Source organism: Mustela putorius, unplaced genomic scaffold (assembly GCF_011764305.1).
Source record: "Mustela putorius furo isolate JIRA1106 unplaced genomic scaffold, ASM1176430v1.1 tig00537227_pilon_pilon_pilon, whole genome shotgun sequence".
Lineage (NCBI taxonomy): Eukaryota > Metazoa > Chordata > Mammalia > Carnivora > Mustelidae > Mustela > Mustela putorius.
Window position 1 is genome coordinate 33657503 of NW_025422368.1, and position 288358 is coordinate 33945860.

The 288358-nt window shown below is 38.1% G+C and overlaps 2 protein-coding genes and 1 pseudogene across 7 annotated transcripts; 2 read left to right on the plus strand and 1 right to left on the minus strand.

The window, feature by feature from the left end:
* Positions 1-33594: 33594 nt before the first annotated feature.
* Positions 33595-85456, plus strand: PLBD1 (phospholipase B domain containing 1). 2 transcript variants are annotated; one of them, XM_045072897.1, is made up of 11 exons: positions 33595-34259; positions 44503-44722; positions 53439-53522; positions 54868-55006; positions 60672-60812; positions 61254-61398; positions 78024-78224; positions 78331-78471; positions 82363-82548; positions 83173-83279; positions 85157-85456. In XM_045072897.1, exons 1-11 carry the CDS (start codon positions 34151-34153, stop codon positions 85337-85339), a joined length of 1656 nt encoding a protein of 551 aa, XP_044928832.1. In that variant the 5' UTR covers positions 33595-34150; the 3' UTR covers positions 85340-85456. The 2 variants fall into 2 exon arrangements, with proteins under 2 accessions (XP_044928832.1, XP_044928833.1); XM_045072898.1 differs by lacking the exon at positions 33595-34259 and adding an exon at positions 34504-34649.
* A 720-nt stretch (positions 85457-86176) lies between these two features.
* LOC101681817 (activating transcription factor 7 interacting protein) lies at positions 86177-204465 on the minus strand. Of its 5 annotated transcripts, none has more exons than XM_004755794.3 (15): positions 204294-204465; positions 147165-148705; positions 138299-138382; positions 136584-136729; positions 134858-134995; positions 125016-125081; positions 114780-114856; positions 114112-114200; positions 110762-111397; positions 102355-102419; positions 100595-100673; positions 99725-99880; positions 97302-97484; positions 95045-95157; positions 86177-90772 (listed from the first exon to the last, which is right to left on the minus strand). In XM_004755794.3, exons 2-15 carry the CDS (start codon positions 148696-148698, stop codon positions 90353-90355), a joined length of 3786 nt encoding a protein of 1261 aa, XP_004755851.1. In that variant the 5' UTR covers positions 148699-148705; positions 204294-204465; the 3' UTR covers positions 86177-90352. The 5 variants fall into 5 exon arrangements, with proteins under 5 accessions (XP_004755851.1, XP_012913329.1, XP_004755850.1 ...); XM_013057875.2 differs by lacking the exon at positions 204294-204465 and adding an exon at positions 186602-187091 and having other exon boundaries at positions 138299-138379; XM_004755793.3 differs by lacking the exon at positions 204294-204465 and adding an exon at positions 186602-187091.
* On the plus strand, positions 170489-170602 carry LOC123390084 (annotated as a pseudogene).
* Positions 204466-288358: the final 83893 nt, after the last annotated feature.

Below are 288358 nucleotides of genomic sequence, written 5' to 3' on the forward strand. Positions count from 1 at the left end.
ACTTAAAGAATAAGGTAAATATCCATGTTTCCATACTGCTATAAATAGGTGTTTTTTTTTTTTAAAGATTTATTTATTTATTTATTTGACAGAGAGAGATCACGAGTAGGCAGAGAGGCAGGCAGAGAGAGAGGAGGAAGCAGGCTCCCTGCTGAGCAGAGAGCCCGATGTGGGGCTCGATCCCAGGACTCTGAGATCATGACCTGAGCCGAAGGCAGCGGCTTAACCCACTGAGCCACCCAGGCGCCCCGTGGTGTTTAAATAAACTATGCAGAAGAGACAATCTTTCCTTAGAGGAGAATCCAATTAATAAATGTAGAAGAAACAAAGAAAAAGGAGAATGACTAGAACACCAGAGTAATAATTGTTTCAGGCAACAGCTACCAATTACTGCTAAAATTGATGGGTGCAAATTTAAAGAAAAACAATATTTGCATAGTTGCAAGGTATCTCCCCTCAAATATTTAGTACAAAGGAAAAACTAGGATCTAAAGCAGAAAAGCCTCAGACACCACCTCAACCAGATGATTACGACTAACTTCACCAGCACTAAGACACATTAACATCATATGTCCCTGCTATGATACATTGAGAGGGTCCCATCACGCTTGTGATATCCTTCCCTAAAATATAAACTCAAGCTAATAATGAGAAAACATTAGAGAAAATCAAATGGGGGGACATTCTACAAAATATTTCATCAATTCTAGGAAAAAAGTCAGAGGGAAGAGGGAAACCCTAAGAAAATTAGCTTATAAGAAATTTTCTTAGGTTGGAGGACTCAGAAATGATATATATTGGAAGTTACAGTGGTGACCAAGGCCCCGATCCCATTGATAACAGAAGGAGGCAAGAGAACAAGACAGTTTTGTAGGCGAACTAGCTTTCCATCTCTTAGTAGGAAGTCAGATAATGTCTGAGTTGAAAACAAGAAACAAGAGTATAGGGATCCTCAGCTTTCTGAAAGTTCAAGCTAATGCCATTTGCTTTCACTAAAGACTTCCTATATCTGCACCTGTTTTTGCCAACCAAAGGACATTCAAAAAGGATTTTCACTTTTATGAAAAAAGCTGTTATTGTACTAATACATTCCTGTCTGAGAGCATTTCTTAATGACCATAGAGCTTTTGTTTGGGTTAACTGAAAAGAAAAACAATTACAAAACTAATGTGGGAAATTGAGCCTTTTTGTTGAATCCTATGCATTTTTATTCAGCCAGCAAATAAGTCGGTTATTGGATGATGTGGTCTAAAAATGACCTTGTTCCATTACGTGGTGATAAGTTAACCATTCCAGAAAGATAAGAATTTCCAGTCTAGAATTCATGGAGAATGACTTTGTATCTACATGGCATGTTGTTTTCACGTTTGCTAAGGATGCCATGACCTTTTTTCTGTATTTCTATAGAATATAAGACTTTATACACGTGCTTACACATATACCATACAATCCTATCCCAGTGAAAATACATTTTATCCTGTTCCTATAAATATTTGCAAATTAACCTTGTGGAGATTATTCCAATATCATATTGTTTGGTGGATTAACCCAACGCCAAGATAGCTAGAGCTCACGGCCTCTTGTTGGGCCAATGCATGACTTCACAATTTACATTTATTACCAAAAATATGAGTTATCACTGTGAGTTCTATATTTCTTTGAAAACGAATAAATCAGATCTTGTGGTTTGTGGAAAAAGGGATGTTTTGTAAGAGTAGGATTGCATGAAAACCTTTTGCAGCTTCTAGAGAGATCCTAGACTCCCGTCACCCACTCAGCTTGGGAACAAAAGGGATAGAGAGCAGGGTTCCTCACGTGATGGACTTCTCCCATCTCTGGAAGAACACAGGAAGTGGGCTTCCAGGCCACAAACTAGGAGACTGCAGAATGATACCCGGACTGTCACAACAGAGTCCTGTTTCAGCAAAACACCACAGTGCCAGGTTGCCGGGCCTATGCCATTAAGGAGTGTTTGCCAGAAGCCCTATTCCAGTCACCCTGACAGACCAGAGGCCTCTGTCGTGGGCACCTCAGAAGGATGATCTCCCTAAACATGGCTGCCTCTCACACTGCTCCAAGTTCTCCAAGATTATCCGTTTCATTTTCCTGTGTGTGTGCCCTACATTACCACTCACTGGGCTGTGAGCGTCCCAGTGAGGAGGAAGCTATGGTGTTCCAAGAAATACAAAAAACTAAACCCAGAGAGAAAACCCATCCATGAATGATTCATAGGAGGCAATCAGTAACACAGGTTGGTGATTTCATTGCTGATAATGATTTTGCTTATGCTGATTCCACCGCCCAGGGATCTGCCAACAAAACTCCCTGAAATGCAGATTTGGTCAGAAGCGAGGGCAAGTTTTATTGCCATGGAGTTGGCAAATGTGGAAAGACACAGCCCTCAGCTGCAAACCGAAAGGTATGCAAGGGGCGCCTGCGTGGCTCAGTCCTAAGAGTCTGCTTTCAGCTGGGGTTATGATCCTACAGTCCTGGGATTGAGCCCTGCATCCAGCTCCTACCTGTGAGGGAAACCTGCTTCTCCCTCTCCCATTTCCCCTGCTTGTGTTCCCTCTCTCCTTGTCTCTCTCTCTCTCTCTCTCTCTGTCAAATAAATAAATAAAATTAAAAAAAAAAAAAAAAGGCACTCTCCAAAGGGGAAGGTTTGGGCTCAGAATTAAACAGCAAAACCAACAAAGTCTGTGCCATTTAATGACGTTGGTCAGACTCACATGCCAGACTTGAGGAGCACAGTGACAAGCAGGACGCAGCCTGCTATTTCTGGGGGCGATCTCAGATGCGGTAGCCACCGGGAACATGATAAGATGTGTTGTAGGGGGTCCTTCCAAGAATTTTGCGACATTTGTCATCTCAAGCTGTGCAGACTGGCTTTGGTCCCTACAATCATTCAACCCGATTAAAATTTTGCTTTTTCTTTCTTGACAGGAGGGGACCCCTCTGGTCTGTTAGCCATTGTTGTCTAATTAGCGGGGTCTTCTGTTTTCACATCTCTCTCACATTCTTCACTTATCCTTTGAGATTCACCTCACGTACGACCTCCTCTTACAGGGCTCTATGACACCTCCCGTTCCCTTCCGTGTTTTGGGGTTCAGGGCGGGCCACCCCCGAATATGCCACTTGGGCAAATTGGTTCTTTCGAATGAAAGTTATAGAGAAACAGCCAGCGTAAGGACACTCTGACTCCCCCGCTCTGTCCCCCTTAAAGCAGGAAATAAGTGTCTCCTGAGAAAGGTAGCCTCGCTACCCTGGGAGGTAGAGAGAAACATTTTTATCACCAGAGATAGGGAATTTGGAGCGGAAAAGGGTGTGTAAACAGTATCTGCTTAGTTTCTTCATTATTGCCCAAGCCGAGGTTTTTGTCTTATAGTTCTCCACAAATCTACTGGTAATTTTTTCTTTTTCTTTTTTCCTCTTTAACTTAAATTCAAGTTAGCTAACATACAGCGTATTATTAGTTTCAGGTGTAGAATTTAGTGATTCATCAGTTGCATATAACCCCCAGGGCTCATTACATCACGTGCCCTCCTTAATGCCCATCCCCCAGTGACCCTATCCCCAACCCTCTCCCCTCCAGCAGCCCCCAGTTTGTTTCCTATGCTTAAGAGTCTCTTATGGTTTGTCTCCCTCTCTGATCTCATCTTTTTTTATTTTTCCCTCCCTTCCCCATGTTCATCTGTTTTGTTTCTTAAATTCTACATATGAGTGAAATCATATGATGTTGATCTTTGTCTGACCAACTTAACAAATTTAGTGTTTCTCTGTCTAAAAGGCATATAAACACCTTGAATATTATATCTTTGAGGCCCCATACATACAAAATTAAATGAAACTTGTTTTTTTCTCCTATTCACCTGATTTGTGTCCTTTTAATTACTAGGGATAGGTGGAAATTGTCCCCGCTGCCGACATCGGCCTGCCATGCTCTGTTTCCCTAAAGCACTTAGCACACTGTTGAGATGAACTGTTTATCTTCTAGGCCCCTTTGGACCATGAAATCCTCCTCAAAGGCAGGGACTATGGTCCTGTCATCGCTGCATCACAGAGCCTAGCACAGTGCCTGGAAAACAGTAGGCACTTCACATATGTTTGATGAAAGGAAACCGTGGTTTAATAGATTTTATTTTTTTTTAAGATTTTATTTATTTGACAGAGAGAGATCACAAGTAGGCAGAGAGGCAGGCAGAGAGAGAGAGAGGGAAGCAGGCTCCCCGCTGAGCAGAGAGCCCGATGCGGGACTCGATCCCAGGACCCTGAGATCATGACCTGAGCTGAAGGCAGAGACTTAACCCACTGAGCCACCCAGGTGCCCCAGTAGATTTAATTTTTAACTATCATTTGGCTTACAGTGACTTGAGGTTTCTCCGGAATTGGGCTGGGCTGAAAAAGACAGCTGAGTTGCCTGTTTCCAGGGTGACGGATTAGAGCAACAAGCCAAAAGTGAAGGAATTAAAGCTCTGACCACTTCCAGTGATGGTATGAGCATGAGTCCTAAACCAGAGAAAACTCTGCCTCCCCACCTGTCCATTTTCACCCATGGAACAGCCTACCAGTTGAGGGTCAGTGGATCCCCACAGATGTGGGATTTCTTACTGCTGAGGAGCCCCAGGAAAAAAAGGCTCTGGCCATTTCTACAGACTTAAGGTCAAGCAGAGGTGAGGGAGAAGGGCCAGGAGCGGAAAAGTACTGGGGACTGAATTAGAGTGGAGGAAAGTACCTTAAGGACTTCTTTCTCCTCCTCCTGCAGGTAAGGAGGCCTCCCCAGAGGCATTAGAGAAGGACTTCTGGCCAAGGCCTCAGATCAAGACACCTGGAAATGAAGTCAAGGCTAGGAATGATAGTAGGCAAAGAACAGGACAACCCGGTCCTTGCCTCCACCTCCCTCCAGAGATGCAGTGCACAGGTCGGGCACCCAGGTTGGCGTAGAGAGGGCAGCATTCCCCTGAGCCTTTGTAATGGTCTCTGGGCAGACCTGAAGAAAAGCACACACAGAGGATTCACCAGGAGCCGACCTCCACAATATTAAAAGCCAAACGCAGAAACAATGAACTAGAAGGGGCATCGATGCTGGGTTTTCCAAGGGAGGCACAGAGAGCTGACATGCCTCCCGTGACAAGTTCCTAAGAGAAGGATCCTAACCTGGGGATCAGCTCAAGTGAAGCAGGAATGCCCAGTTTTCTAGTAAATCAAAGAAGACCAATAAAACTATGACCTATTAGTTATCCATACCCTGGAAAAATTGTCATAGCACTTTTGTTAAAAGCAAAAAAGAAAAATAAAACAAAAGTCAACGTGGGAGTTTTGTCTTCCCCACACCAGATATATGATGTTTTCTCTAACCCCAACAACCAATCCTCTGACACCAACTAGGTGACCAACAACTCAATTCCCTTCTGACTCTACCTACCCAAGGTCAGCACGGACCTGATAGGGTAAAAGCTCAGTCCACATAGGATTGTCCCCACTCTGGGCACCAGTCACATGTCCCAGAGGACCACTCATCCTTCTGACAGACACACCATAAATCAGGGCTCCCAACAACCCCTTCCTCAGTTTCCATAATTTGCTAGAATAACTCGCAGAACTCAGGAAGATGTTTTACTGAATGATTACCAGATTACTATACAGGCAACAACTCAAGAACGGTCCATAAAGAGAGGCATAAAGCAAGGTGGGGGGTGGGTGCAGAGCTTCCCCACCTCTCCAGATGGGCCACCTCACAGCACTTTGATGGGTTCAGTTTCACTCAGAAACTCTCAAACTGCCCCCCACCTTGTTTAGGGATTTTTGTGGAGGTTCCATTATGTAGACATGGTTGACCAAATCCTTAGCCATTGGACTAATCTCTCAGCAGTAAGATCTGGCTCTCATCTGAACACTAGTCAGAGGCCAACTCATGTGCATACAAAAAAACACCACTCTTACCACTCAGGAAATTCTCAGTGTTTCCTCAGGAAAGTCTCAGCCAGGAACAGGGCCAAAGACAAAATAGATTTTTTTTTTAAAGATTTTATTTTTTTATTTGACAGACAGATATCACAAGTAGGCAGAGAGGCAGGCAGAGAGAGAGGAGAAAGCAGGCTCCCCGAAGAACAGAGAGCCCAATGTGGGGCTCGATCCCAGGACCCTGGGATCATGACCTGAGCTGAAGGCAGAGGCTTTAACCCACTGAGCCACCCAGGTGCCCCACAAAATAGATTTTTAAATCATACCACAGTCAGGCTTGCTGAAGGTGGACAGGCTAGGAATAGCATGAGAAGCCAGCTTCTCACTTGAAGCTTCCAGAAACTTCCATTCATGCTCAATACAGAGCAGCTATTGTTAGCAGTATGTGTACTCATTATGATTGGTGTTGATTGGATACTGTATTGATTCCTAGAGCTGCTTGTAACAAATCTCCACAAACTCAATGGCTTAACACAATAGAAATCTGTTCTCTTGGAGTTCTGGAATCCAGAAGTATGAAATCAAGGTGGTGTCTGGTCATGCCTCCTTCAAATCCTTCCTATCTCTTCTAGCCGTGGATGGACTCCATGCCTTCAATCCCTGCCTCCATATGTCCATGGCCTTCTCCTCTCTGTATGTCTGTCCCTTCTGTGTCTCTTATAAAGACACTTGCTATTGGATTTAGGGATCACCCAAAGTATCTAGAATGATCTCACCTAGAGATCTTTCATTTAATTATATCTGCAAAGGTTCATTTGCCAAATAAGGTCACAATGGCAGGCCATGGGGATATCTTGCAGGGAGGACAGTGGGGGAGGGCAGTGTTCAACCTAGTGCAGACATCTTCCGCTCAGTTCTTACAGTCTCTGAAGGGAGGCACAAAGCTTCCTCTTTTGCTCTCTTCATTCCCAGGGCAGAGAAGTTTCAACACAAGTCTGAGTGAAAGCCAGTGAGGAACTAGAGTTTTCCTACAGAAGTGAATGCAGATTCTTGTTCTTTTCTTCCTCTCTCCACTCTCCCGCTGAGACTTCTGTGACCAGGAAGGCCCAGCGAACAAGGGTGAAGCCCACAGAAAAGACCACAGAGCTGGCTCCTGGAGATGGGGACTGCTTCAGCTCTAGAGGAAAAAGGCAAAAGAAATTGATTCCTAAGTCCAGTTCAACTAAAAAAGAGTGGCAGACCAGATAGAAATTTGAGCATTTATTTGGCACGCTATCAACATCATCTCATAAATCTTTATAGTGATACTTCATTTTGTAACAGAAACCTCTCGCTCAGAGGACTTAACACAACTTGGCACTGCTCATTGGTGGAGACAGGATTTGAAATCACATCTGCCTGCCTGCAAAGTCTCTATCCTTTCGGTCAAGCCCAGCAGGGAAATCAAACTGCATTCTCTGAAAAATGGCTATACTCGGCAAAAGTGGCCATCTATGATGTCTTTACAGGAAACCTCCTAACCACCAGAGTTCTCAAACTTTTCCCTTTTTGCAGAAATCCACAGAACTAGAAAGACCTTTTCCCAACTCATCCATTTCTGTCTGTGACCCCAGCTTTCTTCTATTCTCTGACATTTACTGAACACCTACTGGATGCTGGGGATCTCCTTTAATTTAGTCCATAATAAATTCTGAAGTAATAGTCAGCTCTGACTTACAGACCCTGGAGCAATAAAAATGAGAGACTTTTCTTATGATTATATAATTACTAAAAGTCAAGGCCAGTATTGGGACAGAGGTTGTCCAGACCCCAAAGCCAATGATGCAATTGAAACCTTGGGGTTATTACGTACTTTCCTTATTTGGTATTTACATTTATTTGGTATTTGTATTTATTTGGTATTTGTATTTATTCCTTAGTCATACTGGAAATGTGCCTATATGTAATCATCCTTGACTAATCCCAAAGTGTCTTTTACCTTCTTCAGCCTCTGTCACTCAGACATAGAAGGTTATAGAGGTACATATTTTCTATACTTATCTGGGCTAGATATCTTTTTCCTGCTTCCCAGATCCAAATTTCACCCTTCTTTACTCAGCTCTGTGTCCCCAGGAATCAGGCATTCAGCAAATACGCTTCTTTGCATTCTGGATTTGGAGTTGGATTTGGCCAATGGGAAATTGGAAGGAGGGAGAGGAGTAGAGGCAACTTCATGGCCATGTAACCTGTGTTATCACACAGGGTCCCCTGTTACCAGAGCCTCATGCTTGGCTTAATGTTCTACTATCACTGGCTTAAAATCTTTAATAGTTTTTGAAAAAGGAGCCCTGAATTTTCTTTTCTTTTCTTTTTTTTTTAAGTTTTTATTTGAATTCCAGCTAGTTAACATACAGCGTAATATTAGTTTCAGGTGTGGAATTTAGTGATTTGACACTTACAGACAACACCCCATGCTCATCGAAACAAGTGCCCTCCTTAATCACCATCACCTGTTTAACCATCCCTCCCACCCACCTTCCCTCTGGAAACCATCAGTTTGATCTCTAAACTTTAAAAGCTTATGACCTCATTTAACCTTAATTTCCTCTTTAAAAGCTCTGTTTCTAAATACAATCCCATTGTGGGTTTAGTAGCCCTGAATTTTCACTTTGTATCAAGTCCCGAAAATATGTAGGCAAGCCTAGAGGAGTTTGGAGTGCCAAGACTGCGGCTCCTGTCTCCTCTCCACACAGCTTTCTCCTCTCACTCCTTCAGGTCTGGGGTGATCATGGCGCCTCTGCTGTGATTAATCCTGGGTTCCCTGACCTTGCACTTGCCCTACATCATGCCCACACCTTCAGTAATCTCTTTGACTGATTTACATGTACTACCCATTTCCTGCCAGAACCCCTGACAATCAGGAGAGAAAATACATTCTTTTGTATATGCAGTAAGCGTTTGCTGAGCACTTACTATAAGTCAAGCACTATTACAGGCACTGGAGATACAGCAGAGGAAATAAAGCACAAAACAAATAAATGAACAAGACAGTTTTTCTGCTCTGTGGGAGTTTATATGCTGGAGGGAAAGGCGAAGGAGACAAAAAATACATCAATGCCTGTATAAATGATTTATCAGATAGTGCTAAGTAGTGGTGAGAAAATCAAGTAGGGACGAGAGCCTGAGTGGCACAGTTGGTTAAGTGTCTGGCTCTTGGTTTCAACTCAGGTCATGATCTCAATGTTCTGGGTTCGAGCCCCATGTGCTTAGCATGGAGTCAGCTTGAGATTTTCTCCCTCTGCCCTGCCTCTGTGCTCCAGTGCTCTCTCTCTCTCAAATAAATCCTTAAAAAGAAAGGAAGGGAGGGAGGAAGAAAGAAAGGGCTGACATGCCCTAGAAGAGTGCTATTTTGGAGAAGATGGCCAGGCAGGACCTCCTTGATGAGATCTGAGTAAACTGAGGTTGCCTGCCTATAGGAGAAATAAAGCCATAGAAAGATTAATGAAAATTAGTGAAAGAACACAAGAGGTGGCATCATAAATACAAAAAAAAAAAAAAAAAAAAAAGAGGATTTTGAAAATGGGGAACTGCCCTATTGAGCCAAATACTATAGAGGACAAAAAGAATCCATATTTAAATAAAAAATTCAACGGCATGGCAATTAGGAGTAGACTTAGGAACTTTGAGAAATTTCTAGAGAATGGGAGATGGAAAGAATCAGATCAGAGATTTCTGCCCGCCCTGAGATCTTTGTGAATCCTTAAAAATCACTAAGTTCCATTTTAGTAGATAATTCCTCCTGCAAAATGCATACCCACACAGAGAGTTGCAGAGTCATGCTGAGATGCTAGGGCTATTGGTCATCAGCTGATCCCCCCTCACTTGATCTATACTCAGCGCCTCAGACAAGCCTCTAAGGGCTACATATCATGGGTATTTAGAACCCCCCCAGCGGTGAGAAGTAGTATTTTCAGTATCACTGAGTTCAAAGTATTTCCAAAGTTCGCTTCTTATTTCTTCTGTCATCCATGAGTTATTTAAATGTGTGTTTTAAAATTTTTTAATGTTTGGGGGAGGTTGTTGTTACCTTTTGTCACTGATACTCATTTAATTCCATTGTATCAATATACTACTAATTCTCCGTAAAATGTTGTTGACGGAGGTCACCAAGAGAACGGGACCCGAGTTTGACCCATGAGCTGGATCTGGCAGTCGGAAGCTCCTCACCTCCAACCCTGTCCTTGAAATACACATTCCGCTTGCCTGCCGCCCCCTTCCAGAGGCTGCGCCAAGGACACAGCCTTGAGACAGTGTCTGTGGGGATGAGAACACCTGCTTGGTGTACTAGACTGAACCCAGGAGAAGCCTCCATATAAACCCAAGATTTGGTGGACCAGGGCAGGGATCACTTGTCCCTCACGACAAGCTTCATTTTTAAGTTCCCTCCATTTATTAAGTCTGCGCCTACCAGCCTGCAGCGGCCTGCCTCTTTCTTCCAGCTCTCCTTGCTTTGTGCTGGCCAGGCCACTTTCAGATTTCACCTGGGATGCTCCCGAGGGGCTTATAAACCAACAATGGTTGGGCCAGGCAGGAGACTGAAGAAATGGGTCTTGGAAAAGAGGCATCTGCACGGGGGAGGGGGAATCCCTTCCTTGCAGGGAGGGGGGTCCCATAGGCTAGAGGCCTCTGTGAGTATGGGGACAACCCGAAAACGCTGGCTGCTTTACCACACCTGTTGGAGAACCTGCACCCAGCCTGCTAGGTAAGCGTGAAGGTAAGCAGAGTGACGACCGAGTGTGCCACCGGTGGGACACCCCTGCCCTCCCAACTGAAACACAGAGGGAAGCCCAAGCCCAGCAACAGTGGGGAGGCCCCAATTCAGGGAACGGAGCTTATCAATACAGCTGCCAAGTTCCCACCAAAGGCCCAGAAAACTGTCCAGGTGTGGTTGGCATAGCTGGGAGAGGCAGGGGCCACGGTGTCTCTCTGAGCAAGCAGGAGGCAGGGAAAATGAACAAATCAGCCATACATACTGCCCCCAGGCAGCGCCTGCCTGGAACCCGGAGGTTTGAGGGCCTCACTCCCTTACCGATCGGACTATTCTAGCCTGCAGAATTCTCGCCTTAGCCCAATAAGAAGGACCTCTTTGGACACCGGGAGCCTGGACATCTTGAGAGGAGGCACAAGAAGTTCTCAGAGCTTTGTCTTTCTTTTCCGGCCCCAGGCACTCTGGGAGCCCAGGGCTTCAGTGCTGACACTGCCCAATCCAAGAACCACAGCACCCACAACCAGTCCCGAAGATGGCACAGAAATGACATCAAGAAACCACTTCACAAAAATATGAATCGCAGGTTCCCGAGGAACCTGCATTTTGCCAAAAAGCACACCAAGAAGGGCCTAAAGTAGATGGAGGCCAACAACGCCAAGGCCACAAGTGAATGTGCCAAGGCTGCTGAGGTCCTGATAAAGCCGTGATCCCAAAGGGCACCGGCCGTGAGCTCAGCCAACTTGCTTACATCGCTTACTCTCTGCTCTGGAAATGGGCTTGTGCCCATAACGCCAAGGGTCAGAGGCTCTGGCGGCAAAATCCCAAGGCCAAGGCTCAAACCAAGGCCCAGGCTACTGTTGTGGCTCTGGATCCCAAAGGTGCCCTGGCCCCAGAGAAGGCTCACTGTAGAGGCTTCTATCTGCTGCTGTGAGGACAGAAGGACTGGACGCCTGGGCTTCTATCTGCAGGGGGCCGCTGTCCTCCTGGGTTATTTGTACCGATAAACCTGAAGCAGGATCTATCAAAAAACGAAAAGAAAAGGACAAGGAAACTCTTAGGGAGTTGGAAGTGACATAGACCATCCATGCCCCAATCTCTGAAGGCCCAGATCGGGCCACATTCACTGTAGGAATGAAAATTGAGATTCCCCACCCCAGAATCTGGTGGTGGACGCTAATATCCCTGTGAAGCCCAGTCTGGAGATAGATATTGATGCTGTTGGTGGATCCCCTGCTGATCTGGGGGAGACTGACTGATCCCAAGAATGAATATGGGCTTTATAAAAGACCCAAGACAAAGAGGGATCTGGAAAAGCCAAAAGGCCCCAAAAGATCCAATGAAAGTAACCTTGAAATAAGATGGTTTGACATCATTGGTGGGCAGATCCCATCTGAACATTCAGACCAACAACCCAACGCTGTGTTGGCTGTCCTGTAGAAAAGCTTAAAGCCCAGACAGCAGTTCAGACCAGCCCCATTTTCTTCTACCATCATGATGCCCCACGTACTCCAGCACAGACCTCAAGGATACAGTCTCATTTAGGGTGAGTGCCTCCCATGCCCCAGGGATAGGATGCAAGCCACAATTAGCTCCCAGTGAGGGCCACTGAAGGTGACCAAAGCCTCATGCAGAGTTACTCTTCATTCGTTCTCCAGAAATAAGCAAAGGATGACGGCTCTGGTAGATGCTGGAGCCCAAGGTACTCTGCTACATGGTAGCTCTCAGAAGCTTCCTGGCCCTCCTCAGCATCATCAATGATTATGGAGGGCAAATAAATAGTTATGGTCAGAAACTCTGCAAATTCGGCGTTCCCCAGTCCTGCCCAAGAACATGAGACTCTCATCTCTCCAATACCAGAGAACATATTAGGCATTGATATCCTCCAAAGTCAAACTCTGCAAACCTGTATTGGTGAATTGTACCTCTAGGTTAGAGTAATCAAACCAGTGCTGAGAGGAAACACTAGCCAGTAAGCCTGCCGCTCCCACGAGAGGTGTAACTGTCAAACAATGATAAATTCCAGGGGACAGAAGGAGGTAGGACAAACTATGCAAGAACTCTCCTGAAAACACTCTGCTCAGAGTGTTTTCCATATCCCACTATGGCCTGGAATTAAGCCTTGTGGCAGATGACAGTGCACAGCTGAGAACTGAACAAGGTAGCATCCTCCACCCATGCAGCTATGCCCAACATTGCTGCCATCTTGGATCCCTTGGCCAGAGTCCTAGGAGTGTGGACTTAGCAAAGGCCTTTATCAGAAAAGCCTTGACACCCGAGTCATAAGATCAATTTGCTTTCACATGGAAACAATGGACAACAATGGACATTTCAAGGGCTTCCCCAGGGCAATCTGCACAGCCCCACCATACGTCATGGGATGGCAGCCCAAGATCTGTTCCTGTTGTCCTTCCCCGCATCAGTACAATGGACCCATTACATTGACGATATGCTGCTGACATGTGAAGATTTGCCTCTGTGGCAGGACACCTTGCAGGCTTTGCTGGGACACTTGTGAGGGAGAACATGGGCAGTGAGCCCACAGAAAATCCAAGGCCCAGCACCACCATAAGGTATTGGAAATCATCCTGCCAGGTAAGAAACAAGTTGTCCCAGAACCTGAGATTGATACATTGCAAACCTTTTCAACCCCTAGGAATGTGAAAGAGGGGCAAGCCTTTGTAGGAATTTGGGGATTTGGAGGACTTTTATTTCCCACCTGGCATAGTCTCTCCATCCCTTATCCTGCTGAGTAAAGAAAGGACGCATCAGGGGTGAGGGAAAGTACTAATGAAGTAGGTAAAAGCTCTGGTCATTTCCCAAGTAGGGCTAGCATTTGAGTTAGGTGTGTTTGTGACTCCAGAAGGGATGGGTCAGACACTGTGACAGGGACAACGGGAAAACGTGCTCCTTGAGATTTGGTCCTAGCTCTGGAAGGTCACAGAAACCCGATTTATGCCCAGAGAGCCCTAGCTGCAGAGCCTTCAGTAGATACAGCCTACCAGGTGCGCACAAGGAGTGGCCCCCACCGCACCTGGGTGGGATGCCATATTGCCACGGCAGCTGGAGTGCCCTTGACATTCAGCGAGTTGGTTAAGGCGGTCCCTGTGTTCTAAACAATACCCACAGCAACTGCCGAAGGAGTCTAGGACCATCCACTGGAGCTCCCGACCTGTGAGAGTTTGGCAAATGGATGATACCGGCACTTACTGCTCTGATCGTGCATGCCCTCATTATTATTACACTGTGCAAGAGAAGCATCTTTGGTGCTGGCTGTGCCAATGGGGAAGCATTTCAAATTCCTCTATTACAAATAGTCTCTTCCAGTTTTTTACCCAGCTGAAAAGAAATCCCTTTTTCTGTCGCCCCTTACCCCTCCTATAGTTCTCTTCTCCTCCACAGTGTTTCTCGTGGTCTTCACTTGTTGGTGTCTCCATGCTACGTTAATAATAGTTGTTCCAGAGAGTGTGGAAGACACTCGGTCTTTTTTCTCTTATGATAATTTTTTCTAACTTATGATTCTTTTTTGCATAAATAGCCCATCTTTAGAAAATTTTGAAATCACAGATAAAGCAAAAAGAAAATAAAGAATACTCATGTTTCCATATTTTTTTATATAGGAAAACCCCTCATTATGTTTTTTATGTACTTCCCTACCTTTTTCCTATGCATCGACAAATAATTATTTTACATAAATGGATAATACAAATAAGAACTGAGTTTACGGGAATATAATTTACCTCACTCTCATAGATTCAGAGATACTCCACTCTCACAGCCATTACGGCCCTAATCATTTGGCAGGTATATGCTCCCATGCAAATTTCTTTCCCCTGAAGTCTTACAGGGACTTCAGCTCAGGATGCTGGCTCAGCAGGAGCCATTGATACTTATCAGTCCAAGGCCTGCCCCGTCTCCAGATCTTATCTTCCAAATAACCTCAGCAATAAGAATGTGTGAATCTGTGAAATCAAACATTACGAAGTTTTTGAAGAATCAGAACAGGAAACTGACACCATGTTGTTCAGCCCCTTGTGTGAACCAGAGGGAGCTGCCCTCTCTGGCGAACTTCTTTTGTTCTGATTTCAGCATCTCAAGAGACAAGTATTTAGTATTTAGCATGCCCGGTTTGGAGCAAATGTACCAATCATGCCAGGGTAAGTGCCTGAATTTGTACAAATTTCACAGTTCTGATTATTAGTGAATGCCTGGTAGCTTGTAAATGTATCTCTAATTTTTCCACTGAACCAGTCCTCAAGGGATTGGTCACTGATGGTCGATGTCCCGCACCATTAATGCTGAGAACCATGGTGACATCACCCAGGTGGTTTCATCAGTTGTAGTAGCTTCTCTGGGCTCCCAGCCAGAGGGTTCCTTCAAATACATTGTGTCACTCTGCCTACAGCCTTTCCTGGTATGCTCCACTCCCAATGCAACAAAGTCTTGACTCACCCTTCTATTATCATGCAATGCTCTGTTCTTTGGGTATCATTCAAATAGGCCAATGAGTTTCAAATAACTTTTTTACTAGTACCATTTTAAAAAATTAAACAAAGCATGAGATTCCAGAGTCTTTGAGTTGAACTGCATGGATAAAGGAACTTTAAAATCTTTTCCCTGCCTGTCTCCTCTCTTTCTTCTGCTAATATCTGTCGACTCACTTTAAGAATCAGCTCTAGGATGTACTTGAGCCCAAGCTGTGCACTTCCTTCTTTGAACTCCTAAAATACATTGGGTTGATCAAACACTGCACTCAGCATGCTAGATTATAATTACGTGCTTATGCCTTGACTGCCCTAAACTGAGAGGTCATTGACAGCAGATTTTGTCTTACTCTTCTTTGTAATCCCTAATCCCTAGCAAAGTTTCTGATACACATTTCATGACAAATGAATGATGAATGAATGAATTTCTAAAGCACCAGCCAACACGTAGTTCAAAGACTGTTGTATTACTTTATATTTGTTTCTGTGTTGAATATGTATGCTTTCGTATTTGATTGAGCAGATCTGCCCATCTGACAACATAATTACAATTGCAAAAATAATAATGGGTAAAATTTATTGGTCATGTACCGTGACAAGCAGCTTTACACCCATTAGGTCATTTAATCCCCAGAACAATGTTGCAAAGTAAGCGTTGTCATTTAAAATTCTCAAATAGGGGTGTCTGGGTGGCTCAGTGGGTTAAAGCCTCTGCCTTCAACTGGAGTCGTGATCTCAGGGTCCTGGAATCGAGCCCTGCATCAGGCTTTCTGCTCGGCAGGGAGCCTGCTTCCTCTTCTCTCTCTGCCTGTCTCTCTGTCTACTTGTGATCTCACTTTCAGTCAAATAAATAAATAAAATCTTTAAAAATAATAATAAAAAAAATTCTCAAATAAAGAAACTGATTCCAGACCCACACTTATGCCGTATTGCTCATATTTCCCTGTTCACCACAGGCCAGCCAATCTCAGGTGTCACCTATGGCCCCTGCCCCTTGGATTAAAAGCTAATCCACAAAACCACAAACCCACAAAACCCACACACGCTATGGTGATCTAGTCATCTCCATATTTTCTCCAAGCTCTTCCACTTCTCAGTGACTGGACACATCTGTGTCCATGAGGAGTGTCTCTAGTTAGCCTTACAAAATCAAATGACTTAAGAAATTAGGTTATGAAGGAGTGGGGAGACATATGGCCATTGCTAGAAGGGAAAAAAAGGATAACGGGTTTTGTTGGGTTTGTTTTTAATGATAGATTTCAGCAGGTTTACATGTTTTGCAAAAATGAAAGACTAAAGAGAGAGAAGAGAGAATAAAGAGTTGATAGCAGAATAGGAGTGAAAGGGGGAAAGACGACAGGAGGATCAGACATGTTGGAGAGATTGACCTTAGATAATGAGAGGAAGTGCTCTTCCCTTACCAGAACAGGCTGGAAAGGAGATGGGAAATCCAGAGGGAAGACGAGAGAGTTCCCACTTTATGACTTTTACTCTCTCTCTCAGTAGGAGGGGGGTCACCTGCTCAGAACAAGGAAAATTATACAAGAAATGTGAAGAGAGTGAAGACAGTTTGAAGTAGTCTTTGTGGAAGGGAGAGAGCAAAATGACCAAAGAGACAATAACATGCCTAGGCAGGTTGAGGGGCCATTCCAGGTTGAGATTTATGAATGCCTAATGGCACCAAACTTTTCTCCTGATGGGTTTTCTCCTTCAGAGCCCAGCTGGTGGAGTGGAGGCACAGACCAAATAGACAGATGAATTTGTGCTGGCATTTAGTCAACTGGGTTGAACTGGTAACTGCCATGCTGTTAAGAATGCCCAAGTAGGGGGCGCCTGGGTGGCTCAGTGGTTGAGCGTCTGCCTTCAGCTCAGGTCATGATCCTAGGCTCCTAGGATCGAGCCCCGCATCTGGCTCCCTGCTCATGCTCTCTCTCCCTATGTCTGTCACTATCACTCTCTCTTAAATCATAAATGGGGCAGGGGGGCGGGGAGGATGCCCAAGAAGGTCCACTGTGAGGCAAGGTGGTCCTGTTGAAACTTCAGTTACCCAATGATGTCACTTTGGTCCTTTTCAAAGCACACCCTTACACAGCAAAGAGGTTAGTTTACAAAAGTGGGAAATAAAATAGAACCATAGCAAATCCTCACCAGATTTAACATCATAGATCTAAAGACTTAGCTACTTTGACACATATAGTGTAACTCTAATGGAGACACATGTGCACTTTCATTTATGCATTTATGTGAAATCTAAAACTATTTTGCTGTCCACATCTCCAATGCCCAGAACAGTACCTTACATGTGTTAAATGTACAGAAAGTGTTGAGCAAATGATAGTTTCAATATGGCTTGCTACTGAGATGGTAAAAAGTATTCTTGGAAACCATGGTCTTGGATAAGAGACTCAACATCACAAGGATAGTAGTTCTCCCCAAACTAACATGAAATTAACACAATTTCAACAAAAGAGCAACAAAAGCTGTATGGAGTTAGGCAAGTTTTTACTAAAGTTCCTATAAAAAAATAAACATGCAAGAAATAGGAAAACACAAAAAGAAAGAAAAACAAAGGGGACTAGCTCAACCAAATACTAAAATATATTGCAAAGCCTCTCTCATTAAAACAGTGTGGTAACTGGAGACCAGCGAGAGAGGCACCTCGTGTCCCCTGTCCTGAAACTACCCTCAGCATCTCAGCCTCCAGCCACCAGGGCTTCCAACCGTGTGTGCTTCATCTTGGTTTATTTTGTCCATACATTAGCAAGACGCCTACTAAGGTACCAGAAAAGCCTAAGAGAGGTGGTATTTTTGGATCTGGGAATGCTCAAAATTTTTTCCATATAATAAATGGCAATTGCTTCTAAGCTTTCTGCCATTTCAGCTTACCAAAGGCTTCATAGGGATGTTCTACTTTTGGATAGTGGGGGAAACCTGTATATCTTACATGGGGTAGAGTTGACATGGTGTGATAAGAATAATACTTTACGGGGCACCTGGGTGGCTCAGTGTTTAAGTGTCTGCCTTCAGCTTGGATCGTAGTCCCCGGTTTGAGGCCCGCATGGGACTCCCTGCTCGGCGGGAAGCCCGCTTCTTCCTCTCCCCGTCGCCCTGCTTGTGATCCCTTTCTCGTTGTGTAGCTCTCTGTAAAATAAATAAATAATCTAAAAACAAAAACAGTGTGGTGACTAGAACATAAATAGATAGATGGGCAAATGGAATAGAACAAACCCAAGCAGACATGGAAATTAGTATATGATGAAGATGGCATCTCCAATAATTTGGAAGGAAGATGGACTTTTGTAATCAATGATGCTGGGACAACTGCTTGGCCATTTGAGAAAAATATAAAATTATACCATGACTAATGTTGTACATCAGAGTAAACTTCAAATGCATCAGGAAAGTAAAAGTAAAAAAAGAAACTATACAAAGACTAGAATAAAACACAAGTGAACTCTTCTTTAACATTAGCATAGGGATAAGATTTGAAATTATAAAAATTATTAAATTATCAAAATCCAGAGACAATAAAGGAACTATTTATAAATGTGACTATGCGAAGATAAAAAATCGTGTACAGCCAAAAAAAAATGCTATCCAATTGACACCTGTTTTGTTGGTAAGATTTTGTGGAAGCAGGCATTCTCTTATTTGGTGGTGGAAACACAAACTGGTACACGCTTTTGGAGGAGGATTTAGCAAACAAGTTAGTGTAACAAAAGTGTGAATGTAAAGACTTTTTGACCCAGAAATCCCACTACTAGGAATTTACCTTGAAGATACACCGCCAAAAATATGAAAATATCTATGCACATTGCAGGGTTGTTTGTAAGTGCAAAATATTGGGAACAATCAAAATGCGCATACATTGGTAACTGTAGTGGGGACGGGGACCGCCTGGCTGGCTCAGTCGGTCACGCATCTGCCTTCGGCTCAGGTCGTGATCCCAGGGTCCTGGGATCAAGTTCTTCATGGAGCTCCCTGCTCAGGGAGGAGCTTGCTTGTCCCTCTGCCTCTGCTCCACCCCCACACCCTCCCCTCTTGTGCACGCACGTGTGCACTCTGTGTAAATGAATAAAATCTTAAAAAAACAAAAAACTAATGTTCAAAAACTTTCATTTAGGGAAGGAAATGGACATCCAGTTCCAAGAAGCCCAAAGTCTCCCAAAAAAGAATGAATCTAAAGAAGTCCACACTGACACACATTATAATCAAACTGTCAAAAGCTAAAGACAAAGAGAAAATTTCTATAGCAGACTTAAAAGAAATGCTAAAAGGAGTTCTTCAACTTGAAACCAAGGGATTCTAAACAGCAACACAAAAGCATATGAACCATAAAACTTGCTGGTAAAGGTAAATATGGAGAGAAATGCAGAATGCTACGAGACTGTAATGGTGGCATATAAATCACTTTTAGTTCAAGTGTAGAAGTTAAAATACAAAAGTATAAAAAGATATAATTATAAAAAATATAAAAACACATGAAATGAATACACCCTAAAAAAGATGTAAAATCTGACATCAATAACATAAAAGTGTTTGGGGGAGAGACATAAAAGTAAAGGGTCTTGTGACTGAAGTTAAGTTTTTAACTTAAAACAGCATTAAAGTGGTGCCTGGGTGGCTCAGTCATTAAGCCTCTGCCTTCAGCTCAGGTCATGATCCCAGGGTCCTGGGATCAAGTCCAGCATCGGGCTCCCCGCTCAGCAGGAAGCTTGCCTCTCCCTCTCCCCCTGCTTGTGTTCCCTCTCTCGCTGTGTCTCTCTCTGTCAAGTTAATAAATAAAATCTTTAAAAAGAAAAAAAATTGTTAAAGGTGTAAGATGTTTTATGTAAGCCCCATGGTAATTACAAAGAAACCTACAGAAAATACACCAAAGAGGGGTGCCTGGATGGCTCAGTCGATGGAGCATCTGATTCTTTCAGCTCAGGTAGTAGGATCAAGCCTTGGGTCAGGCTCCAAATTGGATGTGGATCCTGCTTAGGGTTCTCTCTCTCCTTCAGCCTCTGCCTCTCCCTCTCCTTGCACACACTTTCTCTCTCTAAAAAGAAAGAAAACGCACAATAGAAAGTGAGAAAATGAGAAAGCAATGAAACCATGCTACTAAAAAAAAAATAATAATAATAAAAATCAATGAAGCACAAAGGAAGACAGCAAGAGAGAAAGGAAGAGACAGAGAGCTACCAGACAGATATCAAACAATAAAATGACAATGGGAAGACCTTCTCTATCAATAATTACCTTAAATGTAACTACATTAAACTCCCCCATCAAAATACATAGAGCAGTTGAAAGGACAAAAAAAAAATGTTTTTAAGACCCAACTATAATTTCTATAAGAAATTCACTTTAGATTTAAGGACACATAGAGGCTGAAAGGAAGGGATGGAAAAGATTCGGAACAAAATATGAGCAAACTAAATTCAACAGTGTATTAAAAGGATCATATCCATGACCAAGTGGGAATTTTCCCTAGGATGCAAGTTCAGTTGAATGTAAGAATCAGTGTGATAACATCACATTAACAGGGTAAAGGGAAAAAAATACCTGGTCGTCGCAACAGGTGCAGAAAAGTCATTTGACCAAATTCAACACGCTCTCACAATTTAAAACTTGCAGCAAAGCAGAAATAGAAGGAAATTACATAGCAAAGGCTGTATATAAAAACTCATAGCTAATATCATACTCAACAATGAAAAACTGAAACTCTTCCTCTAAGGTCAGGAACAACACAAGGATGCCCTCTCTTGCCATTTTTTTTTTTTTTAAGATTTTATTTATTTAAGAGAGGGAGAGCATGAGCAGGGGTTGGAACAGAGGGAGAGTAGAGAGAGAATCCCAAGCAGACTCCAGGCTGAGCGTGAAGCCCCACACAGTGCTTAATCTCAGGACCCAGAGATCCTGACTTGAGCTAAAACCAAGAGCCATTCGCTAACCTGACCGAACCACCCAGGCGCCCCCCAAGCTTCATTTTAGATGTAGAAATTGTATTTTCCATGATGATATTGTAGAGGAGGAAAAACTTTTCCTTGACCTTCTGAGGTCCCTGCCTGGGTCTGAAAATTTAACTGAGAAAGACCGATGAACAGGAGAAAAGCACACCAATTGTGTTGGATATGTCCAGGTAAGCCTTCACAAGAGAATGAAAACCCAAAGAAGGGATCAGAATAGGAAGCTTTTATACCTATTGGTAAAGAACAATGAAGCTGTAAAGCGTTGACAAGAGGAAGGAGTTCGAGGCTGGGAGTGGGTGTCCTTATCTTCCCTACGCAAGAGTTAGTTTAACAAGGCTTTTTTGCAGATTCTTCTGGTGTTCTCTGGGCCAATAAAAGTCTGTCGCCAGTAAAAAAGATTTCTTTCCTGCCTTCACGCAGAAAAAAAGGCCCTTTTTTTCTGTGTTTATGGCTTCCTAATTGCCTTCAGCTCAAAACAATTTTTATCTCAAAGAAGCCTATTTTGGGGTAACATTCTGGCTTCCTTCAATATATTTCGGTCTGTAAATTGGAATACAATAAAGGAAGAGAACTAAATCAAAACCAAAAATGTATTTTACTACTGAGATTAGCTCCCATCTAAAGGTTAAATAGTTTGAATTCTTTAAAAAAATGTCTTGCAACATTTGTGTACACAGAATTTTACAGGAATTGGGAATAGAAAAGCCCTTCCTATATTTAAAAAAAAAAAAAAAAAGGTAACACTTACTCAGTGTTTCACCTGTACCAGTTTATTCCCTAATCATGTGACACGAGGAGTGATGATCATTCTTCTGATGGCGGACAGAGCATGGTGACATTCGGACAATAGGCAGAACTCCCGACTAGAGAAGGCGGCCACACAAGGCCACACAGCTGGTTGTGCCAAGGACAAGGTCAGCAAGCGGAGCTGGGAGGGTGATTTTATGGTAGGTAGGCTGGTATCAGCTGGGTTTTGTGACTTCCTAGGGGTTGGGTATTTTGACTAATTCCAAGGACCCAAAGAAGAACAGACTGTTCCTGGGCATTAGGTATCTGGGGGCCTCTAGGATTTGGGTCCTGGATACTGGAAACCAGGGGTGCTAGAGCCTGACAGGGAAAGTAATCGGGGTGGGGGCTTAGCAATCTACTTGGCAAAAGGAATGGAGAGTTTTTAGCTCTGATTTCAAAACTGGATGAATAGAATCGTGAAATATTACACGGATATCGTCAGATTACTTTAGCCCTTTGAACTCATAGAACACCTAGGAGGTAGGTAGTAGCATTTTTATTCCCATAATACAAATGAGGAAACACAGGCCCAGAGATGAACGTACTTGCAAAGTGAAGGTAGGTAGTTAGTGGCAAAGTGAAGATTTGAAGCCATATGATTTGCTTCTAGAAGCCACATACCTTGATCACTATGTTTCACTGACCAGAACAAGGGAGGTAAGATGGGAAGTAAACACAAGTGAAGTCCAAGGCCATCCATTCCTGGGTTAATAAGCAATGTTGTGTGGAAGGCATGACAGAGAGAAAGGCTAACTGGTTCTCTTAAGAGCATCAGATATTCTCCATGTGAAACTAAAGAAGCAATCTGGTTGAAAGGAAGACCCGGGGACCAGTTTTGGAGATTAAAGAGCCATCTTTCTGCTTTTACTTAGCTGTTTACTTGGCAAGGTTTCCTGAAGTCTCTTTTTTAGCACTCTCCTGCTGGAGCCATCAAACCTCCATCATGCGCATGCTGGGTCCATGGTCAAAGGAGCAAGACTGATAGGAAGTGAAGGTCAAGCAAAGATTTATTTTGCGCCAAGCATCGAGAATCAAACTGACCCAGCCAGGGCCGTCTCTTGCAAAGAAGCGACCCCTCCCAGCCTCACAGACTAACTTTTATAGAGTAAAGTCTATATGGTTGAGCCTGGCCACACACAGGTGGCCAATTGAATTACAATTCACCCTATAGTAGTTATTTGAACTAGCCTATCACTCTGGTCAGAATTGGCACCTAATAGGCAGGACCCACATTCTTGGGTGGTTAGGGAGGTGATTTCCTGATTGGATGTCTCCACCTGGCTTGACTCATCCTTGTATGCTGGGCTCTGTTACCTCCCCCTGACCTGACACATCCTGGTATATGGGCTCTGTTATCAGGGGCTGGTCAGTCATATTTTTCTGGTTTCCCAGACTTGTTTCTAAGTAAGTTCCTTGGGTGGGAGATGGGCTGGCAGGGTCAATCTAAGTTTACTGCAAAAACAACAAAATGGCTTCCTCTGGCTAAGCAGGCCCTTACACGCACTGTCAGGGAATCCGCCCACCCTGGAATTCAATTTCATGCAACCCACTATTTGGGGCTACTCTGAGGGAAAACAAAATTCGTTCAAGACTTGCTTTGGGGGCACCTGGGTGGCTCAATGGGTTAAGCCTTTGCCTTCAACTCAGGTCATGATCTCAGGGTCATGGGATCGAGCCCCAGATCAGGCTCTCTGCTCAGCAGGGAGCCTGCTTCCCCTTCTCTCTCTGCCTGCCTCTCCACCTACTTGTGATCTCTCTCTCTCTGTCAAATAAGTAAATAAAATCTTAAAAAAAAAAAAAAGCATACTTGCTTTTGATTTCAAGGTTATTTAAGGAGACTACACACACATAAAATACTCATAAAATAGAAAATAAGGGACAAAATTAGTGCTACAAAGAACAATTTCAGGAAGGAAAGGTCAACATGGCTCAAAGCAGCTCTGGGATAGAGCTCATTCTTCCCTCTTTGAACCTCATACAACTTTTGCCTGTGTGGCTCTTAGTAGTAATCTGGCTTGCCCATTGCAGTGATTTGTGTACTTACCCAAATCCCACTACCTGATAGTGAGCTCTCTTCTGGGGGCCATAGCTACAAGCCTTTTAATTGAGGTTTTGACAGTATCTAGCACGGTGACTTATTTTTTTGCTAAGCTCTCCAAAGTGTTTGTTAAACATAGCCGATTTGGGTATAGGGTTGAGCCTTAAATGACAGATTTGTTTGGACAGGAAGGGGAGAAAGGAATAAGTTAGGAGAACAAGCTTATCGAAAACAGAGAGAAAGGGTGAGATATTTCAGACCCATTGTAGACCAGAAGAGGGTTCACCCAGGAGGGATGAAATGAGACAGAAGGGCATGGAGTCATACTGTGAAGATCAATCTATGAAACTGTAACTTTCTAACATAGACTGCTGGCTTTCAACAGCACAGGCTAGGGGAACTTGAATCTTCTGGGAAATTTTCAAAATCCCAGTCCAGAGACAGTCAGATTGATGCGGGGGGAGGGGGCCGTGAAACAACAATGGGCATTTTGAAAATGCTTCCTGGATGATTTATACACCCAACTGTTGCTTTTGGCACTGAAGAGTCTTTGGAAAAAAGAGCAACAGTGGGTCCAAAAATAACATGAATGGAACTGTTAATATGTTCATTTAAAGGGAGAAAGCCTGATCTAAAATATACTTTATGCTTCCAAGTATACAATAGCTGATTTAAAACTCTGGATTCTAGTTATAGTCTCTTTAAAGGCTTTGCTCAGGAATGCCTGGGTAGCTCAGTTCATGATCCCAGGGTCCTGGCATTGAATCCTGCTTCTCTCTCCACCTCTCCCTGCCCCTCTGCCTGCTTGTGCGCTCTCTCTCTCTCTCTCTGGCAAATAAATAAATAAGTCAATAAATAAATAAAATTTTTTAAAAAATAAAGGATTTGTTCAATGAGGACACCTTCAAATATTTTCGTTTTTTTATATAAAATGGATTTCATATGTATATTTTAAAATAAAAATAAAATTTTTAGCCAAGAAAACGACTGTATTTTGGTGATAAAAATTTTTGAAAATACCAACATGGGGAAAAAAATCAACCTAAATCCTACAATACAGAAACGTCCATTCTAATACACTCAACATACTTGTTTCCTTCATTCAGCAGGCTTCCCCTTCCCCACCACCTTTACAAGTTGTATCCATAAGGACTTATAACAACTTACATACAAATACACATGCAGTGAAACAAATTCAGTTTCGACACAACTGGCAACTGAGGCTCATCCTTCTCCCAACCACACGTCCGTTTCATTAAACTCGCAAAAGCATGTCCTTGTATTAAACTATTTCATTTTTGGACTCTGTTCATAGCACCCTGGTCGTGGGGTTTTACCACCCAAGAATTTTTACCATTTTTACCATAGGAGATTTTATCTTCACAGCGTCAATGCGGTTTGGCCCTCTATGTCATTTTTGCTTAGTAATGAGTGGAGGCCATGCTGACAAGGACTTCGTTCTCTTCCTGTCTCCGTGGCTCCTGCTGTTATCGGGGCATCAAAACAATGATCTAAGGACCCCAAGTCTCACAAACTCCTTGAAATCCTGCCCCTGTCTAAAGCCCCTTCTCTTCCAAGAGCTCAGTTCAAGTTAACAAAGCAGGCAAGTTGTGACAGAGTTACCATGCTTCTCTCCCTCTCCCTTCTTCCTTCTCCCCACCCACACTGCTTTCCCCCCAGTGCCCACACTCAAACCTACTTCTCCAGCTTCCTTCCTCAGTACAAACCAACTCAGGTAGATGGCAACATGCAGGCTCATGCATGCATCAGACACATCCAAACACAAATTCTGGTTTAGCTCAGCCAAACATCTCACACTACCTAAGCATAGTTAGGAAGATCATTCCCTAGGAGAGAAACAATAAGAGGATGGGTTCTGGGACTGTTAATAGATTGCCCCTGAGTCACTTGTTTTTCATAGCCAATTTTTAAAAGCATGACTCATTATCCAAGAGGAGTTATCAGGATGTAGAAAATCATTGCTCAATTTATTTGGCAATGCAGATGGCCATTATGGTTTTTATGCAACTTTGCTTCTGCTATGTAATTCTTGTTGACATAGTGTTCCAACCAAGTTGCTGGGTAGTGAGTACTGAGCAGAAAAACAGCTACAAGTGCTTTAAATGGTTATCAGCCACAGCAAGGAGTCAATCTGCCCCGTGCTATGAAGCATGTAGCTTGAGAAATGCAGCCATGTCATGGGGCAAGAAGAGGAAGCAGAAAGAAAATAGTGTGAAATGTTGGGGCTCGGGAGCAAATGGTCAAGCAAGAATTCTTGAGACATATTCAGTGCAAAAAAAGGTGGTTTTATTAAAGCACGGGGGGAGGACCAGTGGGCAGAAAGAACCACTCTGGATTTGTGAAGAGTGACTGATGCTAGACTTTCAAGTTAGGAGGAGGTGATGGATAGCGTTAGTCTCTCGAGAATTTAGAAGCAAGGTTTCCAGTACCTTGAGGGGTTAGCTGTTGTTTGGACAAGATCACTAACTACCATCTAGTAAGCCATGAGTCATGAGACCCTTTAGATATGTATCAGTGGGCCATATGCTTGGAGGATGAAGGCTAACACGTATCTTCTATGTTTAAAAAAAAAAAAAGAAAGAAAGAAAGAAAGGAAAAGGAATTTTAAGGGGCGCCTGGGTGGCTCAGTCATTAAGGATCTGTCTTTGGCTCAGGTCATGATTCCAGGGTCCTGGGATGGAGCCCCGCATCAGGCTCCCTGCTCAGCAGAAGGTCTGCTTCTCCCTCTCCCACTCCCCCTGCTTATATTCCCTCTCTTGCTGTGTCTCTCTCTGTCAAATAAATAAATAAAATCTCTTTTTTTTAAGGTGGATTTTTATATGTTAAAGAAGATGTACAGGATCCTGGAGTTTGGACTAATGTCAAGCTAAGGTTGCCTTTTGCCCTTAGAGAAGTATTAATAATCGAGGCAGTTGCGTTCCTGGAGGAAGATTACCCTGCCTGTCTTAAGCACTTGTCCATGGGCTGCAAAGGAGCTTTAATAGTTTTTCTACATCTCTTTTGCCTTAGTTCCCCACCTGAGAAGATACAGGCCTGCCCGTGGGAAGTACTGAGGCCAAACTGTCCCTTTGTTGCTGAATCCAACTGAGAACACAGGCAGTTTGAATCCTGAATTTGGGGTCTTGAATTACGAAACTGGGTGAAAGACGTCCCTCTCCATGTTTATGTCTTCCCCCATTCTTCAGGTCTTCATCTTAACTTGTCAGTCAGTTGAAGTCTATCAAAGTCATTTTTTTCAAAAATGATTGATGATAGTTCTATTTTCTGGGACACCTGGGTGGCTCAGTTGGTTAAGGGTCTGCTTTTGGCTCAAGCCATGATCCCAGGATCCTGGGATCGAGTCCCACATCAGGCTCCTTGCTCAGCAGGGGGCCTGCTTCTCCCTCTGCCTGCTGCTCCCCCTGCCTGTGTGCACTCTCTCTTTCTGACAAGTAAATAAATAAATAAATAAACAAATGGGTTATTTTCCTAAAGTTCTATTTTCTGAGTCCTTGAAAATGCATTACCTTAATACGTGAACTAACATTAACACAGTGTAAAATTTTATGGTCACAACCTTTTTTCTCTTTTCAAAAGCATGTAGGTGATTCTCCAGTGGCAAAGTTAACCTGATTTTTAATGCTCTGTAGGTAACATCCCCCCCCCCCACGCCAGAATGTCCACTGTTCAGTTTTTGGTTTTGGTTTTGTTTCTGTACCAATTCAGAACCTACTATTTTCTTAGTAGGTGGTATCCAGTTACCCCCAGGGGAGAATCACTCTTTTTAAGAGAGAACTCTGATTAGCCTGAAATGTGGTCTAGCCTCAAGGGCAGTAGACTGATGGATTGAGGCTTGAGAGAATCTGTTTTAAGAGAAGGAATCTGCTGGCTGCTAAGAGAGGGCAGGGAAGGGGGGACGCAGAGTTTAGGTATTGGAGGCAGCATGGAAAAGAAGACTCCAAAGATGTAAACCAGCTAAGAAGTGTTTCAAAAAGAGAGAGAGACAGACAACAGTCTCACAACGGAGTCACTTGTGCTAAGCCCCACATCAGTAAACCACAGCTTAATATCTAACGTAACTGTGGTTTCTCCAGTGATTTTTAACCAGTCAACCTGGAATTACCAGGTCATTACTGGTTAGGCAATCCCCACTTCTCCTCCCCTCCAGAGGACAACCTTTTCTGAAGCAATGCATTCTATACAGGAATAACTTCTTTTCCCCATCCCCTTTCTGCCTTTAAAAACCTTTCCTTTTCTACAGCTCAGTGGATCTCTTTTCTGTTTGCTAGAGGGAATGCTGCTCGATTCATGAATTGTTGAATAAAGCCAGTTTTATCTTTAAATTTACTTAGTTGAATTATTTAAAAGAAGCCGACAAACAACAGACAGTATGTGTTTCTCTACAGAGAGAGTGTTCACATCTCTCTCGGCACCACTCCTTCAGAATTCCCTTCTCAGCCTACGATTGTCGGGAAAATTAATATGTACAACTTATAATTCAATTTCCTATGTCCAGGAGATGCTCATCTAGTTTACTCAACTAAACTGAAATAGGATCTTTCCCTGGTAACATTTTTCTGGAGTTTTGACCCGGGTTAATAATATTAATTCCTAGCTGCTTTAACTACCTAAAATTTTCTTCTTATTGTCTTTGTTTAAAAATATCAGTAGTAGCCAGATTTATCAAACAGTTATCAAGCATTTTTCATCTACTCATTGTTACCTACCCATCAGGTTTCAATTCTTTCTTATAACCTGACAGAAAAGCAGGGACAATTATCATAGGAATAGTTCCCATCTACAGTCAAGGTTAGGTGCCACCAAGTAATGGTTCTGTCTGCAATTGCTTTTATTTGGCATTTGTACTTCTATCTTCAGAATGAAGATGATGGTAAAATATTAAGAGTAGAGAAAAAAAAATAAATAGAAGAAGCCAGTGGTAGCTACCCTGGGATATAGCCACTGAATTTAGGAAAGAGACAGAAAAAAAGGTTTAGAAACACTTTGAAAAAAGAGCTGTCAGGCACCAAATTACATCCTTAAACAATGCAGGAAATGCTCTGCCCCCTGAAAGTATTGGGGATTGACTTTTTCGGCCTCTTTGGAGGGAAAAATAGGGATAAAATGTCTATCAGCTGGACAAAAGGTTCATGTTTGTCATCTGTAGAAAAAAAAAATAACAAACCACTGAATCAGTATTCAACTTGTCCAGAAACTTCTCTCTTATCTCTCATCTCCAGATGTCCATCTCACCCTCATGCCGTGACTCTGGAGCTAAGACATGTGCATGAGCTTACAGTCACTGTCCGGGGATAGCCCTTCTTTTGTGTACCCAATTTACAAGACATTTGCAGTCTGGAAATGACAATGGGTGGCAGCTTATATAAAGGGCAGGCAAATAAGCAGAAGGAAGGATGGGTGAACGGTACAGAACTGTGTTCTAAGCAATGAAAATGAACGCTACATACATCAAGCCCAAGCCCAGGATTTCTGAGAGAATATCCACCTTTTCTTTGGTTCTATAGCGATTTAAACTCTCTATTCCAACACCTATAGATCAAATGGTAAGTTTAACTACCAACACAAACTACACACAATGATGGAGGGAAAGAATACCAAAGCAAAGAAAATTCAGCTACAGGCATAAGTGTATGGAATAGTTGGATAGCAATCTAAAACATTACCTTACACATATTTCTTCTGAGAACTGTTTAATATAGTAAATCTTCCATCACTCTATTCATTCCAAGAATCTACAGTGTATAGCTCAAGGGAGGGAAAATGAAAATATTGAAATATCAAAGAGTAAAATGTGTGACTTTTGAGGTCTGGAGCAGACATAGGCCATAATCTTCAAAGCCATAAGATTATAAGCTCTATGCGTCTGGGAGAGGAAAATACTTTAAAATATTCAAAAACTTGGCTTGGAAAATTGAAAGACACAGACTGAAATAAAATGGCTTATTCAAGAACAACAAATTGGAATAAGAATTGTAATAATGTTGAATTAGCTCCTACGGAAGAAAAGTCTGAAGAGCTGATAAGAGAAATGCCTAGTCGCTGAATGCAAGGGCCAACACCGCCGCTCCCCCAGGGTGTGAGTCGCCTAGTTGATGGGTAGGGTGGGGTGTGGAAATACTTGGTAATAGAAACTTAAGTCAGGTCTAGAATTACCAGAGCAGAGGAGATGATGTTTAAGTTTTCCAGAATGTAGCTCCTGATCTTGCAAACTTTGTAATGGAGTTATGTGTCTCCCACACAGACCTGAGTGGTACTGGCAGCGAATGAGGGAGGTCAACCACCGATAGGCTCACGGATTGACACACTAGACTAGCGTATCTGTGAGTCCCTACTGCCACACCCCAAGGATCGGAGAGACCTGAGAATGAACCAGAAGACCCAATGGAATCCAAGTCTGGATGGGGAGGTTGCCAATGGTATCAGAAACAGCTAGCTACCTACTAAAATTCTTGCTTCACTATGGAGCGGTGATGGCCTCATTTCCCAGCGTCTCTGGCATTTAGGTATGGCAATATGTCTAGATATTGCCGATGGATAATGAGCAAAAGTGATTAAAAGGCCGGAGTACGTTCCTCATACAATTTCCCCCTTCTTTTGGCTAGAAGACAAGTCTCCAAGGTCCTAAGGTCCTGGTTTCTGCATCCAGTTTGCCAACCATAATGAAATCACAAGGCATACCTAGACTATATTAAATGTTCACAGGAAATAGTAATATCAGTAGAACACATCATAATGAACTTTGAAGGGTGTATTTGGGATATCATAGATTTTTGAAGAAAACATAGTGTTGTCCCAGTACATTGGGCAAACTACTATTATTACATTGTTTGGCCCTAACTATTAAATAAAAGGAACCATTAGATATTTCTTTTGGTCTGCAGCTCCAAGAATGTATTACTGAGACTCCAAGGACACTGTGAACCAAGAAAGTTTGGGAACCTCTACCTGAGGGAATCATGGAACCACAAGATAAAAGGAAGCAGGGTTTCTAAATCTCTAAATGAAGGAAAGCCACAAACATATTAAGAACTCCCACACTGAACAGGGATGTGAGCCAGACATAAACTTCTGTTGCATTAACCCATTGAACTTTTGGGGTTTATTTGTAATAGTAGCTAGTATTACCCTAACTAATTCATGAAGTATTTAAGAATCTAGACCCAAGGCCAAAAAACACAGATAAAGGACCAGAAGAGATAAATCTCAAGGGCAGCCACCAGGCCAAGAGGATGACTCACATAGTAGATGCCTCTCATCCAGTACCAGGTCAATACATAAACCCCCTGAAACCAAAATCCATGTCAAGAAAATGGAGGAAGGATACTAAGGACTTAGCCCAAATGAGGCTGAGGAACCTAAAATTTGACATCCTAAAATCTCTACCATTAGTGGATAAGTGAATGCTAAGTATACCTTTTGAAAAAGAAATAAATTTATAGTAAATACATTTCTTTTTTTTTTAAAGATTTTATTTATTTATTTGACAGAGAGAGAGATCACAAATAGGTAGAGAGACAGACAGAGAGAGAGATGAGGAGAAGCAGGCTCCCTCCTGAGCAGAGAGCCCAATGCGGGACTCAATCCCAGGCCCCTGGGATCATGACCTGAGCTGAAGGCAGAGGCCCAACCCACTGAGCCACCCAGGCAACCCAGTAAATACATTTCATTCTGAAACTGTAACATTTTGAATCCGTCATAGATATGTTACAGCAAGGAAAGAAATACAGACGCTACTGTCTCTGTTTCTATAACTGGTCGCTCAGCTATCGCCTGGGGTCAACATCTTAGCTGGTAGGGGTTATGTTTCTTTTGGGGTGAAGAGCCTTAGTCCCTGGCAGTGCTGCCTAGGTGAGGGGACAGCAAATTCATTAATCATTTCAGTAGGACTTGGTGAGAGACCAGGAAATCCCCTGGGCTCCTTCTTCCCCTCCCCCCTATTACTGGGTAGCTGCATTTCCATTTCATTGTCAGGCTCAATCCCTCTAACCAGCACTATAATCCCATTCATTCTGCTCCCCGCCCTTTTATTTCCCCAAAGAAGTCCAGTGCAGACCAGGCAGCAACTTCAAATGCCAGTTCAGTGAAACTATCATTAGGTCTCTTGATGGAAACATGCCTCTTCCCTTGCTCACGGAAACTTCTAAACCACTGGAGTCCAGATCCATGAAAAAGTAGTACCAGGATTAAGGTAATGAATGGATGGTAAGTAGCCCCAAAGCACACGTCTGCTGGAAAAGTGATAAAACCATTCCACAGTCCACATCTTCTGGGGTCCTCCTCCCCTAAGCTTTGATGTGGGTTTTGCTGTTCATTTCCCTCCCAGATATGTAAACCCCACCAATTTAAAGAAGGTGAGATTTATCATCATCCAATATGGTGATTCTCAACTGAGGACAATTTTGTCCCTTAAGGAAACATTTGGTAGTGTCTGAAGTCATTTGAAATAGTCACAACTTGGAGGGAGGAGTGATAACTGACATTTAGTGGCTACTGGGCAGGGGATACCCAGAAACCGCCCCCCCCAACCAACAACAAAAAATTGTATGATCCAAAATGTTACAATGCTGAGAGTGAGAAACTCTGATCGAATTAGTTTATTTGTATAATTTGCTTCCCCCTCTAGAATGCAAGCTTTGTGAGAGCAGGGGCTCTGTCTGTCTTGTTTATTACTCTATGTCTGGAACGTGGAAGTGAACAAACATTTGATGACCACATAAGAGATGAGTAGGTGCCTCATAGCTCACATCAGGTATTTTTAGATACATGCTCATATCCAAAAACTTGGCTCCTTGAGTTGGAAGGGTTAGTAGTGGTAGAAGGTAGCATGACTTAAACATCTGGGGTGGTACAACTTCTTTGAATATCCTAAGGTAGCTCTCTTCCCAGCATGGCACAACGAGAATGCTCATAATTTTCCTTCGCTTTAATTTTCTAACTTGAGGGAAAATGTGCAGTCTTTACAGTGTCCTCAATTCCTTCATTCATTAAGTGATATTATCATCTGGACACTGTACTAGGTGCTGTCACCAAACAAGATGATGACTTGGGACTTGTGTTCAATAATTTGCACAGAGATTTGATATAATTGTTCTAGATTTATTTCTAACAGTTATAAGTCTATTTCACCTCTAGGAAAAGTGTTTCTCTGCCTCCCTTCCCATCTTCCCTCGACACCTCAGTTAAGCTTGGAAGAAAGACCAGGAAAGAAGAGTGGGGTGCCTTGCCCCCCACCTCTGGAGTAGAGGCTTGTCCCATCCTGGGTTCCCACACGGTACCTTCGCCATAGCTCTATGACAGCACTAATGGCCACTTCTCAGCACCTGTTTATTTATATGGCTTTGTCCTTCTTGCCAGCAGTAGGTCAAGCTCTTGGTGTGTCTTTATATCCCAGGCAGCAGGCACGCAATATGGGCTCAATAAATGGTTATTGAAAAAATAAAATGCTTTTTGCCTACTTCATAATGTCACCTAGGGCACCCTTTGCCAACTTCACAATGTCACTCAAGGCATACTTTTGCCTACTTCACAATGTCACCCTACCTGGCACAGAAATGGGGACTTCCCAGGGGCTCAGAAATAGATCTAGTTTCAGCCCCGTCTGAATCACAATCTAGTGGCGGCTCCAGCCAATGAAGAGAAAAGGAAAGGTTGGGAAGTCTTGGGCCCCAGCAAACGGGTGTAGGTTAAACAGCCTGAGCTGGAAGAGCAGTGATCCCTGAGGAGTACGGGCCCCTCGAAGACACTGCAGAACGGCCCAGAACCGGAGCTGCGTGTAGGCACAGGGCATGCATGTCACCGCTGCTCAGGGTGCCTCATCCCCGCCGCTGCAGACGAGTGGCCGAGAGGCCGACCCCGGCGACAGAGGCTGGCGGTGTTGACCTGAACGGGTCTGTTCAAGCCTTGGGCCTCAAAACTGCCCTACGAGCGCAGAGAAAGTGGCCGGGCGCCTCGTCAGGTCCCAGAAGCGCAGCCGGGGAACTTTCTCAGCCCAGCCCACAGGGCGCTAGAGGGTCAGAAAGGACCCGCCTTTGCCAGCGGGGCAAAGGTTGCTCCCGAGGCCACGTGAGGCTTCTTCGCCCCTAAAAGCCCCAACCCGGCAGGACTAATGGAAGAGTAAGGACGCCCCGACCTCGGAGACGCGGCGCCCCGCTGCCGGCTCCAGAGCCGCTCCAGCACCAGCTGCCTCATCCCACCCGGGGCAGGTCGCGGCCGCCGAGCCATGCCCCGCCGCAGCCGGGACCTCGCGGTGCCCACGCCGCCCGCCGCGCCGCCGCTGCTGCCGCTGCTGCTGCTGCTGGTGGCCGCCGCGGTGCCGCCGAGCCTGGCAGGTGAGCCGTGCGCGCCCAGAGGGCCCCCGGGAGGGGGAGTCCGCAGACACGCGGCCCGGGGCGTCCGCCTGGCCCGCGCTGCGCCCGCCCGCCGCCCCGTGCGCTCCCGCCCGCGCCCGGCTCGGCCAAGTTGACCGCCAGGCGGTGGCGGGGTTCTGGGTGGACGCGGAGGGCTGCGGGCACGGCCCCAGCGCGCTCCAGGTCCGCGGGAGCTCAGGGGCGGACCCCGGGAGAGGCAGGGGCTGCGCGGCGGCGAACTTCAGAAGTGGGGCCGGGAGTTCTTGGCGAACAAATCAGTGCGCTCCGGCGGGGCTCTTGGCTTGCTGAGCCTCGACTGGTCCCCAAAGCGCAGCCAAAGGACATCTAAATATATTTATTCACATCATAGAGGTATGATTCCGGGCTGTCAGGTGGTCTTGTTTGTTTTTTGGTTTTGCTTTGCTTTGTTTTGTTTTGTTTTCCTGAACTACCCATGACTTTGGTTTAAAATAAGTGCAGCCTGGTATTGTCACCTTGATAGGGGCCAGGCAGCGTGCTAAAGGGCTTTTCATACAGTGCTTACTAGAACCCTAAATAGGAGTGTTACCCCCATTTTACAGACCATTCGAAATTGAGAGACTTGAGGAGTTTGGGTTAAGATACACCGCAAGCGAAGGCAGAGCTGAATTGCCACACGGTATTTACTTAACTACTCCCCTCTTCCTACAACAGGTTTTATCCCTACAAAAAAAACAACAACAACAACAACAAAACAAACAAACAAACAAAAAAAAACAAAAAAAGAACTGGATTTGTCAGTTTTCTTCCCGATGGATAAGACTAAAATTAACCAAAAAAACTTGAAAGACTTGAAAAGTAATCTTAAGAGACGATTAAGTTTGCTTCACTTCCAAGCCCTTTTCTGTGCTGACCTTGTGCAAGAACAGGGTGGGATAGGGTGGGGTTCCGGAGAGGGAACCCCTTCCCAAATGAGTGTACAGATTCTTACTACACCACCTTCCATCCACAAGTAACCGCAATTAGCAGATTTCACGGCCTTTGCTTTTGCAACTTGCCCTCTTAACCACTCTTAAATCTTTCTAGACTTAAACTGCCTGGGCCTCTGGGATCAGAAGGCATGCGCCCCTAGGCTCCTGACTGTTGATTTATCTGCCCCATTTTGTTCCTTACCTGCACCATGGAGGGGGGATTCCAGCCACCCTATGAGCCCAGACATCCTGCTCCTTCAGGCATACCTGGAACAGGCTAAAAGTGCTCCAGTAATGGAAATGGCTTTTTGTGTTTGGAATGATGAGTGAAACCCTTCTAACTTCTCTGTTCTTTTGAATTGTGTGGATTGTTTAAAGTGTTCCTTAGATGGAGGGCAGTCTGAGGAGTGAGGTGGAGATACTGTTTTTCTGAAGATGAGGCACTGTTTATTCAAGAAGAGAACCCCTGGCAAGAAACAGCTGCTTAAACTGACTTCCCCAGATAGATACTCAGCTGAGGTCTGGCCAGGATGGTCAGGAGTCAAGGCAAAGACTGAGGGCATTTCTGGGGCCAGTGATCCTGACAGCACGGCGGGGCCTGGCAATCCAAAGAAGACTGGCCTGAGGAACAGCTGGTGAAACCCACGCCCACTCTTTCAAACAGATGCGAACCTTGTTTCCTTTGTTGCATCCAAACCAACCTGTTTTCCCATCTAACTTTTTGGCTCTTTGTTTCACCCTTCTGTAGACTGCCAGGCACATGCGGGCAGAGAACAGAGACTTTGCTACCTCTTGTCACATTTTCTCTGAAGTGCCTAGCTCAGTACTCTGACTTTAATGGGTACCCAACACACACCAAAGGGATTGCATTTTCATCTCCCTGGAATGATCTTTATATCTACCAATGTGCACCTGTTAATCCAAAACTAACTTTGCAAATTATTCCAGAAATATTGGCCAACAATTGCACATTCCTCTTAGCCTGTCTTCCAAACTAGTGTGGACTTTAGTCATCTAATAGCATTGCCTTTATCCTTCCAGACTGGAGAGACCCATATTTGTTTCTGTAATTTTTCTTGGTGGTGTGTATAGTGAAGTCGCACTAGAAAAGAGACGGGTTGGTTACTCAGAGATTTATAAGGTGCCCTGTGCCTTGGTAAAACTTGTTCCAAATCTGGGCCCTGGACTTGCAGGACTAGATTTGAGAAATGCGTTCCTTCCCGTGCTCCAGAACCAATCAGATACAAAGAAGCTGATTCACCCTGACAGACACCAAAGTCTATTCACCAAAACACCCATAATGGATTTTTAGCAGATGGGACCTTTGCATAGCCTCCCTGGCCACTCTCTTGTAATCAGATTACACTAGAAAGATCCTATCAGGGATTCTCAGGCTGGTTGCCTGCTGGATTTGCTTCTCGGGAGGGCTGATGCTTCAGTTAGCCTCTGGGTGCTCATACTGGAGCTCACCTAGCACAGCTGGCCCTTGCCTCTGGGACATTGCTTTTTCCACGCTTCCATGGCTCACCAGTGCCCACTGGAGACTAACACATTGCCTCTCTGGATAGGCCAGTACTATTTTATTTTATTTTATTTTTAAGATTTTATTTATTTTTTTGAGAGAGAGAGAGATCACAAGTAGGCAGAGAGGCAGGCAGAGAGAGAAGAGGAAGCAGGCCCCCTGCTGAGCAGAGAGCCCGATGTGGGGCTCGATCCCAGGACCCTGGGATCATGACCTGAGCTGAAGGGAGAGGCTTTAACCCACTGAGCCCCCCAGGTGCTCCTGGCCAGTACTTTTATGTGGTTGTGGAGAAGTTTGCCTACCTGGGAGTTGTTCAGGCTCCTTAAGGTGACTTGATAGAACTTTGGTGGAGGCTGTTCTCAGTTGATCCTTTGATTCAGAGGGCTTTCTGATCTCCAGGTTCACTTGAGGTAGTGGCTCATTCTTTCTGTGGCAGTTTATTTTTGCAAGTTTAATACTAGAGAGGTAGTATGGAATTCCAGAAACAAGAAGCATGGAGCCTAACTGCCTGTGTTGGAATCCTGGTTCCAGTACTTACTGTGTGACCTTCAGCCAGTTATCTATCTCTGCACCTTAGTTCCCTCATCTGTTACATGGGGACTGGAGTATCTGCCTCCTAAGGTGTGGAACAGGGCCTTGTATACAGTAGGGGCTGCATAATTGAGTGACCATTATTATCGGCCGTTGGAGTTGCTTTTTCTCCAGAAAGGCAGCACAGATCTTTGGATAAGGCAACCAGAACCGCAGCCGATAATCTATGTGCTGTGAGGTAATAGCTTGTTATAAAAGCAGGGTTTTTCCTTAATCTTGGCCCAGTGTTGCAGGGACTTGGAACATACAGGGGCACATTGGATGGGTGCTTCAGGAAACAGTGAGCAGAGCCTGAGGTAGCTTTCCTGGGTTACCACTGATTGGTTGCCATCACCTTGATTTTTCTAAGTGCCATTTTATCAACCATGCCTGCTGTAGCATTTCCCAGCTCTTCTCCATCTTTCTGAGCCCCACTAAATCTTCCTACAGCGCATCCACACTGTCTGAACGTTTCAGACCCAAAAGAAGTCGGTGCTGTCTGTAAACCCGAACATTTTTTTTGTGCTCTCTTTCTATCAGTTTATTTATAAAAATGTATATAAGCTAAGTCCCAGAAGAATTTCTGCGGGAAGTGCCCATTCCTCTTTATTGTTAAAATTTGTTTCCTAGTCCTTTTGGAAATATTAATCTGATGACAAAGATCAAAATCTTTCTCCAGAAAAAAATGTTTAAAAGATCCTCCCCTTCAGTCTTTAAATTGAGATGGTACATTTTATTTATTTATTTTTATTTATTTATTTATTTTGTAGCTGTAAAGTGACCTAAGGAGATAGAACATTTTAGACACATTTTTCTTAATAGGTAAACTGCAAATCACGTGAACTTCAGCTTGGAACTTCTAACATGCAGAACAGAAATTATTGTTTTCACACTTTTTTAGGCATTATTTTAATTTTTGTCACCTGTTATCTTTTGGGTTTTTTAAAAAATTCTAAATTATTAAGCATTAACTCTCGAGTTAACAAGATAGGTAGCAGCACCAAAAATGGAATGACTTCAAAGGATTTATTTTGTTCAGCATTTTAATTTTGTTTAAAATGCATTTATGTTTTGTCTTTTTTTTTTTTTTTTAAATAAAGTTCCAGTTGCTCCTACAAGTTCTATTTCACAATCACTTGAAAATTGCACTCTAAGATGTGGCTAGAAAATGTATTAATGTTTTTATGTTGTTTCTTTGCACTATGGCAAAACAGGAACTTACTCAGTGGGGTAAAGGAAACTAAGAGAGGTAGTGAAAATATGAGGGAACTTTGTTCTAAAACTTGAACCTCTGTCTGCACAAACAATACCATATTACAATCTTCCAATGGGAAATTGTGAAATCTCTTGATTCAGAGCTTGCTCTGAAGTGTGTCCCCTAGCTTTGCAAATGAGTTTCCATCCAGCAGGTGAGGTAGTGGTAAGTTAATTCAAACCATCATTTACACACCTAAGATTCCAAAATACGAACCCACAACCCAAAATCAAGAATGAATAGACAGAGACTCAATACCAATCTGTCTCCTCCCCAGGCGGTGTGGAAGTTTGGGATGTAGGCAAGAAAACACTGTTTATCCCAAAAGAGTCAATACAATGAAAAAACAGATGCCACCCCCTGACTCTCAAACTTATAACTAAATTTTTGAACCACATACATACAAATATATATATAACTAAAGAGTGATATAGATGAAGAATGAGCTAACAGCACCAAATGAGGGGCAAAGTTGACTTTCTGTTGACAGGACTTTTAGCAAAAACTCTGGTTGAAGCTAGCAGTGTAGACAGAATAGGTTCGTTCTGAGGGGATGAAGGAAAGGGATCTTTCCAGATCCAAGTAAATCTCCAGGAGTTTTCTGTATTAGCACTTTGTTTCTTTGACACTGTTTTTTTAAAGTGGTATCCCTTTCTGCCTACCTAATATATTGGCCAGAATATGCCTCCCATCTCACATCCTCTCACAGCTGTCTATGCGAGCTTCAGCTGCTGTAAATGGGAGGGGCCTCACCCTCACCCTACCCCCTCTGCAAGGATACCTTGCTCTATACCTCAGGCTTCTCCAGCATCATAACCATTTCACACCGGATCACTTGCAAACCTAGACAGAGGGATTTAACCCCTCACTGGGCAACTTTTGACCAATGCAAGATGGGCAGCTGTAGTTAAATGTTCCTCCTTCCATCCCTGGGATGGGGTCCTCAGGAGCTTATCTCCACCCTTGTTTGGACCATCTCAGATTGCACCTTTGAATTAGCTTTCTCTCCTTCCCTGTTTCATATTCCCCATCCCCCTTTCCCGTTCCCAGAATAATACCCCCTTCAGCAAGAGTCCTAGGCTCTGATTTCTTCTGGGAGTGAGTGCAGAAACACTTAGAATGTTGTTGCCTGGAGGCTGTTTATCATGAATCAGTTATTTTCTGCTGAAGAGTCAAAGCAAATCTAAAAACCAGATATCAATTTACTGAACCCTTTCAAAGGAAGGAAGGAGAATGCCAAGGTAGACCATAAAATACAGAGACCTTTCGTCCAATAGCCATAAAAGACAGAAGCAATTTAAGGATCAAGATCAGAGAGGTGTCAGCTAAACTCAGTCTGAATAGATTAAGTTTCAATCTTAATTTTTAAAAACATTTTCTCTCATATTTTCTGTGTCAGCCTTTTCATGTTTCTTCCTCTTTTTCTCTATGTAACTTACTGAATATATTAGGTAAAATTGTATCGCTCCAGGTTAAAAACCATTTACTTTATCATGAATAAAGTGCCTGCCTGGAAAAATAGGTTCCAAATACAGGAGAGAGTGATTTGGGCCACTTACAACTGTTTTACAAATTCTAAGACAGGTTAGGATTTTTTCCCCCCATTGAAAACAACTCATAGAAAATATTAGAATACACAAGTAAATAAATTTAATTTGGGCATTTAGGTTTTTATGTTGAGAGAAATATAAAAAGGAGGAGGCTTCTTTCATCTTTATCTACACAAGAAAAAGACTCTTTTTCTTCCCATTCATTCAGCAGAAATTTATCAAGGGCGTTGACTTTGAAGATGTTGCTATTAAAGATTTTAAACTCACTTCCCTTCTCATCAGTCTAGGGGGACATGGCGTTTGCCCCTTGGGCATCTCAACCATCCTTTAAGCCTCTTCCCTGAGCTTGAAGGTATAATGACTTGAGTTATTTTAGATTAACTTCTGTGAATATTCTGATAAACTTCACTTTCATTAGAACACACACAATTAAACTAGACTCATCCCAGAAACAGTACTATGCTGGGTCCAGTGCTTCCAGGAAATAGAGTCGTAAGCAGGACCTGTGTCTGCCTTCACAGGGCGTGTATAAAACTAGAGTGGAATTCCAAGAACGTGACTTTGGTCTACCTTTTTGCAGTTGTCTTTTTCACAACATCTGCTTCCCCACATGGAGATGTTTGGGGGGGAAAAAAAAAGTAGAAAAGTAAAATGGCTTAAACTATCAAAGGATTTAAGAAAATCAGAAAGTAGAGTGGTATTAGGAAATCCAGAAAGAGTCGGTGCATGGAGAAAACATTGAAGGAGAGAGAACATCATTTAGGGGTGAAGCACGAAACGCAGATGTTGGCCTAATTTGCAAAGTACTTGCTCACTTGGTCAGTTTGTTAGCAGTACATTTTTATCACTGAATTCTCTTAAGGGAATTTTTTTTTTTAATGCCTGGCGGCACATTAATGTCAAAAAAGCACCGATTTGAGGAAGTATATTATTTGTAGTCAGGAAATTATCTAGTTCCAGCAACAGTGAAAACATAGCCCTTGATTGCTTGGATGGCGAGCAAGCCAAGGTTTATGGCAAAAGGGGCTCCTGGAAGAGAAGGTGAAGCTAGGCAAAGTCACAGTGTTCAAGGAGAAGTGCCAAGATTTGGGAGAAGGGAACAAAGCTAACATTGTTCCATGTGGATAGAACTGAAAGGGAAGAACCCCAGAAGGCTGGTTCACCTTCCTTCCTCCCTTCACAGTTTCTGTTTATGACCCTGAATACACCCCACGCCCCCTCGCTGCAGCAGTTTGCAGCTGCTATGTTTCTAGTCAGCCATGCTTCCTTCACTTCCCTACAAGACTCACTAGAGGCGAGGGTAGAAGAGAATGTGTGCGGAAATCTAGGGAAAGGCTGAGGCTGTGCCACGGTGCTCCAAACTCCATTTGGAGAACACATTTACTGTATTTGGAAGAAGGGACGGTTCTGCGGATGCTACCCAGAGTTGTCAAACTGTGGCCGGTTGGCTTTACTAGCAAGTAGACTATTATTCGTCACCAGAAGTCTGTGAAAGTATTGTGAACTACCTCTGTTTATGAACATCGTTATTTCCACTTAGCCATTTTTAAAGAAAGCCCGCCATTATGGTCATGACTTTATTCAGAAGTAAATGGACTTTCCTGCTCAGGATTATTCTTTCTTTAAGGGCCATAATCAGCTTTAGCCTCTAAGCCTGACCAAATCCCAGCCAATCACCCAGCCCCCTTGGGACAAGGTGCTATGATACTCTCGTATTAAGATTATACCTTTAGCACTTATTTGATAGACAATCTTTGCATCAAAATAAAATAAAATGTTGAGTCAATTTTTAATGTTGACAACAGATAACTATATATAAGCATTTAATCTGAAACTTCTGGCACCTTTTTTTTTTATAATTTTTTTTAAAAGATTGTATTTATTTATTTAACTGAGAGGGAGCAGGAGAGCACAGGCAGGGGAAGTGGCAGAGGGAGAGGGAGAAGCAGGCCCCCCTCGCTGAGCAGGGAGCCCGATGTGGGGCTCGATCTCAGGACCCTGGGATCATGACCTGAGCCAAAAGCAGTTGCTTAACTGACTGAGCCACCCGGGGGTCCTGAACCTTCTGGTATCTTAACCACTGAAAACACAGTATGTCCAAAATTAAACTCCTATTTCCTCCCAGACCCTTCTGCTCCCTCTCTCAGTGAATAATACAACAACACCCATCCACTGAGGCTCAGTCTAGAACCCGAGTCATTCTGGCCTCTTCCCAGCTCTTTGAAGACATGAATATAAATTGGTCTTCAACCTGAGCAGCTGTCCAATAGTTTCTTAGGCCAAGAAACAAATGCATCACATACCATTTCCTTTCTCCATTCCTTTTTCCCTCTTTCTTCCGAAGTCTCCCTTCCTTTCACAAATACTTGCTGAGTATCTGTGACAAGCTAAGCACTAGGGTAGTTCTGAGTCTTTGGCCTCCAGGAGCTCACAGGCTAAGAGTGGCAGAAGGCATGTGAGTTAAAGTGTGAAAGGCCCAAAGAAGATGTACCTACAACCAAGTGATATTGAACTTGTAGACCGAGTCAGCTGCCACAAAAGGGTGCTGCTTCCTGAGTCTTAAGTAGCACTTTTGAGATAGCTACATGGTTAACAAGAGAGAAACTCTTAGGCAGATGAAACAGCATATGCAAAGTCAGAGGTGTTGAACCAGCTCATGGCAGGTTGGACAGTGGTATATGATGGCTTCCAGATGACAAAGTACATGGGGGTGGTGAGTGAAGCTGCATAGCGTAGGCAGAAAGCAGATGATGAAGTCCAAGAGTGTAACCAAAGAATTTTATTTCTAGGAAATGGAAGTCAATGAAGACCTTGGTAGGCAAGTAAACAAATTATTTGCATTTTAGAAAGGTCACTCTGGTAGAGTATGAAGGATGAATTACAGGTCAGAGGCACCTTGAAAGGTTTCTTATAGTTCAGGCTAGTTGTGATATCTGAGGCAGCATGGAAAGGTGGGACTACAGAGGTAGAGACTGGAGGGAGAGATGGTTGGGAGGCCTTGATTCAAGTTGAGTTTGCAGGAGAGAGAGGGGGCCTGGAGGGGCTTGGGTCTCCGAGAGAAGGATAGCAGAGACAGAAAGCAGAGGTGGAGGTTGGGTGAGAGAGCAGCATGGTAGTTCTCGTTTGGGTATTTTGAATTTCTTTCGCTTATAGAATCTTCCAGGTGGTGTTACCAAGTGTGCTGTTGGGTCCACAAGATAAAGAGAAAGCCTGGGGACAGTGAGGAAGAAAGCAGGCAGAGGAGGAGAAGATGCAGATTCATGTCATCCCAGATGCATGGAAGGAAAGAGTTTTTTAAGAACAAGTGGTTGCCATGGTCACATGCTCTCGGCAGTCTTGTGACATTAGGATTCAAGGATGTTATTAGTGACCCGAGCCAGAACAGTGCCAGTAGCAGGATGGGCATGGATGCCAGCTGCAGTGGGCTGATGGGAGGAAGATGAGGCAGTGGGGTGTGTGTTCCTTTTTCTACAGGATGAGGTTTGGAAATGGGCCAGTCATATTCACAGCTCTCTCACCAGTACCTAGCATAGCCCATGACACAATGTGCCCTGTAATATTTGTAATAATTTTATGAAAGGAGTGAGAGATTCTGGCAATGGCCACATCTGGTCCCAGGGTCCAGAGAGAGCATCTGTGATTGGTTTGCCCTTGGACATGAGACAATGGAGCATGTCAGTACGCTAAATCAGAGGAGCCATTGCACGAAGAGAGCATCAGGGTGCAGGAACAAGAAGACACAGGATGGAACAAAGTTCCCAAAGAAGTAAGAGGAGTTGATCCATAGCATGGGTAGAGGGATTGAGGTGAAAGAGAAGAGAGAGATGGCCATAGGATTTGTAAGGATATATTCACAACATTATCAAGAACTTGAGAGGCTCACAGGTGATAGTTTTTTGGTTTCTTTCTGCAAAATAGGAATCTAATGTCATGTGTGAAAAATTAGGCAAGAGAGATAGTATAAGACGCCTGAGAATATGGATTCTTTGGTCCAACTGCCTTGGGGATCAAATATGTTATGGACCACATACATGAACCCTATGCTTGGTTGAAGTAAGAGCTGAGCAAGGGCTCTAACTCTGACCTTGCCCAGAATCTCATCTCCGAGGATGAAGCATTTAGACCCACCTCTATGATGCTCTAATTACTTCCCCCCACCTTTGACCTGGTTCACTGTGCTCTGAGCTCATCCCCTTTGATCAGGCTCTGGTTTTTCCCCACTTATAACAAGGATAAACCATGGGGGCAGATTTCCCAGTTCTAACAGAATGGATTCTCTAAAAGCAAACATGGTGAAATTATTGGTTACATGGGAAAAAGTGCATCAGCAAATCAATTAAATAGCATCCCATTATTATTGCTTCTTCTTTTCTTTCAGAAGTCTACTATGCAACCGCATACTGGATGCCTGCTGAAAAGACAGTAGAAGTCAAAAACGTACTGGACAGGAATGGGGACGCCTATGGCTTTTACAATGACTCTATAAAAACCACAGGCTGGGGCATCCTGGAGATCAGAGCGGGGTATGGTTCTCAGACCCTGAGCAATGAGATCACCATGTTTGTGGCTGGCTTTTTGGAGGGTTACCTCACTGCCCCGTAAGTACTTCAGTCTTTAGTTGTGGTGGAGAACTACCAGGCAACTCTGTCCCTTTCTTTGTCTACCAGCGGCTCCTGTCTTCCTGACATTGGACATTAGAACTGCAAAGTACCTGAGGAGCCCCTCATGTGATCGAAACATGATCAGAATCACATTTTCACCTCTAATCAGTACCTGACTTGGACGGAAAAAAGCCCCCAACTGTGGCATTCTTCCATCCTCGTGGCATTTAAAAATCTTTCCTTTTGGCGAATCTGTTTTAAAATACAGCTCAACCATTTCATCTACAAGCCTTTTATTGTCTGGTACAAAGAAAATTATAGGTAAAGTGACCAAGAAGCACTGAACACAGAAGATTTGTTAAATTTAAAATGTAAGAGCATTTTTTTTCAACAGTCTTAAAACAATACTTTCAAGTGGGCAAGGATTTTCAATTGAAATCCTGATGTCTAATATAAATATTCCTTCCAGTTCTATTGTTACTTGATTCTTACGTCTTTCCTGTGTCTTGTGAAAATAACAAAGATGTAGTTAATAATAATGCAATCAGGACACATCCTTTTCCCAGATAAGCTCTTTAAGGAAAAGAAAGTTGCAACTCATTTAATCGAGCCTCATCCTTTCTTTGATATAAAAAGTGTCTTGATGATTTGGCTTTTTTCTTTTATTCTCTGTGACCTAGACTGTTAGGGGGAGTTTAACCAAACGCTATTGTGTTCACCTTAGTAAGGCACCTTAATAAATTTAGTGCCAATCTTAATTTGTTTCTAAGTTCTGGAGATTATATCAAATGTTGAATAACTAGTTCTTGTGCTCCAATAGCTCTTTTTTTAATGAACTAGAAATTCCTGTTTTGCTTTTTATACCAAATTTTTGTTACTCTACCATACAGGTCCCCTTAATGATATACTACTCAGGGATGCATAAAACTTTATAAATGGACTAAGATTTTAAAAACATGTTTAGGGGCGCCTGGGTGGCTCAGTTGGTTAAGCGTCCAATTCTTGATTTTAGCTCAAGTCATGGTCTCAGGGTCATGAGACTGAGCCCGCTGTGAGGCTCCGTGCTGGGCATGGAGCTTGCTCAAGATTCTCCCTCCCTCTCTCTCCACCCCTCTGCCCACCAAAAAAATTCCACAAAAACCAAAAGTTTAAAAAAAGTTTAAAACTGTATTTTATATAAATATATTTAATATAGAATCTGAACTTTTCATCCGTCTCTGCAAATCTATATTTCCTGTGTACCTGCTAGTTCTGATTGCATTATTTAAATTGGGTTGCAGGTTTAGAGAAGTAATTTGAGCGAAGTTGTGTGCCTATAAATACACTAGGTTGTCATGGGTGCTATGCATAATGGGCCTTTAAGGGAAATTGAGATTTGTGGGAGCAGCTCTAATCCGAGATTGTGGTGAGGATGAGCATGTCTTCTGTGCAGATAGGTATCACACAGCAGGAATTTTAGGGAGCTTGCCAGGAGGCTTCTGATGAAGGTGGAATGTCTAATATTCTTATGTCTCAGAAAAACAAATTTTTGTATCTCATTTCTAGGAGTGACTTTATCATTTTACCCTTATTCTTAAGATAAAGCATTGACCTACCCTTGAGTACCTTTATCTATTGATGAAGAAGATCCAAGGAATGTGGGTTAATATCAATTCTCTTAGTAGCTTCTTAAATGCTTCTATATTAGAGTAAAAATTTTATTTCTTAGAAGAAAAACACTTAGCTATTATTCAATAACTGGGGTTTTGTTTGTTTGTTTGTTTGTTTGCTTACTCTGCATCTTTGCCCTGTCCATTCAAAGAAAATTTGACATGTGTGAGTCTTTTAAGATGGAACAAACAACTTCCTGGGGCACCTGGGCCTCTCAGCTGGTTGAGCGCCCGATTCTTGCTTTTGGCTCAGGTCATGATCTCAGGGTCATGAGATCGAGGCCTCTGCTCTGAGTATGGAGCCTGCTTAAGATTCTCTCCCCTCTCCCTCAGCCCCTCCCCCCAATGCACACCCACACATTCTCTCTCTCTAAAAAAATAATAAATAAATAGAAACAACTTCCTATATATTGTAGCCTATTTTAAGGACCTGGCAACTGAGTCTTCCCTCCCTTCAGACCACCTTCCCTCCATTCATCCTGACCAATGATCAGGAGTGAGGAAGAGGTGAGTCTAGTAATCTTAGTGAATGCTGGATCATTAAGGAAAAGTCGAGAGACTCTTCTTGGGAACATTTCTGCCGCAGAGAACACCTGGAAAGAATGCTTTAATCATAAATAACTATAACAGTCCAAAAGGAAGGCACCTCATGGGCCAGAACAGTCAAAGAAGCCTTTGCAGAAGGAGTGAGCTGTGGGTCTGGTGTTTGATGGGCGACGACATTCAGTTTGGCTGGGAAGAGGAAGAAAATAATTCTGGGCAGAAAGAAGCGGAACCAAGTACTGAAAAAAGGCAATGAGTCTGAAATGAGGAATTCGCCTTTACAAATGAGCGAGGAGTAGAAGCTCCTTTGATTAGTCGGAGGGCAACAGGTTTAAAATGGCGGATAGAGGCTGTACCGTGGAAGGCTGTGGATGGCAGCCTGCCCGTTTGGCAGTTGTCATTCTTCATTTCCATCGGAGAGTGCTCAGAGGTTTCTCAAATTTGAAAGACAACATCTCTGTTGGTCTCTGTTTTGTATTCCTTACTGACAATTCAAGAATGTCACCTGCTCAAGGATGGGCTTCCCATATATGCAGTAGCAAGAGTCTTGAGAGGACTTCTTCCCCACGGAACAGAAGATGTTGGTGATCAGGAAGAAGCATGACAAAGAACCAAAGGGGCTGGGTGGAAGCGAGAAGTCATGTATTTGTATATTTGAAGAAGAAAGAGAGAAAAAGAGAAAGAGGAGGAGGAGAAGAGGACAAAAAGGCAACAAAGGAAGGGAGTAGCGGCGGGAGGAAGGAGAACAGAACCAAGAAGAGGAAAACGAAGAATTACAATCAAAACTGTCGTTAGAAAGGCATTTCCCATTTCCCTCTTAAGAGGGTGACACTCTCATCGCATGTCTGTAAAATCAATTAAGTAGGGAGATTTCCCAGCTTGCATGGAAAAGACTTACTCTGGGCCTAGCTCGAAGCTCACAGTAGTGGGACATGACCTAGTATTCTTAGAACACCCCTGGCAATGGGCTGGAGAAGAGAGAGGAAGGGAGGAGGCTATCGATTTCTTCCCTCATCTGATATGGTCCAAGAGGGGAAGGCTTATCATACATTCTGATGCCCAGGAGCTCATTTTGAAGAGCTGCAAAATGGAACAGAGAAACTGGGCTCCCAGGGACAAGAGCTCCAGGAGGGAGACAGAACAGAGAGCATACTGGAAGGATTCAAAGGCTTATGACTCCAGGCAGCACAGCCGTGCAGCCCACCGACACTGTCCTCACTGACCAAGCTGTGAGAGGCAGGGGGCTGCCTTGGTATTCAGCACAGAGGAGCCTAACCTTCAACCACCCGGAAGCTGTGGCTAGAGTCACAAACCAACAGAGGAGGAGGAATACAAGTCACAGGCAAGGGTGGTGTTCTTGTGTTTGTTTTCAGCTACTCATGGGCAACTGTCTGAGAAGCAACAGCATCTTCCTATACACACATCATTTTTTCGATCTAAAACCTATACTCCCAGGGACGTTACTTGGGGGCGTTTGTAAGGCACGATTCGACTTACTGAGACACAGCCTTGGAGCAAAAGCATCTGAGGGGGCGCTTCGGCTCAGGTCATGATTCCCGGATCCTGGGTTGGAACCCCATCCTGCTTCTCCCTTGCCTGCTACTCCCTCTGCCTGTGCTCTCCTGCTCTCTGTCAAATAAATAAATAAGTAAAATCTTTAAAAAAAAAGGAAAGAAAGAAAGAATAAAGGAGGGTCTGAGCCTGGTCTGAGAGGGTGAATTTATGCCAATGGCCAAAAGAAAGAGCCATCTTTTTGTTTTCCTTTTTTTAATCCCCCTAAGATTTATTTATTTATCTGAGAGAGAGAGAATGGACGTGCACACCCACAAGCAGGAGAAGGGGCAGATGGAGAGACTCTCAAGCAGACTTGATGCTGAGCACAGAGCCTCACACAGGACTCAACCTCACAGCCTTGAGATCAGGACCTGAGCTGAAACCAAGAGTCCCAAGATTAACCAACTGAGCCACCCAGGCACACCCACCGTGTTCTCCATTCAGCAGCAGAGCTGCTCAGGTGGCTACCATGGGCCATGGGAAGTTTAGGGCCACCATGTTCTTCCCACATCACCACATTTAAAATGGAGTGACATTCCTTATATTCCCCAGAATCTTGAAGGGAATGAATGTGTATGAGCTTGGGTATTGTGGCAGGAACAGCTGAGATACTGTGATAAAGAGCTTGGTTTAACTACCATGGAGGAAATAATTTGCTCTCTCCAACCTATGACATACTTGCGAGGCCAAACAAAAACATATAAAGAAATATTTTGAAATCTTCCATCATTTCATTTGAAGTGTTCAGTCATAAGTTGTTTCCTTGAACCTTACAACACTCTCCAGAGAACAGCTGGGACCCAGGCCCAGCCCTCGTGCTTTATCACGAAGCTCCAGGCCATCCACAGCCCTGCCGTGGCATGGTTTTCCCACAGGGTACAGTGGAAGCAGTAGGTCCAGCCGGGCCTCAGCCTGAAGGCAGCCCTAGACCCTTCCAGGGCTTCTCTCACCGTCTTGCCCTTCCTCATGCTCTCTCACCCGGACCCATCTCCTGAGGAGCCGCTCCCTGCGGGACACTGCCATTACCATGCAAACATGTCTTCTGGGTGGGCTCCTGAGCCCTGCCATGCTGCCCTGTCAGCCTGTCACACATCCCTTTCCAGCAACTCTTACACTGCATTCCCTGAGAGCCAGATGCTGCCTCTCCCATCTCCACCACCTGAAATATTGCTCGGCCCCCTAGGGCCCATCTCACATGCTATCTCCTCAAGGCACTTCCCGATTCCATTCCAACTGGATTGAGCTCCCTCTCTCCCCTCCACCATCTGTTAATGCTTACTTAATTACATGCTGATTAGGTTTAATTGAATCCTGTGCTGTTCCAGTTCTTTAGGGATGAACCAAAAGCATGAAGTACTTTTTTCCATGTAATGCAGTGTCTGGCAGCCATGGCAAAATGGAGCTTCTTCCTTGATTTTTTGACTTGGGCTGGCTCCCTAATCAGAGTAGCTCATGTCTCACTAATGATGGTAAAGCTGATAAATAGTCCTACATTGGTTTTAATAAAATGAGTCATGAAAGCTTTCTGGAAAGAATGATGATGAGGGTGTGGGTATCAGGTCTGCTCCAGTTTTCAATAAAGTGGCTGAGCCTGTGTGTGGCTGAGGCAGCCACTTAAACATCTCTGGAATTATCTAGTAGGAGCGAGCCACTTCACTGCAACAAACACATTACCTGCCTTGTGTTGGACTCTGGGGAGGGGGAGAAAGAAATGGGGTGGGTTAGAGCTCCTGAGCACACTCTTCAAAGAGAACTCCATTTAAGTTAATATGTTGACACAACAGTTGGTGAAACTATGATGAAAGGAAGTTCTAGCAAGATTATGGCACAAGTAAAGGAAGTAGTCAAAGGTGGTTTCTTTTTTGTTTCTGGTCTACCAGGAAATACCTCAAGAATCTCTACCATAACCTGAACTTGCTTCTTTGATGTTAGAAACTCAATGTGCTTCTCATTCAAGATGGTAGGCAAAGCAAAGATAAGTGAGACACATTCTCATCCTCAAAAATATCAAATGGCCCAAGAACTAGGAATTATTTGGATTTTCCCATGAATCACAAGGTGCTGCTGCTTCTGCTGATCACAGCGATGGCAATGACTAAACCTTAGATGACATTTAAAATGGGCCAGACACTGTTCAAAGCATTTTACAAGTTAAATTACTCCCATTACTATTGATGTGAATGCTCGAGCATAGTGAAGTTAAGTAACAAGCCGAAAGTCACAAAGCTAGTAAACAAGGACCAGGTTGTCCAGCGACAGAGTTTGAGCAGGCATGCACATGTATCCACGTAAATGGATTGCTATAGGAAATTCTGAAGGAGCTTGTTTTGGTCTCAGACCCAGAAAGCTAAAGCAAGTAGAAAAGAGTACAAGACAGGACCTGACAAGTGCTAACTGATAGGGTATTAACATGACACAAAGAGACCCAGGGTAGGGTGGGAGTAAGTGTGTCTTTCCTAAAGGGAAGGAAAGTCTCCCCCAACTTAGGATGAAATTTACTGACTTTACACGCCACAGAGCTGAAATTAACAACACATCCGTGAAGCGGACTTAGCGTTAGGTCTGCATGATGAGAATTTGGAAGCATGGAGAAGTTGGTCATATTGTCTAGAAGTAATGAAGTCAAACTTTGAACTCAGAATTCAGAGTCTCTACCCTTAACTGCTGTCCTATATGGCTCTACCACACCAAAGTGTAGGATCCCAGACCCAGGGATCAGAGAAGGGCCTCAACCTGAGGAAAGTGGCCTGTGTTCCTCAGGGCGCCTGAATGGGGCAGGATCCATGGCCTCAAGGTGGATGTTTCTCTTTCTCTGCTCTGTATGGCAGAACAGGAAAATCCCTAGCCCAGTTACCCATCTATACCTCCATCCATCCTGTCGTTCCGTGGGCATCTTCAGCAACCACCCCTGAGTCAAGACTCTTGTCTTGGCACTGTGGACATTATGGGTGGAGTAATTCTTTGTTGGGGTGGGGGGCTGTCCTATAGATTGCAGGGTGTTTGGTAGCCCCCCAGCCTCCACCCACTAGATACCAGCGGCACCTTCCCCACACACATACACACACATACACCCCCTAGTGTGACAACCAAAAATGCCTACAGACGTTATTGTGGGGCAAGGGCACAGGGAGAGAGAGAATCTCAAGCAGGCTCCGTACTGAGCACAGAACCCATTGCAGAACGTGATCTCACGACCCTGAGATCATGACCTGAGCCAAAATCAAGAGCTGGACGCTCAGCTGATTGAGCCACCCAGGTGCCCCTACAATTTTTTTTTTTAAGATTTTATTTATTCATTTGAGAGAGAGAGAGAGGATGAGTGCAGAGAGGGACAGAGGAAGAAGGCAAAGGGAAACAGATTTCCCCCTGAGTAGAGAGCTGGACACAGGGCTCAATCCCAGGACCCTGAGATCATGATCTGAGCCGAAGTCAGACACTTCATCCACTGAGCCACCCAGGCACCCCCACATTTAATTTTTTTAAGTAAGTTTTATTTATTATTATTATTTATTTATTTTCTAAAGTAAGTTTTAAAATAAAGAATCCCAAATAGCCAATAATCTGAGGGGAGGAAGGGATGGAAATTAAAATAATGAGAACCATGTTAATTGTCAAAAATTAAAAAGTCTGATTATACCAAGTGTTGGTGAGGTTGTGGAGCCAGAAGAAGTCTAATATGTAGCCGGTGGGTATATAAATGGGTACAATCCCTATGAACAACCACTTGTCAGTATCTAGTAACTGTAGATAATATATAGGATATTCATCCCTGCAATTCCACTTATATATATAGTAAATATATTCCAGAAGAACATGCAAATATGTAAGAAGAGACATTTACAATAATATTTGAAGTTGCCTTCATGAATTCTTATATACTAATACCATGGAATACTATCAACAGATGAAAACAATAAATTTAAATTGCAGATGATAATACTGTGTCATGGTGAGAGAATTACATGTTAGAGTGACAGTATGATCTTGTTTATGATTTCTTCAGAAACCTAAGTAATACTGTACCTTATTTATTATTAACTCTATATCTGGGAGGGGGGACAGCTGGATGGCTCAGTGGGTTAAGCATCTGCCTTCAGCTCAGGTCATGATCACAGGGTCCTGGGATCGAGTCCCGTGTAGGTCTCCCTGCTCTGTGGGAGCCTGCTTCTCCCCTGCTTGCCACTCCCCCTGCTTGTGCGCCCTCTTTCTCTCTCTGACAAATAAATAAATAAATAAAATCTAGTAAAATAATAAATCTATATCTAGTAATGGTATAGAAACATGCATGAGAGTAATAAATCACCCATTCAAGATTGGAGTTACATCTGTGGAGAAAGGTGTGGAATTAGCATCGGAGAACTGTACAGAAGGGCTTCAGCTGTAATGTTGTTAGGGTTTTTTTATGATTTTATTTTTAAGTAATCTCTACTCCCAACATGGGACTCGAACTCACAACCCTGAGATCAAGAGCTACAGGCTCTACTGACTGAGCCAGCCAGGCACCTCTCTAATGTTTTATTTCTATTTAAAACCGTAGGCACAAACATGGCAAAATGTAATGACTTTAATAAAGTTGCATAGAGGTACTTGGGTGTTGGTTTTATTATATGTTTTTCTCTATGTTGGAGATATTTCTCAATTTTAAATTGTACTTTTTTTTTTTTTTTAAGATAAGGCAGAGGCTCCTAGGTGGCTCAGTCAGTTAAGCGTCTGCCTTCAGCTCAGGTCGTGACCTCAGGGGCCTGGGATCAAGTCCTGCATGGAGCCTGCTTCTCCCTCTCCCTCCCACTCTGCTTGCACTCTCATTCTCTCATTCTCTCTCTCTCTCAAATAAATAAATAAAATCTTTAAAAAAAGATAGACCAGGTTTGCAATAAGGGGACTTGATAGTCCAAAAATTGTATAATTTGCTATGATGGACTGCCCTAGGAAGAAAAATAGAAAGTAACCATTTTCTTTTGTTTCAGACACATGTATGACCACTTCATTAACCTCTACCCACAGCTGATTAAGAAACCTTCCATCGTGGATAAAGTACAAGATTTTATGGAGTATGTATAATAGCTCTCCTCTTGCCACTGAGACTGAAGGTCCTGAATCTGTTATTGCAAACAACAATTTTTCCTTCTGCCAATTTGTTTTTCTATCTCTTAGGAAGGACTAGTCCTGCCTGTGGCTGGTCCTATAGTAAGGTTTAGCACATTTCGGTAATGACATGAAAACTGGTTGCAGACAACATGTCTTCTAACTTGGGCTCTTTCAAAGGTCAGGTTGAATGTCATCATTGATTACACATCTGGAGGAAGACACATCAGTGTAAGGAAGGCAAAGTTAAATGCCTGGACTGCTTCCGCCTGAGGATCCTTCAGGGATCCCTCCTGCTCCCTCTCTGAGGTGCTTCTGTGCCATGGGCCTGGGTTCCCATCTTAGCGGGAGCCCTGGCTGTTATCTAGTTCTTATTCTTAATATCCTTGTAGAACATGGCCATTGTAATCAAGTTTTCTGAAGACTTAGTAATTCTCAGTATTAAGAAAAGTTGTTTCCTATTTGTTTTATATGTGGCATTGTTTTATACTTGTGACTGTGATTAATTTGGGGACCATAGGGCTCCTGGGTTGGCCCTCCAAATCATACACTGAATGCTAAAGTCCTACAGCACATCATTAAAAATTATTGGGCTAGATCTCATGAAGCAATGACCTTGTATTCTAAGACTGATTTGGAGAAAGCCAGAACAAATCAGAAATAACTTTCAGTATACCAAGTCATGTCAAATCATTCTCTTTCTAGAAAGTGCAGAGAACTAAAAGAGAGACAGAATGGAAAGACTATAAAGAAGAGAGACAGAATGGAAGGAGAATAAAAACAAGCCTGTCTTGCTAAGTATACTAGGACAGAGGTGTTGAGGCAGTTACTGGCCACAACTGAAATAGAATGAACCATAAACTATAAAAACAATTGGAGAGAAATATAGACATATATCAACTACCCTGTCCTTAGGAGTTTTTTGTTGTTCTTTAACTTTACGACTTCCATATAAAAAAAGTTAATGACTTATCCGTACTGATTTAGTGAGGCATTGTGGTTTTGTATGAAATACATATGGATGGCCTATCCTTGAATTTTGTAGATTTCAGTATCACGAGAAGCTAAATGTTATACCTAGATAGAGCATGCAGACAGCTATCAAGAAAGAGTCATAGTCCAAGGAAGAAATCGAAAATATTTTAGGATTTGCCCAATAGCCTTTCAAAGTGATTTGGATGTTACAAGATCCAGAATGTAAATTACACTACCATAAGTATCTGAATATATAATCTCTAAATGCCTCGGCTTGATTTAGCTTTAGATGAGCAACCATGGAGATCTCGAGGGCAAATCTAATTTCTCTTGCAGGAAGCAAGATCAATGGACCCGGAAAAATGTGAAAACTTACAAGGATGACCCATTTTGGAGGCATACAGGCTATATTATAGCACAGATGGATGGGCTGTATGTAGGAGCAATGAAGAGGGCTAAGTTAGAAAGGACAAAGGTAAGATTTCCAAAAAGCTGCTCAGAATTTATATTATAATTTGGCAATATTATTGCCAAGGATATCAAACATTGAAAATTATCTTGAAACTATGACAAGAATATTGAAAGAATGGCAAGAATACTGAAAATTATCTTTAAAATAACATTGCAACCTAGAAACAGATCAAATTGGGACTAGTGTATCTTGCACACAAAAACGCTGCCTTGTTATATGGCTAGCACCTGAGTCAGTGACACAAAATTCAAGCTTAATACACAATCTCTATCTCTTTCATAATACTATGCTCTGGAATAGCTTAAAGAATGTACTGAATCAATGTACTCGCTGTTAAACTAATCTAATAAAGTTAGTATTTTAGGTGATAGAATTGTTAAGGCAAAATGTTAAAGTGTACAAGTTCTATGGTTCCCATCCTCTATTAACGTCATAGTTACAGTACGTCATAATATTTCATAAAGCTTTACTGAATCATTGAAGATTCAAAGATACCATTTAATATACTTCCAAAAATTATGGAGATTTTTTATTTCCTGGGAGTAATACACACATACATACACACACAAATACACACACACACTGGAGATATATATATATGTGTGTATATATATATATATAATATATATATATATATATACACACATATACACACACACATTGAACAAAATATACAAAAAGACAGTTCATAGAAAAGTGATGCAAAAAATTCTTAATCATATGAATCAAGCCTTACTCATAAGTTTAGAAATACACATTAAAACCATCCTGAAACATACTTTCTCTACTTTCTCACTTGTCTATTTGGCAGAAATTCCAAAATGTGAATGCCTACTCTGCTAGCAAGACTAAGGGAGAAAAAAGCACTTTCCCAAAATACTGGTAGTAATACAAACTGGTATATTTGCTGTGGAGAGAAAACGTGGCATTCAGTATCCGAATCGTCTACTCATTTACCCTTTAACCCAGGAATCCCACTTCTACAATTATCACCAAGGTTCACAGGCAAAAACTCCATATGGCTTATGTGTCGACCTCTTCGTTACAGATAATTTGTAATAGCAAAAGACTGAAAACAGCCAAATACATAGAAGACTGGCTGCGTAAATGATGTGGCTGTAACAGGAATGAAGTAGATTTCCAAATACTGTTACGATGTGAGGTTTGGGATCTGTTATAAAGTATAAAAAAGTAAGGTGAAGACCAGTGTGAATTGTTTGCTGAATTTTATGTAAGAAATGGAAAGATAGATAGATATAGATTTGCTTAACTTTGCAAGAATAAGCAACAATGAAAGAATAAACCCAAAACTTATAAAAAAAGAAAAAGAAAAAGATTACCTCCCAAAAAAGGAAGAGAGGAAAGGGGAGGGAATGGGAATGAAAGCTACATTTCTCTAAATGTATCTGTATATATATTTTACTTCGGAACCATGTAAATGCTGTTCATAATTATAAAACAAAATTTAATCACCTGGAAGAAAAACAGTCCCTAAAATCTTAAAATGAATTGATATTAATATATCTAATGATATATCAAAAGTTCATGGCATAACCACACAGAGAGTGGTTATTTCCAGTGACCTTGACGCAATCATTACAGTACATCCTTAACGGATAGATCCTAAGGACAAGAACTACCATAAAACAAAAACAAAACAGCCTTAAACAGTAATTCAGTAAGCTCACTTTATCAATATAGTGTAGTTATTTTAAAATTTTATAAATACAGTAAGATAAAGCAAATAAAGAAATACGGTGAATATCAAGATTTTCAGCATATTGGCACCTGGGTGCCTCAGTGGGTTAAGCCTCTGCCTTCGGCTCAGGTCATGATCTCAGGGTCCTGGGACTGAGCCCCACATTGGGCTCTCTGCTCAGCAGGGAGCCTGCTTTCCCCTCTCTCTGCCTGCCTCTCTGCCTATTTGTGATCTCTCTGTGTCAAATAAATAAATAAAATCTTAAAAAAAAAAGATTTTCAGCATACAAAAAGCCAATGAAGTAGAGGTTTCATAGTTTTTAAAGTTGTTAGATAGGCAGGAAATCATTACTTTTAGCTTCCTTTTAAAAAATACATATTTTCTTGCTTTTCTCCCTTGAGAAGGCTTAGAAATAATGAGGAAAAATAGCTTTGATCCAGTAGCACTGAGCATCCTCTAGGAGACCATGTTTTAAGGTGAGCAACCGTATCTCAAACAAGACCAAAAAAGTACTAGCCACGAAGAAAAATATAAATTCAGCTAATTAAATTTCATTTCATCAGAAGACACTATATTGAAAGTGAAAAAATAACCTACAAACCAAGAGAAAATACTTGCAATACATTTAATTAAGAAAGGGTTTGTTTCAGAAATGCATAAGGAATAGCAAATAAATTTTAAAAAAGAAAATACCCAATAGGAAAAAAGGCAATGGGCAAAAATATCAACAGGAATTTCCCAGAAAAGGAAACAAAAATGGCCCATAAAAATGTGAAGAAATGCTTAATTTCAGTAAGAAATACTGATGAAAACCTCAGTGAGGGGGCGCCTGGATGGCTCAGTCGGTTAAGCGGTTAAGTGTCCGCCTTGAGCTCAGGTCTTGATTCCATCACCTCAGAGTGGGGCCCCAGGGGAGTCTGGGAAGTCTGGTTCTCCCTCTCCCTCTGCCTATCCCCTGCCTGTGCACTCTCTCTCTCTCTCTTGCTCTCTCCCTCTCTCAAATAAATAAATAAATAAGATCTTTAAAATATAAATAAGTAACCTCAATGAGATTCTATTATACGCTGGAAGTGGGAAATTTTAACCACTGCTGGATTGAGTAAATTGTTCCAACTGCTTTGGAAAAGCAGTGAATTTTACTTGAAACATTTAAAGATAACATATGTTCTACAGTGTAGCAAATCCACTCAGATTAAAGATATTCTTATACGTGGGGGGAGGTGGCCTATGTATGTAAAAGTTCACATTGCCATTGTTTTGCCACAAACTGGAAACACTCCATGGTACTATATATTCATGTAATTGAATACCTCATAGCAATGAAAATAAACGGGCTGTTTCTACACTATCAACATTGACAAATGTCAAAAAATAATGTTGACCAGAAGAATGCATACAATATGATTCTATTTATACAAATTCAAAAGGAGACAAATTTAAAAATACATTGTCTAGAATGTGTACACAGATGACAAAGTAACAGAAAAGCAGGTAATGAGCCACACAGAACTAGCCCAGTGGTTACTGCTGGTAAGGAGGGAAATGCCATTGGAGGCTTTCAAGGCATTGCTAATGTTCTTTTTCCTAATCTGTCAGGTGGGCTGATAAGTGCTTTTTCTTCCTTTTAGATTGTGCATATACATCTTTATTCTTTCATATGTATGGTATCATTCTTAATTTTAAAAAAAGGCATGGGGGGGGGCGCCTGGGTGGCTCAGCAGGTTAGGGCCTCTGTCTTCGGCTCAGGTCTTGATCCCGGGGTTTGGGGATCGAGCCCCACATCGGGCTCTCTGTTCCGCAGGGAGCCTGCTTCCTCCTCTGTCTCTGCCTGCTTCTCTGCCTACTTGTGATCTCTGTCTGTCAAATAAATAGGTGAAATCTTTGAAAAAAAAAAGGCATGGGGAGCCTGCTTCTCCCTCTACTGCTCCCCGTGCTTGTGCTCTCTTTTTTTCTCTCCCTCCCTCTCTCTTTCTGATAAATAATAAATAAATAAGTAAAATATTTAAAAATAAATAAATTAAAAGGCAAAATATTAAAGGCAAATTGAAAACTGAATAATATTTGCAATTTCTATCAGACAATGAACTAATCTTAATATATAACAAACTCCTAAAGGTTAATAAGAAAAAGAATAAGAAAAATAACTGAGGCAGATGACCAGTTCGCCAAAAAAACAAATCCAAAGGCTTTTAAACACGCTCCGCCTTACTCCTAATAAAAGAGTTGCCAGTGTAAACTGCAATGAGACACTGTTTTTCACCTATCCATTTGGAAATAAACTCAGTGTTTAATGTTGAGGCTGGAAGAGAGTCTTAAAATAAGCCACATGAGGACAATTTGGCAACATCTGTTAAAATCAAAATCACTTCTAGGTATCTCTCCTACAGGTAGTTCGCACACATACAAAATGATAGGTCCAAGATTGATTATTGTAACATTGTTTATAACAGCAAAAGACTAGAAAGCCCCTAGAAGTCCATCAATGTAATGTAATATAATTGTATTTTCAATATAATCCTGGTCTGAATTAATGTATTCCATTTACTGGAATACTGTTTGAGAGAATGAGGAGGATTTTACATCTAATATGGGAGGTCAACAAAACAAGTGAAAAATATTAGGAGAAAAAAATCAAGGTGAAGAGTAGCGCAGATAATACACTACCATTTGTGTAAAAATGTATTTGTAACACACATTAAAAAGTCCAGAGAAGGACATAGAAACGAATAAAAAGTGGTAAACTGGAGACAGGGTGGTACCTGTGAGAGGATTTCCACTACAGATTTTATCATAATTTTTTCTTTCCTTTTTTTTTAATAGCTATGAATTTTTTTTTTTTTTTTTTTTTTTTTTTTTTTTACGTGACAGATCACAAGTAGGCAGAGCGGCAGGCGGGGCGGGGGTGGGGGGTGGGAAGCAGGCCCCCTGCTGAGCAGAGAGCCCAATGTGGGGCTCGATCCCAGCACCCTGAGACCATGACCTGAGCTGAAGGCAGAGGCTTAACCCATCCAAGCGCCCCTTACCATAATTTTTTCTTAACTATCTATTTATTTGAGAGAGCGCGAGAAAGGGGAGTAGGGCCAGAGGGAAAACCCCAAGCAGACAGCCCACAGGTTGCAGAGCCTGATATGAGGCTCCATCCCATGACCCCAAGATCATGACCTGAGCTGAAATCAGAAGTCTGATGATCAACTGACCGAAACACCCAGGTACCCCATCATAATTTTTTATATCTGTAATAATGAAAGTGTGACTTATTCAAAGGACAACACAAAGAGAATATGTATATAAATAAATAATCAGGTTCTGGCTTTCTTTCTTTCTTTCTTTCTTTCTTTTATGAACATGTCACTTTTTTGTCTTTCCACCAACTCTGCCTAAAAGCCAATTTGTAGATGCCCGACCCCAGGCTACTCTGGTGGACTGACTCTTGCAGGAGCAGTGCTCTCTAGTTGGCACAAAGTTCATGTTCAAGTCTGATCATTGCTTTGAGGTAACTGCTGTCGAGCCAGTCAGACCACACGAAAACCAAACACGAAATTAAAACGCATCTTAGTTGAATATTTTGCTGTAAAGCAGTGATTCTCAACTATGAGCATTCTCCCTTCAGAACACAGTCAGCAATGCCTGGAGATGTTTTTGGTAATCAAAACTGGAAGGGTTTTACTGATACTAATAGGGAGAGGCCAGTGATGCTGCTAAATATTTTAGAGTGCACAGCCCCCAAAGAGAAAGAATTATTTGGCCCCAAATACCTCAAGTATTTTGGGTATCAAAACATGCCAAAACATCTCTTACAGACCATAAGGTAATAATTATTTTGTAAGCTACAATAAAATCTAGTACATTTATTCCATTAGGGACCCTTCCCAAAGGAATGACTGAATGGATCCCTAACAACAGGAAAACAAGAAAATGACATCCAACTATCACAAATCACTGTTAAGAGCGGTCTTTGTCTTTCCCCAGCCCATGACCATGTTCCAGATTCAGTTCCTGAATGCCGTTGGAGATCTGTTGGATCTGATTCCCTCAGTTTCTCCCACAAAAAATTCCAGCCTAAAGGTTTTCAAGAGATGGGACATGGGACATTGCTCTGCTCTTATTAAGGTAAGACATAGCAGCCTCCATGTTTTTCCTTGCTCTGGGCCACACAGACTTTTCCTATATGTCAACCCAAGTGTGGTCACATCTCAATCCTGGCTTAAACCAACTATCAGCTCATGTGACCTCTATCTAGAAGTTAAGAACTGGAAGGAGCTGATGGAGGGAATTACAAGTACAAGATGGTACCTCTGTTTCTTCTACCACTCCTCCCGTGCCATATGCACCTACCACTCCTATGTCTGACAGTCTTCCATTTTGGATATTGGGAGGACAGAGTCTGTCTGTTTTATGCACATTAAAGGTTAATGTTGTGCTCCTTGGCCATATTTTCTCATAATAAATATGGCGATGAACACCCAAATTGACACAATCGCTGTACACTTCCTATGCCTATAGGCAGTTACCTATACACCTCTTCGTCATTCACTATGATTCTGGCTGTAGGTTCTTCCTGGATTTGAGAACGTCTATTTTGCTCACTCAAGCTGGTACACATACGCAGCCATGCTCAGGATATATAAACACTGGGACTTCAACATCAAAGATAAAGACACCAGCAGTAGTCGACTCTCTTTCAGCAGTTACCCAGGTAAATAAATTTAGAGGGACATTGGAGTACTCTTCCGTATTCTTTCAGAATGAAACCTTGGCCATTCAGAGTAACTGGAATGGGAGAAGAAACCTTTAGAGGTTAGTATGCATGAATGAAAGTTGATGTTCAGAATGCCTTTTGAAGAAATACAGCTCTAATGCTTTTATGTAATGGAATGGTGTGAAAAAAGTTAATAGCTGCCGAAAACTCACTTCATCAAATGCCAAGTGAGGTATGAGATACTTTCCTAGGCTCTGCGGCAGAAGCCAGGTTGGGCAACAGAGATCCTGCTCTCAGTGTTTCTTCAGGGGCCTGTTTCTTTTATTCATCACAGTATCCACAGAACTTAACTTAGTGTGGCACCTTGTACTTAATTTTTGCTGAATGAGTGGCTGAATGAATGCATAAGCTTATAAATCTTACACTAGAGCAAGATAAGTACTATACAGGTAATAATGGTATTATTACTGGGTACTGTATGAGCTACAGTGGAAATGTAAGGAATGTTAAGAGTATTCAAAGGGGAGGGTCAGCTCATACTGGATTGTCAGGGAAAGGAAAGAGGCCAATACTTGAGATAAACCATGAATGATGCCTAGAATTTGAACAGTGGGATTTGTGGGAAGGATGGTCTCTGTGGAGTAGGAGTTGCAAGCTCCCGTTCTTAAAGGGGCCAGGCAGATGATGTAAAATGGATAAAGGGGGGGGGCTGGTATAAGAAAATGAAAGTGAAAACAATTGCAACAAACACATGACCCATTGAAAGGGCGCCAAGTGCTCAGCTCTCACTGAATGTTGTCACTCAGCAATATGGCGGTCAGTGTTGCCAGATCCTCCAACTTCTGAAGATAAAAATAGGGATGTAACAAAATGCACTGTGTGAACCTAACTAAACAGTTCTGCTACCTGGAATGACCCCCTCAGGTGTAGGTTTGGAACCTCCTCACGGAACATCATGGGTATAGGCAAGGGGAAAATTCTTAAACATCTAAGAGTCCAACAGCAGATACCAGGTGGACAGTTTTGACTTTTAATTACATATTTGTAAAATACAACCACCTGTTGTATCTATCTACCTTTGTCAGAGTTATCATTACCCCTTCTGCTGTTATTATTATTCCTGGTAGTATTAATACCATCCTATTACAAATTCTGATCAGTGACATAACTTTGTATTGTGCTGTCCTTGTGACCCCATCCTTCCTTTGAAAACACTTTGATTCCATCTTTGTCATTGCTCGCTTAATTGTTTTAGTATTGAGTGGGGCTGGGCACTCCTTTCTCAGAGTTAGACTGTGTTTTGATTTCTTTGTATTCCTTTAGACTGCAATTTAAGGACAGCACAAGACCGAGGCCAGTCAAATACTCATATTCTTCCTCTTATTTGCAATAAAAGGCAATGTTCAGATGTTACCTGCACTACTTTGAAATCTCTGCAGAATGGCGTTCTTCTGTAGTCTGAATAATCCTGGATCCCTAAGGTAGTGATGGGGAAAGACATGGAGGAATTTCCTATGAAACCTAACAGTCTGTTAACATTTGTATATATGTATATATCTTTCCAGAACAGATAGATACATAGATAATAGAGGTTTTTTTTTTTTTTAGAGCATTTAAACTGAGAGAAAGCAATACTTTTTTTTTTTAATCCAACATGTTTTTACAGGAGCTAATGTAGGAATATGATTCATATTTTCTTTCATTGGAAAGTTTTGTTCTCAGCAACAAACATGAAAAATGTGGAGGGTCTCATCTCTATTACAAAGAATTGTTTGATTAAAGGATCCACCCACCACTTTAGGTTCATCCAATATGTATGGAGTTAAGCTTTGCCGTGAGCTTCATCTCTTGTGCACTGCTGATCCCAGAGCAGAGCTGGGTGGCTTGTTTGTTGCTGGTGTTGGTGGAGGAGTGACAGGGGTGGGAGTGTGGTATCAAGATCGGGAGGTTGTTCATGATATGAGCAAGGGTATTAAGAATTACTGAGTCAGAACAGAAATATCAAGTCATGAAATATTTATGATTTCGCTGAAACACGTATTAAAGATGACATAACTGGGATGGTATAGACACCATTATTCTAAAGATACAAATAACTCTGGAGATTTCCAATGCCCCTATCCATACTTTTATAATACATCATGACCCCCCACTCCTGCCCAGTTCTGTAGAAGTGACCACCAAGATGATTGTCCTGAAAAACACTAAAGCTTCAAGACAAAAAGACATTTTTTTTTGTTTTGATGTCATCAAAAAGGAAAACGGTAGAACTTGGACAGCTATAAACTGTTCCTCCATGTATGAAATCCAATGTAAAACTTTACTTTGGCGGGCCTGGGCTTTTCCTCATCTGTAGAATGAGACTAATATAAAGGCTGACTTCATAAAGTTGTAAACATTATGTAATTTATTTGTTTGCGATTTTCTATGAAATTTCATGTCAGGCAAAATATTTATGACGGGAAACAGGACAGATGCTGTCCCTATTATATCAAAATTTGTATTCTGATAGAAGGGACAAATAAAAAAGCAGTGATTAAAGTGTGATTTGTGTAATGATAGAAAAGACTAGTTTGGGGATGTTGGGATAGCTTCCAAGAGAAAGTAAAATTTAAGTTGAGGTGCAAAAACAGGTATAAATTAGCCAGCAAATGAGGACAGTGGGGTGATAAAATGTTCCCTGTGGGCGAAGCAGCATGTGTGAAGGCTTGTAGGCAAGAAAAATATATGTGGAGAAGGCCACAAAGACAGAATGGAGGACAGTGAAGACCATTCAAGTGACAAGTGGTAGACGTGACATTAATATATTTGCATTTTAGAATTATCTGGCCCACAGAGGAGGAGAACGAGAGAGGTTGCCAGGAGAATATTTAGAAGCCTGAGGCAATAAATAATCCAGGTACCTCAAGACAGATAATGTTTTGTAGATCGTCAGTCAGGATGTGGATGGAAGACTGAGCTCCATCTTCAAGAAAAGAACAGTATCAACAATGACTGCTGAATTACTTCATCAATTCAGGAATGTCTATGAGCTCCCCTTATCCTAGCCAGAATCCTTGAGAGATGATGACCTAATGGCAGTTGTCAGAAGAGCACTCCCAAAATCGTAGTCCAGCACAGGAGACTAGAAGAAACGGTAGTAATCCAGCACACTCGGACTTACTTAAGTCAGTCTCACGCTCTGTGTTCACTGAGCCCCAGGTGTTGACTCCCTAAAAGTGAGGTGGTTATGTCAAGGAAACAAATTAATATAATAATTCTCATCTTAATCTAGAAAAGGTATGGTCACTTGGTAGCTTCATAGTTTCTATTTTTTCCAGACTGTTTTTTTTTTTTTTTTTTAATAAAATGAGTAGGACTTTCCTTTACCCTTGGGGAAATGATTTCACCTGAAGATCCTAATATGAAATGTCCTGAGAAAGTCAGAAGGAGACCACAAGTCAGCCGGATGCTCATAAACCTCAGGACTGTCCTCGGGCTCAGGGGAGTGATGTTCCAGTTTTGAAGTGCCTTCCTCAAAATTTCCAAAGTGCCCCCTCCAGCGCCTGGAGACCGGCCAGGTTGGCAGTCCTGGGGCACCCTGGAGTCGGCCTGCATCCCATGTGTCTTATTGAGTGGGCACCTGGGTAGCTTAGTCAGTTAAGTGTCCAAGTCTTGATCTCAACTCAGGTCTTGATCTCAGGGTCTTGAGTTCAAGTCCTGCATTGGAGCCTACTAAAAAAAAAATTGTCCCCACCCCCATGTATGTCTAATTTAGGAAGCACTTTTACAGAAATTTCCAAAATATCCTTCTAGTGCCCAGGACTAGCCAGAATAGCAGAGCCATCCAAGTGGGGCTGGGCTTAGACAGAAGCCCACATGGCTCCTGGTCTCCGGACATCGCTCTTCTGATAGCTCTTCCCCTCCACCCTTATCTGTACATTCAACAAGATGTTGCTCATCAGTGTGGGGGACGCTGGGATTCAAGCCAATCTGAGGTCCTACTGAGCTGATAGATCTTTTCTGCTGGCATCACAGTGTGTTTGCCCCATGACTGAGTGGACAGAATGTTGGTGACAGGATGATTTGAGGTAGCCCTCGTGTCAGATACAACGTGTGATCAGGGTTCCAGGCTACCGAAGGTCGCTCTTACCTTCGGGCTACAGCATGTGTATGGACCTGCCTCCCTTCAACAGCCCTGGAAGTTGGCAGAGGAGGCAACAAGGGAATTTATTGTGGTGTCCCGCGCTGGCCCTCAGGTGGTCACCTCACCCCTGCAGCCTCTGTACCATGTGCTCTGCAGTCCTCTGCGGAGCCTGGCTAGGCCTGGCTCTCACAAAGGCTTTGGAGAACCTCACTCCACGACACAGAGACCTTTGCCACAGATCTCATGCCCCCATGAGGTAACTTCCTACTCTCTGAGGCCGGTCTTTAGCCAAACAGATACACCTTGTGAGACAGGGGCTGCCCTTCTGGCTCTGCCCACAGGCTTCTCACCTGTCTCGCCTGTAGGTGGGGGGTGTGTGGACAGTAGGGTAGCATCAGTGCGGGAGGAAATCACATTCTAGGAATGCAATGGTTACAGTCTACAGGAGTCTAAGACGGACACAGAAGGAAAATGTGTTGACATACGTTTGTGCTATAAAATTCTGAATGGCAGAAACAAATTGTCATTCCCATTTTTCTTAATCTTCTGGGTAAGGTTTGCATCTGGAGTCATCGTTAACAAGAGCAGTAATGATTTTTTGAGGGAGTTCTTAGTGTTCGACAGCAACATGACAGACTGCAGAGCGGCAGGGTCAGTAAGTAAACAGTGTTCGGGAGCGGCGCAGACAAAAAATCTACGTTGTTTGAGTACAGACAGGTTACAAAGAGGCCTGGCTTTATGAATAATAACAATATTGCCACCTTTTCCTCGTGACAGGTGACACATAATTATTCAGGAACAATGCACTTAATAAGGAATGTACAGAGATGGTACCCAGACTCTCTAAAGAATCTTCATACGCCCCAATTGGAGGATAGATACCTATTATTCTAAATCTTCATTTATAAGTCCCTATACCTCGTAAGGGCCTGTGAATTTTGCAGTTTGCCTCTTCATCGAATTGTTTATATAGGCAGGAGCCCTGCAAAAAATAAGTAGTGTGGGGCTCTGAAAATTCTAAAGAAGGTAGCCCTGGATAACCTTGTTTTGGAAGCATCCCTTCGGTTTTGAATTGCCATGGTCTGTTGTACTGAACAACTGAGGAAGGTAAAAGACCGACGTGAGCCCTCTGGCAGGGCGCAGCCATCTGCTGATTCTGACCCCCACAGTCACGAACCAAGACAGTAAGACAGAGAGAGAAATCCCACAGGGAATGGCATCACTACAAAGGTAGCTAATACCACTGTATGAAGACCTCATTGCAAAGGGTTACTGATTTTGATTACATTGAAACTTTAAATCAGTTCAAAGTAAATCGACATGTCGGTAATACTGAGTCTTTCCATCCACAAATATCGTATCTATGTTTACGTAGGTCTTCATTAACTTGTGCAGTGCTTTGCAGTTTTTCATTGTAAGGGTCTTATATACCTTTAGCATTTTGATATCAAAATAATGTTTGATGCTACTCTAATCAGAATTGATATTTTCTTCCTTTTCAAGTGGTTCTTTGCTTTTATAGTTCAGCTGTTGCTACATAACAAGCCACTCCAAAAACTAGAGGCTTGAGATCAAAACAATCATTTAGTATCTTGTGGCTTTTGTGGAGACCAGGAATTTAGATTAGGGCACAGTGAGGATGGTTTGTCTCTACTTCTCTGTGTCTGGGTCTTTAGCTGAAGACTCAAGGGCTGAGGGGCTGAAAGCTATGATAGCTTAACTGAAGCCAGAGGATTCACTTCCAAGGTCACTCACTTACGTGTTTGGCAAGATGGTGCCCGCAAGTTGGTTCCTCTCTCCTTGAACCTCTCCACAGGACTGCTCAGGTAACCTCATGACAAGGTGTGTGGCTCCCCGCAGACCAAGTGATCCAAAAGAACAAAGCAAAAGTAGCAATGCCTATTATGACCTAATCTCAGAAGTCACACATTGTCACTTCCACCACATTCTATTCATTGGAAGCACATTATTGTGATCAGAGCACAAACAAGGAAAGGAAATTCAAATCTATCTTTTAAAGAGAAGAACAGCAAAGAATACATGAAAAATTTTAAAACCATCACAGTACAGAAATACAGTTTTTTAAAAAATATTTACTGTGTATCCTGGGACTTTTCCAAATACACTGGTCAGTTCTAACAGCTTTTTTGTAGATTTGTTGGGATGTTTCTCTATACGTAATCATGCCATCTCTGTGTAAAGACAGTTTTACTGCTTCCTTCCCTTGTATGTCTTTGTTTTCTTGCATGATTGCACTGATAAGACCTCCAACACAGTGCTGACTGGAAGTGGCATGAAAATCCTTTGCTATTTCTGATCTTAAGGGAGAAGTATTCAATGTTTCACTATAAAGTATGATGTTTGTTGTAGGTGTTTGGAGTTACCTTTTATAAGTTTAAAGAAGATTCCCTCCCTTCCTATTTTGTTTAATGTTTTTGTTTAACATATTTTTGTGAAATTCTCAGCCTCTATTAAAAGAATCATGTGATTTTTCTCCTTTATTAATATGGTGAGTTCCATGGGTTGACTTTCAGATGTGAAACCAACTTGATATTCCTGGGATTATCCCCATTTATTTATTTTATTTTTTATTTTTTTTTAAAGATTTTATTTATTTGTCAGAGAGAGAGAGGGAGAGAGAGCAAGCGCAGGCAGACAGAATGGCAGGCAGAGGCAGAGGGAGAAGCAGGCTCCCTGCCGAGCAAGGAGCCCGATGCGGGACTCGATCCCAGAACGCTGGGATCATGACCTGAACCGAAGGCAGTCGCTTAACCAACTGAGCCACCCAGGCGTCCTGGATTATCCCCATTTAGTCATATTATTCTTCTTATTTATTTTTTACTCAACTTACTAATATTTGGTTAAGAATGTTTTCATTTATATTCATGAGAGATATTGGTCGGTGGTTTCTTGTAATAGTTTTGGTGTCTTGGTATACCCGTCCTCATAATCTGAGTTTAGAATTTTTTTTTTCTTCTATGTTTTCTGAAAGTGTTTGTGTAGGACTAGCAATATATTTTTCCCTTAAATGTTTAATAGAATTCATTAGCTGAGCCTTTTAGGCATGGGCTTTTTGTTGGAAAGTTTTTAACTATGAACTCAATTTCTTTCATTGATAACAGGACTATTCAGGTTTTCTAATTGGTCTTGAGCCAGTTTAAAAAATTTGTCTTTCAAAGAGTTTTCATTTCTTTGATGTTACCATGTTTATTGACATAAAGCTACTTATAGTATTTTCTGTGAGCCTTTTAATGTCTGTCTGTAGGATCTGTAGTTAAGTCCCTTTAATCATTCATGATACTATATCTTCTTTTTTGTTATTCACTCTAGCCTGAGATGTGTCAATTTAACTGATATTTTCCAATAGCCAGATTTTATTTTCATTGATTTGTTTCCTATTATTTGTTCATTTTTCCTCCTCATCGATTTCCATTCTTATCTTTATCATTTTCTCCCTTTGTGCAATCAACTTTTTTTTCCCCTAACTTCTTGAGGTAGAACCCCAGGTAATTTATCTTTCTTGTTTTCTACTATACGAAAATAAAACTATAAAACTTCCTTCGAAGCACTCCTTTTCAGTGCATCTGACACATTTTGGTCTGTTTTGTTTTCATTTTCATTCAGTTTAGAATATTTTATGATGTCTTACAGGATAATTTCTTTAATTCATGACTCACTTGGAAATGTATTGTTTAATCTCCCAAAATTTGAAGACTTTCCAGATATCTCTCTCTCTTTTTTTTTTTTTTTAAAATTCAATTCTGTTATGAGTAAGCTGTATTTCCTTTGAGCTTTCCCGGTACCCAACGCATAATTTCTTCAGAGCCTATATTCATGTTCTGTATTCATTTACTCCACATTCACCCTGTGCGCCCAGAGCCAGCACATAAGCCTTGCAATGATTGTTACCATTAAATAAATATTTATGGAAGCAAAGAAGGAAGAAAGAGGGAAAGAAAGGAAAGAAAAAAAGAGAATGGGAATTAAAAAGGGACACAGATAATGGGTGGCGCACCCCCATGTGGCCATGGCTGGAATTGCAAGGGGGGGGAGAGAGGGGTAAACAAAATAATTGTTTGCTCTATACTCCATACCGCTCTCTCTCTTACAACTTTGATTTGAGAACAGGAATCCATGTTCAGGAATCCAGATGTTCAGGAATTATTATTGAGACATTTCAGATGCAGTCCTGTGTGTTCAGCGCAGACGTTGGAGCTTGAATCTCCTCCTCTGTAGCCTCCTTGATTACAAATGACTTGAATTGAACCCAACTAGTTTTAGTGGATTTAGGCAGCACTCAAGTTTTAAATAAATTGCTATAAACTTGTTTGTGCTCAACTTGTTACTGAAATTAAAAAAAAAAACAAAACCAGCATTTGTTTATTTCCTACTTATGTGCCTTCCCCTGTAACTGACACGAGGCTAAGCATTTCGTGTGTGGGATGTCATTTAATTTTCATGAAAACCTCACAAGGAGGGTATTGTATTTGTATTTAAAAAAAAAAAAAGGGTTCAGAAAAGTTAAATAACATGCTCAAAATCACTAGACTCGGGTTGGGGATTGAGTTCAAACACTATCTGACTATAACTATCCCAAGGGTTAAATCTGAAAAAAGAGCCCTGAGCTCAAAGACCCTCCCAGGCATGCCAGGGGGTGGAGCTCTTGCAGGGGGAACAAAGCTATTCAAAGTGTTTCAACCCAGGATTCCAGTAACAATGATTCCCTAGAGGCTGAGACTTCACACTTAATTTTCTGTAAGTGAGGTTCTCTGGAATGCACTTAGGGTGTCTCATCAAGCCTGTGGGGGGCCCCCTTCTTTGCATAATATCCAGGCATTCCCTCACCTCCCTAAACACATGTTTACACACCCCTTCGACCTAAAGGCTCCCAGGGGAGCTTGCTAAAAATGCAAATTCCAAAGTGTGTCCATATACATTCTTATTCAGTTGGTCTGGGCTGGAGCATTTGTAGCAAACATACCAGCAGGTGATTCTAACACAGGGGATCCAAACCCATCCACTAAGACCCTGGCAGTTCTATAATGGTCTGTAGCAACCACTTGGCTCAACTTTTTCTCTTAAGAAGTTCAAATCCTTGAAAGTAGATACACAGGAAGAAAGAAGAAAGAGGGGTGCCTGGGTGGCTCAGTGGGTTAAAGCCTCTGCCTTTGGCTCAGGTCATGATCCCAGGGTCCTGGGATCAAGCCCCTATCAGGCTCTCTGCTCTGCAGGGAGCCTGCTTCTTTAGCTCTCTCTGCCTGCCTCTCTGCCTACTTGTGATCTCTGTCTGTCAAATAAATAAATAAAATATTTTTTAAAAAAAAGAAAAGAAAGAAGAAAGAGTCTCAGAGCTCCAAGAAAATGTAGTTGCCTCCCTCATAATCCATAATGCTATTACCTTCATAAGTCACAAAATTGCCTACCTCGTGTACTATAATTACTTGGACTAATTCCGTGTTAGCTCTTTTATCTCACATACTTCCATCGTCAGGCTGAAATAGTCTGCGAGTTAATACATGCCAAGATTTATGTCTTCTGCCTCTTAAAAAGTAGAACCAAGGGAAGAAAAGAAATGAAAGTAGAACAAGGACACCTGTTTCAAAGGATTGTAGATAGATCTTACAACACTTCATTTCTGTTTTCTTTTTTTTTTTTTTAAAGATTTTATTTATTTATTTGTCAGAGAGAGAGGAGCGAGAGTGAGCACAGGCGGACAGAGTGGCAGGCAGAGGCAGAGGGAGAAGCAGGCTCCCTGCCAAGCAAGGAGCCTGACGTGGGACTCGATTCCAGGACGCTGGGATCATGACCTGAGCTGAAGGCAGCTGCTTAACCAACTGAGCCACCCAGGCATCCCTCACTTCTGTTTTCTAAAGCACCTTTTTTTTTGTTCTCTGCCCCATCCTGGAACACCGATGCCTTCCTTTTCCCAGGCCACACCTCTCTCTGCCCCCACCCCTGGCTCAGGAAATTTCCTTCTTCTATCTTAGACATCTAACCTTACTTTCCATACTTGTCGTAAGGTGATTCCCCCCGCCCGCTCCACCCTGTTTAAACCTGCACTTCCCCATGACTCACCCTCTTTTTCATTGTTTCTACTGTGTTTGCCCCATTGCGCGTGTCAAGTGTTGTCACCATCTGCAAGACGACACACCTGTTCCCATCACATTCGTCAGGCGTGGGGTATCGTGGAAAAGGCCTGTGCTCAGGGTCAGTCTTAGATTTATTCCTGAAAGTGCTGTTTATTCGCTTTAAATAGCTGAGTAATTTTTTTAAAAAAATAGCTCATCGAAGTGCGATGTTTGCGAAGACCCGATGATGGCGTCCATCCTTCCAAAGCAAGGCATTTGATGTATGTGTGGGTGGTGAGTCACCACTATCCTCTCTTTCTTCCTTAGATTTCACACTTACTTACTGAGCACCTAGTAGGTGTCAAATCCTCCTCTTGGTGCTGGAGTGAACAAGACAGAAAAAGGTCCTGCCCTCATGGATCTTACATGACTTGGGATAGATGGAAAAGAAAACAGGAAACAATATAAAATAAATAAGATGATAATTTGTTATTGAAGAAGGACAGATTTCGTTCTGATGTGGATGATAACAGAATGTTGATGAAAGACAATGCCGACTTCTCGGCGGTCACCCTAAATAGTCTTTGCGAGACCTGCGCATTCACTTATGGAGACGATGGCAAGACACTCTGTCTCCACAGTATGAGCTCCTGTGCCTAAACACACCATAGTAAGAATCCTCCACGAATCACAGTCCTACTGCAGGATTAGGCAGAAATGGGCTCAATAAATTCTTCCTTGACGGAAGAATAATCACTGGAAGGAGAAGTGGAGATGGATTGCGAACAGTTAGAGTCCTGGCGGGAAGACAAGAAAATAAGTGCCGCTCTGGAACGTGGGAAGACGGGAGTCCCTTGTTGAGCAGGCAGAATGAATGGGTGTAGGATTTTGTATCCTGGAATAACGGGGAGCCCCACAGGCCACCCTTAGTAAGAGTGAGGAAGGAGAAGAGCCATCCTCTGCAGGCAGCGGCCGTAGAGTGGGGGTTCTGGTGGAGGCTCTAAGGGGTTCGGGGGGGCCGGGGGATCCTGAGGGGCCCGTCGGGGCATGAGCCTCTTGGAAAAGCTCCTGAGGGAATTCTGATATAGTCTCTGAACTGGGAATTACTGCACAGAGCTTGGGATATCCTCTCTGTGTGATACACACTTACTGACTGGTTGCCACACTGGCTTAGAGAAGGCAGACAGCCTGGTCCAGGCTGGTGCTCTCCATGGGGCAGAGAAGTGACACGTCTCTCTTCAGTAGTGGGAAGAAGCTAAGCAGAAAGGCTGAGAGTATGGTACAAAGTTACTGTGCATTCCTTTGCTACGAAAGGAAGGCAAGAGAGTTCCCCAAGTGTCATACCGACCGGTGTTAAATGGCATTCAGACCTTTCAAAACAAAGTATGTAGTATAATTGGATTATTATGATGATGATGATGTCAGTTTGCTTCTTCTATATAAAAAATAACCTCCAAAACTTTGTGGCTAGAAACAATATGTAATTCCTACCGCTTTTGAGTCCACAGGCCAACTAAGTGGCTCTCTCTGGACACCTCAGCTGCGCAGGTTCACGCATCCGTGGTTGTCTGTGGAGTGGGTGTGCCGCTCTGCTGACGTTCGAGGAACTTCCTCACACACTTAGGGGTTGGTAGCCTAGAGCTTGACCTTGGCTGGGATGGTTGGTCCTCCTCCATGTGGCTTCTCACCGAGACACCAGGCTCAGCTAGGCTTCTTTACAGGACAATACCAAGTTTCCAGGAGAGGAAGCGGAAGGGTGCAAGTTTTCTTGAGGCCTAGCCTCAAAATTGGCCCATTCTGTTAGCTGAAGCGAGTTCCAAATCCAGCCCTGACCGAGGAGACAGGAAATGGGCGTCTTTTGATGGGAGATGCTGCAAGGTCACACAGCAGAGAATATGGAGGGCCGGCATGTGCGTGAAGACATAGCACAGCTATTTTTCTAAACATGATCCATACTCCTGGCACTGAGTTGTGTGTTATCTATGCTCTTGGTCAACACTTGGTTCTACTCTTTAGGGAAAAGAATGAAGGTGTTTGGTTTTCCGAGCTTTACAGCCGCTAATTAATGCAATACAGAAATGGGCGTGGTTTAAATGCACCTGGCAGGATAACAAGGCTACATTTTTTTCTGGGTTGTACTAAGCGATAAGTCTAAATGACATCAGAGGGTAGTGGTCTCTGTTTATTTTTGTGATTCAAGTGATTTGAGTCTTGAGATTTAACTGTCAGGGTTCCTTTTTATTTCTTAATTAAATTCAGCAGTGAACAAACTATGAAATGTGATTTGCAGGTTGGCTTTCATATTTGAGTTTTTCACTTCCTCTTGATCTAGAATTGCCTGCCTTTCAAAGCTGCTAATGACAGATAAAAGCAAGAATATAATTCAACCCTGGCAAAGAACATTTCTCTTGTAATGTTTCATGACTTTGTCCCCACTCGGCCTTTTCCTTTTTATTTCATCTTAAACTCTAAATTATAGAATTAACCATCTTGACTGGAGTTGTTTTGCAAGCCAATTCATTCTCTTTGTTCCAGAACTCTGGGTGGCCTACATTTTTCCATCTGTAATAAACAGTCTTGCTCTTGGGCGAACCACAGCTTCTTACCTGTTGGCCATAGTCACTCACACATATTAAAGAACGCTGCCCTCTTGTGTTCATAGAGAGTGAATTAGCAAGTTTATTATGCCAGAAATGTGACATTCCAGTCCACGGAGATCGTCTACCCAGGGCTGCCAAGTATGGTTGTACAGATTGAACACTGCAAAATGAGCCCAGCCCAAGAGGTGAATGAATGGTCATTGAAATCCATCCCACACTGCTTGTGAAGTCATGCATCCAATGTCCAGGCTATGTCTTCCAAAGCAGATGCTCTTGAAAATTTCATTCAAGGGCGCCATCCACTCATCAATCCTTATCCCACCTGGAATGTGCAAGCTTCTGTCATTTATACAGACTTCTAATAGGCCAGTGACAGCCTTGGGGAAGTTCATTATGAGTTGGTTGGACACTGCCCTCATCATGTTAATTTCCGACTCAGAAATTTCCAGAAATTAAAATTATACCATTAGTGCTGAATGACATCACTTAGTCCCAGGTTATCAGAGGAAGGGAATAAGGAACAGAGAGATAAAATAAGAAGGGCCAGATTTGCTCTTTGTAATGCAGAGAATTCAAATGCAGGATTTCTGACTCCCATTGCAGCTCTAGGTCTTATCTTTAGCTTGGGGTGAGCCCATTATCTGATTGCGCCCTACCTCTCCCTACTAGGCCTAAAGGAGATGCACAGTAGTTTGTTCACTGAATGAATAAATGAATGACTGTCCAACTATGTATTTTTTTTATTTTAATTCTAGTGTGTTAACATTGTTATATTAGTTTCAGGTGTACAGCATAGTGATTCAACAATTCAATGCATTACTCAGTGCTCATCACAAGGAAAGAATTCTCATCACCTCTTTTACCCATGCCCCCCGCCACACCTCCCCTCTGGTAACCATCTGTTTGTTCTCTATAACTAAGAGTCTGGTTTTTTGTTTATCTCTTTATTTTCTCTTTGTTCATTTGTTCTGTTTCTTAAATTTCACATATAAGGGAAATCATATGGTGTTTGTCTTTCTCTAACTTAATTTGTCTTAGCATAATACTCTTTAGCTCTATCCATGTCATTGCAAATGTCAATTTCATTCTTTTTGATGGCTGAGTAATATTCCACTGTGTGCGTGCACGCGTGTGTGTGTACACATATATTATATAGCACCTCTTCTTTGCCACTCTTCTCTCAATGAACACTTGGGATGCTTACATACTGGCTATTGTAGATAATGCTGCAATAAACATAGGGGACGTGTATCCCTTCAAATTAGTATTTTCATATTCTTTGGGTAAATATTCTGTAGTGCAATTCTTAGATCATAGGGTAGTTCTATTTTTAACTTTTTGAGGAACCTCCATACTGTCTTCCACAGGGACTACACCAATTTGCATTCTCACCAAGAGTGCACATGGAAGGGTTCCTTTTTGGGGTGACTGGGTAGCTCAGTTGTTAATGGTCTGCCTTTGGCTTAGGTCATGATCCAGGGTCCTGGGATCAAGCCCTGTATCCGGATCCCTGCTCAGCAGGAAGCCTGCTTCCCCCTTCCCCTCCCACTGCTTGTGTTCCCTCTCTTGCTGTCTCTCTCTCTCTCTCTGTCAAATAAAAATCTTAAAAAAGAAAAAAAAAAAGGAAGTGTTCCTTTTTCTCCACATCTTCACTAACACTTGTTTCTTGATTTTTTTATTTTACCCATCCTGATTGGTGTGAGGTGGTATCTCCTTGTAGTTTTGATTTGCATTTTCCTGATGATGAGTGATGTTGAACATGTTTTCATGCATCTGTTGGCCATCTTGATTTTTTTATTTTACCCATCCTGATTGGTGTGAGGTGGTATCTCCTTGTAGTTTTGATTTGCATTTTCCTGATGATGAGTGATGTTGAACATGTTTTCATGCATCTTCTTTGGCCAACTGTATTTTCTGATGTTTCTTTGCCTCCACCTCCCCAAACTTCCAGCCTCCTATGCCACATCTATTCCAGCTGTACATCTTTATTCATACCTGTTTTCCTCACTGCTCTCTTCTTAGTCACTTTTTTTTTTTTTTTTTTTTTTTTTTTTTAAATTTTAGAGAGAGCGTACAAGCATGAGTTTGGGGAGGAGCAGAGGGAGAGGGAGAGGGAAGGAAAAGAATCTCCTGCAGAGTCCGCACTGAGTACAGAGCCCCGCACCAGCTAGATCTCCAACCATGAGATCATGGCCTGAGCCAAAACCAAGTGTCAGTCGCTTAACCAAAGGAGCCCCCAGGTGCCCCCTAGTCAATTCTTTTTTTTTTTTTTTTAAAGATTTTATTTATTTATTTGACAGAGAGAGATCACAAGTAGACGGAGAGAGAGGCAGGCAGAGAGAGAGAGAGGGAAGCAGGCTCCCTGCTGAGCAGAGAGCCCGATGTGGGACTCGATCCCAGGACCCTGCGATCATGACCTGAGCCGAAGGCAGTGGCTTAACCCACTGAACCACCCAGGCGCCCACCCTAATCAATTCTTATACAAGCTTCCAGACTCAGTTCCAGGTCTACTTCCTCCATGAAGCTTTACTCCTCCTGCCTTCATGAAGCCTGAAGAAGGACAGCCATGAAGGCTGAGCACGGGAGTTCACACTTAGTGGAAAGAGCGCTGGACTGGGTCAAGGACTTGCACTCTAGGCCCAGGTCTGCCAGCAGCTGGCTGTATGGTCCTGGAAAGATGCCCTCACCTCTCTGCACCTCATCTTGTCCTTCCCGATTACAAAAGCTTCAGATACATTGGTGTTTCTCTGTGTGCGGCTTGCATAGTGCTGGTGAGGTGGTATTAGGTGGTTTGTGGGCAAGTAATTTTCGCATGTTAGTAGAAATGTATTTGTTTTCATGTGTTTTCTGAGGGAAAAAAAAAAGATCAAAACATTAACCTCATGGTTCCTCAGATATTGTTGTATGTGACAAGTTAAGTATTTAAAGTTTGGAAAGAGTATATTTAAGGGAAAAAGAGTAAATAAATTACAAGTGATCAGATATGGCAGAAATGATAAGGTGGTATAAAATGTGTAAGTTTGGGAAGTACCAAAGGAGCTTTTCACCTTGGCCTCTTCTAACCCTCTCACTGGGTCCTTCTCTGAGGTTTCTTCACCACTTGACAATTCGTCCTTCATGACTCGTTACTGATGACAGTATATCCTCTCTCACTGCTAGAGCTGTATGTGATAATACTTTGATTTCTATCACAATCACAAAGCATAAAGCACAAAATAGGCCTTTTAAAAAAGACTTGTGGCTTCACTGATTTTTCCCGTATTGCTGCCAACACTTAGAAAAAGTGTTGCCTGACCCAGAGTGGCAAGATCCTAATTTCAAAACCATGTCTACTTATGTAAATGTGGATGTTTTTCCTCTTTCTAAAAATCATGTAGACTCATTATGTAAAATTTGGAAAATATAGAAAAGTGGAAAGAGAAGAAAGAACACATCCATAATCTTATTATCCAACAATGAACCCTTTAATCCCCCTCCCTAATTCTAAATTCTCCTGCAAAATCCTAGTTAGTGGGGATCTATTTCTGTTTATCATTTTGGAAAATCGGAAAGAGTCCTGATTTAATATACTTTTATCACCCAAATTATAAAATCAAAAAATATCAATAGGGAATCTAGGGTCAGAGGTCCATTGGCACATTTTTATAAGGAGCTGTTAAACAAGCCCTACAGAGGTGAGCCCAAACCAAGAGAGGCTACCGCAGATCAAGGATCATAATAACTGATACTCTTTGTAAAATGCATTGTGTATGCAAAGCTCTATGCTAATAATGTTGGTTGAATATACTAGCTAGATGTATGCTCATTGTCTATTTGTCTCTTCTGCAGGGTTTTTGGAGTCTCTGGATGACTTTTACATTCTTAGCAGTGGTTTGATATTGCTACAGACCACAAACAGTGTGTATAATAAAACTCTACTAAAGCTTGTGGCACCACAGTCTCTCCTCGCATGGCAAAGGGTCCGTGTGGCCAATATGATGGCAAATGATGGCAGGCAGTGGGCAGAGATCTTTTCAAACTACAACTCTGGTAAGTGGCCTGGCAGAAGAGCTCTTAGGCATGTACGTATGTTCAGATTTTGAGTTAACCAGTAGAGCCGCACCCAAACCCTACTTCGTGTCTCCCAACATTTCAGGCACCTATAACAATCAATACATGGTCCTGGACTTGAAGAAGGTAAAGCCAAAGTACAGCCTTGACACAGGCACTCTGTACATTGTGGAGCAAATTCCTACATATGTAGAATATTCCGACCAAACTGAGATTCTACGGAAAGGTACTGTCTTTATGCTTGAAGTCTGGAAGTCCGATCCGTCTGTGAGTGTGTATGCCTTTGTGGTGGGGAATGTGTGGTATGGGGCTCTGTGATGGGGAGGGGTGTACATCGGGGAAGAAGAGATGGGAAAGCCATTGCTAGTTACACTGGGAAAGAACTCCCAGCTTCAGCACAACATGTGAAATCTGCACCCCAGACTCTTACATGACATTGTATAGTTGGGGACAAAGCCAGGCATTTATGGACTTAGGACTTCTCATCACTCTAACGTTACCTTATCTCCTGAGCTCCTGGGTAAAGCTTTTAGTCTAACTCAGCAAATATTTACAGAAGTGCTTCCTTGGCCCACGGATTGGAAAAGCATGGCTGCAGGTTACAAATGCCCCAACCTTTAGAAACTCAGTCTAGTGAGGAAGCGAGGCACGGAACCAGCCCTTAGAACCCAGAACAGAAAGAGCGGTCATAAAGTCTGGGGTGCCTAGCCCAGGGGTGGGCACGGTCAGTGGGAGGATCAGAGAAGGCGGGTCTGAAGGGCAAGACCAGAGCCCTGACATTTGAATCATGGGTTTTAGAGTGACACCACCTTGATTTGAATCTCTGCTCCTCAAAATCTCAGGCAAATGATTTACTACTCTCTCCAAGCCTCACTTTCTCCGTCTGTGAAACACTACATTAGCGGTACAGGTCCACAATCACTTATCTGTAATTTTGAAATCTAAAAAAAAAAAAATTTTTTTTTCCTAAACTTAGTACCAAAATATGACCTGACCTGACCTTTTGGTAGCAAAACTACCCGTTTGACAGTTCGGTAGACTTGAACTGTTTAGTCTTTTTTTCCTCTCCTGCAGGGACACTGTACATTAGTCTCCAGAGATTCCAATGCCTCTGATTATGAAGTGTTGCCCACAGACACTGCAATGTCATGTGTGATATGCATACCTCACTGCTGTTCTAAGATCTGCAAAACCCTGAGTTCTGAATTATCTGGCCTCCCGTTTTTGGATGCGGGAATATGGACCTTTTCTTTTCCAATTTCAAAGTTGTCTTGAGAGTGAATTGGGATAATTCTTTCTAATTCTTGAGCACACTGCTGACACAAAGCAAGCGGTCTTACTTACCTTGCATCGAACACAGTGTTTGGCACACACAACATATGTGCATATTTGTTGAATAAAGGAAGAGTGAAGATGATGTCTGAGTGATGGTTAAATGTCAAAAAAGAGCTCAGCAGTTTGACAAGGGGACAAGGTCAAACAAATGGAGGCATGAAAACTGTGCTGTGATTGAGAGAATGTTAGCTTTCGAGACAGCTAGAGGAAGGGCTCTGCAGTGGAAAGTAGTGGTGAGTGAAAAATGGCAGTTTTAGAAAAGGGAGCACAGACTGGGAGTCAGAGAGAAGGCAGGGGACTAATTAGGACAGTGCTACAATAGATCAGCTGATAGATGAGCAGAAGCAGAATCAAAGGAAGATATGGACCCCCAGAATCAGGGCCTGGTCTGCTCCCAGGTCCGCAGAGATTTTATAATGACGCCAACCAAATGCTCATAATACGCAGAAAACAATTCATAAAGATGGAGATTTCAGTTGGCAAGCAGATCAGATACGGCTCAACAGAGAAGTCCAGTCATTGGCTGTCACGTAGTTAGGACTGCCATTCAAAACTGAGAAGTCAGCTATCCGATCTTGACATGGCCTGGCCCATCCAGATCATGAGAGCCTGATAAAATCAGCAGCCTCAAGAGGGAGATGTGTGTTAAAGGGGACAGATTATTCATGGCCTTTTCTTCTTTGGACTGCGACTGATTATGGAATGGCAGACTCAGGTTCTTTGCGATCTTATTCCTAGATTCCATGAAGAAATCTACCCTTAGACAAAAAAAAATCTGATGCTGATCTGTCTGTAGTTGTTTTGCTGAAGGTGGGAAGAACACAGAGTTAAATTCATTGTCCACTGTATACTACGCACTCTTTTCAGCCTTTCTTACATTCTCTTGTTTGATCTTCATTAATATACTTCCAGATAAGTTGCACTGTTACCATTTTACTATAAGGAAAGAAAGGCTCAGAAAGAAACAGGTGATTTGCCCAAATACTTATGTGCTATCACACAGCCATTAAAATAAAAATCCAGGGGCGCCTGGGTAGCTCAATGGGTTAGAGCCTCTGCCTTTGGTTCGGGTCATGATGCATGATGCGCAAGCCCCGAATCGGGCTCTCTGCTCAGCAGGGAGCCTGCTTCCCTTCCTCTCTCTCTGCCTGCCTCTCTGCCTACTTGTGATCTCTGTCTGTCAAATAAATAAAATAAAATAGAATAGAATAAAATAAAATAAAATAAAAAGATAGAAATAAAATAAAATAAATAAAAATAAAATAAATAAAATAAAAAGTCAGTTCTACAGAACTCCTGGAATTTGGAAGCAACTGTGGTATATTGCTGGATGCCTTTTGGTCAGAAAGGAAGCTTTGGACATCTCTGAACCTCTGTTTCATTTTTTATAAGGAGGGACGATAAGGCTTATATACATCATTAGGTTGTTGTGACATAAGATAATCTATTTCAAATGCTTTTATAAATCATGAAGCTTTAGGAAAATGTGAAGAGTAAAGCAGCCATTTTGATTATTCATTTGAGTTGCATTCACATTAAGAGAAGTATAGTAGTTATAACAGTTAATATTCATCTAATGCTTACCAAGTATTAGATGCTATTATAAGCACTCCATCTGCCTGGGCTCGTTTCATGCTCATCATCATCCTTGTAAGATAGGTATTTTCATTGTTCACATTTTATAGCTGAAGAAACTGAAGCACAGAGAAATTGAATAATTTGTCTAAAGTCACAAACCTAATGAAGGCAGAACCAGGCTTCAGATCCAGGCAGTCTAACCCCTAAGTCTATATATAACCTAGATATACTATAGTAATGAACATGATTTTAGCCTGTCAGTTCAATATTGTCTTTAATCTCAGTTCTTCCTGATGCTGGCCTGTGTCTTGTCATTTTTTAAAATCTCTGTAATCTCACCCCTGAGTAGGGGATCCTATAAAACAGTAAAAAGGGAGAAAGGCAGACAAAGGCCAAGACAATATGGGGGATGGAAAATGAACCCTGAATGGTGGAGGAGTCCCGCCTGTGTTGACTAACTGTCCTGTAGACCCCGGAATCTGGGCTGTTCCTGAAGTATTGATTGTACTAGAGCTGTGTCACATGTCTGATGCTTAGTGACGAACGTGCTCTATGGCCTTGGCACATCATGAAGCCTTAAGGAATGCTTTCAAAGAAGTTAAAGCCTGCTGGAACCTTAAAGATTATCTCCAATCTCTCCAAATTATGGATTTTTCCTTTCCCGCTCCATTAAAAAGAGCAAATAAAGTGAAGTTAAAGTTAACTGTCCGAGACCTTGTGATTCAGCCCTGAGCCTAAAATTCAGGCTTTCTTAACTTTAGGTACTATGTTCTTCCACTGTTCCATGATTAGCACCTGGCCTGCTCCCTGTTAGGGCCACACTGTGAAACTATCTTTTGGCGTTTCAGGAACCAGGTTCACTTACACCAGCTCCCCAGACAGCTCCATGTTTTACTTCACTTTATTAATTAGATTACAAATTATTTTTCTGGTTAATAGATTGCTTTAAGAATTTGGGGTGAAAACCAAAGCATTCTGATGCTCTTCTTTCCCTAATGGAACCATCTAGAGGTATATTGATTCTGTAAATTTAAAAAAGGATCAGTTTGAAGGCCAGTGTTCACATTCAGAGCTTTATTTTCGTTGTAATGTCATTTTATAATCACACATCTATGCTGATTTTCAAAAGAAACTATCATTAATGACATCTCTCTTTTCTGTCTCCCTGTCAATCTCACCCTCCTTCCTTTCCATCTGGAATCAGGATATTGGCCCTCCTACAACATTCCTTTCCATGAAAAAATCTACACCTGGAGTGGCTATCCAATGCTAGTTAAGAAGCTGGGTTTGGAGTTCTCCTATGACATGGCTTCACGAGCCAAAATCTTCCGGCGTGACCAAGGGGACGTGACGGATATGGCATCCATGAAATATATCATGCGATACAATAGTACGTAGCACATTTCTCAAGAACCATTCCTCAAAACTCCTTTTCTTCTGCATGGATAAAGAATCCATGTAAGTTTTCCCACGTAAAGAATCAATCTTTGTACTAGAAGGAATTAAAAGAAGTTATTTGGTATTTGGTATTCAATCAATACTATACATATTTTATACTCAACAGATAGGATTTTGTCTTCTTTTATAAGATGACAGGGAAGAAGATTCTATAGATTTTTTTCACTGAAAAAAATAGCATGTAAAACACAGATAAAATAACCCATACAGAGTACTTTCTTTTTACCACTCCCCCTCAACCCTAACACAGGTTTTCTTCCAAGGACAGAAGCAGCTAATAAAACAAAAATTATTGATAACCACTTTATTTTTGATGAACAGTATCAAATTTGTATTTATTTTGTTGAAGAACAGTGATGCACATTTAGCCTTTATTCTCTCTCTTCCATCCACTCTTCACTGTTCAAGGTTCTTGAGAGCGGCTGGGTCAATGAGACCACTCCAATGAGATAGACTCTGATTATCTAGACTTGCAGAGACTCAAAAAGTTTCCTGTGGGCAGGTATATCTCCGAACAGCCAGAACTCACCCTCATCCCTATCACTCTTTCCCCTAGATTATAAGAAAGATCCTTACAGTAAGGGCGATCCCTGCAATACCATCTGCTGCCGTGAAGACCTGAACTCACTTAACCCAAGTCCTGGAGGTTGCTATGACACAAAGGTAACATGCAAACTGGCTTTTGAATTTAATTTTTACCTGCACCTAGGTCTGCCCAAAGGCAAAGCTGCAGATATTTTTGTGGCCTAAAGCACAAAATTACCAGACTAGCCCAAAGTCCAAAGAACATATTATTGGGAGCAGTGTGCTTTCACATTAAACAGGAACTGAATTTAGCTGGAGGAACAAGTTTACTGGATAAGCACTAAAGGGTTTTCACCATGTTAGAATTATTAAGTGCTGTAATGCATCACCTAATATAGATAATAAATAGGTATTACTTGTTTGCAGTGGTGGACTGAAGCCAGCTCGTAAGGGCCGTGAGAACCAGTTGTTAAAATCAGATGTGGACAGCTTGCAATCAGCCGTGGAGGAGTATTTATACTATGCAAATCAGCAAACATTACAAATCAGGGTCTTTTTTTCCCTCTCAGAGATCTGGTCATTAAGAATTTTCCTGCAGACTACTGGATTTAGGGTGTCTGAGGGTATGAGTTAGCCATGTGGTTGGTGGAAAAGAATCATTCTGATACGTCCTTTTGCATTCCTGGTTTGGGCATGTCTCTTTGTTTGCACTTTCAGTCCTAAATTCTGGAAGAAATCAGTTAGAAGTGGAGTTAACTATTAAGAATGCTGATCCCCCTACACATAATTTTTTCTATCAGCCTAATGCCTGAAAAGAAGATGCTTCAGAATAGTCTAGTTCCTACTCAAGCTACTTTTTATCTATATACCAGAGCTCTAGCTTTAATGACCCCCAATATGTTGTGTAAAGTAAAATTCAGTGGATATAGAGAGCCTGACACACATGAAACCCTAATGCTTATTTCTTATTAATGGTGTTTGCAAACATTCAGTAAAGTGTGTAAGAAGTGTTCTAGCCATTCCTGAATACACAGAGAATTACCTCTGCTGCCTTGCCTGAGAGAACCCAAGCCAACCTTCCGTCTGCCAACTTTACTTTCTTCTGGAGAGGGGAATCTGCCAATTTTTCATCAAAAGAATTTGTTTAAGTGTATACTTATCATTTCCCCTAAGTCATTTGGGATATACAGAAAATCAGAAGTTATGAGGTATCTTTTTCTTTTTCCTCTAAGGTTAAGATCTGCTATCCAGTGTTTAGGTGCTTTTGAGAACCACAGACCTTGTTTTTTTGATATTGAGTTTCTTCTACTTTAAAACTCTTGTCACGGGGTACCTGGGTGGCTCAGTCAGTTAAGTATCTGCCTTCTGCCTAGGTTATGATCCCAGGAGTCCCACATCGGGCTCCATGCTCAGTGGAGAGCCTGCTTCTCCCCCTCCCTCTGCCTGCTGCTCTGCCTGCTTGTGCACTCGCTCCCTCTCTCTCTCTCACTCTCTCGTCAAATAAATAAATAAATAAATAAAACTTGATTTCCTAAAAATAAATCTCATTACTGCCCTGATTAATAACAACTTTTGTTGAAGAAGGTATCTAGTCACTACTCCAAGCATTTTCTCTCATTAATCCTCATAACAACTCTTCTATAAAGTATGGTTATTAAAATCCTTTCACAAATGAGAAAATGGAATCCCATAGGGGTTTTTTTAAACAAGCTTTGGAGCTAAAATTCTGAACATGAGCCTTCTGTCTCCCGATCTCACACTTCTGGCTACGTTAATGCACTTCTGCCCAATTCACATCTGAATACCAAATGGTTATGGAAGAGCATGTTGTGGAAGCTTGCAAGATTTTATTTTAAAAGGGAGCTAATACTGTGACTTTGGAAAAAGAGCAGGACCAAAACAAACAAACAAACAAACAAACAAAATGAAAAACAAAAACAACCCCACAAGGAAAAACAGGAATCTAGTTTTTTCCAAATGGTTTTCTAAGATGTCCCTCTCCTCTCTCTTTCCAGGTGGCAGATATCTACCTTGCATCCGAGTACACGGCCTATGCCATTAGTGGTCCCACAGTACAAGGTGGCCTCCCTGTTTTTCACTGGAACCGTTTCAACAAAACTCTCCACCAGGGCATGCCAGAGACCTATGACTTTGATTTTATTACCATGAAACCGATTTTGAAACATGACATAAAATGAAGGAGGGAGTTGAGGGAATAGAAGGGAATAGAAGGTTGCAAATAAGATTCCAAAGGCACTATTTTAGCTATGTTTTTCCGTTCAGAATTAGTCCTAATAAACTATGTTAAATTGAAAGCCTGCCGCTTTCATTTTCTGTTGATTTTGCAGGTTTTTTTTTTTTTTTCTTTTTTTACAACATTCACTACAGGGTGACACACTGTAGAAGAAATACTCTGGAAAACAGGTAATACCTGGCTTTAGCATACAAGTTTATATATATATACAAGATGGTAGCCGAAACTGCTCACCCAGATCCATATTCTCCTTTCATGCCTGGCCACATGTACTACATCTCCCAGGTTCCCCTAGACAGCTGTGCCATGTGATAGGGTTCTTGCCCAAGGAACCTGATAGTAGTATCACTTCCAGACTGGCTCCTAAGAACCTGTCCTCTTCCATGCTTTTTATCCTTCCCCGGGCTGAATATACTTAATGACAAAGCCCTAGGGGATGGTGGAGCTTCAAAGGAACCTCTAATAGAAATGCAGTTAGTGGTTCTTCTGGTCATTAACAAGCTCGGCTAAGTCTTTCTGTGGTACAGAGTAGGCACACAATATTACCTTAATGTGGTCTCCAATCAGTTAAAAACAGCACATCTATCTGGGAGCAACTCTACGTAACAACTTCTCTTTCAAAGCTAGAGAACTGAATGTGGTTTGAGTGTTGTGGTATTGCCAAAATGAGTTAAATAAACCATACTATACAGTATAATGGATGATTCTTAACGAGGTGAGAAACATCCATAAGCAACACAAGGGCTGAGAATAATTAGAATGAATCAGAATACTCAGAATGTTAAAAACCCAGTAGTTTATTTCAAAGTATAAATTTCAGGCTTGCTGGACAAAATCCCACTACAGTTAACACTTATACAGACACCACTCTACTGTACATTTAAAAAAGAAAAAAAACCCCACAAAACCTTCAAAACCTAATAAAAATAGGGCAACTCACTATAGCCCAGTTTATATTAGACATTAGGAAGGTCTTACATTGTCTTATTATTTACACTTTCAACTGCAATAAAGAAAAATCAGGATGCAAGTTTCCTACAAAGGATTTATTTTTGTATTTAATTTTGAAATGGCTGAGAAAATAATGAATCCAGGATCCCAAAAAGGTGTTTGATTGCCCAGTTACCTTATTTACAAACAAAACAAAAACAAAACCCCCCAGCATTTAAGTATGAATGATGGGTACTTAGCTGACTCTACAAATAAAAAAACAAAAACAAGAACAAAAACCTTATGTAGCATGATAAAACTATTTGAAGAAGACAAAACATGTCTTATCATTCCTTCCCATTGGCTGGCTCTAGGGGAATGCATTTTAGGAATTCGATCTAAGTCTGCCACACTAACTAAAACACTTCATGAGGTTGTTCTTTTTGTCCAAAAATTTTAAAAAGTGGGAGAGGGGCATCACTCAGTAAATAGTAAGGGAAGGCAGAATCCTGCATTGATTTTAGATAGAATTATTTCCAACAATCCAATATTGGGGCATGGTTTTTCTGGAAATTAGAATAAAGCAAGTCAATGGCCAACAAAGAAATTAAAATAATGAATAAATCATATGATTCTGAAATAGCCCAAAATGGAAAGTTGGGGAGAACACCTGGAAGGTCTCTGCAGTACTCTAATGTGTTAAAATCACAGTGTATCAAAGTAAGAGAAGAGGATACCACAGGCATTGTTTTGTTAATCTTGTACAGTACTGGCAAATTTGTGCAACAAGATAAATGCATATCATGCAATATTAACATTCACCTTCCTGCATAAATAATTTGGAAAATGTAAGCAAAAGAGCAAATGACAAAAACTAGGTTAACACTTACTCAGTACAGTAAGAGAACTGTATAGTGCAGCCTGCCTGCCTAAGGAATTTTGCAGACAGTTGTACCAAAAATTCTAAAGTTCCTTGCTTACGGTCACATTTCCCAATTAAATCTTTCATTTATTATCCAGCAATGGGGGTGGGGCAAGTGGGAAACACTCTGTGAGGCAAATGGCATCCCAATAAAATGTACTTTTCAAGGAAGAAAGCTGTACTCTTCACTTCTCTTGTGAACATCTACTGTGTAGTACAGTAGTAAACAGTACACAATATTCTGCATATTTTAAAGTGAGTTCAGGGAAACAGGGATATAGTTACCTCAGAAAGTTAACAGTTAACAACAGATGTTGTCTTTGTATTTTATAAATTTACTGGCAAGAACGTAACTTTAAAAACAGACTTACTCACACTTAAAACAGGGTGAAAATTACTCTGATAAAGTGCAAAACAGAGAGTAACAAACATCACCATTATCTTCAAATGCCATATGAACATCCTATATTTTAGGTGGAAATATCAGAAGCTTTCAGGATTTCTAATAAGGCAATACTTACACAGGTAATGTCAGGCTTAAACTGTAGCAAACTTGCATTCCCAAAATGGGATAATCAAACTTATCTGTAATACTTTGTGAAAAGGTACCATGGAGTGTGAACTGCTACAATACAGTCTTGCAATCTCTCTCCCAAAGGAAATAAAGCAAAAGTCAGAGCTCATCAACAAAACCTGTCAAAAATAAATGCCTATAGTTCTAGCACTAGCATTTTTCAGTAAATTCAGTATAGCTGTTGCCTATAAATCCCATGGCATGCTAATTTGAGGAGAGCATATCATAATATACACTTTCCTCAAATAATTACACTCTCTGTACCTTCCTTCCACCATCTGGAATAAAAAGTTTTATTTTGGTGTAGTAAATGTATTTTTAGGGTTACTATTTGAGAACTTACTTTTTTTGTTTGACAGAAGACACAGTATAGACTAAAATGTATTTTCATTCTACTGGGCTTTCTTCACCTGATTATATAATGCTATGAAAGCTTTTAAGAAAAAAAAAAAAAAGGGAAGTTTTTCTAGGCTAGATAAGCAAATTGTCATCACATGACCATAAAACCGGCCAATAAAGAATACTTTTAATTGAACACGGGCTTTCCATTCTGTAGACAGGAATGATCTTGAACACATGATCAGCAACGCAACCACTGTAGACAAAAACATACACACATGCAGATATAGATAGGTGTTCATACACATCTAGAAGATTATCAATGTCTCCCTTTTCAAATTTTCATTGGCATGACACTGACAACTTTTTTTACCATCATTGTTAGTCCTAGAATGAGTAACATCTACGTTACTTGGTTGGCAAATTGGATTCATAAAAACTTCAATTCTCATTGTGGTCTCATTTTCTGAAAGTAAAAGGAAGGTTCTGGAGCACTTACATTTTGGCAATTTGTAGGCTTTCTTCAGCATCAATCAAACTTTACACCTAATGTGACAATATACTGATCAGTGAAGTCTCTAATGAGAGTTTCTTTACAGCATTACTGTAATGCTTCCCATTACAAGCTACCAAAGTTGCAAACCAAGCAGAATTAATAAAAGGGATAGCTCCCTCCTATAATCCCAAGAAAAATTAAAAATGAATTTATTTTCAGAAGGTAGGAATACGAACTCAAATATGGTAAGAGAAGATGACTTGAAAAGCTATTTCACAAACTCCATGAATTTCTTTCAAACTATTCCCAACCATACTCTCATCCCCAAACTTATCCCATCTCTCCTGCCCTGAACTACCCACACCTGAACACCTACCTGATACCAGTAGAGCTGGCACTCATACTGAAAATCCATGATCTAAACGGAAATTGATTAACTCTGAACAGGAACAGAGATGCACAGAAAGGATTACCTAATTGCTACATAAAATAACCCCAAAGGATATACTTGAAATTCTGTCCAAAGTTGACAGAGGGTAAATCAGACAAAACTTGGCACTATCAAAACAAAGTTAAAAGGTTAAGACAAAACAAATTAAAAAAAAAAGGTATGAGAATAGTAAGGAAATAAAACTTTCCCTTTGTTATTGTAGCTCACTGTATTTTGTGAATTTTACTACCTATGAAAGAATACTATACTTTGGGTGATAAAGTGAACAAGCACTGTTTTCCTAATCTTTAACACAGTATGGAACATAAATTCTACAATATGTTTGAAGGACAATTTTCTTTCACAATATGGTATTTCTTCTCTTAGTCCATTTTACACAGTTAATTTAAATAGTGACCAAACATAAAAGCACTTATGTTCTTAGAAGAAAAGAGTGACTCCAATTTTTAGAGTTAAATGTAGTGATCCCACTGGTAAGAATATCCCTAAAGCCTTGGTTTAAAATTGACTTGAAGGAAACGTGCTATATTTAGTAGAACTGAAGGAGAAACGAAGGGCAAAAGGCTGAATGAGAAGATCAACAATGGACAAATGGTCATGTTTATTTTTGTAGTTAATCTTTAAGGCACAAAATAAATGTAAGAGCCAGATTAGGAAACAAGGGCCAATGCAGATCTTTTTCACCTAATTAACAACCAAGAAAAGAAAAAAGATGAACAGATCCTTTCCTGTGTTCAAATTAACCTATTTTAAACTATTTAGCCATTTTGCTTTTTTTTTCTTTCTTTCTTTGGGTTTTGTTCAGATTTAGTTTAAGTCATTTAGCTATGAACCTACAGATAGATGCCTCAGAAGCAAATCATGCCACATACCATACCTCGGATCCCTTGATCTACTTACTTTATACTTGAAGAGAGGTAAATGTGAGAATGGAAATGGGAGATTCCACTGCAGTAAACATATAAATAGGGAAAAACACACATAAACACCCACACATATTCCCCAGCCTTAAAACTAAAGCAAGGTGCACATTTACATTTCAAAACCTTGAAGCTTCAATTGTCCAGGAAAAAGATTCTTGCTTTATGGGCTATTTATTTTACTTCTGATTATAAACAAATGTAGTGTATATACACTTCTGTCCAAGAAATCTTGCACAATGTGGATTTTACAATGGATATCATGCACAAGATTAAAACAAGACCAAAAAGTGGAACTCAGAGGAAGCGATAAAGGCTCCAAGGTTTAACTGCTCTGGGAAGAAGAGATCACATCTGTTGACTGAGGATCACAGAAAGGTCCAAAACGTCCATAAATATCCTTGGCTCGTACTGCAAAGTAGTATTTGCTGCCAGATACAAACTGGGTGAGAGTGCATGCCATGGGCAAGGGAAGTGCCTTTACTTCACCAATCTTTTTCCACTGTGAGGGCACAGTGGCACTGGGTTCCTCATGGTAAGCGTAGAGATGGTAGCTGTCAACAGTGGCACAGCTTCGATCTACCTCCAGGACACTCCAAGACAGTACAATGCCATTTTGACTCTGAACTCGTGCTAACTTCAAGTGTGGCTTCTGAGGCAGAGATGTGCTGGCAGCTTCTGGGGGCAGACGCTGTGGCTGTGGGGCTTCTGGTAAGGGTGCTGGGTGTACAGGGCGTGGGGGCTCCTAACAAAAGAAGAGTCCTATTGATTTAATAATGATCACAGAAAGGACTATTTCTGAAGGCTAGAACTAAAACATCCTGGACATCATTTAGAGAGTTATCCTTTAACATCAAGAATACTAAGAAATACCAAATACTATACCACATTTGGCTAGCTCCACTTGATTTGTGACCAATCATGCTATAAACAATGGTGCTGAGGTGACTCCATATTTTCTACAATTAAAATACTGAACCTTGGGGCACCTGGGTGGCTCAGTGGGTTAAAACCTCTGCCTTCAGCTCAGCTCATGACGCCAGTGTCCTGGGATTGAGCCCCATGTCAGGCTCTCTGCTAGGCGGGGAGCCTGCTTCCCCCAATCTCTCTGCCTGCCTCTCTGCCTACGTGTGATCTCTCTCTCTCTCTCTCAAATAAATTAAAACAAAACAAAAACAAAACTAAAGCTTTCCATGGCAAAGAAAAGCCCCGGCTGATAGAAAATCATTTTGACAGAAACTAAAATCATCATCTATCTCTAACAAAATAATTTATGTTTAATTATCTATGCTATAGCGTCTCATTTTAGAATAATGTTAACATTATCTACTATATGTATGTAATTTGTGTATTTATTTATTTATTTTTAAAACATTTTATTTATTTATTTGACAGAGAGAGAGATCACAAGTAGGCAGAGAGACAGGCAGAGAGAGAGGAGGAAGCAGGTTCTCCATGGAGCAGAGAGCCCGATGTGGGGCTCGATCCCAGGACCCTGGGATCATGACCTGAGCCAAAGGCAAAAGCTTTAACCCACTGAGCCACCCAGGCGCCCCTAATTTGTGTATTTGACTCTACTTTCATTTTTAAGCCATTTTCCACCGAAGGACAGTAGCATATCATAAATAAGCACATTTAATGCTGAATGTATATTATGTTCTTGGGTCAGTCTGCACAAAGAAGGTGACATTTAAGATGAACTATGAAAGGTAAGAGTTAGAAATAAAGAAACAGTGTGTACCCCTTTCTGCCAATAGGTAATGCATGAATAAAGGCATGGGGCTATAGGAAAGTAAGGGGATTTATGGGCAAAAACAAGTATTAACTTTTACTTAGACATAAAGCATATGAATCAGGAAAGAAATTTGGAAAGGTAGGTTAAGGCCATATGATGAAAAAGCATGAATATTAAGTGTGTGAATTCAAAATGACTTGTTTCTAACATTGGACATTATTATCATCATCACTGTATCTAGGTTTTTTGTTTTTGTTTTTGTTTTTTTTTTAAGATTTTATTTATTTATTTGAGAGAGAGAGTACAAGTGGTGGGGCGGAGTACAGAGGGAGAGGGCTCCATCCCAGGACTCCGGGATCATGACCTGAACCAAAGACAGACGCTTAGCCAACTGTGTCACCTAGGCACCCTATATCTAGGTTTTAATAAAGATTACAGTGATGGTAATTTTTTTTCTAAAAAAATTCAAGTGTGAGCCAGGAAAAAGGGATATGGAATGATCTTTTTTTTTTCCAAGTGAAATGTTTCGTTTGCTCACTGACTTTAGACTGAAAAGTTATAAAACAATTAAGATTTCCTTAACTAAATTCATTTAACAAGAACTATGTTTTAATATGCACTTCATAAGATGGGTAATTTATATACATTAAACCGTGAATTCTGTGAAGGTTTGACGCCATCTTTTTAATCTCCGTTCCCTGTCAAAGCTTAGTAATGTAACGTCAACATAGGACAAACTCAAAAAGGGCATGCTGGGTAACTTCAAGGAATGTAAATGTGCTTGAATTCATATGCCTACTGGAAAACACATTCATATACATATCTGGAAAAAGGTAAAATCCACAGTTAAAAAGCTAAAATGAATATAAAATTAGAAAAAAAAATTACATTTAAATAAAATACTGAAAGCTGAAGAAATAGAAGTGATTTGAATGCTGGTCATTTTACTGTATTTACTCTCTCAACTTATCTTTTTCTTCTTTAAGCGATTTAGTTAGCTAAATAAATAACATTAAATAAACATGTAGCTAGCAAGATCCAAGAGAAGATGGCTGAAGCCATGAATCCAACTGGAAGGAGCACAGAAATTTAAGGAGATTGACAACAGCTTTAACGGCTGTCATATCCCCTCTAATTCTTAAAATTCTAGGATTCTGAATCTGTTCATATCCTGAAACTTAATATTAAGAGAACTGAGTTTTTTCTCATTTTTGCCATTGCAAGGGAGATTTTTATTCAGGTTTTACAAATAAGACAATAGGGATCTGCTTCAAAATAACCCAGTGTCTACATGGGCTATTAGAGTGAGTGGGTGGTATTATATATGAAAAAGATTAGCCATATGCTGATAAGTGATGAGTGATGGGTAAGCAGGAATCATCATAGTATACTCTCTATTTATGTACTTGAAAATTCTCATTTAAAAGCAATTTTTACATTAAAATTTTTTTTAAAGTTCCTCCTGTAAGATACACAGTTTCTTACAAGACAATACACATGAGCTCTTGGTTTGGTTTTTTTTTTTTTTTTTAAAAGCTCTTGATAGGTCATCAAATCTGCAAAAACTATCATATTAGAGATTTTTGCTCTATATTTTTTGAAGGAATATGGAATGAAAGAAATTATTTGTAGCTGTAAACAATAGTAATGGTATATTCACCATATTGGTATTTTTGGTTGTTGTTTTAATATAGTTTTTAAAGATTTTATCTATGTATTTGTCAGAGAGAGAGAGCACAAGCAGAGGAAGTGACAGGCAGAGGGAGAAGGAAAAGCAGGCTCCCTGCTGAGCAGAGAGCCCCATGTGGGGCTTGATCCCAGGACCCTGCAATAATGACCTGAGCTGAAGGAAGATGCTTAACAGACTGAGCTGCCCAGGCACCCCAGGGCTAGGTTTGAAACACTGAAAACACTGCAGGTGCTGGGATCAGACAGCCTACATTAAAGTGGCTCTGACAGTAGCTTGGGTAATGACACTGAGTAGCCTGAGTAACCACTTAACATCTTTGTGACACAGTATCTTCTTCTATCAAAAGGAGAATAATAATCTTCATAGGGTTGTGAGAATTAAATAAAATAATACCTGTACTTAGTAGAGTGCCTGTTAGTGTTCCATTAACATATATATAGCATATGTTATACTATATGGACTATACTAGTCCATATAGTTAGTGCTCCATTAACATTAATTTTTTCATTGTAGTGTGGTAAGAAAAATAGCCGTTAAGAGGATAGATTAGAAAGCTGGAATGTGTGAGTTTTTATGAGGTAAGACCTTGAGCTGGTTATTTTCTGTGTATTAGCTGCCATATTTATAATAAAAAATAAAAAAGGAGAACAAGACCCTAAAGGATTCCTGAGTGAGTACCAAGTCTATTAACAGTGCCACACAGCAAGCACTGAAGAAAAGCTCTCAATTTTATTAGGCATACTTAAAAAGGGACACTTTGCTTGGTGAAAAGTGGTATGAAATCTCAGTTTCTTTCCTTCTCATAAAGCCAGCATTTCCACTTACATGGTACACTATACCAAATACTATTAAAATCATGTCACAGAATAATATGACATTGTTTTGGAGCCTAAATCTAAGGAAAAATCTTTGATTTTCTCAGTCGTCTCTCTCTCTCTCTCTTTTTTTTTTTTAAGATTTATTTATTTATTTATTTGACAGAGAGAGAGAACAAGTAGGCACAGAAGCAGGCAGAGAGAGAGAGGAGGAAGCAGGCTCCCTGCTGAGCAGAGAGCCTGATGTGGGGCTCGATCCCAGGACCCTGAGACCATGACCCGTGCTGAAGGCAGAGGCTTAACGCACTGAGCCACCCAGGCGCCCCTCTCTGTCGTCTCTTAACAAATGAATTCTCAATACCACTGGAGTATTAAAAATAATAAAGTGATGGTAATGTATAAATTAGATCTGCTATAAGGTTTTAAGAAAAAGAATAAAGCTAGAACATGAAAAAAAGTACTTTTTAATACTCAAAAATACTCTTTTTAATGTAATCATAAGTTAAAAATGTTCTATTTTCACTCCACATGCCCTAGCTGTGGACTCTTTTAAACTCTATACACCACCACAAGCAATCTCAGTGATCCCTGAAGACTACCATCCCTAAGAACATTTGTTCATAATGGTAAGATCTATCTTCTTACATAACTTTCTGTTGGAAAAACAGAAGACCTGTCTTTCCTCTTGATACAACTAGGCTGAAGGATAAGCTAACTACAATAATATTTGACAGCTCTACAGTTGAAAAGTTTGAAAATCCAAACATCAACACTTACAGTATGCACTTGTGGTGGTCGGTGATGCACTGTGAGCTGAGGTCCTGTTGATCCCAGGGTTAGTCCATTGTTTACAACATAGGTAGTTGCTTGAGGCACTCGAACAGTGACACCTACAAAAGAAAATTAAGGCATAAAACCAGAATTCTAGGGATACTTGTGTGGCTCAGTCAGTTAAGCATCTGACTCTTGATTTTGGCTGAGGTCATGCTCTCAGGGTTGTGAGATCAAGCCCTGCATCAGGTTCTGCACTAAATACGGAGCATGCTTAAGTTTCTCTCCCTCTGCCCCACCCTCCCCCTCTCTCCCTCTCTAAAACAAACAAACAAACAAACAGACCCTAAATTTCTTTTCTAAATTTGGTAGAACACTGATTAAACACTCGAAGCCAGCAAAGTGATATTTTTAAAATTTGGAAGTAAAAACAAAAACACTCAACCAAATAATAAGCATGAGGAGAAAGAAATTTTCCTTTATACAAGCAACCAAAAAAAAAAAAATGTACTTCCATAAACTCTTTCTCAAGAAGCCCTTGGAGGATGTGTGCCACCAATTATGAGAAAGAAAATCAAGAAAGAGAAAAATATGAGATAAAAGAAACAGTGGAGATCAGCACAGGAGAGAAATAAATGGAATCTCTACCAAGAGGACTATAACCAAAAACCCTAGAACAGTAGAACACAGTGGTTTATCACAGGTAGACATCAAACAGGCCAGAATGGAGCAGTGTAACTAAACGTAGACAAACTGAAGCTATCCTCAAAAATTGCTCTGCTAGGGGCACCAGGTGGCTCAGCTGGTTAAGAGTCTGTCTTCAGCTCAGGTCATCTTCCAGGGTCCTGGGATGGAGCCCCACCGTGGGCTCCCTGATCACTAAGGAGCCTCTTGCCTCTACTCCCCACCTGAATGCCCTCTCTTGGCTATCTGTGTCTCTCTCTCAAATTAAAAAAAAAAAAAAAAAAAAAAAAAAAAAAATCTCTGCTGTCTCATCTTTTCAACTAGAACAAAAATCTCGACAATATGTTATCCTTGGTTTGTGTTAATCAGGTTTCTCACTTTTTCTCCATGCTGCACATAAAGCTGAGGATACTCATTTCACTTAACAGAAAACTATTTTGACATATGTTAGGGCAACAGAAACAGATAATTTAAAGTGCCTGGACCATATTAATGCCATATATTCAGTTCCTGGCCTATACACTGACTACGGTAAGCCCAGTTACTCAGAACTCATTCATGACCCTACTGACTGATTTCCTAGAAAATGCTCCTGTAAACTTGAGAAAAACTAAGTCAAACTGTGAACTAGAGCCTCTGCTTAGTTTATTTTCTCCTCGAAATCATCATCTAATAATCAGTTTTTTTAACCAGCTAGATTTGCCCGTGGTATTAAATTTTGCAAAACGAAGTGTTTTTGGTGATATTTGGTGGCAAAATCATACAGAAAAGCAGAAAGTGAAGACCATGGTTACCTCAAATGAAAAGGGAGAGGGATACAATGAAGGTACACAGTAGGCCTGTAGGATCAGGCCTATATCAGCTCTGCTTCTTAGACTGGTAGAGATTTCATAGGTGGTTCATTTTGTTAGTTTTCTTTAAACTTTACATATGCTTTTAATATAAACTTCTGTTTGATAGATTTTACTACTAAATACAATCTATATAATTATAAATTTAACATATACATATAATTATATATATGTATGTGGGTGCCTAGAAACAATAGGTATCCTTTAACATGTTCCTGTCTTCTATTTCTCAGCCATCTTCCCCACCTTTAAGGCTCTCTCTCTCCTTGGAGGCTATCCTTAATCATTATTTCCATTATCTGGGCTATGGCACAATTAATCATTCCTACGTTAATTAGGCAAGGTATCTCTTAAGAGTGTGTAGACCATTATCAAATACAGCATTGTGATAATACAGGCCATAAATAAAATTAAACTGAAGATGACACATGGAGCACAAATCATATAATACACATGTCCAATTTTTCTGGTTAACTTAGAGAGGAAAAATTAATTAATCTATATTAATTATAAATAACATATCATAATTATATTTATAACTAATAGTATCATATAATTACATGATTATAATTATTGAGTCATTTAAAAATGTATTATAATGATATATAATATTTATATATATATAAGCATTTAGCATTTTTTGCTAAATCTAATGTCAATATAAGCCCACTAAATGCTGAAGGACTACGTCGAACGTGAGGCCATACACAAGAAGAAAAGTCTCTTACTATTTTGGGGATTGACCTGTCGGACAGCAGGAGCTTGCATAACAGTTCCTCGCAGGGGAGCCTGAGCTGGTGGTGCTGGGAGAGTTGTATAAACCACTTGGTGGTTTGCAGGAGTTCTCGGTACAGGGAGTCTTGTGGTCACCTGAGTTACTGGACGATGTGTCACATTCACGGTGGTGGGAGCTAATGAAAAGCAGAAAAACATTAAAATGCAGTTATGTTAACATATTAATAGTAATTAATTTTGCATAAAATCTAACTATAATAAAGAGAGAAATACAACAGTCTCCTTTTGTAATCTTGAAAGATATATAGTCAACCAAAATTAATAGTAATATTTTTATAATACAAACTTCAGAGGAAAAAAGCACCTCAACCATGTCTGGTCCCCTCCCTACTCTTTAGTTTGACTTGATGATAAACATGTGAAGATAAAGACTTGAGAGTATGACCTTAAGGGATTGACTTAAAAGAGCATATTTTTACTCCTTAATGTCTAATTATTCTTAGTAGAGTGGGATTTGGGGTCTTCCAGATCTTCTACTGATGGCATAAATCCAATATATATATAAGCAGGAGTAACTGTATTCTCACAGTTTAAGAAACTGGCAGGTTATTGTAATGGACATTTTCTTCAGGTGAACCAAACCATCTTTTAATTGAAAACAATAAAACATCAATTAAAATATAGAATTCTTCCTTCTCTACTCCAGCATTCCTCCTAATTTTTGTTTCAGAGAACATTCATGCCTTGAGTGATGTTAATATATATTTATCAAAAAAGTCCTAAATGTTCACTGGCAGCATGGAACTACAATAATTATTTTAGAAGTTAACATTTTCTTGTTAATAACTCTGAATTATCATCACATTTTACAAATAACCACATATTAACTATATAATAAATAATAATAAATCTACTTTTATATGGAAAAATAAAACAAACCTGGAAGTAAACATTGGGTATGACAAGGATAAAAAGGTTTCTTTACTAATGGCTTATTTAGTAACATCTTTACTTACTCTTTATATATCTAAACTTTGAGCGTAAGCATTTAGAAAGGGGTAGAATGTACAGAAGGAGGAATGCCTGCCTCTTCATCTCTTTATTACCCCATTTTGTTATCTATCTTGCACATGGTTTGTATAATGATATTTCCTTCTAAATTATCCAAAGTGGTGACTTAAACTTTGATTTCAGTACATACAATTCCAGGTGAACTCAATGTTTTCCTTAATGAGAAAAGTCCACACATAATTTCGAATATAAATCTCTAATGATGGGCTATTTTATTAAAAAACAAACAAACAAACAAACAGGGGCACCTTGGGTGGCTCAGTCAGTTAAGCAACATGTTACCAGGATCCTGGGATCGAGCCCCACATGTGGCTCCCTGCTCAGCGGGGGGCATGCTTCTCTCTCTCCCTCTACGTCTGCTGTTCCCCTTGCCTGTGCTCTCCTGCTCTGTCAAATATATAAATAAAATCTTTAAAAAAAAAAAAAAAAGACAAACTGTCTTGGGGCTCCTGAGTGGCTTAGTCAGTTGAGTATCCAACTCGTGGTTTCAGCTCAGGTCATGATCTCAGGGTTGTGAGACTGAGCTCCCTGTCAGGTTTCACTCTTCACAGTCTGCTTGAGATTCTATCCCCCTCTTCCACCCTCCCCCTGCACTCTTCAGCCCACCTGCATGCTCTCTAATAAATAAATAAATAAAAATCTTAAAAAAAAAAAAAAAAGACAAGGGCGCCTGGGTGGCTTAGTGGGTTAAGCCTCTGCCTTTGGCTCAGACCATGATCTCAGGGTCCTGGGATTGAGCCCACATTGGGCTCTCTGCTCAGCAGGGAGCCTGCTTCTCCCTCTCCACCTGCATCTCTGCCTACTTGTGATCTCTCTCTTTCAAATGAATAAATAAAACCTTAAAAAAAAAAAAGACAAAAGGTCTTGATTGGCTTTCCAACAGAAGACCTAGGCTACATCTTGAAAATAAAGGAATGATAACTTCTTGAGAGGCAGTGTGTAAAATATTAGTATATATCTCCAAAGGTAGTGTCAGGCCAGTTAAAACTAGTTCACATTAAGGATCATTTAAAATTTATTGCTTCATCAGTCAACTGGTCATAGTCAGAATGAACCATTACAGCCGCCCCCCTAAAGAGAAACTATATTCATTTCTGCTGCTTATAGTGGCAGATGACATATATTGTAATTTTTCTTCCTTATAACCGCTCCGTATCAGTCAGTGCTGCTACTTAATTAAGAAGGTCAGCAAATCTAAGTTACACTATGTTCAAGAAGCTGCACTGTCCTCTAAAAAACAGAGAATTATCCTTAATTTTCTACCTAATCTTTCTACTTACTTCCATAGTCATATTTCACCATAAGCAGAACTAAAGGCTTCAACTCAATGATTCAGCAAGTTTACCTGTGGGAAGTAAATGTATGGTTGTCTGAGATGGTCCACTTGTTGGCACCCCAGATGGCTGAAGAGGTGGTGCTGGCTGGATGGGTTGCAATGGTCGAGACACAGGCTGAGAAGAACCCATGGTTGACACAGGGGTATGGTTTAGCTTTTTAGGGTCTATTAATTAAAAGTGAGACATTGTGATTATTATTGATAGGCAAAAACTAGAAATACAGGTTTTACTTTCATTTGCCAATTTTACATTTGCTTGCCATTGAGTCACATTTACCGCTAAGTGAACAATTTATTTCTATTTACCACATTTACATGTTTACCACGTTAAAACATTTACCACATTAAAACATCACATCACAGCCTTAAATAATTCACCATTGATTCTATCACATATTCTAAGTCACATTTATAGAAATAGTTTTACATTGTTTTTCATCATGTCAATCAGAATAATTTCATTTCCTATATCACACGTATCCATTATCTAGAGCAAGGACATTCTCCTAAACATATATATATATTGATGAATTTTTTTATCAGTGACCTTTATCACTGTTTAGGTTCTTTTGTTAGCTAATATAGAGTGTTGCTTATTTACATTATCCAGTTATTAAAATAAGATACACATAGAGTATCTAATCTCAAAGAAGGTATAGGACAGCCTATGAAATAAATGCTTGCATCTCAGAAAAAGCCCTCAAAAATAGGTAACCACTATATGGGATAATATAAAAAAAAACTTTTATTCTAAAATAGATACAAATGCATCAAGCATAATGCTACAGAGATCTGTCTTCACTGGTTACTATACTGGATTAAAAGGAAAAAATGTTATCAAAACATTCCTTGGTACTGGTACAATTACTTATTAAGTACCTTGTGAAGCTCCACTCTCTTCATCATCCATTGTGAGATCAATGACACCACCTGAATCACTGCCTGTGGCTTTTCCACTCTGAAAAACAAAACTTCTGCATTTTGCAAAGGAAACTCTGGCAGATGTAAGGGGAAAATGAAATAATACTAAGGGGCAACAAGGATAATGAATAGCCTGGTTCAATCTGGAACACTAAATGGCTTTCCTTGAAAAAAATAGTCTGTCAGACAAATGACCCCAAATACTCATGAGCTATACATCTGTCATCCAGAAAAGAATTTTGAAAGATTTTCACAAGAAATTTTAGAGGTTGTTTTTTTTATTTGCTTATTGCACAGAGCTAAGTACTTTCACTGTTAAGTGATTAAACATAAACACCATTTTCCAGCATTTAAAATATTGATCAATGCTATACCAAATTATCAGTATTAATTCACCAAAGCACCAAAGGCAACTTCAAAGCTAGAACTGGGTTATATAAAATAATCTTCTCCCCTAACAAAAGGTATGCTATAATAAGATATGGTGTATGCTACACTATTAACTGACATCCAACCTAATCAACCCATTGTCCCAAATCATTAGAAATGTAATTTAAAATTCTACATAATAGCAACAAAAAAGGAAGTAGTACAATACAGACCTAAATAGCCAGTATCTTTAAGTCAAAAAGACTGAGGGCATCTTTTAGTTCTAGCTCATATTAGCAATGTGAATTTATATTAAAAGATAACATCCTCAATTCCCAAACTCTGGATATGGGGTCTGTTATAAGGATGAATCCAATATGCATACAAAGAGCTTAACACCAGGTATAACATATACTGTGTAATGTTAATCGTAATTACTTTATAACATATTATACTGAAATCAGCTCCAAATGATTAAGGTTTTCAGCTACAAAATTCAAATTTTATGTAATTCAAGAAAATAATTCCTTGATATTAAAAAATTCAGGTCCAATCCAAAGATAATGATGTAATTCTAAATCTTACAATTATGAATCTCTCTATGATAATGACTTCATTGGAAATGATTTAACACACACAAAAACCTACAATCCAAAAATTAAAGTTCTTAACAAATTCTTTTTTTTTTTTTAAGATTTTATTTATTTATTTGACAGACAGAGATCACAAGTAGGCAGAGAGGCAGGCAGAGAGAGGGGAGAGGGGAAGCAAGCTCCCTGCTGAGCAGAGAGCCCGATGAGGGACTCCATCCCAGGACTTGAGATCATGACCTGAGCCAAAGGCAAAGGCTTAACCCACTGAGCCACCCAGGAGTCCTCTTAACAAATTCTTAAAGCATGTAAAAGAATCCACTTACTGCAACGTATTTATAAGGTCCAATTTTCAAAATTTACTAAAATTTAAATTTATCAAAAATTATTAGACAAATATGCAAAGCCCAGTAAAGCAGAATCCAAAAAAAATGTCAAAAGAAAATGACTCCCAAGTGGAACCAAATGTTGAATTCAGCAAAGTCTTCAAAACAGCTTTTAAGAATACATTTAAAGAAATAAAGGAAAATATAATAATAACAAATGTATAAGAAATCTCAAAAGTAGAAACTGAAAAACAAAAATTGAAATTCTAGGTCTGAGAAGTACGATTACTAAATTAGAATAATTTTCATTGTATTAAAGAATATTGGAAATCCATTATCCAATACTGGAAAATCCATTTTCCAATATTGGAAATCCATTATCCTGTGAGCTGTAATTACAATTTTACTTTGAAATAGAAGGAAGAAATCTCACCTGTGATGTGCTATCAGCTGCTTTCTTATTAACAGAAGTATCTATTGTTTTGTTTGTCTGGTTTTCTGAGGAATCAAAAAAATAAAAGTCATTTTTAAAAAGCACCTACACAAGGTGAAAGGTTTGATTGTCTTATATACAACAACTAATGTAATTTTCTCCAATTATTTTCTTCTATTAACATGTCACATATGTAAATGAACTCTCTCACAGACCATTTCTACAGTAACTTTCAGAAGGGAAATTCACAATACAGAGAAAAAACTTCCATGTACCCAATGCCCAAAATATTTAACTCTATCTTAAAGAATATCTTCAAAGAAATAATTTAGGATGTGCATAACTTCAATATCCCAACATATGTAAATGGCTAAAATCTAATTGCTCCATACTATATGCCTTTGGAGAAAAAAATGTAACTTTTCCTCTTTGGTAATTTCCTCTTTGGTGAATTTCCAATGCTGAAACATCCTATCCTTGCTTTCTGTAGATAATAATGTTCTTGGTCAAAATATGGCATTTCTTTCATTCCAAATCTCCAGAACACATATAGAGTAAACCATTAAAAAAAAAAAAAAAAAAAAAAAAAAAGCAGAGGCTTTAACCCATTGAGCCACCCAGGCGCCCCCTAACTCTACCTTTTATCTCCCCCAAACCCTTTTCCTGGCTGTAGCCAGTGTTCATGGCTGTCACTCTCCCCTGCAAAAATGCTTTCATCCCACTGCCTACCATCTTTCCATTTATTATCACATACCTTTTCTAGATCTCCCACATCCTCTCACAGAAACCTCATTATCTTAACATTAACCACATTTATAATTAATTACTTATTTAATGGCAACGTCCCCTATTTGATTGCAAGCTTGGTGAGAATGTGGACTATATGTACATTTCTGTGTGTCTCCAAAATTTTAGACCAATTATGGGTATTTAATATTTCATGAGTGAATGAAATTTCCCAAATTTTTATTTGAAATTCTAGTTTGTTAACATACAGTGAAATATTGGTTGGAGGAACAAAATTTAGTGATTCATCACTTACAGGTAACACCCAGTTCTTATCCTAACAACTGACCTTCCCTAATACCCATCACCCATTTAACCCCTACCTACAACCGTCTCTTATGGCTTATTTCCCTTGCTCTTTTGTTCCCTCTTTCCCATATGTTCATCTGTTTCATTTCCTAAATTCCACATGAGTGAAATCATATGGTATTTGTCTTTCTCTGTCCTGTTTCACTTAGCATCATACACTCTAGCACCCTTCACATCATTGCAAGTGGCAAGATTTCATCTTTTTGATGGGCGAGTAATATTCTGTTGTGTGTGAGAGAGAGTGTGTGTGTGTGTATAATACCTCTTCTTTATCCATTCATCACTTGGATATTTGGGCTTTTTCCATAATTTGGCTATTGCTGATAATGCTGCATAAACACTGGGGTACATATGCCCCTTTCAATCTGTTTTTGTTTTTTGTTTGTTTTTTTAAAATCATTTGGGTGAATATCTAGCAGTGCAATTGCTGGATTGCAGGGCGGTTCTATTTTTACCCTTTTGAGAAACCTCCATACTGTTTTTCAGAGTGGCTTCACTAGTTTGCATTCCCACCAACAGTGCAAAAGGATTTCCCTTTCTCTGCATCTTCACCAGCATCTGTTTTTTCCTGAGTGTTAATTTTAGCCATTCTGCCTGGTGTGAGGTGGTGTATCACTGTGGTTTTGATTTGTATCTCCCTGATGATGGATAATGCTAAGCACTTTTGCATATGCCTATTGGCCATCTGTATATGTTTTGGGAGAAAATACCTATTCATGTCTTCTGCCCATTTCTTAATTGGATTATTTGGTTTTTGGATATTGAGTTTATAAGTTATTTATAGATTTTGGATAATAACACTTCATCAGATATGTCATGTGTCAACGTCATATGTCAGTATCTTCTCCCATGCCATAGGCTGCCTTTTAGTTTTGTTGGTTATATCCTTTGCTGAGCAGAAGCTTTTTATCTTGATCAAGTCCCAATAGTTCATTTCTGCTTGTTTCCCTTGCCACTAGCAACATGTCTAGTAAGAAGTTGCTATGCCCCAGGTTAAAAACGGTTTCTGCCTGTGCTCTCCTGTAGGATTTTGTAGGTTTCCTGTCTCACACTGTGGTCTTTCATCCATTTTGAATTTATTTTTCTGTATGGTGAAAGTGGTCCAGTTTCATTCTTCTGCATGTGGCTGGCTGTCCAATTTTCCTGGCATCATTTATTGAAGAGACTATCTTTTTTCCTTTGGATATGTTCTTGCCTTGTTGAAAATTAGTTGGCCATACAGTTTTGAGTCCATTTCGGGATTCTCTATTCTGTTCCACTCATCTAAGTGTCTATTTTTGTGCCAGTACCATACTGTCTTGATGATTACAGCTTTGTAATACAGCTTGAAAACTGGAATTGTGAGGGCTGCAGCTTTGGTTTTCTTTTTCAGGATGACTTTTGGCTATTCAATGTCTTTTGTAGTTCCACACGAATTTTAGTATTGTTTGTTCTAGCTTTGTGAAAATGCTGATGGTAATTTGGTAGGGATTGCATTTTTTGTGTAGATTGCTTTGGGCAGAATAGACATTTTCACAATATTTATTCTTCCTATCCATGGGCATGGAATTATTTCCCATTTTGTTGTGTCGTCTTCAATTTCTCTATCATAAGTGTTCTACAGTTTCCAGATTTTTTCCCTCTTTGGTTAGATTTCTTCCTAGGTATCTTATGGTTTTTAGTACAACTATAAATGGGATCAATTCCTTGATTTCCTGCTGCTTCATTTTCGGTGTATAGAAGTGCAACAGATTTCTGTACCTTGATTTTATATCCTGCAACTTTGCTGAACTCACATCTTTGGTGGAATCTTTGGGTTTTCTACATAGTATAATATGTCAGGTGCAAATAGTGGAAGTTTGACTTCTTAATTGCTGATTTGGATGCCTTTTCTTCTTCCTGTCTGATTGCTGAGGTTAAGACTTCCAGTACCATGCTAAATAGTAATAGTCAGGGCGGTCATCCATGTTGTGTTCCTTACCACAGAAGAAAAGCTCTCAGTTTTTCCCCACTGAGAATAATAGCCGTGGGTCTTTCATATATGACCTTTACAACACTGACATATGTTCCATCTATACCTACTTTGTTGAGGGTTTTTATCAAGAATGGATGCTCCATTTTGCAAATACTTTTTCTGCATCTATTGAGGGAATCATATGGTTCTTATCCTTTTTTTTAATTAACATGGTAGATTATGTTGATTGATTTGCAAATACTGAACCAATCCTGAAGCCCATGAATGTCACTTTATCATTGTGAAGAATTCTTTTACAATGTCTGTTGGATTTGATGTGTTGTCCTGTTGAGAATTTTTGCATCCATGTTCATCCATGATATTGGCCTGTAATTCCTCTTTTTAGTGGGGTCTTTGGTTTTGGAATCAAGGTAATGCTGGCCTTGCAGAATGAGTTTAGAAGCTTTCCTTCCATTTGGTACATTTTGGAATGGTTTGAGAAGAAATGGTATTAATTCTTCCTTAAATGTCTGGTAGAATTCCCCTGGAAAGCCATCTGGCCCTGGAATTTCGTTCATTGGAACATTTTTGATTACTGATTCAATTTCTTTGCTGGTTATTGGGTCTGTTCTAATTTTCTATTTCTTCCTGTTTCAGTTTTGGTAGTTTATATGTTTCTAGGAATGTTTCTAGGAATTTCAGATTGCCCAGATTGTTGGCATATAATTTCTCACAATATTCTCTTATAATTGTATTTCTGTAGTGTTGGTTGTAATTGCTCTCTAACCTGTGATTTTATTCGAGTCCTTTCTTTTTTCCTTGTGGTAAGTCTGACTAGGGGTTTATCAATTTTATTAATTCTTTCCAAGAACCAGCTCTTAACTCCTCTGATCTGTTCTACTGGGTTTTTTTTGTTTATTTCTATAGCATTTATTTCTACTTTTATCTTTATTATTTCCTTTCTTCTGTGGCTTTAAGCTTTATTTGCTGTGGGTTTTTTTTTTTTTTTTTCCTAGCTCCTTTAGATGTAAAGTTAGTTTGTGTATTTCAGCCTTTCCTTGTTTCTTGAGGTAGGCCTGTACTGCAATCTAATTCCCTCTTAGGACTGCCTCTGCTGTATTCTAAAGGTTTTGGACTGGAGTATTTTCACTTGCATTTGCATCCATGTATTTCTTTAAATTCTTCTTTAATTTCCTGGTTAACCCATCCATCATTCTTAAAAATGCTCTTTAACCTCCATGTATTTGTGGCCTTTCCAAAATGTTTCTTGTGGTTGAATTCAAATTTCATAATGTTGTGATCTGAAAACATTCATTGTATGATTTCAATCTTTTTGAACTTGTTAAGGGCTGATTTGTGACCCAGTAAATTATCTATTCTGAAGAATGTCCCATGTGCACTCAAAAAGAATGTGTATTCTGGACACCTGGTTGGCTCAATCAGTTAAGCATCTGCCTTCAGCTCAGGTCATGATCCCAGGGTGCTGGGATCAAGTTCTGAGTTGGGCTCCCAGCTCAATAGGGAGTCTGCTTCTCCCCCTGCTTGTGTGCATGCAGCACTGTCTCAAAAAATAAATAAAATCTTTTTTTAAAAAAAAATGTGTATTTTGCTGCTTTAGGCTGAAATGTTCTGAATATATCTGTTAAGTCCATCTGGTCCAGTGTGTCATTCAAAGCCATTGTTTTCTTGTTGATTTTTCTGCTTAAAAGATCTGTCTACTGCTATAAATGGGGTATTAAAGTCCCCTACTACTACTATTGCATTATTATCAATGAGTTTCTTCATGTTCATTATTAACTGATTATATATTTGGATGTTCCCAAGTTGGGGGCACTGTTAGCTCTTCTTGGTGGGCAGACCCCTAAATTATGATACAGTGCCCTTCTTCATTGCTTGTTACTGTCTTTGGTTTCAAATCTAGTTTGATGTAAGTATAACTACTCCAATTTTCTTTTTACATCCATTAACATGACAGATGGTTCTCCATTCTCTCACTTTCAATCTGGAGATGATTTTAGGTCTAAAATGAGTCTCTTGTAGGTAGCATATAGATGTGTCTTGCAGCATATAGATATGTCTTTTTTCTTTTTTTAATCCATTCTGATCCCCCATGTCTTTTGATTGGAGCATTTAGTCTGTTAACACCCAGAGTGACTACTGACAGATATGAATTTAATGCCACTGTGTTACCTCTAAAGTGGGAATTTCTGGGCCTTTCTAGTGCTTTTGCTTTTGGTCTTTTCTGTTCCCCCGACTCAAAGTCCTCTTTAATATTTCTCATAGTGCTTGTTTAGTGGTCACAAACGCATTTAATTTTTGTTTGTCAGGAAATTCTTTATTGCTCCTTCCATTCTGAATGACACCTTGCTGGATAAAGTAGTCTTGGCTGCATATTCTTCCCATTCAGCATGTTGAACATATCATGCCACTCTCTTCTGGCCTGTCAAGTTTCTGTGGACAGATCTGTTGTGAATCTGATCTGTCGTCCCTTGAGGGTTAAGGACTTTTTCCCTTGCTGCTTTCAGGATTCTTTCCTTGTCTGTGTATTTTGTGAATTTGACTATAATATGCCTTGGTGATAGTCAGCTTTTGTTGGATTTAATGGGAGTTCTCTATGTTTCTTGGATTCTGATGTACGTTTCCTTCCTCAGATTTGAGAAGTTTTCAGCTATAATTGGTTCAGATAAGCCTTCTGCCCCCTTTTCTCTTTTCTTCTGGGACGCCTATGATACAAATACTACTATGCTTTAAGGAACTGATGAGTTCCCTAAGTCTACATTTGTGATTCAGTATCTTTCTTTCCTTCTTCTTTTCATGTCACTGTAGTGTGTGTGTGTGTGTGTGTGTGTGTGTGTGATTGTTGGGAAAGCCTGTTACAGTCCTGATCCTGAGAGGAATGGCTTTATTAAGAGAAGGTTAAAAAAAAAAGTAGCTAGATCTTATTTTCCCTAGAGCTAAGGCTTCAAAGCACTCTATGATCAGCAGACTTGGTGCTGTGCGGGGCCTGTGCTGGTATTCTAGGGGAGGGGCCTGCTGCACTGATTCTTTAGGTGAACTTGTATGAATGATTAACTATAATTTAAGCCCTATATCTCCTCACAGCCTCTAGGAGAATTTTTACTTTACTATAAACAGAAAATACTGACTTACTCTGGGAGGACACATGAACTATATAATAAAATATAATAAACTACATGCATTCTAGTTAGATAGCCTATGTTCTCATTAAATCAATAATACCTACATAACTATATGACTTAAAATGTTTTAATTATACAACTAATTGATTTATCATGTTACAAATGTATTAAAGGTTGGGGTTCAACCTTCATATTCAGCCAAAATGTGCCATATGGCATCAGCTTGGGTTTTGGGAAGCCTAAACAGCTAAATGGCTATTTAGAGGTGCCATAAATGATGGCACCTCTAAAATGATGCATGATTAAAGAATACATCATTTCAGATCTCATTCTGATTAACACAATAAAAAAAGCTTATCATTCATATTTATGGTTAATATCCAATAGTTTACTTTCAAACATAAGCACTCTAAATAGAACTTGAAATGACGATCTCCTTAATTTATACAATAAAATACATAAAAATGTGTTAAATACATGTTAAAATATAAAAGTTTAAATATAAATGTATTTATTGCAAAAGTAGAATGATGTACAGATTAGAAATGGTTCTGAAAACTATTAGTTTTACATACAAAAACAAGAACAGTGAAGTAATTAATAAATACAAAACAGACTAACGCTATGCCTAATAGAGTGCATTACCTAGCTAATTTTTGGAAAAAAAATATACCCTTTGTGTCAAAAATGGCCATAAAATTTTAAGAAAACAGAATAATTAAATTATAACTCTGATACCTGTATAAGTGTTTAGGGTATGAGCATTCAAAAACTTAAGCAAAATCTTTTAAGTTATTTATTTCTTTTCAAGCCATGGCTTATCAGGAAAAGTTCTTTTTTGAAGAATGTATCTTGTGACCATGAATTAAAAATAGTGTCATCTTAAGCTCAATACTTCATAAAGAGGAAAAACTCCAAAATCACACACAATGTCTATCAGAAATCACTTTCTACCTGACATATTAAAATATACTGAGGATTAGAAATAAATTAGAGAAAAATGAAGCAACCCCCCTGAAATCTTGCTCATTCACTAAAAAACAAGCATCTTTCAGTGCTGTAAACATGAATAACAGAGTCTAAGAGTAATGTGGCAGCAGACAGAGCTAACAAATATTGTTATTGTACTATGAGAACATTTACATTTTAAATATTATTATGAATAATTGTACTGATTAAAATTTCAGATTTCCTCCTGTATCCAAGATATAAATTTGTATGAGGTTGATATTTAAGCTCCTGTCCAATATAATTTTGATCATCTACTCATTTACTCTCAACAACCTTATAAAATACTACAATCACTATTTTACATGAGAAAATATACTCAGAGGGAAAGTACTAATGGCTACATGACAAATTTAAAAAAACAAAAGGCCTTATATCTCACTTATGAAATTTTGTACTTTAGAATCTGTTTTATATTTCATGGTTACTTATTATATCAATAAGAGACATCAGCAGCAATTTCACTATTATACATGATACTTACCCATTTTTGCCTATTTTTACAATAGTGGGAATAAATGTGAAGCCAGAAATGAAATAAAGAATAAGAAAGTTTAAGAATGCATACAAAATGTATGCTTCTTAAGAACAAGGAAGACATAGAATTTTACAGATTTCAAATACAGGTACAATCAATTTCTTCTTTTTGCAATATTGGAAGGCATATAGACATATACAAAGATAATCATATGTCATGGGGAAATACATAAGAAAGAAAACAAGAAGCCAACATTTCTAGTAAATTAGAGAGAGAAGAACCTATTTTTAAACTGTTCCAATTCGAAAAATGTGAGTGATGAATGCACAAAGAACTCTAACAAATGGTAGGGAAGATATGTGGTTTGTCATTTTCTCTTATAAGCATATATTATGTGGAATGATATACTTTAAAATAAATGTGATCTACTTCTGCCAAATTTATTATCTAAGTAATTCAAAATGCTTGCCCCAAAGCCTCAATGAAAAATTTCACCCAGATTAGGAAAAATTACTAAAAGCTAAATTTAAAATCTAACTTTTCATTCAAAATAAATTCCCTCTCAAATACCATCTTAACAACATTATTTCTTAGGTTACTAAAAACTTACTAAAAATAACATCTAGGATATTCTCTCTACTTTCGTCTTCAAATAAAGATAGCCACTTCCACAAACATACACAAATGTTCGATTATCCAAATAGGCCATTAACATGCCTACTTTTCTATTTTTAAGCCTACACAGTCACTTACCAATTCTTGGGGTAGTAGTGCTCTGTTCTGCAGGTGATGAAGTACTAAAAGCAGAGATTGGAATTTTCATCTGTATAGGACCTCGGTTATTTGATGGACTATAGAGTCCTGATGGACCTACTGTAGGTAAGGAAGTCCTTGTGGCTTGTACAATAGAGTGTGCTGTTGGAACAGCCTGTACAGCAAGTGTTGTTCCTAATGGTGCAGCACTGGCAGGAGAGTTCCTCTGAATACTAGGACTGGCCACAGAAGGAACATTGTTTGGTTTAGTGGGGTTTGGCAAGGCTGGCAAGGATACTGGATTTTTGGTAAGACCACTCACTGTAGGTGGGCTTTGTACAGAAATGAACTCAACGTTGCCAGATGGTTGGTTGGTCACTAAAGTCCCTGGATGGCTCTGTAGGAGTTGAGGCTGGGAGGATACTGCAACAGGTACATGCAAAATCACTGGCAAAGGTTGTAAAGAGATTGTAGGTTGGGGATTTCCACTAGGCACCTGAGTAGTAGCAACTACTGTAGCAGTGTTGGGTGCAGGAAGAACTGACGTTGCTGTCAGAGAACCAGAAGTCACTGGAGTCTGCAATTTAGGTTGACTACTGACAACTGTTGGAGGAGTGACAAGACTGGCTGAAGATACTATAAAAAGAAAAAACATGTCTCAGTTTAAATGGCTGTTTTCATTTATCAGCTAGCATAATACAACACAATAAAATTTAATGAATTACAGTATAATTCTTTTATAAAAAATATAATAAAGTCTTTTATAATAAATTTTCTTTCAGATTTAAGTTTTGTAAATTCTTAGAATTAAATTTTATAGAAGCATTTTTGCATCTGTATTTGGCACACAGCTTATGATTAATATGGAAGACTGCTTAGTATCAAGACAGTGTCTGAAAATTATTATCATCACCTCAGAGTAACTGGAATTTGGTAAAGTAAGTAACTAAGAATTTGGTAAAGTGGTACAGATATTTTTGTACATTTCTGTACTATATTTTACATTAAAAATATAAATGCCTTAGGACACTGAGAAGATATAAACTCAGACAATCTAGTAAAAGTCATCACTATTAATGAATAAAATAAGCTTGGTCATTGTATTTTATCACCTGGACCATGTGTGAAACCTCTATCTGTGTATCAAGTTTCACAGAATTACCTGGCAAGAGCTAATATGGGGAGACTGCCTCTACTGACACTCTAGTGACATTATATGATTTGGGAAATAAAAGAGTAAAGATGGGAGATGAATTAAGAAATAAGAGAAATGATACCAAAGACCAGAAAAAAATCAAAATGCTGGTCACTGGAATCTTAAATAATTTTGGTTTAACTATTTATTTATTCTCATTTGAATGGCTTTCAAACTGATGGACCAAGTGTCTTTCACACTGTCTGTAGTCTTTCCAAACTCAAAGGCACACTAGAGCAGCAATCTTAATCTTCACTGTTATCCAGGGGAACACCTGGGATTATGGAGACCCTCTCAGGGAGCTAGCAATGTCAAAACTTTTTATAACAATAATAAGATTTCACCATGTAAGTATTTGCACTGACACAGCAAAAGCAATGGTGAGTAAAACTTGATGCCTCGTACAAAACTCAAGGTAGTGAGTGGTACCAAATGATCACTGCGTTCCTTATCACCACACGCTTACAGTAAAAAACAAAGTGAGCTTCACTGAAGAATGGCATAATTCAGTAGTAAAAAGTATTAATTTTATTAAATCTCAACCCTTAAATATAGGTCTTCTGAATATTCTGTGTGAAGAAATAGGAAATACACAGCAAGCATTACCACCGCATGCCAAAGCAGCATGGGTGGCTCAGGGATAAGTGCTTGTACTATTACTGTTAAGAGTTACAAAGCTGAGCTAAAAGCTTTTTACATGGAAGACGATTTTTTACTTGAAGACGATTTACAGATATACTGTGATTATTCACACTTGAGTATCAGACTAATCTTTTCTTAAAAATAAACCATGGCGTCAGTTCAAAGAAAATAACTGCAATGGTGCAATTTGAGCTTATCGGCAATGATACAATTTGAGTTTAAAAACAAAAATTCGAACTTTGGAAAAACTTGTATCTGCCACTGAGAACATGACAACTTCCCAAATCTTCAAAGATTCTTCTGATAAAAATCGACTGTGAAATAAATGTGATTTTTAAAAAGTTTATTAATGAAATGTGTCAACAATGGAAGTCTTACATAACTAAGTGAATATTTTCCAAATGATTGATGAATGATAGCACCAAAAGATCCATCCAAGTATAGACAGACAAATGGATTTTTTCTTAAAAGAAGGAGGGGCAGACAGAGAAGGGAGAGAGAATCCCAAGCAGACTCCACACTGGGCATGGAGCCAACCAAAACCAAGAGTCAGACACTAAACCCACCACTACACCCAGGTGCCCCCAGACTTTCTGTCAAAAGTCAGAAAAGTTTATTGGTATGGTTTCACATTCCATTTTTCAACTGACCTTTAATAAACTACTGCCTATGCCAAAGAAGAATATCCACAAATCTAAAAGGGCTAGTCCTTTTCCAACTATATATTTGTATGAGGCTGAATTTTCTTCACATATTTCAATCAAAACATCAAACTGCAACAGACTTAATGCAGAGATATAACAATCTTCAACTATCTTCAACTGTCTTAATGTTTTAAGTTTAAAAGAAATTTGTAAACCTGTAAACTATAACTCTTCTCACTGTTTAAGCTTGAAAAAGGTGTTTTTCATTAAAACATGTTATTTGTGTTACATGATATAGGTTTGTTATTTTTTTTTAATTTTATGTATTTATTTGACAGAAAGAGAGATCACAAGTAGGCAGAGAGGCAAGCAGAGAGAGAGGGAGAAGCAGGCTCCCTGCTGAACAGAGAGCCCGATGTGTGGCTCGATCCCAGGATCCTGAGATCATGACCTGAGCTGAAGGCAGAGGCTTAACCCACTGAGCCACTCAGGTGCTCCTGTTTGTTATGATTTTTAAGTAAACATTTAAAATTTTATGTTTCAATTTCTACTACAGTAAATATCAATTAGTATAAGCCATAAAAATGAAAGCTCTTTGGGATTCTTTATATTATTATTATAAGATTATACAGGGATATAGAAACCAGAAAATTTGAGAACCACTAGAGACTTGAATTTCTATATTTGCATGCGTATCTGTAATCCTAATTTTTAAATAAAATTTTGTACTTGTTGACTTTTAGATAAATACCTCATTTATCTTAGAACTTATTTATCTTAGATCATTTTAATTTCAGAAATTTGTAATAAAAGAGAACCAAAACCTTCAGTTCCTAAGAAAATGTTATTTTGGTATTAAAAAATATTACCTGTATTCACAGGGGTTGGAAAGGTTGGTGGTGCACTCTCACTTACATTCCTTTTGGACTCCAGCATCTGTCTCACTGTGCCTGCATTTCTACAAAATATATATATATATATATATACAAATAGTCAGTGAAAATGCCATTCAGGAGGACATCATTTTATGAATAGAGAAAGCAGTGGCCGATAGGGGAAAGCATGGCAAGACCTGGGTATTGTAGCACTAAAGTGCAAATGAATGCATAGATAAAGATGGCACATAGACTTCAGCATGCTGGGGTCTATGGAATTAAGGAAGAGTCTTTCTCTTATATTCTAATGTCCTCAACACTTTAACAAAAAGCCAAACGTACATCCCAGTATCTATAGACATTAATTTTTATCACCCTTGATCAAAATATTTCTCAATTACTTTGCAAGAATACTATTTAGCACAAGTGGTTAAAGAAATCTTCAATAACCAAAGAAAGCCTCAAAATAAATTAGCAAAACCATAACCACAAATGAACAATTATAACAAAACAAAAAAAGAAGAAAATCTAAATCCAGAATACCAAACACTTATCTCTACAAAAATAAATAGCAATACATTCTAAAATTTTCCTGTAAAATAAAGAAAATCAGAACCTTGTTCTATTATTTAAAAACTTGAAAGACTGTTTACAATTCTCACCTGTATGGCACATTGTTGTTATTGCTGTTGACATCAACTACAGACTTTCCTGGTGATACTGGTGGGTTTGGTGGATTCTGGGGGAGAAAAACACCCACGTAAAATAAAACCCAATTCACAAGCAATCTTTAAAAATATGACCTTAACTCGACCTATTGTGACCATTTTGTAACATGTAAGAATGTTGAATTACTATGTTGAGCACTAGAAACCAGTATTATAAAAAAAAGAAAACAACAACAACAACACAAAAAAATCTTATATGCTTTCATTATATATTACCTGTTACTTCCAGAAAATATTACTAGAGGAGAAAAGAAAAAAGCCAGGGCTTTGAATCTTGACATTGCCACTTAAACAAATTACTTAAAACAAATTACTTAACCCATTGCAACAATTGTGTGAAAGATTAATATAATAATTCCTATACCTCAGTTTTTTAAGATGAGTAAATAGAGAATGTGAAAGTGGTTTACATGCTGTAAGGGTTCAATAAATATTGATAATATGAATCTGAAGAATAATTAGACATATCTATTCAAAATCAAGTGAATGCCTACTTCATACCACACATAGCAGGCACCAAATTACCAACAGGAACTCAACAGAGTACATATTTATTCTTTTACAGAAATAGCTGATTACCAATAAAATGGTACTAAGGCCACAAATCAAAATTATTTTTTCAATTATTGTTTAAAAAATAACTACTTGCCACTACGTCACTGGTAACTTCATAAAAAGATATTTCAATTCTAAATTTAATTAAGTATTAACTAATTTCAGCCTTTTCCCCCTCAAAACAAGGAATATAGAAATGGAATTCTTATACATATACATATTAATTATCATTACTTGGGCCTCTGTTAATTATACTATCATCATATTATTTCTTAAATTAAGAAATATAAATAATTCTGCTCAAGATTTAATTAATGTAATAGTAATAATAAATACTAAAACAAAGGTGGCAGGTGCTTAAAATCACATCAAGTAGATGCCGCTAATCACTCTTTTCAATCAACCAATCTTGATGCTTTTTACAGGATAAAAGAATAACTCTGACCAACAAGTATAGCATTATACTAGTTATACAGGTAGAGAAGATAAGAGAAAAAACTACCATGAATTGCTCAAAAGGTGCTTAAAATCTGCCTGTGGACAAAAACACATGAAACAAATAGAAAAGCAAATTAAAGTTTAACAGTGCAATGCTGCTGGAAAAACTTTTTTAAAAAGTTTTTGAGGAAAATGCATCTTCATATAGGTAACTACACTGAAAATAGCTAAGATGAAGATAAAAAACATTTCAAGGAGAAAAATAGAAAAAGAAGGAGTAAAAGCATAATAAATAAATACAACTGGCTTAGAATATGGGATGGCCAATGGATGGAAGACCTTAAGTACTACAGTGTGGTGACACCAACAGATGACAGAATAGGAAGACTAACATCTTCATCCCTCATGGGATGGATCAAATTTCCTTTGTCAGAATTCCAGAAGTCAGTCAAGAGGTTATAGGACCCCAAGCAATAGCAAGGCAAAGAAGAAGTGCTTTACAGTCGTTAGGCAAGTCTGTTGTACTTATCCACTATATCCCAAAGTCCTCCTGATACCTACAACACAATCAAAATTTCTCATTTCTGGCTTCTCCTTCAAAAAGGAAAGAGAAGGGGCGCCTGGGTGGCTCAGCGGGTTAAGCCTCTGCCTTCAGCTCAGGTCATGATCTCAGGGTCCTGGGATCAAGTCCCACATCTGGCTCTTTGCTTGGCAGGGAGTCTGCTTCCTCCTCTCTCTCTCTGCCTGCCTGTCTGCCTGCTTGTGATCTCTACCAAATAGATAAATAAAATCTTTTAAAAAAGGGGGGGGGGAGAAGAAGAGTGGAACTTTCATGCAATATTCTGGCTTTTCTGGGGACTGTCCAAAGCACTGGTTTCTGTTTCATCTGATCTGTAGCACATGTTGGATGTCTAGTGGCCACATGAGAACAAAGGTTGAGCCTATTAGCTTGTTACAGCACCAGAAAAACCATTCTAACACAGACAGCAGGGGGACCTCCAAAAGCATGGCTTATAAAACCAAAACTGTAATATGGAAGACAGATGTCAGTGGGGAGTTTCTGAGTAGAAAGAGATAAGCCTCTTCAGATAAAAAACTATATTCACAAGCTCAGAGAAATCATACACACACAAGCTCAGAGAAAATACATCTCTAGAAAAGGCCTGAGAGGTCCCAAGTATATACCTGAACTGAACAGTAAAGGTCTTCCTCTGTACAAAGAACTGTGAAAAGACAGGGAAAGGTGGTTCTTTTCTTCAAATGCCCAAATTTCAATCTAAGAGAACTAAACATAGAGCCCCAACAGAGAAATACAGCCCCAACAACAACAACAAAATCTTCAGAAACTGACCCTAAAAGAAAATGGCGATCTGTGAATTACCCATTAAAGAATTCAAAATAACCAATATCAAGATGTTCAATGGGGTAAAAGAAAACACAGAAAGAAAACTAAAAGAAATTATAAAAAATCATGCATGAAGAAATAAAAATTTTAACAAAGAAACAGAAACTCTAAAATAGAAACAAAAGAAATTCTGGATCTGAAGAATAACTGAATTGAAAAATTCACTACATGGGATCAACACCAGACTGTACCAAGCTGAATAAAGATTTAGTGGACTTGATGACCAGTTATTTGAAATTATCAAATTACAAAAGCAAAAGAAACGAGAAGAAAAAAGTGAGCAGAGCCCAAAGGATTTCCGAGGCACCACTGAAAAAACTAATACATGAATATGGGAATCTAAGAATAGAAGAGAGGAAAATAGCAGAAGGCATTTGCAAATAATGGCCCCAAACTCTCCAAATTTGAGGGTTCTCAAATTCAAAAAGCTCAGAAACTTCCAAATAGAATAACTCATGGATCTATACTGAAAAACACAGTCAAGGTGTTGAAAGTCACAGATTTAAAATTTTTAAATAACAAAAGAAAAACCCATTACATTTAAGGTAGCTCCCATAAGATTATCAGTAGTTTTCTCAGCAGATAACTAGAAGGCTACAAGGGGGCAGAATGATATATTCAAAGTGTGGAATAAGAAAAATACCAAGCAAAAATACTATATCCAGCAAAACTTATTCAAAAATTAAGGCAAAATTAAGATTTTCCTAAATTAAAAAAACTGGGGAAGTTCAAGACCATTAGATCTGCAATCCACACACACACAAAATGCTAAAATGGGTTCTTCAAGTGAAAATGAAAGGATATGAGATGGCAACTTGAAAGTATACAAACAGATGAAATTCTCTAATAAAGGTAAATACAGAATCCTGCATTACTATTACTAGAAAGTTAGTGCAGTAAATCACGTGTAATTGTACATACACATTTAGGCATAAAAGTAACTGTAAATTTATGTTAAAGGATATAGAATTTTAAAAAGATATAATAAAACTAATAACAAAGTTGTAGAGGCAGAAGTTCTTAAATATGATTGAAGTTGCTACCAGTTAAAATAGTTTATATAATCCCCATGGTAATCAGATAAAACACCCATAAAAGATACATAAAAGGACATTATATAATGACAAAAGCACCAACTGACCAAATATAGTATTTATACACATATATACACATAACATCAAGGCCTCAATGTATAAACACTGACAGAATTGAAAAACAAACAGCAACACAATAATAGTTTTCAGTCCATCATTCTATATAATGAGTAGATGATCCAGAGAAACATTCAATTAAGGAAATAGCAAAAGTGAACCAATACCAAAGACCAAATGGACCAGACATTTATAGAAATTTTCTCCTAACAGCAGAAAAATACAAAATTTTTCTCAAGTGCACACAGAACATTCTCCAGGACAGATCAAATATTAATCAATCACAAAATAAGCCTTAACAAATTTATAAAAATGAAACTCTGACCAAGTATCTCTTACAACCACAAAGGAACAAAAGTAGAAATCAAGAGCAGAAGGAAAAATGGAAAAGTCATATATATGTAGAAATTAAACACTTAAAAAAACTAATATATAAAAGAAGAAATCACAGATATATCAGAAAATATCTTAAGATAAATAAAAACACAAATACAACATACCAAATTTATGGGAAAATTTATGCAGCAAATGTAGTACTAAGAGGAAGATTTATGGTGGTGCATGCTTCCATTAAAAAAGGAGAAAGATCTCAAATCAACAACCTAACTTTACACTTTGAAGGACTTAAAAAAAAAAAAAACCTCAGGAGAAGGAAGGAAATGATAAAGTTGATAGCAGAAATAAACAGAGAACACAAAGTCAATAGAAAGAAAAATCAACTGAGAGTTGGCATTTCAAAGGATCAAAAAATGAGCAAAACTTTTCCTAGATTACCTGTAAAAAAAGAAAGAAGACATAAATAAATAAAATCATAAATGAAAGAGGATGCCACATTACAACTGATACTACAGAATTAAAAAGAATCACAAAAGACTACCATAAAGAATTATAAAGCAACACATTGGATAACCTAGAAAAAAATGGATAGCTTTCTGGAAATATACATCCAAGACTGAATCAAAAAGAAAATAAAACTTTGAAGAAGATCTACACAGTAGTGAGACTGAATCAGTAATCAAAACCATTCTAATAACAAAAAATACCAAGGACCAAGGCTGCCACGCAGAATTCTACCAGACACTTAAAGAAGAATTAACTGCAGTCTGCCAACTCTTCCAAAGAATTGATGAGGAGAGAAAACTTCCAAACCCATTTTATGAGGCCAGCATACTTGATACCAAAACCAGACACCACAATAAAAGAAAACTATAGCCTAATATCCCTGATGAACATAGACTCAACAAAATATTACCAAATCAAATTCACCAGCACACTGAAAGGATTATACAACATGACCAGGTGAGACTTATCCCTGGAATGCAAGGAGAGCTTCACACAAAAATCAATCAATGTATAAGTCAATCAAACACCACATTAATAAAATGAAGGGGGCGGGGAAACAACATGATCTTAATTCTTGTAGAAAAAGCATTTCCTGTATTTCAACACCCTTTCACGATTTAAAAAAAAAAAAAATTAAACAAATTAGGAATGGAAGGAAGTTACCTCAACATTATTAAAAACAAACAAACAAACAAACAAACAAAAAACCTATACATCAAAAGCCCACAGCTAACATCACACTCACCAACTTCTGTTCAACATGGTACTGGAGAAGATCTCACCAGAGCAATAAAACAAGAAAAAGAAATAACAGGCGGCCATACTAGAAAGGAAAAAGTGCCATTTTCTCTGTTTGCAGATGACGTGATCTTATAGTCGGAGAGCTCTCAAGGTGGGGCACCTAGGTGGCTCAATCCTTAAGCATCTGCCTTCACTCAGGTCATGATCCCAGGCGTCTGGGATCAAGTGCCACATCAGGCTCCCTGAAGCCTGCTTCTCCCTCTCCCACTCCCCCTGCTTGTGTTCTCTCCCTCACAGTCTGTCAAATAAATAAATAAAATCTTTAAAAAAAGAAAGAAAGAAAGTTCTCAAGAGTCCACACAAAAAAGTTCAAACAAATAAATTTAGCAATGGTATAGGATTAAAAATCATCAAGAAAAATCAATCATACTTCTATATACTAACAACAAACAATCTGAGAAACAAATTAAGAAAATAATCCCATTACAATATCATTAAAGAGAATAAAATATTTAAAAGTAAATGTAACCAAAAAGGCAAAAGACCTTTAAACTGAAAACAACAAATACGGTGGAATGAAATAAAAGCCGCAAATAAATGAAAATACCCCATGTTCATGGACTGGAGCACTTAATACTGTTCAAATGTCCATACTACCCAAAGTGATCAAAAGTTTCCATGTAATTTCTATGAAAATCCAATGTCATTTTTTGCATTAATAGAAAAAAGCATTCTATAATCCATATGGAATCCCCAGGGCAGAAGAACAAAGTTGGAGGCTTCATACTTCCTGATTTCAAAACATATTACACAAAGATACAGTAATCAAAAAAGTGTGCTTGTGGCATAAAGACAGGCACATAGACCAACAGAACAGAAGAGCCCAGAAATAAACTTTCACGTGTACAGTCTTTTAACAAATGGTATGAAAACTGGATAGCCAAACACAAAAGACTAACGTTGGACCATTAAACCATATACAAAAATTAGTTCAAAATAAATCAAAGATCTAAATATAAGACCAAAACTAAAAATTCCTAGAAAACATAGGAGGAAAGTTTCATGACATCAAATTTTGCGATTATTTCTTGGATATGACATCAAAAGCACAGGTAACAAAAGCAAAACAAAGGAGGTTACATCAAAACTTAGAAACCTCTGCACATCAAAATAAAAAAAAAATCGAGTCAAAAGGAAATCTATGGAATAGGAGAAAATAACTGCAAATCATATATCTGATAAGAGGTTAACATCCATCCAGAATATATAAAGTCCCATAACTTAACAACTTAAAGCAACCTAATTAAAAAACAGGCAAAGGACCTAAACAGACACTTTGCACTTTTCCAAAGATATGCAAAATAGTCAACAAGTATATGAAAAGATGCTCACCACCACTATTATTAGAGAAATTCAAATCAAAACCACAGTGCAATGCCACCTCACATTCATAAACATGGCCACTATGACAAAAGAGAAAATAACAAGTGTTGACAAGAATGTAGAGAAATAGGAACCCCATGCCTTGCTGGTTAAGAATGTAAACTGGTGGGGCGCCTGGGTGACTCAGAGGGTTAAAGCCTCTGCCTTCAGCTTGGGTCATGATCTCAGGGTCCTGGGATAGAGCCCTGTATCCGGCTCTCTGCTAAGCAGGGAGCCTGCTTCTCACCCCCCGCCACTTGTGATCTCTGTCTGTCAAATAAATAAATAAAATCTTTATTTTAAAAAAAAAAAAAAAGAACATGGGGCACCTGGGTGGCTTAGTGGGTTAAAGCCTCTGCCTTTGGCTCAGGTCATGATCCCAGAGTCCCCAAATCGGGCTCAGCAGGGAACCTGCTTCCGTTCCTCTCTCTCTGCCTGGCTCTCTGCCTACTCGTGATCTCTGTCAAATAAATAAATAAAAATCTTAAAAAAAAAAACAACGTAAAATGGTGTGACCTCTTTAGAAAATACTATGGTAACTCCTCAAAAAACTAAACCCAGAATTACCAAATGATCCAGCAATTTCACTTTTGAGTAGATATCCAAAAGACTTGAAACTAGGATCTTAAAGAGTTACCTACACACAGATGTTCATTGTAGCATTATTCACAAAAGCCAAGAAATGAAAGCAGCCCAAATATCCATCAATAAAGGAATGAATAAAGAAAATGCAGTAAATACCATATACATAATGTGGAATATTATTCTGCCTTGAAAAGGGAATCTTGTTACCTGCTATAGTATAGGTATCAGTCACCAAAAACAAAAACAAAAACAAAAACTAAACAAAACCCAAACACTATAATGACTTCATTTATGAGAATCTAAAGTAGCAAATCACAGAAACAAAAAGTAGCTGAGTGCTGAGGGGAGAGGAAATGAGAGATGTTCTACCGTAGCAGAGCATCAGTTTTGCAAAATAAAAAACACCTAAAGATCTATTACACAGTGTTAATACAGTTAATACTTCTGAATCATGAAGTTAAAAATGATACATTTGAGACTGTGTGTGCAGCACAAGTAAAACAATTTTAAGAGTTTAATAAAAAAATTAAAATGTAGAATAATCTAAAATTTTACTCAATTACATCACTGATTTCTCATAAAAGATGAGAAGTATCTTCATATTTCTTTTATAGTAAGAACTAGAAAGGACAGAAGTTAGAGATAACAGTCATAAGGCAGTAACAGATTAGATTATAAATGTGGACTTAACAGCAAACTGCCCATGAGGGTTTTCTGCTCTTTTAAAAATTAAAATAGAAAATGTTTTAAGACAAACCTGCATGGTGGGGTTTGTTTTTAACTGGTTAATATCAGAGGATCAAGGAACAAATCTAAATAGAAGAAAAGCATTTAAAGTATTACTGTTTATTTATTTATTTATTTTAATAAAGGGGAAACTAAAGTTTTAAACTTTCATTCTGTATTTCTCTTGTTTTTAAAACCTAGCATGACACAGATGTAAAATTATACTAGATACCATAATTAAACAGAATTAGGACATGAATGAACAAATTCTTGAGATTTCTAGAAATCTCTCACAAAAAGAAAATTTAACAAGAATGGGTAGAAAGATATCCCAGTTTGGCAATGTAAAACTGGCCTTACCCAAAAGCTAATTAACGAAGGAACAAAATCTGAAAGCCTGAAGACCACCTCAATATTTTTCTCAAGCACCACATATCCTAATTGTTCAAATTAATCTTTTCTAATCTTAAGGAATTATACAGTATTTTGTTGTTTCCATAATACTTACAGCTCTCTATAATAAACCTTTCAGGGATTGTAATATTTTCATATCATTCTTAAAGTGTGTCTCTGTCTGTCACTTTTAAATATGTAAAGAAGAACAACTAGAAAGTAGTTCTGAAAGCAAAATAGACAAACACTGGGAAGTATATGGTGGGCAGCATGCTGCTTAGTTCAAACATAAGGATAAAAGGGAAGAAGTGGAAATACGTACTGTACAAAAACAAAGGGAAAACCGCAAAGCCCTTTCTTTGGTTCAAGCACAGCTAATGAAAAAGATTTACATCAGGGCACCTAGGTGGCTCATAATGTCTGCCTTCGGCTCAGGTCATGATCCCAGGGTACTGGGATGGAGCCCCACTTAGGGTTCCCTGCTCAGCAGGGAGCCTGCTTCCCCTTCTTTCTCTCCTTCTGCTTGTGCACTTTCTCTCTCTCAAATAAATCAAATTTTTTCAAAAAAGATTTACATCAATTTTCTAATCTGAAAAATAAAACAGTGCAATTTTTATATTATAACAAATAAATGAAGCTGAAAAAATGAATCAGGAAATTGTATGATTATAATAAAAAGAATCTTTGGGAATGGCCAAAGGAGGGTTTGCTGAGATTAGTCTGTGTAGAACAAAGATAAAAACTATCAATTGCTCAAGAAAAAAGAGCAACCAGAGTTTACAAAGTTAAGTAAAAACAATACAGATGGAGAACAGATTAGCAGTTGCCAGGGGACAGGAACAGGTGGGTGTGGGGGGAAATGAGGTAGGTTTAAACTGTAAAAAGGCAGCATTAGGGAGTCCCTTCATGGTAATGGAACAGTTCTAGATCTTGACTATGGTGGAGGTTATATAAATCTATACATGGGATCAAACTGCATAGAACTGCACGTGTGTACGTACACACACACACACACACACAATTCATATAAAAACTGGTGAGAAATGATAATGTCTACAGACTACTTAACAGAATTTTATCAATATCTTGGTTTTGATATTATACTGCAGATATAAGATTTCACCACTGGGGAAAGCTAAGGTGAAAAGTTCGCAGGAGGCTATGTACTACGTTGCAACTTCCTGTGCATCTATAATTATTTCAAAATAACTTTATTTAAAGTCAAGTAAAGAAGATGTCACAATGAAGACAGAAAAATCCTACAGTAATAATGATTACTACTGGAATAATTTTAGTGGCAATTATTAAGTGCCACACAAAGAAATATAATTTGTTCAAATAGGAAAAAAAGTCAAGAGGAAAAGAAAGAAATTAAACTAAAAACTATAATGCAATATACAAGTGCTATATTAAAAGCATGTATTACAGAATAACTAAGGAAATAACAAAAAGCAAAAGGTAAGCTATACATTGGAGTTTATGTTATGCTACGATGTTTGGACTTAACTACGTGGTGGAAGCAGAGAAAAGGACTACTTCATGTAACACAACACTAACTAACATAGTTTGGCGGAAATAAGAGACTAGACTAGGACACTGACAAGAATGTAAAAAGAAAAAAGCATGGTAAGACAAATCCCAAAGATAATTTTAAAAATGAAATGAAAATATAACTTCTAGAATACTGTAAAATAGGTTAATATAAGTGTTGATACATGCAAACAATAAATGAGGATTAGAAAAGGATTAATAAGTTCTAGAGCTGTGGCTCCAGAAAGAACATACAGGACGTACACAGAATGAAAGCAAATTTCAGACCTGTAATAAAGGAAGACTTTCCTCCTAACTCACCATTTCCTAAAATTACCACTTAAAACTAAATATTAATTATGCAAGCATAGACATCCTTACTTCTTGTCTTTTCTTAAGATCTTCTTTGGCTGCTCCAAAGCGTTTGGTTAACCTGGCTATCTTGGCCTAAAAAAAAAAAAAAGCAAAAAATGAAACAGAAATCAAGTAACATAATGGGATTAAAAAGGAACTCATATATACATTACAAGAAACCCACAAATGAAAGGATCCTGAGATCGCCAACAGCAAAGAAAATAAGGCAAGCTGATTATAAAATATATATTTGAAAAATACAGAAAATCATAATGAAACTAAAATGACCTCTGAACTCAATATCCAGAGGTAAACACTCTTAATTTTAGAAGGTTAGCTTCTTCCCTCCTAGAACTCACAAACCAGTACATTTCTGAGCATATGTAATTATGGGGGCTTTTATTATTGTTATTTTTCAGTATGTTGGAACTATACAATTTTCTGAGAATTCTGTACTAAGCACACTTGTAAGTCATAAAAGACCCAATGCCATGCCTTATGAATATATGTGTAATATACTGAATCATTGTTTATACCCTCTATCTCCCAAGGGAAATGTTCAGTGTTTATCAATGTACTGCTATAGTCAAATAATGCAATTAACAATTTTGTTCTTCCAAAATTCTTTCCTTGGGTACCACTCACAAAATATAACTTCTGAGACAGAAAATATTTTTAAAGCTCTTGTCTAAATGATTCTTATCTAAAATGCTATTTATACCTAAATTATCTAAGAATTATCAAATATTTAATGACAATTTCTTTTTCAGAAAGGCTTTGCTAATTTGTACATTCAACAGCATAGTATGTGTGGTCATTTAATATTACTCTGAAACACTTTCATATTATGTTAATTTTAATACTCTGTCAAAAATGTTACCTTGCTACTATTAACATTTCAGTGAAATTATTTATTCATCAATTATACTGCTTACATAAGCTGCTTGATCACATATTTGCTCAAATACATATTCACAGAAACTTTAAGGAAAAAAACAGGAAAGAAAAAAAATTATCTCATTACTACATGAGTATTTTGTATTTAAGTCTTTTACTAAAGTACAGATGTAATACTCAACTAGTTGTTTCTGTTGCTGCTAACTGCTGCTGCCAATTTTTTTTTAGATTTTATTTATTTATTTGACAGAGATCACAAGAAGGCAGAGAGGCAGGCAGATAGAGAAGGGGAAGCAGGCTCCCCGCTGAGCAGAGATTTCCCCCCCTGATGTGGGGCTTGATCCCAGGACCATAGGATCATGACCTGACCTACTGAGCCACCCAGGCACCCCATGCTGCTAATTTTTTTTAAGCTTTTATTTTTGTTTTGTTTTGTTTTTTAGAGAGAGAGTGAGTGGCACAAGCCCATGTATAAGCTGAGGAAGGAACAGAGAAAGAATCTCAAAAAACTCCCTGCTCAGCACAGAGCCTAAAGCAGGGGCTGGATCTCACAACCCTGAGATCATGACCTGAGCCCAAATCAAGAGACGCTCAACTCACTGAACCATCCAAATACCCCACTGCTGTTGCCATTTTATGTTAAATATATTTTCAAGAAATTTAAATTAAAACTTCTGAGTGTGTTCATGAGGCCCACCTAAGGAAGAACTCTTCCAGAAAAATTATTTTATCCAATATATGCGTATCATACAAAGGAAATGATATTATTTACTTTTAAAGTTTCTTTCAGAAAGTAGGCACTTCTGAAAGAGACCCCAAACCTAACAAAGTATTTAAGTCCATTGAGAGAGCCTATGAACTCAATCACATATGACCCCGAGGATGAAGATTTTCCTTAGGACTTGAGTATTTATGCATATTTATTAATACCAAAGACATACAGCATAATTTTATATTCTTAATATAGATTTACCTTCCTATGAAGGTAAATATTCAAATAATTTTTTTCAAGAAAGATATAGGGGAAGGTGTTTTCTGTACCACAACTTATGCAAGAATGTTTTTCATTCTTGAGTCTACCTGGTGGGTAGTCTATAAGTTGAATAGTTTGTAGAGTATTATTATACTACTTTTACTTAAAACTCATTTTGTATACTATATACACACATATATATATATAGTATACAAAATGAGTTTTATATATACACACACACATATGTGTGAGGGAGAATGTAAAGAGGATTACAATTTCAAGTCATATACATCTGTAATATTTAAAAGCTTTTTAAAAAGGATTTTATCACTTAAAAAATTAAGCTATCAGAGAAATTAAAATCAAAATCTGGACACTGACTTGCTGTCTGCCATTTAATATTATAAAAAAAGAAATAAGAAAACAGCCTTTTTCCTTATTTTAATGTAGGAAACTGCAATTTTTCAAAATTGTAATTCAAAATATCTGCCATAATGTGTCTAAGACTGGGTCTCTATTTTAGTAAGTATTATGTGAGATTTTTTTAAGAAACTATATAAACAAGTCAGATTTTAGTCTAGGAAAGGGATATTCTATTATTATGTCTTTACTACTTTTATTTCATTTTGCTCTTGGTTTCTTTCTCAGGCATATCTATTTCTTATATAGGCATAAGGGTAGCTATTTAAATATAAGTCACATAAATTGTTGCAATTCAGACACACTGAGCCTTATTTAGCAAGCTAAGCAAACCAGGGATTTCCTTGCATAAATTATGCACCAAGGAACCTCTTAGGAAGTAATTATCTGAGAAAAGAGCTAATCAAGCATCAAGTCTGACTTACCAAAATACTAGCATTCAAAAAAAGCTACTGAATAAATGGATACACATATCCATTATTCAAAACTGTCTCTTGGATTAGACAGTCATGGATTTACTTGGTGGGGGGGCTATTTTCAGTTAAAACTACTTAAAACAACATTTTATAAATTATAACCAATGAAATACTGTATTCCAGGGTGTGTTGACAGCTTTTCCATTTCCATTAAAAAAATCCACTTGAAATTTTGAGTATTTTGAATTTGTACAATAATTTGAAAGGAATCAAGTCTTCCTATCTAGGAACATAGTACATTTACAGCTGACTTGTTGACTCAGATTTTCTTTTTCTGTCCTTCTTCCTCACAATGGTCTTAACATTTTCTTTTCTTTTTCTTAACTACTTATTCATTTTTAAATATCTACCATATGTGAAACCTTTATCTCTTATCTTCTCATTGTTCATTGTTGATACATAGAAAAACTATTAGAAAGTTTTTCTTCAATCAGGTAGTTTCTAAACTTCTTACTTTCTCTACAGTTTGCCAAATTAATTCCATTGTGTTCCCAATCATTACTCTTAATTTCTTTTTCCTATCGTTATTTTATTACTCAGACTGCCACCAAAACTCCAAATAGCAGCATAGATAACAGACGCCTTTGTCCTAGTCTCAAATTCAATGGAAATACTTCCATGATCCCTACTAAATATGATATGGGTTATAACCTGAACAGAGTTTCTTACAATCTTAGGCTTTCTACTTTCTTACTAAATAAGATGGACATCATAGGTATAAAGCTATATGTAATAATGTTCTCTTAAAGAATCTCCTCTGGATCTTTGTCTCCTTTTTCAATCCTTATGTAGTTTATTTGTACTCATTATTTATAAATAAAAAATTAATCTACTTTTAGTCTTCACAAAAGAATAAGGTTTTGTCTTCATTGCTCAGTATTCAAAAGGGTTGGGTTTTTTACATTTCATTAATTTAGTCTCTCTTCCTTCTGGAGTTTAGTTTGTAATTGTCTCTTCCTAGCACAGAAGATGAACATATAATGTTCTTCTCTTTCCCTGTTCAGCAGTAATGAATTTAAAATTATAAATTTCCCTTTGAATACTGCTGTGGCTTTCATTACAGGTTTTGATATGTAGTACTTTAATTACAGTTCTGATTTAAAGAGCGGAGAATTTTCATTTTTAGTTCCTCTCTACAACTATCTGAAAATATGTTTTGGTGAGGGGTTTATGGTCTGGGAGGGGTAGAAAAGCTAAATATTTGTTGATAATTTCTCTTTTTATTACACATTTGCTACTGACTCCACAGCAAATGACATCTCCATTTTAAGACTTTCTTATAAGTTACTAGAATTCTCATCTTGACAATGCCTCAGATACATAAATCTAAAACTTATACTACCTTGTAATTAAAAAAATAAAATTAAAACCATGGAAATAATGTTGAGATTTATTTTACCATTTGACATCTCTGTAAAAGCAAAAATACACAAAAACTTTTTCATGATTCCGGAAGTAACCAATCCCTCAGGCACGTAAGTGGCTCAGTCAGTTAAGCGTCTGCCTTCAGCTCAGGTCATGATCCCTGCTCAGGCTATGATTCACACTCAGGTCATGATTCAAGAGTCCCTGAATACTGTACTCCCTGCTCAGCAGGGAGTCTGCTTCCCCTCTACCCCTGCCCCACCCTCTGCTCCTGCTCTCTCTCTCAATTAAATAAATAAAAAAATCTAAAAAAAAAAAAAGGAAGAAAGGCAACCAATCTTAAAGAAATATACAAGATATCCCAATGCTGAAAATTATTTTCAGCTCTTATAAAAATACATTTAGTACACAGAAATAAGGAAACAAGCCAATAATTTAAAACAGGCTTTAATACAAGGAAGTGGACAAGTCATATCACACAACAAACCAATTATTAAAACCTTAAACATGATTTTAAATAATCCCAAACTAGCCTATTTTAAAAATATGTAAGAAAGACAATATGAAAATCAATCAAAAATCTACTTTGCTTTATCTACGGAGAAATTTATACCTTAAAAATTTTAGCAGAAAAGAGAACTTCATGAATTTTCCTCTAAAGATAAAGTCTACATGATTCAATTCTATTCTCTCACCGAATTTTTCAATATATTATAAATTTTTACACTATTACAAAAGGATCATGAGTCTCTTAAAAGTGTATTTTTATAGTAACTGCTGCTTTAAAAAAGAGGGCCCTAATACTAAATTAGTTATTATATTAATTTATTCCTTAAAGCAAAATACCTGAACCCAATTTAAGTATTTGTTTTCAATTGTGTTAACTTTGAATTTTATAAAATTCATACTGGATTTTGCCAAAGTCAGTCAGATATAATAAATGAATATAAATATGCAAATCGGGAAGATGTACTCATCAACTGCTATGGAATGAGATACAGTATATATATACAGTAGTATTTTTAAAATGTTTATTGTTAGCTGTAACTAAAAAACAGTAAATAATTTAGCAAAGTATATAATTATTTGTTGAAGTATGTGATACATAAGCTTTAAATACTGGAGAACGCAAAAGAAATTATAATAAAAATACCAGAACAGAGTGATATCCCCAAAAATGACTGAGTAGGGAACTTCAGGGTTCATTCCTTTCCCAAAAGCAACTAATGAGCTGACATACATTTTTAGAATCAACTTTTACACAACTCTGGAATCTATTAAAAAAACTCCAAACAGTGGGGTGCCTACGTGGCTCAGCTGGTGTCCAACTCCTTATCTCAGCTCACATCTTGATCTCAGGTTCATGCATTCAAGCCCCCACTATGAGCACAGAGCCTACTTAAAAAAACTCAGAAAAGCCAAGGGGAAGACCTAGGAAAGAATAAAGCTGCTACTTTGCAGTAAGAGAGCACTGTGGTCTTTTAGGTTGTCTATTCATTTTTCCCCACACCCAGATCCGCAGTGGCTGTGAAGATGACAGTTAGCATGCCTGGTGCAGGCTTCTAGTGCCACAGGAAGCATATGGACCTTATTTTCACTGGCATCTCTCTTAAGGCCCAGCACACAGGCCAGCCTTTGTTTCACCCAACTCAAGTAATTCCCAAGGCTGGAGCAGCATCCCAGACAGCTTTTCCTAAAAAGATTTGGCACAGCAGCCTGAGGCAAAGGACAACAATTTGGACAAGCAATAAAGAGAAAAGCCTGGGTAAGAAAAGGTTGGGAAAGGTGACACATGACACAAAAGGGACTCTAAAAGCTCTTGAATAGAGACTATGCAAATGCCCACGGAAAAAAAGCAAAAAATAGCCTGAAAAGACCCTAAGCTTTCACTTAAGCAAGTAGAAGTGAAGGATAAGGCAAGCTGGATACGGAAAGCTGTAAATGGCCTGGTTAATTAGCACTGAAGGAGTGTCTCAACAGAGCCAATCTGCAAAGACTGGGTGAGTATTTTTTCCTTCTTCCTTTTTTCTTTTTTATGCTTCAAGCATTTAAGATAACTGGCAGAACATCACCTGACCACTAAGCTAATGAAACACCAAACTTTAGGGGCCCCACATAACATATACTTTCCAAAAACATTTTAGAAGTCATAAACCAACAAACAACAAATCACAACAAAAAGCATCAACAAACTCTGGGTAGTGAGGAAAAAAATATGATTCCCAGAACTGCCACAATATAATATTCAAAATACTCAAATTTCAACATAAAATTAGGAGGCATACAAAGAAACAAGAAATAAGAAAAGTATGGGCCAGGGGCGCCTAGGAGGCTCAGTGTTAGGTTAAGCCTCTGCTTTCAGCTCAGGTGATGATCTCAGGGTCCTGCTTGGCAAGGAGCCTGCTTCCTCTTCTCTGCCTGCCTCTCTGCCTACTTGTGATCTCTCTCTGCCAAATAAATAAATAAAATTCTTAAAAAAAAAAAGTATGGGCCAGTCACAGAATGAAAATAATGAAAAGAAAGATAGCTCAGGTATTGGACTTACTAGACAAAGACTTTAAATAAATTGAATAAAAATCTATTCGAGGAGCTAAAAGAAACAATGGACAAAGAACTTTAAAAAAAATGAGAAGAAACAGGAAAACAATGTCTTGCTAAGCAGAATATCAAAGAGACAGAAACTGTGTAAAGAAAACATATAGAAATTCTAGAGCAGAAAATGTATTAATTGAAATAAACTTCGCAGCGGGGCACTTGGGGGGGGGCGCTCAGCAGGTTAAAACATCCGACTCTTTATTTTGGCTCAGGTCATGATCTCGGGGTTCTGAGATTGAGCACCACATCAGGCTTTGTGCTGGGCATAAGCCCCCTTAAGAATCTCTCTTCCCTCTCCCACTACACCTCCCCCACCTCTCTTAAAAAAAAAAAAGAAGTTATACATGGATTTTTGACTATATCAGGGGAGAGGATCAGCACCCCAAGCCCAGCATTATTCAAGGGTCAACCATTTATATAACACAAACCAATTATATTATATACTATCTATCTATATATATTTTAGTTTTTTTCTTTAATGATTTTTCTGGAAATTACACTTAACATCTTGAATACCTACTTATTTTGAATAGTATACAAATACTTTCAATAGCATATAAATATAATTAAATATCACTTAGGCATAAAAAGGAATGCAGTACTGATATATGCTAAATTGTGTATGAACCATGAAAATGCTATGCCAAGAGAAAGAAGCCAGACACAAAAAGTCACATATTGTAGGATTCTGTTCATTAAAAAAATATGCAGAAAAGGTAAATCAAGAGAGACAGGTTGATTAGTGGTTGCGAAGGACTAGGGGAAAGGTAAAGTGACTATTTAATGGACATAAGGTTTTCTTTTGGGTTAATGAAAATGTTCTAAAACTAGACAGAGATGAGAGTCATACAATGGGAATAAACTAAATGCCAGTGAATTGTAAAGTAAAAACAGTTATTTTGCTATTGAATTTTACTTCCATTAAAAACTAAATATCAGAAAAGCCCAGAAAGAGACAGGAACTAAATGAGCTTAGTAAAATTTAAATTAATAGCATGGCAAGGGCAGATCACTACAGGTAACTTAAATGGGAGAAACAGTATAAAGTTGAAGGCCTGAAATGAAAATACTATGAACACTGATATTCTGTAGGACAGTGTAGCAATTGGTAGGTATTAGGAAAAGTAGATCAAAAACTAGGAGATCCAGAAATTAAAAATTAAAAAAATGAATGATGGCACTTTGTTGAGGAATCTGGACTATACAGAGGAGAATGAAACAAACAGTATTTTAGAAAGATGAGTACAATCATTGGGAAGGGCCAGTAAGTACCTAAAAAATAGAACCAGAGTAATCATGTAAAAGGTTATTGCTATAATCAAGGGAATGGAAAAGGAAAATGTATTTACAGTACTATACCCAAATTAATTGAAAAAAATCCACATGTAAATGGACCTGTGCCTTGTGAAAAGTGAGAGGAAGCAAAAAAAGACTTTTGTAAGAAATTAAAGTTATAATTTAGCAATCCACTGTATATGTGAAATGACTGAAAGAAATCAATTTCCAAGAACTCAAAAACTATCAATGAGAAGAAAAATGGAAAGATATTGCTGGAAGATTTTTCTAAGGATTCAAGAATTACAAATAAGAGGAACAATGGTATGGGGGATTTATCTGTGGAGAAGAGAATGTTTTGGCATTTAAAGACTTCAGATTCTGAGGCTACCAGGTAACATCAAAGTAAAAAGTTTATTAAGTGTTAAGAGATCTGGACTTGCATGTTATATGAGAATATGGGAGTCAAAGTCTCAGATTTTTTTAAAAACACAAAATGAGAAACAGTTAATGAAACCACTCCTTTTAAATCCTCAAACATTTTAAAATTCTAATTCAAAATTCTCGACCATATTAGTAAAATAAAGTTTAATAATTAAACAACACTATCACTATTAGAAAGATCTGCTAAAGGTAAGAAAGAGGACTAGTAACGTACTGTATGGTACATAACAAAATTACTACAAAGATCTTATTATTTAAAAAGTCTCACTTCAAATAAATTAACAATATGAACCCAAGAATATAACTTTCAGGCTAAGAAATACATAAATTCTAGTCACATTTGGTTGCAATTTGCTTTATAACTAGAAAACAGTGACTTTATTTTCATGGACCCCTTTTCCCTCATTTATAAAGTAAGGGTCTATAAGTGGTTTGCAATCTCAGCCTCTGTAGACTATGCTCATATTTCAGATAGCTTAATAGAAACCATGCATTTACTATATGACAACATGAATGTACTGATAAAAATTTCCAGTTTCTTAGTCTTGGAATAAAATGATTTACTACAGCATGTTAGCATGTGTTCATTTCAGTCATTTAGAAGCTCTGGCACTATATGTATATATATGTGTATAGTTACATTTAATAAAAAAAGAAAAGGAAAAATCATTAACAAATATAAATTAACAAACTAATATCTTTACAACATAAGATCCATGGCAGGAAGTGGATTAATATAAAAAGAATCACTTACAATAAATATTATTTGGTATTTACAACTAGATAATACCAGCCTTTCCTCAGTGACTAAGGCTCCCTTATGGGTTGAACTATATGAGAAGTTCATATATTGAAGTCTGAACCCTAAGTATTCTCCAATTGTGATTCAATTTGTAAAGAGGGTCTTTGCAAAGGTTATTAGTTAAGATGAGGTTATACTGGAGTAGGATGGGCCCCAATCCATTCCAACTGGTATCCTTGTAAAAAGGGGAAATATGGGTGCGTGGCATGTGTGTGCATGTGCGCACGTACACATACACACACACACACTTATAGTGCCATATGAAGAGAAAAGACTTCCACAAGTCAAGGAATGTCCAAGACTGTCAGTATACCATCAGAAGCTAGAGGAAGGAGACACATGGAAAAGATTCTTTCTCACAGCCTTCGAACAGAACCAGTTCTTCCAACATCTTGGTCATAGACTTTTGGCCTCCAGAGCTATGAGACAGTACTTCTCTGTTGTTTAAGCTACCAGTTTACGGTACTTTTTTTACGACAGCCCTAGCAAACAAATAGTGCCTCTTTCTACTTCTAATATTTAGAAGTTAAATGTAATTATTATCAACTTTGAAAATGTATCCCCCAAAACAAGTAATAAAAATAATGACACCTGGGTATACAATTCAAATCAGTATACGAACCTGTAGTTCCGTAATAACTGTTTTATGCCTCTTGTTACATTCAATCTTTTCAACTCGTGTTTTCAATTCTGCCAAAGTCTTATCAAATACAGCACACTGTAGTGCACACAATTTTTCTTCCAGCAACCACTGTACAACCTAAAGAGATATATTTCTTTGTTACAGTCAAAGAAGGCATTTCAGCAAGCAGAGAAGAGTAAATATTCTTAAGGACTGGTAAGACAGTTTAATGTATTGATTAATTTCAAGAGAAACACATTGGCATTCATAACACAATGATATCTGCTAAAAGCCTCTACTTCTACATGTGTCTACTATGACAAAATTATACTGAAAACAGAAAATTTCCAGAGGGTCAAATTTTATAAGTAATTTTATACTGAGGTTTTAATATTTATTTCTCATACCTTCTGTGATTCAAAGGAAATCAGTTAAAAGACCAGTTTTTAAAATTTCTAATCTGTTGCAGATGATATTTTTGTGAGACTAAGCATATCACTGCACTATGAAATTTCTATAAAATATTTCTAAATGCCTTCTTAACAATTTACATTATTTATCTTATTATGGGTCCCTAACAAATAGAATACACAGTACATGTCCACAATCCATACTTGAGTAATAACACTGTTCCAGAGTAATATATTCTTAGTACACATGTAAGTTTCAAAATTCACATACCTATCTTCGTATTTATAATAGCACTGTAAGAAAAACTAAACATTATTACCACCATATGACAAATTTAAAAAGCTGGGAAAGAAAAATGGCACTTTTTTAATCACCTCACTAATTAACTGCTTTTTTCTAATATGAGTATTTATACTGTATCTTAGTGGAAAAAGGATATTGGTCTAAAATGTAGATTATTTATAATTTCATTATTACATCTGTAAGACTTAAAAAAAATAATTTCACTGGACTTTCATATTCCTCTTAAAAAGGCATCTGTCATACACATCTGTTAACACATTTAGAAAAGTATATTAAATACTACATATTTTCAATATTTCTAACTCTAGTTTCATAGATACAGGCAGATGTTTCTAAAGTTTGTATTTTAAATACTTCCTTTCCCTAGTCAATCTAAGGCCCTGTCCCTACTATTTTTAATAGTAAGCCTAAAGAACCTAACAGTGAGTTACAATGTAGGAACTTACAATAAAACCACCTTATAATGAAGATTAAAAAGTTAATGTATTTTTTTAGAAGTTAAAATATAAAACTCTAACATTTCCACAGAATAAAATTCAATATGAAAGAAAAAATAAAATCCAAAAACTCTTTTAAAAAGAATCAGTTTTAAAAGTTAAATTACTGGGGCGCCTGGGTGGCTCAGTGGGTTGAAGCCTCTGCCTTTGGCTCAGGTCATGATCCCAGGGTCCTGGGATCGAGCGCCGCATCAGGCTCTCTGCATCAGGCTCTCTGCTCAACAGGGAGCCTGAGTCCTCCTCTCTCTCTGCCTGTTTCTCTGCCTGCTCACAAGCAGTCTGTCAAATGACAGTCACAAACAGTCTCTCTGTCTGTCAAATGAATAAGATCTTTTAAAAAAATAAATAAATAAAAATAAAAAAATAAAAAATTATTAAGAATGAGCTCAACCACTTTAAGTTCTATGAAAAACTTAAATATGTCAGTAAAATACAGAATAATGTCAAAAACCTAGAAGAATAAAAATGGTCATGTTTTTTATTTAATATCGTTTTTAACTTATAATCTGTAACACCTTTTGTAGCTTCTGGTTAATATCTCCTTTGGCTGTAATCTTCACTTGAAATTCTGCTTCATATTCGTCTTCCATGTATCGACGACGTTTGGACTGTACATTGTCCATGTCCTCTGATTTAGAACGTTTTCTTCTGGAAAATTCACCTGAGGACAAAAAAGCATGATGACTTTTATTACAGACCCTAATGCCTCTTTTCCATTCTCAGCTAAATATTATTCCTAGTTATCACAGTATCATTCTCACTCAGCAATTTTATGAATTGTTTTAGAGACTAGAAAAACAGATAGGTAGCTTTTAAACTCTGAACTTATTTTCAGTATGCTAAACAAGAACACCCTGAGGGTAAGCAATGTATAATGTAAACATAAAAAATTCTTCTTTTGAAATCATATTAAAATAGAGAATCACCTAAAATATGAGTATGAGATGAGAAGAAATCATCTTCTATTCATTCTCTTTGCTAAATTTTATAGTGCACATGAATCCCCTTACAAAATATAATATTCATTCTCATGTCACAGATACCTATCAGCTGTACATAGCTTTAATAGCTTTAATTATTTCCTCCTCTTCAATGCATTTTTTTTCTCAGCATTTAGAAAAAATCTTCATCATTAGCCTTAGGAAAATAACATAAGACTAGTTACTCTTCTTTTTAAAAGATTTATTTATTTGAGAGAGAGAAAAAAACTCGCACATTTGCAGCGGGGAAGGTTGGAGGGAGAGAAAGAGAATCTCATGCCAACTCCCCACTGAGTGCACAGCCCCCACACAGGGCTCAATTCCACGACCCTCAGATTATGACCCTCAAATTATGACTGGAACCAAAATCACAAGTCGGACACTTAACTGATTGAGCCACCTAGGCACCCAAGGCTAGTTATTCTTAACATGTCCTAATGAATTTCAAATAAATAAAAACAGTAAAATTTGTGTCATTATAAAAGTAAATTTGGTAAAGATATTCAAGGATCTTCACTTAGAAAATTTATATTTCAAACACTGGTAATACATTCATGAGATCAAATTTTATCTGGTTTCTTTTTCAATATATAAAATGTAAGAATACTAAAATCTCCACTTATTAAAGGGAAATGTTCTTAATGTGACCATAAGTATCCCTCTTTGCTTTTCTCTACACCCATTTATCTACGTGCCTACTTTTAAAATCCAGTTCTACTTCATGATTTCCCTTAAAATCATGACTTATCTAGTCATACATGAAAACCAGAATGACAAAGAGAGATACAAAACCTAGGTTTCCTGACTTCTAGTCCAATGATTATCTTATAAACCTAACTGCACCCTGTCCCATCAAGTCCCCTTTTCCATGAAGCCCAGGAACCTTGAGGAGACAGACACATATTTTCATTAACTTGTATCACCTCCAACAAAATTCTTACAGCTCCATGCTCTAAACATAAATCTAAAACAATTTATCTCAAGACATTCAAATAATACCTTACTAAATATTAAGCATAAATTTTTCTCATAAAACAATTAAAAAGTATAAACAAAATACTGAGGTATATGAAAATAACACTTTCAAAAATCCTTAGGTTAGCTGTCAATAAAATGATTTAACTGTGTTTTACTTAAACTGCAAAATTTTTAAATTATCTCAGGAAAGGAAATATATTCCATAGCCTTAAAAGAAGAAACAATGAATAGCTATTTTTCTAAACTAGTTCGGGTTTTTTGTACATGCTTACTTTTCTCAGAAGGTCTTTCATCTTCATTTATTACTTGCTCTTCTTCCTCAGGTTTGCTATCCTTCCCATTAGTTTCTACTTCTGCTGTAACAAAAACAGAAAAGGAAATCTTACTTCCATCAGTATTTATTTATTTATTTAAAAGATTTTATTTATTTATTTGACAGAAAGAGATCACAAGTAGACAGAGAAGCAGGCAGAGAGAGAGGGAAGCAGGCTCCCTGCTGAGCAGAGAGCCCGATGCGGGACTTGATCCCAGGACCCTGAGATCATGACCTGAGCCGAAGGCAGCGGCTTAACCCACTGAGCCACCCAGGCACCCCCATCAGTATTTATTGAAGCTCACTATAATTTCCAATTTTGGTATTAACAATCCAATTAATAAGCTTTTATAAAATCTGTCTCAAAATGTGAAATCTTAGGACTAAAAAGGGAACATAGCATGGATTGGTAGAAATGAATGACTAGGTCCACTTCCAAATGCTCCTACAAATTCATAAAAAGCTCTTAAACATGGAAAAAATATAGTATAACTTTTAAAACAAAGAACCTTACTTAGTAATTTGCTGTCAACAGTAGATTAATAAAACCTACTCTAAAGCATTTAGATTCCATTACATTCAATTATTAAAACTAAAATACTGGGGCGCCTGGGTGGCGCAGTCAGTGAAGCATCTGCCTTCAACTCAGGTAATGATCCCGGGGTCCTGGGATCCAGTCTGTAATCTGGCTCCTTGCTCAGTGGGGAGCTGGCTTCTCCCACTACCTGCAACTCCCCCTGCTTGTGCGTACTCTCTCGCCCTCTGACAAATAAATAAATAAAATCTTTTTTAAAAAATTAAAGATAAATAAATAGACAATAAAAGTTTAATAGTTAACTGATGCCAGTGCCAACAACTGAGTTAAGTGTATGACACACAGTACTTTATATCCTTAGCATAATCCTACACAATAAACACTATTTCTACCATCACTTAGATGGGAAAGTCCAATGTTCAAAAAGGCTACAGTAATTTTCACAAGGCATATATAATATAACAAAGAGTGCTAACAAAAATATCCTGCTAAAAATGTAATTACATTGTTACAATAAATAAAACCCACACAGGTACCAGAAAGGGTCTTTAGTCAAGCTATTATCTCAACTAACTTAATCATGAACTGGGGGAGAAGAATAAACCATTAATATGTCTGGGTTTCTCTTTTCCCCCTTACATCACTGAAACTGGCTCCCCAGGTTTTCAATAAAGCATCTGGTTTCATTATATCCTACAACCAAAATTAAATACATAATCACAAGGAATGTAACATTATAAAAAATTTTGATATGGCATTTCTTCTCCAAACAACAGGGTTTAATCCCAACAGCCCTTGATGGTAGAAGTCAAGGATAAAATAACTGTAAAGACCTTTTAAGCGAAAACAGGCAGACTATGAGGATCAATGATGAACCTATAAAGGCTCTTAAAAATATTTTTTTCACACTAAGGTAAAACAATAAAGCTGTTAAACATGACAACAGTCAAAACAAAACAGCACATAAAGATTACTAAAACTTTTTTTTTTTAAGTTAGCTCCACACCACTGTAGGGCTTGAACTCATAAGAACAGTTCACATGCTCTACAGACTGAGCCACCCAGGCATCCCTACAAAACTATTTTTAAACTTTAAAAGAAAGGCTATTCAAAATAAATAAATGAGTATTAGAAAATTAACTTTCCATTTACTATGCTCATTAGAAATATTTTAAGATCCTATCCCTCAACTCCAGTTTCAATGAAATGACAATGTTTTGCTCCCTTGTATATCACAAACTCATTACAAAGCATTTTTTTCTACATATAGGTTTCCAAATCCTCCTGATTTTAATACTGAAGTGGTGACTCCTGAGTTTCCTAGTCCCCAGAGTCTCCAGAAACAAAGAATAACTGGGTTGCTTGAGATGAAGGTTTATACAGTCTTTATTTGGCAAATTATGATACCACCCAAAGAACAAAATTAGCTATGGCTCCACTTAGGGTAACTACAAGCCAGATCAGCCATAATACAGCAGAGCAACTGGCCTAACAATTTGGTTTGAGCGGTCTCTTTTTTAATCATATGTTAGCTCCCTCTCCTCTTAAAGGTATGTCAAACATAGCTTGCGCTTTCTCCATCTGCCCAAAACCTCTTCCTACCCAATTCCCATTTTCCAGATATACCCAAGATATGGCTAGATTCTAAACACTTTAAAACACTTACTGGAATTTTAAAACAGACACAGTGGATTAAACTTTATACTTCAGTTTTACTTAATGAAAAGAACTTGGGATAAGAAAAATGGTACTAACAGATTTTACAGAAAGGAACAAGGTCCTATATTTAATTTTTTGTTTATAAAGCCTCTAGAGAATCTGAGAGTGGACCTGCTTAAACCCAGAATAGTAATCAAAGGCCCATGCACACTGACGTTTTTATAAATAATTTCAAGTAGTTCATGGGATGCCTGAAACTCATCCAAATACTTAGGTTAAGACCGTCTTTTTTGGAATCTGTCCTCATTCACAGTTTCTGCTTTAATTCCTCTAGTCTTGAGTACAGCCTTATGGCAAGTTAGCCCATCTTCATATGGAGTTCTATATGTGGCATTCCTTCCTTTCAACCAGACTAGACAATAAGTAAGCTCACTAAGAACTGATACCATATCTTGTAACTTTGGTAATCCTAAAAACTTTGGGAAAAGAGATGAGACAAAGGAGATGTTTATCATCTATCTGGTGACTATTATCTTAATAAGATTTCATAAGATAAAAGTAGAAAAAGTGGGGGTGCCTGGGTGGCTCAGTGGGTTAAGCAGCTGCCTTCGGCTCGGGTCATGATCCTGGGGTCCTGGGATAGAGTCCCACATCGGGCTCTCTGCTCAGCAGGGAGCCTGCTTCCTCCTCTCTCTCTCTGCCTGACTCTCTGCCTACTTGTGATCTCTCTGTGTCAAATAAATAAATAAAATCTTAAAACAAAAAAAGAAGTAGAAAAAGTGTATTGGAGAGGACAATACGGAGTTAGTTTCCCATTTTCATTAGTCCAATGAAATATGGACAAAAATAAGTGTCACCTTAGAGATTGGCAAACATTTTTTGTAAAGCCCCAAAACTAAATTTTTTCAGTCTTGTGGGCCATATGGTCTTTGATACAACTATTCTGCCCTTGTAGTGGAAATCAGTGACAAACAATATGTAATAGTAAATAAACAGATGTGGCTCTATTCCAATAAAACTTTATTGACAAAAACAGAGCCTATAGGCTATAGTTTACTAATCCTGTGTTTGAAATTACTGACTCTATGAGAATATTTAAAACAAAACAAAAAATTCCTACAGATTAACTGAAGATAATTTCATCCATTAGCAAAATAAGTGAAGTAGATAAACAGGCAATATATAGATGAGGAAATACAAGTGGCCAATAAACATAAAAATTCTCAACCTCACAAAGCATATCAGAAAAATGTGACATTACTTAATAAGACATTTCCAGAAATTTTTTTAAAGCTTTATTTAATATCTTCCAAATAATACCTTCTACAGTGAATTTTTGTGCTCCCTTTTAAACCAAAGCTTGAGGGGGGAGAGTTATATTTTATCATTTCCAATTCTCCTCCCATTCTCTCTGAAACCCAATCTCCATTAGGTTTTCAATTCCACCACCCCATGTCATGGTCACAAATGATCTTCAGGTTATTAAATATTTGTCTCCCATCTTACTTGAACAAACAGCAGCATCTGATACATAAACAAAATTGGGCTGATTACTCCCTCCTTGCAACATCCTCTTTACTTGACATCTAAGATAAAAGAATCTCCTGATTTTCTTTCTACCAGAAAAGCTGCTCTTTCCTTTCTTTTTAGTTAATATACTTATTTGTTTTTATTCTTATTATTGAAGTACAGTTGACATATTAAGAGCTGCTCTTTCTTGATCTTTGCCAGTTTCTTCTTCATCTCCCAACCTCTAAACACTGGAATGTCAAGAGCTCAGTTCTTACACCTCCTCTCATCTCCATTTATACCCACTGATTATCACTGAGGTGATTCCATATTATCACTCAACTTCAACTAAGGTTGAAGTATATACTATCTGCTCCTAAATTTGTCTAGACAGTCCAAACCTCTGTCCTGAAATACACCTATCTAACTTAGGCAGTAACAGTCACTTGGAACTGATGTCCCTCCTATACTTCCCTTTCCAAAACCTCCTTCTTTGATCTTCTTCAACTCTGAAAAGAAAAATCTGCAATTTCCACCAATGTATAGGAATAAGAGGTTCCACAAAGAAAAACCAAATACAGCAGGAAATAACTGAACATAAATGGATGGAGATAATAAAGAACTTTAGCTGAACAAAATAAACAGTGACAATAAAATATCACTAAATTTTAATCAACTAAACCACAGTAATTCTATCACTACTAACCTAAAGCAAAAACAGACAAAACCCATGAAATTCTACTCCTATGCAATTATTCTCATAAGCACTTACACTCATCATATTTATCTTAGAGAGTAAAAAGGGAAAAACAAATCAACCACAGATACATTTTTCATTTGAAATAAAATCTGGAAGGAAATTATATCAAAATCTAGTGTAAAATCTGGTTTTATGTAAAACATATTTTTCTCCTCTAAAATATTAAGAAATAGCAATGTTTATAAAACAAAAAAAGCAGGTGGAGAAGAGCTCTCCCTCCTCTTTCTCCATTAAGAAACAGAATGAGAAGGGCCAATAAGGATTTTAAAAAAGGAGAACGCCAGAGCCAAAAAGCCAGACGGTCTCAAGAGGAAAGGACTATTAAAAAAAAAGCAGCCAAGTGTGAGAGATAAAGACAAAGTTTTGGATTTAAACCCCTGGTTTTAACAATATGAGCATAAATGTCACTTCACTGAAAACAAAAAGGAAAGGGCCTGCCAAGATGAAAATCAAAATCCAATTAAGTTAAAGAACAAATAGGAGGAGAAAAAACAGTGCTAGCCTATTAAAAGAACTTGAAGAACGACTGTGAAAGAGGAAGGAGATGGAACGGAAGCTAGAGAAAGAGTACATGGCATGGAAAGTGCATGAAAGATAAACTAATACATGGACCTCTTTTACTGCTGTTTAAACTTTTCCAGACAGAAGTCTTTGCTTTTCAAGCCTACTTAATAAACAGATTATCATTTTAATCATCTAATGAGTATAAGTCATCATCTAGGAAGATGCAATACTATGACATTACCTTCAGGCCCACTCAGTATATCTACAATACTTTCTTAGGCCTTTCTTTTACAATTTGTAAAATTAAAATGGCTTTTTTATTTGCTTTCTGATTTCTTTCATTATTTTTTGTTGCTGCTCACAGCTATCATAACTGTTGTACTCAAAACAAATTTGCTAAAGAAGTGTCTGAAATGACAGAGGTTTATGTTTTCCTATTAGTACAGCACATAAATGTTAATAGCTAGAGGGAAGAAGTGGTCCTCAGCACTTCAGTTTATAATTCTGAGTTCTGAAAACATTAAAAATTAGTCAAAAATATCGGGGTCTGGGATCGAGCCCCGTGTCAGACTCCCTGCCTACTAGCAGGAAGTCTGCTTCTCCCTCTTCCTCTGCCTCTCCACCCCTCTTCCAGCTCACTCTCAAATAAATAATCTAAAAAAAATTAGGCAAGAATAAAAAATGATGAAAGTTAATATCTCAGAAGGTACACAATAACAAAAATGACATACACTATAGTCCTCCTTTATCTGCAGGGGCTATGTTCCAAGATTTCCAGTGCATGCCTGAAAGCATGGAAAGTAATGAACCCTGTATGTTTTCTCCTATACATATATACCTGTGATAAAGTTAAATTTATAAATTAGGCACAGGAGATGGACAACAAAAACTAATAATAAAATGATTATAACAATATACTATAATAAAAGTTATATAAATATGGTCTCTCAAAATACCTTAATGTACTATACTCACAGTTCTTATGATGATGTAAAATGTTAAAATGCATATGTGATGAGATGAAGTGAGATGAATGACATATACGTGTTGTGATGCAGCATTAGACTATTCTGACCTAGAAAGTTAACACTACTGAGAATAAGTTAGAAGGAAAATAATCTGCTTCCAGACCATGGCTGACTGTGGGTAACTAAAACCACAAAAACTGAAACCATCTAAAGTGAAACCACTGACAAACGGGGACTACTGTAACAGATTTCTCTCCCATGTAAAGAGAACAGAGTACAGTTTTAAGACCAATGAAGAAACTGTACTTAAATCTATTACATACAAAATTTCCTTGGGGGTTGGGGAAGGGAGGGCAGGAAATAAAAGTTTAGTTATAAGCTAAGGTATTAAATTTATCACTACACTTACTCTGATAATAGCATACAATTAGATAAAATAAAAGCAAATAACTGGGGCTCCTCAGTGGCTCAGTTGGTTAAGCATCTGCCTTCACCTCTGGTCAGGATCCCAGAGTCCCAGGATAGAGCCCCCACGTAAGCCCTAGTGTGAGCCCCAGCGTGGGGCTCCCTGCTCTGTGGGGAGTCTGCTTTTCCCTCTCCCTCTGCTCCTCCCCCTACTTGAGCTCGTTATCTGTCTCACTCCTCTCTCAATAAATAAATAAATAAATAATCATTTAAATAAATAAAAGTAAATAACCAAAACTAAAAGCAAGTCTGAATTTTCAAAGTATGCAACATGGGGGGCTTAACAGTCATCTCATGGCATTTAATAGCATTAAGTGATAAGGATGGTCCCTATTATCAAAACCATGACATAAAGGTAAAATGTATAAAATCATTAAATAATAATCTGAAATCTCCTATGACTACCAAAAGGTTTTTTAAGGACTTACCCCAATACCATTTTCTCTATCAATACTTACTGAATGAATGAGTTAAGGTCACCTTAAATATGGTTACCTATTATCTTCCCAAAATTTAACTTCACTATGCCATTCTCCTCCTGTTTGAAATCATTCAGTGGCTCCCAAGTACTATTAGAATGGCTTAGCATTGTAACCAAGATCCTCCCTGATATACTTCTATTATATTATCAATTCATTCTCTTCACAAATATTTACTGAACAAGCATTATTTTGATCTGATGATGGTGGCTCAGAACAAGGGTGATAATAGTGGATGAAAAGACAGACTGGATTCTAAATCTAATCTGAAGGCAGACCCAACAGGATTTCCTGATAGACTGGTGAGATACGGGATATAAAGAAAAAAAGTAAGAATGGCTCCAAGATTTTTAGTTTGAGCAAGTAGGATTATCTTATCAATTAAGAAGGATTATCTTCGGGGCACCTGGGTGGCTCAGTGGGTTAAAGGCTCTAACTTCGGCTCAGGTCATGATCCCAGGGTCCTGGGATCGAGCCCCACATCGGGCTCTCTGCCCAGCAGGGAGCCTGCTTCCTTTCCTCTCTCTCTGCCTGCCTCTCTGCCTACTTGTGATCTCTGTCAAATAAATAAATAAAATCTTAAAAAAAAAAAAAAAAAAGAGGCATTATCTTCACTAAAACTCTGTTATAGAGACAGTGAAAAGAAAGTGCTCTTCTAAATACATCTTTTTTTTTAAATAAAGTTACCCTTCTCTTTACTCCCAGAATACCAATTTAACATTATTAGGGTATTCACAGCCTTGTATTTAATGTCCTGCAATTGAATTTTTGTCTGCACCCTGAAGGCAAGTATTAAATTCTATCTTTAAATCCCTAGAACCAAAACAGCCTAGAGCCTGTCTCTCAATATAGCTTTAATAATGAATAAATGCTCTCTAGAAACGAAATAATCTTTTAGAGAAAAAAATCTTTACCTCCAAAAATTGGTATAATATATTGGGGGAAAAAACACTCCTGTGTTTCCTAGGCCTGTTTCTTATTTCTTTTGAACAAATTAGAAACCAAATGCTATGTTTCATTCCACAAGGTCATTCCTCTTAGAATTCAAAGGTTAAGGGAATGATGATACAAGAACAAAAAGGTATTAATGCCACTCTGAAAAGAGTTGAGAAAGTTTCTAACAGAAATCATGTCTGAGTTTGACTGTGAAAGCAAAATAGGATTTTTCTTATTCTTTCCTTTTTCTCCAGGAATAATAAAAGAGATGGAAAGATAGGCTTTTGAACAAACTATGAAGCTTATATACCTTTTATATAAGGGGTTTGGAATTAATCTAAAGGAAACAGGGATCCAACAAAAGAAAAGAAGACAATCAAAACAGATATAAGTTACAGAGAGATCATTCAGAAAACGCAGGTGAAGAAAATCAAGAAGGCTAAGGAAGCAAATGGATGAAGTCTTTATCAAATAGATTACCAGTCTTCAAGGTTTCTGGATTCTAGCAATGGTGAGGTCATTCTCTAACAAAGAATATTAAAGGAATCATAATTCACTGGGAAAAGTAATTGTAAAATGTGATTTGTTACACTTGAAGCAAATAATTTAAACAGTAGGCTTTCACATTATAAGCTATTTGGTTGCTAAGTGATAGCAAGAACAATTGTTAGGACCTTGATCAATTATGTACTGACTTGAAACTATTATCTCATAGTATTACGTTGTTCCATCTTATCTCTTTATTCCTAGACTATAAGCCCCTTAAAGGCAAGGGCCAAATTTTCTAATTATTTTAACTTCCTTCTTATCAAGTCACACAATGTTGCTCACACAATATTGCTAAATTCTGTTAAGAATCTGTGAAGTTTAGAGATCATTCCAGTCACCATCACTCTCAACTTTGTTAGCAACTAAAAAAAATTTAAACTTTTAAGAATGCTTTATTAAAGCTTTATTAAACAGTTTATTAAACCTAATCAAAATCTTTAGAATTTAAATAATGTGCTAACCTGGAGAGCATGTTTCATTTTGTGATATAACTTCAGACTCATCTTTTTCACCAGAAAGATCCTCTTCATCAGAGAGGACCAAAAAGGCTTCTTTTGGCAAACTCTCACTGCTTTCTTGTTTAGATGGTGAACCAAAAGAACCTTCCATCTTCTCTTCCAAATCTGGATTTGTCTCATCAATTGGAAGGAGAGAAGTTTTAGGAAAGCAAGTAAGTTCATCTTCAGCTGGTGCAAGCTTTTCTAAAATAGGAATAATCTCATCTGTCTCCATAGAATCTGTATTTTCCAAGGCAATCTCATTTTTGTCGTCTTTTGTAACATTTTCACTAATGGTTTCTGCAAGGTCTGCAGAATTTTCATCTTCATTCTTTTCACTTTGGTCAATTTCCATACTGCTCGATATAGCCTCCTCTCCAAGAGCAGGTTCTATAACAGTATCTTCCTTTAACTTCTTTTCATTTTCAGGAGGTAGATCTGAACAAATAACTGTATCATCTGTTTCTAGGGTTTCTTCATCGGCATCGATATTACTATCAGCTTTGTTTTTCTCATCAAATGAGAAAATCTGGTCTAACTTTTCATCATCCCCATTTTTTTCCAGAAAATCATCACCTTTATTACTACTAGGTTCCGTACTGTCAGTATCAGGAACAGCTTCACAAACTGATAAAGAACTTGGTTCAAAGATGGGATCAAAAGCTGATTCAGAGGCCAGTTCATCAGAATTGGGTTCATCAGAAGCCAGATCACTGGAGGCTGGATCACCAGAGGCTGGATCACCAGAAGATGGATCACCAGAGGCCGGATCATCAGACGCCAGTGCTCCAGAAGACAGGTCGCCAGAAGATGACTCACCAGAGGCTGGATCACTGGAGACTGGTTCACCAGAGACTGATTCATCAGGGACCAATTCACCAGAGACCAATTCACTGGGGAATGGTTCACTGGAGACTGTTTCACCAGAGACTATTTCACCAGAGGTGATATCACCAGAGGTAGAATCGCCAGAGGTGGGATCACCAGAGGTGGGATTGCTAGAGGCAGGATCGCCAGAGGTTAATACTTCAGAGGCCAGACCATCAGGGGCTGAATCTCCAGAGGCTGGATCTCCCATAGCCAGATCAACAGAGGCTGGCTCCTCAGAAGCTGGTTCAGGAGTCAGTTTACAGACTAGCTCAGGAGCTATACTATTAGGAGACGAAGATTCATGCTTTAAATCATCATCCTGCTTGTTTTTTATATTAACATTTAAGGTACAAGAGGCTTCTTTCCATTCTGATTTACTTTTTTCAGGTTCAAAACAAGGCTCTTCAATGCCATTCACTTCCTCCTTGTCATTAATATAATCTGTATTTTCCAAAGGTGAGGTTGGGTCCAAATCTCCATTTTCATGGTTGCCATTTAAAAGCTTGACATCAGCTTTCAACAGTTCTTCTTTGACCTTGTACACTGCTTCAAGTTGCTGACGATCACTCACTCTCATTGTTTTTCGAGCCTTAAAGACTTTTTTCTGAGGTTCTTCTATACTATCCATTTTGAATCTTTAAAAAGAGAAAGAGAGAAGAGAGTTTAATAATTGAATCAGAAACCACCTAAATCATAGATGAACTGCAAACTGATCTTGTAAGCAAGCAACCTTTCATGTAATTTTGAAATAATGACATATGGAAAGCATAATCTTTGCTATGTGTTAATTTTCATATTAATTGTATTTGTGTAATATAAAATTAATGACAGGTACAAACCGAAGAAGATCACTTATCAGGAACTGATGGGTCCCCCAATGATAGGTCCATGATCAAAGCAAAAGTCAAACAAAGCTTTATTTCGCGCCAAGCAAACCGCCTCTTACAGAGCGGGTGACCCCTCCCAGCCTCACAGACTAACTTTTATAGAACAAAAGCCATGTGGTGGCCAATGAGAATGTAACACACAGAGAAAGCTGCACACTCATGCTAGGTCACACACGGGTGGCCAACTGAACTACAATTCACCCCATTGTAGCTATTTGAACTAGCCTATCATCTTGGTCAGAACTGGCGCCCAGAAGGCGGGGCCCACACTCCTTGGAAGACAGGGAGACAGTATGTGCGCCCCACTGAATGGATGTCTCCACCTGGCCCAACTCATGACTCATCCCTGCATTCGGGTTTTGTTATCTCCACCTGACCTGACCCACCCTTGTATTTGGGCTCTCTTATCTGGGACTGGTCTCCATATTTTACTGGTTTCCCGGACTTGCTTTTAAGTAATTTCGGGGGGGGGGGGGCAGGGGCAGTTTAAGTTTTACTACATAAACAACAAAATCACTGTTTAACCTGATGGGATCACTCTGGCTAAATAGGCCCTTAAAAACTATTAGAAAAAAAGTGACTAGCTCTTTGTTCGGGGGGGGGGGGGGGAGAGCAGCAAGAGTAGGTCTTTAGAGCCACCTTGGTGCAGGAACTGTGATGTCCCCTCTTCTTCCACTTCTCATTGCAAATAATTAAGGCCATTTATACCATTAAAGAAAGAAAGAGAAAGGAAAGGAACAGGTGAGTAGTTTTAATTCTCAGTATGCTAATCAACTCAGAATCTGGAGGAGACACATAAGCAAAATAGCTGATGGATCAAGAAAAATAAAAGTATGAGAGATCAAAAGCAGTAAAGGAATGGAAAAAAGATACAGATACAGATAAAAAAAAAGAAAGGAAAATTAAAAAACACAGAAGGGAAGATTACAATTGCAATCAGGTATATCTAGATTAACAGTACTGCAAACATTTACAAAAGATTACCATCAAAAAATTGCTAAGACAATTCACATAACAAGAAATAGTTACAAACCATACATTTGCAAATAATTTATCTAAGAGACTTGCATCTAAAAAGTATAAAATACTATTATGACTGAATAATGATAACCCTATTTATAAATGGACAAAGTAACGGGGGGCGTGGGTGGCTCAGTCGGTTAAGCATTTGACCCTTGATTTCAGCTCAGGTCATGATCTCAGGGTTGTGAGATCAAGACCGATGGCGGGCTCCACACTCAGCAATCTGTGCTCAGCAGAGAGTCTACCTGGGATTCTCTCCCTTTCCCCTTCCTTCTGCTTCTCCCCACCTACCCCAGCTCAAAGGAGAACAGACTTGCTCTCCCCATAAAATAAATAAATCTTTTTTTAAAAAATGGACAAAGTAACTGAATAGACCTTTCTCCAGAAGATATACAAACTGCCAATAAACTAATGCCAATAAGCACTAAAAATGAAAAGATGTTCAACATTACTAGTCATCAGAGAGATGTAAATCAAACTGCAATGAGTTAACACTTCATATATACCAGGATGGCTTTAATCAAAGAAAATAATGAGTATTGGTAAAGTGACAGACAAATTAGAATCCTCACACAATCAATGCAGGTGGGATTATAAAATGGTGCAGCTGCTCTGGCAATCTGGCAGTTCTGCATCACACTAAACATTAATCATTAATTTTCTATCTTTCCTCTTTTGCAATAAACATAAAGCTATAAATTTCCCTTTGAAGGTGGCTTTGGCTGAATCTCATATTTTAATGTTATATCTTCACTGTTGCTCTTAAAATATTTTCTAATTTCCATTGTGATTTATTCTTTCATGTGTCAATTATTTTAAAATTCCTTAAAAGGTGTATGTTATGACTATGTGAAGCTCATTAAAAAATACAAGGTAGATTCTACACTAAAAAAATAATAATAATAAAAGAAAAAAATCAAGCAAAGTAGATTATAAGTGAGTCATGAAGCATTATGACTTTATTTCAGGCCAAATCAAGGTATCCATCTGATAAAAGTTTATTAGAACCTTAAGCCCCAACACCTCAGAATGTGACCTTATTAGAGCCTTTGCAGAGGTAAACAAGATAAAATAATGTCATTAGGGTGGGCCCTAACCCACTATGATTGGTATCTTTATAAAAAGGGGATATTTGGGGTTTTCTTTTGCTTTGTTTTGTTTGAGTAAAGCAATAGACATTTATTAAGTGAAGATACAGAAAAAACCTCTCAAGAGTGAGAGGAACCCCGACAAGGTTGCCCAAAAAGTGGAAAATTTGGATACAGATATGTGCACAGAGAGCCATGAAAGAACTGGAGTTTGCTGTCACAAGTCATGCCTAGGAGACAGGACTAGAACAGGCCCTAGTTCCTGCATGGCCCTGGATCACCTTGATTTCAGACTTCTAGCATCTGGAACTACAAAACAGTAAATTCCCAATTTAAATACATACATACAAAAAAATTCAAGCAATGAATTCAATATTCACTACATAAACAGAATAGAAGGTCAAAATAAATGAGATTATCAACAGATACTGAACATTCATGTAACAGAATTTAACACTGGCTCATAATTAAAACTCTCAGAAAACTAAGAAGAAAACAAACGTAATAAAAGTTAGTTACAAAGAAAACTATAGATATCATACTTAATGGTGAAATAAGAACAGAACCAAGAAAAGGACGTTCCCTAATACCATTTCTATGTTATCATCTAGCCAGTGCAGTAGGCAAGCAAAAGATGCAAGGACTTCGTTCTGGAGAAAACTGTATCACAACAGTCTATAATGGGGGAAAAAAAAAAAAACAGAAGTCTTTTATGCACTAAGATATACAGGAAGAAGAATATTGCTTTCACACTGGATATTCGCTCATTATCACCATTACCTGTAGGAATGATGGTTGTATACACTTACTTTGGCTGGAGAGGGGAGCCAGGAAGCAGGCTCTGAAATCTGGAAACTTAATCTGAGGCTCATAGTTAGACCTCATTGTTCTAAGTTGACTTGATGCTTACAACTAAGCCATGTTGTTTTCCTGAACACAGAATCACCTCAACGTTCAAATAAAACAAGGTTACTGTGCAACCCATGAAATATCATACCTTTCTGTCTTTAAGTAAGTGATGGCTGCTTTTTTTTTTTTTTTAATAAATCTCAGCTTTATCCTCAATGTAGTCTGTCTTCCCAACAGGTAAGATTTATTAAGATAACCAAGCATAGAATTGCCCCCACTTTCTGACAGCACCCAATCCAGAGTAAGGTTCTATTTCCTCAAACCCTCCCCTTACAAATAACCCAATCTCTACTATACTAAACCCAAATCCTATGTTATGATCTTTTCTAATATCCTCTTACTGACATACTGACTGATGTGCCTCAGTTTCCCCATGGTGAGCATTCTCCCTTGCTGCAAATATAATAAACCCAACGTGTTGAATTACAGGTCTGATTCTGGTGTTCCATTGTTCTTTTTGGCTGAAAGGCATAAAACAATGCCTCGTCTATTTGCTAGAGGCCAATAAAGCTTAGAACCTAGCACTTTGTTATAGCACTTCTAGACTGTGGTACATTCTACATTCATTTGCTCACTTTAAACCAATTACTTACAATATATTTCTTAGTCTTCCTAGCCTTTTAATTATAGAACTCAGAAAAACTATTCATAAAAACTATCTTTCAATTGAACAGAAACTTCAACGCAGAATTACCATAGGCATTATTTTAACAGTTATTCATTATAGTCTACCATTTAACCTTCAAGTTTTTTTCCAACCATATCCATTTCAAACTCATAGTAACTGAAAATTTTTCTGCAAATAAGATGCAATGCAAATTTTATAATCACACTTTCTTGCTGACTACAAAGACAGAAAATAATTAAATTTATAACATAAGGAGTATGATTACCTTTTAAATATTTTTAAATACTGAACTGCAATTCCTTTGGACCCTGACCTCATGATATCCCCATTTCTCAGATGCTATATGGGAGATGTCAGTTATTGAGGACTGCATTAAAATGAAGCATTCCTCTAAAAAAAAGTAAATTTTCATAATTTTCAGTAACCCCTTTAAGAACATATATCCTGCTGGGATACCTGGGTAGCTCAGTCATTAAGATTCTGCCTTTGCCTCAGGTCATGATTCCAGGGTTCTGGGATCAAGTCCACCATCAAGCTCCTTGCCGAGCAAGAAGCCTGCTTCTCCCTCTGCCTCCTTCTCCCTGTTTGTACACACACTCTATCTCTGACAAATACATAAACAAAATCTTAAAAAAAAAAAAAGAACATAATTCTGCAGACAGAAACATGGATTCGAATTCCAGCTCTCCCGTGTATTTTACCATGTAACATGGCAAGTTTCCTAACATTAGTTTCAGCTATCTTAAAAAGGGAGTATCATGGTCAATATCTGCCACAGAAGCTGTAGTCATGACTAAATGAGATTCTACACATTAAGGACTCAGAACCTAGTAAACACTCAATAACGTTATTGTAATTGCCTATGTATATTAAAATGTTTTTAGAAACAAATTAGAGAATCTGAGATAAACTCTTTACTTCTGGCATTTTGTAAATAAGTTAGAAAATCCAACATGCAAACATCACAGTTAAAGTTAAATAGCCACCACCAAATAACATTTAAGAAAAAGAAATATTATCTACGCAAGCTGGTTTTACCCATTAAACTGCCATTCAACTCAGTAATAATAAAGTAGTGTACAAAGAATTACAAAATAACTACCATCTATACCCACAAGGGAGCACACTACAGCCATTTACCACATTTTTAATGGGTTCTAAGTATAATGAAAAACAGACAAAGCCTAAGGAAGTAACATGAACAACCAGTTCAAGCTAGTTCAGCCATATCTGTGCAAACCAATCAGCAGTAACTTTTTAAAAATCTGTTTTGCATAAGGAAAGTATATTTAAGAAAGATACACATTAGAAAAGGGTGTGTTACCTGCAAACAAGTCTCCATGGCTGTACTACCGGAACAATACATTTCTAAGATTCATTTTAAATACGTCATCTGGAACTGAGATGCCATTCACAAAACTATTCTACAAAAGAAAAACTACTTTTTTAGGTTGCAACACTAGAATCATGAAGCTTTCGTATGACTGTAATTCATTTTCACAGGAAGAAGTATTTATATTTTACAGTAGAAAATGTCTGCCATATCTAGAAGTAAATGTATAAAACGTGATGAACTTTCTCTAGAAAATATTTTTCCATGAAGAAGATAGTCAAAAAACTGTTTTTAGGTCCCTATTTTATATATTCAGATTCAAGAACTCTGAGACAATGCCATCACTAATAAAATCTTTTTTTACAGTATTAAAAAGGGTTTTTCACCTTTACCATAAGAATTTACATTTAAATAACCAAAAAGGTTATGTTACCTGCAAATAAGAATCTATAGCTTGGAATTTTTTTTCAAATTTTAGGTAAATTATTTTTAAGGAAAGCCCAATGAACATCTTCTTTTTTTAAGTGAAAACATTATTTGCTTCTCTGCTTCATCCTCCCCGCTCCACCTACAATTTTTATTCTTTTTTTCTAGCAAAGAGATGATAGCTATGAAACAACAAAGGGAAGTATTACCAAAGCTGTAATGTCTTAGCCTACAATCTGCCTGCTCAAAAAGCTCAAGAATTTAAGTGGCTGTTCAAGAGCTGCTCACAAACTCAGCCAATCAGTAGCCAGCATTCTGATTCCTGCCCAGCAACAGGAGACAGACAATAAGGTCAGAGAAACATAGTTAAAACCTGGATCCGCAATACATTAGTGAGGTTCTTTGTCTAATATAAGTAATCTAGAACATAAATGCATAAAAGCTAAATCCATATGATACACATTTACCATATCACATAAATAAATAAATAAAATGTACATCTTTTATGCAATTTCAATTTATCTTCTTTTAAATATCCATGAATGTTTCCAGAAATATAAATCAATTCCCTAACTGGAGAATGAGTCAAACATGGACAATACATAGTAAGAATACACTTCTCTCCCCATGGGTAAGAATCTGCAAAAGTCAAATGTAAATTTCTTTTTTAAAAAATCCACAATGCTTAATATTTATAAAACATGTATAACTAAAAATTGAGCAATACCTTAAACCCAAATAATAAGATTATTTTCATACCACCTATCACTATTGTTATAGATTTCTGATTCTAAAAATTAATAGTATTCTGGACCCAACGGTTTACTACAGATGGAATCATGAAGTGTTTTGTTTATCTACTGCACCATACTTAGATTCATCTAATGAAATTAAAATGCTTGACTCTTGACAATCGATATTAGTGTTATAAGTACAATTATTATATCTTTTTTTCCCTAACTGCCTTTCACAGCAGGGTTATGAGCTCTCCCCTTTTGAAGCAGTAAAGCAAATGTGTGGATTAAAACAGTAAATATTCCTGTAAATTGAAGGGAAATTTTTCCTATACTACATCATTTTACAGTCCTTTAAACATAAAATTATTTTTTAAAAAGTAGGAAATCTGTCACCTTAGTATGTTTTTCTCAAATTCACTACCTATCAGATTTTCTTAGTAAATAAGTTTTAAAAATAAACCTCATTTTCTTCTCCTTTAGTTACAGATGAACCTTGTAATTTTTCAAACATACCCAAGAGGGAGCTTGCTGCAGACATACTCTTAGTTTATATAATCTCCCCATAGGAAAAATAAATCAGCAGCTGCTTCAGTGCTCCGTCCTGTGAGAGAACTGAAATTCACTGTCTGATTGGCTCAAAGCTGTAGTCGTCTAAAACCAATCAGACCTCAGCATCACAAACCTTGCCCAGCAACAAGGGAAGCAGATGAGGGCAAGTACTCTACCAAGAATCCAAACAGTATTAAAATAAAGGTGAAGGATTATACTGAAATATATTTGATGAAACTGAAACATACTCACAATGTCCTCCCAGATTTACAGTTTGAGTAAGTCGACTGCAGCGTTTCTCTGATTAAACAAGGGTCTGTACTACTGCTTTCCAAAAACAGTGAACAAAACAGAAAGTACCTGGATGGTTAAATCAAAACACGCAGACACACACAAACACTATCCTAATTCAAAGCTGTGGACTTAAAAATGAAACTTAGCACAAACTTGCAAAATATGAAGCAAAGCCCTTTCAGTGGACTTGACATTTCTATCTTTGACACAACCATTCCAAATACATTCATACTGTTAACTGGCATTAGTATAACATTATTCTGAATAATGGGATGCTGGAAATAATTTTTATTCAAATTTGAATTTTCATTAAATGGCTTAAATATTGTCCAATAGGACTGACTAATAATAGCTTACTCTAAGTAATCACTTTATGCTCACAATTCCTAGCCTCTTTAGAAACACAACTCTGCTACTTGATTCTTTAAGAACCCATTCTCCATTGAGAAGTGTGATTTTATTTCACACACCCAAATTTTACTGGAGAATTCTGTAACAGCCCTGAAAAGAAAATCATGATGAATACGCACAATAAATATTTAAATCTGCTTTACTGTTCACTACCCATTAACGACACTGGTAAACCTGATAATGCAATGGTCCAGTCACTTTGATACTTATCTGCACAAATTTAGTATAAAGACTTCCTAAATTTTTATCTTAAATACTGGATACATCTCTGTTAATAACTGTTTTTCTAAAACTTCAGTAAAACATAATCACTACTCTGACTACTTGTTTAAAATCCCACAAAGATTTTCATCATGTTTATAATTTTTATTCAAATTTATTTTCTTGCTTTCTATAGGTTTTCTCTCCTAAGCACCCAACAATATTCACTTTAGGATCCAGAATCCCCTGTAGTATAATTCTTCAGTTCTACTAATCTTATCATTCTTCTCCCAATTGCATAAATACACCCTCAAGAGCTATCCCATCATCTTTAAAAAAATGTCAATGGTGAGATCTGTTATCTGACACTCATTCAGTAAAGTATTAAGTGATCATAATATTTAACACCTCAATAAAGAATTCCTTCTACCTGTCATCAACCTACAGATACCAGCTGCAGTATCAAAATGAAATAATTTCCAAACTAAATTTTAAAAAAATAATAAACAAAGGAAACAGGGAGTTTTGCTTTACCAACAATTCCTTGGACAAAGTAGGATCAAATCATGCTCTTGCAATTTTGGTTACATCAAAACCAGAATGGTCACTACAGTTTAACTTATTACATTCACTGCTAAGTTTTGATAAATTCTAGGGTAGTCTACATGAAAAATATGCAAGATGCCCTAAAAATCACTTTTCCAACTGAATTTTTGGGATCATTCTGTTATATAGGAAAATTAAAACTATTTAACATGATCCAACAAATGCAATTTTAGATATATTTATCAAATTACACCCCCTTAGAAAATTAGCCCATTATCTTATTCATCAGGGCCCTAACCACTAGCTTGGCCCCCTCACCAAACTCTACCACCTATGCAGGTAATAGTGAAGTTACAGAAGCCCATGTCTTAATTTTTTTGGGAATTTAAACCAGTAGTAAAAAAGTATTTTTCACAGTTTGCCTGGGTGAATCAAAACACCCAGAATGATTTATAGGATGTTGAAAGATGTAAATCCTTCAAATGCCAGGAAACAGCTCTAACTTTTCTTAGTGACCCAACGTAACAAGAAAGAGTGAAAGTTTACTTTCTGTTTATTAGCTAGCTTTCACTAAATAATACTGGGGCAGCAACTCTCATCCTCAAAATCTTACTGGCTAGTAACATTCTTCTTTCTAGGTCATAGGCTAAAGGAGCAGCACCCTCACTGCAAATCTAGGTCTTATGGCAAAGGGAAAAGACCGCCATGACAGAACCATGTAATACACCAGGACTTTAAAGTTATCTCTTACACACAGTATACACCAGTTTCACTCACAGTCTACTGGTTAAAGCCACATTAGACATTAAGGGGGTGGAGAAGTAAAAAGCAGTTATTGGAAAACACTTCATGTCACATGGCAAAAGGCATAAATAGGTAGTCTTCTTGCAAGAAAAAATAATAATGGTGAAATCTACCACACTTTAAAAATACATAATTATAAAAAGTTTGACCTACCAAGGATTTCTAAACTAACAAAACTAGGTCTATTCAATGTCTGTTCCAACATTAGCATAAGTCAACATGCGATAAAATCACCCTAACTATCTAGATTTCATCTCAAGTGTAAAACTGAGGAGATCAGACCAGATGCTTGCTAAATTCCATTCTAGCCCAAAGTTTATATTATTTTGCAAATGTCTAGCCATACTAATTTTCTTTTATAAACCAATTTTCATTACAAAATACTGTTAACGTGCAAAATATAACAACCAAAACAATTAGAAATAAAAAACAAAGCCTCCTGTATAGCACTACCAGACAGCACACTCCTCCTTCTCCATCCCCAACTCCTTAACACAAAATTAAGCATAATCTGCATTGGATGTTTATTATTTTTAGGCATGCCTTGTATTTTTTCTTTATTATAAATTCCCCTTTTCATTAACTGAACAACATACTTGAAAGGGAGAAAAAGACACTGACACTTACCAAGGGGCACTTATATGTCAGACACTATACCAAGTCATATTCTTTTCTCATTTATTTGACAACTTACATCAATTCATGTTTACATATGATCTGAATGAAAACATCAATGACCATGCTGCTATCACGCATTTCTTTACACAGTAATTTTATCTTGGTAAGGTCAACCAGACACCCAATTCAGTAAAAAGTTGTTTTCATTAGCATTGATTGCCCTTCTTATACACTTCATCCTTTAAATTTCACTACCACGGGAGTTCTGTTTTCTCAGAATGTTAAGCAATAAGTAACCAACAGATGATCTCTGAATAACACAGGTGTGAACTGCATGGGTCCACTTATATGCAAATACTTTAGAGTACAGTACTGTAAATTTATTTTCTTTTCCTTATGATTTTCTTAATAATATTTCCTTTTCCCTGGATATACTGTAAGAATCTAGTATATGATAAACATAACATATAAAATATATGTGCTAACTTATGTTATCAGAAACTGTTTATGTTATCAGAAAAGCTTCCAGTCAACAGCAGACTATTAGTAGTTAAGTTTTGGGGAAGTCAAAAGTGATATGCAAATTTTTTACTGCATTAGGGATCGGTGCCCTATCAACCACATTGTTCAAGAGTAAAGTATATATGGTATTTGCCCCAATTTTCTTCTGTTTGAAAATGGAGAAATCATTCAATATAATCCTAAATTACACTGTAATTGCACAGAGTAAATGCAGTCTGATCATAGACACTTAATTTTACCCAACCTGCAGACTAGTTCATACATTAGCCACAACAATACTACCAGCAGGATCCTAAATATTCAATTATCTTCTAAAAGTAACTTACCCATAAGTCATCCTAGCAAATTCACTCAACAAACTCTAAGAGAATTTCCTCAACCTTATAAAAGGAATTTAGAAAAAGCCCAAAACTAACATCATACTTAACAGTGAAAGGCAGAAAGCTTTTGCCCAAAGATCAGAACAAGACAAAAATCCCTGCTCTTACCACTCCTACTCAGCATTGACCAGAGGCAATTAGGCAGGAAAATGAAATAAAGGCATCTAACTTGAAAAGAACAAAGTAAAGCTATCTCTATTTTGAATGACAAAATATTCTATAGGGAAAACTGAAAGTACACAGTAAATGAGTTTAGGAGGTTGCAATATACAAGACCAATATATAAAATCTACTGAATTTCTATACAGATGCAATCAATAATTCAAAAGTGAAATTTAAAGAACAATTCTTTTAATAATAGCATCAAAAAGTAACAAACTTAACAAAAAAAGTGCAAAACTTCATTCTCTGAAAAACTATAAAACACTGTTGAGGAAATTAAAGAAGACCTAAATAAACACAAAGACAATGCATACTCCTGAATCAAAAGGCTTGATATTAAGATGCCAAAACTCAAAATTGATCTATTGATTCAAGATAATCCCTATTAAAATTCCAGCTTTCTTCTTTGCAGAAACTGACAAACTGATCCTAAAATTCATATGGAAATGCGACTCAAAATAGCCAAAACGGATCTTGAAAAACAACACTGAAAAACTCATTCTTTGTATTTTCGAATACTACTACAAAGCTATAGTAATCCTGTCAATGAGACACTGCTTGCAAAAAGGACAGACATATAAATCAACAGAACAGATCCCTCAGTCAAGAAATAAATCCTCATATTTATTTGTAGTCAACTAATATTTGACAAGGGTGCCAAGAGCATTCAATGAAGAAAGAATAGGATTTTCAGCAACTACTACTGGGGACTACTAGGTAGCCAAAGGCAAAAGAATGAATTCAGACCCGTCTTCTCATACCATATATAAAAATTAACCTCGAATGGCTCAAAGACCTGAATTTGAGAGCTGAAAGTTTTAAATCTTAAAAGAAAACATACGTATAAATCTTAGCATAGGCAATAGTTTCTTATATATGACCCAAAGAAAACAAGCAATGAAAGAAAAACAAAAAGATTAACTGGACTTCCATCAAAACTTAAAAACTTTTATGTTGCAAATGACACATCAAGAAAGTGAAACAACTCACGCAATGGGAGGAAATACCTGCAAATAATATACCTTATAAGAGACTTGTACCTACTAAAACATACAAAAACTGTTACAACTCACTAATAAAAATATAAATAACCCAATTTAACAATAAGCAAAGTACTTGATATTTCCCCAAGATATACCAATAAAAAATAAACATGAAAAGATGCTTATCATTAGTCCTCAAAGTAAGGCAAATCAAAACCACAATGAAATAACACCAACATCAAGAGAATATAACAAGTGTTAGCAATGATGTAGAGAAATTAGAAACTTCATACAATGCCGGTGGAACTCTAAAACGAAGCAGCTGCTTTGAAAAAGTCTGGCAGTTCCTCAACATGTTAAACATGGAGTTGGCATAAGATCCAGCAATTCCACTCCTAGCTATATACCCAGAAGAAATAAAAACAAATATCCACAAAAAAATATGTTCACAGAAACACTATTCATAATACCTGAAAAGTGACCATTCATAATAGCCAAAATAACCCAAATGTTCAATGATAGATGTGGTCTATCCATACAATGGAATATTATTTGGCTATAAAACAAATGAAGTACTGATTAATGTTACAATATGAATGAACCTTGAAAATATGCTGAGTAAAAGAAGCCTGTCACAAAAGGCTACATATTCAATGTTTCCATTTATATGAAATGTCCAGAATAGGCAAACCTGTAAAGACAGAAAGCACATTAGTGGTTGTCGAGGGTTGGGGAATTGGGGAGGAAATGAAAACTGTCTGCTAAAGGCTAACTGTCTTTATAGGACAATAAAATTTTTCTAAAATTAATTGTGGTAATAGATGCAAATTCTGAAAGTAACTTTTTTTTTTTAAAGATTTTATTTATTTACTTGACAGAGACAGAGAGATCACAAGTAGTCAGAGAGGCAGGCAGAGAGAGAGGAGGAAGCGGGCTCCCTGTTGAGCAGAGAGCCCAATGTGGGGCTCGATCCCAGGACCCTGAGATCATGACCTGAGCCAAAGGCAGAGGCTTAACCCACTGAGCCACCCAGGTGCCCCTGAAAGTAATTTTTTAAGAATTTATTTATTTAGGGGCTCCTGGGTAGCCATTAGGTCATTAAGGCAGTTGTTAAGCCTCTGCCTTTGGCTCAGGTCATGGTCCTGGGATGGAGCCCCACATCAGGCTCCCTGCTCAGTGGGAGGCCTACTTCCCCCTCCCCTCTCTACTCATGTTGTCTCCCACTGTCTCTGTGTGTCTCTCAAATAAGTAATAAAATGTTTTTAAAAAAAGATTTATTAAAAAGAGAAGATTTGGGGGGTTGCCTGGGTGGCTCAGTTGGTTGGGCAACTGCCTTCAGTTCAAGTCATGATCTTGGAGTCTTGGGATTGAGTCCCACATCAGGTTCCCTGCTCGGCAGGAAGTCTGCTTCTCCACTCTCCTGCTCGCTCGCTCTTTCTCTCTTCTTCTCTCTCTCTCTCAAATAAATACATAAAATCTTTTTAAAAATTTATTTGAAAAAAAAAATTTATTTGAAAGAAAGAAAAAAAGAGCACATGCACAAGTGGGGAAAGGGGCAATGGAAGAGGGAGAGCATCTCAAGCAAACTGTTATGATGTGTGGAGCGCTCCAACCCATGAGGCTGACATCATGATGTAAGCCAAAATCAAGAATCCAACACCCAACCAACTGAGCCACACAGGCACCCCAACTATGTAAACCACTGGGTTGTATACTTTAAACAGGTGAATTGTATGATATATGGATTATATCTCAAACCTGTTGTTTAAAAAAAGAAACAGCAGAACTACAGTTAATTTTTTGTCATTGTTTGTTTTTTAGGATTTTTTTTTTATTTTTATTACATCACCCTCCTCTACTAGGTCATGCTTTCAACACAGACAAAACAACAATACCAAGAGAACTCACTGTTGGGTTATACTTTAGGGAGTTTACATTTCTGGGCCAAGAAGTATACCTACAATCATACCAGTGATGAAAGGCAATATACATAAAATAATGGCAGCCTTATCCTCCTGTGCTAAGCTTAAATAAATCAATTATTCTTTCTCTGTCCTAAATGGAACAACTCTGTAGTATGCTTATCTCACAGGATGATAATAATGCACATGAGATACTCATATATCGTAATAAGTAAATAAATAAATAAATAAAGATTTATCAACCAAAAAAAATCAAACAGTATCAAGTATGATGCAAATAAACACTCCATGTATATATATTAATAAAATCTTCTACACGTGGAAAGTTAACAGAAGAATTAGAAAGTCTTTAAGTAAAACAGAAGCATTTGCTTCTACTACAAACTGGCACTATAACCAAAGAACCTTATATGTAATAAGTGTTGATAGATTTGTTTTAAAATGAGGTATACTTAGTGAACTTCAGTGAACTTTCTAGAATTACATAGTTTTGTCACTTTTCATCACCACTGTCTTTATTCAAAATGATGGTCTTGCATTACTGCGTTTTCCAATACTTTAATGCACCTTTTTAGAATTAACTATTAAAATGGACTATAATATCTGTATTAATATACTGTTTAACAAAACACTTTGGCACATCTCATGTGTTCAGTATAAGATTAAAATATTTTGGGGCACCTGGGTGACTCAGTGGGTTAAGCCGCTGCCTTCGGCTCGGGTCATGATCTCAGGGTCCTGGGATCGGGTCCCGCATCGGGCTCTCTGCTGAGCAGGGAGCCTGCTTCCCTCTCTCTCTCTACCTGCCTCTCCATCTACTTGTGATCTCTCTCTGTGAAATAAATAAATAAAATCTTTAAAAAAAAAATATTTTAAGTGTCCACAACTCTGTTGTCAGAAAACATTTTTAAAAATACTGGCATCATTATGATGTGCATCAGAGGTAATTTAACAAAAGAATGAAAAATAAAGTAAGTATTCTGATACAGTATTAATAAGTATATAGTGTCTGGAGGATAGTATACACTTAGTAAGTACTGGCTAAAAGAATGAACTATATACATATAAGTAATACCTAAAATAATTCTAAAAACTAAATTACAGGGCATCTGGTGGCTCAGTCCATTAAGCGTCTGCCTTTGGCTCAGGTCATGATCCCAGTGTACTGGAATCAAGCCCCCTATCAGGCTCCCTGCTCAGCGGGAGTCTGCTTCTCCCTCTTCCTCTCCCTGCTTGTTGTTCTTCTCTCAAGTTTGCTATCTAAAATAAATAAATAAAACTAAGGGGGAAAAAATTAATTATCCTTTTAGGAAGCAAAGATAGCAACCTACAATATTTTTGACAGAACTGTAAACTAACATGCCAGCAAGTTCACAGACAGCAGGTGTACATACAGAGGACAACCTTTCTTTGGGGACTCAGGATGCTTATTTACTAATATTACCCACTTACACAATGCTACCTCAGAAAAAGTGCAATACATAGCATTATTAAAATTAATCAAATCTGACATGAGGGTTTTTTGAAGCCTTATAAAATTTGTTTAGTTTGATTACATATTTCAAAAAATATCATTTTGAAAGAAATTTATTTTTGCTTATTACCATACAATGACAACCTTCTCTAAAATAATGCACATACCCAAAGGGAGCCCACTGCAGCCATCTTATCAGTTCTCTCATAGCAACAGAAACGGAAATACAGTTTGCATAGTCACTGTGGTTGGCTAGAGAAAGCAGGTTCACGTAACCACTCAGAAAGCCAGAAATTGGACAACCATAAAAGGAGAAATTTGAAATCTGCCTGGCAACAGCCTAAAAATAGAATACACTAGTATAAATCCCAAAATAGATGTGACTGTAGAGCAAAACTACCAGCATAAACTTTATTTTCTTGGGGGAAAAGATGTGTCTTGCATTTCATCATCTAAAATATTAACTTGGCATCTTTTTTTACTAGATGGCAGTTAAAGAAAAAATAAGCACTCAATTATGGGCCACTTCAAATTACATGTCACTGTTCATATTATTTTATTTACATACATGTATTTGTGTGTGTGTATATGTACATACATGTTTAAGTACTTTCCTTCTTTAGGAGAATGATGAGGCATTTTAATCACAGCTTTAAAACATTCAAAGGTCTATAAAATCTATCTAAGTCTGAACAGCACTGCATTTTTTTTCCTATCCCTTATGACTACATTAATTTGGGAATCTGAGTTAAAGGTAAAAGGCCATTTACTCTGTATTAAAAATACAAAGATTAAATAATTTATCAAAGCAGACCCTTTTTTTTTTTAAGATTTTTATTTATTTATTTATTTGACAGACAGATCACAAGTAGGCAGAGAGCCAGGCAGAGAGCCAGGCAGAGAGAGAGGAGGAAGCAGGCTCCCTGCTGAGCAGAGAGCCCTATGCAGGACTCAATCCCAGGACCCTCAGATCATGACCTGAGCCGAAGGCAGAGGCTTTAATCCACTGAGCCACCCAGGTGCCCTCAAAGCAGACCTCTAAATAGAGTGGGGATTATGCCTTTTTCTTTTTTAAAACAAATTTGTTCAAACATATAGTAGTACCTTTCATACAGTAGGAATTCAATGTTTTTCTTAAATTAATAAAAACCAATTATCTTATTGTTCCTATCAAGTAAACATTAAATGAACATGTGTTATTTTTGATTTTTCAATTTTGCCTAAATGGGATAATGCTAAAGTTGACAATGTCTTAACATTTCTTACTGTTATTCCAGATAACAAAACCTATTTCATCATTCTAAACCTTCTAACCTAATAGTACTTAATATACATGTTTCTTTGTACAATACAAATTTACTCTGTAGTACATTTTAATTTCTTTTTTTTTTTAAGATTTTATTTATTTATTTGTAAGAGAGAGAGAGTGAGAGCGAGCACAGGCAGACAGAGTGGAAGGCAGAGTCAGAGGGAGAAGCAGGCTCCCTGCGGAGCAAGGAGCCCTATGTGGGACTCAATCCCAGGATGCTGGGATCATGACCTGAGCCGAAGGCAGCTGCTTAACCAACTGAGCCACCCAGGCGTCCCGTACATTTTAATTTCTAAAGATCACAAACTACATGCAGTCTAATGCAGTAACTACAAAGACTGCTGGCTAGTAAGAAATAACCAAATCGTAAAAGGGGAGGGGGGAAAGTAATATATCCTTTTAATCTAAACATTTAAAGATAGCTAATTTTTTTTTAAAGATAGCTAGATTTTAAAATAGTGGAAAAGTAACTGAGTTTATTGACTTTTCTTATTGTTGTACTCATATGTGACTTGGATGTCCAAAATCTAACTACAACTGTATTCATGGCTTCAAGATAATTTAAATCTTTTGTATACACAGATCTTGTTTACTTATCTGAACAAATAAACTATAATCCTTATCACAAAGGAAAGCAATATGAGTAGCAATTAGTGTAGAAGAACGTAACAAATGGGTCAAATTTGGTATCAAGGCACTACAAGTGGGAAAAATTATTTTTTAATTCTAGATACATAAATCAAATTTTTTAAATATATTTTTTAAAGATTTTATTTATTTATTTGACAGACAGCGATCACAAGTAGGCAGAGAGGCAGGCAGAGAGGGTGGGGGAGGTCGGCTTCCTGCTGAGCAGAGAGCCCGATGTGGGGCTTGATCCCAGGACCCTAGGATCATGACCTAAGCCAAAGGCAGAGGCCTTAACCCACTGAGCCACCCAGGTGCCCCTGAAATATCATTTTAAATATAAATCTCAGCACTTTGTATTTTCTTAAATATTACTTAAAGCAAATATAATACTTTTTCTAAAAGTGCACTTATACTTGCCAGTTTTATTTCAAGAGAACAGAAAAAGCACATGTTTGAAGAACAATATTCAAAATAGCCATACATCTTATCACATACCAAGCTGAATGGGGGGTGGGTACTGAATAATCAATGACACCTCAGTGTTAATTAATACAGCAACTAAAATGCCCCAGAGAAGTTTAGACAGTTCCAGAAACTTTACCTTTCACTTCTCCATTCTCTTGGCCCTCTCCCTCAAGAACTCAGGAGTTTAAAATGTCGGCTGAGAGCCAGATGTTCTGGGGCTCCAGCCTATATGTACAAAAGTGTAGTTTTAATAACAAACATAACTGAAGGCAGAACCCTAATCTTTCATATCCTTAGGCAAACTCAAATTCTTCTTTGTACTTACTATTTTTCTTTTCTATTGCAAAGCAATATTGTTGGTATGTTATCCCTCCTTGCAGATTTAATTAGAATTTTATTTACCACAACTTTTCTGGCTGATCACAAAAAAATCTACCCTCCTTCGAAATAAATAAATAAATAAAATAAAGTCTATCCTTCTTCAGTTAGAATTTAAGAAAAAAGTTATGCTTTTGAAGGCAAGCGTTCTCCTGGGCATGCAAGTCAGAATGGACCAGCACCACCCTCATGGAGCAAACAAAGAAAAATTACATTCCATTCTAAAATTTTTCTCACTAATGATGCACAAAAATACAATCTATCTATTTCTAGCAAATACTCCTAAGAGGCTTACTTTCACAGGCTGGATTATCAGAAGCTATTATCAACAAACAGTTCATGATGCAATTTAAGAAAATACAGAGTTCCTTCATCCCAAACCATGAATTATCACTGTGTTTCATTTTTTAGAACTTAAAAAAATCTGCAGAGATCTAACCAAAACCCACTACACTTTGGAAATTCCTTTAACCTTTCTCCTCCTAACCATCATAGCAAATGAACCAATTTCTCTCTGATTGACTCATGACCACAAACACACTGAGATCTCATCTTCTGTTCTCACCCACCTGTTCCTACTGGTTGTGCTTGTTACTGAATTCAGTTGTACATTTTTACTGTAAGTTATAGAATATAATTGAATTTTGTATAAATTAATGAAATATGAGTGCAAAAAAAAGCTGCTAGATACACATCAATAAGAGAGACTAATGCAGAAAAAATAAAACATGTCAGGGGACTATTGGTTTAGATAAATCATTTAATAAAGTCTAAAGTTTTCCATCTGGAATAAATAGAAATTAAATTAGAAGACCTGAAAGGATCCTTTAAGTTTTGATTCTTTAATAAAATTTTAATAAATTCCACTCCAAAATGTACTGTTTTAATGAGAAATTATAAAAGTTGATTGGGTTTTTTCATGTTTTCAATATTCATCAAATACCTACATGGTCACTATTATAACTTTTAAGATACTCTAAGGAAACAATGTGACTAAAAGTACAAAACATCCTGTAAGATTAAATTGTTACCTCATGGAGATTTTAATTTAGATATGGAAGAGAAATGACGGCAGTAATACAATACATGGATATCTTTCTATATGAATGACCGTGAAAATTAGGAGTTTTCCATTTTCCATTATCTATCATCTCTCCAAAATAGATTATTTTTAATAATCAAACTTGAGCTTTCAAATGTGTCATTATAAACAAAACCTCTACAGAACCCTTTTTAAGTCTTCCTGATACAGTTAGTATGAACTTTTATAAACCAGATTGCTAAAAACTGACTATGCATAAAGAATTACTCAAATTCATGTGAGAGAGAAAAGAGTATGCCTTTCCTTACAATTTCAATTTCACTTCTGCTCATAACCCTATTTATAATTCAGTTACATCCACAAGACTTCACAAGTAGTTGCTAAGCAACAGGAACATGCTGAGTTCAGAGCCATTGAAATCTGGCTCTCTGCCACATGAAAATATTTAACAGAGCCTAGAGCCTCCAGAATTTACAAAATGAAGAAGAAAAGGAAAGAAAAGAAAAAGAAAGAAAAATTCCAAAAAGATACAATAATAAATAGCGTAAGCTACCAAACTCTTTTAAAAGAGTCACATATTCAGATCAAGAACTTCATTTTGGTATTTCCAAATATTTATTATATTTCTCCTTAAATATTTTACATCATATTTTTAATGCTGAAATTCAGACTCCGAAGTTATTCTCTTGGGGAAGAGAAGAAATACAATTAGTTGTATCGCTGTTAAAGGCATAATTTGCACAAAAAATATATTGTGCAAAGAATAGCCCTTGAAGAGACTAGAACAGTCTGTGGGACATGACTGAGACTTTCAATGTTGGGTTTTTAAGGCCAGGAGACAAGAAATTACACATTTTCTTCAAAGTCCTTTACCTTCCTATGCCTGGTTAACTACTGAAAGAAAAGGTAATTTTTTTTTACCCAAAACTGGAGTGTTTTCTAATTTTAAGCACCTCTAATAATTGAAAAAAAAAAGCATATATAAAAATTTATTCACAACTCAAAATGGTTACAAAAATTAATTCATTTTTCAACAGATATTCAAAGGGCACTGAGTATGTTTCTATACTCATTCATTGATAAAAATTAAAATTAAGAACATAAAGATTGCTCCTTACACTGATAAAGGCTACTTCAAACCAATGGGAAACTTTATACTCAGTGGTAAAATACCACAGCTATTTCCATTCACGGCAAAACCAAAAAGTGTGATAATATATTCAATACTGTCTAGAAATCCTACCAAAGCAGTAAGAGCTCAAACACAATAAGATGATACAATGAAGAAAACATTTATTTCAGAATAGTAAGAAAAAGATATCTAGAAACATTAACATATATGAAAAAATTCAGTTATAAAAATATATAAAAATATTAGAGCTACGTTGGACATAAGGCTTGATGTAGAAAAATATCAATTCTTCCTGGATGAAAATTATTAGAAGTAATTCTAGCCAAAATGTCACCTAGTTATTTTTATATCATAACAAACTTTTGAAATTAATCTGTTAAAAAAAAAAAGGCAAAAACAGTAATAAAGCTGAAAGTCAAAAGTAAGAAAAAAAAATGCTTATCCTCTGAGATGTGAGAGGATATGACAAAGCAGTAATTATTGTCTTAAGTATTTAGAGAGGAGTACAATAAATTATCTAGAAGACAGAATCAAGCAATACAGTATCTGATAGAAACAACATCACAAATTAACACGGATTAAGTGGATTTTAAATAAATGGTTAAAAATGGATCAAAATAGCAGTTGAGCATACCAGTACAACAGCAAACAGACTGGATATGAAATAAAAACTTTCAAAGGTGCAGAAAGCACTACAAGTAACCACAAATTTTTAGAAATACTTGAAAACTAAAAAACACACTGATATGGAATTAGTATCCAGAATAAAAAAGAACACCTATTAGTGAATAAAAAGAATAAGCAATTCAAAATAAAAATTAAAAAGCATAAACAGGGAACCACAAAACAAACATAAGAAAAAAAGTTCAACTGCACTAATAATCACATAAAGACTACACAAAGAGAAGATACATTTTTATACATCTTATATTTTACAACTATTTAGTTAGCAATAACATACAGCAGTGAGTAGTCTCATACACAGCTGGTAAAAGATCATTGCCATAGCCATTTTTAAAGGCAAATAGGCAAAAACTGTGCACCACTTGGATACACCAAAGACATTCTGAGATACCTTGATACACTAACCTACTGGGGCACCTGGATGGCTCAGTCAGTTAAGCGTCCAACTTTTTTTTTTTTTTTAAGATTTTATTTATTTATTTGACAGAGGGAGAGATATCACAAGTAGACAGAGAGGCAGACAGATGGAGAAGGGGAAGCAGGCTTCCCGCTGAGCAGAGAGCCCAATGTGGGGCTCTATTCCAGGACCCTGAGACCATGACCCAAGCCAAGGACAGAAGCTTAACCCACTGAGCCACCCAGGTACCCCAAAGGGCCCAATTCTTGATTTTAGCTCAGGTTATGATCTCAGGGTTGTGAGATCAAGCTCCTCATTGGGCTCTGCACTGGGTGCAGAGTATGCTTTAAATTCTCTCTTCTCCTCTCCTTCTGTCACTACACTGTTCTCTAAAAAATAATAAGTTTTTTCAAAAAAGACAATTTACATTTTTAAAAAAGAAGCATATAAGGATACCTACTGCTGCACCAAAATAGCAAAAATACAAATTGTATTTGTTTAGTTTGTGGACAAAGACAAGTGGGAAAAATAAATTCTTTTTTGTAATCCAGAACTCATTGTTCAAGTATGCGTTTTGATATAGGTAAGAAGAAATATGATACCTAAAAAGCATTAAAGTGACAAGAGCATTCATAAACATGGAGGTTGGCTCTAGGACTAAAGAATTACTAAAAGCATAGGATTTAAGGGAAATCTCAGCTATATTGAATTAGTATTCTAATTTTAATGTTGACTTGAAAAAAAGATGCCTCCTTTCTTTAGGCTTTACAATGGAGAACACAATGTCTGGACTTAAAATTATTGGCATATCCCAACAATCTATACAATTTTAGGGTGTGTCAATTTAGGAATGAGTATGATTTGAACTTACTCATGTTCAAGGGTGTCTGAAATTGAGAACCACGCAGATCCTAAACATGGCCCTAAAGTAAACTGCTTAAAGAAGTTGGATCCCCAAAATTAGAAGGGGTAAGTTTTTGAAGTATGATCATATTCAAGTGGAAACAAAGAAGCCCATCCAAAAAACAAACAAACAAACAAACAAACTGTGGAATGACTGACAGTGACAACTGTGGATTGAACAAAGGTTCTTTTTAAAAGGGCTATTTTGAGGATTATGATTCTGACTTCACAGAAACTAGGGAGACTAACACTGGAAGGAGTCAGATGTGAAATTCCTTAAATAACAATTTCTTGACTTTAAATTAAAAAAAAAATACAGGCAAATATAACATCCATCACTAAGAAAATAGCTTTTAAAAAATACTGTGCATACTTAATAGCTTTGTGGCCCTGGGCACATTACTTAACTTCTCTGGACCAGTTATATGTAGATAATAATAATATTTACCTCACTGAACTATAGGACTGAGTGAGTTTAGGATTAAAAGACTAGCAACCTGGAAAACAAACAAACAAACAAACAAACCATACTGTGGAGAATCCTCACTAAAGAACAAAGAAAGTTAAGAATGTAGATTTCTGTCATGTGCATGAATATAAAGTGTACAACAAAGCAGCTGCAGAATTCTTAATGCAAAAAGCTGAAGCCAGACATACCTTTTTGAGGATTATGATTCTGACTTCACAGAAACTAGGGAGACTAACACTGGAAGGAGTCAGATGTGAAATTCCTTAAATAACAATTTCTTGACTTTAAATTAAAAAAAAATACAGGCAAATATAACATCCAGCACTAAGAAAATAGCTTTTAAAAAATACTGTGCATACTTAAGAACTATCATTTCCTAGCTAAGTTACCTGTTCAATAATATATCCCTTCTTTGCTTCAGTATCCTCAACTATGATACTAAAAACTCTAACACTGCCTCTCCTCATGCCACTTCCATTAAAATGTCACAGGGGTTAAATGGGATAATAAAATAGAAAGTACTCAGATGCGTAAGTAGACAATAAATTGTTTCCAGGTTTTCTATGCCATTGTGTTAAACCCACACACACAAAATATCATTTCTAAACATTAATATAGGCACGCAAGTGATATTTTAAAGTCTGGAAGGATAAATGCCTAATTAATTTATAGTGGTTGATATGGCAAAAGACAAATTTATAAATACCAAGTTTCACTTAGATGTGCCAGTTCGAACTTTCACAATGAAGATATATTCATGTAACTTGTATCTTAACAGTTAAACTCATTCCACTTCCCCAATCTCTTCCATGCTAATAATAAACCAGAGTAGCAACGACATTTATAAGTGTAATTAGTTCAGCCACCCAGACACTAAACTCCAGAAGAGACAGAGAAGAGAAGTTACAATCCAAAAGATAAATTCCCAGCATTTTCCATAAGCAGCAAGTTACAAGTACCACTTCCCAACCTCTCACGATCATTTCAGTCAGCATCGACCCCGAGTAAAACAAGAAATCTCAAATACAAAAATGAGTATAATCACAAATAGATGCCAAACCTTTCAAACAAAAGAACTAGTTACTTAGTAGAATGAACATAAAACATTTTAAAATAATATATTAAATATTCTGAAAAGGTACTATACCCACAAGAACAAGCAGATATGAAAAGAAATGAATCTGAAATCTTAGAAATTCAAAACAAGAGCTGCATGGACACAGCTGAAGTGAGACATAGGTAATCAAGACCCAACATTCTCTCAAAATACACAAAGGAAAAACCGAAAAGCTGAGATGGGGAACATATCCAGAAGCAGTAAGTTTCACTGAAGATGAATTTTAGAAAAAAGAACTAAGAATAAAAGAAAATAAGAGAAAGAATTCACAGAGTTAAATTTTTAAAAGTATATAAAAAGGGGCACCTGGGTGGCTCAGTTGTTAAGTGGCTGCCTTTAGGTCAGGTCATGAACCCAGAGTCCTGGGATCTAGCCACAAGTAGGGCTCCTGCTCCACTAGGAAGCCTGCTTCTCCCTCTCCCACTCCTCCTGCCTGTGTTCCCTCTCTTGCTACTACCTCTCTATCAAATAAATAAATAAAATCTCTTTTTAAAAAGTATATATATGCTTTCCATAGAACAGGTCCGCTCATTATACCAAAACAGACTAAATTAAAACAAGCAAAAAACAAACAAACAAAAAACAACAACAAAAAGAAATCTAAAACCTAGACATAATGTGTGAAGACTTCAGAAAACCAAATTGAGGAAATATTAATAACTTATGAGTAAAAGATCAGTTAACTACAAAGGAGTAAGAATTAAAATGACATCAGACTTGTCATCAGCAATACTGAATGCTAAAATAAACAACAATATCCTCAAAGTTCAGAGGAAAGGTTATTTTTAGCCTAGAATTCTATTGCCAGAAAAACTAGCAATCAACAGGATAAAGAAATAAAGATATTATTTCTGAGCAAAGACTGATGAAATGGTCCCTTGCTAAAACAATTAAATAAAAATATAGTACAAATTCAAGACATCAAAAGACCCTAATAAATGGGAGGAAAACTCAAATTAGGGAACTCATATAATGCTCCAAAGGAATCATCAATGCTCCAAAAAACAAGTAAAACTCATGGGCTGGCTGAAATAATTGAAGATCCATCATCTCTCAAATAAATAGTCTGGAATAAAAATCCCAGATAATTATATGATGGGAGTTAGCAGACTTAGGGGCTGTGAAATGTGGGGCAAAAATAAAGAAAACTGTCAGTCTAAAAATAACTTACCAGGTTTCAAACTGGGTAAAGTGACAAAAATAGCAGATATGCATTATAAAAAAGATACAAGTTATAATAAAAAAGCATAGAAAGGTTAAAAATTCAAAGGACAGAAAATGATACACTAAGCAAATGTTAACCAAAAAAAGGTAAGTATGTATATAAACCTATATATAACATGTAAAAAATGATTCAAATTGAAGATCAAGTTGCTGGACAAAAATATATATATTTTTTATAGATAAAAGTACATCACTTCAAATGATATAAAACAAAAACAGGTTTAAAGAATTTCAGGAAGAAACTAGTAAATCCACAGAGAAACACACCTCATTATAAAATCTACAGATGAAGAAAATGTAAGTAATATAAACAATGCATGTATTTTTTTTTAAGATTTTATTTATTTATTTGACAGACAGAGATCACAAGTAGGCAGAGAGGCAAGCAGAGAGAGAGGAAGAGAAGCAGGCTCCCTGCTGAGCAGAGAGCCAGATGCGGGGCTTGATCCCAGGACCCTGGGATCATGACCTGAGCCGAAGGCAGAGGCTTTAACCCACTGAGCCACCCAGGCGCCCCAATACATGTATTTCTTAATAGAAAAATCGAACTGAATATCCAACAAACCCAGAACATGCATTTTTCATGAACACATCCAACATACATTAATGTGGTGTCAAGGAAATAAATAAATTCAAAGACCAAAAAACAAAAAAACAAACAAACAAACAAAACACACACACACACACACACACAAAGCCACATCCTAAGCCATAAGATAACAGAGTTAGATGAGCAACAATGAAATGACAAAAATAAGGATCTCCTTATAAATTAAATATATATATATACTGGATTAAGGAGGAAATCAATGGTGAAATAACTCAGAGGAAAAGTGATAGCCTTAAACCACACATATTAATTAAAAAAAAAAACCACAAACTCAAAAATGCTAGTAAAGGAGGAAAAGTACAAACCCAAAGCAAGGAATCATAATAAAAGCAAAAATAATGAGAGAAAACCCAACAATAAAACAGCAAGCAACAGTAAAACCAATAGCCAGTTCTTTGGGAAAAAAAACTATTAAAAAGTATAAAATAAATCAAGGAAAATTGAAAAAACCATAATAAACAATATTAGAAATTATAAAGAAGATCTAACTACAAATACAGAGCAATACACTTGGTTCAAATATTCAGTTACATTAAAGGTTATCAATGGTATGTGTGAAAAATACTGAGGGATCTGAACTTACTGCAAACTCAATAAAATTCAACAGGGCTAGGTGGCTGCTAGAAATGTCAACACAAAGTTAAGCTGTAGAACAGAAGCACACAGTCTAAGGAAAGGGAGACATTTTTAGTATTACATTTAGTTTTGAGTGACTCATAAAGAGGGACTCTTAAAGAAACAGTAGGACAAACAGGATGACCAGGCTAAAGATTGACCTAGAACAACATGTTGTATGAGGAAACCATTGGGAAAATGAAGAATATTTAGCCTAGAAAACAGGAGAATTTTAATGGCTTTCTTTAAATGGTGCAGATCTATCATGTGTATATACCAGATAGAGAGAAAAAGAGGCAGGCAGAGAGACAAGTGCAATGAAAGGCCAATTTCTCCTCAAAATCAACAAATACTGATTTGTTCATATGTCCAACAAAACAAAGAATTAATTACCATATGAAGTTAGAGACTCTCCTTACTGTTCAACATTTAGAAATGTTGAAGCAGAAACTAGATAATTAACTGTCAGGAATAATAAACAGTAGGCTCTTGTAGGAAGTGTGATGTTACAACTACTTGACCACGTAGGTCTATTGCACTTTCAAGACTTTGTTATTCAACATTACTTGCCAATAAATTTTGTTCCCTAAGAGGAACACAAAAACTGCAAACTCAAAATTTATCCTTCAGATTTTTGGATCATTCATACATACTCAACTTCAATAGTCTCAAAAACGACACATCTTTATCCTCAAGACATTTATCTTTGTCTTACATAAACCCTTTATGTTTATTTGTATCTACAGAAAACTCTATGCAACTTTCCCTCCTCTTGCTTTGCTATGATCCCCAACTGAATATTAACTGAATGCTACTTTGGTCTAACTCCTTGCCTCTTTACCTATAAATAAAAAATCCCTCAGGCTGTCTCAACTATCTTCCCAATCTAACATTCTAGAAAAGTATGAAAACTTCCCAACAGTTTTAGATATGTGTGTTCTCCACACTAAGAGAAGCATGCCCTTCTCCCAATCCAACCTTTGGTAAATTAATCAAAATTGGTATCTTTCTAGTATCAACATTTCTCTGATCCTAGTGAAGCTGTTTACTCAAATGAAACACACATCCACAAACATATAAATTTTTATACTTCAACAAAACATGTACTAGAACAATAATTTTCAAAAGCCTAAGCAACACTATCAAAAGGCAAGAGGAAACAGTCTGTACTCCTGAAACATGAGTGTGGCTTCTATCACACTCAATCTAGCTGGCCTCTAGCTTTTAAGTACCCAAGCATGTAGTAATAAATAGCCAATGGCCTTTCAGAGTCTAGAAAACTGAAAGTCCCATCTAAAACTAAGCACTTTTATGTTGCAGAAAGATCCTAATGTTTAACTTCTTAAAAGGGAAGCAAAGAACTGCATAATACCATTCCTTTCCTCCTCTATTCTCGAAGCTGGCCTCAGTATCACCCTTTGCTTTGTCACCTACCCACATTCATCCTCCAAAATTTTATCAATCAATAATATATTTTATCACTGGCCATAATGGTATTAGCAGACACAAATACTTACACTCTTTATAAACATAAATCTTTATGCCTTTATAGTATGGTTATATATTCTTATGTTGCATGCTTCTTTTATTTCAGTAAGATAATGGTTTTCTGTACACAATTTTTCAAGCATACCAAAAAAATAATTTAACAAATGTCTCTGCAACCTTCACCTAAGAAATAAAATATTAAAGTTTCTAATATTCGTTTTAGTTTAAACTTAAGTTCACTTTGTTAAGATGGTGGTAAGTTTAAATATGTGGAAATGGAAAGCATAAGGGTGGGACTGGAAAACTTGACCGTGTTATATGTATAAATATACATTATCTAATATATATCATTTATGAAAACAGAAGCAGTCAGATTTTGATGATGAATTCAAAGTGGTACATTTACTCTAAAACTTTACAGTGTAGTAAGGTTACAAAATGTCATTTCTCTATATGTACCAGTTGGTGTCACTACAACTGAAAACACAGCAATAGGACTATAATGAAAAGAGATCTAAAACTGATTTGTATGTAATATGAACATATTGTATGCATGAGTAATGTTCATATATGAAGCCCCATGCTAGTTCATTTCAATACAAACCTAAGGAAAATTATAAAAGTGAAAATTACTTTTTAAAAGATAAAATCCAAATATGGTATTCAAAATCTTCTGAAAATTTACAATAAACAGTCTACCAATCCTGGAATGACTATAATTAAAACAAACAAAAAAACCTTCCAAAGGTGAGAGACAGATATAAGGCCTGAGGGGTCGGGGGTGGGAGGTGGAGGTAGTCACAAAAAAAAAAAAAAAAAAAAAAAAAAAGGACCTGAATCTCTTACCTGTGGGTAGCTCGATATTGTGAAAAGGACTTCCTCTTCTTTAAACCACTGCAACTTAGTTCATTTGTATAAGCAGTTAAAACTAATGCAGACTTCTAGAACAGCCTTCTTTAGCCTAAATTCCTTGCTTGGTTCATATTCATTAAAAAAAACAGGAATACAGTAGATTGGCTACATATTAAAATTCCTTTCAAACAGTGATTCACATCTGTTGTATAGTTTGTGCAGCAAACATCCCATTAACCACAAAAGCCAAAAAACGTCAGACAGTATGCCAATGAAGCTCACAGAACACACAAAATACATCTTCCAAAGGATTGTTGCAAGTAAAGATGCCTAGAATCAGAATTCTTTTGTACTGCTTTCTATTCTGCCAACTATTAGGACTGCAGCAACTGTGTGCAGTTAAGTACCTCCCACATATTACCCAATAGTATCAGTAGGCATAAATCTATAAAAACAGAACTAAAAGCTTCAAAGGCTTATAGATTCTCATTATTCCAAATATTGTCAGTTGTGGAGGTCTCAGTACTCTTATTCTAAAGCATCAACCCTGTTCTTTCAGTCCTAAAGGCTATTTTCTTATACATTCCAAACAGAAAATCCATGACACATATTATTTGCTGCCCTAGCAGAGCCAGACTGCAGTTACAGCTAGCTGGCACCAGTAAGAACAATTTACATAAAGCAGTCCTCATTTCATGACCAAACTAAAGAATACTGCTGAGTAAACCCTCCCCCATTCGTTCCCCAACAGGCACTGACTGGTTCTAGAATATATCTAGTTATCTATTTACCAATGATTCAAATCCAGGTCATAAGAGAAAATCAATTTATAATTCTTAAGTAACTGACATTTTATCCCCACCATACCAAAACATATTTAATACCCAGAGATATTCAAAAGCCTTAGTTTTTTGTGACATAGACCAAAATATTACATAAATCCAGTAACTGCTTTAAAGTCATTAAAAATATAAATTATAATTCACATTAACTAAAAGCTGTCCTTATTTGACTCTATAGCCACCTTTCACATTTTGTTAATTACTTAAATAATTATCATTAAATAGATTTGCTCTTAGAACCACAATGCTTTACATGTCACCAAATAGTAAGACTTAATGCATATTCACGCAACACTAGTACAGTGATAAGTAATTCAAGGTATTTACCACTAGTTAATATCACTAAACTTTTTGATAAACTCACACGTTAAGTTACAAATATCTAAACAAGAATGTATTTTGTCAGTAGCACATTCTTATTGATCCTAAATCATTCTTGCGTTGTTTTAATTGGCTAGATTTGACTGAGCAACAGTTGAGTCATTGCCTATGAAGTCCTTTGTTTAAATTTTTTCAGTAATTGCTTTATTACTTACTAATTCATAATTCTATCTCTTCACTTCTATTTTTCCACTTATTTTAGGGAGTCTAAATAAACTAAATTTCATTTTCAAATAAGTTTAGAAACTAGTGCCACATCTAAAATGACAATAAAATAAAAAGTAGTACTTAATATGCTAACCAGGGGTCATCCAAATTATGTTCCTTATTTTTTTTAAAGTAGGCCCCAATGTGGGGCTCAAATTCACAACCCCAAGATCAAGACCTGAGCCAAGATCAAGAGTTGGACCTCCAACCGACTGAGCCACCCAGGTGCCCTTGTTCCTTATTTTTTAATCTTATTTTCAGCTGGTTTTTTTTTTTTTAAGATTTTTCATTTATTATATGAGAGAAAGAGTGCACAAGCAGGGGGAGCTGAAGAGGTGAGGGAGAAACAGGCTCCCAACAGAACAGGGAACGCAATGTGGGCTCAATCCCAAGGCGCCAGAATCATGACCTAAGCCAAAGGCAGACACTTAGCCAACTAAGCCACCCAGGTGCCCCATATTTTCAGCTGTTCTAAAACGTCATTCCTGGGGCACTTGGGTGGCTCAGGGGGTTGAGCCTCTGCCTTCCACTCAAGTCATGATCTCAAGGTCCTGGGATCTAACCCTTCATCCAGCTATCTGCTCAGTGGGGAGCCTGCTTCCCTCACCCCCTTGCCTGCCTCTTGCCTACTTCTGATCTCTCTCTCTGTCTAATAAATAAATAAAATCTTTAAGAAAAAAAATAAAACATTGTTCTTAAACTATTCCTATTACACAATAAAGACAATGGAGCTCAAAATTAGAGGAAAAAGTTATCATACATCAACAGTAAATAGTAGACTTCTAATGCATGCATAATCCTAAATGTTGCCTTTGATAAGCAGTAATGAATTTCCTCAAATACATATTCTTTTCAAAATCTGTACTCTGCCATCAGCAGAAGAAGGAACAGCAACAAATACATATAATATGGTGTCTTTTCACATAGTATATACCGTTTAAGTAACATTTGGCTATTGATCATAACATCTCACAGTTGGAAATCATACAGGTATTGTACTCCTTCTGGTTTTAATTTTGTTAGCTGTGTCCTCCCTCTCTTCTCTTCCTACTTTTTGTATCCAGATCTCTGAATAAAAAGTACTTTAAAATCAAAGGACCTATAATCATTTAATCCAGCATAAAATATAATGTATATAACAACTATTTATTAAGCTGAATAAATTAATGACCTAATACTGAATTAATTATGAGAAGCTTAAATTCTCTACAACCTGCTTACTGAAGTGCCAACCGACAATGTTAGTTGTTAATCTAGCTCAGTGCTTTGCAAATTAATAATGGTAAAGAACCAATGTTTTAGCTCTAATCTATCAAAGATCAACACTTTTATAAATTCAACAAAAATGAATTAATTGGAAGGTGAAATAAAGAGAAAGCATATAAAATGTATGCCTCAATTATTTTTATTATTTGACCCAACTGACATAAAGTTACTTTATCAGATTGATACAAAAATTTCTAGACATTCTTAATTTCAGTTATTATCTCATGGAAGAACAAGAATAAACAGACAAACTAATCTGAACTGACCTTGAACTCATTCACAGACCACATTCTGGTAGTGTTTACCTAGCCATTCACTACCTATTCTACCCTACCCCCAGGATTCTCAATCCCTGGGGTAATTTAACCTTCTCATATTTATTATCTACCCCCTCAATTCCCCTGCCCCAGTGTAAACTGCTAGAGTGCAGGGATCTTGTACACCAGACATCAAAACAGTACCTGGCAACTAACAGGTACATAATAAATGTTTATTAAATTTTTTGAATCAATTGATCACTTCAAAATCCATTTTTGTTTTCACTCTAACATGCTGCCTTAGCACCAGTAAGAATTCTTATTGTATCCCCTTCAAGCTCTTTAAAGTCTTCACTTTGAGATTTAAACACCTTGCTTGGAATGCCTGGGTGGCTCAGTTGGTTAAACCACTGCCTTTGGCTCAGGTCATGATCCCAAAGTCCTGGGATCAAATCCCATCTCGGGCTTCCCCTGCTTTGCGAGGAGCCTGCTTCTCCCTCTCCCTCTGCCTCTCCACCTGCTTGTGCTCTCTCTCTTTCTCCATCAATTAAATAAATAAAATCTTTTTAAAAATAAAAATAAATAAACGCCTTGCTTTCTGGCATTTTTACTACAAATCAGCCAGACCCCTAAAAACCCTCACCCTAAAGATCCTTTTCTAAAATATCCAAGTAGCCCAGATTTCTCCCCAATACCATAATGATTGAAAACAAAACAAAAGAAATTTGTGCCAGAGGGAAACTTGTAAGGAAAAAGCAACCAATATTTACTAATACATAATTTGTGTCCCACACCGCACTGAATGTATATATACTACGCTCATTTAAATCCCAATCAACTCTACATGGTAGACTTTATCCCCATATTAAAGATACGAAAACTAAAGTCTGAAAATAAGCAACTAGCTTCTTCCCATAAAAAATAATGCATAGGGGCACCTGGGTGGCTCAGTAGGTTAAATCCTCTGCCTTCAGCTCAGGTCACGATCCCAGGGTCCTGGGATCGAGCCCCGCATCAGGCTCTCTGCTCCGTGGAAAGCCTGCTTCCTCCTCTCTCTCTCTCTGCCTGCCTCTCCGCCTACTTGTGATATCTCTCTCTGTCAAATAAATAAATAAAAAATCTTAAAAAAAATAAAATAAAATAATGCATAAAGGGGCGCCTGGGTGGCTCAGTAGCCGCTGCCTTCAGCTCAGGTCATGATCTCAGGGTCCTGGGATAGAGCCCCGCATTGGGCTCTCTGCTTAGCAGGGAGCCTGTTTCCTCCTCTCTCTCTCTCTGCCTGCTGCTCTACCTACTTATGATCTCTCTCTCTGTCACATAAATATAAATAAAATCTTAAAAAAAAAAAAATACTGAGCACTTATGATAGGTATTATACATCCAGCATTATATATACATTTCTCATATAAACGTCTAACTAGTTGGTCAAAGAAAATGAGTTCACCTTGACTGATTCCAAAGTCTGTGTTCTTCCCTGGCTCTTTATCTAATCCAAATCCAAAGGCCTCTCTCTTTTAATGCAGAATGGCCATGTATCCAAAACGATATAATTTTTAATAGCCATACCAGACAAAAATAATCATTTCCTGACTTCTATATCAGGAGCTTCCACAATGCATGCCATGACACTTCCATGTTAGCAAAGGAGAGCAAGAGGTCACATGCCTCTCCTGGGCAGTAGCACCTGATTTACTGTAAGAAGGGCAAAAGTCCTTAGATGCAGAAACAACTCTTCAGGTACTGTGTTAAACTCCTTCTTCATTAAACTCAAAGGATTCACTGTGTCAATAAGCACTGTTTTCATTGTTTCCATATTAACACATTAATGACTAAGAACAGACTGCTACAAATTACTAATAGAGAATTCTGTGAAAGTTCTAACCTAAGCGATTAAAAAAAAAAAATCCTTATTTGAATAGACTTTACACTTTCTCCCAAATCACAAATCACTATCTCTTTTGGGAGTGTGAAGAGTTCAGAAAGCAGGAGAGTCAGTGTTTCCTAGGCAAGTTAAATGCTTTTTCAATTTACACTGAAGTTTCTGCTTCAACTTAATGCCATTTTCCAAAAAAGTAACATTTCCCTGATATTACATGGTATTACATAAATGCTACATCATCGAAGTAGTCTCAACAAAGTTGAGAAAGTGAGTGTTATGTAAACAGAAGCAAACTTTAAACAAAAATAAGTTTATAATGGCCTCTAAAATTAGTCTAATGCAGTCAAGAAAACTTTCTACTAGCAACTTTCTCATTTTTAGTGCTAAGACTTCTCAACTCAACCAATTTAGACATAAGTCTTTTATAAAATGTATTTCATTTACCTATTCAGTAAACTGTGTATCTTGAATATACTTTTTCTATGCAGTATCATCATTAACATCAATATGATAAATAGTGATGTCTTTAACACCATCATAACATTTAAAGAAAAGAGAACCTATTATGACATTAAAAGACCTCAAGGTATTCATGTTTCTAATTAATATTTCCTTAACCTCTTCACTTTCATTCTATTGCCACTTCTTGCTGATGTCACTGGATCTCCTTGAAGCAGCACCATATTTCTCTAATATAGAGAAATCAGGACAAAGCTGAAGATTGGCAAAGGTTCCGTATCTTCTAAAGAGAAAATGGTCTTTATGCAGGCAGTCTCTCCTACCAAGTAAAATAAGCTGGACTTTACTTATGCTTACTTCCTTCTAGGTTAGAAGCTGTACTCTAACTATAAAAGGCTGCCAACAAACAGTCAAATAAGTAGGATAGGGATCTGAAAGGAACAGTTTATAGGGGCCCAGCAGGTAATGTAATTAGTGAATAAGACCAGATGTGAACTGTATAGGCCCTATCTGAAGGAGACAGTAGGTACTCTACTGAAGATTATTTTTCTGATGCAGAAATACATTCTTAGCACTCCCCAACTTCTATTTTTCAGAGATGAGACATCCAGATTTTTGTGTAAAATTTGACAGCTTAAACAAGTAATAGGACAACAGCAAAAGGGTAAAGGCTGTTGGCTGCCAATTTGTGGCTATAGTTTAAGAAAACTATATTTTCTTAAAATTCTCATATGTACCAAAACACAGAAAGTTCTAGGCCCTGAATTCAAGTCATCTCTTTATTTTCTCACTGCATATTTGGAAGACTCAGCAGGACTCAGTTAAACTAGAATCGAAACATTTCTCCCTTTTACTTCCTTAATTTTGTAATGTCAACATTCTACATTGGCTTCACTTAATAAACGTATCTGCCACTAACTACATACAGCAAAAGGTGGCTAATCTATGTAACAGAATAGGATCAGCAGTACAAACATGAATACAACATATTATCAAGTAGCTATGGATGTACTAATATTAGTCAGTACTTCTTGCTTCTGAGCATTAGTTATATGTGAAATTTCCCATACTGTTTAAATATAACACATTCCCTGATCCAATCACATTTGATAAAGTACACATCTAAGAAACAAAAAACTGAGGAGCATTCAAATATTACTGGAAAATTAGCATGCAGACTATTTCATGTACTTTTCAGAAACATTATATGAACTGATTCTCCACATATCCTCGCCATACAGATAGGAATTTTTCCCATTTTACAGATGAGGAAACAAGAGTCAGAAAATGGAATGAGTTGATCAATATAAGAGAGGTAATAAAAACAACTCAAATTTAGGCTTGAACTCTTAGTCGATTTCTCTCATTATCTCAACATTTTCCTTAAAGGCTTATGCTTAATGAAATAGCTCAGGAAAAAGGATAAACACATAGGGAGCACAAAAGATGACAAAATAATAACATTAAACCTTAATTATCCAGCTCCCGGATTTATCATGCCTTCAATTATTCAGCCTAGTAGCCAGTCTGGAATTCAGCATGGACAATTTGAAAACTGTCACAAATCCCAGAAGTAATAATCCCACTGAGGTCCAGTTTATGCTTATAGTTGCAAAAATGCAACATGGCACTGAAAAAATTAGCAATAATATTCCAAAAAGCCACATTGTTGATGTTCCTCCATGTACAAGTAATAATCAATGGAGTGTTCTTATAGAGAATGAAAGTTAATTTTATAAGCCAGAACAAAAGGCAAAAAGAGTGGATCACTGAAATTTCCCTAAGGTCTTACTCTGACGATCAACCTAAGTTTTCAATAATTTCAACCTAGCCAGTTTTCTCTAGCAATAAAGAACAAACTGAGTAGCTGCCTTGCACTGTATGAAATATCTGAATACAGTAAGCTGTTCATACTACAAGAGGCATAAAAATAATAATGATTAAGGGCACAGCACATTCATTTTTCCTATGTCATACTCACTGTAGGGTAAACCTGAAAGGCACGATGGATAAAATCTCTCTCACAACACTTCTTCTCTTTCGGGGGCAAGCACATATTACTGCATTTATATAAAGTAATGTTCAGGTTAATAAAATCCACCATTATATTACATAAAAAGATTCCTAACAACTTCACAAAGTAGTAAGCTAATGAAAGAGAAATAAACACACTAAAGCTATTAACAAAGCTGAACTAGTGATCCCAAATATATTTGAAGCCACTAAGTAAGTGATCAATGATGAAGAAAAAAATTATTTTGTTAAAAAAAATTAGAATATAAACACAATTTTGTGGCAAAGCAGCAATTTCAAACTGTCAAATTGTGTAAATATAGACTCTAACTTCATGAAATTAAAAAAGAACATAAAGAATTTACATTTTAGGGGCACCTGGGTGGGTCAGTGGGTTAAAGCCTCTGCCTTCGACATGATCCCAGGGTTCTGGGATAGAGCCCCGCATCAGGCTCTCTGCTCAGCATGTAGCCTGCTTCCTCCTCTCTCTGCCTGCCACTCTGCCTACTTGTGATCTCTGTCAAATAAATAAATAAAGTCATTAAAAAACAACAACAACAAAAGAATTCACATTTTAGAATACTTTTCAAACTGAATTCTACAGTCCCTTAACTTACCATCTGAAGTTCTACAACTAAGCAACCTAGATCCTGACACTAACAAGATTAAAACTGTGATATAGGATCTGGTTTCAGACTTTTGTTTTCATCTTAACAGCCTAACTGTTCTCATTTTAATAAATAAGTTTATAATAAATAAATGTTACACTTTTAAATTATAAAATAAATTCAAAACAATAAAATACCACGTGTCCCTTTTAAATATAGGGGTCCTTCATAAGAATTTAATGTGCAAAAATATGCTGTTTTCTAAAGTTGCTGTGCTTAGAAAGTTCAAAACTTACTGTTCTATGTCATATTAGTCAGGGATATATTCATAATACTCTTAACAAAACTGAAGAAATGTACTATACCATTTATTAAAAATCTTTAGTAATTACCACAATTTAAACATTAGAGCTTAAAATTTCTATCTGAAATATTATGTGAATAAGAATTTCATACTCCTAACTCTCTGGGTGACTATGGTCTTACCATATCTCAATAAATGTTTCAAGTTCAGAATGTTAAGAAAGCTTTTTGAAAATTGTGAAACAAAATTTTAAAAATCACTGAAATACATTATTTTTAAATATACCACAGGTTTAAACTAAGACTACAGTGGACATCAACAATTAATATAAATTAACTAAAACAACTGAGTATTTATTTCAGTTCTGTTGCATTAAAATATATTAGGAGAAAGAAAAGGGGTATCCAGTCCTAGATGTGAACTTGTTTCTAAACTCAAAATTCGAATCTGAATGACAATTTAAGCAAAAAGTAATTAGAATAAAAAGTTAGCACCCTTAAAACATGTGAAAGAACTAAATGGCCAAGAGGAGGCAGCATAATGAAAAAGAATTAGAACCCAGTACAAAAAAAAAAAAAATCTAACAGTGTAAAAAATATTTTTCTTTCTATAACTGTGACTTATATTCAGAAAATTAAATTCTTCCCAGAAAGCTATCAAACAATAGCTCCAAAACACACACACACACACACACACACACACACAATCTCTTCATGCAAAACACGGCTTATTTATGGCTTCTTTCCAAAACAAAACAAAATAAAAAAACACTATTCAGTAAATATACTGTTTTTAATTTCTACCAAAAAATATCAAGCAAACTAAAATATCCAACACAAAAAGAATATTAAGTTAATTAGGGCCAGAAACACTATTGTAGTGGTCAAATGTTCTGGCAATGACAGTACATAAGATGGTGAGAAATTACAGGAATTTAACCTTTGACCTCACCATCCTATGTACTGTGTCCATAAAAGAAGCTTAAAGCAAACACTTCAACTTCTTAGCAAGCAAGCTCTAAGTTCACCTTGCTATGTAAATTCAGTACAATTCAAATATTTTTTAATTAAAGTGTTCAAAGATAAAGAGTAATTGGTTCTTACCTCTGGTCCTGGTGCATGTGCCAAGTCTCCTCACTGGCATAGTTGCTGCCTAAGCAGCTACAAAGACTAGGTCAGCAGCCATTTTGAGACAGCTGCACTGTCTCAGTTGCACTAAAGTGTAATTAAGATGGCTGCAATGTGCACTCAAGAACTCACACAGTGAAAACTCAGCTATGTATCAAACAAAGCCCCTCCCACTTTGTCAGTCTGCAGGAAACTGAACACAGACAACAGCTAATGCATATACTGCAACAAACAATGCAGCTGCTTAGGACACAGAAAACAGAGAAGGCAGCAAGCCAGTTTTGTAACACAATGCCTGTGAATCCGGACTTGCAATACAGACTTTGGGCACATCCAGATCCCAGACAGCCTGAAGTCCATGCCACATATTAGCAGTTACAGAGATAGAGCCAAATCACACACAGCAAACATCAGGGAATTCGCTTGAAAGAAAGCCTCCATTTCAGTCCAGAAAAAAAAGTCTGCTCAAGGCCCTTTTTTTGGTGTGTGTGTGTCTTTTATAGTACTTTTATCATGAAAAGGGTGCCAATTTTTATAATTTCTGGAAAATTAAGTTGCTGAAATCCTGATAGTCAATTTCCATTTATAGAAGGCTAATTAAAGATCTTTTCCCACAGAGTTTAAGCCCCAAAGTACTCAAATCTAGCAGAATGGTTAAAGCTTACAGTCAAATTTTTGAATCTTGACAATAATTTGATAATAATTTTAAATAACTGTGGGGGAAAAGACTAGAATCATTAGAATTATGATGGCAACAAAGCTTATTTTAAGTAATCTGCCATAAAGATAAAAAACACTTTCTTCTCTTCTGTAGTCCAGATGGCCACAAAGACATCTCTAGGTGAGTGTTTGGTCCCAGGGCAAATTAAATTTCATGTCCTGCCACAGACCTCCCAACATTTTAATATGAGTGAAAAACAAATAAAAATAAAGAATTAGACACCCCTGGGGGGGAAAAGCAAATACTGAGAACAGAGTAAAATTCCATCTGAAAGTGGGTATATTAACAAAACAAATTTGAGAGGGATCCCAACAAATCTGCCCTGGCAGTAACCTACCCATCAAGAGAAGAGAACAAGAGCACAGAAAAAAACTTGTTTGCTTGACAGCTCGTATCATCTAGGAAATCCACCTTTTCCTTCTCTTTTCCTTAGTTTACTTTCCTAAAATCTAGCTCCCCTGTATGATCTTTTGTCTATCTATCATTAAGGGTATAGGGAGGTGGTAGGGGTACAGCCAAAAGGAGACTGGCCCCATAAATTGATAATTGTTCAAGCTGAGTGATGGGCACATGGAGTTGATTATTTCATTCTATTTCTGTATATATTTAAAATTTTCTATAATAAAAATTTTTAAATGAAACAAAAGTAACTTAGCTTTTTTTTTTCCACTTTAAATTCAACTATTTAAACTCAGCTTTTTAAAAGACCCTTATTTATTCTCCAAGAGGCAAACTGGATGAAGTGTATAAAGACTATTCAAGTCCTACACTAGATTTAAAAAAAAAAAAAAGTTACACTTAACCAAGCCACATTAATTCTTCAAAAAAAAAGTAATTCTCTGAGGGTCGCTCAAATCTATTCCTTAGAAGCAAAAGGTTGGTAAACTGCAAAAGATTCATAAAAGATAGACATTACTGTAGCACTGAAATGGGACTAAGGTTATTGGGGAGACAAACAACCAAAACTTTTAAATCTGCCAAGTAAGCAGCTTCCAATATTCAGGACAGCAGATTCTTTTGGAGTCTGGGCTACAAAAATTTAAATTATGTAACACACCTGCAAATGTACCCTGTCCCATCCCCCTCACCCCAAGCCTCCCATGTCTTGCCAAATACCTTTCCAGTGTAAATCCTAACTACTTTTTTCTCAGTCTAAGCTTTCCTGAGCAAGCTAAGTTGCTGGCTACTACTATCAGCTACAAGAACTACTTTTCACCCAATTTATATCTCAGAGTAAAAGACAAAAAGACATACATTCTCTCATTGTACCAATTCTCCTCCAACCACTACAGTCATTTCACTACCTATTCACTAGATTTTCTCTATTATCCCAAGGCACATAAATAAAACAGTAACTAGACATTATCTACTTCACACACAGCACTTAGAAGACAAAGGGGTAGGGAGGTACATTCATATAGATCAAGCCCTCAGGTAAGTTTTACATGCATTATTTCAATTAATTCCCACAGCAATCCTACAAGGTATATGTTACCTACCACATTATAAGTGAAGGAAACTGGCTCAAAGATTAAATAACTTCACAAAAGTGCTAGGAGCTGAAATACATGCTAGACTACACTCAGTCTAAGCCCATGCAGCTTCCTTCACCCATCCCTTCCCACACTGGTTGTTTCTACACATCACGAAAATAGTTTAGAAAAGGAAAATGGTTGGGCTGTTTTTCTGATAACTGGTGCCACTGCAACATGTTTCACTTTCTATCCCAAAGAAACAAGCTTAGTTCACCTGATAAATCCTATTCAGGACTCAACCTAAATTATCTCATCAGTAACAACCTTTTCCTTACTTATTTTTCTTTTTACTATACCCATCCCCCAAGCCAGGTAAAATTTCACTCCCAAGATCTTTTGTGCATACCATTGTTATATTTACCATATTCCATAACTTAGAGTTCCTAAGGGCAGAAATCACATCTTAATTCATTTTCCATTAACTTCCATAGTACAAAACAGAGTAACCACTCAATAGATGGTGAGTTGAAATTAATTCCCAGTGTTTTCATTTCTACCACAAAAATCTCAGAAAATTCTACATCTTTAAGAAACTTCACTTTCAGGATCTCAACTTATTTTCTGGGAAAAAGCAGTCAACTAATGATTCAATTAAGTTTTTAGCCTGGGCCTAAAGTCTCTGTACTTTAAAACCCAGGAAGTAGAGGCGCCTAGGTGGCTCAGTCAGTTAACTCAGTCAGTTAAGTGTCTGGCTCTTGGTCTGGGCTCAGGTCATGATCTCAGGGTTGTGGAACTGAACCCTGCATAGGGCTCCATGCTCAGCTCAGAGTCTGCCTGAGAGTCTCTGCCTCTCCCTCTGTCCTTCCCCCTGCTCATGCTCTGTCTCTCTCACTCTCTCTCTAAAAAATAAATAAAATCATTAAAATCCAAAATGGAAAAAATACCTTTTGTAGAGTACTTTTCAGCTTTTAGAGCTTTTACAGGCAGTACACAGGACCTACTAACTGCTTGGAAGAGCTGAACTCTAATATAATAATATTAATATTAATATAATAATATTAATGATAAACAGAGCTATATCAAAGAATTACAGTGCAATTTCAAAACACTAAAGACTATTAACAGATTAAAAGTGTCTAAAAAATTATGGAAGAATATTATTTACTTTTAAATTCTTAAATTTTACTAAAAATTTTGCTTAAAAATTACTTTAGATAGAATAAGTCCTGATAAACTGAATCACTGTTTATTTGTAAAAGCAAACACATTGGGAAGTTATTCCTAATGTCAGGTAAACATTTCCACAATTACCCAATGTTTTGGCTCTTTCACATATTTTTTTTAACTTCAGTCTTAAAAGGATCATGTAAAGTAAGAGTGTTATAATGTCAAAGGTTTATGAGCAGCAAATGTAAACCATTTGCTAGGGGTTGCACAAATAACAATGAGAACTGGAAGGGAATTAATTGTAATCAACTACTATAACCTTTTAGACAACACAGATCACACTATTAAAATAGCTGCATATACAAAATACTGAAAATGCCATGGAATCTAAATAAAAGGTTTCACTGTATTAGATAAAAAGTAAATACTTCTATTTGGTTACTACACTTTAGTTACATATTATTACCAACCTTACATATAAAGAAAACAAATGTAAAAGGATGTTAAGATAATGAAATGAGAACACCTAATCTCACTCCCTCAAATCCTACTAAAACTACAGTAAAGGTGTTTTTTTTTTCTTTTAAGATTTTATTGATTTGACAGAGAGAGACACACTAGAGAGATTTTATTTATTTATTTGACAGAGAGAGACACAGAGAGAGAGAGGGAACACAAGCGGGGCAGGGGTTGGGGGGAAGAGAAGGAGAAGCAGGCTTCCTGCAAAGCCAGGAGCCCAATGTGGTGCTGGATCCCAAGACCCTGAGATCGTGACCTGAACTGAAAGCAACCACTTAACAATTGAGCCACCCAGGCACCCCAGTAAAGCTATTTTTTGAAAGCAAAAATACTCAAGAATAAGGAAAAGAGTAAAAGAACTAAAAGATTTTGGGAGCTGGAGAATAAGCAGGACCACTGGTAACTAACTTAGCAGTTCCCCAAATCTCATTTCCAATGCTTCATTGGGGGAAAAACCAATTTAAGTCACATGACAGCAACTTCAAAAGACACAGCAACTAAAAAAAACTAGGCCAACTGAGGTGAAAGGAGAAATAGTAGGATGATGTGACCAAAAAAGGGAATACTAGTGAAAGCTGTTTGTGAATTAATAAGATACTTAGATATACTCACCACATTCCACTGAATACCTTCTCTCCACAATCCTAGCAAAACTATGAAGACAACATCCAGTTAAAAATTAGAGTAGCATACGAAAAAGAGAGGGACTTGAGTGCTTACTGCAGAGACCCATTGTCTTTTTCTTCCATTAATCTTCCAGACTGCTGCCAATCAGATCTTTATTCCCCATGTATGATCTGGCTCCTTGCTCAGTGGGGAGCCTGCTTCTCTCTCTGCCTCTGTCTGCCATTCTGCCTGCCTGTGCTCTCTCTCTCTCTCTGATAAATAAATAAATAAACTCTTAAAAAAATACTTCTTATTCCCCATGTATGAAAATGGAAAACTAGGGCAATGCTCGGGTCCCCTCCCTCTTCAGGAGGTTTTGTACTTCACTCAACAAACTTTGCTTTACTACCAATCAAGATAGTGGAAAGCTATTCTCTGAGTGTATCTGAAAAGCATAAGACCTTAAGATCTTGGGAGCCCTCAAAAAACAGTCCACCCAGATAAGCCAAAGAGAAGTTAAAAGCTGACAATTGCAGATATTCTAATCAACTTTTTTACAATTTTTCAAATTTTGAAAATTTCAATTTTTCAAATTTTGAAAGATTTTATTAATCAGAAAGAGAGTGTGTGTGTGCATGCACAAACAGGAGAAGAGGCAGACTGAAGAAGTAGGCTCCCCACTGAGCTAGGGGCCTGATGTAGGACTCAAGCCCAGGATCAGGACCTGAGCCAAAGGCACACACTTAACTGACTGAACCACCCAGGCGTCCCTCTAATCAACTTAAAAAAAAAAAAAAAAAGAAAATTAAGAGAAAGAGAATGTGCACAGGCCAGCTTTGGGGGGGGGGCTACTGGAGTAAGGAAAGAAATCTTAAGCAGGCTCCACACCCAGCACAGACCCCCATATGGGGCTCAATCTCACCACCCTGAAATCATGACCTGTGCTGAAATCAAGAGTCAGACACATAACTAACTGAGCCACCTAGGTGCCACTCTAATCAACTTTTTAATCTTCCATAACATATAATACAGTCAGGCAAGGAAGAAAAAGGCAACTGATTAAAGTTTCATGTGGAAAAAAGAGACCAAAAACAAGCCAAAACAAAAACAAAAAAACATAAGAACTATGCAAGACAAAACTTCAAAGGGGCACCTGGGTGAAGCCTCTTTCTTTGGGCTAGGTCGTGATCTCAGGGCCCTGGGATCGAGCCCCGCATCAGGCTCTCTGCTCAGCAGGGAGACTGCTTCCCCCTCTCTCTTTGCCTGCCTCTCTGCCTACTTGTGATCTCCCTCTCTGTCAAATAAATAAATGAAATCTTAAAAAAAAAAAAAATTTCAAAAAAATTAATATCCATATGCAAGAACAGATGCTGCAGTCATGTGTCAAGAACAGGATACTAGGGGCACCTGGCTGACTCAGTCAGTAAAAGCATGAGATCATGAATTCCTAGATCCACACTGGGCACAGAGTTTACTTAAAAAAAAAAAAAAAAAAAAAGTAGAGTACTACAGGCAAGGGCTATAAAGTAGAAATGATGAACTTGATAGAAAAAATGAAAAACTCAGTAAAAGAACTGTATGATAAAGTTGAAGAAATCTAACTGAACAAAAAGACCAAGTTTTAAGTAGGAGGGGAAAAAAAACTAAGTGGAGTACCCCTCCAAAAATGCACATTAGAATGATAAAATGGCAGATGAAAGGTATCACCAATGAAATCATTTAAGAAAAAGTTCCAGGACTGAAAAACAAGAGCTGCTAAACTGAAAGGGCCTGATGAAAGCCAACAAACAATGATAAACAGAGCTACATCAAAGAATTACAGTGCAATTTCAAAACACTAAAGACTATTGACAGATTAATAGCTTCCAGTGAGGGGAAAATCAGAAATAATAATGGCTTCAGATTTCTCAGCAGTAATAGAAGCAAAAAGATAATGAAACAGTGTCTTTAAAATTCTGAAGAAAAATATTTTCCAACCTAGATTTCTATACCTAGCCAAACTATCAATCAAGTATCTAAAAATGCAGTGACAATGTTTCACACACTCCTGGCTTCAAAGAATATTCTTTGCATTTACTCTTTCTCAAAAGGTTACTAAAGAATAGAGTTTCCTTTCCCTAATGACAAAATAAACCAATAAAAAGACATGACATATGGGAAACCATGGTGCAACACAGACAAAGAGTAAAGGAATTCCCTACATGGTCTATGAAATTTTGATCATAGCAGTGTATCACATGTAGACGGCACTTAGGCCAACTGTAGCGATAAAACTCAAGAAACAAAAATGAGTCAAGATCCTTGCTGCCACTAAACCTGAGGATGTTTCTCTACTAAATAAAACATCAAAAGATCCTTAGTAAAGGACCATACCAAATCATCTTAACTATTACTATTAAGTAGAAGAGACTCCAGGATACAGGCCACTTGGTATACAGTCTGACATTACCTGCCTAAATCAAAATCTGTCATAAATATACCAAGAGAATGGGTCCAGATTTCTATGATTCTGTTAGTCCAGTGCAGACTTTGTTTATGTAGATTACTTAACCCTAGATGAGTAAAACAAGAATTACTTAGAACTAAATGAACTGATTTAACTACGATTAGTATTTTTAATGGTTATATATGGAAAACACTTTCTTCTTAATCTATCTTTAACCTTCGATTTAAAATATACTTTGTATTAATAATAATTTAAATAATTCCTTGATCCAATATCCTCAGAATTCCAAGGGAAAAATAACCCATGAAAGATTTTAATATGGGTGATAAGAAGCCACCAAAACAATTAAAGAGCAGTTCCATAGAAAAATACTGAATTTATTGATTGGTCTTATCCAAACAGAATCTTTTTCCTTTTTTATAATGCAGTTTACACAGTTCGAATGAGGATGTTTTCCTTACTATCAGGATAAAATTGAATAAATCAAACTAGTAACCATGACTACAAAACTGTCACACTTAAAAAGAGAAAGCTTATCATTAAGTATGAAAGGGGAAAAGGAATGCTCCTCAAATGTAGAAATAACTGCACCTCAAATGCAGAAATGATGCCAGTAAGTCCTCCCAGAACCTAATTTAATACATTTTCTATAACTTATAGATCCCTAAGTTTATTGGAATAAAGAGTATCATTTCCCAAAATACAAGAATATTGACAAATATGGAAATCTCAGAACCATAAGACCCCAGTTTTAAGTACTGCAGGTGAAAGCTCACTGAGATGAATTAGACAGCTCTTGGTTCCTGATCTTGTAATCAAGCAGGTAAAATTACACTTTACAAAACATCTAGACATAAGTTAACTCTTAAACAAAATGTATGTAGTTTTGCTAACCAGACAACAGAGAAGTCTTTTAGTATTAACTTCTCATTAGGCTTGTGTAAACAAAGAATCAAGAAAAATAAATAAAGTATAAGATCATTAAACAAACTTATCCATTCAAATTTGTGTTTTACAGGGCAGGAACTTGGCCACAGGAATGGTTATGGAAGAAAACTGGCACTTTGTTTTGCCTCAATTTTGAGTGAGCATGTCCAACAAGTTCCATACCTAGAAAGTAAATAAAGGGGGAGGAAGCACTTTGCACTCTTAAATTTAAAAAAAAAAAAAAGCATATGTGGGTTTAGTCCCCAAAATAAATGATTTCATCTCTACTTTTGGCAATAATAATTATCTGAAAAAAACTGACAAACTCCAAAGATAAATAATTAATGTGAGAAAAGGGCTGCTTCTTTATCATGAAGAGGCTTACTGTTAACTTGGTAAATTTAGTAACTTCTCAGGGCTTTTATATGTTAAACACTTTCTAAAATAAAACAGACCTAAATCTAGACTCCTTCACAAACCTTTGCAAATACACTACTTTTTCAAATGCTTATTTTTCCCTACTAGTGAGTAGTATCATAAAACTACTTCTCTAAATTACTTTTTTTAAACATTTTATTCTAACTCCAGTAATTAAGAATATTGTCATTTTCTATAAATATCCTACATTGAAGGGCGCCCTATAGCTGCACCTAGTTGCCTCTTAGATATTCATGCCTGACTAATCGATTCATCAATTGATTGGAGACAGAAAAGAAAAAATGTACCAAGAAAAATTGCTAACCATTTTTTAGATCTAATCTCATTTAATCCTCACAACCACCCTACTAGATAGGTAACAGCATCTTTTTATATTAATACAGCTGGGAGACTCTAAATGCCCTGATCCCAATATAAAATTACTGTCCTTTCTACTTCACCATATTACTGATTTTAGGAAAATTCTCTGCCTTTTTCTTTCTTCAATTTTGCTATCTTCCAACTTCTAAATCACTTAAATTTGGTGGGGAAGGAGAGAATTACAGAAACTTAAAAATGTAATTATGTCATTCCATCTTTTCATCAAAACCTTATTAATTTGCACACATTATGTCCTTCAGAGTTATATCTTAGAGATTTGTTAATATGTAAGCAGTGGTGTTTCCCTGTTTTATTTTTTTAATGAATGAGATGAAAGAACTTTTTCTAAAACTTGACTCACAATTTATAATTTCTCATATGTAAAGTGCCTGTCAATCTTTTGACAATTATCCAGTGGGTGTTTAAGTAAATTATGTATTTAATTAAAAAAAAAAAAAAAAAGCCTGACACCTGTGGATAATCATGAGTTAAATGAAAAGGAACTAGATGGGGTGCCTGGGTGGCTCAGTGGGTTAAAGCCTCTGCCTTTTGCCCAGCATCCTGGAATAGAGTCCCACATCTGGCTCTCTGCTCAGCAGGAAGCCTCTTCCCCTTCCTCCCTCTCTCTCTCTCTCATTCTCTCTCTCTCGCTTTCTGCCTACTTGTGATCTCTGTCTATCAAATAAATAAAATCTTTTTTTAAAAAGGAACTAGCATATCTTACTTCCCTTTTTTGCACCTCTACCTAAAACAAAAGGGATCTAATCTTTCAATAAGCAAATATTTAACGAAGGCAATTTGAAAAGCAATCTTACACTTTCAACAGTGGCTTTATCATTCCTAATTAGACGGGGCTTTTCTTTAAAATGTTAACAATTGCCAGACACATGAATAAGATGTAATTCCTAACTGCAGAAAGATTATGAAGGACTACACAACTATAAACATAGAAACAGAGAGCAATAAATGCCTTTAAGTGAGATAGGAAGCAAAGCAGAATAAAAAAAGTAATTAAAAAATTCCAACTAAAAACAACAACATCCTCTTTATTAGTTATATTATATAGGCACAATGGCAGCAATGACTTACAAAAATCAAGGATCTTGTGTCAAATAACAGGGAGCTATTCAGAGTTCTCCTAACACACTCCCTAACACACTCACTTTCTCATTTCTGATACTCTGAACACCCTATTTCCTTTACTGAGAACATCCTTCTAGTTTATCCCTAAAATACAACTCCCCTAAGACTTCCTTGATCTCCCCCATTACCATTTCACTTTTTGTGCCTTACATGAATATGTTTTTTTAAATATTTTTTTTACTTATATAGAAAGCTGCTTTAAATTACTTATAAATCAGGTAAGTTTTACCCATATGCAAAGAATTTACAACCACAATTGTTTTACTTGTGTACATTATAAGGTCCTCAAAAATCATATTTTCTATCTTCAAAATGTGTATTTCATACATAGAGTTACAAAAGAAAAATAGGATCTGGAAAAGATGATAAAAACATAACTTCGAAGCACCTGGCTGGCTCAGTCAGTAGAGCATGAAATTCTTGATCTCTGGGACATGAGTCTGAGACCCAAGTTGGGTATAGAAATTACTTAAAAATAAATTTTTTTTTTTCTAAAACAAAAACAACTTTGGACTAAAACAAGTAATTTAAACAACTGTCACTATTCACAGTCCTTACCCATACATAATCTTTCATCCTTTTAAAATAAGCAAGTTAACTGGTAAAGTTTAAAAATATTAAACTGAATAAAGAAGAAAAATATTATATGGAGATTTTAATATTAAATTAAAATTCCAATCTTGCAGAGCTAAACATGATTTTAATATGTTTGCAAAGGCAAGCAGAAATGGGAAGTATCCCGCCAAATAAGGTAATATAATAACTAGAATCTCAACCACAAATCATGAATACAAAGCTCTCAAAATTCCACTTTGAAGGAGTTATAGAGGGGTACATCAGTAGCTCAGTAAGTTAAGCATCTGACTCTAATTTTAGCTCAGGCCATGGTCTCAGGGTGATGAGATCAAGCCCCATGTCAGACTCCACACTGGGCATGAAGCCTGCTTACAATTCTCACTCTCCCTTGAGCTCTGCCTCTCCCCTGCTCGCACTCTCTCCCAAAAGAAGGAGGAGAAGGAGGAGAAGGAAAAACCAAGGAAGACACAGAGTTTTAACTATAACTGTTAAAGCAAAAAACTAGTTTTCAATATCAAATTATGAATTATTCTGAGAGACTACTTCTCCAGCTTACTTTTATAGCAGAAAGGGCTAGTTGTTCCCTAACACCCATTTCTTTCCTTTTATAAAATTCCTTAATTTTAGTAAGCACATGGCTATCCACCTAGATACTACATTAACCATCCTTCCTTTCCCAACTAATTATGTTCCAGTGACTACATTCTCAGCTATAAAACATGAGTCAGAGTGATACGTGCCACTTCCAGATCATGTTCTCAAAAGAATGAGGTGTATAATCCCATGACCCTTTCTCCCTTGCCCCTGGTTGGTAAACTGTGAGTAGTCATGTTCAACCTGGAACCATATATTAAGTCAAAGCCACCTTAAATCTAAAGAGTCTTTTTCTGTATTGTAACAGCAGAGAAATAAACACTTATCATCCTTAAACAATGGTAAAAGTCTCACTGAGCAGTTCAGTCTTTATTCTAATCCAATTAGCTCCTGACATTTAACACCTAAAAGGAAATAAGAGAAAATTTCAAAAATAGTCTCTTTTCTATATTTTTCACTACTTCTTCCTTTTAAAACACTTAATCTAGTAAGGGTAACAGGGCAGGTACACCCCTACTTAACTTCAAAGTCTTAGTTGAGAATGAGCTGAAGCAGTCACATCATTCACTGTTTCATCAGTCACATTTTCACTGGTTCTTAAAATGGCAGATCCTATTTTCATCTTCTAGGTTTACCTTTTCACAAACTGGATAGCATTATCTTTTAGCATTACTGACTCAAGGTAGTCAGTAATTATTAGTTCTGAGAATCACTACCTTAACATTGAAGTCAAATTCTCATTTAGATGTAGAATTGCCATAGAGTACTGGACATATAATTCCTAGGTACCTATCAGGACAATAACTCTGCAAAGTAGCACAGGGCTATACAAACAAAGAAAAGGGCCAAAGAACTCTATAGTAAGACATTATGACACTACTACCTCACATCATACGAGGAGTTCTCTCTCCCAAATTAAAGGGCATATAGCTAGTTTTTGACAAAATATTTTTATAATATTCTGAACAATGAAAAGTTACAGACATAAGTAAATGAATATTTCTCATGATGAAATTAATAGGTCATCTTCATTTCTCAGATTTTCATATTTACGTACGTCCAATTATAAAGTCTCTCAGGAAGTACTGCCAACTGTACCCTTAGGCCTATCACATTTTTTAGAAAGAGGCCAAGGAGATGCCAGAGTCATTCTCTTAAAGACTCAAAAACGCAAATGATCAAAATTCAAAACTGAAGACATTCACACTGTACAAACAAGCACTGGTACTCCAGTCTTCTCATTTTGCAGGCATTAAAAAATTGAAAATGTGCCGGGCACTCATACTCTCTATCTGCAATACAAGATTGGTTTCTACCATGAAACTTGAAGCATATATAAACAAAGTTTAATTTTTTGGAATTCACTTTTCTGTTTTAACAAGCTCAAAATGACTGGATAAACCACTAACTCACTCTTTTGATTTCAGGACAGTCTGAGAAAGAACACTGTAATAACATTTTTAAAATCTTGGACTCTATAAAGAACATAACAAGATCAAATGGGCAAGAATTTCAAAAGAGAAGCTCCACTAATGGAGCTAGATACCCTAGGGAACTTACAGAGACAGGGCTTCTCAGAGCTACTTGATGACTTTTTTGTACTCTACCATTTACATTATGCTAAAACATAATTTTTATCCATAATACACCTTACATGTAATTCCCTTGAGAAAATACATATGCCCATGTATGAATCTTCCATATACCTCAAAAGTTAAAAAATTACAATAGAAAACTTTCTAAACTAAATCATACAGTTCTTTGCCTTCTTGAACAAGTTAAATTATTCTCTAGGATCCAGAATCATTAATAAGATCATCAACTACCATAATGAACATGTTAGAAATACTGATGCAGCTCTAGGAATACTAATTCACAAACTATATAATCTCAAAACTAAGTTTTTAAATTCTTGCTTCTAACACTTGAAACCTGACCCCTCTTCACTATCAAGATGCTAGCCATCACTTCTTGCTCCTATTCATGTATGTTTCTCCAGTAACACTTCCATTGTCCCTTTTTTTGCCATTCCTCACCTATTATAGTCTAAAACACCAAGTATCATAAGTTGTCAAAACTAGAAAAAGTTTCCGAGTAAGAGCAAAGGTCACATAAAAAAAGTAAGATATGCAAATTTCTGTAAGCAGTTTTGCTTGAAAAGGACCCAAAGATGGGAATTTTTTACTTTAAAAGTTTGATAAAAGCCAGTAGTAATATCTTAACAATTGATTTCTACCTAGTTCTTAGATTTATTTTCATGAAGCCAATCAGCCCAAAGAACACATTTAATGGACAATAAATTTACTAGTAATTAGGAAAACACCCTTATGAGAGAATAACTTACAGTTACCAAAAAGACTAAAAATAAAAATGCTTATTATATTACTGGGCTCCATCCTGGCCAGCAAAATAGCTTTAACATTCCTCTATTAAAAAAGAAAAAAAAAAAAAAAAAAAACTCTCAAAGAAAAATTCTGGTTTCAAATATTGTAGAACACTTTCTTGCCAACCTATTTTACCACTTCTAACTTCATACTTGCACTATTTTCATATCACCATGTCCTAAGGGAGATTAAAAATAGAAATGCAGTCCTGTATCTTCTAACAACTTATCCCTATTAACATTTTATCAGCACTAGGAAACAAGTAAAATAACACCTTAATGAAAAGTAACAGATATCACAAATTTTTCCAGTGTTCTTTAAAAAAGGCTATTTTGTGGAACCTGCAGGAAGTGTATTCTAGTCATGAGTGAAAAAAAAAAATAGTAAAAAGATGTAAACTCACCCCAATTTAGATTTAATGCAATTCTGAACAAAACTTCAAATAACTGGCTTTTTAAAAATTTAACCAAATGAATCCAAAGTTCATCTGCAAAAACAGGGAAGACTAGCTAAGAAAATTGTGAAAAGAAATCACGTATTTCTATAGTTTACAGCATATGAAACAGTATAGTACTGCTATATGAATAAGGCCCAGACAGTGCCTGTTAGCCTCCTTTTAGGTTTTATATTACATATTCCTGCCAAAAGCTGATAAAAACTATAACTCTTTCCCCAGAAAACTGCATATGTACAAGTTGTATACATCAAGGAATCCATGGAATCCATGGAAAGATCTACCAAGGAATCCTCTTAAAGCCTATCTATAGGGCTCCTGAGGCCAATGGACCCCAAGTTAAAGATCCCTAGTAAATGAAGCAGAACAATTGCTCAAATCTAGTAACTTATGATCAAAATTAGCAATTCAAAGCAGTAAGAAAAGAGATCACCAACATAAATTCTAAGAAAACAAAGTACTTGGAAAAACTGGAAACTAGCAACCCATTTTTCATACAATACGGCAAAATAAACTCCATACATGTTAAAACACTATCTTTACAATATGTAGAAAAAAATAAACAAAATAGGTGAACATTTAGTTCCTCCCACAACAGGTCATATTTTCTAGGCAAAGAAGTCCTAAAAGAAATCACAAATAAGAAAAAAGCACTGCATTTAGACTACATAAAAATAGCAAACTTCTGAATATATAAAACCATAAGCAATTTTAATAGTAATAAACTTAAAATAAAAAAAAACTGCCAAAAAATATGAAGAGCAAAGGGCTATATCCATAAATAGCTGCTACCAATAGGAAAAACATTAACATCGACCACAGAAAAATACATTAAAAAGCCTCAAACAGCTAATTCACAAAAATGAGAAAACTGCATTTATAAACATTAAAAAGCTGAACTTCACTAGTTATCGGAAAGAAAAAAAAATAATGAGCTACTATTTTTCAGCCATCAAATTGATAGTGGTATGGGAAATGCTTTTCAAAACAACAAAGCTTTATTAATTGTGTGTATTAGTTTAAATACCCTTTGAAGCAGTAATTTTGAATAAATACTGTAAGATGCTGTTCATGACTCATGTAAGGATGTTCACTGCAGCATTATTTATACCAAAGAAAAAGTCAACAAACAAATGGCCAATAAAAGAAATGTTTAATAAGTCACAGTACATTGCTATTAGAAATAACAATATTCCGTAACCACTTAAAAACATTTGCAGAGTATTTGATGATTTGGGATATTTTCACAACATACTACTATGCAGCCATTAAACATTTTTAAAAGACTATTATATATTAAAAAAAAAAAGTGAAGTATTTTTAAAAGAATAAGGAAATGGGAAAACATCCACAATGTAATACTGAATTAAAAGAACAGGAATGAACTTATGGTCCAAACGAGAAACTATCAATATTTATTGAACAATCCTATTTATTGGCTGACTGATCAACCATGGAAAACTAACAAAAATCACCAAAACATTTAGAGTGTTTATTTCTAAATGTTGCTAATTTCCAATACTTAACAAATGTGTTATAAGTAAAAAAAAAAAAAAAAAAGTATTTAAATATATATATCATATATTCAAATCACAATTTAAAGAAAAAAGTATTTTAATGGTTTATGGCTTAATCAAACCTTTTTGTCTAAACTACATTTTGTGATATTTAAAACCTACAAAACTAAAAAGGTTTTAAATGACCCCAGTAACTTAGTATTCATTCCTTAAGTAATCTAGTCCTAATATTATTTACGTTACATATATGACAAAATTTTGTGGTATTTTAACTATGAAACAAAAATTTCAAAACATGCTTGTTATTGAAAGAACAGCAAACAAATAGTGAACATTCAGACAATTCATTGGTCTTAGTTTTAAGTTTATAGAAATATACTTGCCTTTCTAACAAACAGCAAAATTATCTTCCTAAGAAATATTTATATTATACATTATGTTCCTCAGTGTTTTCAAGTACCTTTTATAATCTTCAGCATTAACCTAAGAGGCAACCATCTGTATATTCAAATGAAAACATAAGTTTAAATATACAAACCAAAATATTCCACTTCACTTCACTTCACATTTCACTTCACTCTGGAAGTGCAAAGCGTATCAAGTCCTAAGAGTTCTTTTCTTAACTTAAATATATACGTGTACATAAATACACATACAAACACACAAATATAGAAAATACAACACATTTTTAACTCTAAACTTCTGAAAGAATCTCACAGGAAGTGGGGGAAGGGTGTGCTGGGTAATCCACCTCATAAGTATAAAAAGGGAAAAGATTACACAACTGCCCTCTAAATATAATTTCTGTGTAGAAGAGTCCAGAGGTCCAGGAATTATATGAATGGCTAATTTTCTGTTGAGAAATAAGAATTATCTTTCCTATCACTCCATTCTATCTTGTATGTGATGTCATTTTTTAAAATGACAACCAAAACTATTCCTTTCAATTACATCTACTTAATACTAACAGAACTTGCTTTGGGCAAGAAAAACATCCCTAACCAACCATTATAAAGTACTAGTCACTTCTTCATTTGACAGATAACTGATTTAAAATTAGTGTTAATATAACCAACCCAGAAACCAATTATTGTACACACAAACCACAGGTGACATTTATGAAAACCAGTTACAAGTTTTGAGTCCACTAAGAAATAATCTGCGCAGTAACAGAATTATATCAAATTGTATAACACTTATCCCAGGGGTGTTATATAAGATTTAAATATAGTGACACAACCACTGTAAACTAAAATAATCAGTAGCATACTTACAACCACCTTCTTTAAGAAACGAAAACTAAGAACACTAAGAATTCAAACAGGACTACATCTCATACACATGTATATGGTGCAGTTTTTTTAAAGACTCAACTAATTTTTTTTCATTGATGGTTAACTTTATTCCTCATAAGGGCCTCAGTGTAGTTAATTCTCATAAGAATTCTTTGTAAAAAATTTTGCCAAGTTATATTTCACATATAATAAAATGCTAAAAAAAAAAAAAAGACTTTAATTTTAAAAGTCAGAGTAATAAAAATAACCAAACTGAAGCAGTTATGGACAAGAGATCAGAGACTGAAAGAATTCTAAAACTCAGATTCAAGTAAGATCAGAAGCACACAAACTGATAATTAGGTCTTCATTAACTTAGACTGAGATTTGATTTTTCCAATGCTCTTTCCCCCTCATATTTCCAAAACTCAAAACTGCTTCTATTTTGTAAACATTCCCTGATAACAGAACTGGTAAAATTAGGGTTAAAAATGTATTTGCAGATATGCAGTTCAATTAAATGTACTTCCCCTGGGACCACCACTAGGTGCTGATCTTTATCTCCCTAAATATACACTTGAACCCAGCAATACCCCAAAAGTGAAATTATAATCGAGAACCACAAGTGACAATCATTTTTACGGATAATTAAGTTCACAGCTTCTCAGAGAATCGAAAAAATATAAAAAAGAGTTTGAGCCCGATATAAGAGTAAAACACAAGAGAAACGTTTTCCTTAAAAAATGTGGAAATTTGGGGATAACAAAATGAAACTCCTCAAGAATGAGGAAAATTAAATCTAGAACCCAAATGGCGTCCAACAAGAACATTAGATCTTGAAAATGAATATTGCGCTTGCGCAGCCACCGCCCCGCCAGCTGCACAACTGCAGCTAGAGCCCGACCCCGCAAGATCACGTGCTCCCATGCAGCGCCCGCCCGCAGCTCCGCAACCGCGCAGGCGCACACACAACTCCCGCAGCCGCCATAATGCGGTCTTGACTCTTCATAAATACAATAGTAATTTAAGAAAATGTGGTTATAACAGCCCCTAGGAGTCATATATACCTTTCGGGGCGGGAGATGAGGGAGGGGGAACCAAGTTCCTTCCTACAGAGCCGTTCCGCGCAACCGTCCTCAACGCGGCCGCTTCAGTATCGCGCGCTTCAGTCGCCGCGCCGCCGCTGCCGCCGCCGCCTCCGCAGATTCAAAAACAAACCCGCTTCTCCCCTGCACGCGCCGGGGCCGTTATGCAAATTAATGTGGGCGGGGCTACATGGGCGTAATATTGGCCACGCCCGTGGTACTAACAGCCAATAGGCTCACGGATCAGCCTTTCCCCATGCAAATCTCCTGGTTTTTTATTTGAATGAGGAAAATTGGCCACGCCTCCTGCCTTGGAAAGGAGAAGGAAGTCTGAGGTGGTGGCGCTGCGCCTTTCAGTTGCAGTGTGAGTTGTGTTTTGAGTGGAGCTTCGCTCAACCAGTGAGTAGCACTTTGTTAGCGCCCTCTATGAGCCTTAGGAAAGAAGGAAGGAAATAGGTACGTGAGAGTTAAAGAACGGAGAGAAAGATTTTCGGAAAAGGCTGAAGTATATTTGTTCATTATTTATATTAAAAATTCACAAAGTATACTTTAAACTGTAAGTAATGAGAGAATGGCGAAGACACGTATTTTCTTTCAGTTTTGTGCCAGAGCTAGCACTTCCAATCATACCCTTCTACCGGAAGTTGTATCCCTTATATGCAATTTTTTATTGGGAGCCAATCTTTAATGAAGGCCGTGAGATGCAGTAGAGAAGATGCTACTCAGTTTGTTGGGAGAGCTGGGCTCACATCCAGGTACTCCTGTCTTCTTGCCTGTTTCTTGGAACACGTGTGTTAACACAGTTTTCTCATCTCTGAAATGGTGATAGCGACTGTGCTTCAAATCGGTTAAGAGAGGTCAATGACAGGATAAATGTAAAGTTCTTTTGCAAAGCAAGAAGAGCCTGACAAATAGTTCGTAAGGTTTGGTTATCTTGTTTTTTAACACAATTTTCCCCTTATATCAATATTCATTCCGTTCTTATTTAGCAATCAGTGTTCTCGAACTATATTAGGTGCCTGTCCTCAAGAAATCTATACTAGAGGAAACAAAAGTAAACAGGACATTGTAAGCAATAAGAAATTAGTGGAGGACGCTTGATACTTATTTTTATAAGTCTGGTCTTTCAACGTAGTTGAAATCCTGAGTGGCTTTAGGAGAATCGCCTAATCCAGAGTTGGAGAATCAGTAATGCCTTCCTAGAAAAGGTGAACTCTAAAATGAAACCCAATTTAAAAGATTATGTGCCTAAAAGGTGAACTTTAATGTAGAATAATGAAGGATCACTTGAAAGGTAAATAAATCAGGAAATAACACAGATTTGCATTGTATTATTGCTAAGCTTTGTAAAGTATTTTACACAGAACATAGTACATGATTGTTCAAAAAAAATTATACAGTCTCAACTATAATGATGTATTATAATTTATTTAGTACATAGGTGCTCAGTTATAAAATACTCAACAATTTGTAAATATTAATATCAATATCAAAAGCTTCATTCTATAATAAGACAAACGGGATTGGAATAATAGAGCACATGAGATTTCACTTTGTATGTTTTCTATAAATAAAAAAGAATCGTGTTTATAATAGTTCACTCTCAATGGCAAAGGGAAAAATAATTCAGCATTCACTCACCAACTGGTCATTTTTCATAGATATGCTCATCTTCTAGACCTGCCTCCCTAATACTCTAACTAGACAGTTTTATTGTATTTGAACCTCCCACAATATACTCAACTACACATTTATAGTTTCTTCAGCCATTCTAACTGCTGGTTGATCTAAGCAATCATAGCTTCATTCAACAATTACAGTATTTATTATGTACTCACATACTATTCTAGGCACTAAAGATGCCCAGAGGAAATGGCACTCCCTCTAATGGAGATAAAAAACATATATACTGATAAATATTATTAAATCATTACTATCCTGATGCCTGGCTGGCTCAGGTGGTTGAAGCATCTGCCTTCAGCTCAGGTCATGATCCCAGGATCCTGGGATTGAGCCCCACATTGGGCTCCCTGCTCAGCAGAGACTCTACTTCTTCCTCTCTTTCCCTCCCTTTGCCTCTCCCCTTCCCCCACCCCCAAGCCCCCCCAAACTCGTGAGCTCTCTCTTTCACTCTGCTCTCTTTCTCAAATAAATAAAATCTTTTTAAAAAGCATTACTATCATGAAGATACACGCTAAATATAAAAGAAATACAGAATAAGAGGACCTAAATCTTGCTCATAGAATATAGGAAAATTCCTTACCTGTTTCTTGTAATAAGTGTGATGCTTGACCTGACTCATAATGAAGTTTCATGTGGCTGTCAAAATAATATAAAAAGAATTCAAGTTAGGTAAAACAGAAATTCAAAATATTTCTCATTCTCTATGGCACTAGGCATTGGTCAATCAGAAACAGACTCGAAAACCGTCTACTTCATCAGATATTAATCCCTTAGTTGTAGGATTGTGAAGAGGTCCAGTGCTTCTTCAACTGGGGACCTAGGCAGACTGGATGGTAGGAGGAGTATTCACAGGTGGGGCATCTACTTACCAATCAGTACTGAAGGATTTCAATATTTTATCCACCTTTTTGGCCTTATTTATACAAACAGACTGAATATTCTAGGGGGAAAAATGCTGTAGTAAAGCAAAATCACAGAACTTCTCACAAAAAAATAATAAAAAACCAAAAACCTAAAATAATAAACATAAATGAATTTCAGTTGTAGCTATTGAGCAGCAATTGAACAAATAGCATAAACTTGAAAAAGGAACAGCTAATGAGGAAAACTGAAGTTTCTAATACTACAAAATAAGACCACCTAATGTAGTGATTGCAAAAATGGGCTTTGAAAGTTTACTACCTAAATTAGAATCCTGTTGCTGCTACTTTACTGCTGCACATTCTAAACTGCTCTATACAAATGGTTCCTGAAATATGAAATGGGGATGATAAAAAATAGCCCTTGTCTGCTGAGGTTTTTATGAAGATTAAATTCTGGTAAAACATTTCAAATAATACTGAATATATAGTAATATCTCAATAAGTGGTCAGCTAATAGTAATCATCCTAGTGGTGGTAGTAGTAGAAGTAATAATAGTACTTGTCAGAATGGTAAAAGTGCAGACATAGCTCAGCTTGAGCAGTTTCTATCTGTACTTCCTGTACACTATCTGTACATCTGTACTATATATCTGTATACTATCATTAAAAAGAAATATGAATTAACCTGATAATTTTTATTATTGTCCTCCAATTTCCAGAGAAGTTTATTGAAGTGTTAAGTAGACAAGCCTGGGAAAACTCAAGAAGCAATTCTGGGAATAGGAAATGTGGAACACTGGATTCCAGGATGATCTCTATTTCTTTATGTTCATACCATGTATAATCCTCTCCCCTTAAGTATGGGCAGAATCCATGACTTACTTCTAGGCAATAGAGTATGGCAAAAGTGAATAAATTTTGCAGTTGTAATTAATGATTCAAATAAATTGATTTCAAGTTAACCAACCAAAAGGGATATTACCTTGGAGAGATCTGCCTTAATCTGGGAAAAGCCCTTTGTTTTGTTTTTTGTTTTTATTTAAAGATTTTTTTATTTTATTTTTATTTGAGACAGAGCATAAGCAGAGAGAGAAGCAGGCTGTCCACTGAACAAGGAATCTGATGTGGGACTCACTCCCAGGACCCTGGGATTGTGACCTGACCCAAAGGCAAACACTTAACCAACTGAGACACCCAGGCATCCCTGAAAAAATCCCTTTGGAAAAGAGCTGGACCTTCCCTGAGGAGAGATTTTCTCCTTGCTGGCTTGACACAGTAAGCAACTATGTTGAAGAAACTAACATAGAAATTTACTAAACTGACCTACAGAATCTGTGGGTAGCCTGAAAGTAGCCTTCAGCCAACAGACAGGGAAAAGCCAGGAACCTCAATCATATAGCCATAAAGAAATAAATTCTATAAATAAACCAAATGAGCTTGGAAGTAGGTTCTTTACTAGCTAAACATTCGAATGAAAATACAGCACAAATAGTACCTTGATTGTACCCTTGGGATTCTGTGAGAAGAAGATCCATCTAAATCATATCAAAAATCCTGACCCACAGAAACCAAGATAATATATGCATATTTCTTTAAACAAGATAATAGAGGCATATTTCTTAAGTCACTAAATTTGTCGTAATTTGTTACATTGCAATAGAAAACTAATAGAGGAAGTCACCAGAGAAGGGAAGAGATATATAAACCATTTTCCAAGGTACATAGGTGATCTAAATGAATGAAATGGGTTCTATTAGAAGATATTTAACTGGCACTCAATAAAAAGGATAGAACCAGTACTATAATTATATCTCAGCAAAACAGGCCTCTTTTCTGGTCCCCATATTATAATGTGCCATATATATCATAAACATACACACAGATTTATAAGAACACACGGATGCCTTTGTCACTCAGAATTTGACACTCAGTAGTACCATAATGGCTACTGTGATCTTAAAACATCTGCTCTGTTAATATTACCAAAGGCCTCTGGGGAATGCTTCTCCATATTTTTTGCTCTGTGTCCTCAAAATAAAAGCCAATTGTCAGAATACTGTGGAGGTCAGTGGATTGAGACACTCACACAAATTCAGAGTATACAAGATAAATTTTAAAAATTAACTTTTCATATCCTTCCTCTCTCTTAGTACAGAGTCAATGGATTTTTTTCCTTAGCAGTCATTTGCCAGTAGTGTCAAGCCTCCATTTTCTTGCTTTTCTCAGGTTCCTGTTTGTGGTTCTGTAGATACTCAGAACGTATTACAATATTCTCAAAATTTGTCCTTAGCTTCTGGAAAACTTTTTGAAATATCAAATAATGTATATTAATCATATATTTGTATACCATACATGTAGATATTGATGTAATATAAATGAAACATATTTAACTTTTAAATTAGCAACTAAATTACATTGAGTTCTAGAACTATAAAGGTTTTATTTTAATAAAAATATTTTGATCCTGAACAACCAGTGTGTCAAAGATGAAATAAAAAGAGAAAAAAATACCTTGAGACGAACAAAAATGGAAATACAATAAACAAAAACTTATGTGATGCAGCAAAAGCAGTTCTAAGAGGGAAGTTCATAGCAATAAATGTCTACATCAAGAAACAAGAAAAATCTCAAACAACCGAACTTTACATGGCAAAGAACTCAAAAGAGTTGAATAAACAAGCCCAAAGTTAACAGAAGGAAGGAAATAGCAAATATCAGAGTGGAAATAAATGAAATAGAGATTGAAAAAGCAATAGAAAAGACTAATGAAACTGAGCTGGTTTTCAGAAGATAAACAGAATTGGCAAAACTTTATCTAGACTCACTAAGAAAAAAATACTCAAATAATATCAGAAATGAAAGAGATGTTACAACTGATACCACAGAAATACAAGGAATCATAAGACACTGCTATGAACAGTTATATGCCAAGAAGTTGGACAACCAAGAAGAAATGGATAAACTCCTAGAAATAATCTATTAAGAATGAAGCCTGAGGAAATAGAAAATCTGAACATGCTGATTACTAGTAAGGAGAATTAGTAATCAAAAACCATCTGACAGCAAAGCTGAGGACCAGATAGCTTTACTGATAATTTCTACCAAACATTTAAAAATGAATGAAGGGGTGCCTGGGTGGCTCAGTCAGTGAAGCATCCAACTCTTGATATTACCATACATCATGATCTCAGGGTTGTGAGATCAAGCCCTGCATCAGGGTCTATGCTCAGCAGGAAGTCTGCTTGAGACTCTGTCCCTCTCACCCTCCCTCTGTCCCTTCCCTCACTCGCATGCATGCTTTCTCAAATATATAAATATTTAGAAAATAAATAAATAAAAATGAATTAATATCAGTTATTATCAAAATCATCCAAAAAACAGAAGGGAACACTTTCAAACTCATTTTATAAGGTTAGCATTACCTTGATAACAAAACCAGAGAAAGACACCACAAGAAAAAAAATTAACAGACCAATACCCCTAATGAACAGAGATTGCAAAAGTCTTCAACAAAATATTAGCAAACCAAATTCAACAATACATTAAAAAGATCATACACCATGATCAAATGGGATTTATTCCAGGGATACAAGGATGCTTCAATCTGTAAATCCATCAATGAGATATACCACATTAAAATGGGCAAAAATCATATGATCATCTCAAAAGATGCAGAAAAAGCATTTGACAAATTCAACATCAATTTATGATAACAACTCTCAGTAAAGTAGGTAAGAGGAAATTTACCCCAACATAATAATGGCCATCTATGACAAGTCCATGGTTAACATTATCTTTAGCAGTGAACAGCTGAAAGCTTTTCCGTTAAGATTAGGAACAAGACAGAGATGCCTTCTCTTGCCACTTTTATTCAACATTGTATTAGAAGTCCCAGCTGGAATAATTAGTTAGGAAAAAGAAATAAAGTCAACCAAATCAGGAAGGAAAGAAAACTCTCACTATTTGTGGTTGATATAATATTATACATATAGAGAACCCTGAAGACTCCTCCAAAGAACTAACTGTTAGAACGAATAAATTCAGTTAAGTTGCAGGATACAAGATCAATATAGAAAAATATTGCCTTTCTATACACTAGTAAAAAACTATCATAATGAGAAATTGAAAAAGAATTTCATTTACAATTGCATCAAAAAAGATAAAATACCTAGGAATAAATTTAACCAAGGTGGGAGTGTGAAGGATTCTACACTGAAAACTATAAGACATTGATGAAAAAAATTAAAGAAGATACAAATAAGTGGAAAATATTCCATGTTCATGGATTTGAAAAATTGATATTAAAATGTCCAGACAACCTGAGATAATCTATAGATTTAATACACTTCCTATCAAAATTCCAATGACATTTTTCACAGAAACAGAACAAAATTCCTAAAATTTGCATGGAACCATTAAAAAAACACAAATAGCCAAAGCAATCTTAAGAAAGCAGAACAAAACTGGAGGAAGCATGCTCCCTGATTTCAAATTATATTACAAAGCTATAGTAATCAAAACAGGGTGGTATTGGTGTAAGAACAGGTACATAGGTCAATGGAACAAAAGAACCCAGAAATGAAACCACATATATGTGGACAATAAATTTATGACAAAGGAACCAGGAATATACAATGAGGAAAGGACAGTCTCTTCAGTAAATAGTGTTGGGAAATCTGAACCAGCTACATGCAAAGGAATGGAATTTGACTACTATCTTATACTACACAAAAATTAACTCAAAATGGACTAAAGATTTGAATGAAAGACCTGAAACCATGAACCTACTAGAAGAAAACATAGGTAGTAAGCTTCTTGACAACTTTCTTAGAGATAATGTTTTGGATTTGACACCAAAAGACATGAAAGAGACTGCATGCTCTCACAGGATTTTCCTTCAGGAATCCAATGAGATTTTCACAAAAAAAGAGCAGGCAGAATCCTGAGAAAGATTCTTTCACCATGCTCGGTGTGAGAGGGGATCAACAGCCACTGCTGAAAACCATATTTTCTGTTCTCCTGTAGAACTTAATTTGCAATGAAAAAGGCACCAAAAACTGTAAGGCAGAAAGAATGCTCTATCCTTGGAGGAGGAGCAGGAAGACAGGCCATGCCTCATACTACATCTTCAGGAGAGACAGAAACACTTATGAAGTCCATATCCCAAGACCTAAGTTTACAGTGACTACTTACAGCTATTACTTAATCTGAACATCATAGTATGCTCCCCTCCCTTACCCACTACCTCATGCCAAAATGATTTGATTTTTAAAATAATAGTACAATATGACTTGGAGAGCTACAAGAGATAGATTCTCCCTGGGGAGCAGCACAAATAAAGACCCATATGATCAAAATTTTTAAAAACACAGCAATGGAGATGAATAATGTTTAGATGAGCTCATTAGTAAATGCAATGCAGGGAAGCAAAGGATCAATAAATTTGAAGATAGGTCAATAAAAATTACCCAAAATGAAATTCAAAAAGAAAAAAAAAAACAAAAACAAAAAGAGAATATCCAAGAGATGTGAGACAATATCAAATGGTCTGATATATGCATAATTAGAATCCCAGAGAAAAGAAAAAACAGGGCAGAATATTTGAATAATAGCCAGAAATTTTCTAGAATTACTAACAAACACTAAGTCACAGGCCATAGAGCTCAGAGAACACCAAGTAAGATAAATACCAAAACCCACTTTTTAAGCATGTCATATTCAAATAGCAGCAAACCAAAGACAAACAAAAATCTTAAAGGTATCTAAAGAAAAAGATACATTACCTTTAGAGAGACAAGGCTTAGAATTATAACACATGTCTCACCAAAAACTATCCATGCAAGAAAACAATAAAGTGACATTTTTCAAGTGCAGAAAGAAAAAAAAAATCAACTCATAATTCTATGCTCAGCAAAAGTATCCTTAAAAATGAAGATGACTGCCTCTGGCTAGCTAAGGAGTATGTGATTTTTTATCTAAGGGTTGTGAATTCGAGCCCCATATAGGGTGTGGAGATCACTTTAAAAAATAATAATATCTACAAAAATGAAGATGAAATTAAAATGTTCTCAGACAATTCAAAACTGAAGGAATCCATTGCCAGTAAAACTTCAAGAAAGCTTAAGAAACATTCTTTAGAGAGAAAAAAGCATTATATTGGTCAAAAACATAGATCAAAATAAAGAAATGAAGAATGTCAGAAATAGAATAAATGAAAATAAAATATTTTTAATTGCTCTAAAAGATAACTTAGTGTTTTGTTTTGTTTTGTTTTGTTTTAAAGATTTTATTTATTTATTTGACAGAGAGAGAGATCACAAGTAGGCAGAGAGGCAGGCAGAGAGCGAGGGGGAGGCAGGCAGAGAGCGAGGGGGAAGCAGGCTACCCGCTGAGCAGAGAGCGGATGTGGGGCTCGATCCCAGGACTCAGATCATGACCTGAGCTGAAGGCAGAGGCTTAACCCACTGAGCCACCCAGGTGCCCCAAGATAACTTAGTGTTAAAAGCAAAAGGGCATTCTACCATTCCATGAGGACAGTTACATTAGATGATAGGGACATAGTAAGACTAGTGAATTTTATGAGATGAACAGATGACCACACTTCATTTGCTGTAAAATGAATTTTTTGGTTGGAAACAATACATTCCAAAGAAATTTAGAATATAGAATTTAGAAGAGTAAGGCATTCTGTAAATCCATGGGCTGTGGTGGTTTAGACTGAAGCATCACAGGCAGGAAAAGTAAATGTGCTTCCAAAAGTAAAAGTCTCAGGACACCTGGGTAGCTCAATTGGCTAAGCATCTTCCTTCAGCTCAGGTTATGATCCCAGGGTCCTGGGACCTGGATCCTGCATTGGGCTCCTTGCTCATCCAAGAAACTGCTTCTCCCTCAGCCTGCCTCTCCCCTGCTTGTGCCCTCCCTTTCTCTCTCTGACAAATAAATAAGTAAAATCTTTTAAAAAAATAATAATAATAAAGGCTCTTCCAGTGAGAATGAAGTGTACTCTTTGATGGAATTGATTTAACGATTAACCTGCTACCAAGGTTGATTTATCCTCCAGGGAATGGTCCCAAATCAAAGGTTCATTTTTAGTCTCTGCTATTGTAGCTTGTGTTCATTGCAGTGGTTTTGGTCAGTGAAGATCCATGTTGCTAAGTCCATGCATAATCTCCATTCCTGCTTACACAATCACTTTTAAGCAAAAGCCCATTTGGTAAGGACAGGGACACTGAGGAAAAGTGATACCTGGTATCTATAGAGTGGGTCATCTTTTTCACCTTATTGTGAATATCCTTTTTTGTGAGATTCCTCTTTGATAATATTTATATGGTACACAAATATCTCTATACTGCTCACTTGGAGAAGTCTATCCACTACCTCTACCCCAGACTGTCATGTCACCAATCTTCCACTTCTGTTCTTTGTCCCTGACCATTCAGCCATATGTCAGCAATTACCCATGAATTAATATAGATCATAATTCTGGTGAACTCTGGTCTAGATACAGTAGACAGCTAAATGTACCACTTGAAATTCTGCCCAATGAGAGGATTTTCCTTCACTGGTATTCAAGTCCACCCAGATTAGGATTGTGGTACTGCAGTAATTCAATTTCAGCTGGTGTCAGCATTTGCTTCAGAATCATCTTTAAACCAGGTCCAATTTTTTTCTTAGTTATAGGCATTCCCAATGCATTTATAGGTACAAATTGAAAGAATGGAGGCAATGTAGCAGGAGATGGAGCTAAGACTCCTACAACTTACTTTTTAATTAGGAGTTTCTCAAGGCCCATCGAGACTGATGATAGAGTGCTGTTGTGTATACTTTATTTTCTGGTTGATAAGTCATACAACACTCAGCTCATGATCAGCAGCTTGGGTCACATAGTAACTTGGTGGCTTGTGGTGAAGTTACCAGTCTGTATTAGGGCCAATGATATGAGAAAAACCTTTTCCCAAAAGGACAGTAGTAATCTGCAGAAGATGGTGTAGCTTTGCTTCAAAGGCCTACTATAGGAGCCTGCCAAAGACGCCTATAGGATAAGACAATATCCTTATCTACCATAGATGGCAAAAGCACAATCATATCAGATGGGTTATATGGCTCAAATGGCAGAGCAGATTTTGCAGCAGCCTACATTTGATAATGAGATTCCTCCAGGATCTGCACCAAACCAGGAACATTTTGGGTTACCCAGTAAATGGATCAGAGTAGTATATACAGCTATAGTTTATGTTACCTCAAAATCCAAAGACTCCCAATAGGCACTGTGTCTCCTTCTTCCTGGAAAGTAGGATCCGATGGAGCAATTTGTCCTTTATCTTGGAAGAGATGCCTTCCAAGTCCATACCCTGCATGCTGGACCCTATAAAGTAACCAACTTAAGAAAGCTCATTACTGGTTCTTCAGACAGAGAAGACTAATTTACACAGACAGAACACAGAAGTCTTTCTAATGCAAAAGATGCTTAGCAAAATTTGTATCCTTAGCCTCATTGTAATCTTCCCTGTGTTCCCAACCCAATTCTCCCACTTCTTCCCAATCAATACCCTAACATTACTATAAGATAAGAGACCATATGATGTTGTAAATTCAATTTGCATTGTAGCTTAGCCATCCACATGACAAAACTTTGGTCTTGGCTAGGAATCTTGTTGCTCTGCAAATAAAACAGATGAAGGTTTGTTTTAGGGCAGTCATAGGAGACATCTGTTTCCTTACCTGGATCTGAAGCTAGAAATTTAATACTCTGAACTCACTGTTTGTTTGTTTCTTGAAGTTCTACAGTGCACATAGAAGCAAGTGGACAACAATATTGTTCTTCCTCTAAGATAATCCGTGGCAAGAGCATATTTATAGGCACTTGATTGCTGGTGACAAGGTCAAGCATTATTGCTTGCACTATTGCAATTTTGATATATTTTGCTGCTTCATGTGAAGGCTACCAATTTACCACTGATAACAGTGTCATTAATTCTAAATTAAGGCAGATTGGAGAATCAATTCTGAAGTCCTATCATCATATTTCTGTTCCTCTGGACCAATTTCCAGTACCAATAACAGTATCAGCTATGGTTTAATAAGAGAAGCAGAGAACCTAGTGAATCTTAGGGAATTGGAAGAGATTAATTAGAGCATTTGAACCTTCTATCCCAGTAGTAGGAGCCAGGGAAGTTACAATTCAGGAGAGGTAGTTACAGGAACAGAGGAGTCACCAACTAATTAATTTGAAAAATCAGTTATATATAGCTGCCTAAGTGGGACTGCAAAAGGAAAGCTATTGTTTCAGTGACGTTATTGCTACCGTGGGTCCAAATCAAGTGTTTGTTTCTCATCATCAACTATGGCAGATAAGAAGACAAGGAGGTGGTGAAGTAGAAGAGAGCAAGGACAATTTGGAATTTTCCAAGTTCTTTTTTTTTTTTTTTTTAAATCACATATGACTAGAATGGCTCTCAGAGAGTAATGGCCACTACTTCACTTCAGCCTTCTGAAATACATTTCAAATCATTAAAAAGAGACCTATATAATGTTTTGTTTTACTTTATTTTTGTTTTTTAAAGTAGACTCCATTCCCACCTTAGAGCCCATTGTGGGGCTTGAATTCATGACCCCGAAATCAAGACCAGACCTGAGATCAAGAATCAGATGATTAACCAACTAAACCCCCCAGGCTTCCCCCAAAAGAGACTTATATGTTAAAATATTTTGGTTGCAAGTTTGAGTAATAAGCAAGATAAAGAAAAGTCCTATGCACTTTAGCTAAGGATTGGGTTAAGAGAGTGTGTGTGCCATGGGTGGATATTTGGTGGGTGGGTGAAGGATGGAGACACAATATGCTATATTTGAAGAAACAAAAATCACATTGATATCAGACTTCTCCTCTGTTATATTAAATACCAACTACTTAATGAAGCAATATCGTTAGAGTTTTGAGGAAGAGAGGATGAGACATTAGAATTTATGTTTAAATTGTGTTTCATGTAGAAAAGTAACATTTATTCTTAGATACTCAAAAGCTTTGGAAAATATCTGACTTATTTATCCCTTAAGAAAAGCTACTGATAGCTTTAGATATACTTACCTAAAAGATTTTTTTTTTTAAGATTTTTTCTTTATTTATCTGACAGAGATCACAAGTAGGCAGAGAGGCAGGCAGAGAGAGAGGAAGAAGCAGGCTACCTGCAGAGCAGAAAGCCCGATGGGGGGCTCGATCCCAGGACCCTGGGATCATGACCTGAGCCGAAGGCAGAGGCCCAACCCACTGAGCCACCCAGGTGCCCCTACTTACCTAAAAGATTAACCAAAATTAATACCTCCAGAATTAGAAATTTGGGGTATTAATTAAAAAGACTTGGGGCACCTGGGTGGCTCAGTGGGTTAAAGCCTCTGCCTTCAGCTTGCGTCATGAACCCAGGGTCCTGGGATTGAGCCCCACATCGGGATCTCTGCTCAGCAGGAAGCCTGCACCCTCCTCTCTCTCTCTCTCTGCCTGCCTCTCTGCATAATTGTGATCTCTATCTGTCAAATAAATAAAATCTTTAAAAAAAAAAAAAGATTTATTTAAGGGAACCTAGGTGTCTCGGTCAGTCAAGCATCTGCCTTCAGCTCAGGTCATGATCTCCAGGTCCTGGGATTAAGTCCTGCATCAGGCTTCCTTCTCAGTGGGGAGTCTGCTTTCCCTCTGCGGCTCCCTCCCCCACTCATGCATGCACTCTCTCTCTCTCTCTCTCAAAAATCAATAAATTCTTTTAAAAACTTAAATGAAAATAAAAGACTTATTTAAAAGAACTGTTGGTAGGCACAGGACACAAGGCCTGATGAGAATTATGAAAACAATAATTCAAGAAGCCACACCAGATTGACATTACCACCCTAATCATCTTGCAAGAATGCAAAAGTATAGATGCTTCCTTACCAGTGGAATTTGGACAAAATTTTAAAACAAGCAGTCTGATTATGAATACTATTTTTCTTTAGGATCTGGCAGAAAATGCTTCTTGAGAATAGCTTAACCCCCAATCAAAACATATAGTTAATTTCAGAGTTTCAATGAAACAATCATAAGCCATCTAGTCCCAGGACTATAAGAAAGTACATTAAAATTATGATGTTGCAAGAAAAAAAAAAAAAGATGATGTTGCCTTATTAAAATGATAGAATTTTAACTAGATATTTGTTGTTGTTGTTGTTTTTTAATTTCGGATTATTTTTCAAGTTGTCTTTCATGAACAGATTATAAATTTGTTAGTTGCAGCAGTTCCACTTCCAGGTAAGATGTGGTCAGTCTCACAATGCCTAGTCTCAAAGTCCTGCTAGAGGTACTTATACATACAGCATCAAACCCCAAATCTCACCCTCAAGATGTTTGAAACCTGAGGTGAACTCAAAGTAAATTTGCAATCCAAAGCCAACAGATAATAATACCTGATCAGATCAAAGCAATGTCTCTCATTCTAGCCTCCTGACAGTGGAAAAGATATTCACTCACTAGGACAAAATAGTATTTCAGTTGGATATATAATTGGAGATATAATGTTCAACATATAATAAAAAAAATACAAGACATGCAAATATGAGGGAAAAATGTGATTTGTAATCAAGAGAAAATATAGCCATTAGAAGCAGACCCCAAAAGTGACCCAGATAATGGAATTGGCAGACAAGAACTTTTAAACTAGTATCATAAATGTGTTAAGGAAAACAAAAGATATATAAAATGGGTGAAAATATATAGAACTTAATAAAAATTAATCTCTAAAAAGGCAAATAGGGGCAATTGGATGGCTCAGTTGGCAGAGTATTCAGCTCTTGATTTCAGGGTTATGAGTTCAAGCACCACATTGGACATAGAAGTCACCAAAACCAATAATTAAAAAAAAAAAAAGATTAAGAGTAAATAGATATCCTAGAACTGAGAGATACAATAACTGAAATTAAGAATTCATTGTACAGGCCTAACAGCAAGCTGGACATAGGCAAGAAGATCAGTGAATTTGAAGAAAAGTCAATATATATTATCCAGACTAAAGCACAGACAAAGGAACAAGAAAAAAGAGATGGTATGGTGGGAGAAGAGAGCAATTGAGAGAATTTTGGTAACTTCTTTGCTATTTTCTCTTTGAATGTTTTTTCTGCTACATTTTCTTTCTCTCCTGTAATACCATGAGGATGAATGTAAGATTTTTTTTTAATTTTTAAATTTTTTTAACATTCTTTTATGCTCTTTTTTGTATTTTTCATTTCTTACGTTCTTTTCTGTAGTTTCTCTGATACCAACAATAGCTCTCTGGATAAATTTGGGAATATCAACCTCTTCCTTTTATCCAGAAGTGGAAAATTCCCTCAGCACAAAAGTCTCAATAGAGTACCATTATCTTTTTTTTTTTTTTTTTAAGATTTTTTTATTTATTTGACAGAGATCACAAATAGGCAGAGAGGCAGGCAGAGAGAGAGGGAGAATCAGGCTTTCCACCAAGCAGAGAACCCGATGCGGACTCAATCCCAGGACCTTGAGATCATGACCTGAGCTGAAGGTAGAGGCATCAACCCACTGGGCCACCCAAGAGCCCCAAAAGAGTATCATTATCTTTAGATACTCTATCATGTTCTTTAGATAGTGCACAATCCCGATAAGAATAATAGAAAGCTATTTAAACAGAACAGTGACAAGATCAGATTTATACCTTAGTATTAATATTACTGTGGGGTCTCCTGGGTGGCTCCAGTTGGTTGAGCATCTGACTCTTGATTTTGGCTCAGGTCATGAGATCATGTTAAGCAGGGAGTCTGCTTAAAGATTCTCTCCCTCTGGCTCCCCCTCCCCTGGCTTTCATGCACATGCTCTCTCTCTCCCTTTCTCTGTCTCTCACTCTCTCTATTTCTAAAATAAATAAATAAACCTTTAAAAAAATTAATATTACTATTTATAACCCCTACTGGAATAATGAATTCTGTGAAGTAGAGATAGAATTGCCATATGATCCAGGAATTCCGCTTCTAGGTATTTATACAAAAAAAACCAAAAACACTAACTCAAAAAAGTATATGCACCCCCATATTCATCTCCAGTTATTCACAGTAGCCAAGACAGGAAAAAACCTGAGTATCAATCAATAGATGAATGGATAGAGAAAATGTGGTGTATATATATACAGTGGAATATTATTTGGCCATAAAAAAGGAATGAAATTGTGTCATGTGTGACATCCATGTTGACATGGATGAACCTTGAAAGCATTATAGTAAGTGAAATAAGTCAGACAGAGAAAGATAAATACGGTATGATCTCACTTATATGTCGTATCTTGTAAAACCAAGCTTACAGATGCAGAGAACAGATAGATGGTTGCCAGAGGTGGAAGTTAGGGTTGGGCAAAACGAGTTAAGAGGGTCAAATAGTACAAACATCCAGTTATAAAATAAATAAATCACGGGGATGTAATATATAGTATGTTGACCTTAGTTATAAGTACCGTAAAGTCTATTTGAAAGTCTCTAAGTCTCTAAGATCTTTAAAGTTCTCATCACAAGAAAAAAATTTTGTAACTACATATAGTGACAGATGTTATCTTGACCTATTGTGATTATTTTGCAATATACAAATAGTGAATCATTATGCTGTACATCTGAAATTTGTATAATGTTTATGTCAATTACATCTCAATTGAAAAAAAATAGACATCCCATCTCAAAAAAGTGATACAGGAAAATTTGAACAGTGATTTAACTTTTGTTGATACAGAGATATGATATTATATCTGTGATTTAAGTTAGTATGGTGGAGTAAAGAAAAGTGGGAGGCAATATATAAGACAAAAATGACCATGCACTGATAATTATTGAAGTTTGATAATGAAGTTCATGGGAGTTTATTATACTATTTTTTCCATTCTCCTACTTTTATATATCTTTACAATTTTCTTGATAATTTATAAAAACAATCAAGATTAAGGATTTTTAATAAAGTAATTATAAGGTAGGAAAATAAATAATATCTAAAAAGAGCTAAGTAAATTTTTTTAAATTTATTTTTTATTTATTTTCGGCATAACAGTATTCATTATTTTTTAAGCTAAGTAAATTTTGAAAAAGAATAGTAAAGAAAGGAGACAGACTTCCCAAATATTAAGATATACTACAAAAGCAGAGTAACAAAAACAGTGATGTACTGACAGAGGAACAAAGTGATATATACATAGTTCAAAATAAAGAGCCCAGAAACAGATCCTTGTATAAAAGAAAAGTTGGTATATAACAAAGACTGCATCATGAGTCAACTGGTGGAGGGAGAGGGGAGATTTAAAGATATAATTTTTTATGAAAATAACTCATTACAAAGATAAAATTTAAATCAACAGTTGTGTCCTTATAAGTACTGTATGGTATTTTTATATGTATAATCTATAAAAGCCAAATTCATAAAAACAGAATAGGATGGTAGTTACCATAGGCTGGGAGGCAGGGTTGGTTAAAGGGTACAATTTTCAGTTAGAAGATGAACAAATTTGGGGGATCTAATGCATAGCATTGTGATATAAACACTGTATTATATACTTAAAAGCTGCTAAGTGAGTAGAATTTATATGTTCTCATCACAAAAAAGAAATGGGAATTGTGTCACATGATAGGTATTAACTAATACTATGGTGGTAATTATTTTGCAATATCTAAGAGAACTGAATCAACACACTGTTCACCTTAAATTTCAATAGTGTTTTGTATCTATTTTACTTTACTCAAGCTGAAAAAAACATTTCTTCATTGAAAAATTAAATCATCATAGTTAAAATATTAAAACTTTCAGAATAAAAAATGTTGGTGGAAGACTACATCATGTTGGGGGTATTGGCAGGGAGGAGAGGATTCTTAAGAACCCAAAAGCATACCTCTTGAAGGGAGGGAATGGTGGAGTTCTTTTATATCAAAATTGTATGACAAAGGATAGTAAAAAAATTTTAGATCCTGGACCGATGGATAAGGTATTTATCAGTGATTACAACTGGTAAAGGATTAATATTTAGGATACACAGGAAACTTATAGTAATCAGTGAAAAAATGACAGAAACCCACTGATCAAATGGGTAAAGGATATGAACACAGAAGAAGAAATGTTCTACATCACCAATAATCAGAAAAATATACTTTTTAAAATGGGAAATCTGAATAGGCCACAATTTAGAGAACTCTAAACCCAGATTGTACCACAGATGAATTCTTTAATACAGTTGAGGAAATAATACTAATACCACACAAATTCTTTGATAAAGCTCAAGAGGAAGGAACACTTTCTAATTCATTTTGTGAAGTCAGAATCACCTTAATACCGAAAACTGCTAAAGACATTACAAAAACACAAAAATTTAAAAATTGGACAAATTAAAGAATATAGGTAAAAAAATTCTTTAACGAAAATTACGAAATCAAATCTACCAATATATAAAATGAAAAACACTTTATGACCAGTACAATAAATAACTATATTTCCAAAACAAACAAAACAAGTGAGAGAAATGACATTATTTTACATTTCTGCAAATCTCTTGACTATCTGGCTTAACAAATAAGAGCTGGATTCTCATATCTGCTTCTACATTCCATCTGTTGTGATTTTACACATCATGTAGTCTCTGGAGAAATTTTCGGTCCATTTGTGAGAGAGTGAGAGTGAAAAAGGCAAATAGGATCTTAATTTTATAGGAAGGTAGTGTTGACCTCATGCAACCCCTCAAACAGTCTTAGGAAAGTTCACCAGTTCCCAGACCGCACTTCAGGAACCGCTGATCTACACAATAGCAGTGGAAAGGTGGGGGGTAGGGGTAGATAGAAATCAAATGCTTAAGAAATTGATGGCAAGCATATAAAACTTTGAGGATTTTTTTTCACTTTATTTCATTTATTTTCAGTGTTCTAGAATTCATTGTTTATGCACCACACCCAGTGTTCCATGCAATAAGTGCCCTCCATAATACCCACCACCAGGCTCACCCAACCCCCTCCCACTCCCCTCCCCTCCAAAACCTCAGTTTGTTTCTCAGAGTCCACAATCTTTCATGGTTTGTCTCCTTCTCCAATCTCCCCCAACTCAGTTCTCCTCTCCATCTCTCCCAATGTCCTCTGTGTTATTCCATATGCTCCACAAGTAAGTGAAACCATATGATAATTGACTCTCTCTGCTTGACTTATTTCACTCAGCATAATAAAACTGATTTTTTTTTTAAATCACTGCTTGTAGTAAACTTAGCAAAAAGAGAATGGGAAATTTAAGAGTGATTGTTGAAAGAAGATATGGTCAGAAGAAACTTTTTTGCTTCTCTTTTCAAAAAATGGGAGAATGCTAAAGGAAAGGATTTCAGTATAGAGCAAGAAGCTGAAAATTCAGGAGAGAGGGAAAAGTGGGATCACAGTTCTTGAGAAGAAGATGCATGATGGGAAGAATTGGAAGCCAGAATAAAAATTGGCTTTGGATTAAAAAAAGGGCTACCTCTTCCCAGGGCCAGACCTAGAGCAAGATAAGCAGGAACCACAGGGTACAAAATTTAAGTACACACTCACAGGTTCTTGCAAGTTCAGGACCAGCAATGGGAATGAGTGCCTCCTTAAATTTGCACCCTAGTTCCAGCCCTGCCTCCTCCTTAATTATGTAGAATAAGAAGACCATTTTAGTAGGTTTGTTGATTTGGTGGCAGAAAATACAAAGCCTCCTATACCTTGTTTTCTATTTTGACTGTGTAACAGACACTAAATTTGGCATGAAGGGAGAGAGTTGTAGGAGTATGAGGGTTGATGAGATTAGGAGAAGGTTTGGAATATATTTCTTGAAGTCTGAGATGCTTTAAAAAATTAATATTAATGAAATTTGGAGAAGAAAATTATTTCTTATAACTGTGTATGTTTAGTATGATTATGTTTTCTCTTCCAAACATTTTATTATTGGAAGAAGCATCAATGATGGTGTCTTAGAGAATTAAGAAGGAAGAATGGTAACAACGGAGGGTGAGGATGTTGACTAGAAAAATATTGTAAGATTGTTGAGCTATGTTGAAGGCACAACTGAGGCAAATAACTCCCAACCCCATGATTTTTCTTTAGCAATCATTTGTGCAACGTGCAAACACAGAGAATGGGATAGGGAGTTCTTGCAGGTTTTTGTAAGTGAGTTCACAAGAAGGCAGAGGACAAAGGAAGTTAGGGAATACTCACTTTTTGACTTATATGTATTTTACTGATTTTTAAAATAAGATGATGAATAACTAACAAGCGTATGAAAAGACACGCAGCGGGGCGCCTGGGTGGCTCAGTGGGTTAAGCCGCTGCCTTCGGCTCAGGTCATGATCTCAGGGTCCTGGAATCGAGTTCCGCATCGGGCTCTCTGCTCAGCAGGGAGCCTGCTTCCCTCTCTCTGTCTCTGCCTGCCTCTCCATCTACTTGTGATTTCTCTCTGTCAAATAAATAAATAAAATCTTTAAAAAAAAAAACATGCAACATCATTAATCCTTAGAGAAGTATAAATAAAAGCACCTCATACCCATTAGGATGGCCACTGTCAAAACATAAATAAATAAATAAATAAATAAATAAGTAAATGCAAGAATTTGGAGAAATTGCAACAGTTGGGTACTGTTAGTGGGAATGTAAAATGGTATGACTGTTATAGAAAACAGTATGGGAGATTCCTCAAAAAACAAAAATAGAATTCCTATATGACCTAGCAATCTCTCTTTCTGGGTATATATCCAAAAGAATTTTAAAAAAGGATCTCAGGAAGCTACCTGCACAAACATGTTCATTGCAACATTATTCACAAGGGCCAAAAGGTAGAAGCAACCCAAATGTTTACTGACAGATGAGTAAAGAAATGTGGTGTATGCTTAGATGGAATGCTGTTCAGCCTTAAAAAAGAAGGAAAACTTGTCATATGCTACAGCCTGGATGAACCTTGAGAATTACACTAAGCTAAAAAAAAAAAAGTGGTAAAAAAAAGACAAATACTATATGATGATCTCACTTATATGAGGTACATAAAGTAGACAAACTGATAGAAACGGAAAGTAGAGTGGTAGTTGCCAGGGGCTGGAGGAGGGAAAATGGGGAATTGTTCATATAGAGTTTCAGTTTTGTGGGATGAAAAATTCTAGAAATCTGTGTCACAACAATGTGAATAAACTTAACACTCCTGAACTGTGCACTTAAAAAATGTTAAGATGGTTTAAAATCATTAAATTTATGGGTTTTTTTAATCTTAAGTAAATAAATACATACACAAAATGATGAGTAAAAGAATATAATCATGTAAAAACTATTGATTTTTAAAAAGGTTTGGCTTGTCTTTTCTGACCAAATTCTTTGATCTCCTACTAAAAGGAGCTTTATAGAAGCATTTGTCTTCCTAGTTGCTGTGTGTGTGATCGAGTTTAGAACTCTTACATTTTTGGAGCACTCTGTGTGTGTGTATGCGTGTGTGTGTGTGTGTACATGTATGAAGTGAAATAAAAACTCGAAAAATTCAATTAATATCAAAGGGAGGCTCACAGAAGAAGAAATAAACTATTATTTCCATTGGAGTCAAAAAGAGATCATATGCCAACTGGAAAAAGAGAAGAGATCCTTAACATAAGCCAAATATGTCCCCTTAGAAGTCTAGCAAAATTTTTTTCTCCAAATATTCTGATAATGGAAGAAAAGGGAAAATAATATAAACTGTTTATAGCCTAATTTTTTTAGAGTCTTGACTAACATTACTGGAACTTATTGGTTTGGTAAGTTAAAAACTATTTTTTTTACTTATCTCCATAAAGTTTTTAAATGTGTTTTGATAAGATTTAAAAAAGAAAAAGGATGCGAACGTTTTTTTTCAATATAATGAATATATCTTTTGTTTTTCTTGTAAAAAATATTTTTACTCATATATTCATTTTTTTTTCCTGCTACCTAACCAAATAGTTAACTAAAGAATGGGTGTATTAGCAAAATAACCCTTCTATCACTATAGCTTCTATCAGTTATCTAGAGGGAAGGAAAGTAAACTGAGGTAAAGAAAAGGTGCTAGCTGGCAAGAAATCATTAATACTAAGACTACTTCCAGCTTAGAGTTGAAAATAAACTGATTATATATGAGATTTTATCACAGTTCAGCTGTATCAAATGTAAGAAAGCAGTGTGTATATGGATATTTATTTTATTTCATAACCTATACCTGTGTAAAATATGTCACTGTGGGCAAAAAGATGAATAAGCCTATCATTAGACACACTTAGAACTGCGGTTCTAGATTACTTAAGGAAAAAGCCTTTAAGAACAAATAGGTGAAGAGAGAGCAAAAGAAATTCATAAAAAAGAAAATAGGATTAAAATGGTAGGTTTCAGGGTACTGGAATGAAGTTCTCTGGTGATTTAAAAGTGATTTCTCTCTAAATGTTGGTATAACTTTCAATTACTTCTTATTTATATTTCACTTCAGTTACTACTTGTGTATGAAAGTGAGAGAGGCATTTGTTTCAGCTCTGCTCTCAATTTCCTTGAGTCCAGTGTGATTCAACCCCAACTTTGGACAATCAGGTAACAGCTAGATGCATAGTACACTAACTTAACGGACCACAGCAAGCCCCTGGGGAAGAGTACGGTACAAGGTATCCATACTTCACAAGTTCTTCTGTTTAGTTCTATTTGGCCCAGACTCTGTCTAGAAAGTGCTTAATGTATCCTATTCCCCAGGGTCTGTAGAAGTAAACGAACACAATAAAAGAAGCCAAAGTCTTTGGCATCACTGCAACAGCTTCCCCACCTGGAAATTCAGGTGACAGTGTAACTCTGCCTATGTCACCAGAATTTAAATTCTCATGTTTCCTCCTTTTTAGCTTCTTTCATGCTCCCTCCTCATGCTTTTTTCCCTTATATCTTCTGTAATATTTATTTATTCATTAAGAATTTAACATATCAGGCCACCTGGGTGGCTCAGTGGGTTAAAGCCTCTGCCTTCAGCTTAGGTAATGATCTCAGGGTCCTGGGATTGAGCCCCACATCCGGTTCTCTGCTCAGCAGGGAGCCTGCTTCCACCTCTCTCTCTGCCTGCCTCTCTGCCTACTTGTGATCTCTCTTTCTCTGTCAAATAAATAAAATCTTAAAAAAAAAAAGTAACATATCAGTTTAACCGTGCTGTTATTTTATTAGCATATTTTGCTACTGCTTTTAAATGAGTATTTTTAGTGCATAATTTTGCGAAATGAGAAGTTTTTCAGGAATGGATGTACATAGTTGTAGCAGAAATCCAGAAGTATAGTATTAGGGAGGCAGTAAGGACTAATCCAGAGCTTCCTGGTCCAAATTTAGCTCTGCCTGTCTTTAGAGAGTTCTGTGATACTAGACTCATATAAATACCCTCTTCCATTACAGGAGAATTTACCATTTATAACCAAGAAATGGCCCAATAGGACCAGGATATAGTCACAAAGGGCCTACAATCTACAGATGGTCAGAAATGCACATTTTTTTCCTTTTTTTTTAAGAAATGTAAATTTCTAACCAGAACTGAGGAGGTTCCTTAACAAAAGTTAGTTATCCCTTAACATAGTGTAATCACACCTGATAGAGAATTTAAAAAAAAAAAAATTGCATGTGTTGAATTAAACTGAATCTGGAGGGCAGGAATGCAATACATGATAACATTTACAAAAAAAAAGTAAGAACTTTCTTAAACTTCTTAAGCTTTGTGACTTGTCTATGTTTGCAGTTTTACTCACCTTATCTGTTTATCTTAGAAATGCGAGGAAAACCCTTACTATATTCCACTTACTGAGGCTTTTCAATGTGCCTAACACTGTGCTAGGTGTTTTAAATATATTGTATCATGTAATTTTCATAATCCCAATAGGAGGGAATTAAGGATCAGACAGATTGACAGTCACAGAGCTACTAAGTGGTAGGGACAAAATTTAAGTACTTGACTCAAAATGCCATATACTTTTTTAAGGCCACAGAAATCTATGGAGTACATGGAACTAGTTGGAAAGCTGGTTAAAAAAGGAGAGAGAAATCAGGCCTTACTCTAGACCTATTAAATCTAAATCTCTCTCCCGATTGTCAATCTTTCGCACTTTTCAAACTCTGTAGTCCAGATGACAGTGGAAGCTAGTGTGTTTGTCTTAGATATTTACAACCACTTCTACAGGTAAACTCATAGGTTGTAAGCTAACTTCCCTTGAGTTATGTACCTACCCTGATCTGATCAGTAATACTAGAATGCAGTTCAAAGCAGCTTCCCTGAGCAGGGCTTGAGTTAAAAGAGGACAAACAGGTATGACAAGCTAGTATGACTTTATGTCCAATATATTTCACTTCTTGCGTGTCATGCATGAAACATAACTCCAAAGATGACCTATCACATGAAAAACTATAAATGTATTCAAACTGTCCTTAAGAGACAGGAATAACTATTCTATCCAAAAGTGGTATTATAAGTGTTTAGTAGAAAAAAAATTTCCCCCACCCCTGCAAAAGATACGTTCACTTTCTAATCCCCAGAACCTGTAAATACTATTTCATATGACCAAAGAGTGAATATTACCTTGTATGGCAAAGTGTATGATTAAGTTAAGGATCTTCAGAGGATCAGTCTTTACTGTGTTATGTGAGTGGGCCCTATCTACAATAGTATGAATTCTTATGAGGGAGATGCAGAGGAAGATTAGAAAAACACGGAGAGAAGGCAATTTGAAGACAGAGTCACTCCAAATTGAGTGATGTGTCCTGCAAAGGAACAGCAGGCAGCCACCAGAAGCTAAAAGAGGCAAAGAATCAGCTCTCCCCAAGAGCGTCTGGAGGGAGTTGTGACCGTGCCAATAAATAGCTTGATTTTGCACTTCTGCTCTCCTTTGAGAGACTAAATATATATTGTTTAAAGCTACCGAAATTGTGGTGGTCTATTATGGCAGCTGCACTAAATTAATATAGGGGTAATTTTCAAATTTGTTTTTTCCTTTCAGTTCAAAATTCCTGGGTATTTCATATTAGTCCTCTAATCCTTTGGGGACCTATCCAGGTCTTTCCTGTCATTCTTTAGTCTTTGGACTAAATTCTAAGTGTAAATACCAAAAACCTTCCCTATTGATCAGTTGTTTACAAGTATTAGTGGCAGAACACCAAAGAGGCTTATAACTGGTGTAAATTCTTGGGTCCCACCAAAGAAGTTAGGGTAGCATCTAAAAAACTAAATTTTGACAAGTAGCTCAGATCATTTTGATGGGCCTTGGTCTACATTTTGAAAACCAGTTATGTATAATAGGAGAAGAAATATGAAACATTAAGGCACCAAGTAGAGTTAAATTTATCTGTGAGTGACAGAAATCATTAATATAGACCCCTTTTAAAAGAAGTTTAAAGGTACCTGGGTGGCTCAGTTGGTTAAGTGTCTGCCTTTGGCTCAGGTCATGATCCCAGCATCCTGGGATCAAACCCTGGGTTGGGCTCCCTACTCAGCAGGGAGTCTGCTTCTTGCTCTCCCTCTTCTCCTCCCCCTGAAGCATGTTCTCTCTCCTCTCTCTCTCTCCCAAATACATTTTAAAAAATCTTTTTAAAGAAATCTAGAAGTTTGTCTCATACATAAAAAATAATCAGAGGTAGTCAATCTAAGGCTCTCGTAGCCTTTCATTATGTAAGGAATTCAGGCTTCTTCTAAATTCTTTCTCCTTCTATTTTACTGCTGCTCCATCCTTGTGAGTCTAAGATGGCTACTTAAATACCAGCCATCATGCCCACATTCATCTTGTAGGAAATTACCTTGAAGGAACGGTAACATCTAAGTACACTGCTATGTAAACTATCACAGAGACCATTGAACAAAAAGACCTGCAGACCAAATAAGAGGCTTGAATTATGTGGTTTAGAAAGTCAATTTAACACACCGAATGAGAAACAGGGAAGAAAAGATGGAATAACACATTAACACATTTAGGATAGGATGCAAATGGGATGGAAGGACCACACTACCTAAATCCTAGATTACACAATGGTCATATAACCTTTTGCTCTGCCACATGTCTGATGTGATTATGAGGAGAGGAACTGGGATTTGAACAAGGGAGCATAGCAAGCAGGACCAACACACCGTTTGCTATATCAGCGAGAGGCAAGGGTAAGTATGCCTGTCTCCAAATGTAGCTCCATAATTAGTCTGCTGAACAACTATGGGTATTTTTTGTTTTCAGGATAGAACATGTGTAAGGCCACAGTGGGACCACATGAATATTACAACTGAGTAGTTGTGTTGTATTAGTTATTGTTGTATTACAAATTACCATAAATTCGGCAGCATAAATAATACCCATTTACTACTCACAGTTCTGTAGGTTTGAAGTCTGGCATTGCTTGTCTAAGTCCTCTGTTCAAGGTACCACAAGGTTGACATCGAGGTTCAGCTAGGTTGATTTCTTATCTGAGGCTTCGTGGAAAAATCCACTTCTAGCTTCACTCTTCTTGACAGAAGTCAGTTCCTTGAAGCTGCTGGATGAAGTCCTCATATCCTCTCTGGTTATCAGCTAGACTTACTCTTGGTTCATAGAGTTTGCTCATATTCCTTGCCATGTGGCCTCTTCCATCTTCAAGACAGGAATGGAGCATCAACTCCTCTTGCTTTGAATCTCTGGTTTTCTGTCTCTGATTTCTAGACCCAGGTTTAAAGTGCTTTTGTAGTTTGGTCAGGCCCACCTGGATAGTCTCACTATATTAAGGTCGGTTTGATTTGGGACCTTAAATATGTCAGCAAAATCCCCTCACAATACCTAAATTGAAATTTGATGAACAACTAAAAGAAAATGTGTATATACTGGGGGCTAAAAGCCATTTTACAATTCTGTCTACTGCAGTAGCCAACTTGGGGATGGCACAGCTGTCAGCCTTGGAGAAATATCTGTACCCTGTGACTTGATCTTTCCATCCCTTTCTACCTATAAATAACATTCTTGTCTGTCCTGTCATATACTCTATTTATTATGTATAATTTTAACATGTTTTACAAGTTATTTACTTAGAATCTGTACTGTATGAGTTCTGCCTGTGTCTCACAAGCTATTTGCTTGCACCTTATCTACTGCTAACACAGTCTATGAGTTTCATTATTTTATAAGCAAGCATCTTACCTGGTATCTAAACTTACTACGGTTTTTTAAAAAAATTATTTATTTATTTATTTGACAGACAGAGATCACAAGTAGGCAGAGAAGAGAAGGGGAGGCAGGCTCCCCGCTGAGCAGAGAGCCCGACGCGGGGTTTGATCCCAGGACCCTGAGATCAGGACCCGAGCTGAAGGCAGAGGCTTAACCCATTGAGCCACCCAGGCACCCCTAGGCTTACTACTTTTTAAATATATATATATATTTAAATATATATATATATATTATTATTTTTTGACACAGAGAAAGAGGGAGAGAGAGAGAGAGAGAGAGCAAGCACAAGCAGGGGAATGGCAGGCAGGGGAGAAGGGGGCTCTCAGGACCCTGGGATCATGACCTGAGCCAAAGGCAGCCACTTAACGACTGAGCCCCCCCAGGCACCCCTAGGCTTACTACTCCTTATGAATTTCAAATATTTCATTCATATGTTTTAGCCTATACAAAAGAATTGAATATTCTCAAATAATTCAGTGGAACATAATATTATTTCAGTCAGCAGAAAAAAGGAGGAAGTGAAAATATTATTTCCCTCCTGTACCCTGCTTAAGGACTTTCACTAATACAGTGTTTCTGCTTCTGTTCCACTGGTCAGAACTTAGTCACACATGCATACCTAGCTTAAAAAAAGATAAAGAAAAGCAGTTTTTGAGTAGTCCTGTGCCTAGAAAAAAAACTGAGTGTTCTCTTACAAAGGAAGAAAGGAGAAAGCGATGATAGGGGATAATCAGTAACTTCCATGACGATTAGTAAAAAAACAAAACAACAATAAAAATAAGCTTAATGTAGAGACTATGTCTAAGCCCTCATGTCTGCAACTGGTCATGAGACAGTAGCTAGTATTTATGATATATGACTTACTCTCTCTTTACCTAGACTGTGTTCCTTGCCTTCTGCATCACTTAAGCTTATACAATTCTACTCCTCCCTTTCCTCCCCTCCCTTGCCTAGTCACCCAAGCCCCAGTGAAGTGCTCAATTTTGAGGGCAAAGAATCATTTGTGATCCTTACTCTGCATGTCTCTAGTACTCTGGTATCTTTAGATAACAGTAGAAAGAGTTTTTTAGATTTCTTGCTGTACTTTTCTTTTCTCCTTTATCATCATGATCCATCACTCAGCCAGAAGTCATTAATTACCTCCTTTCCTACCTCTTGCTTTGGTGGCATAAGGAGGCTTTCTTCTTCAAACTAATTTCCACTATTACCATATCCTGTCTCTCCTTTCTAAGACTTAAGGCCGAAAAGTCTATGGTTTCCAGTTCAGTATACAAAAATTCTGAAAGTCGATTATTAGGTGTGACATGTGATGTGCCACTCTCAAGTACACTGCCAGTTTCCTAGAATCCTATTCTTTACTATGGGAGAGAAAGTACCATTGTTGGTCACTGGCTCAGAACATATATCACAGACTACAAGAAAGGACTCTTAACTTTGCAAAATGAGGTTCCAAGTCTGATATCCTATTTGGATTTTCAATAAAATATTCCCCTTTTAAAAAAATATTTATTTATTCATGAGAGACAGAGAAAGACAGAGAGAGGCAGGGGCAGAAGGAGAAGCAGGCTCCCCGCTGAGCAGGGAGCCTGATGCAGCACTTGATCCAAGGACCCCTGACCTGAGCCGAAGGCAGATGCTTAATCATCTGAGCCGCCCATGTGCCCCAAAATGTTCCACTTTTTAAAAAAACAATTTGTTGGCACTGGAATGTGTGATAATGACAAATACTCTAGGCTTCAGCTTCATTTCTTTTTCTATAAAGCACGGTCTGAGGTAATGTGGATGGAATGTCATAGTGATGTATATAACACACCCATTAAGTTTATAGATTATGGCACTATAATCATGAAAATGAGTACACAACCAGGGGAAGTCTAGGTGAGAATAAAACATTGTCATCTACATGTCAGGAAGAGCCCAGTGAAGATGATCTACAGTTAGGTAGATAGCTTCTCCTTAAAGTGTGGGTGAGCTGTCTCTGCGTTTTCCTCTTATCAATGATCACTAATGGTTTGCCAGTTAGAATTAGCAATGTTAGTAAATGAGTTAACTTTGGTGAAGCAAAGTCCAGATGATAAACTCATGATGGCTTCCTTCACTGCCACCATTGCTGCTTTGCTCGTGGGTCCACTGAGGAAGAACAGGCCAAGAATGATTGACAACCACAATATGGGTCATACCATACATCCAACTAATGAGCCATCATGTTTTAAGCAAGGACTATATGAAACCTCAGGAGGAATTCAGAATCAGGTTGGGCCAACCAAGGGACAAACTCATGCAGAATTCCAGCTCTCATATAATATCTCTAAGCCCATATACTGACCAGTGGAGTTAGTTATATTCTGGATTCTAAGTACTTAAGTTAGGTTACAATCAACATCAAATTATCCACAAAAAGTTTTGCTATTTGCTTTCTTTCTATGTGTGATGTTATATCATCCTTTCTATGGGGGTTTCTCATCCTCCATTCAATTCAGATAGTCTACTTTTATGAAGTTATTTAAGTCAGAGCAATGCCTAAGAATCTGTTCTTCTATTATGGTTGTTTAAACCATTCTCTGTTAAGTCCAGTTTTTCTGAAATATATGTTAAGCAATGTATTAGTAAGCTAGTTGTTAAATTTTTCTCGCAAATCCTACTGTTTTGAAGCTAAAAACATTGGTACCCAGAATGAAGCATCTTTTGGCTGCACTCATATTACAATGCCTAATTATCTGCTGCTTTCCTTTTAATCTCTGCAACTGCTGTGCATGGATCACTACACTCAATTTATTCTCTTAATAGTTGCCACATGGGCTAAGCCAGCCCATACCCTTTCAATACTATAGTTATCAATAATTCTATTTTGGTTTCTGCCTTAAAACCAGTTGGTGTGGAAAACTAGCTTTCTATCCCTATTCTCCAAATATGTGCTAATGACCACATGCATAAGAATTCCTTGAGAGGTATAGGTGAAAGTACAGATTCCTGAGCTAATTTCCATTGTATAGACTAGTTCAGAGTATCTGAGTACAAAACCAGGACTCTTCATTTTAATAAGTTTCTTGAGTAAGTCTTATGTAAAATAACCACTGCCTGGATGGTCTAAAAACCAGGTAAAGAGAGTGAGGCCAAAAGGGTTAATATACAAGATCACAGAGTTAGAAGGAGCTGTGCTACCCTCTTAACCATTGTTCTATGCTGAAATACATAGGGTCTTGGGATATATGGAGAGTAAATACCTCAAGACATGTAACTAAGTTGTAATTGAGTGAAAGAGCCAAAAGCAAGTTTTGCATATGATAATAAGTAGGTATAAGTAGATGTAAAAAATTACTCATATTTATTTGTGGATTTGTAAAGATTTATATATATTTATTTGTACTAAATCCTGATCTAATTCAAACTCCATTTTGCCAATTTTTAGAAATGTAGCTAGAAGTGTTTCTATTGAAGAAACATTATCATTTGTCTGCTTAAAAAGAAATTAAAGGTGCTAGGATTCTTGTATTTGCTAATAAATTAAGGGGGAAAGGGACACCTGGGTGGCTTAGTCAGTTAAGAGTTGACTCTTGATTTCAGCTCAGGTCATGATCTCAGGGTAATGAGATCAAGCCCTGTGTCAGGCTCCATGCTCAGCACAGAGTCTGCCTGAGGTTCTCTGTCCCTTCCCTCTCTGCTTCCACACTCAAATAAATAAATAGGTAGATAGATAGATAGATACATATATAGATAAATAAATAAAACCTTTTAAAAGAATCAATTAAGGGAATTCTCAGTGAAAGTAATTTTAGATGATCTGCAGTCCCCACCTGGTTTGGGGTCTCAGCAATCTGCAAAAATGTGGCAGAAGGTACTAAGAAATAAACAAAAATCTATAGAGGAACTAAATTTGAACTAATTTTTTTTCACACATCACTTTGATTTTCTTTCCTGTTAAGAAAAAATTATCCCAAATTTGGAACTAAAGCAAAAGGATGATTGCATGTCCTTTCAGTGTTACACTGCATCCTGTTAACAGGTTCTCTCTAGTTCTAGGATTCTTTAACTACTACAGCTTAAGACCGTAAAGGTATCACCTTGTAGATTATTTTTTCTGAAAGAGATGCAAATAATTAATGTTCTATAGAAAAGATACCATCATAAGTTATAGTGTTATTGACCAGTAGGATTTTAACCACGTTTGTCTCAAATTTATTTCAGTATGCCTGTCTTTCCTGATTTTATTATGTAGTTCTTAATTTCTCTAATTCTCCTCTAAATCAGCTTTACAGTTCTGCTATTTCCCTCATTAATGAAACAAACAAATTGTTGATGGTATCATTCTATGTGTGTTTGAGTCATTTTTAAGATTTTAGAAATGAAATTATACTTGGTTATAAAAATTATTCCACCTAGATGCCAGAGTGGACTCATACACTAGAACCAGTAAAACTACCTTGCTTAAGAAGCATACCTCAGGGGTGCCTGGGTGGCTCAGTGGGTTAAACCTCTGCCTTTGGCTCAGGTCATGATCTCAGAGTCTTGGAATCGAGCCCTGCTCAGCAGGGAGCTGCTTCCTCCTCTCTCTCTGCCTGCCTCTCTGCCTACTTGTGATCTCTGTCTGTCAAATAAATAAATACAATTTTTTAAAAACACTTAAACAAAAAAAAGAAGCATATCTCATGGGTTGTTTAAGGGATTTCCCTTTTTCATCTTCAGAGTGAATTCCAAGCAGCAGTGTTATTTTACCTTCACTAACTCACTTGCATCTCCCTCAGTTTTTTCTTTTTTTTCTCTTACTCTGTGGTTTGTTTCTGTTTCTGGTTCTTGGCCAAGTTTGGTTTCAGTTCTGGTTTGCATATAGCTAATAAATTATTTCCCTTTGGTAGAAGAGAAGCAATGATGGGAAATCTAGTTTTATGATCTATTTGGTGATCTCTGTTGACTTGATAGGAATCTATTCTCTGCTGAATTGGATGTGGTGGAGAATATGGTTTATTGATCCTTTTTTTTCCTTGGCTCATTTATCTAACAATTTGTGAATTCAAATGAATTAAGCAAATAAACTGTGTCTAATGAAAAGAAAACTTGTCTCTGGACTGGTGAGTTTTTAAGTTCTGGGTTTACTTTTTACCCATAGGTAAAGTTGTAGAACTAAATCTTGCAAGCTCTCGGTGTATCTTTGTGTCTGTAATTTAGAAGAGCCTCTACATTCCACTGCTTGAGTAGGAAATAATATCCTACCCTCAGAGTATAAGAATGAATTTGATTATAAAATCTCTCAAGGTAAAGGAGCTCCAATTTAGTTGGTTTATAAAGACTAAAAGAAGCTTGCAATCCATAAAGAAACCCAAGAATTCTAGGGGAAAACCCCTCAATTTCCAATACCCTAAATGTCCTGGTCTTCTAAGAAGAAACAAATCTCATAAAACTCCTAGCTCAGATGCACTTTTACATAAAAATCCAAGTTCATGAAACTATAGTGAATCCTTGGACAAATGGGACCAGTTTGACAGTTTTAGTTTTAAGTTTTTTAAAAACCTATTTATTTATTTAAGAGATTGAGTGAGCAGGGGGAGGGGCAGAGGGAGAAGGAGACAAGCAAACTCCCGGTTCAGCAGGGAGCCCAACACGGAGCTAGATCCCAGGGTCCTGAGATCATGACCCAAGATCATGACCCAAAATCATGGTTGGATGCCCAACCAATTGAACCACCAAGGCACCCGACAGTTTTAGTTTTTTGCTTTCAAAGATTGTGTTTATTTATGACAGAGAGAGATAGCAAGAAAGGGAACACAAGCACCAGGAAGCTAGAGAGGGAGAAACAGGCTCCCCCATGAGCAGGGAGCCCAATATGGGGTTCAATCCCAGGACTCTGGGATCATGGCCTGAGCCAAAGGCAGATGCTTAACCCACTGAGCCGCCCAGGCACCCTCCAACAGTTTTAGTTTAAAAAAAAAAAACAAAACTATGTTTTCTCGATTTAGTTAATAGCATGAAATAAGCATTTAAGATTATGAAATATATAAAATTATATATTCAACTAAATTGAATTTTAATTCTGGCACACTTTTTCATATCAACAGTAATTGTATAGCAAGCAGTTCAACTTAAACAGAATCCCCAAGATCCTTAGTTAACTTACTATTAGTTAATTAATGGTTCATCCTTGATTACCTGAATAATTCCCAAATATGATAGAATACCGAAGCATTGGTCATTAAATATAATCTATACTTTTGCTTCTTATGTCTATATATAATTAAACAAATATGTTGGAAATGTTCATTTCTGTCATTTTAAGAGAGTGCTAAAATAATGTGTGTATGTGGTTATGAGGATCATCATAAATACACTTCACTGATGTGCTAGAATACTTATATGTTAACATCCTACCTCTTGGTTCTCTCTGTAAAACAGTAGTTAATTTGTTTAAAATGCATATGCAATATGGGTAATTAAGACTACAGGTTGTCCTTACTTCTGAGGGGCACCTGGGTGGCTGAGTTGTTAATCATCTGCCTTGAGTTCATGTCATGATCCCAGGGTCCTGGGATTGAGCCCCGTGTCGGGCTCCCTGCTTAGTGGGGAACCTGCTTCTCCCTCTCCCACTCCCCAGCTTGTGTTCCCTCTCTCACTGTATCTCTCTCTGTCAAATAAATAAATAAAATCTTTTCAAAAAAATAAATAAAAATAAACTATTGAAATGCACTAATTTTAGTTATTGCATTTTATCATGAGTATCATTTTATAATTCTACTTACTGTGAGATAATAGAAAATATATACTGGTCTCTGCCTCACAGTTCTTGGTACAGGCCTTCTGAAACTCTTGTGGTTTCCTGGGGAAGAGGAATGTCCTTTGTTCATGATGTGACTCTGCGTGCGCCCCTGGATGGCCCCTGGATAAAGGTTGGTCACTGGAAAGACCAAGCTATGGTTAGAAGCTTGGAACTCTCAGCCTTGTTCCCTCTCCCCACATGCACTTGAGAAGGAGAAAGGGCTGAAAGTGGAGTTAGTGATCAGTAATGCCCATGTGATGATGAAGCCTCCATGAAAATCACAGTGGTGTGACGGAGAGCTTCCAGTTTGATGAACATTTCCATGAGGGAAACACACCTCAGCTCCCTGGGAACAGAGGCTACTACTGTGCCCCCACCCTTCTCAGGCCTTGCCCTATGTATCTCTTCGTCTGGCTGTTTATCTGTATTTTTTATCATGTCCTTTAATAAAAATTAAATAAATAATGTCAATAAATGTTAAGTGTTCCCTGAGTTACTGAGAACTGTTGTAGCAAATAATCAAATCCAAGGGGGACCATGGAAACCTCTGATTTGTAGTCAAGTGAGACAGAAGTTGTGGATAACTTTGAGACCTACTACTTGTTCTTAGCATCTGAAGTTGGGAACATTCTTGTGGGACTCAGCCCTTAGCCTGTGGGATGTTATGCCATCTCCAGGCAGATAGTGTCAGAATTGAGTTAAATTATTGGACAGCTAGCTGGTGTTGCAGATTTGCTTAGTATGGGGAAAAAACTCATACATCTGGTGACCAGAAATGTCAGAAGTGAAGTGGTCTCTGTGAAAGGAGAGAAGAAAGACACAGTAGGAAAAACGTAGATTTTTCCAAAATAGTTGCCATGTGTATTGGTGTTGTAGATCTACTGTTGCAAAGAACTATAAACTAAGTGGTTTTAGTTAGTTACTTAAACAACACAAATTAATTTTCTCAGAGTTCTGGAGGCCAGAAGTCTGGTGTTGGCAGGTGTTCCTTGTCTCTTCTTGCTTCCGGTAGCCCCAGGTGTTCCTTGGCTTATAGCTACATAACTCCAATCTCTGCCTCCATTTCACATGTTTTTCTTATCCTATCTTCATTGTCTTCTTATAAGAATACCAGTCATACTGGGGCATCTGGGTGGCTCAGTCGGTTAAGCATCTGCCTTTGGCTCAGGTCATGATCCCAGGGTCCTGGGATCAAGCCCTGTGTTGGGCTTGGCAGGGAGTCGGCGTCTCCCTTTCCCTCTACCCTTCCCCTGCTTGTGCACTCTATCTCTCTCCCCTCCTCAAATAAATAAATAAAATCTTAAAAAAAAAAAAAGAACACTAGTCATATTGAATTAATGGCCCATGCTATTCCAGTATGACCTCATCTTAACTAATTATGTCTGCAATAGCTCGGTTTCCAGATAAGGTCACATTCTAAAATATGATGAGTTGGCTTCAAATTGTTCCTCAGGGTCACCATTCAAGCCCAAACACCATGGGTTAATTAAGTAACACCAGTTCCCCAACAACATGTTTCAAATTTCACTTACCATGTTATATTAACTGTGAGTAATTGCACAGAGTAAACACTTTGCTGATAGGTCTTATTAAAAACAAGACAACAGGTCCAAGATGGAGTCACTTATGCTAACCCCCAGGTCACCAAACTGAGACTTAACTACAGTTTTCAGCTTTCCCAAAAATGGAATTTTAAACCAGTCAATCAGGAAGGAACTGATTAACAGTAGTTCAGTAATCTGCCTAGTTGACTCCTACCATTCCCTAAAGGAAAGTAGCCTTGTCATAACCAACCCACTTTTTTTGCCTAGTATAACTTCCTTATTCCTTTTCCCTTATGTCTGTAAAAGTCTTTCATTTTCATATAGCTCCTTGGAGCTCCTTTCTATCTGCTAGATTGAATGCTGTTCAATACAAATTGATTTTTGTTCATGTAAACTAAAAATATATAACATGCCTCAGCTTATCTTTTGATAGCCTACAGTACAAAAATCACCATGTAAATAGCAGATATACATCATGATCAGTAGTGACTGGTCATGTCACTTATTTTAAAGTCTGTTGGAGATTGATCAGCATACATATCATGGAAGTAACAATTATGGTAAAAAGCTAACACCCCTAGTACTAAAGCAACAAATGGAAGAGGTCGAAATTGATAATACCTAGAAATTTAGAGGAGAGGTTCTGTGGAGCTAAAATCTAACCAGAGTTGCTAAAGAGGTGCCACTCAGTTTGTGCTAGTGTCTCTGAGGATCTTGGAAGCACATTAAAATTCATTCTGCCGCTGTTGGGTTAACTGCACACTAGATTCAGTGCTGCTATGAGAAGGAACTGGGACTACTAGCATGAAGAAGCATTGCTGGGATGATACAAGAACCACAATTAGGAAACAGGCAGGAAGGGCAAATCCTTTCTTCTTCCTCTAGACTTGCAATTTCCTTCTAACACCCTCTATTAAAAGAGCCTAAAATGGAGCCATCTGGCAAAGGAAGATGTCTGAAGAATCCTGGCTTTAGCATCACAAAGCAAAATAAAGAAAAGTTTGGGACTGGAATACAATAACTTAATAACTGGCATGCTACTCAAGGAGCAATAGTGGCAGAGAAATATAACCAGATATTCAAGATAATGGAATGTGTTTTATTTATCAAAGGAAAATGATAATACTTTTGCCCTAATGTCTCTGGTTGATCAAGAATGTAAAAAGAGATCTAATGATGAAACTTATATGGTTACAAAAAATGGTAAATGATATGCAGAATAGGAACTTTTATTTGATGTGGTTTCTAAAACTGCAATATCTGGTAATAAGGACTGAATCTGAAAAATGTTAATAAATATACTGAAGAAAAAGTTCTGCAAATGTGTTCAGTTCGATCGACTTCTCGTAAATGAAATTTTAAAAGGAACTTGTTAATCATTTCCTGCCAAATATTCATGAAAACAGATTTGGCTTTCTTTCTACAAAAATGACCAATTTTGGCCTTGGCAGGTGTTATTTAAAATTTTTAAAATTTTAATATTATTATTATTATTATTTTAAGTAGGCTCCATCCCCAGTGCAGAACCCAACGCAGGGCTCCAACTCAAAACTGTGAGATCAAGACCTGATCTGAGATCAAGAGTCAGACACTTGGGGCCCCTGCACCTCAGTCACTAAACCTTGATTTTGGCTCAGGCCGTGATTTCATGGGCCCAGGGATCACGCTCAGCTAGAGTCTGCTTAAAGAATCTCTCTCTCTGCCCTCTCTTTCTCCCTTTCTCTCCCTCTCAAATAAATAAATCTTTTTTTTTTTTTTTTCTAAAAAAGACTCAGATGCTCAACCAACTGAGCCACCCCAGCACCCCTTAAGGATTTTATTTTTAAGTATGGGGCTTGAGCTTGCAACCCCAAGATCAAAAGTTGTAGGCTCTACCAACTGAGCCAGTCAGGTGCCCCATCAATTAAAAGAAAATTTTTGAATTGTGACAAAATTACACATAAAATTTACTGTCTTAACAATTCATAAGTGGATGGTTCGGTAGTGTTAAATATGTTCATATTCATAATCTCCAGAACTTTTTCATCATCCAAAACTGAAACTCTACACATCCATTCCTCCTTCTCTCCAACTCCTGACTATCACCATTCTAATTACTGTTTCCACAAGTTTAACTCCCAAAGATACTTCAAATAAGTATTTGTCTTTCTGAGACTGGCTTATTCCACTTAGCATAATGTTCTCAAGGTTCATCCATGTTGTAGCCTGTGTCAGTATTCTCTTCCTTTTTCAAACCGAATAATATTTCATTATATACGTGTGTGTGTGTGTATATATATAAATTAATACATAATAATGCATATATTTTTATTTATACACACACACACACACCACATTTTGTTTATAAATTCCTCTGTTGACAAACATTTAGGTTGCTTCTACCTTTTGGCTATTGTAAATAATGCTGCTATGAATAAGGATGTACAAATACCTCTTTAAGACCATGCTTTCAATTCTTTTGAATAAATACCTAGAAGTGGTATTGCTGAGTCATAGAACAACTCTATTTTTAATTTTTAAGGAATCACCATATTGTTTCCCATTGCAGCCACATCATTTTACATTGCCACCAACAGTACATAAGAGTTCTGATTTCTTCAAATCTTTTGTCAAGGCTATTATTTTCTGGTTTTTGCCTCTAATAGCAACCATCCTAATGGGTGTAAAATGATATCTCAGTGGTTTTCATTTTTTTACTTGCATTTTTCTAATGATTAGTGATGTTGAGCATTTCTTCATACATTTCTTGGCCATTTGTATATCTTCTTCAGAGAAAGAAGTCCTTTGCCCATTTTTTAATTGGGTTATTGTTTTGTTGTTCTGAGTTGTAGGTATTCTTTATATATTCTGGATATTTACCCCTTATCAGATAATATGATTTGCGATATTTTCTCCCATTACATTGGTTGCCTTTTCATTCTGTTGATTGTTTCCTTTTAGTACACAAATGTGGTAAATTTTGATGTAGTACAATTTATTTCTTCTTTTGTTATCTGTGCTGTTGATGTATACCCATGAAATTATTGTCAGATCCAACATCATGAAACTTTTCTCCTATATTTTCTTTCTTCTAAGAGTTTTATACTTTTAGCTCTCTGATCTTTGATCCTTTTTGAGTTTTTTCTGTATGGTGTAAGGTAAGGGGCCAACTTCATTCTTTCGCATGTGGATAATCAGTTTTCTCTACACATTTGTGGAAAAGACTGCCCTTTCCCTATTGAATGGCTTCTTTTGAAAAAGATCATTTGAGCCTATGTGTGAGGGTTTATTTCTAAGATCTCTATCCATTCCATTGGTCTATGTGTTCATCTTTAGGCCAGTGCCGTACTGTTGTGATTACTATAGTTTTGTAATAAGTTTTGAAATCAGGAAGTGTGAGTCTTCCAACTTTGTTCTTCTTTTTCCAGATTGTTTTAGCTATTTGAGGTCCCTTAAAATTCCATGTGAATTTTTGGATGCATTTATTTCTAAAAAAATAAAATGTTAATTTTTACCTTCTGCCAGATAGAAAAGATTTATTGTCTCATCAAAATAATATTCTATGCTTTGTACTGTATTTAATTATTTGCCACAATTATTTGTCCTTTTACCTTATTAAAAGAGGAAGCTAAAAATGAAGAATTTGTATGCTCTATTTTGTAATTATTCCAACACTATTTTAAGACTATACTTGGAAGAACCTCCCAATGATACAGAAGTATAACTTTCTCTTGTTACTTTTATTTTTGATTTTTAAAATTAAAATTATATGACTATTTAAGGTGTACAAGATGGTGTTTCATATACACATACATAATAAAATGATTAAAACAGTCATTTTAATTAACATATTACTCTCTTCACTTAGTTTGTTACCTTTTAGTGTTTGTATTTGTGTTACAAAAACCTGAGATCTGCTTTCCTAGCCAATTTCAAGTATACAGTACAGTTTTATTAACTATAGTCACCAATTTACATTATATCTCTCTAGAAATAATTCATCCTACATAACTAAAATTTGTACCCTTTGGCCAACATCTCACCATTCCCCCCACTGGAGGTAACCACCATTCTTCTCTCTGTTTCTATGAACTGGATTTTAAGATTCTACATTTAAGTGATATCATGCAGCATTTTTCTTTCCACGTCTGGCTTCTTTCTGTGTCTTAGTGTAATGTCCTCTGGGTTCATCCATGTTCTCACAATACTGTGGAAAAGGCAAGATTTCCTTCTTCTTAAAGGCTGAAAAATAGTCCTTGTATCTATTTCTTTATCCATTCACCTTGATTGACACTTAGGTTGTTCCCACATCTTGGCCTTTGTGGGGCACAGATATCTCTTTGAGCTCCTTTTTTTTTTTAAGGTTTTATTTATTTATTTGACAGAGAGAAATCACAAGTAGATGGAGAGACAGGTAGAGAGAGAGAGAGAGAGAGAGAGGGAAGCAGGCTCCCTGCTGAGCAGAGAGCCCGATGCGGGACTCGATCCCAGGACCCTGAGATCATGACCTGAGCTGAAAGCAGCGGCTTAACCCACTGAGCCACCCAGGCGCCCCTCTTTGAGCTACTTTAAATATATATACCTAGAAAAATGATTGCTAGAGCACATGATAGTTATATATTTTATTTTATTTTATTTTGGAGCCTCCATACTGCTTTCTATAATGGCTGTCCCAAGTTACCTTCCCACAAACAGGGTATAAAGGTTTTCTTTTCTCCAAATCCTTGCCAACGCTTGTGATCTTTTTGTTATCATTGAGGTTTTGGTTTGCACTTCCCTGATGTTCAGCACCTTTCCTTTGACTAATTTCGAAGTAAAATATTATTAATAGAACTATGTTTCAGATACTATGTACACTTTATCTGGAAAAAGATTTGTCAGTGTTTTTACTGCCCCTAATATGTTCTTGCCTTCAGGAAAACATTGATCAATATTTAATGAAATTTTTATATAGTTTATCTTATAAAGAATTTTATTCTCCATTCTGATATTGTTGGCTTAATATTATTAATTAATTAGAGCCATTCAGTCTCATCATCAACATGGTGGTTTCTGGGGCGCCTGGGTGGCTCAGTTGGTTAAGCATCTGCCTTCAGCTCATGATCCCTTGGTCCTGAGACTGAGCCCTGCATTGGACTCCCTGCTCAGTGGAGAGTCTGTTTCTCCCTCCCCGTCTCCCTGCTTTTGTGCTTACTCTCTCTCCCTCTCACTCACACTCTCTGTCAAATAAATAAATAAAAATCCTTAAAATAAATAAATAAATAAATAACAACATAAAGAAAACCCCCAAACAAAACAAAACATGGTGGTTTCTGCTTTTCTCTCATGCTTGCCTAAGGGATTTGCCATCTGTTGCAAGCATTAATTGCTGAGCCACCAAGGCATCCCTGCACCAGGTACTCTAATTATTAATGCGGCAGTGAATAGACTCATCAGTACAGGCTTCTGAGCTAGCATTGTTTATACCTTGTCAGATTGTATTTGAGGACTAAACTGGGATTTTCAGATTATTTTTAGATCAAAAGCCATGACTTTGTGAAAGCCTACTAAGCCAGGATCCTGTGGAATAAGATCTACATAGAACTGAGTGAACTGATGAGAAAAAACTTCATGTAAGGCCAATAATCATAGGCAATCAATTCAGAATGTTATGACAGCTAGTTGAGAACCCACACATGGGCTGTAGGATTGCTCAGCCACAGGGCCCTGTCTTAGTGCCAGCCTGTGTTCTCTTTTCTTCTTTGCTAAGTAGGCTGTAGCTTTCTTTCTCACATTCAGATTCTGTCATGTCTCACTTTTTTGTCAGTCTCTGAAGACAAATCTAAGACAGGGGATTTTCCTCTTTAGGAGTCTTGTTAATCACTACCAGGAACTAAATTAAAATAAAAAAACCATGACAGAAAAAAGGAAGCTACAATGTTCCTACAGTAGACTAGTTTCAAACTTTGTAAATGACAAGTGGAAAACAATTACTGGATTTCTTTCCCTCTGCTTCTCTCCAGTGGGGATGAGAGGAATGGGGATGGTGGAGTTTTCCTCCTACACTGCCTCTTTACTCCAATTTAGATGTAAATGAGACCTGCTGACAAAATCCTAGTGAAAGCGTCCGTATCTCTTTGGTGCAAGTGGCAATTTGCATTTTCTAGAAACCCCAGAACTTTTCCTTGCCCAGGCAAAATCCTTTTGCAAAGTGGAGAGAATATAATCTCAAGGGAAATAGTTACATCCTTTTGGAAAGAATGGAAGAAAAGAAATTTCAGTTGCAGTTGATATTTGAAGTGCAAATTTTGAAAGGAAAAAAATTTGAGCTCAAGAGGAGCTAAAGAATACTGATTTTGGAAAATTCTACCCGGTGATACGAGAACTCACTTTAAGAAATTACTCACAAATTCAGGTGACGTTGGGTTCTGAGTATCTCATCAGAAGAGCAGTTCCTTTTGGGATAAAGGAATCTCTTTGGTTTGGAGTCAAAAAACACCTTGTTCTTCTATAACTAAAGAAGTTATTTTGGTATTAAGGGATGCCTGGCTAGCTCGGTTGGAAGAACATGGGACTCTTGATCTCGGGGTCGTGAGTTTGAACCCCATACTGGGGTCATACTGGGTGTAGAGATGACAAAAAAGTAAATAAATAAACTTTTAAAAAAAGAAATTATTCTGATATTAAATAAGGGGTACTACCGGATACCTGAACTACATGAAAACAATATTTTGTGTGATTCTGTAGCAAAGTGAATTTAATAATTCAGGATTGCAACTTAACTACCAGGAGAGCAGTGGTTTGAAGCGTGCAATAGGTGAAACTTATGTTTGGCATCTTGTCTTTTCTAATGTCTTTATCCCTTTCAAGTTTCTTTATCAGACAACATCTTTTATTTTCCAAGTCCTTCTCAGATAATTTTTAGTAATGTTCTTTCTTTCTTTCTCACTTATTAATAAATTGAAAATGAATTCTTAAACACCAAAATACATGAAATGGTAAAGGAAAGACTAGTGGTGGAATTCAGGCAACATGGCAACCTGTGAGAGAAAGAGCTCTATCTGAATGCCTCATATTCTAGTGTGTGAGTGATCCTTTCTGTTTCCAGCTTCTGCTCAGGTATCTTATTCACTGCCACACATCTACAATTACGATTGGCTCACTTACTATTTAAAGTATTGGATGTCTGTTAAATTCTTATTATTGTTCTCTCTTTCAAATAAAATATGACAAGATCTATCATTAGTTATTTATATCTCGACTGAAGCCTGTTCACATTAGTCTACCACTCTCAGACTGCATTTATCTTCTACTTGTCGTAAATCTTCATCTAACAGACCTAGATACCTAGCCTGTGATCCTGATGCAGACTTGATTTAGTAAAATAATCCTAATTCATGATGAATAAAACTAGACACTCTAATCCCAAAGGAGGACATCACATGCAGAGCTGAGGGAGCTAGATGCCATAGTCCTGAGATGGGCACCATATGCACAGTAACACTGCTGATTAACCCAGGAATCAGTAGCCAGTGATATCACTCTTGATATTTGCTTTCCTAATATGGGCAGATACAGTTTATGATCTTCTAATGTCAAAGACTATCCCATTTTTCCTCCCTAAACCTCATTTCCAAGAGCCTACTTAAGTGCCCAAATGGATTCTGCACTTGGCAGTTACACTTTTTCACTAAGTTCTCAATTTTTGGTCTCTAATTTTTTTTTTCTTTAACACCTTCGTGAAATAAAAGGCTTTATCTCTTTTCAAAGGAATTTCAGGTATCAAGGGTCGAGAGAAAAGTATTTGAGGAATGGAGTTAATGAGTAAGGTAACCTTTCCATAGTCCCCAAAATGTTGCTTAGCTGACCCCATGATTGTATGCAGTTGAGAGTCACAGGATCTTCCATTTTACCATTAGCAAAGAATTGGTCAGATTTAAAATGGTGCTCTTTGTGTTATTAAAGCAAAATTAATTTTTATTTGCTCTCCATATAGAAAATTATACTACGGAATATACTTATTCATACTGAACATGATACTCTCAGAGGTACAATAACTATATCATTGATCTTTGCTTTACATTTATTGTTTAATATTCATGAAATATGATAATATTATGAACTTAAGAACTTAAAAAGAACATGAGCTTTCTTCCTTAAAATTCCACTCCAGTTTTCTTTATGTATATAGTTTGTACCCTAAAATTTCTTAAAGTAATCGTGAAGTAGCTTCCTACTCACAATTATCAGCTGAGTTTTCTTGTGCTGATGATGAGAACCAAAGAATGGATGATTAGGTTTCACTTCTATATACTAAACAGAAAAGATTATTCATTGAAGGTGGGGGAAGCTATGCATGTATGGGGGCAGGAGGTACATGGGAACTCTCTGTACTTTCCCCTCAATTTTGCTGCAAACCTAAAACTGCTCTAAAAAAAAGTCAGTTAAAGAAAGAAGTTATCTAAGTGGGAGTGAAACAAGCACCTCGGTAGGGTCTTCCATGGGTCACATGTTGACACAAAAATGTTAACATTTATCCAATTCTTAACTTTATGATTGTCACTGTGCTGTACGATTCACATGCCATAGCCAACCAAGACTGTTCTTTGTCACCAGATATCTATTCTTGTCTTCCCCTTAGTAATAAAACATTTGTTTTCTAACTGCCCTTGCAAGTATGTATGCCAAATAACTAAATTTCTACCCATAGGACAGAACTGAAATTGGTGAGTACTTTTTCTAGGCAGTATACCCAAAGAGAGAGAGAGAGCTTGGCAATTCAGTGTATTCCATTCCTAGCAGAAAGCATTTCTTTCAACTAGGAAAGCATTTCTTTCAACTAGGTGTTGCCATAGAACTGAGTTCTATCCAACAGGTGTAAGCAAAAGGAATATTCTGGACACTTCTGGAAAATTGTCGTTAAAGGGAGAAGGCATGATCTTCTTCACATCTTTCTCTGTCCGTTAGCTAGAAGCTTTGGGTTTAAAAATGTTTGAGGATGGGGGCGCCTGGGTGGCTCAGTGGTTAAGCCGCTGCCTTCGGCTCAGGTCATGATCTCGGTGTCCTGGGATCGAGCCCCGCATCGGGCTCTCTGCTCAGCAGGGAGCCTGCTTCCTCCTCTCTCTCTCTCTCTGCCTGCCTCTCTGCCTACTTGTGATCTCTGTCTGTCAAATAAATAAATAAAATCTTAAAAAAAAAAAAATGTTTGAGGATGGAAAAGTAACAAGATAAAAGATAAAGGAATGAGTCCTTGAGGACTGGCACTGCCCTCAGGCCTTGTCCCGTTAATTTCCAACACAATATACATAAAAGAGAAGAAACTTCCATCTGATTGAACTATGTGTGATTTTTAGGTTCTTTTCTTTTCTTTCTTTCTTTCTATGATTTTATTTATTTATTTGACAGAGAGAGAGAAAACACAAATAGAGTGGTGGGCAGAGGAGGAAGCAGGCTGCCTGCTGAGAGCCCGATGGGGGATGGGGGGCCAACACTTAATACCAGGACCCTGAGATCATGACCTGGGCCCAAGGCAGATGCTTAACTGACTGAGCCACCCAGGCGCCCCTGTTTTTAGGTTTCTATGTTTCATGCTAAATGGACTCCCAAGAGACAAAGGATTAAGTATTTGAAAGTGGGGCACTCCGGGGGCGCCTGGGTGGCTCAGTGGTTTGGGCTGCTGCCTTCGGCTCGGGTCATGATCTCAGGGTCCTGGGATCGAGCCCCGCATCGGGCTTTCTGCTCCGCAGGAAGCCTGCTTCCCTCTCTCTCTCTCTCTCTCTCTCTCTCTGCCTGCCTCTCTGCCTACTTGTGATCTCTGTCTGTCAAATAAATAAATAAAAAATCTTTAAAAAAAAAAAAAAGAAAGTGGGGCACTCCGCCTAACAAAAACTGAAAATATGGCATGGTACTGACTTAGAAGTTGGGCAGCAGGTGGCATAGACTCAGTATTGCAGGATAATCAGTTGGTGGTAAATATTACCCTGCTTTCACTTGAAAAGGACACCATGTGCTGACTGAGGCTGTAGCTGTAAGGGGAAAGGATAGGAAAAATTAATGATTTTTGTGTGTATTGACAGCTTCTTGACACTTTTAGCAAAACCTTACAGGCTAGAGACAGACAGTACAGAACCAGAAATGGAAGGGACTACAGGATTGCTAAAAGAGCTGCTATCTGCCCAAGGCCTGCCATCTAACTTGATAATTTGGACCTTTCAGGGATGAAAAAGACAACTGCTTCTGCAGCCCAAACTGAACCAATTATCAGCAGTGGCTAAAAACCTGCAGCTTTAGCAGGAGATAAAACTAGTGCTTCATCGTACAAAAGCATCAACCAGCTGGCAAAGAGTCGATTAAGGGTTCTTTCTTCCCACTCAAGTCTGTTTTAAATGACTTCAAGGTAGTTCCATTAAATTGAAGAAGGAAATGGATGGGCAGTATACTATAGCCAATGAGTACAAGACCACTCTTTAGGCTTAAAAAAAAAAGATACCTGGATAAGTCTTGGCTATGATTATAAGGACAAGGAATAACTGAAAATAAATAAAAAGAAATTCCTATTTGAAAGAATTATATTGCCTGCAAGGAGGAACTTCTGAGCTAGCAAAGAAAGAGACTATAGGGCTGGAGTGGTCTTTTAATCATTGACTGGGTGGCTTAGACAATAGAAATGCATTTTCTCCCAAGTTTTGGAGGCTAGAAGTTCAAGATCAAAGTATAAGCAGGTTTGGCTTTCCTGAGGCATCTCTCCTTAGAGTGTGCACAGCTCTCTGTGTCCTCAAATGGCCTTTCCTCTGGTCTCTCTCTCCTTTTTTTTTTTCTTTATTATTTTATTTATTTATTTGACAGGCAGAGATCACAAGCAGGCAAAGAGGCAGGCAGAGAGAGAGGGGGAAGCAGGCCCCCTGCTAAGCAGAGAGCCCGATGCGGGGCTCAATCCCAGGACCCCGGAGATTATGACCTGAGCTGAAGGCAGAGGCTTAACCTACTGAGCCACCCAGGCGCCCCCTTCTCTCTCTTCTTTTAAGAATACCAGTTCTATTGGATTAGGGAACCACCGTTTTGATCTCATTTAGCTTTAAGTACCTCCTTAAAGATCCTATCTCCAAATACAGCCACATTGGGACATTAGTGCTTCAGCATATGATTTTGGGGGAGATACAATTCAGTCCATAAACAAGGACAGTAAGTGAAGGAGTTTAAGCAGAGACAGAACCAAGGGATGCCTGGTAAGCTGACAAAGGAACTCTATTTTTAGGCCAAGGAATCTTTGTAATTCCTGCCCAGCAGAATTTGGTAACTCCTATAGACCAGTACCAGTGAGTGTTGTGTGAAAGTTTCCCATCTTTCCCTTACGCAACTGAAATTTTAATTACGATTATCCTATACCTGTCTCACCATTATATATTGAGTTTGAATGAGGGAGCAAGGCAAATAACTTCCAGGTTGTGGATTTCTGGGCTGTGAGCAGCCACATCCTGCCATGATGGAGATGACACAATGTCATCCAGAGTTTCTGAACTTTGAGCTTAATGCAGTGACCAGATGGCACTTTGGTACTGGGTCTCAGAGGGACAGAAGAAAGAAGGAGCAGGTTGATGAGTAGGTTGTGGCAAAAACAGCTATTTGCCCCCTGATACTTATTTTCTCCCTCTCTCAAGTGTTCCCTGGATATGAGTTCCTGAAATAAAGATCATATTTCCCAGCCTCCCTTGCCGCTGCGTGACTTTTCCAGGAAGTGCTTTTAAAAAAGCATCTTATTTTTTTTCCTCCTTCCTTCTGACTGGAATGAGGACATGAGTTTTGGAGTTTCATTACCCCCTTAGACTGTGGAGTAAAGCTGCCTGCTATGGATAGCAGTGCAAACAAATCTAAAAGAGCTACCTCCTTGTCACTGTGGAATGACCACCTCTAGGCTTCTGTTACATGAGACAGAAATAAACTATACTTTTAAAGCCACTGTTATTTGGGGTATGCTGGATTGTTCTGTTGTCAGTTTGGCTAATCTGGGAAATATGTTTCCCAGAGTCTCTCCCCTGTAGGATTCCAGGTTTGAATTCACCACAAGAAGACTTTGCTCATGATTTCAGAGGCAGAAGTGAAATAGTAGCCATGTCTCCCTGCAGGTCTTCATTATCCCACATGTTGATGAGCCAAGGTCAAGGTGCTCACAGTGGGTCCAAGTTGTTCCCTCTCCTCTGTTCTACACCAGGCTCTTCTTTCTAACAGCTGGGCGAGAAAATCAGTAACAGCTGCAGACCCACCACAGACACTTAGCAATAGACACATAAAGATTGTGTCTACAGAGGGGCGCCTGGGTGGCTCAGTGGGTTAAAGCCTCTGCCTTTGGCTCAGGTCATGATCCCAGGGTCCTGGGATCGAGTCCTACCCACATGGGGCTCTCTGCTCTATGGCGAGCCTGCTTCCCTCTCTCTCTGCCTGCCTCTCTGCCTACTTGTGATCTCTGTCAAATAAATAAATAAAATATTAAAAAAAAAAAAAAGATTGTGTCTACAGAGATGTATAGCTTCCCAGAGTGCTCAGTGAGCACCCCCGTCCCAGTCCCACTTTCGCTGATAGAGGTGTTGGCTTCTCAGATTTCCTTGCAAGCTTCAACTTGCCCAGTGACTGAGGGCTTTGGGGGAATTGTTTGGTGACTATTCCTCCAACTTCTCCTTCCAGATCTTTGCTTCCTCAGTTCCTCCCAAAGTGTGTAAGCTCTAATTCCTCTAATAAGTCCCTTTACTAATAACACAGAGGGGCTCTATCCCTCACTGAACCCTCACTGACATATTAGGTTTTAAAACATATGTAGACAACTTTTAGGGGTGCCTGGGTGACTCAGCAGTTAAGTGTCCAACTCTTGGTTTCGGCTCAGGTCATGACCTTGAGGTTGTCAAGCCCCACATCCGGCTCTGTGCTCAGTGCAGATGGAGTCTGCTTCAGATTCTCTCTCCCTCTCATTCACTCTCTCTCTCTCAAATAAATAAAATCTTAACAACAACAACAAAAGACATATAAAGACAACTTTTATCCCAAGGGAGTCACATACACGAACTTGTTAAATCTTCCTAAGAACCTTTGGAAGATAGCACTGTTATGATCTCTATTTTATAGATGTGGAAATAGGTTTAGAGAAGTTAAATAGTATTATCATTGTCATGAAGTGAGTAAGTGATAAAGCCAAATTTGTAACCCAATCTACCATCTAGAGCACAAGAGCTTAACTACTACACCTTAATATATATATATATATACCTACTATCCAAGAGTTCTACTCTGATTCTTAGCCCTTCTGGCTTTAGTGTTTTCATGTTGAGAGTTGTCGTGCTACCTGACTAGATGTATATGAGCAACAATCAATACAGATTACCAATATGTCATCAGGGTTCAGTAAATAGCTTGGGAAAGAATCAGTTTTATTGACAGTTTTTTTGTCTATTTACACTGCAGCTCCCCAGAAAATCAAAATACCTGATTAAATAGATCTCCATTCCAGGCAAGGGCTAGAATCCATTTTTTTGGTTTTGTTTCATGGTCAAAAGCTGAGGAAATATTAATGCCATACCTATGACATATGGCCTACTGAAGCAGAAACCTTAGGCCATTTGCCATAATCAATTCTTCTGTGTGTGTTTGAGGGGGTGGAGTATGTGTGTGTATCTAGAAAGGGATTCAGGGGCACCTGGGTGGCTCAGAGGGTTAAGCCTCTGCCTTCGGCTCAGGTCATGATCTCAAGGTCCTGGGATCGAGTCCCACATCTGCCTTTCTGCTCAGCAGGGAGCCTGCTTCCCCCTTCTCTCTCTCTCTATCTGCCTGTGATCTCTGCCTGTCAAATAAATAAATAAAATCTTTAAAAAAAAATTAAAAAAAATAAAAAGGGATTCAGGGCGCCTGGGTGGCTCAGTGGGTTAAAACCTCTGCCTTCACCTCAGGTCATGATCTCAGGGTCCTGCCTGCATGGGGCTCTCTGCTCAGCAGGGAGCCTGCTTCCCTTCCTTTCTCTCTGCCTGCCTCTCAGTCTACTTGTGATCTCTGTCTGTCAAATTAAAACAAAACAAAACAAAACAAACTTGAAAAAAAAGAATAAAATCCTTAAAAAGGGATTCATTCTTTTTGTTTTGTTTTGTTTTAAAGATTTTATTTATTTATTTGACAGAAAGAAATCACAAGTAGGCAGAGAGGCAGGCAGAGAGAGAGGGAAGCAGGCTCCCGCTGAGCAGAGAGCCCGATGTGGAGCTCCATCCCAGGACCCTGCGATCAAGAACTGAGCCGAAGGCAGAGGCTTTAACCCACTGATATTTTTAAAAATAAGGAAAGAAAGAAGACACGTTTGAGTATAGACATATTTGCATACATTATGGCCTTTTGTCTCAATATTTTAGTGTGTATTTCCTAGGAACAAGGTTATACTCTTATATAACCTCTGTACAGTAACCTAATTTAAAAATGTAACATTGATACTTTATTTTATGAATCATATTCTGATTTTATCCCAGTAATTCCTTTATGGTATTTTTTTTTTTTTTCCTTCAAGGACGGGCCCAGGATCACATGTTGCATTTAGTTGTCATATTTCTTTAGTTTCTCTCAATCTGGAAAAACTTGTTAGTGTTTCTTTGCTTTTCATAACACTGACATTCTTGAATAATCCATTCTATTTTATAGAATGTTCCTTAGTTTGGATTTGTCTGATGTTTCCTCATGATTTGATTCAGGTTATGCATTCCTGATTGAAAAATAATGAAAGTCATGAGCCCTTCTCAGGATACCAGACCTGGTGGAAACACTATCTAATACTTGTCTGATTTTTCCCCCCTTTAAAAAAAAACAAAACACTTTAATCACTAAAGTTACATGCTTTAAAAGCCAAGTTTTTTTTTTTTAAATGTATATACCTTACTTACAAATATCAGGTTTGAATTTAAGTCTAGGAAATTTTTGTGATCCATTTTTATATTTGAAGTATAGTTGACATAAAATATTACATTAGTTTCAGGTGTACAACATAGCGATTTAGCAATTACATACATTACGCAATGTTCACCACAGTAAGTGTAGTTACCATCTATCACCATACAAAATTATTACAATATTATGCTTGGTTTTGTTTTTGTTATTTTCCATTTTGGAAATATAACTCCCGCCCTCCTCCCCCAAACCCAGCCACAATCAATTCTGAAAGAACAAAATAACAGGTCAGAGCTTGACACTGGGGTGTACATAAAAAAAGAGGTCAGACCTCTGGCACATTTGGGGGATTTACAGGGAAGGGAGAAGGAAGGTTGGCAACATGGAAAGTTGCTGTAAAGTACTTTTGAATTCTCTTAGATCTCAGTACCTTTTAGGAAGCCATCCTCATTTTCTTGCCCAATGTGGAAGAAACTGTCAGTTCTGTGCTCACATCCCTACAATACTTACTGTTTCAGTGCAAGCAGACAGTTGTCCTAAAGCTAGCATTATGACTCTGCCTGAGGGTTTTCTCTCAGCCCAGGTGCAGAGTAGGTTCTAAGTACTTTGGAGTTAATAACCCTGGGAGCAACCCTCAGCTAATGACTGATAAGAATTAGAAGATAACCACCCCAGCCTCCTCTCGCCTGGGTGGGACAACTCCCAGAGGCTCCCAGCAAGACTGGGCCTCAATTGCCCCAGTGCAATTGCTAATTAATGTAACTAACTGGTTGAGGCTTCCTCTCACCCTCCCTTGTCTTACATTCCCACTCCCCTATCAATGCTTCCTAGGACCACCTTTCAAACTGCTTGGATTGAAATTTTTTAGTTATGGTCTGATTCTAAAGAATCTGCCTAAACTTAGTTACAGGGCTGTCCCAAAAATAACTGGCTAAAATTCCCCATTTTATCAAGCTTGACATTCTACCCCTTAGAGATGCATATGGGGCATCAGGTATTAACTTGGGAAACTCAAACGCCCCTTGCAGGATGAAAAAGTGGCTATCACTTTTTTCTTTTGTCCCCAGATTTTAGGGGAAACTAGTTGGTTACATTGCTTTTCTCTTATTAATATTCAACCTGGCCTTAGTATTAGCTCAGAAGAATCATTAACCATTGTGAAGTAAAGACCTTAACGGGAGCAGACTAAATAGAGTTGACTATGTCAGAAGGAGTACAATCTCAACTCTACATCTGCAATATGGAATTAAGAGACTGATATACAAGTGGACAATGGCCAGACCATATATAAAAATAGAATTCTGACCCATGGAGGGGATCAGAACATGCCACCTAAAATATACCATTATGGCATATTGATAAATTTGAACTGAAGGCAACTGAGAAATAGCAGAGGCAGGAAGGACTCTCTGACCTCCTCTTTCTGCCTAAAAGTAGGTCATAAATTTCCCATGAGAAAGGCACCCTCCTGGTACCAGGAAGAAAAGAACATTCTTAACAACAGAGAAAGCAAGTTGACTCCAAGATGAGTTTGCTCAAACAAACCTTACTAAAATAACCCTTATCTTCCATTGGTTTCCCCCATATATTTTGTAGTCACTTTCCCACAACTTACTGCCCATAGAAAACCAAACCCCTTTCCTTTGTCTAGTCATTTCTCCACAATGTATAGTCTTTGGTTGAAATGGTAGATTAGCTTTGGAGTCTCACCACTGCCTTGGGGTTTTCACTTCTTTTTTATGAAGCTCTCCATCCCACCTCTGCCATGTAAAAACACAATATTAAATAAGATTTACATGTTTTTCTTCTAACTCTTTTTTTTTTTTTAGGTTTTTTCTTTTTTAATTTATCTATTTGACAGAGAGAGAGCAAGAGCACAAGCAGGGGGAGCAACTGAGGGAGAGGGGAAAACAGGCTCTTCACTGAGCAAGGAACCAAATGTGAGGCTCCATCCCTGATCCTGGGATCATGACCTGAGCTGAAGACAGATGCTTAACCCACTGAGCCACTCAGGCGCCCCTCTCTTTCTCTTTTTCAAGTTTATTCATTTAAGTAATCTCTACACCCAAATGGGGCTCAAACTCAAAACCCTGAGGTGAAGAGTGGAATGCTCTTCCAACTGAGCCAGGTGCCCCTGTTTTCCTTCTCTTAATTAGCCGTTTATCAGCTTAATTCTCCCTGAACCTAAGAGAGTACAGAAAAGTTTTTCCTCCCAAATAACCACAATCTGAAACAACCTACCCAGGAAACCAAACTAGTATTCACAATAACCAGCACAGAAAGCCAGCTGCAAGCCAGACTTCTAGGAAGTATCACTATCTAGTGATACTTCCACTATCTAGTGATAGTCCAGGAAACCCAACAGTAATCCCTGTGACAAAAACCCCCAATGGCCCAGACTTGACTAATAACTTCCCACTCCCACCTTAAGACCAATGAGAGAAAGCTCTATTTGCACCCCTAACCAATCACACCAGATACCCCACTTCGAGTTAGCCCACCTACAGTTTCCCTATACAACACCCTTTATTCAGGGCAATTTTGAAGGCTTCCCTTTTTCAACTATGAAGCTTTCCCAATCCTTGGCCTGCCTTTGAGTCTCTGCCTAAACATGAATGATGGTAGCTGACTTCCTGGATATGGCAAACTCTGAATAAATAGCTTACACTTTTCTCGTTTGATGGTCTTTGTTTATTTCCACAGTGTTCACCCTTGTAACTTTCTACTTTAAGTTTCTACTGTAAATTTCTACTACAATTTGAAATTATACCTTATTCTATCTAGACTGTCCTAATATGAATGGCATGTGGTTACAGAGTTCCAAATAGAATGTTGCTTTTCATCCCTGAGTAAGACTGTACTTTAATCTCATTGAGACAGAAACTTTAGGATACTTAGAGAAAAAAGCCATGGGATTTTACTTGTCCTTTTTCCTCTAAGAAATTCACTCACAAACACAATATTTCTTTGCTCAAAGGTGGGAATCTTCAATCACCTGAATTTTCTTAGTCCCCTGATGTAGTCCTGTACACTCAGCGTCTCAGAACTGAAGATTCTTGAGCGGCAACTGATGGTTTTACTATTGACTCTCTTCAGAAAACCTTCTAAGGGAGGTAAGAGAGTGTCTTGACCTTGTTAGGGTCCTTGTGATGCAACTGCCTTAGTGTAACTGCTTTAACATTGCTTTGTAATTCAGGCTGGTAATTGCCTTATTTGTTTTCTACCATCATTCTCACACTTAGGTGCTCTGCTGTACATTGAAGGGGGGCTGGATTCCATAATCTACATTTACCAGCTGATTTGGGGCCAGATTCTGCCAATGGAAATTAAAAGACAAGATGAGGGGAGATGTGACACTCTTTTTCCAGTTTCCAGTAGCATTGAAACAACAAAGACTATTTAAGGATGATGACAGAATGGAGGTGGGAGTGGCAACAATAGTAGCCTTGTCTGGGCCAGGGAAGCTCCAGGGACTCTGGCAGCTTGCAGCCTCCTGGGCTGTAGCACGGAGAGCCAGGCGCCAGTAACAGAAGCCTTCACTGCTCACACTCATGGCTTCTGCTTAATGATTTTGCTCCCTCAACCTAGGAATGGTTGTCATTATTACTCAGGGAGTGACCGTCCCTTCTTTGCCAGACTTTACAACAGGCTTAACCAATTCCTTTATTTAAATCTCCTCTAGTTGAAATGACTAGGGTGGTTTTTGTTTTCTAATTGCATACTGAATGATACAGATGCACAGTGGTGACATCCAATTAGAATTCCACTCATCCTGAAATTTCAGTGCATCTCTCTTGTATTCTATTTGGAGAATAAAGGGACAAGTTTCTGTCTTATCTCTTCGGGAAGATTTGCCTTAGAGAAAAAAAACTCAGGCAGTGGATTTGCATAGATTATTCATTCTGTCTCAATTCAGATATGCAAATACAGTCCAAGAAAGGACTCTGTGACCTTAAGCTACTTAAGAAAAACGTCTTATTTTAGTATTCTCGCTTTATAAATTTAAAAACATACAAATAAATAACATATAGTAAATATTTTTAAAAATCATTTAATGGCCAGGCCTAACGCCATGCAGAGATCTTCCAAAATATCTCCCATGATATAGGTTTTTCCCAAGCAGCAGTCTGAGGTATGTCTTGTGAAGATAAATTAATGTACCTGTCATCTTTAAACACAAATTTCCCCTGAAGCCCAGTAATGCACTGGTGTGGAAGCACGATTGTTTTTTTGGTTGTGTTTGTTGGTGGGGGATTTGTTTTGTTTTCATTATTTTTATAATTTTGTTGTTGTTAAGTAAACCCTGTGCCCAATGTGGGGCTCTAACTTATGACTGGGAGATCAAGAGTCCTGTGCTCCATTGACTCAACCAGCCAGATGCCTCCATTGTCTTTCAATGTATTTGTTTTGTTTGTTTGGTTTGTTTTGTTTTTTTTTAAGTAGGCACCACGCCCAGCATGGAGCCCTCGTGGGGCCTGAACTCATGACCATGAGACCTAGACCTGAGGTGAGATCCAGAGTTGAGCGCTTACCTGCCTGAGCCACCCAGGCACCCCTATTTGTTTTTTAAATGGTTCCTTGGCAGTAAGTGAAGAACCACTGCCCCAAGCCATGAGTCTCTCCTTATCCCTGCAGCCCTGGAACCTTATCCTGGCCCCTTCCCTGGAACCTTCCTAAGGTCAAGCAGCTAAATGGTCATGACCCTGCTTCAGAACTGTGAGAAGTGCTCTTTCTCATTGCTGGATGTCCATACCAGTCACCCTGGGCCTAGCTCCAACACCCATTGTTTAGCCCATTTTTCCTCCAGGGACTCCAGGCTGGGTGAAATTTGGATCAGAAGCTCAGTGGGGAAGACAGGGTCTCTCACGAGGTTCTGCCATTCCAGCATGAAAGATCGAGGGTCTCCCAAGGAGCCCTTGCTGATGGTCCCACTGAGTGACACTCACATGACTGCTTATGGGAGCTGCAGTCTCTGTAGAATTTTGACTCTGAGCAAAACAAGGAGAGAAAAATGCCATTGGGCAGGTCATAGTAGAGGCAAATGCAGTCATGAAAAGATAGAGCTCTGTACTCTCTGCTGCCGCTGCAGACAGTCCCCAAAGAGAAGGGAGGTTGCAGGAAAATGCAAGGCTTTTGGGGGGCAGTTTGGAGCCAAGGGCTACCTGAGATATAGGTACCACATTTTGATATCTTTGTTGAATTTTACCTCCATTTAAAGTGATGAATTCATTACAACTCACTGAGAGTACTTACCTGAGAAAATGAAAGCACTTTGAAAAGATATATGCACCCCTGTGCTCCCTTGGAGGATTATTGACAATAGTCAAGACATGGAAGCAACCGAAGTGTCCCTTGATATCGCCCTCGCCCCGCAAGGACGACAAGACACCCTGGTTCGGATGCATCTTCTCTCTCTTCTCTCCGCAAGTCTACACACTTATATACGCTTACATGACCAATCAGCGAGCAGGGTACAGGAGGGAGCGAATCAGGCTGTGCACCTAAACAAACAACTTCGCTAGCAACCAATGCTGTTTACTTCCTCTTTGGGTGTTCCGCTTAGTCTCAGGAGGCAATCCTAAGCTGGCAACTAGCCAGGCGCCATCTTTTAATGGCGGAGGCCACCCTGGCCAGGGGCCTGCCTCCGACACCTTGATAGATGAATGGATAAAGAAGATGTGGTGTATATATACAACTGAATATTACTCAGCCATAAAAAGAATGAAATCTTACCCTTCCTAACAACATGGATAGACCTAGAAGGAATTATCTTAAGTGCAAGAACTCAGAGAAAGACAAATACAATGTCATTTCACTTATATGTGAAATCTAAAAGACAAAACAAACACACACACACACACAAAACAGAAGCTGACTCATAGATACAGAGAATAATCTGGCGGTTAACAGAAGGGAGGGGAGTAGGAGGACAGACAAAATAGGGGAAGGGGATTAAAAGGTACAGACCTCCAGTTATAAAACAAGACATGGGGATACAGCATGGGGAATATAGTTAATAATTTGTAACAACTTTGTATGGTGACAGATGGTAGCTAGATTAATTGTTGTGATCAAGTCCTAGTGTATGTAAATGTTAAATCACTATGTTGTATACCTAAAACTAATATAGTATTGTACGTCAACTGCATTTCAAAAGAAAAATTCACTGAATTCCCGTTGATCAAGGATATTAACATTTATTTTAGTGATAAAAATACTGACTAATATTTAGCATTTTCTGTGTCAGGGTCTGTTTTCAAAGTTTATTACTCATTTAAGACATCATCATCAACCATATTTGACAAATGAGAAAACTGAGCTCAGTACAGAGCATTATTTAAAATTTATCTGGCAAGCCAGTATCTGAACCCAGGCAACTTGGCATATGGGCCCACGTTAATTGCCATCTTTCATCTGGCCTGAAGGATGATCTTTGTCTTATTTTTAAATGATATTTTCTATTTGATTGTTAATATATAGAGAGATTATATAAAAATCTAATTATTATTTTAAAAATTTTACTAGAAAAATTTTGTGTGGAATCATTCAGCTCAGTGGAAACTGAGAAATCAGTACCATGAATAACACTGCTGGTGTTAAGACAGATTGAAAACTTCTCTAGATTACAAGCCACTTATATGACTATCAGTTCATTTGAAATGTTGTAAGTTTTATGCAGTCTTTCCATGAAATTACAGTTCATACTGTAGCATATTTATCTAATGAGGGCTGCATCGAAAAGGTAATGCCAAATGTTTTTAAAAATCATGAATTATTTGGAAATTATTAGAATATTTGAAGAACAATGTGTAGCATGTTTTTATCATATGATAAGCAATTCTACACACATACATATATAGACCTGCATACGTACATATGTAATTGAATAAATAGCCTTATACAGATATACAAGTCTTAAAGTTTAGAAATTAAGGAATATATGTTTTAGAATTTTTACATTTTTATGTCGATATATAGGTTAATTGTTAATTTATAACACACACTGTTGATTAAATATGTTGAATATCAACGCTGGCTATAAACATCAATCAACCTCATCTTAAATAGGCTGAAATGGTTAAAAACAAAAAACAGAAAACCAAACCTAAATAAATAAAAATAAATTATTTTTTCGCACATAATAGTAGTTCATAATAGGTTGTTGGCTCAGTTTTGTCACTAAGGTCATTTTCCTGTCTTCTTGTTTTCCTCAGTGTGAGGGGACCCTTGGGCTAGAGCCTCTCATGATCTTAATATGGCTGCAGTACATCCTGCTGTCCCATCTGTGTTGGTTTAAAATATGTCCACAACCTCTTTAATACACCTCCCTGCAAAAGTGGAGTCTAATTCTCCTCCTCTTAAATGTGGACTGTATTAAGTGATTCACTTGTAATGGGCAAAATAGGGTGGAAATGACAGTGTGTTACTCCTGAAATTAGGAAACAAAGACAATTCCTCCTTACAATTTCTTTTTGATCACTCACTCTGGAGAAAGCTGAGGACATGCACTTAACCCTATGGAGAGGTGACATCACAAGTAACTGAATGAAGCCTTCTGCCAAGAGCCAGCAATGAACTGAGACCTTCTGCCAATTGCCATGTGAAGGAGACATCACTGAAGCAAATCCTCTAATCCTGGTCAAGCTTGCTGATGACTACAGCCCTAGCAAATGTCTCAACTATAACCTCATTGGAGACCCTGAGCCAGAACCACCCAGCTACTCCTGAATTTCTGACTCACAGAAACTGTGGAATGATACATATTTGTTGAGAAAATAAATGCAAATTGCAACACAGCACTAGATGACTACTGTAGTATCTGTGTATGATAACAGCTAGGGAAGGAAAGAAGTAACTCCTGTCTTTCACTCTCTCTCTCTTTTTTGCCCCACTGAGAAGCTTTCTGGAGACTCCCCAGTAGACTTTTTCACATTTTGCTGGGCAGACATGAGTCACATTCCAGTGTCTTAATCAATGACTGGTAAGAGAATATTACTGTGATTGGCTTACACTAAACAAGATCCATTCCCTGGAGCTAGAGCTGGAGTCTGCTTCTCTGAAACAGAAGAATAGTGTAGGGAAAGGTGACTTCTGTTGGAAAGGAAGTATGGTAGAAGAATGGATATTGAGGTGACTTAAGAGTGTCCAAATTGTGCTCTGTTATCCAATACCCACCAATTCTCAAGGGTGTAACACACCAAAATTTCATTTCTCTGTCATACTACCTGTCTTGTGGTTTGGCAAGGAGACGCTGCCTGAAGGAGGTTTTCACTCAACACTTGCTTCTGTGGTCTCCCCAAAGGTAGGATAGGAAGGTACCAAGTTGTTTACCAGCAAGTTGAAAACCGTTCTGTCAGAAGTGACACATAACTCTTCCTCTGCTATCTTTATGAGTAAGGTGATTATACTTAATTGCAAAGAGTTCAGGTAATGGAATCTGACGTTGTGCTCAAAAACTGAAGACCCAGAAATATTTGGTGAACTCACTGCTGAATTACCAGTGGAGAAAAGCAGCATCTGTGATACCTGCTTGCTGAGGGACCACAAACTGGGGTAGTAGTAGGAAAACAGACTTTTGCACTCCAACCCCTACCATTCGCCAAACCTCGCAAGGAGGTTTGTCTCTTCCTGTCCTTGTCTTTAAGAGCTGAAGTGCTTAAACAGATTGAATGTTGGGCATGTGGCTTAGGCAGAGACCCTAGCATAATCCCTGGTGCTGGATCTTAGCCTCGCATGTGTGAACAGGTCTTAGCAGACCACTTCAAAATTACAGTGAAGGCGGTATTGACTCAGCATCAAGTGTTTCATTGCAGTCTGAGAAAGAGTCTAATAATGTGTGACTTTGCTAATAACCCTAAAGTTATATAAATGACATGCTGAAATTTTAAAGTGCTTTAGTGTTGATATCTGCACCAAGAACTCACCTTTGTTAAGGATTCTTCAAAACTGTGGAGTGGCTATGATTCTAAAAGTATGCATGGAAACCTCCTGGCCAAGGAAAGAGATCAATTCGTTTATTAGGCTAATTCTCTCATTTCGGGTCCTGCAAAGCTCCTGACCTGCTGAATTTCAGGTCCCCTGTTTTGCCTTTATCTTTTGAGTTCTTCTACGTCTGCCTAATAGCTGATCTATTGACAAATCTGGAACTGGAACTCAGTTTTTCTGACTCCTGGTTATGATATCATTTAGCAAGCTCCATCTCATTTTTCAGCTCTTCCCGAGAAGTTCTCCATCTCGCTGCTCCACCCATCTGCAATCTGTTTTTCATGTCTTTCCTTTCTTCTCTCACAGCACACCTTGTTCCTATCTTTATGAAGCATATATCACACCACTCCACAATAGCTGATGTCCCGAGTATCTTTCTTCCCAACCTGTTAGTTCTTTGAAAGCAAGTTCCATGTTTAATGGGATTTTAAAACCTCACAGGTCTGCGGTAGTGAATAGTACCATAGTGCCCGATTTTTAGGGAGGGTTCAATCAATGTTGAATGAATATTGACTATTACAAAGTTCAAACTCTAGGAGGGGGATGATATATTTCTCCATTGTAGGAATTTCAACTACTCTAAAAGAATCTTTAAAAATTCACTATTGGGGGGCGCCTGGGTGGCTCAGTGGGTTAAGCCGCTGCCTTCAGCTCAGGTCATGATCCCAGGGTCCTGGGATCGAGTCCCACATCGGGCTCTCTGCTCGGCAGGGAGCCTGCTTCTTCCTCTCTCTCTTTCAGCCTGCCTCTCTGCCTACTTGTGATCTCTGTCTGTCAAATAAATAAATAAAATCTTAAAAAAAAAAATTCACTATGGGGTAACTGGGTGGCTTGGTTAGTTGAGTGTCAGACTTGGTTTCTGCTCAGGTCACGATCTCAGGGTGCTAAGACAGCCCCATGTCAGGTTCCACGGTCAACAGAGACTCTGCTTGAGATTCTCCCTCTCCCTCTGCCCCCTCCATCTCTCTCTCTCAAATAATCAGTCAATAAATCTTTTTAAAAAATTGCTATAAAGATACATTGTTTTCACTTCCTAAAGCAGGGTAAGCTATTAATATCTACTGAAATATAAAAAACTGTGGGAAGCACAACGAATGTAGGCCTTAGTTTAGTATTAACACTTCATCCAATCAACTCCTTAGAAGCCTGGTACTTGTGGTTTTCTGTTTTGGGGTTGGGGTGGAAAAGAAGACACTTCCTATCATTAAGTATCATTAAGAATCTCCAGGGATGGGGTAGAAAGTGTAGTTTGAAGATCCTCAGGCAATGCCCGTAAATTCACCCCCAGGAGAATGGGATTTCTCTTCCTCCCTTATCATAGCACAAAGGGACTGATGCTCAAGTATTGGCCAAGCTGATTTCGGTCTTGTTGATTGTATAAAGCACTGTACCCCCATCCCCCCAGAGCACCGAGACTTAGGGAGCACGGCTTTTAGTATCCTGAGGTGGTTGAGCTCTTATTCTTTTGGATTCATCTAACTGTCAAAGAATTACATTATTTATAGGTGTGGGTATTTATAGAAGATCGCTGATTATTAAGCTTATAGTAACCGCCTTCGTTCTTGGTCTTGTGGGTGGGGACTGCCAAGCACATCCCAGTTCTCCTCCTTAGGGAGGTCATACTCCGGCTCAGCAATAGAGATAGCCTTTAGTGTGCAGGGTGTAGTCTGGCTATAGATGACTGGAAAGCCTGGAGGCCTGCAGCCTTCCAGCGCACACTGCAGCCTTTTAGCCCTGTGAGCTGGAGTTTCCAAACTCGCTGGAGTGGAGACTTGCAAGGGGTGGGGCTGGAATGTCTTCCGCATTCCTCCTTCTCCTCCTCCCACTCCCCTCCCCCACTCCTCCTCCTTCCGCTCTTCAGCTCACTCCCCTCTCCTTCCACCTCCTCGGTCTCCACCCCCACCTCCCTTCTTCCCCACCATTTCTACCCCCCCTTCCTGTCCCTCCTTCTCCAGGCTACGGGGTGCTGCTGCGGGGGGAGGGGTGAGTGGCTGGAAACTGAAAGCAGGAGGACCTGAGTCTGAGTCTAGGGAGCCCTGGTAGCACCTTGGCCCCTGAGCACGTGGACATGAACCCTCTTCATATTATCTGTAGCCAAAGGCAGGACTAGCTTCTGAAAGGACGCCCAGGTGTTTCAATTATAGTTTTAGAGACAGCATGTCCATTCATGCTTGCTAATCTCTCATCTGTAAAATGGGGATAAAATAAAAATTAAACGTTTTCCAAAAATAGGAAGCTGTACAACAAAGCTGTGTTCATTTCCTGTGAATGGTAAAGAGGAACTAAGTAACTGCGCTTTGTTGATTTTATTCCAGCTAAATACAAAAGACAGACCCTATACAACAAATGTTTTCTTTTGTTCTTGGCCTTGTAAAGAGTCATTTCTCTACAAAAAAAGAATCCCCTTTGTGCATTCCCTGGCCGAACTGGCCATGGGGATTATGAAGAGAAAAGCGCTCCCGAGCTGTTTTCCTGGTTAGAGACATTGTTCTGGAAAGCAAGCTGGGTTGCCATAGCTACGGCTCCCCAGCGGCCTCGCCCTGCCCCTTTCCACCCCGCCTGCCTGTGCTGGCTGCTGGTACTAGGGCTGTCCTCACTTCAGATATTCCTCCCCACAGCACGGAAATGGTAGGGAAATTCCAAACTATTTTCCCCAGATGGTCTCTGAGGCCCAGAGGGAGAAAAAAAAAAAATAATAATCCCTTGTCAGGCAGTCCTGAATTGTCCTTGAAAAAAACAGCTATTAGATTGAAAGCTCATTGAAGGCAGGAACCTTGTTCTCATCGCTGAACCAGTTCTCCTCCTGTCACTACGATCATCTTCCTCCCCAGCCCAAAGTAGGTCGATGCATATAGTAGGGGCTAGGAAAAGGTTTATATAATCATTAGTGGGTGAAATAAAAAAAAAAGAAAAAAAATAATCATTAGTGGGTGAGTTTGCATTTTGACACGGACTCTAGAGCCAGAATCCTGGCCTGCCACTTCAATCGATAAAAGACCTACTCTCGCAAGCTTCACTGTCCTCATCTCTGAGATGGGGATGATAATATCTAAGTCAGAAATACGTGGTGGGGGTTGAATGAGATAACTTAATATGCGAAACATTTGGTATTATGTCAGGCTTATAGCAAGCTCTCCGTATTATAGTGATTTTTACTATTCTCTCCTCTGTAGCCTCCTTCATGTTCATGTGGGGAGAAACACCGTCCCCTACTAAAAGACAAAAACCCCTCAAACGACAACAAAACAACAAAAAAAACACCTTCTAGCAGAATGTACAGCAACCCAGGTCTAAAAGTTAATTAAATGAACGTGTGAGAGCAGCACAAGTTATTTGTGTATTAAGCGTCAAATAGAACATGCTAGTAACAAGTTCGATTTCTGGTAGGTTGTTGCACTCAAGTAAAGCAAAGTGTGTGTGTTCCCATTGTATCTCTACAGTAGGATTGTGACATCTTTCAGCTTGATCTTCTCCCTCACCCCTCCCCCAATCTCTTAAGAAATTTCTAAAACCTACAGACCTGGTTGCCATTGGGCGTATTTGAAATCTCTAAACTCCATAGGGGTCCCCCCCCATGAGCCTCCTACATACACCGGGGCTGCCTTCCAAGTCACAGAAGCCCTGGGGTCCGCAGGCACTTAAAACTGGCGCGGCAGGAAGATTCTTAATCTCTGGACACTCAAGGGAGAGTGAATTTAGCACCTTCCACCTCCAAAATTTCCTGCGCTCCCCTGTCCCTTCCAAGGCAGGCCCAGACTTTGTCTAGAATTCCAAGGCAGCCTTCGGAGTTTGGGGGGGTGGGGGAGTCAGGAGACTTAAGTGGCCGGGGAAGGTTCTGAGCCAAACCTGGCCGCAGGATGTGCATACCCTCAAAGGCAGCGGACTACGCCTCTCAGGGGGGCACTTCAGGGGTGGGACCGATCCTACGTCCGGGAGCTTCTGGCACCTGAGGGAGGAGAGGCGAGGACAGGATTATCATTCCACTGTTACCTAATACTGCTGCGTCTGTCTCTTGTTTGAGAAGGTATGTACAGCTTGTTTGCATTTTGGGACACGAACGAAAAGAGCACATTGACAGTGTGGAGTATGTTCGTTGTCATTAATGCACAGGGCTGAAGAAGCCTGGTCAGGTCACGTGTAAGTGCCAGTTGTATGTAAGGTGCTCCCACAACACCGATGGGCGGTGTACTTTGTGGTTGTGCAATAATGCAGCAAAGGTGCGGAGAGGTGGTGTGAACTGCAGGGTGTGAAGTGTTGTTCCCTCTGCTTTAGACCCTCTCACACATTTTTCCCCCCCAACTCCTAGCAAACACTTTTAACTACCCAAGACACAAAATCCTCCCCTCCCCCAACACTGCAGCCCGCTTTCTCTGAAAACTGATACCCTGAGGCCCTTTTCCCTCACCAGCCACAATTAGGGGCAGTAGGAGGGAAAATGCGGGCTGGATCATGGCACAGAGGCAGTGTTCTGTAATTTTTCCTCCCGTAACAGGCCCCTGTTCCGACTCCAGGCCTTATATTTTATCTGACTTTGCTACTCCAGGAAACAGCTTTAGGCTCCTGCGAGTCCAGGCCAAATCCACTTCTTTCTGCGAAGTCCATTCTGTATTTTCTATTTCACCCTAGTCAAGTCTCAGCCGAGGCTGTTGTTCTCAATCCAGCTCAGAAACTGGCTCAAACCGCCCTGAACTGGATTTGGTGGCAGTTGAGACACAGTTTCTGCCTCTTTGTTAGGGCGGATCCGGCCTCATTCGCTCTTCGGTTTCCCTCCCTCCTGTTTTCCCAGAGTCACCAACAGCAGTTCCCCTCCCCCTGCCTCTCCAGTTTGGCATTTTTTTACCCTTCCCTGGGCCAGGGCCCCATGAAGTAGATTAAATTCTTTAATAAAATAGTGGATTTAGGTTGCAAACCTTCAGCTTCTATTACATTAACTATTTAGTTCCGCTTTTCTCAAATTTGTTATCTAACCAACTGACATGGTGCCCTTAAAATCTTGGCTCTCATTCTAACCTACAAAGATTGAAAATTTTCATTCTGGATGGAAATAACTTTAAATTCTAGACCAAATGCTGAAAGGTGTTGGTGCAGTACCTTGTTATTTTCCGTTTTGTAGCTATATTTAATTTAAATCCTATCTTTGCTGGGAAATGACAAAACATTATGTGTAGAATTTTTAAACAGTCGCCCATACCGGCTTTCTGTTGCAACTGCGAGATTCCCAGAGAAAGAAGTGAAGAATGGAGGTGTTTTTGATTTTTGAACGTGTGATTTTAACCCGGGACCAGATTCTGTGACTTCATTGAAGAAACCTGTTCGGAGAATTCGCCGGGGGGAACCATTCCTTAACATGATGCAGGTGGAGGCAAAACCAGGGGGTGTGACAGAATAAGGCTAGAACAGGGCTGGGCATTTGTATACAATTTCTCTTTCTATGAAATTTAAGCATTTCTTAGGTTTCAGAACCAGAAAGAGAAGATGGTTGCCCTATATCGTGGATGGACGAAATGCCATCAAACTGTACACTTTAAAATGGTTAACATCGTGTCACGTGAATGTTAGCTCGTTTTTTTTTTTTTTTGTTTTTTTTTTAAGTTCAGTGTTTCTTAAGAATTTTTCATTTTCCTTTTGCTCCTTTTGAAGTCAGAGGAGAAACAGATAATAAGTACCCATAATCTGGGTGTGGTTCTGTTTGACGCTTGACGACTCCCGGGTCTCCCCCTGGTGGCCAAATCAAGCAACATGTCAAAATGTCGGAAGGCCTTTGAGCCTGTCTCAATTATATGTCGAAGCACAAAGCCCGGGCTGCTGTGCTGAGAATCGTACTCCCAGTCCCTTGCTTCGTGGGCAGTTTGTCTTACTCATGTGCATGGCTTGGGGCTATTTTACCCAACTAGGATCACAGATGTCTCACTTCCACGGTGTCACAGGTATTAATTCTAAAGTAGTCATTTAAAATTCACGCTGGAGTCCCCCCCCCCCCCCCCCCGCAGAACCAAACATACTGTCATTTCTCCTAGAGCACAAATCTGAGTAAGTTGCTCATTTAAGTGTTTCGTTTCAATAGAGCATAAAGTGCTGGAAAAAAGCCAATTCTAACAGTAGCTCTGGAAAAGCTATTTTTACAGGCGGGAGGGGAAGGGCTGGCTTTGTCTTGTGACTCATTCCCCTGAGAAAGACGACTTAGGTTGTGGCCAAGGTAACCTTTGAAATGTCTGTAAAAGAGGTGAAACCAGCATCTGAATGTGCTCTTAGGAGATTTACAAGTCACAATTATTGTGGGGAGACCTGCAGTGTATACTCTATTGGAGTCCAAGTAATCCACATTGGCCCTCTCATTGTTAGATTAACTCTTGTTTGGGATTTTCACACCTTCACACCTTTAGTTTCTTGGGTTTGAAGTGTTTCTCCCTCCTGAAGTGCTGCCTACTTACGCATAGGCCTTGCCTCCTAGTCACTTCCTCAGAGAAGCCTTCCTGAACACTTAGTCAATAGTAGATTCCCTATGACCAGTTATCTTCTCACGTATCTTTTTTTGTTACAGATTTTTCTGTTATAGCCCTGCCTAACTTAATTTATATTTGTTTTCTTGTTCCTCCCTCACTGTTTTCTAAGTCCCTTAGGGCCGTGTCTGTCTGTCTGAACAGAACAGTATAACCAGCTTTGGGAATAGTACCTGGCAAAAAAGTAACGAGGAATAAATATTTGTCGAACTGATAAGTTAATTCAAATACTGTATCTCTAGCCTCAGTCCAGGGCTTTAAAAGTCTTTTATACCTCGTAGCTTTTTCGAGCCTTGGCCTGTGTTCTTTTTCTTTTGCGGACTCTCAGGAACTATGGGTTTATTTTACAGTTCCTCTTCTCGAAATGTGAGAGCTACTGAGTGGAATGGAATCTTTACAATTCCTTGGTTTTATTCCCCCACCTCCCCCAAAAGAAACTGACTAATCCAAATTCTGATCGTCTCTGTTTTCTCACCTGTAGTACTTGATTTTAATATGGGGTGGCTTCCCTGGGTTTTGATTTCTGAATCTGGAGTTTTCCAAATGCTGTTCCCCTCCCCTCCCCCCAGGAGGAAAGGGCCTACTAGTTTTTTTCTTCAAAAGAATCTCCTCCTTCTGTCCGGGGAGTGAGCTCAATTTTGCCACTGGCAAAGCCAGGAGAGGAAGAGAGAGGCTTATCCATGTGGAGATTCAAATTCCTTGGGATTCCAAGTGGCCAGTTTTTCTTTCTGGGGACTGTCAGAGTATTTCCTACAGGAATTTCTTTGGGGCGTTTCTTTAGGAATTGTCCATCATTACCCTGTTCTGAAAGCTGATAGCACAGCTTTCAGAACAGGACTTTTGTGACACGTGGCTTTATCCTGTATCCGTTGGGTGGTTTTGACTGACTGGTGGTTGTATACCTGGTAGAATTTCCGTAGCTGCTTCCAACTGGTGTAGGGTGGATAGTTAAGAGAATAAACATGGAGGTCAGAAAAGCTGAATGCTCTGAAGTTTTGGTTTTCCCATCCATTTTGCTTTTCATCTATACAAGGGGCATGCCCACTTTACAGAGTTGTAATAATCATTATTACAATAGCATTTATAGAGCAACTCTTTATTCTAACTACTCTTGTATATATATATGCCACAACACCACTACTGTGTGTATATATTTATATAACTAATCCATACACACACACACACGCACACACATGCACAGGCACAGGCACACACATGTATAATCCCAGCTACCCTTTGGGGAGGTACCATTTTCCTGTTTAACTGTTGAGGACAGGGAGGCACAGAGAGGTTAGGGAGCTTGCCCTAGGTAACACAGTAGTAGGTGGCAGAACACATACACAAATCCAGGCTGTTTGGGTTCCAAAGCTATGCTTTTAAAACTCTAGTCCCATTTACCTGGCCCAAGTGAGTGTTAAATAAATATTAGTTTTCTACCTCCTTCCCTATTTCCATGAAAACAATCCATTATTTCCTCAAAGTATTTTAGTACAAAACTGTAGAAATTTAGAACCAACACAGTGCCCTGCTTTTTCAGATAAGGAAATGGAAACCCAAAGGGCTTGAAGTATTTGTACTGTGTGGCTGACTGGGACTAGATCTTGGCTCTCCTGACTCATCCGTGAGAGAATAATGGTTCTCCATATTAATGTGTTCTATTTCCTTCCTCTTGCCATTTCTGAAAAGAAAGGAAAAAAAAAATCTTTTTATGAATCTCTCTCTCCCACCCCCACCTTGTTTTCTGCAATTAAAGAACACAGGCTGCACTAGCTTAACGAGATGGAATGTGCCGGAATATGCTGCTTCTTTGCCAGAGTGCATAGAGGGAGGGAGCTAGATTTTGCCACTGGCAAAGCCAGGAGAGGGGAAAATTAGCAGTCCTCTGTTCTCCCTCACTCTTTTCCTTCTTGATCCACTTCCTACTTTTTTCTGCCTCCAGCTCTCTCTTCCCCTTCCCTGGATTATGAGGCTCAGAGACCTGCTGTTGCCCACACTAATAAACAGTCAACCCTGAACAGAGACAGGAGTAGTAAGGTAGGTGGTCAGTATCTGCCTAGTCTTTTTTTTTTAACCCCCTTCTGGATGAGAACAGTAGAGAAAACTGTAAATTCCTGTCTTCGTTGCACGATGATCTCAATACCAGCCTTTCCATGATTTAGTTAACCTGTGGTGGCCATAATTTTCTCACCTTTCTGTGAAATACTATCTTTCCTGTTGCTTTTGCACAGGGAGTTTTGGGTTGGCCATGAAGAAGTACTGTGATAAGGCTCAGGAGACTGCAGTGTTTTGGTTTATTTTGTTCAGCTTAAAATAAAATTTCTAGGTATCCCATATGTGTCTGTAGTTGCAAAAGTGCAACATGTCTTTACAGTCTTTGAATGGCACTGTTTTAAAAGGTCACAATATGTAGTGTTATACTGTAAGTACAGAGAATATACATTTCAAAGGAAATTTATGCCTTTGCTATCACGGAAGAGGAAATTGATATATTATTTCTTCTTCTTCTTCTTCATCTTCTTCTTCTTCTTCTTTTTTCTTCTTCTCCTCATTCTCCTTCTCCTTCCTCTTCTCCTCCTCCTCCTTCTTACCCTCCTCCTTCTCCTTTTTCTCTTTCTCATCCTTCTCCTTAGCAGTTTTCTTTGAATTGGACCTTGAAGTAAAGAGAACCATAAAGGGAGCTCCCAGCTGGACTACTTGGTGGATGATGAGTAATAGTGAGAAGAAAATTTGAAAATATAGGTTAGGTTCAGATAGTAGAAGTTCCTGATTTTAATAATACTTTAAAAAAAATTTATTGAGTTTCTCCAATGTGCTAGAGTTTCTTGTGTTGTTTTGTGTTTTGGCGTATGCTAGATACTACCATCATCACACACAACCTGAAAACTAGGCAAACAGACTGGTCAACTTGCCTGAGTCCTTGCCGAGAAGTCACAGTTCCTTTCTAGGAATTCATAGTCTACAAAGAGAGACAGAAAGAGATCTAAAATCGTAACTCATTGTTCTTGAGGCTGTAATAGAGATTGGTCAAGCTGTAGGGTGTCGCAGTGCAGGAGATGATTATCTCTGACAAGTCGCTGAGAAGGCAGAAGAGGCGAGGCAATCTTGAGGAAGATAACAGCAGTGTTGCTAGAGCTGGGTATTGAAGTAGGCTTTCGCACCAGTGACACAGTGGGGAGGGACACATCGATGAGAGGGAATGGAATATTATAGGCACAGAGATCTGAAAATGCCCTGTTGTACTGGGGAATATAAAGCCATGTGAGTGGAGTATAGAGTAAAAAGGGGAGAGCAGTGGGAAGTGAGGTTGGAGAGGCCTGCGTGCTAGATCACTAAGAGTCTTGGGTGCCATGCGATGGTGTTTGAACTCATTTCCTCTGGGCCTGGGGGTTTTGACAGAGCACTCCTAAAAAATGGACATTTTGGAGAATTCCAATACGTTTATTTACAGAAGCCACTGATACATCTTGACTTCAAACCTCTGGAGGTTTGAAGAACATAGTAATGTTATCACTATGGTAGGTAAAGGGGAGCCACTGAAGCATTGTGGGTTTGCCCAGGGCTAAGAGAAAGTCTCTGGATGAATGGGTCACTCTAGTTTTAAGCAGGAATGTAACAGCTAGCCTGAGAATGACTCTAGTAGCAGTTTGGAGGATGGAATGGGGAAGCAAAGGGAAGAAATGCCAGGAGCCTAATAGTTATTGGGTAATACTGTGTTCCAGAGGGACACTCCATACCCTCCCAGTATTATAGCTAGACACTGTTTATCTTATTTCACTAACAGAGAAACTGAAACTCAGGAAGTTTATTTGTCCAAAGTCATGTGGCAGTAAGTGGTACCACTGGGATTTGGATTTAGCACTGTTTGAATCCAATGCCCCAAGCCCTACTCATTATATCCAGGGGGATGTCCCTGGGGGCAGGGAGAGACTGCTACTTAAAACTGTAAAAATAATAGGGCAAATGAAAATATGGTAGAGGAAGAGAGGGAAAACACAGAATAGTGGTGAATATTTATATTTAGGGATAGGAAGAGAAAAAGGAGCCATATCCTGTATAATTCAAGAAGAGAGAGAAGACGAAAGAGTATAGTTTGATTAAAGAAAATGGGAAAGGTGATTTCACAAAGGAAAGGATAGTCCTGAGTGTCAAATATGGTAGAAGCTAAGGACCAGGAGAACTGTGGAAAGTCTATGGAATTAATTTTAGAAAGCTGTTAATGCGGCGAGTGTAGTAGTTTTGTAATGTTGTCCAGTTGGCTGTATTTCTCCGATTTTCATTCCTTATCTCTTGCACTTTAAGGGTAGACCACCAGAGAGATTAATGTGGAAGACTTTGATGAGTGGGGGGAAGCAGCCGTTGTTGTGTTTTTTTTATTTCAGAAGATGGGGGCAGGTGCTTTTGTAGGTCACATAAATTGTCTCTTCGCTGCTGGCTCTCCTCGAGGTGGGGCACCTGCCAGGCCTGCACCTGCCCCACCTTCCTCTGAAGACTTCCTCGGCTTCTCTGATTCCTGGGCGGCTCTGTGTTTTACTCCGTGATGTAGGGTACCAGCTTCTCCTGAAGGACACCCGCATCACCAAGACCGAAGGCAGTGAGAACCGACAAGCCTTCTAGTTTGTGTTTGTGGGTTCCAGCTTGTCCTTGCTCTCTGCCATGTGGTATCCATCTTCTCTGTCCAGCTGTTTGACCTGCAGCTGTCACACACCAGCATCAGACCAAAGCCAACAACCTTACAGAGTATGTTCACCTAGATTTCCCTGCTATAGATGATCCGTGTTGTGTGTGTGCGTGTATCATATGTATACATACAAACATACATACATACATATTAGTGTATACACACATATGCCTTGCGGTCATTTTACTTTTTTGGTTGAACTCTGGCTGGTACAGTAAAAGAAGTGGAAAAGGAAGCAGCAAGTGTGAATTACTCTCTGGAAAACTGTGGTAGTCATATGATCAATATCTACTGAGCCCATTACTGGCCTGTGCTTGGTTCAGTGATGAACAAAACTGATACAGATAGGAGAATAGAGTCTAGATAAGGAGACAGATGATGAAAAAATAAGCAATCAAATATATATTACAAACGGTATGAATGCTCTAAAGGCAAAACACAAAACACCTCCCCTTCCCGGATGACAAAGAGATACTAAAAGCAACGTAGAAGGGATATATTGTTTAGACTGGGAGGCCAGGGAAGCATTTTCTCCAATGTGATGTGTAAATTGAAATCTGAAGGAATAGTTGGACTTAAGAAGATCATTTTAGGAAAAAGGAATGGCCTATATTAGCCCCAAAGTAGAAAAGAGTCCCAGGTGTTCCGGAAACTGCCAGATGCCCAAGTGGGTGGAATCTGGTGAGAGAGAGAATGACCTGAAGCGAGACTGCCGAAGAAAGTTCTGTGGCCTGTCAGGGATCCTGGCATTAGTCCCAGAAGTAATGGAAAGCCATGTTTCAATAGCTAAGATTCTCTGCTTGCAAGGCACAGAAATACAAATCAAAGCAGCGTAAGAGAAAAACGGATTTTTATGGGTTCATAGTTCATAAAATGGACTAGAAACGCAGGAAGTGCAGGAGTGGAGGTGGCCTTGGGTGGCATAGAATGAAGGACGTTAAAACCACCAAAACTGGTTTTTTGTTTTTTTCTCCTCTTCACATGTCATCACATTAATGTTTCTATAATTAGCTTTTTAATGAGGTTGGATCCACAAATCACATATTCGTAGCTTTCCCTCCAGTTTGCAACACTTTCCTGACTATATCAAAGAGCTCTGAGTTATAAACAGATCACTCTGCCTGGGGAAATAGAGAAGCAACTGACAGCGATTTCTCACATCCTTACAAAATCTTGTTTTCACAAAGAATTGCTCAAGATTTTGAAAAGAGCATAATTATGTCACTTTCCTCATGTCTGGATAATATCAAATACATTTTTGTACCAGACTTTGGATTCTTTTCCCTCCAATATTACAATCTCACCCCACTTGGGTTGTGGTACACAATTCTGCTAAAGATATTCAAGCAACATTTTATTTTAAATCAGTTCTGAGGTCTTTGATATTGTTAGAAACTAGAATTATAACAGTTTTTGTAGGGTCCAAAATGGACTAGAACGGTGAAAAGCATACTTGAGATTATATTGGTTTTATCTGTTTTATCTTATCAGTCTTTTCTTCTGAGAAACGAAATCAAACCTGCCTCACAATAGCAGCACTGACAAGAATGTGTTAAAAAGAAGGTATGGGGCGCCTGGGTGGCTCAGTGGTTAAGCCACTGCCTTCGGCTCAGGTCATGATCTCAGGGTCCTGGGATCGAGTCCCGCATCGGGCTCTCTGCTCAGCAGGGAGCCTGCTTCCTCCTCTCTCTCTCTCTGCCTGCCTCTCTGACTACTTGTGATTTCTCTCTGTCAAATAAATAAATAAATAAAATCTTAATAAAAAAAAATAAATAAAAAGAAGGTATGTAGGGGCACCTGCGTGGCTCACTGGTGCCCCTGAGCCTCTGCCTTCGGCTCAGGTCATGATCCCAGTGTCCTGGGATCGAGCCCAGCATCGGGCTCTCTGCTCAGTGGGGAGCCTGCTTCTCCCTCTCTCTCTGCCTGCCTCTCTGCCTACTTGTGATCTCTGTCAAATAAATAAATAAAATCTTAAAAAAATTAAAAGAAGGTATGCTCCCTTGGGTGGGAGCTTTACCTAAATGACTGTGTTAATCAAAACTCTTTAGTTGTGAGTATCAGAAACTCCTTAAACTGATAAAAAGAGAATGCATGGGTGAGCATAGCTGAGAAGTTCAGGAATAGAATTACATCAAGAACAGCTGGGGTTTTGAGCTGATATGATATCAGTCAGGCTCAAGTCCTTCTAATTCTTGGCCCTGCTTTCCTTGTTGTGGCTTCATTCCGAGGCAGGTTATTTGCACATACAGGTCCCTAGCAGCTCAGCTCTAGACTTAGATTCTTACAGCTTGAACAACCTTAGCAGAAGAAGGACTTGACTTTCCATATGGTTACAGTATTCCAGTCTAGACATATCTCAGGTTTGAACTGATTGTGACTAGGAGGATGGAGTATTTGCTTGGTCAGACTTAGGTCCAGTGCCTGCTGTGAGCTAAGACTGGGAGGGGAGGCAGCCTGATTTTGGAGAACCTGCACTGAGAGTGGGATTCGGAGAGTACATCCTAGGCAGGCAAAGAAGAACCCAGTGCTCTCCACAGTCAACCCATTGGCTGCTCAACATCGTGCAGACCCTAGTTTGCCATTTAATATAATACAGCCTTCGCGTTAATAAAAAACAGTCATCTCCAAAGGACAGTGACTCAGATTGTCATCTAGTAACCTGTTCAGTTCAAAGTTCATGGCATCTAGCTGTCACAAATTCCTTTTGTTTGGTCTTATAGATATCTTCTTGTGATTTGGGGATCTAGCAAAATAGTATATTTGACCATCCTGACATAACTTTTGCACAATTACGAAAGGAAACCAGGAATACCATAATTAAAATCTACCATTTGGGGTGCCTGGGTGTCTCAATCGATTGAATGTACACCTCTTGATTTCAGCTCAGATCATGATCTCAGGGCTGTGATAATGAGCCCTGCAATGGGCTCCGCACTGGGCGTGGTGCCTGCTTAAGATTCTCTCTCCCTCTGCCCCTCCCCACCACTCTCTGTCTCTCAAAACAAAGTAAAACAAAACAAGAAAACAAACAAAAACCCCCCAAAGAACACCAAAAAAACTCCCCTACCATTTTCAGAGAAGAAAGGGAGACCATCTATAATCGCTAGTGGTCTGTGGCATATATAATACCCTGAAAAACAGGATTAGCAAGAAATTCTTGCTGTAGCAGTGGTTTGAGTTCCTTGATCAGCTAGTCTCTTTGTCATGGGCTCTGCTATCTGAAAAGCCTTTCCTTTCCTAGTTACCTTATGTGGTTATAGTTGAGATGGTCACGAGGGAAGATAAATAGATAGATAGATTGATTGATTGCCAGTCACATTCCTTTGGGGAAGGTTTGGGGGACTTGAGTATTAATTGCCTTAGAAAATGTGTAATCATAGGGTTTTGTTTCCCAGGCCTTGGCTTTCTGAGGTAATACGACTTCTTTATAAAATTGGTACTTTTTTTTCCCCCTCTACTCGTATTCCTGGAGCTTATGATCAAAACCAGAGTTCTTCTTTTCTCCTCTCTTAGAAACAAACATTAGTGCTTGGCCATCAAATTAGTTGTAGCTTTTGCACCTCTATCACAGCCCTGAGGTGAGGAGAAAGAGCTAATCAATCCTTTCTTTTCTGGCAACATTCCAGTGACTGGCTCTTTGAAAAATTAGAACAATTGTCCCCTTTGTCAAGCAGGGAATGAATAATAGGAAGTTACTGGGAGTGATCTGTGATATTCAGTATCCTGGCTTCATTAGCATTTACTTTAGTTTAAGTATAGAATTTGGATATTCTTATCCTGGAAAACTGAGACTGTCAGCCATCTTGGATAATTAACCATAGGAAAAGCTATATCTTTTATCTTTTCTGTTTTTAAACAGGTGAGCTTCAAACAAAGCTTGGCTCTTCCTTGTTGGACATTAAAAAAAGTAAAAACATTCTAACATAATGAATTTTCTGTGCGGGTCCTCTGAACATATTTTCTTTTGCTTTTATTTATTTATTTAAGAGAGAGACAGAGTGAGAGAGAGCATGAGAGGGGAGAGGGTCAGAGGGAAAAGCAGACTCCCCATGGAGCTGGGAGCCTGATGCGGGACTCAATTCTAGAACTCCAGGATTATGACCTGAGTCAAACAAAGGCTGTCACTGAACCAACTAAACCACCCAGGTTCCCTGAACATATTTTATATCTACCTTTGTTTGTTTGATACATGGGGAGTCCTAAGATAAAATAAGCAATTATGGCTCTATTATAAAAAAAGAATCAAAACTCCACCTTAAATTGCATTACACCAAAAAGGTAATAGATTAACTTTTGTAAGTGAAAAGTCCAGGGACAGCATTTGTCTTAGTATTTAGGGCTATGGTAACAAAATGTCACAGAATGGGCAGCTTGAAAAACAAATTTATTTCTCACAGTTCTGCAGGGAGTCCAAGATCAAGGTGTCTTCAGGTTGGCTTCTCCTGTCTCTTTGGCTTGCAGATGGTCATCTTCTCTCTGTGTCCTTACATGGCCTTTTGTTTGTGCGTATGCATTCCTGGTGTCTCGTTCTTTTCTTAAGAACAGTTGTATTGGATTAGGGCCCATCCATATGACCTCATTCAACCTTAATTGCCTCTTTAAAGCCCTATCTCCAAATACAGTCACACTGATGGTTAAGGCTTCAACATATGAAATTTGATGATACACGATTTAGTCTATAACTACTGTTTTCACATGCATTTGGACTGAGAGCCAAAATGAGATCATCAGGATTCTCTAATTCTCTTTACTTTCCTCTCTGCTGATTTTATGTTCAATCAGGCCTCCATGTGCTGGCCCTTTGGCAACTCTCGATTTTGCTCTTACGATTTAATAACTTCAGGGGGATGACATCTTTTTCTCAATGGTTTTAATAAGAAATTCTATGGTTGCCTCCTACTGGCCTGGAATAGGACATGTGTATTTCCTTGGAACAATCACTAGGGCCAGGCCCATTGGAAACGTGATTGTCCAAACCTGAGTCATATGCCCATTCCTGGACCCAGGACGGAGGTGAGATGCCCCAACTTGAACCATGGGAACTGAGTAGGAAAGAAGGTGTTTGTTTCTCCAAAGGAAAATAAGATGTTGCTATCAAGAGAATGGGGAACAGATGATGCCTGGCAAAATCTTAACAAATACTACTCCGTGACATTTGATTTTTCTTCTAATGCCAAGATGCTATAACTTGATCCTGAGTCACTGGGTATTTTGAACCATGCTGATCTGTTGTTTTATAGAACAGTGCTGGCATTATTTATAAAATTCAGAGTTCCTTCCATAAGCCTTAGAAGTGTAAAGGAAACATGAAATTAATTTGGAAGCACAGAAATGTTCGTGTACTGACGTATCTTCCTCTACTAAAAATGCTAAATTGGACCCTCAGAGGAACGAGGCACCAGCTGTCGTCCTAAGAAATACAAAGGTGAACTTCACTGTAAAGAATCCTCATTCTGAGATTTGTTATCTAAGATGGTCCTCTGCTGGTAGCCATAAAAATAGAATTCTATAAACATACAAATGCTTACCTAAAACACTAATTTTCACATAGGGAAGAACAAGGAACTTATTTATTAATTAGAATATATTGATGTTGATATCTTCTTTATTAAGGAATACTCTATCAATAATTATTTCTCTGTTTTTCTAAAAAAAATATCTGCACTCACTTGTACAGGCAAATGTTAATTTATTCTTTTCCTTTTCAGCTCCAGTATCCTATGAGAAATTCTGTGGCTATTTGCCTTTCTACTTCTTTGTTTTGCAAAACTATTCCCTATAACATGATGTTTTTGTTTTCCTGTTGTTCATTGCAATATCACCAGTGTTTATCAAAATCCAGGAACCATCCCATTAGGATATAGTTATTCTTTTTACTACTTATGTTGTCCTAGAGGTCCTAGCCTCAGCAATCAGACAACAAAAGGAAATTAAAGGCATCCAAATCGGCAAAGAAGAAGTCAAATTATCACTCTTCGCAGATGATATGATACTATATGTGGAAAACCCAAAAGACTCCACTCCAAAACTGCTAGAACTTATACAGGAATTCAGTAAAGTGTCAGGATATAAAATCAATGCACAGAAATCAGTTGCATTTCTCTACACCAACAGCAAGACAGAAGAAAGAGATATTAAGGAGTCAATCCCATTTACAATTGCATCCAAAACCATAAGATACCTAGGAATAAACCTAACCAAAGAGACACAGAATCTATACTCAGAAAACTATAAAGTACTCATGAAAGAAATTGAGGAAGACACAAAGAAATGGAAAAATGTTCCATGCTCCTGGATTGGAAGAATAAATATTGTGAAAATGTCTATGCTACCTAAAGCAATCTACACATTTAATGCAATTCCTATCAAAGTACCATCCATCTTTTTCAAAGAAATGTCCCTAGGGTAAGCTACTAGGTAGAGGACTATAGGTAATATGGATGGTCCCATATTGGCAAATGTTTATACATGTAGGATACTCCACTTTCTGTCCTTTGGTGTGAGCTGTTAGTTTCATGCAATATCTCCTTTTCCTTAGTTGTGAATTCAGTCTCTAATGCTATCATTCATTTATATGTGGTTACTGCATTTCTCTCCTCTGTGTGACCAGGGATAAGATGTCTCACTCTCCAGCAAAATGCATTCCACCAAGAGATGCATCCTTACTTAAATTTTAGGGAATGAATTAACAACCTTATTTTGGGTGTCATTTTTTTCTCATATTCTTTATCTGTACTACAAGATGGTTAATTTCAACTGGACAGAAATGAAATTTGGCATGGCACTGTCTAGAATAATCTGTGAAGCAAAATGGACAATATACTGTTAATATTGTTTCCCTCTAGGGATTAAGACTAGAGGTTAGGGTGACTAGGAAAGTTGGTGTTATGTTTTACATTAAAAAATAAACTTCCAGATTAAAGTATTATTTATATTCACCAAAGTACACACATTTTAAGTATACAGAACAATGATTTTATGAGTTTTCTCATAAAATCTGACCACCTCCCCCTCCAAAGCCAGAAAAATAGGACAGCAACAACACTATAAGCTCTTCTTGTTCTCTCAATCATACTTCCGCCTCCCAAAGGCCAACAACTATCCTGAATATTTTTTCCCAATCTCTACCACTTACTTTTTTTTTAATATGACAGCTTTATTGAGATATATTTCACATTCTTTATAAGTCACCCGTTTAAAATCTTTAGCTCAGTGGCTTTTAGTATATTTTCAGAGTTGTGCAACCATTACCACAATCAGTTTTAGAACATTTTCATCATTCTAAAATTAGCCCTATACCCATTAACAGTCATTCCCACCTCCCCCATCTTCCCTCAGCCCTTGATAACTACTAATCTACTTTTTCTATGAATTTGCTTATTCTGGGTATTTCACATAAATGGAATTACACAAGGTGTATCCTTTTTCATTGAACATCATGTTTTGCAGGTTCGTCCATGATATAGCACCTGTCAGTACTTCATGACTTTTAATTGCTGAACAGCATTCGAGCTATCCTGAATATTAAAAGTATAGATTAATTTGCCTGTTTGGGAGCATTCCCGATTTTATATTTTATACTTTGGGTCCGGTATTTTCCACTCAACATTCTATTGGTGAGAACAGATGTATTTTGTTGCATATACTCATGCACTCATTTGCTGTATTGTTTTGTATTAAAGCCACAATTTATTTTTTCAATGTTTCCAGTGTTGTTGTTGTTGTTTTTAATATTTTACATTTTTGACAGAGAGAGAGCCAGCAAGAGATGGAACACAATCAGGGGAAGTGGCAGAGGGAGAAACAGGCTGCCCGCTGAGCAGGGAGCCCAATGCAGGGACTCAGTTCCAGGACCCTGGGATCATGATCTGAGCCGAAGGCAGAGGCTTAATGACTGAGCCACCCAGGCGCCCCCCGTGTTTCGCTTTTATAAGCAATGTTCCTATAAACAGTTCTTCATCATTTTATCTTATAAGCTTCTTTATTAATTCTTTTCTTTCTCTTTCCTTCCTTCCTTCTTCCTCCCTGCCTCCCTTCCTTCCTTTACCATCAATTAAAAACAAATTAAACAAAATTAAAACAAAACAGTGGGAAGCCTAGGTGGCTCAGTTGCTTCATAAGTGGCTGCCTTCAGCTTAGGTCATGATCCCAGGGTCTTGGGATCAAGCCCTACACTGGGCACATTGCTCAGCAGGGAGCCTGCTTCTCCCTCTGCCTCTGCCCTTCCTCCTTTTTGTGCACACTCTCGCTCTTTCTCTGTCAAATAAATAAATAAAATCTTAAAAAACAAAACAAAACAAACAGTACTTGATGAAGATCGCTCCATATCCTTAACAGTCTTAACCTTTTGGCTACCTGTTCTTCGTATACTTTCCCAATTTCTCTTTTTCTTCCACTTCCCAAACATGTTTAAACTTAAAGTTGGACCATAACCTCTGCTTTTCTTTTTCTACACTAGCTCCTTCAGAGTACAGTTTGCCATGAGGGTTTCTCATGTTACTTCTAGGCAGAAGGTTTAAATCAGTGTCTCTTCCCCCATCCCAGCCTAACACTCACTTGTTGGTCAGTCCCATAAGCCCTACATTTTATTTTAATCACCGTCCTTCCTCTTTTCTACACCATTTGAGCACTAACCCGATGGCTCCAGACCTGGCTTAATTGTGAAAAGCAAGAATTTTTTAAAAAATTCTTCAAGAGTCAAGAGTCTTGAAGACTCTTCAAGAGTCCTTATCCATACAAAGAGTTGGAGTTGGGGCGCCTGGGTGGCTCAGTGGTTAAAGCCTCTGCCTTCGGCTCAGTTCATGATCTCAGGGTCCTGGGATCGAGTCCCGCACCAGGCTCTCTGCTCAGCAGGGAGCCTGCCTCCTCCTCCTCTCTCTCTCTGCCTGCCTCTCTGCCTACCTCTCTGCCTACTTGTGATCTGTCTGTCAAATAAATAAAATAAAATAAAAAAATCTTAAAAAAAAAAAAAGAGTTGGAGTCACCTATAATCAGCTATAATCAGCATGCCCTTCTGATGGCAGGCAGCTCAACCTTATGGGATCCCACAAAATAATATTGCTCTCAACAGGTTACCTTTCTGGAGCTGAGCTGGCTGTGGGTACAGTGGTGCAGTGCCCTGTATAATTCCACGGATGTGAGTCCAATTTAGGGAAAGGGCAGAGTGGGGAAACATGACAGGTGGGTGTTGGGAGAGTGCCCTGAAGGAAAGGGCAGGGGGGCCCTGTAACCTTAGTTGATCCCAGGCACCGAAGAGGGAGGGACTTAAAAATTTTAGAAAAGGTACTGTAAAGCCTGGAGGGTGGGGAGAGGAGGCTTCTGAGGCTTGGGACCCAGGAAAGGAGCACTTCTTGCTGGGGTCAAAGGGCGGTACTGGTTTCCCTATTATCTACAAGGCAAAGTCCAACTTTTCTTTATTTAACATTTTAATTCTTCCACAATCTGGCACAGTTCTCTTGCAGGTGTGGAGAAAGGACCTTAATTCAGTGGTTCTCACTGGCTGCCAAGAGCTGACCATGGGCATTCCTTCCTTCCTTCCTTTCTTTCAAGATTTTATTTATTTATTTGAGAGAGAGAGAGAGAATGAGTGAGAGGCAGAGGGGGAAGCACATGCCCTACTGGGGAGGGAACCCGATGTGGGACTCGATCCCAGGACCGTGGGATCATGACCTGAGCTAAAGGCAGATGCTTAACCACTGAGCCACCTAGGCGCCCTCTACATGCATTTCTTTCTAATTTTCTGTTCAGTGATGTCACTTTGGTAGCTTGAAATTTGTCACAGTGGCGTATTAGTGAATGCTACAAATCATGTTTTTTAAATTTTTGGTTTTGAGGCCCAGTTACACATATAGCCATACACCACTGCTTAGATTACTTTTGAAGGGATGTCTTTTAACTAGAGTAAAAGGTATATTTTGCAAGGGCCCTCAAGAAGGGATGTTTTAAAGTGTGTCCTGGACAGAATATTTTTTGGAGCTGAGGAATTCGAAGGGAGATGAAGTAAATTTGGAAAAGGGACAGAATTCTAGGAAGGCAGGTTTATATAATTATACTTAATTTAACTAAGGCCTTTGGCATTAGGCAAACATGGAAAAGTGGGAAATCTAATTATTCTATGAATCCAGCTGATTTTAATACCAGTATCTAGGGGTGCCTGGGTGGCTCAGTGGGTTAAAGCCTCTGCCTTTCGCTCAGGTCATGATCTCAGGGTCCTGGGATCGAGCCCCGCATCGGGCTCTCTGCTCAGCATGGAGTCTGCTTCCCCCTCTCTCTCTGCCTGCCTCTCTGTCTACTTGTGATCTGTCTGTCAAATAAATAAATAAAATCTTAAAAAAAAAATACCAGTATCTAATAATGATACTGCAAAAAAGAAAATGAGGAAATTTATCACTTATGCATATAAATATAAAAATTGTACAAAATGGTAATAAATAGAATACAGTGGTATATTCTATTGATAATAAAGAATACTAATGTTTTATTATAGGAATGAAAAGATAGTTCAATATCAGGAAAGCTATCATGTATAGTTAAAGTTGACCCTTGAACAGTGCAGGAATTAGTGGTGCCAACCCCCTGTGCATTTGAAAATTTGTGTATGACTTAAGAGTTCCTGAAAACTTAACTGCTAATAGCCTACAGTTGACCAGAAGCCTTACTGGTAGCATAGTCATATTTCATATATGTATTATAAAATGAAATCTTAACAATAAAGTAAGCTAGAGAAAAGAAAATGTAAGTAAGAAAAATCATAAGAGAAAATACATTTACAGTATTTTTATGTAATGTAATTTTAATGTAAAAAATACATTTACAGAATATTGTATTTATCAAAAAAGTCCACATATAAGGGGAGCCATGTAGTTCAAACCTGTGTTCAAGGGTCAACTGTATATTGATAAATTTTAAGATGTAATATCATATCAGGGGTGCCTGGGTGGCTCAGTCCTTAAGCATCTGCCTTTAGCTCAAGTCATGATCCTGGGGTCCTGGGACTGAGCTCTGCATCAGGTTTCCTGCTCAGTGGAAGGTCTGTTTCCACCCTCTCCCACTCCCCCTGCTTATGTCCCCTCTCTTGCTGTCTCTGTCAAATAAATAAATAAAATCCTTTAAAAAAGGAATAATATCATATCTATTCATATTAATAGATTTAAAAGAGTTAACTGATACAGTTCAGTAGCAATTCATTTTTTTAAAAGATTTTATTTATTTGGGAGAGGTAGAGAGCAGAGAGTAGGAGGGGTCAGAGGGAGAAGCAGACACCCAGCTGAGCATCCATCCTGGGACTCCAGGATCATGACCTAAGCGAAAGGCAGTCGCTTAACCAACTGAGCCACCCAGGCACTCCTTCAGTAGCTATTCCTAATAAAAATCTGAAGTAGGGGTGCCTGGGTGGCTCAGTTGGTTAAGCGACTGCCTTCTGCTCAGGTCATGATCCTGGAGTCCCTCCCGGAATTGAGTCCCGAATCAGGCTCCCAGCTCCACAGTCTACTTCTCCCTCTGACCTCCTCCCCTCTCATGCTTTCTCTCACTTAAATAAATAAATAAAATATTTTTAAAAAAATCTGAAGTAAAGGAAAGGATTGAAATATCTGACTATATTAAAATGGAAACTTCTCTTCATCAGAAGATACCACATATACGGTGAAAATATAGTCTACAGACTGGGACAAAACATCTGTACATGAAAGAGGATTTTTATTCAGAAGATTTAAAGAACTTCTGCAAATCAGTATGTAAAAGACAAAGAACCTGAAGGAAGATTAGAAAAAGATTTGAGGGCGCCTGGGTGGCTCAGTGGGTTAAGCCACTGCCTTCGGCTCAGGTCATGATCTCAGGGTCCTGGGATCAAGTCCCACATTGGGCTCTCTGCTCAGCAGGGAGCCTGCTTCCTCCTCTCTCTCTCTGCCTGCCTCTCTGCCTACTTGTGGTCTCTCTCTGTCAAATAAATAAATAAATAAAATCTTTAAAAAAAAAAAAAAGAAAAAGATTTGAACAGATAATTCACTGAATGAAAAGATACTTAGTTTCACTGTTAATAAATTAATTGCAAATCAGAACAATAAGAAATACCATTGCAAAGCCATTGGATTAGATACATTTTTGAAGTTTGATAATACTAAGTGTTGACAAGGATAAAGAACAACAAGACTTCTTACAGACTGCTGGTGGCAGCATAAAACGGTACAAACACTTTGGAGAACAATTCTGCAATACCAGATAAAGCCGAAAATGTGCATATTATGTTGGGCACAAAAAACCCCACAAGTTCTTGTGACTGCATCCTTCTTTCTAAAGGCACTGTCCACTTCTAGTTTTCACTGCTACTGCTACCTTGGCTGGTGACCTTGTCAAGCTCCCTCAGATGGCTGGAATCTGAGCTGAAAGCCCAGACTTTCATAGCTCTCATACTGCTCTAGTGACGTCCTATTCACAACGAGCCATCTCTCCACTTCCAGATGGGAATGTGACACTACACACAGCTTATGGGATCTGGCTTTCTGGGGGGCTGCCAACAAGCCAATGATGTAACCCTGAAACGCATGGGTAGCATCAGCAGCTGGCTCCTTGCAAGGTGAAACTTGACCTATGGGAAGAAGAAGGGGGAAGAGAGATGGGCAGATAAATCTCCTCTCCCTTTCTCATTATGTAGATTATGCCGTGATGTGATTTCTCTTTCACATGTTCTAAAAAGGGATTCATATGCTGTGTGAACACATCTGCCATGTGATCCATTCTTTTTGTGGATTGTTGTGATGCAGAAGGAAGCAGGGAAATGAATTACATTGGATTGCTTTGTATCTTTCCTTTACTCCTTTTTTTCCTTTTCTGACTGGTGTGGGTTTGCCCCTTTTGAAATAAAGGAGTAGTATCTTAATCTTCGCCCCTGGTTCTGTTTGCTGAAAGACTCAGGCTAAGATACTTTCAATAGGTACTGTTTGGTTCCAAACCATAGACTCTTAATTATGTGCATAGGGAGATATCTATTTTACTGAAGCCTTGTTTATAACAGTGAAAATTTATAAACAATTGGCTGTTACTATGGTGATTTAGGCAAAAAGATAACGTGCCCCACTGAAAATAAAGGACATGGGACTGCGTGTGTAGCATGGCTAGTCCTCAAACTCATACAGTAGAGCAAACAATAGCAGTAGCAGAGAAGCTTGCATTGTATACAACCATTTTTTTTTAAAGATTTTTTAAAAATTTATTTGACAGACATAGAGAAAAGTAGGCAGAGGAGCGGGCAGAAAAAGAGAGAGAGGGGAAAGTAGGCTCCCTGTCAAGCAGAGAGTCCGATACGGGGCTTGGTCCCAGAACCCTGGAATCATGACCTGAGCCGAAAGCAGAGGCTTTAACCCACTGAGCCACCTAGGTGCCCCTACAACCATTTACAAAAAAAAAAAAAAAAAAAGATTTTATTTATTTGTCAGAGATAGAGTGCAAGCTCAAGCAAGGGGAGAGGCAGGCAGAGGGAGAGCCTGATGTGGGACTTGATCCCTAGACCCTGGGATCATGACTGGAGCCAAAGGCAGACACTTAATTGACTGAGCTACCCAGTGTCCCCGTATACAGCCATTTTTATAAAGCTTACAAACATATAAAGACAATATTATGTACATTTCTATATATGTGCATTTGTAGTAGAAATAGAAAAATATTTTGGGGAACGAAAAGCACACAGTTCCAAGTAGCACAGCCACTGACTTGAGATGGTTTGATTTTCTCACTTTGTGATGGTAGGGAAGTGATATGCTTTCAGTAGAAACCAATCCCGAAGTGTTGAATTCTGGTCTTTTCCCACCTAGCAATATGTGGTGTGATACTCCGTAGTGATTGTGGGCAGTGGCAGTGAGCTCCAGCTTCTGTTCAGCTACGAGATCACAAGGGTAAATGACCAGTAACACAAGCATTCGGCTTTTCACTTCCAGTATAGAATTCAATAAGTGACACGAAATATTCAGCACTTTGTTGTAACACGGGCTTTGTGTTAGATGATTTTGTCCAGCTATAGGCTATTGTTTGA

Excerpts from the sequence above, each read along its gene's own strand:
- PLBD1 (XM_045072897.1), top strand. The coding sequence starts at position 34,151 with ATGCCCCGCCGCAGCCGGGACCTCGCGGTGCCCACGCCGCCCGCCGCG. Across the intron at positions 44,723-53,438 it reads GAGGGTTACCTCACTGCCCC|ACACATGTATGACCACTTCA; the intron begins GTAAGTACTTCA and ends CTTTTGTTTCAG. Across the intron at positions 53,523-54,867 it reads AAAGTACAAGATTTTATGGA|GAAGCAAGATCAATGGACCC; the intron begins GTATGTATAATA and ends TTTCTCTTGCAG.
- LOC101681817 (XM_004755793.3), bottom strand. Across the intron at positions 114,201-114,779 it reads AACAACAATGTGCCATACAG|AAATGCAGGCACAGTGAGAC; the intron begins GTGAGAATTGTA and ends TATATTTTGTAG. Across the intron at positions 111,398-114,111 it reads TCCAACCCCTGTGAATACAG|TATCTTCAGCCAGTCTTGTC; the intron begins GTAATATTTTTT and ends TTCTTTTTATAG.